Source organism: Plecotus auritus (genome assembly GCF_963455305.1).
Source record: "Plecotus auritus genome assembly, chromosome: 12".
Lineage (NCBI taxonomy): Eukaryota > Metazoa > Chordata > Mammalia > Chiroptera > Vespertilionidae > Plecotus > Plecotus auritus.
The window spans coordinates 10,801,492-11,089,849 of record NC_137778.1 but is presented as its reverse complement, the minus strand read 5'-3'; the positions used below and the strand labels follow the sequence as shown (position 1 = coordinate 11,089,849).

At 39.3% G+C, this 288,358-nt stretch overlaps 9 protein-coding genes across 22 annotated transcripts; 2 read left to right on the top strand and 7 right to left on the bottom strand.

The window, feature by feature from the left end:
• Nucleotides 1–83,676: 83,676 nt before the first annotated feature.
• MRPL30 (mitochondrial ribosomal protein L30) lies at nucleotides 83,677–106,788 on the bottom strand. 8 transcript variants are annotated; one of them, XM_080649371.1, is made up of 6 exons: nucleotides 91,061–91,107; nucleotides 90,250–90,321; nucleotides 87,828–87,905; nucleotides 86,227–86,307; nucleotides 84,198–84,344; nucleotides 83,677–83,972 (listed from the first exon to the last, which is right to left on the bottom strand). In XM_080649371.1, exons 3-6 carry the CDS (start codon nucleotides 87,876–87,878, stop codon nucleotides 83,766–83,768), a joined length of 486 nt encoding a protein of 161 aa, XP_080505497.1. In that variant the 5' UTR covers nucleotides 87,879–87,905; nucleotides 90,250–90,321; nucleotides 91,061–91,107; the 3' UTR covers nucleotides 83,677–83,765. The 8 variants fall into 8 exon arrangements, with proteins under 8 accessions (XP_080505497.1, XP_080505493.1, XP_080505498.1 ...); XM_080649367.1 differs by lacking the exons at nucleotides 90,250–90,321; nucleotides 91,061–91,107 and adding an exon at nucleotides 106,695–106,788 and having other exon boundaries at nucleotides 87,828–87,971; XM_080649372.1 differs by lacking the exons at nucleotides 90,250–90,321; nucleotides 91,061–91,107 and adding an exon at nucleotides 106,695–106,751.
• On the top strand, nucleotides 90,948–98,846 carry MITD1 (microtubule interacting and trafficking domain containing 1). The gene is made up of 7 exons (XM_080649364.1): nucleotides 90,948–91,520; nucleotides 92,487–92,588; nucleotides 94,047–94,183; nucleotides 95,431–95,517; nucleotides 96,271–96,386; nucleotides 98,474–98,534; nucleotides 98,630–98,846. The coding sequence occupies exons 1-7, from the start codon at nucleotides 91,370–91,372 to the stop codon at nucleotides 98,723–98,725; spliced, it is 750 nt and encodes a 249-aa protein (XP_080505490.1). The 5' UTR covers nucleotides 90,948–91,369; the 3' UTR covers nucleotides 98,726–98,846.
• Nucleotides 101,289–106,772, bottom strand: LOC308237956 (lipoyl amidotransferase LIPT1, mitochondrial-like). Its single transcript, XM_080649363.1, has 2 exons — nucleotides 106,695–106,772; nucleotides 101,289–102,630 (listed from the first exon to the last, which is right to left on the bottom strand). Exon 2 carries the CDS (start codon nucleotides 102,465–102,467, stop codon nucleotides 101,346–101,348), a length of 1,122 nt encoding a protein of 373 aa, XP_080505489.1. The 5' UTR covers nucleotides 102,468–102,630; nucleotides 106,695–106,772; the 3' UTR covers nucleotides 101,289–101,345.
• Nucleotides 106,789–108,248: 1,460 nt separating the features above from the next.
• On the bottom strand, nucleotides 108,249–115,264 carry LOC308237959 (uncharacterized protein C2orf15). Of its 2 annotated transcripts, none has more exons than XM_080649374.1 (2): nucleotides 114,606–115,264; nucleotides 108,249–112,813 (listed from the first exon to the last, which is right to left on the bottom strand). In XM_080649374.1, exon 2 carries the CDS (start codon nucleotides 110,179–110,181, stop codon nucleotides 109,906–109,908), a length of 276 nt encoding a protein of 91 aa, XP_080505500.1. In that variant the 5' UTR covers nucleotides 110,182–112,813; nucleotides 114,606–115,264; the 3' UTR covers nucleotides 108,249–109,905. The 2 variants fall into 2 exon arrangements, with proteins under 2 accessions (XP_080505500.1, XP_080505499.1); XM_080649373.1 differs by having other exon boundaries at nucleotides 108,249–110,245.
• A 435-nt stretch (nucleotides 115,265–115,699) lies between these two features.
• LOC308237955 (testis-specific gene 10 protein-like) lies at nucleotides 115,700–165,904 on the top strand (the record flags this gene model as incomplete). The annotated part of the gene is made up of 20 exons (XM_080649362.1): nucleotides 115,700–115,770; nucleotides 120,177–120,305; nucleotides 124,509–124,579; nucleotides 127,098–127,270; nucleotides 129,792–129,857; nucleotides 131,011–131,134; nucleotides 132,127–132,279; nucleotides 136,332–136,502; nucleotides 136,590–136,667; nucleotides 139,060–139,211; nucleotides 143,971–144,086; nucleotides 146,394–146,548; nucleotides 147,117–147,172; nucleotides 148,292–148,460; nucleotides 150,966–151,076; nucleotides 153,334–153,492; nucleotides 158,439–158,648; nucleotides 163,185–163,387; nucleotides 165,508–165,612; nucleotides 165,754–165,904. Exons 6-20 carry the CDS (start codon nucleotides 131,084–131,086, stop codon nucleotides 165,902–165,904), a joined length of 2,040 nt encoding a protein of 679 aa, XP_080505488.1. The 5' UTR covers nucleotides 115,700–115,770; nucleotides 120,177–120,305; nucleotides 124,509–124,579; nucleotides 127,098–127,270; nucleotides 129,792–129,857; nucleotides 131,011–131,083.
• Nucleotides 165,905–170,040: 4,136 nt separating this feature from the next.
• Nucleotides 170,041–193,227, bottom strand: LOC308237105 (membrane cofactor protein-like). Of its 5 annotated transcripts, XM_080647596.1 has the most exons (11): nucleotides 193,016–193,059; nucleotides 191,893–191,950; nucleotides 190,556–190,738; nucleotides 190,103–190,211; nucleotides 185,187–185,272; nucleotides 182,307–182,504; nucleotides 177,784–177,966; nucleotides 175,117–175,164; nucleotides 172,027–172,077; nucleotides 171,552–171,587; nucleotides 170,886–171,060 (listed from the first exon to the last, which is right to left on the bottom strand). In XM_080647596.1, the coding sequence occupies exons 2-11, from the start codon at nucleotides 191,894–191,896 to the stop codon at nucleotides 170,990–170,992; spliced, it is 969 nt and encodes a 322-aa protein (XP_080503722.1). In that variant the 5' UTR covers nucleotides 191,897–191,950; nucleotides 193,016–193,059; the 3' UTR covers nucleotides 170,886–170,989. The 5 variants fall into 5 exon arrangements, with proteins under 5 accessions (XP_080503723.1, XP_080503722.1, XP_080503721.1 ...); XM_080647597.1 differs by lacking the exon at nucleotides 191,893–191,950 and having other exon boundaries at nucleotides 170,041–171,060; nucleotides 193,016–193,227; XM_080647595.1 differs by lacking the exon at nucleotides 191,893–191,950 and having other exon boundaries at nucleotides 192,850–193,025.
• Nucleotides 193,228–196,019: 2,792 nt separating this feature from the next.
• LOC308237326 (complement receptor type 2-like) lies at nucleotides 196,020–218,301 on the bottom strand. 2 transcript variants are annotated; one of them, XM_080647918.1, is made up of 15 exons: nucleotides 218,069–218,301; nucleotides 212,294–212,683; nucleotides 208,325–208,513; nucleotides 208,140–208,239; nucleotides 207,821–207,903; nucleotides 207,534–207,624; nucleotides 207,163–207,239; nucleotides 205,642–206,049; nucleotides 204,925–205,012; nucleotides 204,492–204,574; nucleotides 203,632–204,024; nucleotides 202,821–202,844; nucleotides 202,057–202,132; nucleotides 199,397–199,497; nucleotides 196,020–196,762 (listed from the first exon to the last, which is right to left on the bottom strand). In XM_080647918.1, exons 1-14 carry the CDS (start codon nucleotides 218,187–218,189, stop codon nucleotides 199,404–199,406), a joined length of 2,217 nt encoding a protein of 738 aa, XP_080504044.1. In that variant the 5' UTR covers nucleotides 218,190–218,301; the 3' UTR covers nucleotides 196,020–196,762; nucleotides 199,397–199,403. The 2 variants fall into 2 exon arrangements, with proteins under 2 accessions (XP_080504044.1, XP_080504045.1); XM_080647919.1 differs by lacking the exon at nucleotides 212,294–212,683 and having other exon boundaries at nucleotides 218,069–218,261.
• A 24,510-nt stretch (nucleotides 218,302–242,811) lies between these two features.
• Nucleotides 242,812–261,252, bottom strand: LOC308237247 (complement receptor type 1-like; the record flags this gene model as incomplete). Its single annotated transcript, XM_080647801.1, has 11 exons — nucleotides 242,812–242,915; nucleotides 243,514–243,693; nucleotides 245,920–246,147; nucleotides 249,325–249,410; nucleotides 250,364–250,466; nucleotides 250,552–250,728; nucleotides 251,322–251,714; nucleotides 253,415–253,500; nucleotides 257,311–257,410; nucleotides 258,265–258,444; nucleotides 261,003–261,252. 11 exons carry the CDS (start codon nucleotides 261,250–261,252, stop codon nucleotides 242,812–242,814), a joined length of 1,887 nt encoding a protein of 628 aa, XP_080503927.1.
• On the bottom strand, nucleotides 261,249–278,058 carry CR1L (complement C3b/C4b receptor 1 like; the record flags this gene model as incomplete). The annotated part of the gene is made up of 8 exons (XM_080647800.1): nucleotides 261,249–261,361; nucleotides 263,561–263,646; nucleotides 265,088–265,190; nucleotides 265,276–265,452; nucleotides 266,046–266,438; nucleotides 272,620–272,705; nucleotides 277,209–277,308; nucleotides 277,917–278,058. The coding sequence occupies 8 exons, from the start codon at nucleotides 278,056–278,058 to the stop codon at nucleotides 261,249–261,251; spliced, it is 1,200 nt and encodes a 399-aa protein (XP_080503926.1).
• Between the last annotated feature and the right edge of the window lie 10,300 nt (nucleotides 278,059–288,358).

Below are 288,358 nucleotides of genomic sequence, written 5' to 3'. Positions count from 1 at the left end.
AATTTGCATGTTTCTCTTTTATTAGATAGGATTACGTTTCTTGGGGTGACATTGGTTAATAAGCTTATATAGGTTTCAAGTGTACACATCTATGACACATGATCTGTGTAATGCATTGTGTTTCTACTTCCCAAAGTCAAATAATCTTCCACATATATTTGGTCCCCTTTACTCATTAGTACCCCTGCAACCCCCACACTTCCCTCTGGTAACCACCAAACTGTGGTCTGTGTCTATGAGTTCCAGTTTTATATCTCCATATGAGTGAAATCATATGGTCCTTAGCTTTTTATGACTGACTTATTTCACTTAGCATAATGTTCTCAAGGTCCATCCATGTTGCCATTAATGGCCAAACTTAAGATTCACATTTACGCATAGAATCAATGGCCAAATTAAATTTTCCCCGGAGATCTTCAAAGCCTGAAAAAATACATTCTAAAATCTACATCCATCTGAGAAAACCATCATGGTAACAGTGGAATATGTAGTCTAAAATATGTAAAAATCTTTAGAGCAATAAAAATAAAAATTTTATGTACTTACTTGTACAAGCCTCCTGGAGAGCAGGTGCCCATGTGCCATCAGCCTGACAAACAGTAGCGGTGGGACGAACAAGAGGAATAATAAGCCTATATCCTGAGCGACACTCATATTCTACCTTGAACCCAGCATTATAAGGAGGTGCAGGATCACCCTTGGGTTTCATAGATTGGTATTTTGGTGGGTCACCACAGGCATCTGGGCATGAGAGAATAAGAACATGAAAGTAAAGTATTTTCTTTTCCACCAGCCACGGATTATGGCCTGGCAGCCGGCAGGTTGTACAGAATAAATGGAAGTCCTTGGTGAGATTTTAAGTGATGGTGCCAGGCTTTTACCAGATCATGAGCTGTGCTTGCTTTACATAACATCCTATTAGCTTTGGTTTCTTTGAGATTAACCTGAATATTCTTTCAATATTAAACTGAAGAGCAGGCACCAATATTTTTGGTTTAAAATTTTATTTATAGATATGTGCTCTTCCCATTTTTTCCCCTGAGTTTATTCCACACTCACTTCTCCCCTCAGAAGACTTCTATAGTATATAGCCCTCCATCAGATTACTCTTCCACAGTTTCAAACACAAGAAGAGCACCAAACCAAAAATGGAACCAGCAACATTTACCTCACTCCTCTAAGGAGCAACTTACCCCTTATTACAAACATGGTGAGAATGTGAACCAATCGGCAGTTCCGTTAACATGGGCTACTTTGCCACTTGGGGCTTCTGCTGGCTGTAGACATGGCTTTATAAAAGACTAGAAGTCTGGTGCATGAAATTCATGCAGTTGGGGGAGGTGCCTCAGCCCAGATTTTGAGAGGGCGCAGGCCAGGCCAAGGGACCCCACTGGTGCATGATTGGGGCCAGGGAGGGACCACAGGAGGGCTTCAGGGCTTGTCTGGCCCATCTTGCTCAGTCCCAACCAGCTGTACCCCACCAGCAAGCTAACCTACTAGTCAAAGTATCTGCCCCCTGGTGATCAGTGCATGTCATAGCGAGCAGTTGAGTGGTCTTAGCATATCATTAGCATATTATGCTTTGATTGGTTGAACAGACTACTGGACACTTAGCATACTGGGTTTTTATCTATAGGATGATGATGACTTGTTACTTTAGGCTCAGTCTCTTCTCAGGAGGCAAGTTCTTAGAGGTCAGGATCATGTGCCTTCTTTTCCTACTACACTCCGTACCCCCTGCGTGCTCACGAAATGCCATAGTAAGCGCTAACTCTTAAATAAGCATCATGGATTTCATAGGTCAAAATAAAGGTGGACTAAGGTATCTACACTAATAAAAGAGATACATGCAAATTGACCGTACCTTCCCAACACCCACCAGCCAATCAGGAGTGAGTATGCAAATTAACCCAACTAAGATGGTGGGTTAACTTGCATACACAGGTGCAGAGCAGCGGGGGGCCGGGCGGGATGCTTGCATCTTTGACGTGCCAACGACGCAGGCGTTCCACACCACCCCAGCCGCTAAGGGCCTCTGGGCAGTGTGGGAAGGCAGGGCCAGAGCAGAAGGAGGGGGCTCCGGGGCCAGAGCAGAAAGGCGGTGCCAGCAGCCAGGGAAAGGAAGGCCCATTCTTGCATGAATATTTGTGCATTGGGCTTCTAGTTTTAAAATATAAGACTTCATGTCATATGTTCCATATCAGTGAACTGAGCATTTTATAAGTGAATAGATGTCAATTAAATGTCAAAATTTATAAGTTTAACATTGCTTTAAATATGATTTATTCTTCTTTCACTAATCAATGGATCATGCTTGGCCGCAGAAGTTCTCTGAGGTAGCTTTTTAAGCTGTGTTACTATATTGCTATGCTATTATAACTTTTAAATTTTTTGGTAATTTTTTTCTTCCTAAAATAGTATAATTTCTACTTCAACCATTCCCCTTCCTTTTAATTATCTGTGGGCTTGAAAGTCTAACAGATCTGATAGAACTTTTATGTAAAATAATGTGATGGAGACACATCAAGTAAAGCCCTGAAGGGCTAAAAGAATGCAGAGGTCCCACCTGTAAGATTAAGGATCTAAGAAAGGAGCTAAATCTATGCTGATCCCTGAGAAACCTCTCTTTTCTTATTCCATGGATTGGTCTTATGTCAGATTGATGTTAAGCTTTAAAATATATATATTTGTACTTCTATCAAATAAAAATATGTGACTCTTTGAATTAAATTTATTGGGGTAACTTTGGTTAATAATATTATGTAAATTTCATGTTTCACAACATTGTAATAAGACATTTGTATACTCTATTGTGAAGTTTAATCTCCTCTGCTCACCTCCCATTAACCTTTTCCCTACCACCTCTCCCTTTGATAACCACCATTTGTGAGTTGTTTTATTTGTTTGCTTTTTTCATTGTTGTTTTTGTTTTACATCCCACATGAGTGAAACCGAAGTTTTTGGCCTTTTCTGGCTGACTTACTTCTTTAGCATAATCCTCTCATGATCCAGCCATGTTGTTGCAAATAGCAGTATTTAATCTTTTTATGGCTGAGTAGTATTCCATTGTCTATATGTACCACTTCTTTATCCATTCATCAATTGACGGACACTTAAGGTTGTTAATACATGAAGGTTGTTTCCATGTATTAGTTATTGTGAATAATGCTGCAATGAACATAGCCTTCCATATATCTTGATGTTTTCAAATTTTCCAGGTAGATACCCTGAAGAAGGATTGCTGGTTTGTATGTTAGCTCTATTCTTAACTTTTCGATGAACATCCATACTTGTTTCTATAGTGGCTGCACCAATTTACATTCCCACCAGTAGTGCATGAGGGTTCCTTTTTCTCCATATTCTCTTTAACACTTGTTATATCTTGTCTTTATTAGACATTCTAACAAGTGTGAGGTTGTATCTTATTGTGGTTTTCCTTATAACTAGTGATGTTGAGCATCTTTTAATAATTGGGTGGCCATCTGTATATCTTCCTTGGGTAATTGTCTATTCAGGTCCTCTGTCCATTTTCTAATTAGATTTTATTGTTGTTGAGCTGTATGAGTTCTTTATGTATTTTTGAAATTAGCCTCTTATCAGAGGCAATTTTTACAAATATTTCTTCGCTTTTTTCATGTTGTTTTTGTTAATCCTTACTTGAGAATACATTTTCCATTGATTTTTAGACAGAGTGATAGGAATGAAGCTGGGGAGAGAGAGAGAGAGAGATATGGATCTGAGAGACACATCAATTGGTTGTCTCCTGCACTCTCCCTGACGAGGGCTGGGGAATCCAACCTGCAACCCAAGTACATGCCCTTGACCAGGAATCAAACCAATGACACTTCAGTGTGTGGGCTCTATGTTGCCGGTGGCAGAACAGTAGCTTTTTCTGCATCTATTGAGATAACCATATGATTTTCACCATAGGTTCTATTAATGTGATGAAACACATGCATTGTTTTGCAGATGTTGAATCATCCTTGCATCCCTGGTATAAATCCCACTTGATCATGGTATGTAATCTTTTTAATGTATGCTGAATTTGATTTGCTGAAATTTTGTTGAGTATTTTGGTATCTATGTTCATCAGGGATTTTGGCCTCTAATTCTCTTTTTGGTAGTGTCTCTGTCAGGTTTTGGTTATTGGACTAAACTGGCTTTGTAGAATAAGTTTGGAACTGTCCCTTCCTATACAATGTTGAGAAATCGTTTCAGAAGAATAGGTACTATTTCTTTAAATATTTGGTCGAATTCAACTTTGAGGTTGCCTGCTCCAGTGCTTCAGTTTCTTGTCAGTTTTTTTTTTTTTAATGTTTTATTTTATTGCTAATAATTGGACTATTCCGATTCTCTTTTTCTTTCTGGTTTAGTCCTGAGAGCAAGTATGTTTCTAGAAAGTCATCCATTTTTCTATAATATCTGATTTGTAGGCATATTATTGTTCCTAGTATTCTTTAGTGATCCTTTGTATTTCTGTGTTGTCGACTGCAATGTCTCCTTTCAATTATTTTTTTAAATACATCTTTATTGCTCAGATTATTACAGATGTTCCTCTTCCCCACCCCCCAATTGCTCCCCTCTACCTGATTCCCCACTCCCACCCCATGCCCTTACCCCCACCACTGTCCTCATCCATAGGTGTAAGATTTTTGTCCAATCTCTTCCCACACCCCTCATGCCCCATTCCTCCCCGCCGAGAATTGTCAGTCCACTCCTTTCTATGCTCCTGATTCTATTATATTCACAAGTTTTGTGTCCTCTCTCGTTTGGCATTATGATTCTTGGTAAAAATCTGTTAATGATATTTATCCTTTCAAAGAACCACCTCTTAGTTTCACTGATCTTTTCTATTATTTTAATATTTTCTATTTCATTTATTTCCACTCTGATCTTTATTATTTCCTTACATATACTTACTAGGATTTTGTTTGCTCCTTTCTCTCTAGTTCCTTTAGATATAAATTAGATTGTTTATTTAGGATCGTTCCTGCTTCTTGATGAAGGCTGGTATAGCTATAAACTTTCCTCTTATAACTGCTTTTGCTGTATCTCATACATTTTGTAAGGTTTTGCTTTTCACTTCATTTCTCTCAAGGTAGTGTTTGTTTTACTATTTGATTTGAATTTTTACTGGGCTTCTGACCCCACTGAATATTATACTTCATTTTCCTGGAACTCAGTGGTTATAAAAGAGTGTTGGTACCATGGCAAAAACATGGGGCATTTGCAAACACCAGTGTGACGAGCCAGAAAGGATCTCTGCATTCTAGTAGAGCTAGGACAGAAAGGGTGGTTTGGGAAGAGGGACAACAAGTCAGGGGAATTGGAGCTGGAGTGTGTGGGTCTCCATGAGATACTTTGCTCAGAGAGGGTGTCTGAGGGCATATCATCACACCTGAGTCTGAAGGACAAGGAGCCAATTATGCAAGAGAAAGGAGGAGCCTGGGGACAGCAAGTGCAGAGGCCCCAAAGTGGCAGAGTGTGGCCTCTGAGCAGAAAAGCCTCCCTCCCAACAGCCATTGGTTAAAGGCTCTCAGAGAGTCATGCTCCTTCCTCCAGGGCACCTGACTGGGGTTGTAACACTAGCATTGTGGTTTGCTTACTGTCCGCCAGTCCCAGCAAATTTCAGCAAATCTTTATTGAATGCCTACTGTGCGCCTGGCTCTGGGGATCTAACAGGGAGCAAAACACAGTCGCTGTTTATGTTCATGTGTGTTCGTGTACAAACAAAGAGTGAAATGAGCATCATGAAAATAGGAATGGCTTGTTATTGGTCACCAGTGTGTCCCCAGAACCAGCACAGGGCCTGGCACATACAAGGCAAATCTTTATTGAATGAATTCTCCTAAGGAGAGAATGCAGCATACAAACTGTCTATGTAATAGGATCCTAAAAATCACTTGGGCATAGAAACACACATGCATACAACGACAGTTGGAAATACACCATAATATACTATTGTTGCTCTTTGATCACATACGTTTTATACAGTGAGCATATATGTATGTATATATGTATTGATTGCATTCATTGAAACATGAATTTTGATAGTGGATGGCCTTCAGCTTAAGTTTATCAGCTACAGGGCAAGCTTATTGATATAATTTATTGTTCATTTCTTATGATTCATTTCTCACTGAGTTTGGCTACCAATTTTTTAGGTTACTTCTAATCTCCCCTCAAATGGGACCCAACCTAGTGAAAAGAAAAGGAAAAAGACTGCGCACATGACATTTGGGAATAGCGTAGGGCATTATCTATATGGGATGGCAATAGGACTGTGTCTCCATGCTTAAAGACAAGCAACAGCCTGGACAGCAATACCAATATGACTTGGGGGCAACAAGCCGCCTGTTACCTTTCTGTACAAAAAGCACTGCGTGTCCTTTCCAGACCTTCTAAATCCCAGGCCCTGCAGCTAGCTCTCACTCACTAAGGGCTCTGTGGGTAACACGTTCCCCAAACCCCATACAAAGCAAGCAGTGAGCTTCCTTACCCCACACCCTGCACCTCTGGCCTGGACCCTTCTGTAAAGCATACACCTGGTACACCTGGCCTGGGATCCCCCAGCCCAACCCAGTGGGGCACAGCACCCCACTCACCAAGGCCTCACTAAGCCCAGGGAACACAGGGCAAAGCCTCCCCACGGGCCCAGCACTCCCCCAAGCAACATCCACACACACAGCTGGGCATTGAAGAGCAAGCCCTCACCTTCAGCACCTGGTCAGGGCTTCCCGTCTCCTTTTGTTCATTGTGGACAGTATTACAATGTCCCCCATTTCCCCACCCCTTTGCCCTCATCCACTCAGCACCCGCCCCACTCCTGGCCTTCCCCACACTATTGTCTGTGTCCATGGGTTATGCATATATGCATATATGTTCTTTGGTTAATCTCTGACATCTTGATTAGCTCAGTCCCCAAACACCTGCAGGCTTTTGCTAGGGACACAGCTTGGCCCCCAGCACACACTGAATGCACCCAGCACTCCAAGAGGCTCAGTACCTACCACCTAACAACCCTCACCGCGGGCTCTCTGAAGTCCCCCCACACTTCTGGGTCCCTCACAGAACAACCCGGAGCTTCTGTGGCTAAGGCTTCTACCCTAACCCCGCATCACCTGGGTCCACCAAGCCCTGAGCCTCCTACCCCACACACCAAGCAAAGTTCCTTTCGCCCTCCGCTCTGGTGGGCCATCTCCCCTACCCGCTCTAGTTTCCCTCCAGAGCTGACACCCTTTCCCTTCCCCTACCTGAGCATATGGGTAGCAGGAGCTCTAGGGCCAGCAAAAGGACCCCAAGGAAGCCCCAGGAAAAGGGACTCTCCAGGCGGCAGGCAGATGCCCTGAGCGGCTCGTATGAGGCCCTCATGCTCCCATCCATCAGCGGGGAAACCCGAGGGACAGTGAGTATTTGGCCCTTTGAGCGCAGATCCCAGACGCAACAATCCCCAGACTCACAGTGTCCAGGGCTTTACACCGAGTGGGCGTGGTCTGGACCGTGCTATCCGGGTAGGGCGGGGCCAATGGCGGCCTGCAAGGCAGGGCCTAGGCCCCAGGGCTGTGCTTATGCACTGGAGGGAATGGGGTGTGGCCTGGCCAAGGTCTACCCAACTGTGTCAGCTGGCAGCTCAGGGTCAGCCTGTGCACTGGTGGAGCTGACCATTCTTCAACCTGCCCTGAAGCACCTCCAAGGTTTGCTGGAAATGGTGGGTCACCTCCAAGATCCTAAACAGGCAGTTAGCACTCCACGCAGGAAGGGTGAGAGAGAACAAGAGCTGGCCCACTCATCATTATGCCTTTCCCAGTTCTAGTCTCAGAAAACTCTTTTTGTCTAGATATCGTAAGGACCAGACCCTAAACACCAAGTGGAAAAAGGGATCCCCACTTCCACAGGTGGACACCCCCACCCCTCCGCTTCGGCAGATAACAGAGCCAGGGCCCTTGTCCAAATTTGCCATTAATCAGGCATAATTAGGGACAATACTTGAGATTTCCGTGGTTGAATTCTGCTATTGAATCCTTTCAAGGCCTGCTTCAAAATCACCAAGATGATTTGGCCACTTCATTGGGCCCCAAACCCCAATGTAAATGCCTCTGTCCCTATTCCCTTGAGAGGACCCCAGGGGAAGTAATTTATTAAATACTGTGCCATTAAAGATATTGGGTCTCAACCTATAGGGCCCTTGCTGTTTTGGAACTAAACATTTTATTGAAAATAAAATGCACATAACATGAAAAATACACAGGTATATTGTGTCAAATTCCTGGATGTGATTGATGCCATGATTGGTGAGATGAGAAGGAACTGATAAGAGGGAGAACTTTTGTGGTGAAACCATCTCAGTTCTGGAACATTAAAAATGAGCAAGATTTACGTGTAGAGTTTTGAGTAAACCTGTAAGAGTAGTTTTAAAAAAGAGTAACATGAGGGATATTAAAGAGCATACGAAAGGAGCTGACATTTTGTTCCTTAGTTGGCAAAGAATCAAAATGTCAGCAATTGTGACTAAATGTATTGGGAGTAGCAAAATCCTCAAATTTTTAGTTTTTATATAACTGTTGTATGTTAAAAGTTTTAAAATGGACATGGCTTTTACACCATTCTTAGAGTTTATCCCAAAGAAATCCATCTAAGCTGTGAGCAAAGATGTAGAATTTTCGAAAAATATAAATGCTAAGTGTGTAGCAATAGTATTAAGAAATTTATGGGAATCCTATGCAGTGTGCAGTGTAAAAATACCTATGTAACTGACAGATTTGTAAGTGGACAAAACAGACTCTAAATGACCCTTGGCATTACGTTTATTAAACAGCTGCTAGAGGGGAGAGGAAGCAGATAGTCTGATAAAAGGACAAGGGAACATTACTCTATTGAGCCCACTGCTTTAGTTTCATTGCTAGTAATTAGTCTGCTGGATTGTTTTGCTGGTTTAGTCTTTGAAAGCTATATGCATGTAGAAATTTATCAATTTCTTCTAAATTGTGGAATTTGTTGGCAAGTAATTGTTTGTAGAATTTTGTTAATGATTCTTTGTATTTCTGTGGTGTCAGCTGTAACTTCTCTTCCATTTATAATTTTTTTATTTGGGTTCTCTCTTTTTCCTTGATGAGTTTGGCTTAAGATTTTTCAGTTCTCTTTATCTTTCCATAGAACTAGCTTGCATTGATCTTTTCTATTGTCTTTTTAAAAATTTCTATTTTCATTTATTCCCACTCTGATCTTTATTATTTCATTTCTTCTGTTGATGTTTTGTTTGTTCTTTTTATCTAATTCCTTTAGATGTAAAGCTAGATTGTTTATTTGCAATGTTTCTTGGTTCTTGATGCCTCTACAGTTATGAACTTTTCCTCTTAAAACTGCTTTTGCTCCATCCCATACCTTTTGAAAAGTTGTGTTTCATTTTTATTTTTCTCAAGGTACTTTTGATTTCCTTTTTGGTCCATGGCTGTTTAGTAGCATGTTGTTTAGTTTCCACATATTTATGTTCATTTTGAGTTTTCTTTCTGTACTTGATTGCTAGTTGTATGCCACTGTGGTCAGAAAAGGTGCTTGAAATGAATTCAATCTTGTTGAATTTACTGAGGCTTATTTTGTGGTCTAATATATGGAATATCATGTAGAATGTCCCTTATGTACTTTTAAAAATATGTATTCTGCAGTTTTTGGATAAAATGTTCAATGAATGTCTATTAAGTCAATATGGTCTAATGTGACATTTTAAAGGGCATTTCCTTACTAATTTTTGGTCTGGATGATGTATCCATCATGCGAGGGGGATACTATTTTGTATTACTGTGAGTTTCTCTCTTTATGTCCATTAATACTGGCTCTATATATTTAGGGGTTCTTATGTTGGGTGTGTAAATATTTACAATTGTTATATCCTCTTCACTATTGAAATTTTATATTTATGTAATGTCTTTTTACACTCTTTTTGTATTTTGCCTGATATGAGTTTTACTATGCCAGCTTTCTTTTTGTTTCTATTTTCATGCAATATCTTTTCTTTTCCCTTTACTTTCAATTTGTATGAGTCTTTCATGTAAAGTGAGTGTTTTGTAAGCAGCATATAGATGGGTCATGTTTTTAAATCAATTCAGCCACCCTATACCTCTTTCTTAGAGTATTTAATCCACTTATATTTAAAGTTATCAATAAGTGTGTCCTAATTGTCACTTTGTTTTTTTGGTGTTGTTGTTGATGTTTTTGTAGTTCACTGTTTTGTTTTTTTCTTCCTGCCCTTGTGGTTTGCTGGTTTTCTTTATTGTTTTACTTGGGTTAATTTCTCTTTATTCTTCGTGTGTCTTTATAGGTTTTGGTTTGTGGCAATCATGCGGTTCATGTACTAGTATGTCACTATTTCCATCCTGTTTCATCTCATGGCACACAAGCTAATCACTAAAATTCTGCAGCACACCAAAAATATATATTTTTTTGCTGGCCTGACAAAAAATGAGATATAATTTTGATTCATTCACACCAGGTGGCTATTGTTCTATTGGCTATTGTCATTTCTTTATTTGACAGTGTAAGGGAAAAGAGGTCAGTGCCCCTGACTAAATAGTCAGGTATTGCAAGTTTTAAAAAAATTCTTGTGGCACACTGGTTGAAAATTGCTGATCTATATATAGCAATCCATTAAAAATGGATAGGCATTTACATTTTAATATAGTCTAAAAAATACTACACATTTACTCCCATACCTATGCTTTATGTTTTTGATGTCATATTTTAGATCTTTTCATTTTGAGTATCTCCTAACTACTCTTCAAAATTTGAGTTGAATTTGATACTTTTGCCTTTTGACTGTTTGAACTTTTTAAATGTCTGATTTGCTGTGTTTGTTAAATATTTGTCATTACCTATGATTTTTTCCTTTGTCATATTTTCTTATTTCCAGTTATGGCCTTTCCTTCCCTTACCATTTCTTATAAAGCTGCTTTAATGGTGATGAACTCCTTTAGTTTTTGCTTGTTCAGGAAACTCTTTATCTTTCCTTCAATTCTGAATGATATCCTTGGCAGTTAAATTACCTTAGGTTGTAGGGTCCATAAAGATCCATGATTCTCTGCAGAAGTTAAACTTCAAAACCCACAAATTTTTCTTACAGTCATAATAGCTAAAGAAATTCTGCTTAGATTAGTCTTGTTGCAATGACATTAAAAGCAGCTGAAAATATTCTTAGCAAGAAATGCAATTCTGACAGCACAATAATGTAGACACATATTTTAAAAAGGCAGCATACAATACAGAGTGCAAACAAAAGCTTCACAAAAGTATGTCAAGGGGAGAAACCAAGATGGCGGCATAAGTAAACACCTAAACTGCTGCCTCGCACAACAATTTCAAAACTACAACTAAAAGACAAAAGGGACATCATCCAGAACCACAGGAAGGCTGGCTGAGTGGAAATTCTACAACTAGAAGGAAAGAGAAAAGCACACAGAGACTCCGAGGAGCTGCAGAAGGCAGAGGAACCGAGGTGCGCACACGGAGAGGCCTGGCAACTGAGTATGCGGCTGGTTTTCTCAACCAGGAGGGAGATAAAAGCTCTCAACAGCTCTGAACTCCAGTTCCGGGTGAGACTCTGGGGACCCAGACTCATACGGGGAGAAACTGGACTGTCAGAAAAGAGAAAAGCACACTGAGACTCAGAGGAACTGCAGAAGGCAGAGGTACCGAGGTGCGCATGCAGAGAGGGCTGGCAACTGAGTACGCAGCTGGCTTTCTCAAGCAGGAGGGAGACAAAAGCTCCCGAAAGTGCTGAACTCCAGTTCCGGGCGAGACTCTGGGGACCCAGACTCATTCGGGGAGAAACTGGACTGTCTGGCAGTGGGTGAAATTCAAGGGCGGCTTTCTCTCAGAGGTGCTTGCAGCGATTACTGTGGAACACTGAGACCCAGGGGCCTCTTAGGGCAGGGCTGATGGGAAGCCATTGCTCTCTGCTCCTCCCTGAGACTCCGCCCCATCCAAGCTGAGCACAGAGGCTTTTGCAAGTCTTCTCCCATAAGGGTGTTTCCAGCACAGAAGTTCTCCCAGGGTAGACACAGCTGATCCTCACAGCCAATTGGCCTGGAGGTCAATTCCTCCCAGTGATACCAACAACAATCAAGGCTTAACTACAACAAGACTGTGCACACAGCCCACAAAGGGGTGCACCAAGGGTGTCTACCTCAGGTAACTGGGGAGGCTGAGCCACTGGGCCCTATAGGACACCTAGCACACAAAGCCACTCTATCAACTCAGGGAAGCAGCCAAAATGCAGAGACAAAGAAACAGGACACAATTGAAAGAAACAGAGGAAAGCAAACGACTGGATATAGAGTTCAAAACCATGGTTGTACGGTTTTTCAAGAATTTTCTAGAAAAGGCCGTTAAATTTAGCGAGATCCTCGAGGATATGAAAAAGGACCAACTAGAAATTAAGCATACACTGACTGAAATAAAAAATATTTTTTAAATAAATCTTTATTCAGATTATTACAATTGTTTCTCCTTTTTCCCCCCATAGCTCCCCTCCACCCGGTTCCCACCCCACCTTCTGCCCTTACCTCCCCCCCACTGTCCTCATCCATAGGTGTATGATTTTTGTCCAGTCTCTTCCTGAACCCCCACACACCCCTTTCTCCCTGAGGATTGTCAGTCCACTCCCTTTCTATGCCCCTGATTCTATTATATTCACCAGATTATTCTGTTCCTCAGGTTTTTAATTCACTTGATTTTTAGGTTCACTTGTTGATAGATATGTATTTGTTGTTCATAATTTTTCTCTTTACTTTTTTCTTCTTCCTCTTCTTAAAGAATACCTTTCAGCATTTCATATAATACTGGTTTGGTGGTGATGAACTCCTTTAGCTTTTTCTTATCTGTGAAGCTCTTTATCTGCCCTTCAATTCTGAATGATAGCTTTGCTGGGTAGAATAATCTTGGTTGTAGGTTCTTGCTATTCATCACTTTGAAAATTTCTTGCCACTCCCGTCTGGCCTGCATAGTTTCTGTTGAGAAATCAGCTGACAGTTGTATGGGTGCTCCCTTGTAGGTAACTGTTTTTCTCTTGCTGCTTTTCATATTCTCTCTTTGTCTTTTGCTCTTGGCATTTTAATTATGATGTGTCTTGGTGTGGTCCTCTTTGGATTCCTCTTGTTTGGGGTTCTGTGTGCTTCCTGGACTTGTAAGTCTATTTCTTTCACCAGGTGGGGGAAGTTTTCAGTCATTATTTCTTCAAATAGGTTTTCAGTATCTTGCTCTCTGTCTTCTTCTGGCACCCCCATAATTCTGATGTTGGTATGCTTGAAGTTGTCCCAGAGGCTTTTTACACTATCTTCAACTTTTTGGATTTTTTTTTCTTTTTGCTTTTTTGGTTGAGTGTTTTTTGCTTCTTTGTATTTCAATTCTTTGACTTGATTCTTGTGTTCCTCTAGTCTGTTGTTGGGTCTCTGTATAATATTTTTTATTTCAGTCAGTGTATGTTTAATTTCTAGTTGGTTCTTTTTCATATCTTCGAGGGTCTCATTATATTTATCGGCCTTTTCTAGGATATTCTTGAAAAGCCTTATAACCGTGGTTTTGAATTCTATATCCAGTCGTTTGTTTTCCTCCATTTCTTTCGTTTGTGATCTGTTTCTTTGACGGCACATTTTCACTGCTTCCCTGGGTTGGTAGGGTAGATTTGTGTGCTAGGTTTCCTATATGGCCCAGTGGGTTGGCCTTCCCAGTTAACCTGAGGTGGACACTCTTGGTGCACCCCTTTGTGGACTGTGTGTACAACCTTGTTGTAGTTAAGTCTTGATTGTTGTTGGTATCACTGGGAGGAATTGACCTCCAGGCCAGTTGGCTGTAAGGCTCAGCTGTGTCTACTCTGGGAGAAGTTCGGTGTTGGAGACAGCCTTATAGGATTAGACTTGCCAAATTGCAATAGCCTCTGTGCTCATTTTCAATGGGGTGCAGTCTCAGGGCAGAGCAGACAGTCTTGGCTTCCAGTCAGCCTTGCCCTTGCGTGCGTGCCTCCAGACCTCTGCCTTCCCCAGCTCCCAAGTCTCTGCCCGAGAGTCCAGATTCCCCCCACAAGAGCATGGGTCCCCTGGGGCTCGCCTGCAACTGGGGTTCAGTGCAGTCAGAACTGGGGCTCAGTGCAGTCAGGAGCTTCTGACTCCCTTCCACTAGGAAAAGCCTGTGGCTACCTCCGCAGACTTTATGTGCACTGGCACACGTGCACCTCCAGTCCTCTGCCTTCCCCGGCTCCCGAGTCTCCGCCCGAGAGTCCAGATTCCCCCCACAAGAGCGTGGGTCCCCAGGGGCTCGCCTGGAACTGGGGTTCAGTGCAGTCAGAACTGGGGTTCAGTGCAGTCAGGTGCTTCCGACTCCCTTCTGCTAGGGAAAGCCTGTGGCAACCTCCGCAGCCTTTGTGCACACTGGCGTGCACGTCTCCAGACCCCTGCCCACCAGGGCTCCCCCGAGTCTCCCCCGGGTCTCCAAGTCTCCGGGTGCCTTTCTCTCTACCTGACAGTCCAGACACCCCCTGTATGAGCCTGGGTCCACGGGGTTTCACCCGGAACTGGGGTTCAGTGCAGTCAGAACTGGGGTTCAGTGTGGTCGGGGGCTTCTTCCCCCTTCTGCCAGAGAAAGTCAGCCAGGCTCTCAGGCGCCCTTCCTCTCTGCGCGCACAAAGACCCTTTGCTGTACCTCCAATTCTCTGTGAGCTTTTTTCTTTCCTTTTAGTTGTAGAATTTTCACTCAGCCAGCTTTCCTGTGGTTCTGGATGGTGTCTGTTCTGTCTTTTAGTCGTAGTTTTGAAATTGTTGTGCGAGGCAGCAGTTTAGGTGCTTACCTATGCCGCCATCTTGGTTTCTCCTCAATAAAAAATATTATACAGAGATCTAACAGCAGACTAGAGGATCGCAAGAATCAAGTCAAAGATTTGAAATACAAAGAAGCAAAAAACACCCAACTGGAAAAGCAAAAAGAAAAAAGAATCCAAAAATATGAAGATAGTGTGAGGAGCCTCTGGGACAACTTCAAGCATACCAACATCAGAATTATGGGGGTGCCAGAAGAAGACAGAGAGCAAGATACTGAAAACCTATTTGAAGAAATAATGACTAAAAAATTCCCTCACCTGGTGAAAGAAATAGACTTACAAGTCCAGGAAGCACACAGAACCCCAAACAAGAGGAATCCAAAGAGGACCACACCAAGACACATCATAATTAAAATGCCAAGAGCAAAAGACAAAGAGAGAATATTAAAGCAGCAAGAGAAAGACAGTTAGTTACCTACAAGGGAGCACCCATACGACTGTCAGCTGATTTCTCAACAGAAACTATGCAGGCCAGACGGGAGTGGCAAGAAATTTTCAAAGTGATGAATAGCAGGAACCTACAACCAAGATTATTCTACCCAGCAAAGCTATCATTCAGAATTGAAAGTCAGATAAAGAGCTTCACAGATAAGAAAAAGCTAAAGGAGTTCATCACCACCAAACCAGTATTATATGAAATGCTGAAAGGTACTCTTTAAGAAGAGGAAGAAAAAGGTAAAGATAAAAATTATGAACAACAAATACATATCTATCAACAAGTGAATCTAAAAATCAAATGAATAAATAATCTGATGCACAGAATAAACTGGTGAATATAATAGAATCAGGGGCATAGAAAGGGAGTGGACTGACAAATCTCGGGGGAAAGGGGTGTGGGGGGTGCGGGAAGAGACTGAACAAAAATCATACTCCTATGGATGAGGACAGTGGGGGGGGGGGGGTAAGGGCAGAGGGTGGGGTGGGAACCGGGTGGAGGAGAGCTATGGGGGGAAAAAACGAGGAACAACTGTAATAATCTGAACAATAAAGATTTATTTTTCAAAAAAAGTATGTCAAGAGTGAGAAGCACTGTCCAGCCGGTGTGGCTTAGTGGTTGAGCATCGAACCATGAACCAGGAGGTCATAGTTCTATTCCCCATTAGGGCACATGCCTGGGTTTCGGACTCATTCCCCAGTGTGGGGCATGCAGGAGGCAGCCAGTTGATGACTCTCTCTTATCATTGATGTTTCTATCCCTCTCTTCCTCTCCCTTCCTCTCTGTGAAGTCAATAAAAACATATTTTTTTAAAAAAAGAGTGAGAAGCACCAATATGTTCAAGAAACACGTTTAATTTACTCTCTTTGGCTGACGTGAAGATATCTGTACACACTGGTGCCAACTACTGCAACGCCAAGAACTACAAGAAACCAGAAAACAAGTGACATGTAACTCTAAAAACGAATACCAAGTTCCACTCCAGCAGAAGGAATGAATGTTGCTTACATTTCAGTGGGCAAAAATATTATTTTATTAAGTGCATATACATTCATATTCTATCTGGACTCTTCACTGTCTAAATGCAATTCCCTGGAATCACTTAGAGTCTGCAGTAAGCCAGACAAGAGTTCTTGCTTAATTTAGAATATTCCTCAAAGCATATTTGGGATGATAACTCATATGACTAATCATATTTCTTTAAAAAAAGGATGTGCTATGTAGGGTTTGTTATTAAATGAAAATATGGAATATAGAAAAATACACAATCACCAGAATAAAGTAGTATACCGTATAAACTGGTTTACTTAATTTGAAGCTATAAAGACTGTAGAAACTGGGAAATCATTTTTTAAAATGCACTTTTCCACAGTGATATTTTAAGTGGTATGCAGGTTTGAGACACTTACTTGCTGAAGAACCATCAAAGCAATGAGTCCTCCACCTGAGGAATAAATGAAACCAGTGTGAAGGTAATTGAGCACCTGTGCACCTCCAGATAGTTGCTACATTTAAATTTTGGTCAGTCCATCTACAAACTACATCAAAGAAAATGTTTATCAGTCTAGTTCAGTGTGACTGCTGATGCATCCAGCTCATTTTGATCACAGAGCCCTTCTAATTTGACCCCAGACTTAGGGCCCAACACTGTTTTGTGCCGTAGGTACCACACTAGGTTATTTAGTAAAGGTTATTTATTATTAGAACATGTAGGGTTCATTATATTAGAGAAAATTTGTTTTAAAAACACGTCATCTCATTCTAGTTGGTTTAATTCCATAGTCAGTATACCATTTCTTATGATGTTATTAGGGACTGAATTTATATATTTTTTTTTTTTCACCAAAAGCTGGTCTGTGGAATAAGTCATAATGAAGCTATCTTATTCTGTCACACAGATGTTATCTGCAGTCTTCACAAACAATACTTTATCTTATCATCAACCCCTCCTTATATCTTTCTCCAAAGGAATAGTAAGATATAGTTATAATTATTAAGGAGATTCTAAGAATGTAAATGAAACACCAGGGCACATGGATAAAAATTATGCTTAGAAACTTAAACATACATTTTTTACTATCCAGAGAGCAATAAATAATACTACCACATCTTAATTCTTGGTAATGTTAGTAATATCTCTGCTTCTAAGCTGCCAGAGTTTTTATTAAATTTCTATAAGTCAAAGCATACAATATTATGTTTTCTTCTACTCTTTTCATTTTATAAAAAATTATCAACTGCTTAACATCTTAAGATGGCAATGGGTTTACTGATACAATGACAGCTGGACCACAGTGTTCAGGGGAGAACCTAACAAGCCTAAGGTGCATTTCGTGATAAGGTTGACCTTACTAAACACATCTAATGTAAATAAAAGCAATATACTTTCCACTTTACTCATCTAGAAATATTTATATTTCATTAATGGTACAACTACACTTTATTGGATACTTTAACATATGTTGTGTGAACCTTGTGAGTCTACATAAAGTGTGATGCACCAGCCAGTTGTAGAAAAAAAAACAAACCCAACTTATAGTATTTAAGGCTTGGATATACAGGTATGAATAGGGAGAAATTAATCTATAAATTACCATCACAAAATAACACGATCACATAAAAAGCAAGTTATGTTCTATAAATTTTAACCTACATATAAACAGAGCAATTGAAAAAGTGACCTCACCCTATTAGGAATCCTAATTTAAGGCATCTTTTAAAAACTGTGTTAACTACATGTGTCTAGAATTCAGCCGTGGGCAAACTACGGCCCGCGGGCTGGATCCGGCTGTTCTATCCGGTTCTCTTGCTATCCCCTCCGCTCCTTTACTTTGATTTTATATTAGTTCACACAAACACTCCACCCATGCTTTTGTTCCGGCCCTCCGGTCCAGTTTAAGAACCCATTGTGGCCCTCGAGTCAAAAAGTTTGCCCACCCCTGGCACTGCTTACATTTGTCATAGTATCTGCAACATTGAAATAAGTACAAATGTGAATTATCACTCATTTGAGACAGATTGTTCCTTCTCTAACTATAGACAATTGAAATATGATTATTTTCATGTAGAACTCTAAGGCCACATAATGCAGAGTCATCAAAATAATACCGTATTCCTTATTGTCTTTAGGTGGTGGTGTACTACTTGGAGTGGAATGCTCTAGAAAAAAAAAAAAGTTAAAAAAGTAAAGACAAAAAACCTTTGTAAAAAAAACAAAACTCTTACAATTTTCTTTTTCTTTTATAAATTACCTTAATGGTTTTTTTTCATTAAAAGTAGTATAAAGTATTTTAAATTTATATACAACATCATCAGCATTCTTCTTCCTATCCATTAATATTTCCTATAACAATATTCTTGGAAGAGCAAACAAATTTATCATTAGTATATTGTTAAAATTAGCCCGTGACAGGGTTCTGCCCTGCGGCTCCCCACTGTCAGGCCAGGCGCTGGTGTTTCAGACAAAGAAACAGAACCACAGCCCTGCTGCCACTTGGACTCCCCAAACTCGCCTCCTGTTGCCCTTGGAGTTGGGTCCAGGAGTGTATTATCTGTAAACCAAGAGCTGTTGCAGTAGAATCCCTGTATCCCTCTGTGACTGAACCCTAAGAGGGTTGCTTGGGATGGGCCCCCAAAGAGGTAAGGGGTTGCCACTGTGGTGAAGGCAAAACAAACCCCATCCCCAAGCAGCACAGCTGTACTGTCTTATTGAAGCCACAGAGGTTCAAGACTGGGAGATCACAGAGGTAAAAATCTTGCGATTCTGTTTTTGTTCATCAGTTTATGTTGTTCATTATATTCCATAAATGAGTGAGATCATGTGATATTTCTCCTTCTCTGACTGGCTTATTTCACTTAGCATGATGCTCTCCAGTTAAACAAAAACAGATCCAGAGACAGAGAAACATTGATCAGACCATCAAACCTCAGAGGGAAGGTAGGGGACCGGCGGGGGGGGGGGGGGGGGGGGGGAGGCGGGGACGGGGAGAGATCAACCAAAGGACTTGTATGCATGCATATAAGCCTAACCAATGGACACAGACACCAGGGGAGTGAGGGCATGAGTGGGGAGGATGGGGGGGGGATAATGGGGGAATAAGGATACATATGTAACACCTTAATCAATAAAGAAATTTAAAAAATAAATAAATAAACCACCAACAACAAAAACACACACATGCAGAACAGATTTTTTATGGCAAGCTATTGCCCTGGCAGATACATAAAATATATCACTGTGGTAGGCAGTGATCCAGCAATGGACCAAGTATAAACCTTACAAATAAAGATTGCAAAAAGTAAAAAAAAAAATAAAAAAAAAATCTTGCGATTCAGCACCATCTACTGGGGGGAGAAGAGGGTCCCAATATAAGGTGACAAGAGAAGATTTGACTTTGGGTGATGGGTGCACGGTGCAATATACAGATCTTGTATAGAAACCCACACCTGAAACCTATGTCCATGTTGATCAATAAAAAAATAAAATTAACCTGTGGATTCAATGTGACCCTACTTAAAATTAAAATATAGGAAGACTTAATAAATGATTTAGAATCTCATCTGCAATTAAAGGAAATTGCAACATAATAAAAACCATTTACAGAAAATCCTCATATACTAAGTGAAATCAGCCAGAAGTGATTCCACTTTAATGATGTACCTAGAATAATAAAATTCATAGAGTATTAAACAGTGTTTATCAGGGCTGGGGGGAGGATGAATAGAGGGTTATTGTTTAATGGGTATAATGTTTCCATTTGAGATGATGAAAAAGTTTTGGAGATAGAGTAGTAATGGTTGCACGACAATGTGAATGTACTTAATACCATTGAAATGTACCCGTAAATGGTTAAAATGATAAAAAATAAAATAAAGTAAAATAAAAGTTGCTCTACAAAAATGAACATAGAGTCCAAACATTTCTGAAACTGTTCTAACAGATATTTTAACAGATAGTACTACAGTGAGAAAACATTACTTGGTACTGGCAAAGGCATGGGCAGATTTCAAAGGAACAGAGACAACTAGAACACTTATGAATTTAATGTATGATAAAACTGGCACTTCAAACAGTAGGAGAGCAGACACAAAATGAGAGTGGGTGGAGTGTAAAAGAACCCTATTCATCCATATACCATAATGAATTTCAGATGTGCCAACAATTTAATGCAAAGAATGCAATCAAACATGATCTCACTTATTTATGGATAATAAAGAACATTATAACCTGATGAACAAAAAGATAGATACAGAGGCAGAGAAGCATCGAACAGAATGTCAAATTACAGCATGAAGGCTCGGGAGGGGAGAGGGAGGTAAGAATCAACCGAAGGACTTGTATGCATGCATATAAACATAACCAATGGACGCAAGACACTGGGGGGTGAGGGCATGTATGGGAGTGGCGTGGGCGAGCAATGGGTGATATGGACACATGTAATACCTTAATCAATAAAAAAATTAAAAAAGGGAAAAAAAAAGAATGCAATCAGAACACATGGTTGAAGTGTTTGTAATTTGAGCGTGGGGAAGACCTACAGATTTTATAATAAAAACACAACACTCACAGCCCTTGGAGGAGAAAAAGTCAATAAATCCAACTTAACGTAAAATGTTTGCACATATAAATGACCACTGATAGGAAAATAGTTAAATAAGATTGGGCATATATCAAAGTAATCACCCAAAGGATATGAATAAATCTAAACACACCCCCAATCTAAGACAGTATGTGTAAACGTGCAAGTTTTAGAAAAATATGAACAGCGTGATGCCATTTCTGGAAAAAAAAAGTATAATTGCACCTATAAGGATATTGGTGTATAGAAATAGATGAAAAGACACCTAAACTATTATGTGATTAACTCAGGTAATGAAATAGAAAAAGAGGAAACTATCTTTTACTCTGTATACTTTTGTAATATTTGAAATTCTCCAAATTAAGCTGTATGCTACTTATGCAATGAAAATGTACAAAAATGCAATATATATCAAACTGTATAAAATCTTTTTAAAAATGGCTATTAACAACCAAAGGACTTGTATGCATGAATATTAGCATAACCAATGGATACAGACACTCGGGCAGTGGGGGCTTGCCCGGGGTGGGAATGGCTGGGGTGGGGGGGTCAATTGGGGAAAAAGGAGACATATGTAAAACTTTAGATAATAAAAAAATTAAAAACAAAAATAAAAAATGGCTATTAAAAATAAGGCAATGATAAGAAACCTAGAAAATAATGGTCACTTCACATCAAAAAGACTTTAATTTATAATGAGTTCTTATAAATAAACAAGAAAATATTTTAGAACATAAACAAGTAAATACAGACCAAAAAAGTTTCATTTCATTGATTAATTAAAGAAATGCAAATTGATACACGACATCATTTTTTTTTTACCCATCACCTTATGAATTTCTTAAGAATATAAGTAAGATAAAGAGTTACCGAACCTAGAAAACTTGTCTCTGGAGGTGTGGCTGAATATTCAGGATTGACATCTGAAAAGATAAATTTGATTCTATTCACCAGATTTATCAGTATAAAATTAATCATTTAATTTGATTTTTTTATTATTTTAAAAGATTATTTCTCAAAATGAAAAATACACTTACTTTCTAAACTTTGAAATTCTACCTCTGGGAAGTCACCTAAATACATAAAAATGTTTGCATAAGAATGTTTACTGTAGCTTTGTATTTTATAACATAAATCTTAGAAGTTTAATAATAAATCATAAAAATAACATCTTCAGAGTAAACCTGTATATCTTTTTTAAAAATTAACATCCAAGTAATAACATAATACATAATTTTTAAATTTCCTTCTTTTCCACTTAGTATTTCATGGACATTTTTTCATATTTGCACAATTACATCTACCTTATCACATTGTATGTTGCTAGTGTTCCTTTTTTTGTAAAGTCTTCCTGTAACTGATGATAAAAATAATTGAGAGTTTTTGATATTTAAGAAAAGATTCCTGCTGTTTATCTGCTTTATGAAATTTCCTCCTATTTAATTATCTCCTATTGGAGACACTAAATTATATCACTGTTTTGAAATCCTTTATACATTTTTATGGTCAACTCCATCAAAAGAGCATATCTGCAAACCTGCTATCCCACTGTGCATATACCCAGTAGGACCCTGTGAGTAAACACGATGGGTCGATGAATACAAACTTCACATGCAATTTTAATATACCAGTCCGCCAAAAAAAACACCTCTTTCTCCCTGAAGCCTCACAACACTCAACCAAGGTTCTCAAGGAGGCTACCAGTTACCCGATATACAGGAGTTATAAAAAGGTGTTCTAATTACCATGTTAGCATGCATAATTCCCCTGAATCCTTTAAAATATTAAGACAACAGGAAATATAGAAACAAATTAGAAGCCAGTATTAGAATTTGAGTTCAACACCCTCATTAAATGACAGGAAACTAAAACCCATAGAAATAATGTAATTGAGTAATCAGAGCCAAACTAGGACTCTGAGTGAAATCAGCCCAAGCTAATACTCTTCACACTATGGTAGTTTCCCCGTATCTATGGGGGATATGTCCCAGGACCCCCAGTCAATGCTTGGAATAACAGATACTACCAAACCCTATACATATATACATATGTGTATATGTGTATATATGTATATATGTGTATACATATGTATATATGTGTGTATATATGTACTGCATATATGTATATATATGTATAAACACTGAGTGGCCTGATTATTATGATCTCTGAATGCATAATAATCTGGCCACTCAGTATACTTTTCTTGAGTACCTCATTTATTTGATATCAAGGATACTATAAATCGTGCACCTGATCAGTTTTCCCCTTTGCACTGGCTGATAGAAAGCTCAGGGCAAATAGGTGGTTGATCTCCAGCAAAAGTCTAGAATACTTTTGGTACCCATTTGAGATACAAATACACTGAGTGGTCAGATTATTATGCGTTCAGAGAACATAATAATCTGGCCACTCAGTGTATATGTATATATATGCATATATATGTATATATAATGTATATTATGTTGGCCCCTACACATACATAACTATAATAAAGTTTAATTTATAAATTAGGCACAGTAAGAGATTAACAACAATAACTAATAACAAAATAAAACAAATATAACAATATATTATAATAAAAGTTACATGAATGTGGTCTCTCATCCTCAAAATATATCACTGTACTACACTCTCCCTTCTGCCTACAGTGATGAGATGAAGTGAGTTGGATACAGTGGACCAAGGAATGATTCACATCCCAGGTGGGACAGAGTGGGCTAGCATGAAATTTCATCATGCTACTCAGAATGGCGAGTATTTTAAAATGAATGAATTGTTCATTCTGGGAATTTTCCATTTAATATTTTGGACCACAGTTGCAGGTAACTAAAATAGCAGAAAGCAAAACCACAGATAAATGATTACTATTGTATTCCTCTTGTTTCTACTGCAACCAATGGGTAGCCAGAGATAGCCGCACTGAAATCAGGAAAATAATTCCTTCTACCATATAAAAATAATCTCACAAGTCTTAAGCAAAGCAGCTGATGAGTAGTCCATGCAAGAAGTCCTCCATTTCATTCTGCCTTTCAGTTATGCAATGTATTTTTGTTGTCAAATTAAAAATTCCCAGTAAGGAGAAAAACAGTAATTGTATGAGGTGAGGAGAGGTGGGAGCAATAGGAACATGGGTCTTGTTCTGGAGACAGCAGAAATTTTGAAATTTTCCAGTTAAGTGGGAAAATGTAAATGGTTGCAGTTCAGGAAATGAAACAGTCCTGTACTAGTAAGATACCCTGTACTGGTGTCACCAGATCACTTTTTAAATGAATTAAACAGCGAAGTTGATGACACATAAAAAAGACACATTAAAAAAACAAACCACAGACCTTCCAATTCCCGAATACTGATTGGAGTGATGCTGTAAATCTATGAGTTTCCTTTAAGAGCTTCCTAAGTGGTAGGCGCTGTGCTAAGTGCTTTGAATACATCCCATTTTAACTGTCCCATCACCCAGTAAGGAAGGCATTACATATGAGTAAGTACATTTAAACTTTACACAACTTGCCAAGTTCACATAACTGTGTATGTGCTGACTATGGCACTAAGTATAACAACTAAAATAGCTGTAAGTATGTACTTCTTCCTTCATTACTAAAAATGACAAGTGTAAAATCACCAGAAATACAAAATATTTTTGAAAAATCACCAATATTTAAAAAATTTTGAAAAGATAAGCAGGAAATTACTAAACCTGAAAAATGGGAAATTGTAGATTCTGTACTGGGAGGAATCAACACTGGATAAAGAAATAATGTAGGTTGGATCAAATGTTTGGGCATTATTGCTTTATTTTCATTTGTATAAAATTATGCTTTTCGTTCTTGACTTAGGTATAAATTCCAGTCATTCAATTTACTCTGAAAAATGGTTGCTATATATTTTATACTTTAATAGGCCAAATAACAGAAATTATACACCTGTGTGATATACAGAATGTGCTAAGACCCTATGAAACTTATTCTGAAAATTGGTTGTTATATATATGAATATATATTTACACATTACATATATGATGTATAGGATGTGCTAGGAACCTATGAAATTTACTCTGAAAATATATTGCTATATATTTTTACACATAAACATGCCAAACAGCAGAAACTTACACACCTGTGCGATTTACAGAATGTGCTAAGACCCTATGGAAACATAAAATAACAACAGCAGAATTCTTTGAACACTGGATGTCATACCTCTGTCATGGAAATGAATACAAGACAGAGTTAATTACTAAAATGGCTTCTTTCCCATTATTCTGTATCACTGATTTTTTTTTTGTATCACTGATTTTTAATGTTAAAGAAATAAAATATTTAAAAACAAACAAGAAGGAAAAAGATACCCTTTGTACCTTTAATACATTTTGGCATCTTAGGCTCCCAATTATTGTTAGATCCACAGAAAACTGTACTGCTACCTTGAAGGTCAAAACCCTCCAGGCATTCAAATACAACCTTTGCTTTGTAGTGATATATTTTTTCATGTCCTGACACCAGTCTTCCATTCTCGAGTACTGGATAATCACATTTAACCACTGAGAAGTGAAGAAATTTCAGAATTAATGAAAAGCTGCTTTAACATAGGAGAGAAAAACTAGTGCAAAGTCATAATTTCCACTGCAAACAAAGAGACAAAGAATGAAAGGCAGGATGTTATTTTTTTAACAGAAATATTTGATTTGTGCATTTTAATTTCAGTAAACAGACTGAGAGAAATGTAACAATTTTCTTGCCAGCTAAAACAAACTGTCATAGTTTATTGGCGTCTCACATTTTTTTTTTTCTACTGCAAGTTTTGAGAAAGGTCTGATTACCAGATGCAAGTTCTGGGTCAGTTCAAACAAACTTTTGATACTAATCATCTCAGGGGGCTGCGGGAGTGGGGAGGGGTGTGTGTGTGTGTGTGTGTGTGTGTGTGTGTGTGTGTGTGTGTGTGTGTATCTGTAGGATAAACAGCAGGATTTTTTTTCCATTACAGTTGACATTCAATATTATGTTAGTTTTAGGTAGACGGTATAGTGGTTAGACATTTATATAGCTGGGCACCATACACAGTTATTACAATATTCTTGACTATATTCCCTGTGTGTACTTTACACACCTAGGACTATTTTGTAACTACCAATGTGTACTTCTTAATTCCTTCGCCTTTTTCACCCAGCCTCCTATCTAACCCCCATCCCATCTGGCAACGTTCAGTTTTTCTCTGTATCTATAAGTTTGTTTTGATGGTTTATTTCATATTTTTAGATTCCACGTATAAGTGAAATCCTATGGTATTTGTCTTTCTCTTATTTCACTTAGGAAGTCCTCTAGCTCCACCCATGTTGTTGAAAATGGTTAGAATTCACTCATTTTGTGGCTAAATAATATTCCATTGTATACAGGGTGTCCCCCCAAAATGTATACACACTTTAACAGCTGATAGCACAATTTTGAAAATGAAATGTACTTTAGTAGACACTGCCTTTATGATTATGTAAAGTGTGTGTATACATTTTTTGGGACACCCTATATATGTACTGCATCTTCTTTATCCAAATGTCTATTGACAGACACTTAGGCTGCTTCCTTATCTTGGCTCTGATATATGAAATGGCCTTCTTTGTCTCTTGTTATAGCCTTGGTTTTAAAGTCTATATTGTCTGATATAAGTATTGCTTTTCCCCAGGTGTTTTTTAAATTTCCAATTGCCTTAAATATCTTTTAGCCAGAGTGTAATTTTTGATGCTTTCAAGCAAAAAACAAAAATCTTAATTCATGCATACACAAAGTAATTCACAATGTATACAGTGAAATACCAAGAACACGTGGGTGAAGGGTGGGGAACTCTAAAACTAGAACTATTTTTTATTCTGTTTGACCTATATTGACTTAAATTAGGAACCGATGTAACAGGAGGAACAAGCACAAATGGTTTTTGTTTGTCTTTTGGTAAAAGTAATTTGAAAGTATTTACATATGATTTAAACAGAGAGAAAGAAGTAAATGGAAATATTTTTACATTTACACTGAGGAGTCACTACTCCATATTTTATACACAGAAGCCTGCTCCCTCCAATAAGTGAATATTTATCTGGTCCATTCGAAGAATTAGGACTATAAATTACTACTTCATTATATTCAAATGTATCTTTGAGACTCTTGGTGCATTTTCCATTTGATATTTTTCTAGGTGGTTGACATGAAATCTCTTAAAAAGAGAGAAAAAAGAAGACATGAAAGGCAAAAGAAAAGGTGAAGGATGAAGACAGTATTTGTAATGTCCTGTGAACTGTCTTCAGTCATTAATATATGATATCTACAATCTAGTTGTGAATCCAATATCCATCTAGAAGAAAGTTTCTACGAGGAAATGTATTATCCCAAATCAAAATACTAATGTGCAATGAACTTCTATTTTTTTAAATATATTTTTATTGATTTCTGAGAGGAAGGGAGAGGGAGAGAGATAGATCAATGATGAGAGAGAAACATTGATTGGCTGCCTCCTGCATGCCCCTTGGGGATTGAGCCTGCAACCCAGGAGTGTGCCCTTTACCACAATTGAACTGGGTACCCTTCAGTCTGCAGGCCGATGTCTATCCACTGAGCCAAACTGGCTAGGGAGTAATGTGCAATGAACTTTTAGAATAAAAGTAATTTTCTTAAAAAAAAAGTTATGTAAGTTACCTATGTTAAATACCTATATTTTTCCGAAAGGCCATGATTAGTTTTGTTCTCATAATTAGAGAACTGGTAACTTAGTGAGAAAATATACTTATGATTAAACTAAAACTCAGGGCTAGTTGAAAAATGCTTTATACTTTTTAAGTATATCTATTCCTAAATCAATGGTTTATAGTAGTATTTAGTAATATTTAGTAATACCAAGATATTATTTTTCCCCCCAGTTTCATCCTTAAGAGTGTATAGTGAAAATTTCTGGTGGTTTCTGAGTGTTTAATAATGCAATAGAATGAATTTTCAGGCTAACTTTTAAGCCACAATTAAAAAAATTTTGAAAAAAACGTAAAACGATGCCACCATCTTCACTCTTTGCTTTGAAAATTTTTTATGTTATGAAAAAAATACGTTGCATTTGTTCATACATATTCAGCTTACTGTTTTTAAAAATGAATTAATATGTAATTATTTTTAAAACGTCTGTTTAAATTCCAATATAATGAATATCAATAGACCTAACACATCTGCAGAAGATCTCCATGGAGTATTTGTTAATTTAACAGCATAAAGGGGTCACCAGGCCAAAAAATTTGAGAACTACTTCTTTACATTCTAAAGAGAGAATATACTTACTTTCACACTGTGGGGGGTTATCACTCCATTCCACATTATTTCCAGAAAGATTACAATATAGAATGTTTACTCCAATTAAGTTATAACTAAATGAGGAAAGAAAAGATTACTGTCTTTATCAGTTAACAAGAACATATCACAATGAAAACAAGTTTTGTATGTTTTGTTTTTTTACTGTACCACAGTAGTTTCAGGGAGAAACGTCCTAAGTGGCATGTACTGAACGTGCTAACCAAATCTGCAGTGTAATGAAAGAGAGAAATTCTGAGTGTGAATATGTATTGGCCTAGAGCAAATGTCTAAATAAATTTATCATTGCTGTCAGCCTGGCCTCTTTGTTATTTCTGGCAATTACATCAACATTCACTTCTCTGCCCTTGCTCATGCCATTCTGCTCAGTCAGGACAAGAATGAACAGAGAGAGATCTGTCCCTCGATCTTACTTGACTGGATTTGAGTCCCAGCTCCACAACCACACTGTTATTTGTGTTGGGCAAGTCCCATAATGTTTCTCTTTCTCAATTTCTGCATTTAGATAAAGAATAATAGTATATGTTCTGTGAGGTTGTTTCAAGTAGTAGATGAATTTGCATCTGGAACACAGTGAATGCAGAGGTAAGTTTTGGTGTTATGGATATTTTTCAGATCGGAATACCTTCCTAGGAATAACTCAGAAATACTCCTACTTGATGAAATCTCTGATGATTTAAAGTCACAGAGTACTACCTCCTTCTTCTGGACTCTCTTTAGAATAATCATGAATGAGTCTATTTCTTTGGTACTCGCATTTACTATTTCCCTTTGACACTTCTCAGTAAAGCTACAACTTCTTTGAGAAGAGTCTATATCTTAACCTTTGGCACTCCTCAAAGTATCTAGCAGGCTCGCTCTAATTATTGACTAGATATTTTCACTTGATCAAATTACAAAATAGACATTGGAACTGCCTGTAACTGCTTCCAGGTGACTGTCCCCAAGACTCACTATTGACCCTATATTATAATGTGTTAAGAGAGAATTTTGGGATGATGGCACAGTAGGAAGCACTGCTACTCTGTCTCCCCAACTAGACAACAATTTCACTGCTAGAATCTGCCCAACGCCACTGTTTTTGGAACTCTGGAGGTTTGCAACTTCCAGGAAATATGGAAAAATAAATTACATGAATATTGGTCAATTTCAGCTCTTAGCACAGTGGCAGTTACCCATCCCACTCCCACAGCAGGTAGAGGTGAAAGAAAGTATAAGAGGGATAAATAGTGACGCACACAAAATAAAAATAAAATAAAATAAAATAAAATAAAATAAAATAAAATAAAGAATAATAAATGCAAAGAAAAATTCACTAGAAAAATCAAAGGCCGTTTTGAGCAGGCAGAAGAAAGAATCCTTAAATGAGAAGATATGACGATGGAAATTACTGAGTTTGAGGAGCAGCGTGAAAAAAGATGGACGTGAACAGACTTAAGGGAGCTTTGGGACCTGTGGGACACCAATAAGCAGACTAATATATACACACAATGGGACTCTCAGAAGGAGAAGACAAAGAGAGAGAGGGGCAGAAAGGGTCTTGGAAGAAATGATGGCTGAAACTTCCCAAAGCTGATGAAGGACAGGTATATAAAAACTCCCGAAGCTCAACACACTCCAAGTAGTATGAATTCAAAAAGACCCACACTAAGACCCATGATAATCAAACTTTCAAAAGCCACTGACAAGAGATCTTGAAAGCTGTGAGGAGAGAATCACCATGTACAAGGGATCCTAAATAAGATAATCAGCAGATTTCTCATGAGAAACTCAGAGGCCAGAACAATGAACTGACAGATTCAAAGCGATAAAAAAAAAAAGCAAACTGTCAACCAAAAGTCCCCCATACAGTAAAACTGTGCTTCAAAATGGGGGAGATGTTAAAACTTTCCCAGAAATAAAAGCAGAAGGGGTTTGTCACTACTATACCTGGCCTGCAAAAAAAAAAAAAAAAAAAAAAAAAAAATGCTCGAAGGAGACAGACCTAAAAGGTAAAATTAAAAGACACTATAAACTTGAACTTGTATGGATAAATAAACATTTCACTAAAGGTAAATATGTGGGCAATTATAAAATCTATATTATTGTAACAATGGGATTGTATTGGGATTTTTTTATTTACATGTGATATCTGAGAGTAATCCTTTAAAAGAAAATAAAAAATTAGTGTAGAAGTCAGTATTTCAATTATTAGTGTAGAAGTTAGTATGATATTAACACCCAAAAAGGGTGGAGATGAAGCTGTAAAGGATTCTTTTTTGTAATTTATTGGATTTAAATTGGTATAAATTCAAATAGGAGTGTTATAACTTTAGGATGTTAAAAGCAACCCCAATGGGAACCACAGACAAAATCACTATAGAAAATACATAAAAGGGAATGAGGAAGAAATTTCAACATTTCATTATAAAAATTAGCTAAACACAAAAGAACACTCTAATGCACAAAAGGAGTGACCCCCTGCCCAAAGCTTAAAAGCATATAGAACACAAACAGCACAATGAGAGAAGTAAGTCCCTCTTTGTCAGTAATTTTTTTTCTTTATATTTTTATTTGTTTCAGAGAGGAAAGGAGAGGGAGAGAGAGATATAAAGATCAATGTTGAAAGAGAATCATTGATCGGCTGCCTCCTGCAGGCCCCACACCGGGGATTGAGCCCACAACCCAGGCATGTGCCCTTGACCGGAATCAAACCCAGGACCCTTCAGTCCGCAGGCTGACATTCTATCCACTGAGCCAAACCAGCCAGGGCCCGTTGCATTTTTATAGTGTATTACATTTACCCTCTAAATGCACATTTTTAATAAATTTCCAATATCTCAAATATACACTATTAAAAGAGCCCTATAGAAAAAGCCTCCTGTTAAGTGCTCAGCACTTGTTTTTGAGACTTTCACTCCATTGTAGCAGTCTCAAAAAATAAGGTTTTTCACCTAAGAAACTGGCTACCCTGACGGAGTTATCTGAAGGTTAGATTACTTTTGCTTGGCAATTCTACCTTCCATTTCTACAAACCCTCTTTCAACTCTCAGGGTGGGCCATTTTAAACAGGGTACACTTTGTTGTTAAGGATAAAGTCACCATAATTACTATATTTTTAATGCTAACAATAGCATTATTATATATAGTGTTATACTATTTTGTTTTCTTTTAATTTCAATTTCTTTCTATTCATTACATATCTTTTGTCTCCATAAAAAGCCAAAGAGTACATGAGCTATCAGTGTAACTTGTCACATAGAAAGCAAGAAGAAGTCAACATTATAGGAATGCTTAAGAAAACACTCCAAAATAAGATTAGTTAACATTTACATTAGTCCTCTAATGGAGCATCTTACTTACCCCTCATTACAAACATAATGAGCCTGTGAACCAAACTGAAAAGTTCCATGTGTGTAAAATATTTGGGCATTTTGAACATCTACTAGCGGTGGACATGATCTTCCTGAAAGAAAAATGTCAAATATGTTATTTTATACCAATTGCAATACAGATTTGAATCAAAGTTGGACACTGCTCTTTTGAATTCATGGAAATATTTTCTTTCCTTAACTATCAAAAGCCCAAATTTAAAAGTCACATATCCCTTCACAACCAATTGCCAAGGAAGAGATTCTTGGGAAATTTTCAAAAACAGTGCTACCTAAAATATATTTTCCCATGAGATAACCATCCTTACAGTAGTGACATACAGAGCCTACAATGTGTGGAAATGTCTAAGGAATAACAAGAAAAGTTTTGTGAACTCACTTGTACAAGCCTCCTGGAGAGGTTTCCATGTGTTATCAGGCTGACAAACAGCAGAGGTGGGAAGAACAGGAACAAGAGGCTTGTATCCTGGGAGACACTCATATTCTACTGTGTCCCCAGGAGTATAACGGGGTGCAGGATTACCCTTTAGTTTCATAGATGCAAATGTCGGTAGGTCATCACAGGCACCTAGGCATGAGATAAGAACATGAGAGTAAGTTATTTTAACTTTTTCATCGGCCAGGGACTGTGGTCTGGATGTAGCTTCATGGTAAATGGTAAATAAATGAAAAGGTTTTTGAAAGATTTTAAATGATTGTTTCAACCTTTTACCCAAGTGATGGTGGTAGTGATGTGCCATGCTTGCTTTAAATAATATCTGAAGAGCTTTTGATTTGTTGGAGAATAAGGTGAAAATTCATTTAACAGTACATTGAAGAGACAGCAGCAATGTTTTTTTATTTTAAAATATATCCACAGATATGCGTCCTTCCCCATTTTTTTCTGAATTCACCTCACACTCACAACTCCCCTAAAAAAAAAACATCTGTAGTCTGTCAGGTCAGATTACTCTTTCACAGTTTGAAACACAATCTCATGAAACCTCAGTGTTCTCTAAGAAGGCAAGTTCCTAGAGGTCGTAAATCATATGTCTTCTTTTTCTACTACATTCTGCATGAAGTTGTTCCTCAAGAAATGCTATGGTAACAGGTGGTTAATATATAAGCATTGTGCATTTCATAGATCAAAATATGAGATAAAGTATTTTAAAATATAAGGTTTCATATGTCAACCCTGAAAAAATGTATGCCTGCCAAGAAGTACTCCCTGTGTTTAATTGAGTTCAATTTCATAACTTGAGTCTAGCATCCATTATTTACAGAGGTCTTTCATGCACACTGCCTATTAGGAAAAAACCACAGACTAAGCTCCAAGCTCTTGTGCTGTGTTCTTGCCCTCTGAGTCATTAAAAAAAATAAAAAAGTCCATAGCCCAATGGATGTGGCTCAGTGGTTGAGCATCCACCCATGAACCAGGAGGTCATGGTTCGATTCCTGGTCAGGGCACATGCCTGGGTTGCAGGCTCCATCCCTAGTAGAGGGCATGCAGGAGGTAGCCAATCAATGATTCTCATCATTGATGTTTCTCTCTCTCTCTCTCCTCTCTGTAATCAATCTATATCTATATCTATATCTATATCTATATCTATATCTATATCTATATCTATATATCTATATATATCTATCTATCGTTTCCTAAGGTGGCTGGCTGATTTGTATATTCAATATATTCCTACAGTAAAGCTATTATATTGCTATTCTGCAGAATGTTTTACTTCTGGGTTTTTTCTTTTTGCTATTTTGATTGGGTGTTTTCCACTATCTTGCTTTTCAAATCACTGATTCAATCCTCAGTTTCATCTAAACTGTTATTGATTCCTTCTAGTGTATTCTTCATTTCAGTTATTATAGTCTTCATTTCTAAGTGGTTAGTTTTATGGTTTCTATGTTGTGTATTTTTCTTATGTTTACTATCTCTTTGTTGAAGTTCTTACTCAGTTGATCTATTCTTCCCCTGAAGTTCGTTGAGCATCCTTATAACCAGTGTTTTGAACTCTGCATCTGGTAGATTGCTTACCTCCATTTTGTTTAGTTCTTTTTCTGGAGTTTTTGCCTGTTCTTTAATTTGGGATATGCTTCTTTGTCTCCTCGTTTTGGCTGCTCCTCTGTGTTTGTTTCCATGTATTAGATAGATCTGCTATATTTACTAATTCTGTCAGGGTGGCCTTATATAAGAGGTTTTCTTTGGTGCCCAGTGGCCCAGTGGCATTGTCCCTTGTGTGGGTTGTGTGTGTAGCCTCCTGTTGCAGTTCAACCTTGATTGTTGTTTGCTCCTCAGTAGGTGGAGCTGTCTCTCAGGGTGACTAGCTCTGAAGACTGGTCATGACCACAGTGAGGGCTGATTCACCCCAGCAGGGCTCCTGGTGCCTTCTAAGACCACCCTCTGGATGTGCCTTTTGTGGAGCTAATAGAGTGGTACTCTGTTGTGATCCGAGGTCGGCCATCACATGTGTGTTTCTGGAGCTTCTTGAGAGAGGCTCCAGTATAGGCTGAGGTCAGCCACTACCCATGCCCAGCCAAGGGCCATCTGGTAGGAGCTACAGGTGATCCCTGGTTGGCAAATGCCTGTACTGAGCCAGGAGACTCGTGGGAGAAGCCACACCATGACTTGAGGCTAGCTGCCATCCAGGCCAGGCCTGGGTCCACTCAGCAAAAGGCACAGGGCACACTGAGGCCAGTCACTGCCTCCTTGGGTCTTGCAGATCTTGGGAAGATTTTAAGAAAGCTTGCAGCATGAGCCATGTCTGCCCATGAGGCACAGTCACTGAAAGAGCCAAGCGCAGTGTGTGCATTGGGTGGAGCTGAGTCTCAGGGAGTCATCAGGGTTGGGTGAGTGGTAGTTATTGGGTTAATGCAGATTCAGATTTGGTTCCTGTCTGTCCCTGCAGGCTGCATGGGAGAGTGCTCAACACAGGGACAATAATGGCCCCCACCCTGAAGCCACACAACTCAGGTTCTCCCCATATGTCTTGATGCTTTTCGAGCTGCTGTTCCTTTCCGGGTGCTTCGGGTGAGTGCTTGTGAGTGATGGAGTCTGTGTGCAGGCTTTCTAGGAGAATGTCTGGGTTTCCAGCAACCCTCCATCTCACTAGGGTGGGACTGAATCAGCACCTATTTTCACAGCCAGCTGCCATGGGGACTTCTCTTCCCGGCACTGATGTCCTGGTTTAGGGAGCCTGGTGTGGGGCTGGTATTTCTCGATCTTATCCTTAGCTGTAGGAGTTCAGCTAGTCTTCAGGTGGGTCGCCAGGTTGACTGTTGTATAACTGAGTTGTAAGTTGATGTGGTCATGGGAGGAGGCAAGCACAGTGCTTACCTACTCTGCCATCTTGACTGGAACACTCTGATCTCTGAAGTCTTAAGCAGAGCAGTTGGTCAGTAGTCCATGCAATTATTTCATTTAAATAATTAAGGACTTTTCCTGTCTTTCCATTGCTATGAAATTTAGTTTCTGTTGACAAATAAAAATTCCCAGTATAGAGAAAAAGAATAATTGTATGAGCCCTAACCAGTTTGGCTCAGTGGATAGAGCATCGGCCTGCAGACTGAAGGGTCCCAGGTTCGATTCCCGTCAAAAGCATGTACCTTCATTGCGGGCACATCCCCAGTAGGGGGTGCACAGGAGGCAGCTGATGGATGTTTCTCTCTCATCGATGTTTCTAACTCTCTATCCCTCTCCCTTCCTCTCTGTAAAAAATCAATAAAATATATTTTTAAAAAGAATAATTGTATGAAATGTGGTGAGGTGGTAGGAAAAATGAGTCTTGTTCTGGAGACAGTAGAAACATCCTAGTTTAAGTGGTACTGTATACAAAGAACTAAAGTGGTCATGGAAAGATACCCTATTAAAGGTACCAACATATCTCTTTTAATATGAATAAAAGAGCAAAGTCACTAAAGAATACATGGAAGCCATGGACCTTCCTCTCCATGTATTGATTGGAATAATGCTGTAAGCTTCCTATATGACAGGCACTGTGCTAAGTACTTTAAGTGTATCCCATTTTAACTTTTCTATTATCCAGGAAGGAAGACATTAAATCATTTTACATGTAAGTGAGCACATTTACTAGCAAAGCTTATGTTATTGCCCAAGTTTGCACATCTATTTAGATCTGCAGACTATGGCAAATCAGTTTAGAATCACTAGTATAACAACTAGAATAGCTGCAAAAATGTTTTCTTTTTATTATTAAAATGACAGATGATCAAATCACCAGTCAACAGATTTTTAAAAAAACCCATAGGTTTTTAAACAATTTAGAAAAATAAAGCAGGAAGTTACTAAACCTGAGACAGGAAAAACTGTAGGTTTTTTCCTGGGAGGAGTTGACATTGAAAAACAAAATAACCACTTGGTTATTATCTTCATTTATACAAAATGATGCCTTTCCTTCTTGACTCATATAGGTAAAATTTCCCATGCTTCAATTTATTTGAAAAAATTTTCCTATACATTTTGACACATGAAAGTACCAAATAACAGAAATGTAGGCACATTAATGTATATGATGTATTAAGAGCCTATCAAAACATAAATTATATGTCATACCTTTGTTCTGGAAATGAATACAACACAGAGTAAAATACAAAAATTACTTGCTTCTTTTCAGTTATTCTGTATCACTGATATTTAATGTCAAAGAAATAAAATAAGAAAGAAAGAAAAAGTTACCTTTGGTACCTTTAATACATTTTGGCATCTTGGGCTCCCAATTATTGTTAACTCCACAGACAACTGTCCTGTTGCCTTCAAGGTAAAATCCCTCCAGGCACTCAACTGTAACCTCAGATTTGTAGTAAAATTTTTTCCCAAGTCCAGAAATGATTTTCCCATTGTTGAGTACTGGATATTGACATTTGACCACTGAAAAGCAAAGAAATTCCAGAATTAATGGAAAATTGTTTTAACCTAAGGCAGAAACGTTACTGCAAAGTAGTACTTTCCACTGGGAACAAAGAGACAAGAAATAGAAGTCAGGATATTAATTATATAAAAGACTTTAATTCCAGGGAAACAGATATAGAGATATCTAATAACCTTTGCCCACCTAGAACAGACTATCATGATAGATTATTGGTTTCTTATGTGTTTTTTCAATAGTGGCAAGTTTTGAAAAGGTTTGACTACCAGATACAAATTCTGGGCAAGTTCAAAAGCAACTTCTGATTCTCCTTAATTTAGGGTTTAAAAAAAAAGTCATGCTGACACTGATTACAATACGCTGCTTTTCGGAAAGGCAGGAAAGACTCTTGTGAGGTTATACTTGAGCTCAAGTTGAAAAGAAGCTAGCTATGCAAAAATATGAAAGAAAAAGTTGTTAGGTAGCAACAACATACATGAACTGGGATGTTTAAAAAATGGAAAGGCTGCATGACCGGCGTGGCTCAGTGGTTGAGCATTGACTTATGAACCAGAAGGTCACTGTTCGATTCCTGGTCAGGGCACATGCCCAGGTTGTGGGTTTAATCCCTAGTGCGGAGCGTGAAGGATGCAGCTGATCAATGATTCTCATCATTGATGTTTCTCTCTCTCTCTCTCTCTCCCTCTTCCTTCCTCTCTGAAATCAATAAAAATATTTTTTTAAATTTCAATATCTAATAGATTATTGCTAGTAAATAGACACGGAATTTATTACTGCACATTCAGTTCTTGTCTAAAACTTCCGTCTTTCCTATTTTCCAAAAAGATAATCATGCCATAAGTGAATAAAGTCTATTTCATTTCTTCATTCCCACTATGTTTGCCTGTTTCTATATCTTGCATTATTGTCTGGCGAGACCCTTCAATACAATGCTGAATAGAGTGGTGAGAATAGACATCCTTGTATTGTTTCAACGTTAGGGGGGAATAAATTGCTCTATTACATTAAGTGTAATGTTAGCTGTGAGATTCATGTGGGTGATTTTCACCAGGTCCTGTATTATCAGGTAACACTTTATTGTTAAGTCAGTGTGTGTTTTGTGGTGCTTTCAAGCAAAAAAGTCTTAATCCATGCAATACACAGTAAATCACAAGGTATACAGTGAAATACCAAGAACAGGTGGGGCAAAGGGTAGGGAACTCTACAACTATAGCTATTTTTTTTTTTATTTGGCCTATTGTAAATTAATTTAGAAACCAATTTAACAGGAGGAGCAAGAACATATGACTGTTTTGTTTACTTTTTGGTAAAGTAATTTGAAAGAAAGAAATGGAAATATTATTACCTTTACACTCAGGAGGGTTACTACTCCATTGGTTACGCCCAGAACAAATAAGGCTGCTCTCTCCAACAAGTGAATATTCATCTGGCCCATTCGAAGGTTTACAATGGTAAGTTACTACTTCATTATATTCAAATGTATCCTTGTGGCTATTGCTAAAGTCTCCATTTGGTATTTGTTGAGGTGGTTGACACAAAATCTCTTAAAAAGAGGACAGGAAAGGCAAAAGGTAAAAGATTAAGACAGCATTAGCAATGTCTTCTGAACTGTCTTCAATAGATTCATTAACATGTGAGTTCTATAATCTAGTTGCATATCCAATATCCATTTGGAACAAAAATTCTATAAAAAAATGTAATATCTTTTTCATCCTAAGAGTATGTAGTGCAATCTGCCAAAGGTACAAATGGTGTGTTAATGCAACAGCCCAATCCTGAGGTCTATATTTAAGCCACATATTGATGAGTGTGCAAACTCATAAAACAATGCCACTGTTCTCACTTTTTGAAAATTTTGGTTTTCCTTTAAAAAAATATGTTGTATATATTAATGAGTATTGTACTTACTGTTCTCAATGAATTAATAAATAATTATTTTTAAAACTTTTCAGGGTTAATTCCAATATAATGGAATAGCAATAGCCATATCCCACCTGAAGAAAAGCTATGTGGGGGTCTTTTAAAATTTAAAAGCATAAAGTCAAGCCAAGGCCAAAAGTTTGAGAACTACTGCTCAAAATTCTAAAGACAGAATATACTTACTTTCACACTGTGGGGGACTACCATTCCATTCCACATTATTTCCAGAAAGTTCACAATATAGATTTTTTGGTCCAAGTAAGTAATAACTAAATGAGAACGGAAAATAATACTGTTTTCTTTATCAGCTAAGAAGAAATACATAATTACAAAGAAAAATGTTATGTGGTTGTTTTTGTGCACTTCCGTGGGCTTGAGGGAGAAGTTTCTTAAACAGAATATATTGAACATGCTAAACAAACCTGCAATTTAATGAAAGAGATTCTGCATTTGAACACACATTGGTTTGGAGAAAAATGTCTACAAAGTCTGTCGTGCCTGACAGTCTGGCCTCTTTTCTGTCTTCAGGAGGCACATCAATATTCATTTCTTTGAACTTGCTCATGCCATTCCGCTCAGTCAGACACCGACTGAGCAGAGAGTTCTGGCCCTAGCGCTTACCTGCCTGGATTCCAGTCCCAGCTCCAACACTGGCTTGTTATTTGAGCGTGCGCATGTCCCTTCATGTTTCTATAGCTCAGTGTCCTTATCTATGAAAACAGTATAATACTATATCGCTCCTGGGGTTGTTTTGAGTAGTAGATAAAGTAGCATCTGAGACTATGTAAGTTTTAGGTATGATGAATGTTCTTCAGATCAGAATGTCTTCCCAGTAACAGCTCAGGAGAACTCCTTGATGGAATAGCTCAAATGATTTAAATTCACAGAACTCTCTCCTCCTTCTGAACTCTCCTTAGGAGTAAATTTACTTCTTTGGTTCTTATCATTTACTATTTTCCTTTGACACCTTTCGGTATACAGTATATTGTACTTCTCAATAAGGCTGACACTTCTTTGAGAATAATCTATGTTTTAACCTCCACAAGGTGCCAGGCAGGCTCTCTCTCTATGTAGCTATTGACTGCATGTTCGCACTTGGTCAAATTAAAATAGAGTCAGTAAAATGGCCTGTACACATTCCCAGCTGACTTTTCCTGCTAGCCTCATTCATTGGTTCTATATTATAATCTATTAGGAAAGGATTCTGGGATGATGATGGATAGGAAGCTTCAAGAATCGTTCTCCCCATTTTGACAACATTTTCTACTAGAATCTGCCTAATGTCACTGTTTTGAAACTCTGGAGTTTGTTGAAGGCTTGCAACTTCCAGGAAAGACTTGGGCAGGTAAATTGCACTAATATTGGTCAATTTCAGCTCTTGGCACAGTGGCAGCTACCCATCCCACTCCCACAGCACGCAGCTGTGCTGCTCAAGCAGTTTATCAGCAGACTGAAGGAGCCAGCAGGGGCTAAAAGGCCTGTGTTCTCCAAATATCAGCGATCCCTGCTTTTATCACGGACAGATCTTTCTGGTCACAGAGAAGCAGACAAAGACATGGGCAGCCATTGTTGTCATATCTCGCTTCTCCAATGTGTAAGCCTTTTCTTGCTGATTGAGGTGAATTCCAGTGATTTCTTCTTCATGTCTCGTGATTTCCCCTTTCAGGAGCCAGATATTAAAACCTGGGACATTTCAAAACAACTACATATGTGAGGAAAATTAGGAAGTGATTATGCATGCCCTGAGAAAGGCTCAGAAAAAAAATCTGAGAAAACATTTAGTTTACCTGTCAGGCTGATCCTCAGCACAGACACACCCTACAAAAATCCAAAAACAATAAAAAAAAAAAAAAAAAACACCTATGAAAGGATGGCAATCTGATTCCCATAGTTCCCCAATTATTAGATTTAAATATTCAGTTCAACAACAACAACAAAATCACAAGACATACAAAGAAACAGGAGAATATGGCCCATTCAAGGAAAAAGTAAATCAATAAAAAGTATCCCTGAAAAAAAAAAAAACCTGAGGAAAGATCTACTAGACAAAGACTTTAAAACAGCTTTCTTTAACAGCAAATCTGGTGGCAAGTCAGTGGTTTTTAGTTTTGCAGTTCTCTTTTCCTTCATGAAATGGCAGACACAGAAAGGCAGATCTTTCTGAGTTCCCTGATGGGCAATGCCAGCACTCTCAAGTTTGAGGCCAATGACACCCTTGAGAATGTCAAAGCTAAAATTTAAGACAAGGAGGGCATCTTTCCTGGCAAACAGCACCTGCTTTGGGGGGCATGTTTGGAGGAAGACCCCACTCTGTCAGACTGTAATATCCAGAAACTGCCCACCCTGCACTTGGTGCTTTGCCTGTGGGGTGGAATCTATGAACCTTTTCTGCCAAATCCCCTGAAATACAATGGCCATCAGACTATATGACCCAAATGTTATGCTTGCCTGCAGCCCAGTGCTATCAACTGCTTTAAGAAGAAATGTGAACACACCGACAAACTGTGACTCAAGGAGATGCTCAAAAGAGGCCTTTCCACTGGTCCTATAGAGGAAGGAAGCCTTCAGAACTTATTCTATGAGAACAGCATTACTGTGATGCTAACAACAGAAAAAGACACTACTAGTAAAGAAAGCTACAGAATAGTATCCATTATGAACCTTGATGCAAAAATCTGCAACTAATTACAGCAGACAGAAATCAGAAAGATTATCCACCTTGCACAAGTGAGATTTATTCCCAGAATGCAAGGGTAGCTCAACATATGAAAATCCATCTATGTAATCTGCCATATCAACATAATGAAGGGTAAATGCACATGATCATTTCAATTGAGCATTTGTCAGGATTCAACACTCTTGCATAGTAAATACTCAACAAACGAGGAACAGACAGTAAGTACCTCAAGATAATACATGCCATAGATGAAAAACCTATAGCAAACATCCTATTCGGTGGTTTAAATCCAAAAGCTTTTCTTCTAAGATCAGGAATAATGCAAGAATGCCCACTTTTACCATTTCTGTTCAACACAGTACTGGAAGTTTAATCAGAGAAACTAGACAAGAAATAAAAGGCAGCCCAATGGGTTATGAAGATATAAAATTATCACTGTTTGCAAATAATAAAATCTTATATGTAGAAAACCTGCCCTAGACAGTTTGGCTCAGTGGATAGAGTGTCAGCCTGCAGACCAAAGGATCCTGCATTCGTTTCTGGTCAAGGGCATGTACCTTGGTTGCAGGCTCATCCCTGGCCCGGGCCCGGTCAGGGCTCCTGTAGGAGGCAACCAATTGATGTATTTCTCTCACATTGATATTTCTATATTTCTCTCTATCTTTTCCTCTCTCTTCCACTCTCCCTAAAAATCAATGGAAAAATATCCTCAGGTGAGGATTAAAAAAAAAAAAAAACAAACCCTAAAGACTGTGTGCACATGCACACGCACGCGCGTGCACACACACACACAGCTGTTAGAACAAATAAATTAATGCAGCAAAGTAGCAGAATACAAAGTCAATATCAAAAATCAGTTGCTTTTTTATAGTGTATTACATTTACCTTGTAAATGCACATTTTTATAAATGTCTAAATATATACTACTAAATATATACTACTAGAATTTCGGTGCACGAAATTCATGCAAGGGGCTCTGCCCTCGCAGCCCCTGCTGCTGCCTTGGCCCTTGAAGCCCCAGCTTCATCCAGAAGGTTGATCAGATGGTCGTCCAGAAGGTCATCTGGCTGGTCAATTAGCATATTAGCTTTTTATTATATAGGATTAAAAGAGCCCAAGAGAACAAAGGCTACTACTATTAAGTGCTCAGTACTTGTTTTTGAGACCTTCACTCCTTTATAGCTGCCTAAAAACTCATGTTTTCCAACAAAAGGATTTTGATCAATATTATGGTCCAGGCTAACCAGGTCAATGTTCACCTGGTAACACTTTACAGAGTTATCTCCATGAACAATATCTTTGGTGGGTAAACCTACCTACCAATTCTATAAGCCCACCTTCAACTCTGCGAGTTGGCCGTTTTAAATAGGATACACTTTGTTGTTAAAGTAATGTCATCATGATTACTACAAGTTTAATGCTAATGATAGGCTTATTCTTGCATGTAGTATTATAGAAGTTTCCTTTCCTTCACTTTTAATTTCTATTCATTACACATCTTCTCAGTCTGCATAAAAAGCCCAAGAGTTGCTTGTCTGGAAGTACAGCTTGTCACACAGAAAGCAAGATGAACTCAACATTATGGGAATGCTGAAGAAGAGAAGCAAACCAAAAATAGAATCAGTAACGTTTACTATATTCCTCTAAGGAGCAACTTACCCCTCATTACAAACAAAGTGAGCTTGAGAACCAAACTTGGAAGTTTCGCTTACGTAAGATACATAGACTAGTTGGCCATTGAGGGGCTCTCCTAGCGGCGGACATGTCTTTTCTAAAAAGAAAAATTTCAAATGTGTTGTTATATGCCAATTTCAAAGCAAGTGAATCCAAATCAAAATTTTATATCGCTCTTTTAAATCCATTTAACTATTTAAAGCCCAAACTTAAGATTCACATTGACCCTGACAAGCATTTGCCAAGAAAAAGATTCCCAGGAGATTTTCAAAGACATTACTATCTAGAATCTCCATTCCCATGGGAAAGCCATCATGGTATAGTAGACTATGCAGTCTAAAATGTGTGACAATATCCAGAGCAATACAAATAAAAGCTTTGTGTACTTACCTATACAAGCCTCCTGGAGAGGAGGTGCCCATGTATTATCAGGCTGACAAACAGCAGTGGTGGGGACAAAAGGTACAATACGCTTGTATCCTAAGTGACATTTAAATTCTACTCTGTCTCCAGGACCATACAATGCTTTAGGAGGACCGTTTAACATCATAGTTTCAAATTTAATTGGAGCATCACAGGCATCTGGGCATAAAATAATAAGAACATGAAAAAGAAAAGTGTTTTATCTTTTCCATCAGCCAGGGACTGTGGTTGGGCAGCAGGTAGTTAGTACAAAATGAATGGAAAGGTCCTTGATTGGGGTGACTTTGGTCAACATGAACATATAGGTTTCAGGTATGGGTTTCCGTGTTACATGATATGTATATTGCACCATGTGCTCACCACCCAAAGTCAAGCTTTCTGTCACCATATATTAGGACATTCCTCACCCCCCACTCCCACCCCACCCCCTTCCCTCTGGAAAGCACCACACTGCTGTTTGTGTTCACGAGTTTCAGTTTTATATCCCACATATGAGTGAAATCATATGGTTCGTAGCTTTTTCTGACAAACTTATTTCACTTAGCGCAATGTTGTTGCAAATGGTGCTATTTCATCCTTTCTTACGGCTGAGTAGTATCCCCTTGTGTATAAGTACCACATCCAGTCCTCTGTCACAAGACACTTTGGTTGTTTCCATATTTTGGCCACCGTGAATAATGCTGCAATGAACATAGGGCTGCATATATCTCTGCAAATACATTTTAAAAGCAGATCTTGTTCTGTGTCTTTCTCTTGCCTCTGTTGCCCTACTGCTGCCACACTAGATAGCTTGAGAGTCTATGAATGCCCTGAGCCTTGTCACATCTCTGAGTCTTTGCTCCCACTGCTCCCTAAGCTCTGAACACCTTTCCTCCCTGCTCAGCTGCAACTCCTGTTCAGCTCATATCTTGTAGACTTACCTGCTCAGTATCCCTAGGAAACATATTCTCCCTCCCCAAAGAGGCAATGAACGGTCCCCTATTCTTGGACTCTCTTCTGCATGGATCTCTCAGGTCACCGGCACATGTTTTTGTGTGTACTAGTTAGCATGGCTGACTTCGTCCATCCATGTGGCCAAAATACCTAGCACAGTATGTCCCCCATAGTAGCTATTCAAAAGAAGCTAATACTAAACCACTGCGGTAGAATAAAGACGATGGTAAAGAAGATGCAACAGTCATTAGAAACTCTAGGCGCTGGGAAAGGATTTGGATAGGTAATTTCTTTTATCTGCCAGTATCCTGGTAACCTAGCAACTGATAGGAAAAGGACTGCTGCCTTTGTATTGTAATTTGCACATGAAGGAAACTAAGAAACACTGTGTAAGCACTTGGTAAGCACTTGTTGATCTCCGTTTCTTTAATTAGAAAGAGAGAAAAGACCTAAAATAGGCAGAAGAGACCTCTTGTAACAATATATTGTGGGTTTTGGAGGAATGAGATCGCTCCTGGAAACACAACAAGTTTTCCCGTCTGCAACTTCGCAGCATTTACCTCTGAGATGCAAGCCTCCCAGGCACAAGGCTGCCTACAAACCCTTCTCCTGAGCTGCTTCCAGAGTGAAATGTTTGTTTTATCCACGTAGTTTCCCCCACCCAGCTTAGTGATTTCTCCTTTTTTACTTCCTCTAAGTTTTATTTTATCCTGATTTTACCTTTCAACCTTAAACCTAACCTTGTTTTTCATCCCCTTCATGTCTAGTTTTGTTCTCTCCCATGTTGTACCCTACATTCCATTCACTTTCCTCTATTTCAAATAGCACGCACAGTGTCCTTCAACTCTAGTTTGAAGCCTATTCTAAACTTGATCCTTCTTTAAAAATTTCCTTTGGTTTTCTCCTTACCACCACGGTTCCCTTTCCTCCCTCACAGAAATGAACTGTTTAATGATCAGTAACCAGAATACTGATCAGCACACTGTACCGGAATACAGTGGTGATATGAGATCCCTGCAAACTCTCCAGAAACGGGAAGGCAGAGCCTCTCTCGCCCTCCGCGGGCCTTGCAGTAGCTTTTTAGGTACCACTGAAAGGCCATCCTAAGCAGGGCTCCACCTGCACCAACCTGGTTAACCAAGCCCGTGCTTCCTACCCGACCCACAAAGCAAACCTCGCCCCATCCCCACCCCGCTCAGCTCCGGTCGGCCAGCTCCCTAACTCTCTCCAGTTTGCCTCCAGAGCTCACACCTTTCCCGTCCCCCTACCAGAGCACTCGGGCAGCAGGAGCCCGAGGGCCACCAACAGGATCCCAGGGGAGCACCAACAAGAAAAGGCACTCCCATGGCGGTGAGGAGGTGGCCAGCGCGGCTCATAAGATGCCATCATTTTCCAAGAGATCGGTAGGAAACCTGAGGGACAGCAAGCGTTTGTTTACCTTTTTGAGAGCAGGTATCAGACGCAACAATCCCCACATTCAACAAGTGTCCAGGGCGGTACCGCTGCTGGGCGTGGTCACAGTAGTGACGTCAGGGTCTGGCGGGCCAATGGCAGGCTGCAGGGGCGGAGCGTTAGCCCCTGAGGGAACAGGGCGTGGCCTGGACAACATCTAACCCACCTGGTCGCTGGCAGCTCAGGCTCCGCCCGCATCCACTTGGGCTGACCCCTTTACTACCTGCCTGGAAGCACAGCCGGGGTTTGCAGGAAATGGTGGTTCACCCCTGAATTCATAAAGAGTTACCATTTTCAAAAGCTGCTCTGATGATGATGCTCTACATCAAAGACAGAACTGTTTTCCTCGGCGGCGTCACTAATAGCATGTACACCTCAAACAGATTCGGAGGAAATACACCCCTGCCCCCTTTCTTCCCTGTCACTGTCCTTCAGTTCTATTCCGTTAGCTCTTTACCTGTGTATTGAGAACTTACTATGAGCCAGGCATCATGCTAGGTCACGTGGGTGCCAAACCAGATAGGACCCCGCTCCCGCCTCCCAAGGAGCCCATGGCCTGTGCATGTTCTCCTGGGTCACGCTGTCAGCACAGTGATGCCTAGGATTAGGGTTGTTCCGGAAGCTGGTGTGCCTCATGGAAGACGACACGTGCATACCTATTAACCCCATAGTCACCTGGGTGGGCATACTTCTGTGGAGCTATGAGGCCACCCTGCCCTTTTGCCTAGGCTGCCAGATCTCCTGTGGCCAGACTCAGGGGCCCCTGTAATTCCAGGGAAGAAGGAAGTTTTGGGGAGACTCCCCAGCCCTCCCTCTAAACTAGGACAGTCTTCCTCCCTCCCTCTGCTCCTCATCCCAGGGGCTGGGAGGAATAATACAGTTGGCATGCAGTCCTGGGTTCCGCTGAGGATGCATGAGGCTGGGGACAGGGTGCTGGTGCCATCTTCCAGGGACGGATGTGTGGGCCCTGTGAGCACTCAGCTTGGAGGTAATAAAAACATTCTTTTTGTTTCTCTTTTTGTTATCAGTAAACAAAGCATATCCACTGCAGGATGACACTGAGCGGGAGGAGAAGGGTACTGATAGGGTGCCTGAATGAAGGGAGGTCTGGCTGGGACTTCTGGGGACGTTTCCTCACTTGTAAAAGGAATTATTGAAACATGCCCCTTTTTGTTTTTGAACATTTCTTGTGTTGCTGGTTTAGTGGTAATGAAGTTCCTTAGCTCTTTTATCTCTGAGAAACCATCTTGCCTTTGATTCTAAATGAAGGGTAGAGGAATCTTGGTTGAAGGCCCTTGCCTTTTATCACTTTGAGTATTTCATGCCAATCTCTTCTGGCTTACAAAATTTCTGTTGAAGAATCAGCTGATGGTCCTATGACAGCTCCCTTTTACATAACTTTTTTCTCTTGCTGCTTTTAACATTACTTGTCTTCAACCTTTGTAATTTTAATTATGATGTGTCTTGGTGTGGGTTTCTTTGGATTCATCTTGTTGGGAACTGTCTGCACTTCTTGGATTTGTATGTCTATTTCAATGGACAAGATAGGAAAGTTTTCAGTCATTATTTCTTACTTTATATTTTATTTATTTATTTCGTTTTAATCCTCACTCAAGGATATGATTACTGATTTTTAGAGAGAGAGAGGAAGGGGAGAGAGAGAGAGAAACATCAATGTGAGAGAGAAACATCAATTGGTTGCCTCCCATACATGCCCCAACTGGGGATCAAACCCACAACCTAGGTATGTGTTCTGATCAGGAATCAAAATCAAACCCACAGCTTTTGGTGTATGAGATGAGGCTTCCACCAACTGAGCAACCCAGACAGAACTCAGTCATTATTTCCTCAAGTAGGTTTTCTATAATTTGTTCTCTCCTTCTTTTGGTCATCCTATTATGTGAATGTTGGTATGTTTGATGTTGTCCTAGAAGTCTCTCAAGCTCTCCTCCTTTAAAAAAAAAATTTTTTTTGGCAGTTCCAATTGGGTGTTTTCTGTTACATTGTCTTCCAGATTCCAGATTGCTGATTCAGTTCTCTGCTTCATCTTATCTGTTTATTCCCTGTGATATATTCTTTATTTCAGTTATTGTATTTTCATTTTAAGTGGGGTTTTAATGTTATTTTTAATGTTTTCTCTTTGTTGATGTTCTCACTGATTTTATTATTCTCCTAAGTTCATTGAGCATCGTTAAAACCAGTGTTTTAAGCTCTACCTCCTAGATTGCTTGTCTCCATGTCCTTTAGTTATTTTTCTGAAGTTTTGTCTTGTTCTTTCATTCGGGGCATGTTTCTCTGTCTCCTCATTTTGACTGATTCCCTGTGTTTGTTTCTAAGTATCTACTACATCTTCTGATCTTGGCAAAATGGCCTTCTGTAATAGGTGTCCTGTGGACATGAATGGCATAGTGTCCTTTCTAATCTAAGCCAGGTGCTCCAGGAGTGTCCCTTGTGTGGGTTGTGTATGCTTATTTGTTGTAGTTGAACTTTGAATCTTCTTGGCATATTTGTGGGTGGGGTTAATCCCCAGGCTGACTGGCTGTGAAGGCTGACCATGACAGTAGTGGACAAGCTGATCTGTGGAGGCTGACCTCACAGAGCAGAAGTTATTTTAGTGCAAACCAAGTTGCTATTTGGATATGTTATTGGATGGTGCTCCGGTGTGGCTTAGAGCTGGCCACCAAAAGTGTGGGTTCTGTAGCCCCTTGGGAGGTGTGTAGTGCAGGCCAAGATCACCATTGCTTGTGCTGGGCTTGGACCACCTGGTAGCTACAAAATGATCTGTGGTTGGTTGCCACTTGTGCTGGGATTGGAGGTGCTATGAACTGAGTCCTGCTGCCACTTGTGTCAAGCTTGTGACTCTTTGTTGGGCACCACTGTGTATGCTGAGGCCAGCCAACACTTTTGGTCAACTTGTGGCTACTTAATTGCAACTATGTTCCAACCCATGCATAGCCACCACTTATGCCACACTTGGGACTGCCTCAAGGGAGTTGCAGTGCAAGTTGAAATCAGTCTCCATTTCTGCTTGGGCCTGGGGCAGCTTGGCAATAGGGACGGGCACACTGAGGACTACCTACCACTGCCTGTTTGGAGTTTGTGGAAATTTGAGAGATTTTTGGGAAAGTCCACACCACAGGCCGAGGTAGACCACTTGTGTGGAGTAGCTTCTGGGAGAGGCTTGGGCTAGTGTGTGAGTTGGGTGGTACAGGGCTTTAGGGAATCACTGGGGTGTGGTGAACAGTGTTACCCAGGTTAATGGAGAGCTCAGATTTGGTGCCTGCCTGTAAGTAGCTGGCTGTTTGGGAGGCGAGTTCAACAAAAGTAACAATGGCATCTGCCCGTACTTCTGTCCCCAGAGAGTGTTTCCCTGACCCCTGCCTCCCTGTCCGCCTCCTGAAGCTAGTCAATTTAGTTCCTTCCTATTTTTTCCTGGCACTTTTGACTTGATGTTCCCATACCTGAGATCCTGAGCCAGTGAGTTTTTGAGCAAGCGATTCTGTTTATGATCCCTTTAAGACCTGCAGTACCTAGGTCTCCCGCAGCATTCTGTCTCAATGGGACGTTATAATCCCGCCCCCTCCTGCCCATTTTTCACAGGCAGATGTTATGGGGACTCCTCTTCCTGGTACTGGTGCCCCAAACAGAAGCACCTGGTGTGGAGCTGAGACTCCTCAATCCTTAGTGCAGACCTCTGGGGCTAAAATAGCCCTCTCAATTGTCAATTGCCACCCTGTGGGTATGGGACCTGCCAGTTCAGCATCTCTGCCCCTTCTACTAGTCTTGACATGGCTTCTCCTTTAAATCATTTATGTACTATTTTGTGGGTGTTGTTTTTGTTTTTGTTTTGTCAGAGAACATTTATTCGGTAAATTATAAAGGTAGAAAAGTAATTCCAAAAAGCAAACAAGTTATGGAGATAAAGGAATGGCCCTTGGAGTTTGGGAGTGAGGAAGCTAATGGTAATGTGGAGGAGGCGGGGAGAAGGAAGGCAAGGGAGAGCTCCCTGGAGGGAGAGCACCCTATTTTGATTTTTTAAAGATTAAAAAAAGAAATTGTAAATAGAGAGGAAGGGAGAGGGAGAGAGAGCGAGAAACATCAATGTGAGTGCAAAACATTCATAGGATGCCCCGGCACACTCTTTACCTGGGTTTGAGGCCACAACCCGGCATAAGCCCTGACCGGGAATGGAACCAGCAACCTTTTGGTGCACGGGATGATACCCAACTGAGCCACATGGTCAGGGCTATGTACTCTCTTGAGGGTGGTTAAATCCTTTACAGGATTTCTGATCAGCTAGTTTTCAGATGGTTCTCAAGAATGGTTGGGCTATAATTTGTGATTTTCATAGCAGGAGGTGAGCACAGAGTTCACCTATTCAACAATCTTGACTGGAAGTCAGGTTTTAGCTTCTAAGATAAGTAAACAGATCTCTTTCACAGAAAGATGTGTGTGTTACAGTAGGCTACCTCTGCACTGTGCCCTGGGGGCAGGGGGAAGGTTAAGGGGGCAGGGATTGCCACAGCCAGTTGCTGTGCCCTTTAAGTACTATAGCTCAGTTCACTATAGCTTTGTGAGTCTCATGGACATAAGCCCCATTGCTTTCAAAGCCAGATGTTTGGGGTGCCCATCTCTCAGGTGTTGGACTTAAATGATGGGGTACCAGATGTGAAGTTCCAACACTTCACTCCTCAAGGAGAAGTTCAGAGATGTGTGTTCCCGCCTGATGGTGGGTCGCCGCGACATGGGTGAGATGTATGGAGAGATTGTGTTTCAGGTCCTCCTACCCATTTCGAGTGGGTTTTTCTCCACCTAATGTGTAAAAGTTGGTCAGCTAGCTTTTGGATCTCTTTCAGAGGAATTGTTCTGTGTAGCTGTAGATTTGATGTGTTGGAGAAGAGGTTAGTTTAGGATCCTCCTATGACACCATCTTGAGCGGGATGTTCAGCTTACAAGACCCAATAGGAGAAAAAAAAAAAGTAGATAATTAAAAAAAAAAAAAGACCCAATAGCTAGAAAGGGTTTTATTATATTTCTTAAGGAGCCTTTAAGTATTTTGGTACCGTGATATTTTAAACAATGGAAGAAAATAAGGAGCAGAAAGTAATTTCCGTTTGCTTTCTTGAGAACTTATTTCTAATTTGACACAAGAAAGGCCCAAACTTGTAGAAAATATTTCTGTTTATTTCAGCCAAACTGGTGACAATGGACTGGACACAGGATCTCACATACTTCAGAGAATGATCATTTTGCAAGTCACTTTTATGCATTTGAAATTAAGGAGGGAATGTAAGGAAGATTGCATGAAAGTGAGAGAAAGCAAGGTAGAGATAGTTTACAGGATAGTTACTCTCTTGAGGGTGGTTAATTCAAAGGTGTGTTAACCTTGATGCCCTAAAACATGGGCAGAGATTCCTTAAGACAAAGATAAAACTTTTACCAAAACAAAGTTGTGTGTGTGGGTATGACTATTCACCATGACCTGCCCAGTGAGGAAATTATGACCAGCTCACTCTATGAGGTTACATTCCATAGAATACACTTTTGTCTACACTACCCAAACCTTTGGACTTGTAAAAATATCCAGCTGATAGTATTTCCTATGCACACTGTTGTGTATATGTAATTTAAAATATGCCAGTGATTGAAATATAAACATACATATGAAGTTTTCCATAAATTTAAGACTTAAGATGCAAATGAAAGCATTCTGGGTATTTTTAAAAGATAGCCAATAATAGAAAAAAAAAAACTTTGAACTCTTCATGAGTGAAAAACGTACTTTTTTACAAAGCCCAAACCAGATGATTAATATAAAAAGAAAAGAAATCAACCCTAACCTGATTGGCTCAGTGGATAGAGCGTCGGCCTGCGGACTGAAGGGTCCCAGGTTCAATTCCGGTCAAGGGCATGTGCCTTGGTTGTGGGCACATCTCCAGTAGGAGGTGTGCAGGAGGCAGCTGATGGATGTTTCTCTCTCATCGATGTTTCTAGTCTCTATCCCTCTCCCTTCCTCTCTGTAAAAAAATCAATAAAATACATTTTTAAAAAAAGAAAAGAAATCATTGTGAAAGCTGACATAAGTGAAGCGATTTATAAGTGGAGGCAGAGCAGCTGTTCTAGAGAAATGTCCTTGCATGTCTTGATCCTTGAACCTTTGGAATGTTTGAACCGGGCAAAACTACTTTTGTCTAAGCCAAAGCAACAGTGTCTCATAAACAAATGTTTGTAAAGCCAGCAGGGTTGCAGATCCTGACCACAAGGACTGATCACTATGGACTCTCTCTTTGAAGATATAATCAGTAACCAACTTTGCATAGGCAAGGAGTACCTCTGCCTTTCAGGGCCAATAGGAACTCTTTCTTCTTTTATTCTCCTAAAACCCCTTCATCTTCACCCAGTAACTGGGATACTATATGGGTTTCTGCCTGAACTTGTGCTGTGTGAATGGCAATTCTTTAATCCCAAATAAAAATGGTTGGCTTTCATTTTAGTTTTTAAACTTTAAGTAAATGTCATAAAACCATAAATACCAAAATTTTTAAAATTATGTTTGCTTTCAAAGGTGTTTCAAAGCTATGAAGAATTACTAAAAATCAGAAATTTCAAAGCATAATCTTGGTTTATGCTCCAGGATTTACTCTAAGTTTTTCATTAAATTGTTAATTATTTCATTAAAATTTGTTTGATCAAAGTTTAAAATCCCTATTCTCCTTAGAAGATATGTATTTGTACACTTTTTTTCTACTGTAAGCCTAGCCTTTTCTTGTTTTTTAATCCTCACCTGAGAATATGTTTTTATTGATTGTGAAAGAGAGAGAGAGAAGGAGAGCAAGGGAGGGAGGGAGAGGGGAAGGGAGAGGGAGGGAGGGAGAGGGGGAGACAGAGAGGAGAGAGAGAAAGAGAGAGGAGAGAAAAACATCTGTTGGTTGCCTTCATATGTGCCCAGACTGGGGATCGAACCAGCAACACAGGCACATGCCCTAACTGAGAATCAAACCTACCTATGGGACTACACTCCAACCAACAGTGTCACCTGGTCAGGTGCTTTTCCATTTTTATAAATAAAAAGGCAAATAAAGTTAATGAGGTACCTTGTAAATATTACCCCTCTCCGTACCTTTAACTTTAACCCATCAGTTTACTACCTCCTAGAAAAATTAAGAGAACATAAGAGGGAAATCAAATAGCATTGCTTATAATTTCCCAGTTTAACTTGTATAAATAAAAATTCTAAATGAAATCAAATTGGCCATTTAAATACGACATCTTCATAGCTTCTTACAAATTCCTGTTATGCAGACAAATGGAAGTTTTTATCCTAAAAATTCCAGTGAACATACCTTAAAGTCTCCACAGTGAACTATTTGAAATTTAATCCTAGCCACCAGCTCACTTTAGAAAATAGTGCATATCTTGAATTGGGAAGGCCCCATCATGGTCCATAATTTGCTGCAGAAGTTAAACCTCAAACCTCACAAATAACTTTTTTACAGTCATAATAACTAAATTATTATGCACAGATTATTCTTGTTGCAATAATGCTAAAGGCAGCTGGAACGGATTTTAGTAAAGAAATTTACTGCAGATGGCACACTGATGTAGCACATTTTAAAAATAGATTGTAAGCAATACAAAGAAAAGCAACACAAAAGTATGTCATGAGTGAGAAAGACCAATAAATGAGAATAAATGTTTAATTTACCCTTCCTTCCCTCTGTGAAGACACTTGTACACACAGATTAAAATTACTGCAATGCCAACAACTGTAAGAAACCAGAAAATAAATGACATGTAACTCTGAAAAATACTTTCCACAATTCAAACTCTAGAAGAAGAAGTTACTGTTGGTTACATTTCAGTGCTCAAAAATGTTATTTTTTAAGCACATATACATTTATATTCCATCTGGATTCTTCACTATCTAAGTGCAATTCCCTGGAATCACTTAAATAGTCCACAGTAAGTCAGAGAAGTGTCCAGTTTAGTTTAGAAAATTACCTGAAGCATAGTTGAGATGCAAAGTCATATGACTAATCATCTTGGGGGAAAAAAGTATTACTTAGGGTTTGTTACTAACTAGACATATAGAATACTGTGTAAATGAATATACAATCACCAACAAAAGGTGTATATCATATGAAAGGTCAGTTTTTTCTACACTCGTTTACTTAATTTCAAGCTATAAAACCTATAAAAACTGAAAAATCATCAGAAAAGAATGCACTCCATGTAATGGAAAAGAATGTAATATTTTGATTTCAATGGTTTTCAAGTGTGAGATACTTACATATAGTAAGACTAAATAGAGCAATGGTTCCTGGATCTGAGAAAAAAAATGAAAAGTAGTTTTAAAGATATTGAGCATGTATGGGTCTCAGATAGCAGGCTTTGTTTGTTTTTACTTTTGGTCTGATCATCTGAAAACTACAGAAAAAAGTATCGTTCTAGTATGAGCATGATTGCTAGTACATCCAAATCGCTTTGCTCAAAGAACTCTGCAAATAGATCCCGACTATAGGATATGCCTTGTGAAACTCTTAATAGGAACCTCACTTGTCACTGTTTTGTGCTATAGTTACCACACCAGGTTATTTAGTAAAGGTTCATAGGACAACTAAAATTCTCAAGATTAGAGAAAATTACTTGCATGTGTCTATACATTCTATCTACATTCGTTATGGTATCTGCAATACTAAAGGAACTATAAAGTCAACTATTCCTAATAATTTTTGACATCTTGTTTTTCCTCTAACTACAAATAATTGGAACATAATATATTCATGTAGAACTCTAAGGTCTCATAATAAAAAATTATTAAGAACTAAACTAATGCCCTAGCTGCTAGGGCCTAGCAGGTTTGGCTCAGTGGACAGAGCGTCGGCCAGTGGACCAAAGGGTCCTAGGTTTGATTCCAGTCAAGGGCCTGTACCTCGGTTGCAGGCTCCTCCCCGGTCCAGGCCCTGGTCAGGGCTCCTGCAGCAGGCAACCAATGGATGTGTTTCACATTGGCATTTATCTCTATCTTTGCCTCTCTCTTCCCCTCTCCAAAAAAAAAATCAATGAAAAAATATCCTCGGGTTAGGATTTTAAAAAGAAGAAGAAAGAAACTAATACCTAATTCCACAATCTCTTTAGATGACGGTAATTCACGAAAGTTGAGATATCCTAGAAAAAAAATTGAAATAAGTTAAAAAAAAAAAAAATAAGAGGAAAGATTAAACTCCTAAATATCAACAACAAAAATCCCAGCTCGGTTCAAAACTGAGCAAAGGACTTGAATGACATTTCTCCACAGAATAGATACAAATAGGGAATAAGTGCATAAAAAGATGTCTACACATCACTAATCACTGGGGAAATACAAATAAAAACCACAATGAGATACTATGTCCATATCTTACCTACCAGGTATTAGGATGGCTATTATCAAAAAACAGAAAAGAACATGTGTTGGCAAACAGGTAAAGAAATTAGGATCTTTGTGCATTGCTGGTGGGAAAGTAAGATGGTGCAGCTTCTGTGGGAGACTAGAGCGCCTATGAATTTAGAACACCTATGAGTGTGGTGTGTGATAAAACAGTTGGAGAGAAGACAATCCATTCCATAGACAGTGCAACTTAGCCACTGAATGGGGTTGGGTGAAGTGGAGAAGAAACCAATCTGATTCCATATTCCATAATGAAGCTCAGATATATCAATGATTTAAATGCAAAAACAAATGAAATCAGAACCCATGGTTGAAATGTTTATATAATTTGAAGACTTAAAGCTTTTATAAGAACAACACAATTTTCAGAGCCATTAGGGAATAGTTCAATACATTCAACTCTTCTGCACATATATCTGTCCATTGTAGGAGAGTAGCTAAATAAAATGTGGTATATATTAAAGTTGTCACTAAAAAGGATGGGGATAAATCTAAATACAACCCAAATCTAAGATAGTAAGTGTAAAAAGTGCGAGTTTTAGAAAAATATGAACAACATGAGTCTATTTCTGGTTAAGAAAAACGAAAAAAAAAAGGGGCAAAATATGTATAACCAGTCATATAAGGATATGTCCTTATATGAAATGGAAAAAAGACACTTAAATTATGAACGGTGATTAACTCAATGAACTAGAGAAAGAGATGAACTAATTTTTGACTCTGTATCCTTTTGTAATATTTGAAAATTTACAAAAATACATTTGTATACTCCTCATAACAAAGTTATAAAAAAAAATCTATGTCCAATAAAATCTAAAAAGAAAATGAACTATAAAATTAGGCCATAAAAATCTGGAAAAAAATGTTCACTATATATTAAAAGGTCTTTAATTTACAATGAGTTCTCACAATTAACAAAAATAATATTTTAGAAACCCAACAGAAAACTAAGCAAAGGATCTGAGTACATGAATGTAGAAAAATACGGTTTAGCCTCATTAATAATTAAATAAATGCAAATTAAAACAAGACATGACTTTTCACCCATCAGCCCACAAAGTTCTTAACAATATAAGGAGGATAAAGAGCTAAGGAACAAACTAAACTACCAAGCACAATAGTGGCAGACTCATAGAGGGAGAGCAGGTGGACAGCTCCAGTTAGGGGCAGGGTATGGGAGGGTGGGAGCGCAAAGGGGAGAAGGTGGAGGGATTGAGCAAAAAACAAAAGAGAGAGAGAGAGAACTCATGGACGTGGACAAGAGTGTGGTGATGGAGGGGGGAAGGGGAGTGTGTGGAGGTGGTGGTGGAGGTGGAAGGGGGCATAGAAGGAATAAATGGTGATGGGAGGGAAAAAATTAAAATTAAAAAAAATGTTACTGAACCTAGATAACTTGCAGCTGGTGGCTTGGTTGGAGGAGTAGACTTGGAACCTGGAGAAATAAATTTTATTTCATTCATCAGTCTTATCAATAAAATTATGGATTTAATTTGATTTTTTATTTTTTTAGAAAGATGAGCTATTCCTCAAAATTAAAAATATGCATACTTTCCAAACTTTGCATAGTGCTAAGTGGTTTAAATGCAACCAATTTAAGCTGTATTATCACCCAGTTAGGAAGACATTAAATCATTTTACATGTAAGTAAATATTTTTGAAGTTTAAGTAACTTGCCCAAGTGTACATGCCTGTTTATATCTGACTATGGCAAGTAATTTTAGAATCAGTCAGAATAACAACTAAAATGGCTATACGTATGTTCTTCCTTCTTTTATTACTAAAAGTTATAAATTAGTGTAAATAACATGAATTTAAATAGGATGTTACTAAATATGAATGACTCAAAATAAAGGGCTTTGACATTGAAAAACATAACAATGTAGGATCAATCACTTGGAAATTATCACTTTCTTTTCATTTGTGTGAATTATGACTTTCATTCTGATTTATGTAAAAATTCCCATGATTCATTCCATTTATCCTGGAAAAAGTGGTTGCTAACCATACCATAAAAGTACTGAACAAGAGGAACTTACAGACCTATGTGATGTACAGAATGTGCTAAGAACCCTATGAACACATACAAAATCATAACAGTAAAATTCTATATGAACTTTATGTCATACATCCGTCATGAATATGAAAAGATAATTACTAAAATTGCATCTTTTCAGTTATTCTTTATCATTGATATTTAATGTCAAAGAAATAGCCTTTAAAAACAAGAAGGAAAATGATATAATATGTTACCTTTAATACACCTGGGCATCGCAGGCTCCCAAGTACTTCTTCCACCACAGAACACTGGGTTGCTGCCATTAAGGTAGAAACCCTTCAGGCATTCAAATGCAACCTTATCTTGGTAGGAAAACTTTTTTTTCATTTCTGATATTGGTTTTCCATGTTTGAGTACTGGCGGTTTACATTGGACCACTAAAAATTAAAGAAATTTTAGCATTAACAGAAAGTTGTCTTACCATAGTACCAGAAAAAAATAGCGCAAAGTAGCAATTTTCAGTGGAAAGAGACAAGGAGTGAAAGGCAAGATATAAATATTTTTTAAAAGACATTTTTGTGCATTTTCATTCCAGGTAAACAGATTCAGAGAAATCTGGTAAATCTTTTCCCACCTGGAACAGTCAATATAGTTTATTGGTTTTATACATTTTTTTTTAGTCTTCACCTGAAAATATTTCTCCATTGATTTTTAGAGAGAGTGGACGAGAGAGGGAAAGACAGAAACAAATATCGATGTGCGAGAAACACATAGACTGAATGCCTCCTGCACGAGCCCTAACCAGGGCCCGGGCTGGGGAAGAGCCTGCAACCGAGGTACGTGCCCTTGACCGGAATCAAACCCAGAACCCTTTAATCCACAGGCCGACGCTCTATCCACTGAGCCAAACCAGCTAGGGACATACATTTTTTTTTCTACTGCAAAGTTTGAAAAAAGCCTACCAGATATAAATCCTGAATACATTCAAATGCAACTTTTGATACTCTAGCTCTAGAGATTTTTTTAAAGTCCATGTTGACACTGATTATTATACCTTATCTTTTTAGAAAACTCTTATAGGAAGGAAATAGTTGGGGTGAAATTTAAAAGCTTCAAAGAAGCTAGCCATGCAAAGGTATGCAAAGAAAAAGTTCTCAGGTGGCAAGCACATATATGATCTGGAATATTCAAGAAATAGAAAGGCCAATGAAGTTAGGGCCATGTTTTCCGAATATATTAGACTGCAACCCAGAGATTAAATTTTTTTTTTTTTAGGTTGTAAAACCATTACATAAGCACACTGAGCAAAATTTTTTTTTTAGGTTGTAAAACCATTACATAAGGGCTGAGCTAAAGTTAACAGTTAATACTTAGACTTCATACTAGTGTACTCTGGTATTTCCCATTCTACTCTACTTCTCAAGAAGAAAAGTGCTGGTCATGACCTTCTAGATTGATTTCAGAATCCAGTAATGGGTTTGGCAGAATTTGGAAACACACACACACACACACACACACACACACACACACACACACACACGAGCTGGGTAATAAGTACCAGAGAACATTTTACAAGATTAAATCTGAGCAATACATAAAGGGCCCATTACGCACAGCCTTTTAAACCAGAAGAGTGCGCTTTCTCCTCACCTATGGACCTGAATTCCCATCAGGTCTCTCTTCCCTTCAGCCTGAAATACTTCCTTTAGCAATTCTTGCAGTGCAGGTCAGGTAATGACAATTCTCTTAGATTTCTTTTTTCTGAAAATGTTTTTTATTTCACCTTCAGTTTTGAAGATTTCTCACTGACAGAGATTTTTAGGGTGTTTTATTTTTTTTTTCAGTACATTATCTAATTTTATTGTCTTCTAGTTGTCACAGTTCCTTAAGAGAAATTAGTTGTTATTCTTACTAAGAGGGGTGGGGCAAATGAAATATTTCTTTCCTGTTCAATATTTTTTGGTCTGTATTTATTAAAATAATTTTCTACATTATTCTCTCCCCTTTCTTTCTGAAACTGAAGTTACATGCATGTTTAACTGCTTGGTACTCTCCTGCAGTTCTGTAATTTTCTCTCTTCACATTCTTTCTTTTCAAATCGTGTTAGATTTGCTTTGTCACGACTTTAGGTTCACTGATGTTTTCACTGTTGGGCCAATCTGCTGTTCATTCCACCTAATGATTTTCTTTTATATTAAGCTTACTGGACATAATTTATATAATTTACATCCAGTGAAATCCACTTTTTTAATTGCACAGGTATATTAGGTTTTTTTAAAATATGTTCTAACTGATTTTAGAGAGAGAGGAAAGGAGAGAAAGAGAGAGAGAAAAACACTGATGTGAGAAACATCAATCAGCTGTCTCCTGCACAGACCCTACTGGGGAGTGAGCAACCTTGACATGTGCTCTGACCGGGAATCGAACCAGCAACCTTTTGGTACAACCAACTGAGTCACACCAGCCAGGGTGCAGCTACATTAGTTTTGACAAATGCAAATAATTATGTAATTACCACCATAATAAAGACATAGAAAAGTTGCATTATCTCCCAATACTTCCTCATGCCTTGTGTGATCAACCTCCAGTCCCTGCACCAATCAGCCAACCACTGCTCTGTTTTAATCTCTGTTGTGTTACTTTGCCAGAATATCATGAATGGGATCATATCCTTCTGCGAATGGCTTATTTCACTAAGAAAAAGACATTTGAGTTTCATTCCTGTGGTTGCATGATTCAGGATCTTGCTCCTTTTTATCGCTGTGTATTTATACAACTGTATGTATGTACCACAGCTGGTCATCCATTTATCAGTTGAAGAACATGTGGTAGTTTCCAATGTGGACGATTACAACAAAGGTGGCAAGGAATATTTTCATACAGGCTTTTATGTGACCATGTTTTCATTTTAGTTGGATTAAGTTGTATGGTAAGTTTATGTTAAACTTTGTAAGAAATTGTAAAACTGCGTTTCGAAGTGGTCAGACCACTGGGCATTCTTAGCAGCAATGTGTAATAGTTTCAATCGCTCCACATCCTTGCCAGTACATGTTATGGCTAGGCTTCTGTTTTTATGTCAGACATTTTTAAATATGTTTTGTTGTTGTTGTTGTTGTTGATTTTATAGAGAAGGATAGGAAAGGAGAGGGAGAAAGGCATGGCTGAGAGAGAAATATCAATGGGCCATCTCCTGCACACCCGCTACTGGGGATCAAGCCCGCAACCTAGGCATTTGCCCCAACTGGGAATCAAACCAGTGACTTCTTCGGTGCAAGGGATGATGCTCAACTAACTGAGCCACACTGGCCAGAGCTATGTCAGACATTTTAAAAGGTGTTTAGTGGCACCTCTTTGTGGTTTTTGTATTATATTTTGTAATTACTAATGATATTGAGCAAATTTTCATTTACTTTTTTGTCATCTGTATATCATGTTTGGTGAAATAGATGCAGTCCAATCTTTTTCCTATTTTAAAATTCAATTGCTCTCTTATTGTTGAGCTTTGAGAGTTCTTTACATATTGTAGATAAAAGTTCATTGTCAGATGTGTGCTTTACAATATTTTCTACTTATTGCTTTGTTTTAATTCTCTTAGTCTTTTGCAGACCAGAGGTTTTGAGTTTGGAACACCCAATTTACTAAAATTTTTTAAAGAATCATGCTTTAACACCAAACACAAAAATAAACTCAAAATGGTTAAAGGATTTAAATGTAAGACGGGAAACCATAAAAATCTTGGAAGGCTCCATAGGCAGCAGCAAAATATCAGACATAAGTCGTAGCAATATTTTTACCAATACAGCTCCTAGGGGCAATGGAAACTAAGGAGAAAATAAACAAATGGGACTACATCAAAATAAAAGCTTCTGCACAGCAAAAGAAACCATGAACAAAACAAGAAAGCCCACTGCATGGGAGAACATATTTGCCAATGTTATCTCCGATAAGGGTCTAATCTCCAACATTTACAGGGAACTCATACAGCTTAACAAAAGGAAGATAAACAATCCAATAAAAAAAATGGGCAAAGGACCTAAATAGACACTTTTCAAAAGAGGACATACGGAAGGCCTAGAGACATATGAAAACATGCTCAAAGTCACTAACCATCTGAGAGATGCAAATCAAAACAACAATGAGGTACCATCTCACACCTGTCAGAATGGCTATCATCAACAAATCAACAAACAAGTGCTGGCGAGGATGCAGAGAAAAAGGAACCCTCGTGCACTGCTGGTGGGAATGCAGACTGGTGCAGCCACTGTGGAGAACAGTATGGAGAATCCTCAAAAAACTAAAAATGGAACTCCCATTTCATCCAGTAATCCCATTTCTAGGAATATATCCCAAGAAATCAGAAACACCCATCAGAAAGGACATATGCACCCCTATGTTCATAGCAGCACAATTTATAATAGCTAAGATTTGGAAACAGCCTAAGTGCCCATCAGCAGATAAGTGGATTAAATAACTGTGGTACATCTACAAAATGGAATACTACCCTGCTATAAAAAAGAAGGAACTTTTACCATTTGCAACAGCATGAATGGAGTTGGAGAGCATTATGCTAAGTGAAATAAGCCAGTCAGAGAAAGATAAATATCAGATGATCTCACTCATTTGTGGAATATAATGAACAACATAAACTGATGAACAAAAATAGATCCAGAGACAAAGAAATACTGAACAGACCGTCCAACCTCAGAGAGAAGGTGAGGGAAGGGGAGTAAGAGATCAACCAAAGGACTTGAGTGCATGCATATTAGCATAACCAATGGACAGGGACACTGGGGCAGTGGGGGCTTGTCCTGGGGAGTGGGAGTTGCGGGAGGGGGCAATCATGGAAAAAGGAGACATATGTAATACTTTAAACAATGAAAAAAAAAAGTAAAAATAAGAATCATGCTTTAATGGCTGTATTTAAGACATCTTTGGCCAGCTCACAAATATTTCCTAAGTTTTCTTATAAAAGTCTTATAGTTTTAGGTTTTACATGTTAAGTATATGAGCCATTTTAAGCATGGTGGTAACATAAGTTCTGATTCTTTTTTTTTTTTCTTTCCCAAAATGGAAATCCAACTGTGCCTGTGCCATTTTTGGAAAGATTATCATTTTCTACTGAATTGTTTGTATATCTGAGATGAAAATCAACTGGACATATTTGCAAGGGTTTAATTCTGGACTCACTATTTTGTTCCATTGTTCTATGTAGCTATTCTTTTACAAATACCACACTGTTTTGATTATAGGCCTTTTTAGTTTGCTTTCTATAAACCCAACAGCAGGTAGAGCATCCTTCAATTATGCTCAAAATTGTTTTGACTATTCTAGTTCTTTTGTCATTACATATACATTTTAGGATCAGTTTTTTCAATTTACAAAAAGTTCTGCTGGGCTTTTTTTTTTTTTGGATTGTGCTGAATTTATAGATCAAAAACAGAGAATTGATATTTTTATTATACAAGTCTTTCAATCGATGACCAATGTATGTCCATTCATATATTAAGACCTTTCTTAATTTCCTTTATTAGGTTTAGCAGTTTTTAGCATTCAAGTCTTTTCACATATATTGACATATTTATATGCAATTATTTTGTGTTTTGGAGGTGTTCTAAACAACAATTTTAAAATTTCAATTTCTACTGGTTTACTCTTAGTGTACAATTGATTTCTGCAGGTTGATCTTGTATTTTGCAACCTTGCTAAAACTAAAGTTTTTGCAAGTATCTACACAGACAATACTATCATAAGTGAAGATAATATTTTATTGCTTCCTTTCATATATGAATGCCTACTTCTTTTGTTGTCTTGTAGAAACAACCATGCTGAATAGAGTGGTTAGAGTGAATATATGTCCTTATTCCCACCTTGGGAGAAAATAAGTCTTTTGCCAATAAGAAAAACGTAAGCTGTGAGACTTTTGTAAATGCCTTTTATCAAGTTGAGATACTGAGTTCCCTTCTATTCCTAGTTTTCTCAGAAGTCTTATCATGAATGATGATGAGTTCTGTCAATTGCTTTTTGTGGGCAACTAATAAGATGATCATATGTTGTTCTCTTTTTTTCAGTCTCTTGATATTGTAAATTATCCTGGTTAATTTTTAAATTTGAACCAACCTTGCATTTATGGGATAAATCCTAATTGGTTATAATGCATTATCAGTGTTATATATGGCAGGATTTGATTTGTTGATTTTTTCTTTAGAAGTTTTGGTTCTATATTTATTAAGGCTATTGTTTGTAATTTTCTTGCAATGTTTTTGTGTGGTTTTTTGGCAACTTATTTATGAAATAAGTTGAGAAGTGTTCCCTTCTCTTATATTTCTTGAAGAGTTTGTGTAGAGATGCTATTGTCTATTCCTAAAATGTTTGGTAGAATTCCCCAGGTAGGACTTCTGGGTTTGCAGATCTCATTGTGGGAAATATACTATACGGGTTACCTATATCTTTCAGTAGTTTTGGTAGTTTGTGCCTTTAAAAAAGTGTTTTATTGTAGGACCACCTTGTTGGGCTACTATCATTCTACTAACAAGAAAACTGAGCCGTAGAGAGATAAATAAACTTAGCCAAGGTCACCCAACTAAGTGACAGAGCAGGGTTTAGAAGTTGCAGTCTTTTTAAAAAAATGTTCCCAAGGTTAAAAGTGTTTTACTGAAACATTTGAGTGAAGATTGAAGGTCAATCTCATCACACTCAGTGTTTTCTTTTCACCCACCCCTCCACTTTACTCCCCTCCCCTTTTGCAACCATTACCTGTTCTCTATGAATATGGGTCTGTTTCTGTTTGGTTTGTGAATTTGTTGTGTTGTTTTAGATTTCACATATAAGTAAATCTGTGATATTTGTCTTTTTCTGATTTTACTTATATAATACCTTCTGGGTCCACTCATGTTGTCGCAAATGGCAAGATTTTATTCCTGTTTATTGCTAAGATTCCATTGTGTGTGTGTGTGTGTGTGTGTGTGTGTGTGTGTGTGTATCACCTTTTCTTTATCCATTCATCTACCATTGAACACCAGTAATTTGTTTTTTTCCAGGAATTTGTCCATTTCATTTAAGTTGTCAAATGTATAGGCATAAAGTTTTTTATAATATTTCCTTATTATTCATTATTCCTTACGTCTACGGGATATTTAGTTTTGTGATGGTTTTCATTCTTTTTAAAAAATATATGTTTTTTATTTATTTTTAGAGAGAGAGGAAGGATGAGGGATAGAGAGATAGAAACAATGATGATCAATTGGCTGCCTCCTCACACCCCCTATGGGGGATCGAGCCCGCAATCCAGGCATGTACCCTGACTTGGAATCCAACCGTAGACCTCTTGATTCCTGGATTGACATTCAACCACTGAGCCACACCAGCTGGGCTCATTCTTTTATTTATTTATTTATTTATTTATTTATTTATTTATTTATTTATTTATTTATTTTAAAATAAATCTTTATTGTTCAGATTATTACAGGTGTTCCTCTTTTTTTCCCCCTAGCTCCCCTCCACCTGATTCCCCACCCCACCCCATGCCCTTACCCCCCGCCACTGTCTTCATCCATAGGTGTAAGCTTTTTGTCCAGTCTCTTCCCGCACCCCTCACACCCCCTTCCCCCTGAGAATTGTCAGTCCACTCCTTTTCTATGTCCCTGATTCTATTATATTCACCAGTCCATTCTGTTCTTCAGATTTCTTATTCACTTGATTTTTAGATTCACTTGTTGGTATGTATTTGATGTCATTTTGTTGTTCATAATTTTTATCTTTACCTTTTTCTTCTTCTTCCTCTTCTTAAAGAACACCCTTCAGCATTTCATGTAATCCTGGTTTGGTGGTGATGAACTCCTTTAGCTTTTTCTTGTCTGTGAAGCTCTTTATCTGACCTTCAACTCTGAATGATAGCTTTGCTGGGTAGAGTAATCTTGGTTGTAGGTTCTTGCTGTTCATCACTTTGAATATTTCTTGCCACTCCCTTCTGGCCTGCATAGTTTCTGCTGAGAAATCAGCTGACAGTTGTATGGGTGCTCCCTGTAGATAACTAACCGTTTTTCTCTTGCTGCTTTCAAGATTCTCTCTTTGTCTTTTGCCCTTGGCATTTTAATTATGATGTGTCTTGGTGTGGTCCTCTTTGGATTCCTCTTGTATGGGGTTCTGTGTGCTTCCTGAACTTGTAAGTCTATTTCTTTCACCAGGTAGGGAAAGTTTTCTGTCATTATTTCTTCTAATAGGTTTTCAATATTTTGCTCTTTCTCTTCTTCTGGCACCCCAAAAATTCGGATGTTGGTATGCTTAAAGTTGTCCCAGAGGCTCCTTACACTATCTTCATATTTTTGGATTTTTTCTTTTTGTTTTTCTGGTTGGGTGTTTTTTGTTTCCTCATATTTCAGATCTTTGGTTTGATTCTTGGGGTACGTTGATCTACAGTTGAGTTTCTGTATATTCTTTATTCAGACAGTGTATGCTTAATTTCTGACTGGTCCTTTTCCATTTTTTTGGCATTCTCATTAAGGTCCTTGAAGATCTCACTAAGCTCCTCGGAGGTCTCATCAAGTTTCTCGGCGGTTTTTAGAAGATTCTTGAGTAACCTTATAAATGTGGTTCTGAACTCTATGTCGTACATTAGTTTGCTTTCCTCCATTTCTCTCATTCGTGACATGTTTCTTTGTCTCTGCATTTTGTTGCTTCCTTATGTTGATGGAGTGGCTTTTTGTGGCAGGTGACCTATAGGGGCCAGTAGCTCAGCCTCCCCAATCACCTGAGGTGGACGCCTTTGGTACACCCCTTTGTGGGCTGAGTGCAAAGTCTTGGTGTAGTTAAGCCTTGATTGCTGTTGGTACACTGGGAGGAATTGACCTCCAGGCCAATTGGCTGTGAGGACCCGCTGTGTCTATAATGGAAGAACTGCTGCGCTGGAGACACGCTTATGGTGCAGTACTTTTTTTCAGTGGGGCTTTGGTGCTCACTGAGTCTGCCTCTTGAATGTATCACTTATGGATGTGAGGAGTTGAAATTTGGTGTCTCACACTGACCACTAGGTACACTGGCTTCTGGATCTCCAATGGGGTGCAGGTCAGCTACTGTCTGAGGCCACCCAGCAGGAGCTACAGTGAGAACTACAGTTTTCTCCTCTTTGCTTGGGGTTTGGAGGTTTTGGAGCTGTCTGACCTGGGCTGCAAGTTTGCTAGGTTAAGCTGCGATAGGGCAGGCCATTCATATGCTAAAGCCGCTGCTTGGAGCTTGGGTGGGTTCGTAGATTGTGCAGGGCAGTGTCTCAGGGCGTGACTAGGCTAGGGCGTGGCAAACAGCGATGGCTGCCAGTAAGCCGGCTCTGCAGCTCTGCGTCTCCTACCCTGTCCCTATGTCCCGCGCCCCAGCACAATAAACAATTGTTCCTGCACGCAGCCCTGCAAGCAAGCCTCCCTCACTTTCCGACCCCACGGCAGACAGTCCAGCTTCTCCCCGTAGGAGTTTGGGTCCCCCACGTCTCCCCAGAAACGAGTTCGGAGTAATCGGGAGCTTATCTCCCTTCGGGTTGAAAACAGCAGCGCTCCCAGTCACCCGTCGCCAGCCCGATTCGCACGTCTCCGTACCTCAGCTTTTCAGCGCTTGTGCACCCCTCAATGCTGTTTGCTCTTTCCTTCTAGTTGTAGAACTTCCACTCAGCCAGCTTTCCCGTGGTTCTGGGTGATAGACGTTTTGTCTTTTAGTTGTAGTTTTGAAATTGTTGTGCGAGGCAGCAGTTTAGGTGTTTACCTACGCCGCCATCTTTGTGGGCTCATTCTTGATAAATAATAAATATCATCTTTTTACTTGTCTTTATAATTATAGGTATATCGATTTTATCAATCTTCTCCAAGAACCAGATACTAGTTTCATTGATTTTTCTGTATTATATCTTTTCAATTTTATTGATTTTTAGCTTTATTATCCCGTCTCCTTGTTTTAAGTTTAATTTGCTCTTCTTTCTTAGTTTTTAAGGTGAAAGTTTCCAGATTATTGATTTGAGATATGTTTTCTACTGTATGTTACACTATAAATTTTTCTCTAAACAATGCTTTTGCTGTGTCACACAAATGTTGATATTTTGATACGTTGTGTTTTCATTTTTTATTGAATTCAAAACACTTTATAATTTTTCTTGTGATTTGATCTTTGACTCAATAGTTAGTTAGATATTTGTTTTACATGGTTGTCAAATACCGGTCATGCACCGCTTGACAACAGGGATAATGTTCTGAGAATTGTGGACATCATAGAGTGTACTTGCAAAATCCTAGATGGTGTAGCCTACTATTTTTATTGTAAGAGCTATACTTACAATATAGCTCTTATTGACAGCGCAGTAAGTTTGTTTACATCAGCATCATCACAAACACATGAATACTGTGTTGTGCTATAACATTCTAACAGCTATGACAGGGTTTTCTAGGTGATAGCAATTTTTCAGCTCCATTATAATCTTATGAGACCATCATCGTATATATAGCCCATCACTGCCTGAAATGTCATTATGAGATATATGACTGAATTTGGAGATTTTAAAAATTATCTCTATTTGACTCTAAATTTATTTCATTATGACCAGAGAATGTACTCTGTTTCAATTATTTTAAATTTAAAAAAATTATCTTATTTCCCAGAATATGGTCTACCTTATAGAACATTCCATACACACTAGTAAAAAGTAAATATTTCGTTGATATTCAGTGGTCCCTTTCCTACAAAAGTCAAATGCCCTTCATTGCCCCCCGGCTTTTGGTTACTCTCTAGTGCCTTAAACATTGGTTTTCCAACTCAGTAAGAGTTAGCCTTTTACAATTTACTCTGCCACTACCTATTGCTATATCTCTTGGATGATTTAACATAAAAAAGTCTTAATTTTAAGCCATTGTGTGTTGCTTTTTGTTTTTTCAAGCGAAGACAAAATCCTAACGTATACATTTACACAGTAGTTCACATTGTATAAACTGGAGTGCCAAGAGCATGCTGGGGGAGGGGAATTCTACAACTGGAACTATTTTTGATTCAATTTGACATATAATAAATTAAATTAAAATGTAATTTAACAGGAGGAGGAAGCACATATGACTGTTTGCTTACTTATAGGTAAAACGCTCTAGAAAGTTTTCCACTGTATTTACCAGCGAAGAAGGAAATATCATTACCTTTACATTGAGGAGGGTCACTACTCCATTTGCTAGGCCCAAAACAAGTAAGCTTGCTCTCTCCAATAAGTGAATACTCCTGAGGTCCATTTGGAGGATCACAAGTATAAGTCACTACTTCATTAAATTCAAATACCTCCCTCCAGCTATTCGTGTATTTTCCATTACTTATTTTTCCAGGTGCTTCACAAAAAATCTCTTAAAAAGAGGGGGGAAACGAGGAAATGAGAAGAAAAAGAAAAATTGTAGAGAGTAAGACAACATTTAGTAAAATAAATTCACTAACATTTGATTTCTACAGTCTAGTTGTGAATCCAATATCCATTTAGGATGTCTCTATGAGAAAGTGTTATTACCCCAAAGTCAAATCATGTAGAAATGAACTTTCAAAAGAAAACCAATTTTATTTAAATATCTATATGAAATACCTATATTTATCTAAACCAATTTTATTTAAATATCTATATGAAATACCTATATTTGTTAAGTTTTGTTCTAGTCATCATAAAAGTTGCTGAAAATTAAAGGATATGATTAAAGATAAAATTCACTGCTAGTTGAGAAATGCTTTATAATTTATAAGTATATAAACATATCTATTTGCCAGGTCATTGCTTCACAATTATACTGATATTGTCTTTTTTTTTACTTTGAAACTTATGAGTACAGTGAAATTTTCCAGACGCTACAAAATGTGTTATTTCACAATAGAGTGAATCTAAGTATCTTCCTTTAAGCCAGATTTTGAAGACATTTATAAAAATGTAAAACAATGTCACTATTCTGTCTTGGGTATTTTTTATTTTTTATAAAAAGTATGTTGCATATTTTAATACATATTGAATTTACTGTTTTTAAAAATAAATAATTGTTTTAGAAACTTGTCAGTTTTAATCATGATATAATGAATGTTAATAGGCATACCCCACATAAAGCAAAACTCGTTGAGATCTTTGTTAATTTTAAAACATAAAGAGCAAACAACAGTGTTGGAAAGAATGTGGAGAAAAGGGGGCGCTCTTGCACTGTTGGTGAGGCTGTAAATTGGTGCAGCCACTTTGGAAAACAGTTGTGAGGTTCCTCAAAATATTAAAAATAGAAGTACCATACAACCTAATAATCTCACGTCACTGTGGGAACTTACTGAAAGAAAACAAAAACACTAATTGAAAAAGATATATACACCCCCAGGTTCATTGCAGCATTGATTACAATGGCCAAGGTATAGAAACAGCCTAAGTGTCCATCAATAGAGGAGTGGATAAAACAGGTATGAGATCTATATCTATGTATACACTTATACACAAATGTACATCTACATGCAATGGAATAGTACTCAGCCATAAAGAAGAATGAAATCTTGTCATTTGCAACGAGACTGATAGACAAAGTGGGTATTATGCTAAATGAAATAAGGCATACAGAGAAAGGAAATACCATAAGATTTCATTTATATGTGGAATCTAAACTAAGAAAACAAACCAAACAAAACAGAAATAGAGTCATAGACCCACAGAACAAACTGATGGCTACAGAGTAAAGGGGGCTGGGAGGATGGCTAAATATGAAGAAGGGAAACAAGAGGAACAGACTTCCAGTTATAAAATGAATAGGTCAGTAGTATGTAACGTGCAGCACAGGGAATATATTCACTAACAACGTAATACATTTATATGCTGACAAATAGTTACTAGACTTATCACAGTGATAATATTGTACACATAAATGTTGAATCACTATGTTGTATGTATGAAACTAATATACTATTGTATGTCAACTATACTTTACTTTTAAAAAAATCAGCATAAGTGGGTCCCCAGGCCAAAAATATTTAGAATTGCTGGTCTAAATTCTAAAGTGAAAATTTACTTACTTTCACATGTTGGTATATCATGGTCCCAAAGCACCTTGTCTCCAGAAAGTATACAACTTAGAATTGGTTCACCTTTTAAGTAAAAACTAAATGGGGAAAAAAAGTTACTGTTCTCTTTACCAGTTAACAAGATGTACATAATACAGAGGAAAATTTCATATAGTTGTTTTCTGCAATGGAGACAAAAAAAAAATCAACAAAGAAATAGCAGCCTTAAATGACACACTAAATCAGATGGATTTAGTTGGTTGTTTACAGGACATTTCATTCCCAAAGCTGCAGAATATATATTCTTCTCAAGTGCACATGGATCTTTCTCAAAGATAGACCACATGTTAGGACACAAAATAAGTCTTAACCAATTCAAGAAGATTGGAAAAATACCTAACATCGTCTCAGATCATAATGGCATGAAACTAGAAATCAACTATAGTAAAAACACTCAAAAACAGACAAACACATGGAGACTAAATAGCATGTTACTAAACAACAAATGGGTTACAAATGAGATCAAGAAAGAAATAAAAAAACTTCCTGGAAAGAAATGAAAATGAACACACAACAATCCAAAACCTATGGGACACAGTGAAAGCAGTCCTGAGAGGGAAGTTCATAGCATTATAGGCCTAACCCAAGAAACAAGAAAAAACTAAAATAAATAATCTAACATTCCAACTAAAAGAATTAGAAAGAGAACAAGGAAAGCCCAGAGTCAGGAGAAGGAAGGAAATAATAAAGATCAGGGTGGAAATAAATGACAGAGAAATATATATATATATATATATATATATATATATACACACACACACACACACACATACACACATACACACACACACACACACACACACATATATATATATATATATATATATATATATATATATATATATATATAGTGAGTGGCCAGATTATTATGATCTCTGAACGCATAATAATCTGGCCACTCAGTGTATATCCTATATAATAAAAGGCTAATATGCAAATTGTCCCCTCAAACAGGAGTTCAATCAGCAGGCAGGCCGGCCAACCACCCATGTCCCCTTCCCTTGGCCAGGCTGGCCGGACCCTACCCATGCACAAATTCATGCACCAGGCTTCTAATATATATCCTATCTAATAAAAGAGTAATATGCAAATTGACCATCACTCCAACACACAAGATGGCTGCCCCTATGTGGTCAAAGATGGCTGCCCCCATGTGGACACAAGAGGGCCATCATAAGATGGCCAGCAGGGGAGGGCAGATGGGAGGGACCAAGCCTGCAAGGGAGGGCAGTTGGGGGTGACCAGGCTGGCAGAGGAGGGAAGTTGGGGGCGACCGGGCCTGCAGGGAAGGGCAGTTGGGGGGAACCCAGGCCTGCAGGGGAGAGCAGTTGGGGGGAACAAGGCCTGCAGGGGAGGGCAGTTAGGGGTGACCAGGCCTGCAGGGGAGGGCAGTTATGGGCAAACAGGCTGGCAGGGGAGCAGTTAGGTATCAATCAGGCTGGCAGGAGAGTGGTTAGGGGGTGATCAGGCTGGCAGGCAGAAGCAGTTAGGGGCAATCAGGAAGGCAGGTAGGCGAGCAGTTGGGAGCCAGCAGTCCTGGATTGTGAGAGGGATGTCCGACTGCCCTTGAGAAGTCCCAGATTGGAGAGGGTGCAGGCTCGGCTGAGGGACAGCCCCCCCCCCCCCCCCGTACATGAATTTCATACACCGGGCCTCTAGTATACACATACACACACACACACACACACACTGAGTGGCAAGATTATTATGCGTTCAGAGATCATAATCTGGCCACTCAATATACAGAGGCCCGTTGCAGGAAGATTCCTGCAAGAATAGGGCTTCCTGTGGCTGTCTCCGCTGCCCCGCCTGCTTCCCTCCCTTCTCTGCCGCCCCACCTGCTTCCTGCCCCGCCTGCTTCCCTCCTGTCTCAGCCACCCCACTTGCTTCTCTGCAGCTTCGCTCCCTTCTACAGTACTTGGCTTCCTTCTATATTGTCTTCAGTCTTCACTCTGAGCCTGGATATGCAAATCAACCACCATCTTGGTTGGGTTAATTTGCATACTTGTTCCTGATTGGCTTGTAGGCGTGGCTTGTGGGCGTAGCAGAGGTACGGTCAATTTGCATGTTTCTCTTTTATTAGTGTAGATATATAGATATATATGTACTAGTGGCCCAGTGCATGAAATTCATGCACGGGGGGAGGGGAGGTGTTCCTCAGCCCAGCCTGCACCCTCTCCAATTTGGGACCCCTCAAAGAATGTCCTACTGCCAGTTTACAGGGATCGGGCCTAAACCGGCAGTCGGACATCCCTCTCACAATCTGGGACTGCTGGCTCCAGCTGCTCACCTGCCTGCCTGCCTGCCTGATTGCCCCTAACCATTCTGCCTGCTGGCCTGATCACCCCCAATTGCCCCCCCTGCTGGCCTGCTCACCCCCACCTCCCCTCTCCACTGGCCTGCTCACCCCCAATTGTCCCCCTGCTGGCCTGCTCACTCCAAACTGCCCCCCCCCCCCCCCGCTGTCCTGATCACCTCCAACTGACCCCCACTGACAGCCTGCTCACCCACAACTGGCCCCCCTGCTGGTCTGCTTACCCCCAATGGTCCCTGCTGTCCCATCCTGGCCTGATCAACCCAAGGTCCCAGCCCCTCCTTTTACTTTTTCTTTTTTTCTTTTTTTTTTTTCAGCACCTCCTTGAGTAGAGGCCAGGGCTGGCTGGAAGCAAGTATCTAGGATTTGTTTATCTTCTATAATTGAAACTTTGTAGCCTTGAGTGGAGGCCAGGGCCAGTCAGGGCAGGCAGGAAGCTTGGCTTCCTCCATCGCCGGGGCAACCCAAGCCTCCTGCTTGCTCCAGCCTCCATCTTGGTTGGGTTAATTTGCATACTCACTCCTGATTGGCTGGTGGGCGTGGCTTGGAGTAGCAGAGTGATGGTTAATTTGCATGTTTCATACACACACACACACACACACACACACATATTCAAAGAAACCAAGAGCTGGCTCTTTGAAAAGATAAACAAGATTGATGAACCTTTAGCCAGACTTATCAAGAAAAAATGAGAGAGGACCCAAATAAATAAAATCAGAAAGGAAAGAGGCTAAGTAACAACTGACATCACAGAAATACAAAGGATTGTAAAAAAATACTTCGAACAACTATGTGTCAACAAGCTGGACAACCTGAGTGAAATGGACAAGTTCCTAGAAACATATAATCTTCCAAAACTCAGTTAGGAAGAAGCAGAAAACCTGAATAGACAATAACAACTAATAAAATTGAAACAGTAAAAACAAACAAACAAACAAAAACCTCACAGCAACAAAAAGTCCTGGGATGGATAGCTTCATAAGCAAGTTTTACCAAACTTTTAAAGAAGAATTAACACTCAGCCTCCTCAAACTATTCCAAAGAATTCAAAAGACCTGGCTGGCTTGGATCAGTGGTTGAGTGTTGACCTACAATCAGGAGGTCACAGTTCAATTCCTGGCCAGAGCATATGCCTGGGTTGTGGGCTCGATCCCCAGCAGGGTGGTGTGCAGGAGGCAGCCAATCAAAGATTTTCCTTCATCACTGATGTTTCTCTCTCTATCTCCCTCTCGCTTCCTTTCTGAAATCAATAAAAATAAAAATTCAAGAGGAGGGAAGACTTTCATGCTCTTTTTATAAGGCCAGCATTATGCTAATCCCAAAACCAGATAAGACACTACAAAGAAAATTACAAGTCAATATCCCTGATAAACATACTAGTAGATGCCTAAATCCTCAACAAAATATTAGCAAATAGGATCCAGCAATACATTGAAAAGATCATACACCATTATCAAGTGGGATTAATTTCAGTGATGCAAGATTTGTTCAATATTCGAAAATTAATAAATGTGATATATCACATAAACAAAATAAAGGATAAAAAATCACATGATCATATCAATAGATGCAGAAGAAAACACTTGACAACATTCAGCACCCATTTATGATAAAAACTCTCAGCAAAGGAATAGAGGAATCATACTTCAACATAATAAAGGCCATATATGACAAACCAACAGCCAACATCATACTCAATGGGCAAAAACTAAGTGTTTCCTTTAAGATCAGGAACAAGACAGGGATGTGTGCTTTCACCACTCTTATTCAACACTAGAGGCCTGATGCACGAAATTCGTGCAAGGGGCTTGGCCCTCACAGCCCCAGCTGGCCCTCACAGACCCTTGCAGCCCGGGCCAGCCCTCACAGCCCCGGCTTCATCCGGAAGGTCGTCAGGACAGTCGTTTGGCTGTTCGGTCTAATTAGCATATTAGCTCTTTATTATATAGGATAATATTGGAAGTCCTAGCCACAGTGACCACACAAGAAGTTATAAAAGGCTTCCAAATTGGAGGAAGTAAAACAGTAATTACTCACAGATGACATGATATTGTACATAGAAAACCCTAGACTCCACACACACACTTACAGTTAGATTTAAGAAATTAATTTGGCAAAGTAGAAGGATACAAAATTAACATCCAGAAATCAAAGGCATTTTTATACACCTATAATGAACTAAATATAAATCCCATTTACCAAATTAATATATATATTAATTACCAAAGAATAACCAAAGAAGTAAAAGAGCTGTACTCAGCCCTAACCGGTTTGGCTCAGTGGATAGAGCGTCAGCCTGCGGACTGAAGGGTCCCAGGTTCGATTTCGGTCAAGGGCATGTACCTTGGTTGCGGGCACATCCCCAGTAGGGGGTGCACAGGAGGCAGCTGACGGATGTTTCTCTCTCATCGATGTTTCTAACTCTCTATCCCTCTCCCTTCCTCTCTGTAAAAAATCAATAAAATATATTTTTTAAAAAAGAGCTGTACTCGGAAAACTACAGGACATTGGAAAAGGAAGAAGAGGGAGCTACAGATAAGTGGAACCATATACCGTGTTCATGGATTAACATCATTAATAATTATCAACACCGCAGCTGGTTTGGCACAGTGGCTAGAGTGTTAGCCTGTGGACTGAGGGGTCCCAGGTTTGATTCCATTCGGGGGCACATGCCTGGGTTGCAGGCTCATTCCCCAGTGTGGGGCATGCAGGAGGCAGCCAATCAATGATTCTCTCTCATCATTGATGTTCCTATCTCTCTCTCCCTCTCCCTTCCTCTCTGAAATCAATAAAAATATATTTAATTTAAAAAAGAACTAACATCATTAAAATGTCCATAATACCCAAAGCAATTTACAGATTCAACACAATCCCTATTAAAATACCAATGGCATATGTCACAGACCTAGAAAAAATATTCCAAAAATTTATATGGAACAAAAACCGACCCCAAATAGCTACAGCAATCTTGAGAAAGAAGAACAAGGTTAGAGGGATCACAATATTGGATATCAAAATGTACTACAAAGCCATTGATAGACCTGATAAGAGGTTAATTTCCAAAATATATAAAGAACTCATACAACTCAACACCAGGAAGACAATCGAATTAAAAAATGGGCAAAGAATTTGAATAGACACTTCTCCAAAGAGGATATACCATTGGCCAATAGACATAAAAAGTGTCAGTAATCATCAGAGAGATGCAAATTAAAACAACAATGAGGTATCATCTCACACCTGTCATAATGGCTACCATCAATAAATCAACAAACAACAAGTGCTGGCGAGGATGTGGAGAAAAGGGAACCCTCGTGCACTGCTGGTGGGAATGCAGCCTGGTGCAGCCACTGTGGAAAACAGTATGGATGTTCCTCAAACAATTAAAAATGAAACTGCCATTTGACCCAGCAATCCCACTTCTGGGAATAAATCGTAAGAAACCCAAAACACCAATCAGAAAGAATATATGCATCCTTATGTTCATAGCAGCGTTATTTACAATAGCTAAGATCTGGAAACAACCCAAGTGCCCATCAGCAGATGAGTGGATAAAAAAGCTGTGGTACATTTACACAATAGAATACTATGCGACTGTAAAAAAAAAAAAAAAAAAAAGAATGAGCTCTTACCCTTTGCTCATGATGGATGGACCCGGAGACTATTACGCTAAGGGAAATAAGCCAGTTAGAGAAAGACAAATATCACATGATTGATCTCACATATATGTGGAATCTAGTGAACAAAATAAACTGACCAACAAAATAGGTCCAGAAGCATGGAAGAATAACAGATCACAGTGGGGAGGGTGGTGGAGGGGACAAGAAGAGATTAACCAAAGATCATATATGCATATATGCATAACCCATGGACACAGACAATAGTGTGGGGAAGGCCTGGGCATGGCAGGGATAGGGTAGAGGGGTGCAAAAAGGGGGAAGATGGGGGACATCTGTAATACTGACAAAAAGAAAAAAAGAAGATAAGGGAAACAATATGGAATCAGTAACATTTACCTTATTTTCTCTAAGGAGCAACTTACCCGTAATCACAATAAAAGTGAGCTTCTTTATCCAATTCAAAGCCCATTTGTGGGTCATATACTTTACCACTTCGCACATTTGGAGTTGGACACGCTTTTTCTAAAAGAAAATGTATAAATTCATTTTATACAAATTTCAAAACAGATTTAAAAGAAAATAAAAATTCTACACTGCTCTTGTCAATTCATGCAGAATTATTTTCTTGAGTTAACTATATAAGGGAAAACGTAAAGTTCTCATTTACCCAGGCAACCAACTGCCTACAAAAAAATTCCTGGGAGATTTGTCGAAGCCTAAACATCTGTCTTGCTCTCTAAACCCTAGTTTCCCATGAGAAAGTCATCATTGCCATTGGGGAAAACGAATCCAAATATGTGTTAAGAAAAAAAAAAGAAACACTAGAGCAAGCACACACACATAAAAAAGAAAGGTTTTGTTTACTTACTGTAACAAGCTTCATTGACAGGGAACCATGTGCTATTTTTCTCACAAAAGGTATTGAGGGCATAATTAAACGAATAATAGTATCCTGGTTTACACTCATAAAATACTTTCTCCCCAGGTAAATAGGAAGATTTAGGGGTACCCTTTAACTTCATAGACTGGTACAGTGGTGGTTCACCACAGCGACCTAGAAATAAGAAAATAGGAGCATAAAAATGAAATATTTAACCTCTTTGACAGCCAGGGACTGTGGCGTGGCAGCAGGTGGGGAGTACAGAATAAATGGGAAGGTCCTTGGCAAGAGTTTAAAGACTTGTTCCCTGCTTTCCCCCAAGTGTCCTAGGGGTGGGCCATGTGCTGCACTGGCTTTCAATCCCATTCTATTCGCATTTGGTTTGTTGGGGAATGAGCCGAATTTTTACTCAACAGTAAATTTAGGAGACAAATATCAATGTTTTAGGTCTTAAAGATACACTGTATAGGTATGCATCATTCCCCATTTCTTTTGAAATTCATTTCAAAACTCAATTCTCTTCCAAGAAGTCTTTTCCCTCCCGTGTTATCCCCCTACCCTCCCCCCAGCCCCAGTCATTCCTCTTCTTTTTGATTACCTGTGGGCTTGAAGATTTTTTTTAAAAAAAAATGTGTTAGGACTATTATGTAACATAACGTGGTGGAGACACATCATGTAAAGTCCTGAGGGGCTAAAAGAATGCAGTGGCCTCTCCATAAGGTTAAGGATCTAAGAAAGAAGATGGATCTATTCTGACCCCCGAGGAACCCGGATTGGTCTCACTTCAGATGGTGAGGCCAGTCAAGCGAACTCTAAACAGGTAACATATTACTCTTCTTTCATATCATATTCTACCTTCCACCCGACCCACCCAGAGAATTCCCACGCCCTTGGCTCGCGTCGGCCCGCTCTGCAGCCCGCGCCCGTGCATTCTGGAGCGACTCCCCCGCCCGGCTCCTACCGAAGGATGTGGGCAGCAGGAGCACTGGGGTCACTAAAATGACCCCCACGAAGCTCCAAGAAAAGGGACTCTCGGGGCGGCGGGGAGGTGCCCTGCGTGGCTCGCAGGACGCCGTCATTTTCCGGGAGATCAGCGAACATTTACTTTTCGAGCGCGGACACCAGACGCAACAATCGCGGTTCAGTACCCGCGGGTGGGCGTGACCTGCGCGGAGTCCCGGGGGTGGGGGGTGGGGGGTGGGGGGTGGGAGGTTGGGGGCGGGGCCAACCCGAGAGTGGACAGGCGGCGGGAACCGTAGTGGGTACCTTAGCCATGGAGGGGGAGGCGCGTGTCCCTGGCTGGGTTCTGAGCCGCCCGGGTCTGTTGGCATCATCTCTGTGTCTTTTCGGGAACGCTGGCTGGAAGAAAAAAGCGCATTGATCTGAAAATAGAAACCCAGAGTCCAGACAGTGGGCCAGCATCCAGCCCTAGGGCTTCACTTTGGTCCTGGGGCCTTCAGACTGTCCGTAGTGCCAGGGCCTTCGCCCAAATTTGGCTTTACGCAGGCATTATTAGGGACAATCCTTGACATTTCTGTGGTTGAACGTCCGGTATTGAATCCATTCAAAGCCATGCTGGATTCCAAAATCACTACGATGACTTGTCCACTGCACCCCCCCCCCCCCCCCCCCCCCGATCCCTAATGTAAATGCCTCTGCCCCTACTCCCTTGAGAGGTACATTAATAAACACCGTGCCATTAAGCATATTGGGCCTCAACCTATGGGGCCCTTGCCATTTCGGAACTAAATGACTTATTGAAGACGAAATTTACATGCTTGAAAGAGGTAAAGACAAGGGTGAACTAGAGGGCAAATTCTTGGGAGCCATGAATGTTATAAGCGTTAGGAAGGTTAGGAATTAGTTAAGTGAAGTAGATAGGAAGAACTTTTCTGGTGAAACCATCTCTTAAACAATGCTACAAAAGTAAGAATGAGCAAGATTTTTTCTTTTTGTAGAGTTGTGAGTAAACCTGTATGACTAATTTTTAAAAAGGAGTAACATGATGGTCACTAAAGAGCAAACAAAAGGGATTGACATTTTTCTTCACATTATTTGGCAAAGAATGAAAACATCAACCAATGTGAGTGAACATTTTGACAGGACCAGAACCCTCCAAGTTTTAGTTTTTAGCATAACTATACTGTGTGTGAAAATATTTCAAATGGATACAGCTTTCAAACCACCATTTCCATTTAGAGATTACCCCATAGAAATCATCAGAGCTGTGAGCAGAGGTGTAGTGTTTGGGAAAAAATATAAACCCTAAGTGTCTAGCAAAAGAAGTAAGGAATCGATTGTAGGTAACTTTATGGGATGGAATTCCAAGCAGCAAGCACTGTGAAAAAATATCAGTGGGAGAAACTGCTCTATTCATAAGTGGGAAAAGCAGGCTCTAAATCAATATATACCCCTTTTGGTATTCCTTTTATTAAAACAAAATTAGTATATTGAACACATAAAAGAGATTATTGGTAATATACCACAATTAACTAGTAGTTGATAGGATTATGGATATTTAATTTTTTTGTGCTTTTTATTTTTCTGTATTGACCTTATGTTACATTTGGAATCAGGGCAGAAAAAATTTAAAATCCAACATATGTATCAGTGTCTACTTTGCTCATAAAATACTGGGGATGAAATCTGTATTGCATTTGGGTTCAGGTATGAGAGGATGCTGAGGAAATGAAAGTTCTCCATATAACAAGAAATGCATCTTCTGGAATTACAAAACTATATATATTTAAACAATGTTGCATCTGAGATGTACTAAAGACTTCATGGGTTCAAAAAAAAATCATGGGATTTCCTCTTCCTTTCAGACCAAGACAATGTTTAGATTCTGGGAGAGCATATAAGACAGTAAGTGTGAAGGTGAAATAGAAAATAACCACTTAGTATATTAGATTTTAAAATCCCGACACTCCATAATGACACTTAACTGAAGGAAGTATAATTAAAGAGATGGTGAATGGGAAACTCATTGAGGGAGAATTATTATTACTGTTACATCTTATAGTGGTGAAAGAGTGATGTAGTAACAGAAAATGTTCTGTGGATCAATGTTGGCACTTATTTATGGAAACAGTATCTATAGGGGTTGGCAAAAATAGATTTACAGTTTTTCATATGGAGAATAATACAATAATTAATCAATAATACAAAATAAACTCTGTTTCGTGTACTCAAAAACTTTCTCATTTACTTTGAGATTTGGAAATAAGTTCTTGTGAGAAAATTTAGAAGGTAGGGAAAAAATATGGATTGCATTTGATAACCTTGATATAGGTACTAGATTAGATTTAAGGACTGGGGTTTTACTGGGGTTTTCAATCAGTGAAATTTCTACACCTGGTGTCCATCAAGCCATTCTTTTTTTAAAAATTTATCTTTATTGTTGAAAGTATTGCAGATGTCCCCTTTTTCTCCCCATTGACCCCTTCCAACCTGAACCCACCCCCTGCCCCAGGCCTTCACCACACCACCATCTGTGTCAATGGGTCATGCATATATGCATATAAATTCTTCAGTTAATCTCTTCCCACCCACCCTTGCTTTTCTTCATCAAGCCATCTACACTAATAAAAGAGAAAGATGCAAATTGACTGCACCTTTGCAACACCCACCAGCCAATCAGGAGTGAGCATGCAAATTAACCCAACAAAGATGTCGCTGAGCATCTGGGGGTGGGATGCTTGCAACATCACCATTCCGCACCACCCCAGCTGCTCCGGGCCTCTGGGCAGTGTGGGAAGGGGGAAAGGCGGTTCTGGGTGGAGCTAAGGCAGAAAGGTGGCTTCAGGCTGGAGCAGAGGCGGTGCCAGCAGCCAGGGGAAGGAAGGCCCATTCTTGCATGAATCTTCGTGCATCGGGCTTCTAGTTCTTAATATAATGGAAGACATTCACCTTGATTTCTTTAACTTATTCGGATTTGACCCATCTCAGGCTCCAGTTGATATGATCTGAGCCCTGTTACCTAGTTTTCTGGTCAAGCTCCTTGAGGCAAGAATAGAGAATTCTTTCTTTTTCTCCAGTACCCACATTGTCCTAGGCCTGTAGTAGGCACAGAATGAGTAAAATAAGTAGGTATTGCTATCAACTGCATTAAACACGTTTTTGCCCATTCTCCACCAGCAAGGATGTACCAAATCCTGGGAAATTTCTGAAAGATTATGATTACAATAATTTTAAACACTAGCAGGAACCAAGTGGGATTTAACTCTAAAAGGAATGAGCTACAAGTGTCTGCACAGAAAACTTTTCTAAATCGGGTATTGTAAGCTGACCTATGAAGTGGAACTCATGTCTGCCCCTTAGCCTTGAGATCATGTTAATGACTGAGTTCAAAGGGAAAGTATTGACAGTGAACTTCCTAAGTCCTCACAGGAGAACCTTAAAGAGTCAAGGCTTTGAATGAAGTAGGGGAGTAAAATTGGAGAGCTTCCTCCAATTTTTGCTACAGATATTAAACTGTCAAAAAAAAGATGGAGAATGGAGAATATGCATGCTTTTAGACCAAATTTTGATGCACCATGACAGACTTAAAAACCAGTTAAAGACACATTAAAAGATCTTGCCTGGGAAGTATTAACCCACCCACTGTATTCACCAGACCTTGCTCCTTCAGATTACCACTTGTTCCAATCAATGGCACATGTACTTTCTGAGCAGTGGAAAATTTGGTCTCTGAATGGTTTGCCTCAAAACAAGAAAAGTTCTATTGGGGTGGTATCCACAAATTACCTGAAAGATTGGGGAAATGTGTAGCTAGCGATGGGCATTACTTTGAATAAAGCACTTTTGATATTTCTCTTGAAATTACCGTGTTTTGATTACAAAATCCGCCATTATTAACCGGTACACCTAGTATGCCCTCATAGATTTTCCTGCTTTGCTTTTTCCCATCTCCCTAATCTATCACCAATGGATTTCATGAAACTGGCTTATGCCCCCTCCTTTGATTGAAATGAATAAGGTAAGGTGCAAAACTGCTATTCTCTGGAGCATTTTCTCAATCTATTGAGATTTTGCTTCCTGGCAATTGTCATCAGTTTGGCTCAAATAAACTCAAAAAATTCTTACAGGTTTTCCCAGAGACACAAGGCTTAGGAAGAAGTCCTTACCAGGTTTTGAAATGATGACATGAGGCAAAGAAATGCCAATCTGGGGCATCCTGTGCACAGCTTGAGGATGGACAGGTAGACTTTACGGAAGCCCAAGATCTCTGCCTCTAGTAGGCATACCTTTGGGTAATTCCCTTCTTTCTGGAGTGAGGGCAGGACCTGTGCCTTGCTTCTAAGCAATGCAATGCAACAATGGTAATGGAATGTAAGCGACTGCATTCACACAATCACCTAATAGTGCATCACACATCTTGCTAAGTCTCCCAGTGCTGGTTTTGAAAAAGCAACTTGCCATGAAACTTAAAGCCACAAGGAAATGAATTCTGCCACTAATCTGAGATGCCTTGGAAGCAGACCCTTTCCCAGACAGGGCTCTGACAAGATCATGGCTTTGGCCAAACGCAGACTTCTGATCCACAGAAAGGGTCAGATAATAAGAAGCATGTGTTGTTTTAAGCAGCTAAGTTTGTGGTAATGTGCTACGCAGCAACAGAAAACTAATGCACTAGCCAATGTCCATATCCTCCCTAGACTTTTCATCTTCCAGACAATTTCATTTCTCAACATTCAACTTAACATTTAGATCCTTTCCTCTAGTTGCGGACTGCTAAGGTTAAAAAGTTACCCAAACTTTATTATATTCTTTGGGTAAAAATTAACCTATGTTCTTTTCCGTTTTTAAACATTAATATTTCAAACGTAAAAGAAATGGCAGTAAATTAGCAGGGGCCAACTTTTATGTACACAATTGTCCTCAACCAAGTGCAACAAGGACACCTTTTGTTTGGCATATGTCTCTCTTCAGTTAGACTGAGCTCTTTGACCTTCAATAATATTCAATAACTGTTGAATTAAAAATGTAATTGCCTTTATTAATTAGGGATATCTGTTCTGGCTTCGTTTCAGGTGACACTTCTGCTTGATGGCCCAAAACATAAAGACCTGTCACAGGATGGATGCTGGGACCACAAACAATGAATATGCCAATGTTATTGTTGCCCAGCCCAAATTTTGTAAGAAAGGAAGGAAAACAAAGGGTAACTAAAATTTGAAGATTCTTCACCATCATCAACAGAATTGCCCAGTACTGCATCTCTCCTAAGAGTCTTACTTCCCCCCACCTTCCAGGTACCTGAAATAGAAAATAAGGAAATGGAACAATTCTCCCTAAAATATTTTGCCCTTCTTTTAAAAAACAACCTCAACTGTTGGTAGAGGTTTCTGGGGAATTCAAAGAACGCCAATAAACTTTAGGCCAAATTAGATTTATAATGAGAAAACACTGTTTTTGGTATTACATTTCAGTATAAAATGAAGCCAAGTCCACACATGGACTTAGAGACACCGCACAAAGCAGCTGCTCTAGCTGCACCCACGTTTAATGACTTTGGCTGAAGCTCTGGTCTCTGGCAGAACAGACTGGAGGTCCTGAAGGGCAGCTGTGGATTTCACCAACACATAACACAATGCTCACTCAAAGGGCCATTCATAGACTCGCTGAATTCAGTTAAATAAGGAAACAAAGTTTTTTTTTAAAATTAATGATTGCTAAGGAGACATCTGAACCTAAATGTTCAAACAATGCCATTCTTACCCATTTGCAGTGAAACTATTAGGGGCAAAGGGGAGAGAACTAAACCAAATAATAGCACTAAAACCTCCAAGCCTATAGTCAGAAAAAAATCACACCAAGTTTAGTCAGTAAAAATGACTAGCATTTAAAATATATTTTAATGAGAACACTTTCTAACATCTTTAAATAAAAATGATATGCACTTTTTAATCTGGAACAGCTCTGGCATTAGGACTTAATTGGTTTCTGGTCCACGGGTTTTAGCTGCCACCGTACTACTAACTCCCCATTGCTCTTGAGGCAGGTGTGAGCCATGTCCTCCTCGGTGGGAAGTCCTTGTGGCAACTTCAGGGGTTTGATTCTTATCAAATGTTTAACCACTTTCAGTTTTGCGTTCACCGAAGGGATGTTCTTGTGAACTTGAGGAGTGTGGGCCTACAAATAAAGGGAAATAGTGTTAGAGATCAATTTCAAAAACACAGATGGTCCCATGCTTCAGTAAAAATAATGAAGGCTCATTCTGTCTAAATCAAACTTTCAAATACATTCCACTAAATAACACTTAAACAAAAAATACTAAATATATTCCTTAAAGTTTAAAAAGTGCCAAATTTAAAGCAAATTTAAACCATGCTAAAGATGACTAAAATACTTGCATACCTTTTCTATTCCAAGCATCTTTACTACATCTTTTTCCCAATATGGACGGCCTTTTACACTTTTTATTCTGGTAACAATATGCAGTTTATGAGGGTGCTGTGGATCCCCACCATATTTTTCATGATCTTCTGGTGAAGGCTGAAACACCTAGAAAGGAAGAACCGTAAATTTTTAACTTATATAGTTTATATATACCTCCTCCCCACCCCCACCCCCCACCAAATAACAACATAATGATCTCATCCCTAATCTTTCTATAATTCTCAACCTCAAATTGAATATTTCTACAAGTCTGATTACTTATAGAATCTAAGATTTCATCCTCTAAGAAAACATCACAGGCAAAGATTTTGTTTTGTTTGTTTGAAGGGCAAGGCAGGAGCAACCAGGTAACACTAAAGAGTTTGGATGGGAACTTCTTTTTTCTCGCTCCCTGGCCATCTTGTTTATGAGCCACCTGCACCTAAGCATCCAGACAATGGCATATTATTTGTCCATAAACTAAGGTGAGCTGCACAGTCACAAAACTCAAGTTATAAAAATGTAGCTTTCATTACTTCCAGAACTTTTTTTGATTTCTGAGTCCCCAGATACTTCAATGGAAAACAACTCGATATTTGCAAATGCGTTTTTCCTGAGTTCTAACCAGAGATTTTCTAGTTAAACTTGTAATTTATCATTCTTTGGAGTAAATATACAGTTAACTAAAAACAAAAGAAATGAACTATCAAGTCATATCAAGACATCAAGGCACTTTAACTTCTTTTTTAATCCTCACCCAAGGAGTGAGGATATTTTTTGCATTGATTTCTAGTAAGAGTGGAAGGCAAGAGAGACAGGAATATCGATGTGAGAGAGACACATTGATTGGTAGCCTCCCCCACACACCCTGACCAGCTTGGGGGCGGGGACTGAACTGCAAACAAGGTACGTACCCTTGACCAGGAATTGAATCTGTGACCTTCCGGTGCATAGGCCAACGCTCTAACCACTGAGAAACACCAGCCAGGGCAGGCATCTTAATTTCTTATTACTAAGTGAATGAAGCCAGTCTGAAAGGGTTACATATTGTATTATGCCAATTATTTGACATTCTGGAAATGGCAAAACTATAGGCAGTAAAATGATCAGTGGTTACCAGGAGTTGTGGGATGAGAGGGTAGGATAAATAGGTGAAGCACAGAGAATTTTTAGGGCAGTGAAACTATTCAGTATGACACTGTAATGGTGGGTACGGGACATTATGTATTTGTCAAAACCCACAGAGTGTACAATACAAAGACTGAACCCTGAAGTAGGTTTGAAATTTGTTAATAATAATGGGCCAATATTGGTTTGTCAATCTAATAAATGTCTACCAATGTAAGAAAGTGAGGGGAGGGATTATATGGAACTCTCTGTACTTTCTGTTCTATTTTTCTATGAACTTAAAAATGCTCTAGGAAATAAAGTCTATTCACTGCCTTAGTCAGTGTTTTTTGAAAAAAATGATCTATAATAATAATAAAAGTATAATATGCTAATTAGACAGGACGTCCTTCTGGGAGTCCTTCCGGACGAAGCCGGGGCTGCGAGGGAAGCCCGGGCCCGGGTGCCAGAGGGAAGCCGGTGCCAGCAGCTGGGGGAAGAAGGCCTACTCTTGCACGAATTTTGTGCATCGGGTCTCTAGCATGTATACATAAACCTAGCAGAGAAAACTCGAAGATCCAAAGTGGCAACAGTCAACGGAGAAAGGAATGAGAAGAGCCGGACAATGGTGACATGCAAATAACAAATATTAAGGGGAAAAAACACACACAGTAATAAACAGATTCTGAGATCATTAAAACCCATTACTTGGAAGGCAAGAAGCCCATGTTTATTTTTAATAATCATTTATATAAATCCTTCTCTGTTCTAAACTCTGCACTACTATGTACATCCACAAATGATTTAATAGAAATGTTTTCAACATTACAAAAACAGGAAACTTTAAAAAAATAACGTTAAAAAAAATAGTAACATTAAAACAAAAAATCCTTGTTCTTACTGAATCTGGAATTCTTGACTTGGTAAATTTATGACGAATCCAATCTGTACAAACGAGAGACTCCACACCTTTTGTCACAGTCTAAAATATAATATAAAACATTAGTTTTTTAGAACTCTGTCTAGTGCAGAAACCCATATCAATTTTTGGGTGATAAAAGTCTGTTTTTACCTAACCTGTAATTTTATTTATTTACTTTTTAAAATGTTTTTATTTTACTTATTTATTTATTTATTTATTTATTTATTTTAATCCTCTCCCGAGGGCATTTTTCTATTGATTTTTAGAGAGAGTGGAAGAGAGAGGGAAAGACAGAGAGAAATATTGGTGTGAGAGAAACAAATCGATTGGTTGCCTCCTGCACGCGCCCCAACCAGGGCCCAAGCCAGGGAGGAGCCTGCAACCAAGGTATGTGCCCTTGACTGGAATTGAACCCGGGACCCTTCGGTCCACAGGCCAATTTTCTATCCACTGAGCCAAAACCGGCTAGGGCTTAACCTGTAATTTTAAGCATTAATCTCAGCCCCCTACATGAATCTTACCACTAACATATTACAAAATAAAAAAAAACAACACATTAATTATAGGTAGACTTCTAGACCAGGGTTGGCAATATTTTTCTGTAAAGGACCAGATAGTGAATATTTCCAGCTTGGAGCTATATGGTTTCCATTGCCAAGTCTCAACTCTGCCACTGTAGGGCAAAAAATAGCCTAAACAATATAATAAACAAATGGAGGTGGCTGTGTTCCAATAAAACTTTATTTACAAAAATAAGTGGTGGGCTGGATTTGGCCTGCAGGCTGCAGTTTGCCAACCCCTGCTCTAGACAATGTGCAATTATTCACCTTCAACAATACAATGTAAAAGGAAAGTCAAAATGAGTTTCCACTTTTCTTTCTAGTCCCAACAATTCCATCACCCTTAGTTCCTATCTCTTGTTCCCTTCCTATAATCCCCCAGTCCTGTTTCTCTCAGCCTGCAAAAGAGAAAGGGCTCGGTGCCCATCCTTTACTCCAGGGAACTGCTCTCTGGATGGGCAATAATCATTCCCATCATGCCCTCCCTGTTCTGCAGAGATGGCACAATGAAAGAAGGTGCTCTATCCTCTGAGCCAAACTGGCCAAATGATTTCACAGGCCTTACTCGGCCCTTGGCAGGATGTTCCCCACCCCTGGATCTAGACTCTGGCCCTCATGAATAGGTTAAGCTGCACCACCGCAGTTTCTAAAAGAAAGGCTGGAAGGAAACACCTGACAATACAAACATTAATGGTCTCTGGGAGACTGTTTTTTCTTCTTTCTGCTTTTCTATATTTTTCTAATTTCCTAAGATTGAAAATGTACTCTCTTCATAATTGAAGGAACAAACAAACAAACAAAACACCACCCTAAAATTATAGACCTGTGATTCTAAATGTTTAGGGACATAACAGCAGATAAATCATAAATAAACAAAATTAACCCTCAACCTTAAAAGATTAATATATAAAAATAGTTAAGTTTAACTTGCTCATATGTTTTGTTAATTAGAAAATAAAAATAAAAACTTTACAGAAAGAAACAAACCAAAAATGATAACTCTTGAAAATGAAAACTTACGTGTAGTCTGCCTGGGGGCCTCTGAACTACTGAGCGCAAAATCCCGGCCATGAGCGTGGTGGCTGTCCTCTGCAGAGGCTGTGCCAGGTAGAAAACAGATCTCTGGTTCAAATATGTCTTGAAAATAACAGATCCCCCCTCTGTCTACAAAAATAAAACAAGTTAATTGTAAACTTGACTGAAGTTTCAGACAAAAACTTGGTTATTTTAATATAATAAAGGCAAGAATAAAGTTATAGTAAATGTTTTATTTGGAATTCAGCAAAACCATAAGTAGTAATTAGACATGAACCACATCCCATTTTCACCAAATGAATTACAGCCTCAGAAGATTCAACAAAATTGGAGCAATGGGGGCTACTAAAGCCCATCATTTAAAAAATCTTGTCCAACAATGAGGGCACATAAAGAATGCTTTGTACACATATAATACCTTAATAAAAAAAAAAAAAAAGAATGCTTTGTTATAGAATCTCAAAAAGTTAAAGAGCTGAAGGAACAGAAGAAATCCCAAATCCTATTGTTAGAACTGACAACCCTCTTATTTTAAATAGGAGGAAAAGAATCCCAGAAAGTTCCCCCAAGGGTACTCAGCTATCCAGGAAGTATATGGTCTAGAACTCAATTCCATTAATACACAGTCCAATGCATTTTCACTAAATCATAACACCTTTATGTTAAAAGGTAAAGCAGAACTCTCTTTTCTGTCTAGTTGTGCTTTTTAAAACTATTTTTAACAAACACACATTGCTTCTATGACTTAAATAAAAAAGTCATGTTTATTTAGACACATAACAATTATAGCTCACTATACTGATATACAGTGAAAGCAGAAAGATAAGATGCATGACTTTGGACCTCAATCAATACAATACAGCATTAACAGTTTCTGGCTGAAATCACCCACTGTTTGCTGGCCGGTTGTTTATATACATAATAGAGGCCCGGTGCACAAAATTAGTGCACTTGGGGGGGTGGGGAGGGGTGTCTCTCAGCCCGGCCTGCACCCTCTTGCAGTCCGGGAACCCTTGGGGGATGTCCAACTGATGGCTTAGACCTGCTCCCCGCTGCGCTCACCAGCTGTGAGCCCAGCTTCTGGCTAAGCAGCGCTCCCCCTGTGGGAGCGCATTGACCACCACATTGAGCGTCTGCCCCCTGGTGGTCAGTGTGCATCATATCAACTGGTCATTCTGCAGTTTGGGTGATTTGCATATTAGCCTTTTATTATATAGGATTTGAATCAGAGCTTCCTTGGAAGAGATGCTTAGTCCTGTGGCCTTCCAATCAAGTAAATAATGCTAAATTATTTTCTCTACCATACTTCTCTACCACACTTCTGCCTTCCAAGTTAAACATTATATACTAACCCAACTCAATTAGCTTCACACTTGGTTAAATCTTTCTCATCACTTACAATTCAACACAAACCTCCTCATTAAATGCTAAATCTGCTCAAAGCCTTCTGAAGAGCAAGGTTTGTCACTGTTGGAGAAGGGTACACATAAGAAGGGAAGGCTAGAATGATCCATATGGTCCAATGATACAGGATTAGAGTTGGAACTCATGTTCAGCTCAATATAGGTATTAATGGATATAGACACAATTATATACATGGATGTAACATAGTTTAACTTTGTTAGCTCAGAGGGCCTAATAGCAATAGCATCCCAGTAAAAATGAGCATACCCAGTGTCTAGATCAGGGGTGGGCAAACTTTTTGACTCGAGGGCCACAATGGGTTCTTAAACTGGACTGGAGGGCCGGAACAAAAGCATGGATGGAGTGTTTGTGTGAACTAATATAAATTCAAAGTAAAGGAGCGGAGGGGAGAGCAAGAGAACCCTCCTCTCTTTCGGCTCCGCGGGCCGGATCCAGCCCGCGGGCAGTAGTTTGCCCACGGCTGGTCTAGATCATAGTTTCTAGTAGAATTCTCCAAGAAAAGGAACCAGAGCTCCTTTGAGAAACAGTTGATACATGACTGCCGCAGGGGATATACAAAGGTGAGTGTGGGCCATCTTGTAGTGCTAGAAAGGAACATTCAAAAAATCAAAATGATAAGGGATGTCAAAGGGACATAGGAGCCCAGTGAAGGCGCTCCCAATGGCTAAAGCTGGAATAATATTAGCAACAAAATAAGTAATGAAGTATTGGCTTATAATCCAAACCATAAAATATCCATGAGCTGTGGTAAAGGTCTGGGTCCGGGGGCAGGAGCAGGCCAGAAAGGGTCAATGGGGAAAGAAGGGACATATGCAATACTTTCAACAATAAAATTAAAAAAAAAACAAAACTGAGTTTATACTGATATAATTAAGTAAATAAATTAAATTAATGAGAGAAAAAACAAATCTTCCTTATGGAAGAATTCCAAATAGTTTATGTAGATATTCCCTCCTCAAAGAGGTGGAGCAAAACCACTCACCCCTGAAGTAAGGGCTGTGCTCAATCACCTGTTCCCAGAGGACAGGGGGGAATAACACCACACTAGAGAAACCTGACAAACACGATGTCAGCTAGAGAGATTAACATTAACGCTAATAAAAGTCAAGTTGATAGCATGTACCCTTGATATGATAGAATGCGAATGGCGAACACTTCACCTCTGTGGTCTTCTTCCCAAAACCCCGTAACACCACTTTCTTTTTAAAAACACAACAAACCATTTCCTTTCCTAAAGAGACATCTATGTAATGATAATGGCAAGGAATGTCTCTTCTTTGAATTCCTAAAATCCTAACAAGCACTAGGCAGGCCTCCCAAGTGCCTTTTGGCAAAAATACGCAGCACAAGAAGCTTTGGGTACGTGGCGACCAAAACATGGTCGCAAAAATCACAGCTTTTAGTAAAATGACGAATATTTTAACTGCTAATTTCGGCAGGTTCGCCTTTTAAAATGCAGCATTTAGAAAATCAGGCAAGTTTGTATCTTCATTAACAACAAATGAAATTACACTGAATGCCCAGCTGGAAAGCCAGCGTTGTGGATAAGGCAGAAGCACAGAAAATGCTAAACCAAAGGAGAATCCCCTTCCCCCCGCGGTCCCGCCAAGGCGGCTCGACCCTAGCGCTTCCAGAATCCGGGTTCGCGTCCCGGAGCCCCTCCCGCTGGGAAGCGATCAGGGCGGCCGAAGGCTTTTCGGAAGCCAAAGGGACAGTGTCCGGCCAGGGCACGCCTAGATCCCTGCGACCCGCAAACGCAAATGGGGGAAATCAACCCGCATCCAGATATGTACTCCAGGCCAAACCGCAATACTTTGGGCCACGCATGCCCCACTCACCTACGGGTGCTAAACGGTGCGAAGCCGGAACTTGCCCGCCGACAGGAAGCTGAACAGGAGACACCACCGAGTGCTACCCTCAAACTCGGCCGTCACAGTCAGGGCAAAATGCTGCCCTTTCAAAGTTCCGGCCGACTCCCTTCCACTCCAGGGCCCCCAGGAGCAGGAGCAGGCACGTGTCGGTGTCACGTGATCGCTTCCCGGAAGCGCCGCGGACCCATCCCGCTCTGACTGGGTGAGAGGCGGAGAGGAGTTCCCTGGATTATGGCAAAATCCGGGCTGGGGCCGGACCCCGGGGGCGTAGCTGCAGCCGCTGTGCTAAAACGGGCGGTGGAGCTGGATGCCGAGTCCAGGTACCAGCAGGCTCTAGTGTGTTACCAGGAGGGCATCGACCTGCTCCTGCAGGTTCTCAAAGGTGAGCCAGGAGCCCTGGGGGTGGGGGGGGGAGGGGGAGGAGGGAAAGGAGCGGCATCCCGCAGTGTGGGGCGGAGTGTACGAGTTCATGATTTCTTGGGCACCGCGAGGGAGCAGCCAGATACAGAAGGTGGCACATTTTACTGGTCAAACGGTTTCAATGGTTTCTCCTTGTCTATGAAATGAGTAAAATCTTGACTAGGTTTATAGATGAGCTAATAGTGTTGGATCAATGTTAATTTCCTGACTCTGATCATTGTACTATGTACTAGTATATGTGATGTGTTAATCTTAGGGGAATCTAAGCGAAGGGAGTATACCATTTTTGCAACTTTCCATAAATATAACATTAATTCAAAATAAAATGTTTTAAAAACTAAGAGTTTAAAAATGAAATTGTCATGGGAAATATAAGCAATATCAAAAGGAAGGAAAGAACCAGAAGTGAATTGGTTAATGATTGGATTCAGGGGATGGGATTTTGGGGTAAGATTTTATTGATAAAGTATATTCAAAATTACCTTCCATTTTGGGGTGGCTAGGAAAATGATTGAGTATAAACTATAATGGAGAAGTCTGGAAGAGAAGCTGGTTTTGTGGAAGAAAGATAGATATCATTAGCTCTGTTTTTTTTATTATTATTATGCTAAGATTTCAAACTTGTGGGTGATTAGGGCAAAACAGTAGTCAGTCTCAGGTTTGACATATAATAAGCCACCTCTGTTACCTCACCAGATTTGGTGTATCCAGCAAGTGAGACACAGTGTAGGAGGGCCCACTCATAAATAAAACTGCTTCAGATGCTTCGTGCACTGGTGATCAATTCAAATTTGTGTCTTTTAGGACCGAGGCAAACCTTGCTATGGGATAGGAAATGTGTGGAAGACTTGGGAAGCTGGGAAATAATGCCTATCCTAAATAGAAAAACTGTTTTTGAAACTTGGGACTCTATATGTTTAATTTGTAGGCACCAAAGATGATACGAAGAAATGTAATCTCAGGAAAAAAATTTCTGACTACATGGATAGAGCAGAAAACATAAAGAAATACTTGGATCAAGAAAAAGAAGGTAAAGTGGCTGTGTTAGAGAATGTGTTCATACACTATTGCCAAAGCCCATTTCTTTTTTTTTCAATTGTTTTAAGTATTACATATGTCTCCTTTTTCCCCCGATTGGGACCCCCCCGCCGTCACTCCCCGCCTCCCCACCACCAAAGCCCATTTCACCCTGTGTTTCTGGCCCTGCCGTTGGAGCTTGGTGGAGTGGACCCATTTACTCTGCATTTCTGCTCCCCTGTACAGAAGCTATTCTTAACCTTTTTGGGGGGCCGAGTGGGGAGTGAGGTGGTAGTCAGACACCCTCTTGAGAATCTGATGAAAGCTATAAAGACTGCAGACCTTGCCTGCTGTTTTAAGGAATTCACAGATCCCCATTAAGCTTATGTGTGGTCGCAGTTTAAGTTAACACTACAGAGGAATACTGAATATGAATCCTGTATTTAATTCGTATTTCTCTTTATAATATGACTAAACTACTAAAGTATCTAAAGAAACTCCTGGGATGTCTTCGGGGTTTTGTTGTGAATCAGAACATTTCATGTTAGAGATGCATAGTATTGTTCCCTATTTATTATTAGTTCTCTCCTCATGAGCATTCTAGTTTACAAACATATAAATCTTAAAGATCTTTGATAAGTTATTCAATAATTATTCAATTTTAGTGAATCCTACTGATCCTCTGGCATCCTAGTCTTTGGCTTGGGTTATTGAGAAGTACTATCAATTTCTGTTTAAAACACTCCCATACAAGTTCTAATAAAGACTTCTGAACTTCACATTATACTGCATTTATGTATTTAAACTCACTTTAGCTATTAAATTGCAGGACATAAAAGACTTAAATCTAGCCCTGACCGGTTTGGCTCAGTGGATAGAGCATCAGCCTGTGGACTGAAGGGTACCAGGTTCGATTCCGGTCAAGGGCATGTGCCTTGGTTGCGGGCACATCCCTAGTAAGGAGTGTGCAGGAGGCAGCTGGTTGATGTTTCTCCTCATCGATGTTTCTCTCTATCCCTCTCTCTTCCTCTCTGTAAAAAAATCAATAAAATATATTTACAAAAAAAAAAGACTTAAATCTAAAGAGAAGGACCAGATAGCTACTGCAGTTCTACTTATAGTGACAAGAATATCAGATATCTTTATGCATACAGTCCTCTCTTGAGTAAAATGCCTGGTTCCTAAGACTCAGCTCAAGAACCTGTTCTAAGAAATCTCTGGACCTTCCCAATTGACTGGCCTCTGTAAAGGCAGAAGTCACTTGTGGAATGCTTTGCCTTATTTACCTCTGTATGTGTAGCATCCTGCCACGTGCCTGGTATACACCAGGGATTAAAAAACATTTACTGAGTGGAGGAGTTAAAAAAATTAATTTGTATCTGATCCTGAAGAATCACTATATATAAATGTAGTAAGTATAAAAGTAAAATAAGTTGTCGCTAGTTTTTTTAGTAAAGCTTATGTTTTGTAGATGGAAAGTATCACAAGCAAATTAAAATAGAGGAGAATGCAACAGGATTCAGTTATGAGTCGGTTTTTCAAGAATACCTTAATGAGACAGTGAGAGAAGTTTGGATAGAAGATCCTTATATTAGACATACTCATCAGGTAAGTGTAACACGAACATGTGATGAAATGTTATTTAAAACTAGAGGTCCGGTGCATGAAATTTGTGCACAGTGGGGTGGGGGGGTATGTTCCTCAGCCCAGCCTGCACCCTCTCCAATCTGGGACCCCTTGAGGGATGTTCCACTGCCCATTTAGGCCTGATCCTGGGATGTCCGAATGCCCATTTAGGCCTGATCCTACCAGGATCAGGCCTAAATGGGCATTCGGACATCCCTCTCACAATCCAGGACTGCTGGCTCCCAACTGCTCGCCTGCCTGCCTGCCTGATTGCCCCTAACCACTTCTGCCTGCCAGCCTGATCACCCCCTAACCAGTCCCCTGCCAGCCTGATTGATGCCTAATTGCTCCCCTGCCAGCCCAATTGCCCCTAACTGCCCACCCCTGCTGGCCTGGTCGCCCCCAACTGCCCTCCCCTGCAGGCCTGGTCCCCCCCAACTGCCCTCCCCTGCAGGTCTGGTCACCCCTAACTGCTCTGTCCTGCATGCCTGGTCCCCCCCAACTGCCCTTCCCTGCAGGCCTGGGTCCCCCCCAACTGCCCTTCCCTGCAGGCCTGGTCCCCCCAACTGCTCTCCCCTGTAGGCCTGGGTCCCCCCAACTGCCCTTCCCTGCAGGCTTGATCGCCCACAACCGCCCTCCCTTGCAGGCCCGGTCACTCCCAACTGTCCTCCCCTGCTGGCCATCTTGGCAGCCATCTTGTGTCCACATGGGGGCAGCCATCTTGTGTGTTGGAGTGACAGTCAATTTGCATATTACTCTTTTATTAGATAGGATAGAGGCCTGTTGCACGGGTGGGGGCTGGCTGGTTTGCCCTGAAGGGTGTCCCGGATTAGGGTGGGGGTTCCCTTGGGGCGTGGGGCAGCCTGGGCAAGGGGCCTGTGTGGTTTGCAGGCCGGCCACGTCCCCTGGCGACCCAAGCATAGGCTGGAAGCAGGTATCTGGGATTTATTTATCTTCTATAATTGAAACTTTGTAGCCTTGAGCAGAGGCCAGGGCAGGCCAAGGTGGTTGGGAAGCTTGGCTTCCTCCATCACCGGGGGCAACCCAAGCCTCTGGCTGGCTCCAGCTCCGTGGCCGCTTCCATCTTGGTTGGGTTACTTTGCATACTCACTCCTGATTGGCTGGTGGGCGTGGCTTGTGGGCATAGCAGAGTTACGGTCAATTTGCATGTTTCTCTTTTATTAGATAGGATGTGCAAATTAGTAGTAACCTATCCTAATGTCTTTCAGCTGTATAACTTTCTTCGGTTTTGTGAGATGCTTATCAAGAAACCATGTAAAGTACAAACGATTCATCTTCTGACCTCCCTGGATGAAGTAGGTATCTGAAGGCATTTACTCTTTCTTAACTTCATGTTATTCCGTTACAAGATTCATTTCAAGCAAGGAAAACCTGGACATAATGCTTCATCTAGAGGTATTTCCTTGGGGTGAACTTATTTTCTAACAATGGGCATAAAACACCTTGAGAAAATGCTGTTGATTTTAGTGTTTTGTACCTTGCAGTTGGCCAGTTTGCTAAACCTGATTCAAATAGTTTGTCAGTTTAGTCTCTTGAAAGTTCTAAGAGACAATGACACTGTCTACACTGTTGACAATTTTGGGTGTGTTTTTTCCCTACCATTTGTCACGTGTATCTCTTTTCTTGATCGATTGCATTGGCATTCTGGGGAATCACAGCATGGTAGTGGGCATCTCTCTCTTGATTTTGACTTACATAGGAATGCTTCTAAATAATTCAGATTTCTGGGATTAATTTGCAAACAAGCCAGTCCCATGTGAATAACTAAACAGCATTACTATAAGTATAATTTAGGAGATAGGACAGAGTTATGTCCACATTAGAAAAAAACAATTCTTTTGATAAAAACAGTTGCTCATAAACTACTTCATATTCCTTGCTGGCTTCTTTGAGATTAATAAACATTGAAACTAGTGTAGAATTTTTCTGTTTTGTTTTATTTTTTAATCTTTCCATTTTAATTCACCTATGATACACATTGCATAGCTCAGGGATAATTTAAAATATTAATAACTGAGTCAGAAAATGCTATTTTTTCCTATTAATAGGGCTTTGGGAAAGCGCAGCAAATTAGTGGCCTGGAAGAAATAAAAGCATCACTGAGGAATCATGGAGTGCTGTTGGAATTAGAATATTCTTCTTCCATACATGACCGAGAAATTAGGTTAGTATATAGTAATATTTTAACTTCTATGCAGTTGAAAAATACTTATTTTTACTTCTCTTAAGTTTTATATAATTGCACATAAATATTCCATTTAAATATTGAGGTTTTTAAATAAAGCTCAGTTCTAGTATCTTTTCACTTTTGAAGAAAAAATAAATCTGGCTTATTTTGTCCTGTATGTGTTTCATATTTCCTGATGGAATAAAATTTACATGTTCTATGTCATGTAAGAAGAGGAAGTACTTTTCTGTCTATTCAGTTATACATATTGTGTTATGGTATTGAGAGAATTTATTTCCTTTTGTGTGATACTGATATTTATTTAATGTGTCTTTACTTCTTAAGCTTTATAAAATATTCTAGTAGGCATGACAGTATACTGTGTCCATAAAGAAACAGTATATGCAGTTTTTTTAGTGGTATGTTCCCTGTGTTTAGCACAGTGCCTTTCATATGTTGACTAGAGGGCCAGTGCACAAATTCATGCACGGGTGGGGTCCGGCTGGCCTGCCCCTGATCGGGGTGTTGGGGGCCAATCGGGGGCCAGGTTGGGGAGGGGTGCCTGATTGGGGCCTGGATCAGGGTGGTTGGCTGCCGCAGTGCACATCATAGCCACCAGTTGTTCTGGTTGTTCTGCCATTCCAGTCACTGGGCTTTTACATATATACTAGAGGCCCGGTGCATGAAAATTCATGCACTAGAGGGGGGGTGGTCTCTCAGCCTGGCCTGTCCCCTCTCCCAGTCCCTGCCCTCAGGGGCGGGAGGTGACCCAGCAATCAGGGGAAGGCAATGCCCCCATCACACCTCTGCTGCTGCCACTGCCAGCAGCGCAAGCCTCAGGCAGCCCTGAGCGGCTGGGCAGCTGCCATCTGAGGCTTGCCTGCACCTCGGGCCGGCCCTGGGTGGCTGTGCAGCTGCCATTCGAGGCTTGCCTGTGCTTCGGGCCAGCCCTGGGCGGCTGTGCAGCTGCCATTCGAGGCTTGCCTGTGCTTCGGGCCAGCCCTGGGCGGCTGTGCAGCTGCCGTTCGAGGCTTGCCTGCGCCTTGGATGTTGGCTGTACAGCTGCCATCCGAGGCTTGCCTGTGCCTCAGGCTGGCCCTGGGCAGCTGGGGGGCTGAGGGGACTGGGGGACTCAGGAGGCAGGCGTGTGGAACGGCCGGACCCGCCTGGGGGTGGGCCTTGCAGTGCCACATGCCTGCCTCCCCGGCAGGGCTGTGGAGACTGGGTGCCGCCATCTTGTGGCTGGGGTGCCGCCATCTTTGAGGGCATGGCACTCAATTAACATATTCCCTCCTTATTGGCTGTAGGCGCCACCATCTTTGCGAGGACTTGATGGTCAATTAGCATATTCCCTTTTTATTAGATAGGATAGATAGCAATGGCACCCCCAATCTTAGTAAAAACTTAAGCACAGCCTAAATGCAAAACTGACGACAATGCAGCTGCTGTGGTTGAAGCAGACAGAGGTCAGGATCCACAGCTCTTCCTGCTTATTTCCCCCATCACTAGGTAGGAAAACCCCTGAACCACCACCACAGTCAGCCTGAGTATACTTTGAAACCACGTCTTGGCAGAACAGGAAAGTTTTATCAGCAGCAAGCTGAAATTCAAGAGTAAGTTTTTTATCCTCACCCAAGGATATGTTTATTGATTTTAGAGAGGAAGGGGGAGAGAGAGAAAGAGAAACATTGATGTGAGAGAGAAACATCAATCGTTTGCATCTTTTACATGCCCCGACCAGGGATCTCACCTGAAACCTAGGTATGGGCCCTGACCAGAAGTCGAACCCACAACCTTTTGGTGTATGGGATGATGCTCCAATTGAGCCACCTGGCTAGGGCTCAAGAGTAAGTTTTAATGTAATTGTTAAACTCTTATCGTTTAATCAAATCAACCCACAGTTTCTCTGAATGTTCTGTTTCATTGTAGACACAGCCCACGAGTTACCCCAGGTTTGGCTCAACTCATGCTACTGGAGGAAATGGTTTTCTTTTAGGAGATTTGCTGACACTTCATACCCTACAGCTTTGCTAATTGTTTGGCATAACTATCTGGAATATAATACTACATACTTATTTTAATAGGTTCAACAATGGATGGATGATTAAGATTGGAAGGGGACTGGATTATTTTAAGAAACCACAGGTAGGATATAGCCTTATGAGTGGGTAGCATCCTTTTTGTATCATTTTAGCATGGCTTTAGTTCTTTGTTAAAAAATTCTTTCCTTCTCTTCTTAGGGTCGTTTTTCCCTTGGATATTGTGACTTGGATTTAAGACCATGTCATGAAACAACAGTGGACATTTTTCATAACAGGCACACGAAAAAAATATGATGGGCAGAAGCTTAATTTACATTGTATATTTCTATTTTAAGTGAATATTAGATTTTTTTATACTGTGGACAGATTATTCCTATAAAATGTGAATTTAATAATAAACTTGTACATTCCTACTAATTTATGGATTCATTGTTCAGTTGTGACCAATCTTAAATATCTTTGTAAATACATTACTTAGATTTACAGTATTTTAAGTCATACAGTTAAACATTTTACCAGCTTTCCTATTACTTGGGTGTTGGAGAGTGAATCAACAAATAATGAGTACCTGTTATAAAGATGAATTGGATGTTATATTGCCCCTGGGAATTTAGAGTCCAGGAGGAAAAAATATGGATAAGAGTACTCTTAAGAGACAGATAGGCTTGTGGGTTTAATATCCAGGAAAAAAGTACAGTGTTAACTTTGTTAAAATCAAATGTCTTTGGCAGACACTCACCAATATTTACTTATCTGCCATTACCTAACTCCATAAAGGCAACTCCACCTCGTTATTCAGATGCATTTTGTAGCTCATTCAACCCTGGCTGGCACATTTATAAAGGTTTGCAATTTAGAATCAATTGTTCTGGGTAAGCTCATCCATCAAGATGCCAATTGACTGGTTAGGAACAAAGACTACGTTGTATGGCCCTAGCTGGTTTGGCTCAGTGGATAGAGCATCGGCCTGTGGACAGAAGGGTCCTGGCTTTGATTCTGGTCAAGGGCAGATGCCCAGCTTGCAGGCTCTATCCCCAGTGGGGGGCATGCAGGAGGCAGCCGTTCAATGATTCTCATCATTCATGTTTTTCTCTCCTTTCCTCTCTGAAATCAAAAAAATACGTATATTTTAAAAAGCATCCTCTTAAAAAAAAAAGATTAGGTTATAAGGAGTTAAGACTGGGAGAGTGGATACAGGTAGAAGCAATGGGCAATCCAGAAGCTTACTAGTAAAGACTAAGTTAACCCAGAGTCTACAGAGAGAAATAGGAGTGCTGGTGTTAAAGAGTGCTCATATAAACATCACATCAGGAGAAAAATTGAAGATTAAATTCAAAATTAAACAGTGTGGAAGACCAAAGCCAGGTGGAAGGAGCCATGGTACTAAGGTTGGGCATAGTAGTCCTGGGTGTCTTTAGACACCAGGTTTGTTTTACCTTTGTGAGTCAGCGGTACATGACTGAGTTGGCATAAAAGAACAAAGGATTCCAGAAAAGTTCCTGATGTTTTTCTTTGATGTTTTCAAGTTCAGGTGCTGATAATGCTGAACCTGAAAATACTCAAATTAGTTTTGCCCAACTTTATTATGTGTCACTGGTGACGGGGTTCTTGCCACCCCCTCTTCTCCCAAGATAGAAATCATGAGAGGAGTTGAAACATTCCAAAGAAGAGGTTTACTGAAAGCAAGGTGGAGGGAAAGGAGAAAGGGAGGGAGCATGATGCATCGAGGAAACACACACCAATGAGGAATGTGGCTTGCTGAACTGCTGTTGGGGGTCTGGCTTATATAGGGCTTGGTTCTTCATGCAGGCACAGTTCCCACTTATTTATGCATATATTGGTTGATTCTTGTATGTTCCTTGGCCAAGGATCAAACCCACAAACTTGGCCTATAGGGACAACTCTCTAACCAACTGCTACCTTTCTAGAAGTTTGGCAATGAATAGAGCAGGAGAGTTTCGTTCATTCACTATGGGTAAGGATCCAGTGAAAGTCAAGAGGAAATACAAAAATAAATAAATAAATAAATAAATAAATAAATAAGTAAGTAAATATTTGATAGACAAGGCCTAAATAGGCTGGAGAGGACAAAAACTAGGGTACAATTAGAGGGGTTAGCTTTAAGGAAAAGGAGGTATTTCTTTCTCTGAGATTGGATTAAATGAGAAATGTTGAAATAGACAACATGGGGGACTAAAGGCACTCATTTCTGGAGACCTCTGCTATCACATCACGAGTCAAGGCTTGTGACAAGATTAAGAGTAGTGTAATTCTGAGCTGAAGAAGAGTGAAAACATTTAGGAATAGTGCCTCTGAAAAAGGCACTATTTGAATGATGAGTTGAATCTGACAGCACAGAAAAAGGCACTATTTGAATGATGAGTTGAATCTGACAGCACAGAAAAAAGAAACACAAATTGAAAACTAAATATGAATTGGGTTAATCTGAATGATAACGTGAATTTCCCATATTGCCTGCCATTTCGGCATAGGAGTAAAAAAATCAATTGTTGGAATTTAAAACAGGCTTGATTTAATGGGAGAGGATGGAAGGATAAGAAGATATAACTAAAAGGGAGAATTTTAGAGTTTAAGGTATCAGAGGTGGCAAGAAGCCTGGGCTGTATTCCCCAGAAGAAAAAGAATTAAGGTCATAGTGTCTGCTATGGTAAACATTCCCAAGATGGTAATAGGCAGGAGCTAAAATATAAATGCATGCCAGGTATTAAAATCAGTGGAGAAAGAGACAGAGTGTCCTGGAGGTCAGTAGAAAATATGGACAAGGATAGGGGATAGACACAAATGGGGAGAAGTTATTCAAAGAGATTAGACCCTTTTAATTTTAAGAGACATACAATGCACATGGAAAATTTTTATTTTCTCACTGAACCTGCCAATATAACTTTACTTGCAGTCACATTATTCCCTTAATTTTTTCACAGACAATATTCCATTTACTGTGTACTTCATCGTCTTCCAGACACGTGTCATGTAATACATTTGTTACTATAGTAGTTTCAAGTGGGCAGAACTTACTGCCAATAAAAGTTGAATTTAATTTGTCACATATTTCCCGTGGCAACCAATGATCAGGTGCTTCAATGTTACAGGTTTCAATTCTCCCATTCTTTACATCTATGAGTACTTTAATTTCCAAGAGTGACTGTTCGTGTAACACATTAAAGGAAGTGTTTACACTGAACTTCGGAGTTGCGCCGTAGATCCATTTCCAAGTTTGTAGTTCTTTGGCTTTGCTATTTATTCCAGGAAATTGTGTCTCATCTGTTGGGTTTATCAAGTTGATGTGATTCTCGATGTGATGACAAGCAGCGTACTCCGCAGCAATAGCATTTGTCAGCATTTCACAGGTCAGAGTGGGGTCTTTTTCCAACAGACCTTTAACTAAGGAAGGTATGCTAGCAGTGGCATTGCTCCTGATCCCTTGGTAAGGGCTCTTGAGCAAAGACAACAAGAGGGTCTCATCAGTACGATATAACAAAGTGCAATGGTGATAAGCAATAGTCCGGCCAATCTTAGAAGCTGTTCCTGAGATTTTAAACTGTCCATCAAGTAAAAGGTCAAACCTTTTGGTAGGCTGCACATCCAGCTGGGGTTGGACAGCATTGAGAGCTCTCACAACTAACTTTAGATTTTCCATCCTATTATACATTTTTTTGGTTGTAAAAAAAGTCAAATTGATATTACCCATGTCATGGTAAACTGTGCCTCCTCCACTTTTTCTCCGAGCCAGTTTTACACCTTTTTCTCTCATCAGATTCAGGTTACATTCCTGCCAAGGATTTTGATGCCTACCAATTACAACAGAGGGAGAATTTCTCCAAAATAACAGAATCGGCTTGCTTTCTAGGTTCACATGGTCATGGATCCAGTCTTCCACAGCCAGGTTTTGGTAAACATCATTGGAAACTGACTGTAAAATGAGCCCTCTTTTTACTGTGTTTTTAAAGCCAGTTGCTGGGACCTTGAAGTTACAAAATAACTGTAAAAAGCAATTCTTTGAAAATGGGATCAGCATGATTTTAAAAATGGGAGACAAACAAATGAAGTGGTTGAGAAAAGGAAAACTGTTTTCCTTTCTTGGTTATTTAATCCAAACTTATCTAATTCTCTATCCAGGACAGTTGCTTTTCTTGCCTTTTAGCTTTACCATTTGTCTTTAGCAATTCAACAACAGAGACCTAGAAATAAATGATGACAAATCTCAAATCATTTCTGTTGAAATGGCATAGGGGCACAGATTTTTCAAATAATAAATTTTCAAATATATAATATATCTCAAAGTCAAACGAGTTATTATGAATTTACAGGTAATACACGTTCATTGAGAAAGATGAGAATATTATAGATAAGTAAAAAGGGCTAACTAAAAGACTCCATAGTACCACCTAGAGATAATCAGTTTACAATTTGGTGTGTACTCATTTTTGCTCTGTGCATGTGTAAATACACACACTTTTCCCCACTAGAACCGTACTATTATTTCACTCAACATTAAATCTGTTTTCACATCAGCTTTAACGTTGTGTAATATTCCATTGTCAGATATATCATAGTTTACTCAATCAATCTTAGTTTGTAATTTAGGTTGTTTCTGGTTTTTCTGTTATCAGCAATGTATTCTTGAACATCTCTGTGGAAAGCTTTATGCTATTATAATACTTTATTTGACTGATTTACTGGCAACATAACTCATTCAGATCAATATTAGATTAGGATGGACCCCCTAAGGTCAAAGGGAGAGGCAATCTGATTAGCAGGTTATATGGAATAATCTATATATATAAAAGCCTAAGGGACAAGCTGATCAGCCGGTAGCTATGACACACAATGACCACCAGGGGGCAGACGCTCAATGCAGGAGCTGCCGAGCTGCCGTGACTTGGCAGCTGCAGTTCTTGGGTGATGCACCCAGAACCAGAGAGGAGGGAGCCCGATTCTGGGGTGCGTCACCTGAGAACCGCCCTCTCCCAATCTGGGACCCCTCGAGGGATGTCGGAGAGCCGGTTTCAGTCCGATCCCTGCAGGCCAGGACGAGGGAACCCACCAGTGCATGAATCTGTGCACCAGGCCTCTAGTTTTATTATGTTTGGACACTATTTTTTTTTTTTTTTTTTTTAGCAGTGCTGATTAAATATTAGGTGGCAATGGGCTGAAAATATTAGTTACACCAATGAAGTATTTTGACTAGTTATGGTCGTAAAGAAACCATTCTGTCCCAATTCTGTTTCTTAGGATGGCCATAATTTTTCTTTAGGTTAAAGAACAGGGATAGAATGAATTATTAAAGTCCAAAAGTAGGCCAAAGTCTTTTGTAGTTAAGTAATGTCCTAGAAACACAATTCCCAAGTTAAAGAGTTTCAGATTTTCATCACTCTTGATATAGTTTGATAAATTATGCTGCAGAAAAGTTGAGCCAATTTACACCAGAGAGGTCAGGATAGTTTAATAGAGGAAGGGATACTTGAACTGTCTTGAAATCTGCTGGTGTTTACCAAGTATATTTCAGACATAAAAAGACAAGGAGTCATCTAATAGTAAGGCATGTTTTGGAGACTCCCTCCCCAGGGACAGACAGACACTTCTAGTCTTCTGGCTCCACTGACGTCTATGGCTACGTTGCCTTAGGAAGTCCCTGCAGCCAGACTGCACTTCTTTGATTAAACCCTTGTTCTTGGTTATGTTTGACTGAGTTTGATATAGTCCCTCATTCACTCAACCAATATTTATGGAATGCCTACTAGACACAAGGCAGTAAGGGAATAGAGGGAGAGGCAAATTCATGTGATCCTAAAACATTTGGACTTTTTCTCAAAGCAGCTGGGATTTATTGAAGTGTTTTAAGCAGGCAGGGGTTAAGCCAGGCATTAAACAAAACTACCACTTCTAGCAGTGTTGAGCATGGATTAAAGAAAAGCTAGATCAGGGGTAGGGAGACCAGTTAATAGACTCCTGCAGTTATCCAAGTTAGAGATAATGAGGGCCTGAACTAGAGTAGCAGACATAAAGAAGGGGATGAATATGAGATATTAAGGTCATACAGTCGTTCTTTTCTTCCAAGAACTCAAAATCTAATGGGAGATACTAAAAAGCAATTAAGGCAATGATTAAAATCTATCTATATAAAAGCCTAGCCTAATGTGTAAAGTGTCCCCCCTGGGAGTTCGACCAACCAGGAGTTTGATCGCTCACTATGACGTGCGCTGACCACCAGGGGGCTGTGCAGAACGAAGGAAGGCCCTGGTCGGCATCCATTAGGGACCCTACCTGTGCACGGAATTTCGTGCACTGGGCCTCTAGTAGTGTCATAAGGGCCATCTATTCCTCAAATTAGTGGAAGTGACATCGAAGCTGGGATATAAAAGGGATAAGGAAAAGTATTACAACAAAGTATAACAGCCTTGAGGAAAAAAAGACCCATTCAAAGAATTGAATTCCATTGGCTTACACTTGAGATGTATAAGACTGCTGGTACTTAAGAGTGCAAGAGCCCTAGCCGGTTTGGCTCAGTGGATAGAGCACTGACCCTCAGACTGAGGGGTCCTGGGTTCAATTCCAGTCAAGGGCATATACCTCGGTTGCAGGCTCAATCCCTGGCTCTGGTCGGGGCACATGCAGGAGACAACCAATCAACATTGATGTTTCTCTCTCTGTCTCTCCCCCTCCCTTCCATTCTCTCTAATAATCAATGGTGGTGGTGGGGGGAGAGTGCAAGAAAGGAGAGTTGCAAGAGATAGGAGACCGGAGAAGTAGAGATCAGATAAGGAAGAGGAGAAGTAGAGGTCAGATAAGGAAGAGACTTGAAATTCCTGTTAAATGCATAACTTAATCCTGAGGGCCACGGAGGAGGTGCTGAAGAGTTTTAAGAAAGCAGGAAGATCAGATTTATACTTCAGAGACACACCCTAGAGATTTAAGCATAGAGAATCTATAACACTTGGCAAGTGGCATCAACTATTGGACAGGCATTGGTCTTGGCATATGGGGTTCATTAGTGAACCAAATAAATAAAAGTGAATAGGGCTATAGGAAAAAAGAAAAAGTAAGGCTTGGAAATGGAAGACTGTATATGTAAGAGGAACTGGGCTGATATTTAAATAGGTTTGTCAGGCTTAGCTTCATTTAAAAAGTGACATTTGGGGGAAAAAAGAGAGAGAGAATAAAACAAAACAACAAAGAAACAAACAAAAACTTTAAAAAGTGACATTTGAGCAAGGATTGAGAGAGCTGAGGGAGTTAGGCTGAGCGCCTACGTGCCAGAAACTGTTCTAGGCAACTGAACACAATAGGCGGCCCCTGTGAGGATGTAACATCTCAATGGAGCTCTGAAGGATGAGAACCAGAGTGAGAAAAAGTGGAAACAAAGGGATGTCTGAAAAAAAACCCAAAAACTCACAACAACTCGAAATCCATTTATTAGTTACAAAGAGAACTGCAGACTGTCAAACGGATATTCAGATCAGCCTATCCTATCATATTTTTGCTTGGTGAACATAGAATCCGAATAAAAGGATTGAGTTATGTGATCTCAATATCTGATGGGATGAGCCCTTTGGAAATCACATTCTCAACTCCTGGGCCCTGGAGAGATCCCTGGACTAAAACCAGGCCATCCTCCCTCTCCGGTAGGCTTGGTTTCACTGCGAAGGTGCACCCCTCTTTCATTCCATCTTCAGTAACGGATAGGTGCTCCGACTGAAGGACACTCTTTCATCCTCAGGATATAACCAAGTCTTTAAGACCTGGTTTCTTTCAACTAACTTTGCATATCTCTACTCTCACCTTGTAATGATGAATTTTATAGTTTTTCCTCAGAGGACAGTCTTATTTCCATGTTCCAGGGGACACTCTGCATTGCCAAACATGCTTCCTTTCATCACCAAACAGAAAGCAAACAGTAACAGTCACACTTATCCACCTAGGCAGGCCCAGCTCCTTCAAAACACCTCTCCACGTTATTCTGCCATTTCTGACCGTGCGTCCCTGACCCAGCGTCTCAGGACGGTCGTGTGCACGTTTTATTTCACCTTTCCGACTCTGTGGGATGGCACCCAACACGTTTTAGTTTTTACCCTCCGATACTGGGGAGAAACCTTTTCCAACCGTGGAGCCGACTACTCCCAGGGGCTGAGCGCAAACTGCAGCGCCTCCGGACCAGCGCGCGGATCCTGGCCTGGGAGGCTCCCAGCTTCCCGCCCGCCCCGACTAACAGCCCCCCCAGAACCACGCGGCCGGGATATCCCACCTGCTGCTTCCAGTCGCGCAGATCGTGCTGGGTACCCAGCAGAGCCGTCTCCCCGGCTTGCAGGCTGCGCTCACAGCGGACCCCGCCCCGCCCCGGAAGTAGCGCTAAGAGCCACCGGAAGTACCGTGAAGAGCTGGGTTTCATTCTCCCCTGCGCGGTCCGGCGGGTCTGAGTGACCCGGGGGGAATTCTGAGGGACCTTGGGAGTGGCCGAGCCAGCGCCAAACCAGAGCAGAGGCCAGGACGCGGGCACGACCTAACCATAGAGCCAACAGTTCAGATGGACACGCACTGCGTGACCATCGGAGCGAAGGTGGGAGGGGCGGCCGTGTCTGGCTGGAGCGGGCACTTCGTGGGCGAGTCTGGGCAAGGTCGCCAGGAACCCAGGGCACCCAGGTCACATGCCAGGCCCGGTGCCAACAAGTAAGTACTTTCACAGCGTTCAGGCATTGCACCGGGTCCCTAACGGGTCTGCTCTCCACAGCCCAAAAGGAGGTAACTCCACTTGGGAGGCGAGGAAACTAAAATCAGTTGGGAAAGACATTGCATTTAAAAGAATACTGCACTGCATCTTTTTTTAATATGGAAAATTTACTTATCAGAAACAAAACTCCAAAAAGTGCTTACTTGAGGATTCCGCTTGTAGAAGTCTCCCCCAAAACAAACACCTAAGTGACGCTGTTGTGATGAAAGTTGTCCCATTGCACCCCTTTCAGGAAGTCGGGGAATTCCCCTTCCCAGGTGTGCTAATTTATGGCTTGCATGGGATTTGGGGATCCCAGTTTTATGAAGTCTTAGTAGCAGTGGTTCTCAATGAGGGTAATTAATGTTTGTATTTTTTGTTGTCTCAATGACTGGGTGTGCTACGACATTTGACATTCTGCAGGGCATGGGGCATCACACACAATGAAAGATCATCCCAAATTCAACATCCAATAGATATCAAATGTCCTGTTGGACATTTGTGGATGTGAAACACCAGTCTGTAAATGCCTGAGTGAAGTCCCTTTTTTTAAAAAAATTTTTTTTGATTTAAGAGAGGAAGGGAGGAGAGATAGAAACATCAATGATTAGAGGGAATCATTAATCGGCTGCCTCCTGCACGCCCCCTACTGGGGATCAAGCCCGCAACCCGGATATGTGCCCTTGGCTGGAATCGAACCTGGGACCCTTTAGTCCACAGGCCAACACTCTATCCACTGAGCCAAACCAGCTAGGGCCCTTTTTTGTTTTTTTAAAGTGGTTTTGCTAAGGTCACTGGTGACATGTTAGATCCAATGGACTTTTCAGTGCTCATCTAACCTTTCAGTTGACTACCTCCACCTTAACAACTCCTGTGGGCAATCTTGACATTACCCTGTCTTGGTTTTCCACCAACCTCACTGCCAACTCTCAGTCCCCTTTGCCAGCTCCTCCTGCGCTGACCAGCTCCTAAATGTTGGAGTTTTTCAGGACTTGATCTCAAACTATACATTCACCTTAAGCAGTATCATTCATTCCTATGGCTTTAAATAACATTTCTGTATACAACTTCGAAATGTTTATGTTTAGCTCCATACATACATACTTGCCTTGCAAACCCGGGATGTCTAAAAACCGTGCCCCTGAGCATACCCCTTCCCCAGGAAACTCCATGCATTTAGCCTTTTTTGCTAGAAACTCCTTTTTTCTCACTCCTCACTTTCAAACCATCAGTACATCCTGCCAAACTTCACCTGGACTCTATACCCTTCTTAACATCTCAGTCATCACCATCATCTCACTTGGACAACCACATCCCTGCAAAAGCTATGCCTGTCATGTCCTCAGAGAAGCCTTTCTAGCTCCATTATTAAAAAGCAAGTTTATGTGTTATGTCCCTTCACCTGTCTCTTTGAATATTTTACTTTTTCTTCTTGGCACATCACAAGTTGTATCTTATATATTTACTATCTGATATTCTGTCTTCTCTGTAGCCAGACAGTAAGAACTATAAAGGCAGTACCTATTTTACTCACCACTGTATCCCCAGCACCGAGTACAGTGCCAGGTTAGGTGAACAAGTGAATGGTTTGTGTATTTTTTCTCTCTCAAACAATTCAGGTTAGGTGAACAAATGAATGATTTGTGTATTTTTTCTCTCCCAAAGAATTATGTTCTGTAAATGATAAAAAGCATCATCTTATTGGTTATGTCCCATTCAACATCTTTTTTTTTTTTTAAACTCTTGGCTCAGTATCCCCTACAAATATATTACATTTGTTTAGTCCTGTTTGATTTATAAAATACTGCTTCCCCTTAAAGAAGATGCCTTTTCCTTTTGTTTTTTTGTTTTGTTTTGTTTTTGTGAATATGAAGGAGATTACTCAATTGGGCATTAGAGATAGTCATTAAATATTAAAATATAGGAAAATGTTCAAAACATACATAATATAAATAGTTACAATTCATTATATGTCCAGACACAAAATGGTTTTAATTTCATCTAGCATTACTTGAGACAATACTGCCGTTTCAAACTACTACATATTTCAATAAGAATGGCAAATTATAAACATTTACCTATATATTAAACAATAATTTTAAGGCTATTTTCTTATATTAAATATTGGTGGTATAAAATGATAGCAACTGTAAGATAAACTACTACACTCTGAAATGAATTCAATGTGGAGGAAATAATAACAGTTTAAAAGGATGATTTAAAATGTGAAATGCTTTTCAAAGTATTAAATTTACTGTGGGATTTTTTTGCATAGTTGACCTAGAGTGAACTTTTATATAACAGAAATGCAAAAATGTAGAAAGATAAAGTCCTCTCAAGCAAAATCCCAAACTGGAAATCTAACATACAAAACTGGTACACAAGAAATAGTGTGACATAATGATGTCAAATTGGGCACTGTTTTATGTTTTTTGATTACTAGTTAAATACTTTATCATTAATATGTTTTAGTGCCATTTAAATACTTTTAGTCAAAACTCTGATTTTGACAAGGATAATCTCAGAGAAATCTACTTTGAATTTTGGAAAGCTTTCTCTCCCTAAAGCAACTATTTTGAATATGTATCATCAAAAAATGCAGTCTAAGGTGATTTATAAACAGTGGGGGGAAAAAGCAATCATCTTCCTTCATTTTGTTAGGTTTTCCTATTGAGGTTAAGTTCTCAATCAATATACCCTCTTAGTCAAAAGCAAGTTTTGATTTCTGTGGTAATATGTACAAGTAACTTCATTCCACATCTGTCATTTCTATTCCATCACTTTCTTTAACATAAACTACTGAACCCAAGGCTTTCTCGGAAAGAGATCCTGTGCCAGTCTCTTTATCTCTTGTAAGGTTTTCTTGGTTTGTGTCTTCTAATCTTATTTTCTTAGTGTTTTGAAATAACTGAGTCACTGGTTTCAACTTGCTTTTCTCAGTCCCTTGCATTATGTGATCATCCACTTTTGCATCCATACACATAGCAGATACCTGAGTAGCAGATTTACTAACAGAAAATCCCATTGGAACAGCTGAATAAATACAGTAGTGGAAATGTTTCTTCAACTTGATTGCTTCAACTTGAGTGCTTGAGGAAAAAAAAAATGGAATCAAGTGAATACAGTGGGAATTTCAACCAACTTCATGGCACTGTTCATGTTAATGGAATGTCATGGTGATGGATCCAAAAATATAAAGTAAAACACTGCTACATCTCAGTGTTTATTTTTTCTCTGTGGGAGGGATCACAGATTCTATAGATTCTTTGAAAGTGTTTTAAAAAAGAATTGATCAGCTTTTATGTTTCAGAACCTTTCAGGAAATAGAACTTCTCTACTTAGCCCTTTTGATCATTCTTGCTGTCAAAAATTTTAATTAAGTATTAATGGGTTAAAGAAATAATTACTGAAGTCCAAACACTTTGCTAGTTGTTCTCTAAAAAATAAAGATAGCTAAACAATTATAAACATTTACCAAATAATAACACACCATCAAAATATATGAGGCAAAAACAGACCGAACTGAAGGGGGAGAGAGTTCTGCACTAATAGTTGGAAACTTGAATACTCAACTCTTAATAATGGATAGAACAACCAGACAGAATACAAGAAAATATGAAAACAAATTAAAATAAGTAGATTTACCAATATATATAGAACATTCCACTCAACAACAACAGCATACACATTCTTCTCCATACACATGGGACATTTTCCAGGATGGACCACGTTTTAGGCTACAATATGGCTTTCAATAGATTTTAAAAGATAGATATACAAAGTATCTTCTTTGATTACAGTGGGATGAAGTGAGAAATCAACAACAGAAATGAAACAGGAAAATCCACAAATCTGTGGAAATTAAACAATACACTCTGAAACAACCAATGGATCAAATAAATCACAAGGGAAGTTAGAAAATATGTACAGATGAAACTAAATAAAATAAATAAAAATGCAACATAAAAATTTATGGGATGCTGCAAAATTAGTGCTAATTGGGAAATTTATAGCTATAAACACTTTAAACAAACAAGAAAGACCTCAAGTTAACAACCTAACTTTACAACTTAAGGAACTAGAAAAAGAACAAACTACATCCATAGTTAACAAAAGGAATTAAATCACAGAGAATCAGAGCAGAGATAAATGAAATAGACACTAGAAAAATAATAGAAAAAATAAAATTTTTGAAACAAAAGTGGTTTCAAATGACAAATCAGAAATGAAAGTCGGGGACTTTACTACTAATTCTACAGAAATAAGCATTGTAAGAGAGTACTATGAATAACTACATGCCACAAAATTGTATACCCTAGCTGAAATGGACAAATTCCTAGAAACACAAAACCTACCAAGATGAAGTCATGAAGAAACAGAAAATCTGCCTAGCTGGAATAGCTCAGTGGTTGAGCATCGACCTGTGAACCAGGAGGTCATGGTTCGATTCCCAATCAGGGCACATGCCCAGGTTGTGGGCTCGATCCCCTGTGGCGAGCATGCAGGAGGCAGCTGATCAATGATTCTCTCTCATCATTGGTGTTAATATCTCTCCCTTGCCTTTAATCACAAATCAATAAAAATATATAAAAAAGAGAAAAAAACCCAGAAAATCTAAATAGACCTATGACTACTAAGGAGATTGAATTAATAATAATAATAATAGTAAACTCTAAACAAAGAAAAGCTTTTCTTTTTATGCTATTGTAACATTTAAAGACTAAATCATACCAATCTTTCTCAAACTCTTTCCAAAAAATTAAAGAGGAGGGAACACTTTCTATTAGTAACTCATTCTAAGAGGCCAGCATTACCCTGCTACCAAAGCCAGGCAAACACAGTGCAAGAATACTACAGACCAATATCCCTTATGGACATAGATGCAAAATCCTCAACAAAATACTAGCAAACCAAATACAACAGCATATTAAAAGGGTCATATATCATGACTAAGTGGGATTTATTCCTAGAATAAAAGGATGATTCAACATATGAAAATTGATTAATGTAATACACCATACTACAGAATAAAGAAAAAGAGCCACATGATTGTTTCATTTGATGCAGAAAAAGCATTTATAAAAATCAGCACCCTTTCATGATACAAACACACTAGAAAAAGGAGGAAACTAAAGAAAAACCATATGTGAATAAGTCATAGCGAATATCATTCAATGGAGAAAGTGTTTCCTCTAAAATCAGGAATAAGGCAAGGATGCCCACTTTTGCCACTTCTATGCAACATAATACTGGAAGTTCTAGCAGAAAGAAAGAAAAGGCATACTGACTGGAAAGGATGAAATAAAATTATCTGTCTTCACAGATAATTTGATCTTATATGTAGAAAACTAAAGATTCCACACAAAAAATTTGTTAGAATAAGTGAATTCAGCAAAGTAGTAGGATACAAAGTTAACATGGTTAACAAAAATCAGTTGCATTTCTATACACTAACAATGAACCTGAAAAGGAAATTAATAAAGCAGTTTCAGCCCTAGCTGGTTTGGCTCAGAGGATAGAGCGTTGGACTGCAGACTGAAGGGTCCCAGGTTTGATTCTGGCCAAGGGGTTGCAGTCTTGATCCCCAGTGTAGGGCATGCAGGAGGCAGCTGATCAATAATCCTCATCATTGATGTTTCTATCTCCTCCCTTCCTCTCTGAAATCAATAAAAAAAATTCCTTTACAGTGGCATAAATACAATAATAAAATACTTAGAAATTAACCAAGGTAGTTAATCTGAAGATTATGACTGTCCTAAAGAACATGAAGGATGCCCACAAGACAGACTGGATGGAGCACTGCATAGAGTCCTCACAAAGATTCTGGTTCTGTAATGGGGCCAAAACAGCCCTAGGTAAAGACTGTTTTGGACCTAACAGCTTAAAAGCAAGCTTCTAAAGCAGCAGTGTCCAACAGAACTATTTTCAATGATTATCCAATATAGTAGCCAGTAGCTGCGTGTGTACATTTGAAATGTACATAATACAAATGAGGAACTAAAGTTTAACTTTTACTTAATTTTATTGGCATAAATTCAAATAGGCATTTGTAGCTAGTGGTTCCTATTTTGGATAGGGCAGCTCTAAAGGATCAAACTGTTTCCAAGTAAACGTACAGCATCTCAGAACAAAGCCTAAATATACTTAAAGAAACACAAAAACCTCCAGCACCTAACAATGTAAAATCTGCAATGTCTGGTAGGCAATAAAAACATATGAGCTATAGAAACAATCACAAATCATATTTAGTTGATTATAAAATTAGTTGATAGAAACATACCAAGGAATGACACAAATGATAGAATTAGTATGCAAGGACCTTAACAGCTATGTTAATATATATTCCACATTTCCAAGAAGGTAGAGAGCAAAGCGTGAGCATGGTGAGGTAAGAAATGGAAGTTACTAAATGAAAATACACTTGATGTAAAAAAATCCCATTGTGGATGGGATTAACACCGCCAAAGGAAAGAATAGTGAACTTGAATATATATCATAGAAACTACCTAATTAAAAAATAATACACAGAGCATCAAGCAGCTTAACATATGTGCAATTGGAGCCTCCAGTTTTTGGGGTTTTTTTTAGGTGACCAAGGGCCGGAACAAAAAAAGGCAACATATCGATTTTTCTTAGTAAAGTTTGTGAAATGATAGAGAAACTAAGGGAATAGAAAACTCAGACCTTAGCATTGCAGTGGAGTGTGTCAGAAGGAAGAGCGCAGAGGTACTATGAAAGGGTTAATTGGGGCAGGATGGAGCACTGACCACTCCGGCTTTTCATTGAGGGAAGAATATTTTTACTTTCTTGGGCTGGGGAAGAAAGTAATAGTCCTTAATATTTTTTTTTTAAAAAAGGAAAATCTTCACATCCTGGTTTGACCATAAAGTGATCTTTTCTCTACATTATTTCTTTAACTAGGTATAATTATATATTCAGAGGAAACGTACCTCTTGGGACCTCTGACTTTTTTAAAAAAAAATATTTATTGATTTTTTACAGAGTGGAAGAGAGAGGGATAGAAAGTTAGAAACATCGATGAGAGAGAGACATCGATCAGCTGCCTCCTGCACGCCCCCTACTGGGGATGTGCCTGCAACCCAGGTACATGCCCTCGACGGGAATCGAACCTGGGACCCTTCAGTCCGCAGGCCGACGCTCTATCCCCTGAGCCAAACCGGTTAGGATTGACTTCTTTATCTAAAATAGCAGCAACACTCAATTGAATTTTTTAGTATCTTACAAAGTATATACTTACAAAGTATACGATATGGCAAAATAAATGCTACAAAATATGAGAAAATGTAAGAGCACACATAATGAAAAAAGAGCAGAGAATGGAAAAGTATATGGCACTTATTTAAATGTACTTCTATGAAGAAATTTGTTCTAACATAAAATTTGTTTATGCTCTGCAATAATATATAATGGGAAGTAATGAGTACTTACCTGGCAAAAACAGGAACTGTTAGTCTCTTCAAATGTGAGATTACTTTTGAATACACAGGCGAATACTAAATCAAGATAATCAGAGCACAGCTTTAAAAACCTAGTTATCTATTTCATCTGTGGAAAAGTCGGAGATAAAGCCACCATTAAAGTTCAGAAACCTGCGGGTTATTTGAGAAAGGTGGGATATATTAAACATTAAGAAATATAAAGACTTTTTTTCCCCAAGCTGGGCTCCCGATTCAACCCTGACTGGACCGTGCAAGGCTGACCGGGGCCGCGGGTCTGCAGGCTCCCCAGAATGCAGGCCACCGGTGCTCCCCAAACAGGCCGGCTCTTTCCCTGGGTGCTGCTGCAGGACCCGACCTGGGAGGCTTCCCCAAACCACCGGACTGCGGCCGGGGAGCGCGCTAACCTCCCAGCGCCCAAATGCAGCTCTGGGGAATAACGAGTTCACTGAACTTGGGTCCCGAATGGTGCTTGATCTCTGGGAAAAGTGGTTCAAAGCCGTAGCATCAAAGAAGCAGGTGTTCCTGAGCTTTGGGAAGGTGGCCGAAGGACGCACAGGCCTGCGCATGCGCGTCCCTTCCAGCGCGGTGGCCGCAGCAAGTATTAAGAACTAAGTGGTGGACGAGGGTAGCGGCTAGTACACGCTGGGGGGCGCGGGACGTAAAGGCTCTGCGCGGGCGTGAGCATGCGCGGCTAGGATGGACCGGGAAAAGGCCTTGCCTAGGCACCTGTGAGGACTGGAAAGTGGGTCCACGCTTTGCTACGTGCGTGGGTGCGCGCGCAGGTCTTGCAGTCCCCAGGAGAGGGAGGGTGGAGCCCGGTACGCGTGCGCACAGGGACTATGGGCGCGCGGCTCTGAGGCGGAGCGAACGAGAAGAGAGGCGGAGGACAAGCCGTGCTCAGGTAGAGCGTGAAGGCGGGGCCCAGGGGCGGCGCCGGCCCTGGCTAACCGCCCCCGCCCCCTTCTCGCTGGGTCCTGTCCTCCACTTAACACCGGGCGGGGCCGGTCGATTTCGGGTGGGAAGGGAGGGAGAGGGGCGGAGGATGGAGATGGGTGGGATCTGGATCCCAGGCGGAGGCGGAGCCGGGCAGTCGCCGGGTTGAGCTCCGAGGAGGACGGCTGGCTGAGACTGCGAGGGTGAATTTGGAGCTCCAGGTAGGAGCCGCGGTGAGGCGCCCGGTGGGCGTAACGCAGCTCCTGGGCCAGAAGGCCCCTGAGAGGGCAGCTGCCAGAGGGAGCGTGTGGTGGGGGTCGGGAGCTGAGGGTGGCCCCGAGGTAGAGGTGCGGTGAGGGCGGTTGCAGGCAGAGTTGCGGTCCCGGGAAGCCCTCCGGGAGCAAACTGCTGTTGCCTTTTCTTAGGGGTTTAGCGCTGAGCCCAGTTCCTATGGTGACCGCTTCGCTTCTTGCAGAAGCTCTCCGCTTGGATGTTGGGGTGGAGGGTGAGAGACGGGGGACTGTTCGGTTTAGAAACGCTCGGGAGAGGAGCTGAGGAATTTGCAAGTCAGATTTTTGAGTTCAACCTGGCTTATCCTGACTCCTATAAGACCTTGGGAGGTAGAGCCGAGATTACAAAGGCATTTGCATGAAAATCTCATATAATTTCAGAAGAAATTGTACTCAGGAAAGGCAGGGTAAGCTGGCTTTTGTTTGAAAAAATAGTTGAGACGAATTGAGTAATGGAGGCGATCATGGACCTGATACCTAAATACGTGTAGGAATACCTTTTTTTTTCCCTTTAAATAGTCAAGATTCGCGGCTTCAGGAAAAGTTTGTGAAGATGACGGCATCCCGGAGTTTTCCTTGTTGCATTCATGCCTTTATATCTCAGAATATTCGGTGTTTTAAATGTCCTCTACAGGCATTTCAACTCCACTGTGTGTGTGTGTGTGTGTGTATATGTGTGTGTGTGTGTGTGTGTGTGTGTGTGTGTGTGTGTGTGATTCCCGTAAGGAAATAAAATAACATGCGGTTTTTAAGTAGAAGAAAATAGGTTAGTTATATGTGTCACGCCATTGAAATCTGCCTCCAGGATAAAACTGATTTTTGTTTGCATTTTAATTAATGAATGAACTAAATCGGTCTTAATTAGTGGGAGATAATTCCAAAGGTACATTAATGAAATATTAATTTATTATCAATATTTATTAATAATAAACTTTGATGACATTATTTAATGGCAGCTTCCCTGGTATATCTTATTTTATGAAAAAAAAAATCACTGCTTTAGACCAGCATATAATCAGTTGTAGAGATTTTCTGGACTCTCCTTCTTCTTTTTAGTTGCTTAGTACAGTTTGTTTTAGGTAATTGGCTTTAAAGTACGCCAGATACAGAAGCAGTTAGAGCAGGTGTCATTTATTCCCTCGTCTCATCACACGCCCTTCTCCCCAGATGCAGGCACTCTGATAGGCACTTCCGCGCTTTTCCTTATGGTTCTTCCCTCTTTGTATGTGAACAGGCACATTCTAGTTTGGCTTGTTTCTGAACTTTACATAAATGGAATTTTATTAAGTATTTCTTTGCGTTGTGTTCCTTTATTCGACTTTTTTAAAAAAATTAAATTTATTAGGGAGCCATTGGTCAACATGAACATACAGATTTCAGGTGTGGGTTTCTGTTACAGGCTCTGTCTATTGCACCATGTGCCCACTGTTAGAGTGGCCCAGGGAAGAATGCACGAGGCCCAAAGGGGTACAGAATTATACATTTATTGTTAACGTCTGCTAGCAGGAGCGCTGAGACCAAAATGGCATCAGTGGGGCAGGGTAGGGGGAGCAGGGTGTTTATGTCTCTTGTAAAGGTCAGACCAGGTGCAGGTGGGGGTCAGGTGTAGATGGTCCACTGGAAAGTGGGTGAGGCAGTTTACAGGAAACTGAAGGCTGTTAATCATGAAACCTATAATGAGAATAACAGGAAAATCACTGGGAGGGGCTCTTGCCAAGCCGGGTATAATGGAGCACAAGAATGCCTAACACCCACCACCCAGAGTCCAATCTTCTCCTGTCAGCCTGTACTGGGACCTCCTTCCCCCTCCACCTCCTTCCCTCCAGCAAGCACCACACTGCTCTTTATGTTCACAAGTGTCCATTTTATATCCCACATATGAGTGAAGTCAGCTTTTGCTGTCTGACTTATTTCACTTAGCTTAATGTTCTCAAGGTCCATTCATGTTGTTGCACTTGGCGATATTTCATCCTTTCTTATGGCTGAGGAGCATTCCACTGTGTATATGTACCACATCTTTCTCCACTCCTCTTGGCTACAGTGAATAATGCTGCACTGAACATAAGGGTGCATATATCTTTGCGCATAAACAATTTTGAGGATTTTGGGTATATACCCAGGAGAGGAATTGCTGGGTCGTGTGCTATTCTCAATTTTTTGAGGAATCACCAGACTGCTTTCCATAGTGGTTGTACCAGTCTACATTCCCACCAGCAGTGAATGAGGGTTTGTTTTTTTCCACAACCTCTCCAACACTTGTTATTGCTTGTCTTGTTGATAATGGCCAATCTAACAGGTATGAGGTGGTATCTCATTGTAGTTTTGATTTGCATTTCCCTAATTGTCACTGATTCATGCACCAGTGAGGTCCCTCGGCCTGGTCTGGGGGATCAGGCCAAAACCAGCTCTCTGACATTCCCCAAGGGGTTCTGGATTGCAAGGGACCCCACCAGTGCATGATTGGGGCGGGGGAGGGACTGAGGGAGGGCTCCAGGGCATGACCGGCCTATCTCACCCAGTTCCAATTGGCTGGACCCCAGCAGCAAGCTAACCTACTGGTCAGAGCATCTGCCCCCTGGTGGTCAGTGCACTTCATAGCGACTAGTTGAACATCGAATGAACAGTTGGACACTTAGAATATTAGGCTTTTATTATATAGGATTGGCTGTTCATATGTCTTCTTGGGAGAGGTGTATATTTTTAGCTCCTCTGCCCATTTTTTTTATTGGATTGTTTGTTTGGTATTGAGTTTTATTAGTTCTTTATATATTTTGGAAATTAAACCTTTGTCAGAGCTACTACTTGCAAATAGCATCTCCATCTGGTGGGCTGCCTCTTTGTTTTGTTGTCAGTTTCTATGGCTGTGCAGAAGCTTTTTAGTTTGATATAGTCCCATTCATTTATTTTTGCCTTAACTTCCCTTGCTTTTGGGGTCAAGTTCATAAAATGTTCTCTATGACCAAGGTCCATAAGTTTGGTACCTATATTTTCTTCCCTGTAACTTATTATTTGGGTCTTATATTTAGGACTTTGATGCAGACAAACTGTAATTCAGTTTCATTCATTTGCATGTGGCCTTCCAGTTTTCCCAGCACCATTTATTTACTTATTTTTAATTTAAATATTTTTATTGATTTCACAGAAAAAGGGAGAGGGAGAGAGAGAGAGAGAGAAACATCAGTGATGAAAGAGAATCATCGATTGGCTGCCTTCTGCATGCCCACACTGGGACTGAGCCTGCAACCCAGTCATGTGCCCCGACCTGTAATTGAACTGCAACCTCTGGTTCATAGGTCAGTGCTCAACCATTGAGCTACACTGGCTGGGCACCAGCACCATTTATTGAAGCGACTGTCTTTACTCCATTGTGTGTGTCTGGCTAAATGGATATTGTATCTTACCAAATGCTTTTTCTGCATCTATTGATAAGATCATATGTTTTATATCCTTCCTTTTGTTAATGTGGTATATCACATTGATTGATTTGCATATGTTGAACCACCCTTGTGCCCCTGAAATGAGCCCCACTTCTCCATAAATATTTTGTCAATTTACGCTGCCACCAGTGATACATAAGAATGCTAAGTTACATACCCAACTATTTTATCTTTGCCAATGTGACCATTAAAAAATGGTATTCAGTGTTGTTTTAATTTGTATTCTTCTAAAATGGTAAAATTGAATATTTTTAAATCTATTTAAAATCCATATATATGAAATATACATATCTTTGCCAATTTTTCCACTAGGGTATTTCTTTTCCTTTTTTATTTATAGGATTATTTATATATTAGGGAAGTCAGCCCTTTGTGATATGGGCAGCAAACATTTTTGTTAATATACAAAAGCAACAATAAATAGATAGTGAATGGTGACCATTGGAAAACACAGGCCTAGCGGTAGACTATTTAATTTGCTGCTGACCCAGTATTTCCTTAGTAGAGAGATTACCAAGAGGATAGGATGGGGTATGTACTTTTTAAACACATGTTTAATATTATAGTTTTATATTTGAAAAACACACAAAAGTTTTATAACATAAAATTTTAAGGAAGTAAAGCTTGCTGAAATCTTTGCTGGTGTGACAAGGTTAAAAACAATTGAAAATGTATCTAAGAATGTTGTTAATTTTCAAAACTTGTGAGAAATCATAAGGCTGTTTTATTTATTATTATTTTTACATTAAATATATTTTATTTATTTATTTTAATCTCTATTGTTGAAAGTAATTCATGTCTTCCCCCCCCCCCCCCCATTGACCTCTTCTAGGCCCCTGTCCCCCGCCCCAGGCCTTCCTTGACTGTGTGCCTCAGTATTATGCCCATTCTTTCCACTAGGTTACCAACAAAGAACATGATTTTGGTCCAGGGACTCCAGTTTCTGGAACTGTAAAACACCAGAATACTCTCAGGCTAGAACAAGAAGTCAGAAATCAAGATAAATTCATCTCTACACTGAAATTACAGGTTACATTTAATTTATATATATATTTCTCGGAATTAATTTGGACTCGGGTGTATTTTAAATTAAGGAGAATATATTAATTCAGTGCTGGTTTTATGTTTTTTTATGGGTCTAAAATAATTTCATTTTTATCTTAACCATTTTGATACACACAGATTCAGAGTCAGTGAGTGCAAACTACGTGCCAAGTGTTGTATTAGGTGCTTTCAAGTACATAATCTTACTTCATTCCAGCCTGTGAAACAGTGATGTTACTTCTATTTTTACAGACATGGAAGCTGAAGTTCCAAGAGATTAAAGAATTATGATACTGGAGTAATTAGTGATAGAGCTAGGATTCCTCTGACCTCCCAAGTTAGCTAGGATTTGAACCCAGTTCTCTGAACTGCAAGTTCGGTATTATTTCTCTTCTCCTGGTGCCTGATCTGTGGTGTAACTCTTAATACATGCCATCTGAGGAAACAGCTTCTTCTAGGAAGAAAGAGTAGACTTACTTTTCCCTACTAAGTACAGCTAAAAACCCTGAACATTATGTATAAAACAAACAGAACAGTGAGAGGTGAGAACAAGAAAGTCTGGCTAGGGACCTCAACACACGATGAATGACACATTAGTGAGTTTCTGGATTTTCTTTTTGCTCTATATATTCCAGACAGAGTGCTGGTAAAACTGGCACTCAAAACAATAGGTGCAGACAAAGAAAGATATCAGAAAAGCCATCTTTTTCTTTAGCCAAAGGACTCAGGAAAGGGACTGCCTAGCAAGGCAGACTACTTTAGACAATAACTGCCTGTCCTCAGCAACACAATGGAAAAAACTATTCCTGCCAGCAAGGGCTAAGTGAAGAGCCTAGACTTCTACCCTTGCCAGGCTGTAATAAGGAGCTCCAGCTGCACCTCATATTCCTCCCCAACCCCTGCCAACTTCTCCATCCCGACAAGGTGGTATCAAAGAAGAAGACTGAGCTGAGAACGAAAACTTTTGTGCCCACAAGGCAGTAAGGGAAGTTCCCAACTCCATACTGCCAGTGGAAACGACATGGGGAGCCTACACATCTACCCACAACTGGTAGTAAGAGGTGGCCCCTTTCCTCCTTGCTGGAGTGGTGTCAGAGGAGACATAATGCAGAGTTAGGGCGATAGTAACAAGCTCACCCACCCACAGTGGCTGTGGAGGACTCATCAGAGCAGTAACGAGGCATCTCTGTTCTTCCTAGCTGTTGTGGTATCAGCAGAGGCCCAGTGAGGAGCCTGAACTTCATCCCTGCCTAGCAGTAACAAGGAGCCTCACCTTCCCTAGGTGTCCCTGAAAGCCTCAGGTAGAAATTGGACTTCCATTCCACCCAGCAGGATCAAGGTAGCATCCCTCTTTTCTAGCTGGAGCAGTGTCACAGGAAGCTTACTAAAACACAAGAGCCAAATGGAAAGTTTGGAAACAGCTAAGTTATTCTTCAATAAGTGAATGGATAAACAAACTGTGGTACATCCATACAATGGAACTATAAAAATAAATGAGTTATCAAGCCACAAAAAGATGTAAAGGAACCTTGAAAGCATATTGCTCGGTGAAAAAAAGCCAGTATGAAAAGGTTACATACCCTGTGATTCCAACTTCCTGACCTAGAAAAGGTCTCTATGTTGTATCTCTTAGGTCTTTGCTGAGATTTTCTGGTTTCTTTTGTGTGTCTGAGGCATGCCCAAAATTACTTGCTGATGCATTTATAAGATGGCTGATTTAAAATCCTTGTCAGATAAGTGTAATATCTAATTCATCTCTGTGTTGGCATACCTTGATTGTCTTTTCTCACTGAAATTGAGATCTTTCAGATTCTTTGGATGAGGAATGATTTTATTTAAATCGAAACCTGCTAGTCTAAGGCTCTGGCTCTTGGAGACAGCCCTTTCCAATGGACACTCATGTCTGACCTCATGCTGTTCCCAATCTATATTGGGTGCTTCTGGAAAGCCCCAGGGCACAGTGACCAGGGTGCATATCCAAGTCATGTCCATCAGCACCACGCTGCAGAATAAGGAGCATGTGAATGAGGCCCTACACAGGGCCAAGGAAAGTCCACATCTCCAAGAAGTGAGGCTTTACTAAATTTAATGTGGATAAATTTGAATACAATTAGATGAGGGACTTAGCAATAGATGCTTCTTAAAGACCGAGACTTTTTTCTTTCATATTTTTACATCTTCCAGAGAGTACTAAAAACAGTGCATTGAATATAGCAGGTGCTCAATAAAAGTTTGTTAAATACACAATGAGAGGCAAATACTATGGAGAAGGATCTCTGTGCCATTACTTTATCTCATAGATATTTCTTTTATGGCACTTAAAATATTTTATTGGTGTTTTCCCAAGTAAACAATAAATTCTCTGAAGGCAGATACCTAACCTAGCTTTGTATCTTTGGAATTTAGCATAGTTCCTGACATATAATCATTTTTCAGTGGGTCTAATACAGGGGTGGGCAAACTTTTTGACTCGAGGGCCACAATGGGTTCTTAAACTGGACCGGAGGGCCGGAACAAAAGCATGGATGGAGTGTTTGTGTGAACTAATATAAATTCAAAGTAAACATCATTACATAAAAGGGTACGGTCTTTTTTTTTTATTTCAATAGTTTTATTCATTTCAAACATTTTAACAAGAAGAATGTAAACACTAATTATTATAATTTTAAACTTCAAAAAATGGAGGAATCATAGCACAATAACATACCTTATATTGAAGATGGCAAAGGCAAAATAAAATTGCCTAACAAAGGAAAGGTACAAAAGCCTTTCAAATTAAACTTAAATATAATAAAATAATTTAAAACTAAAACAAATAGAAAAGAACAAAATGTGTAAACAGTAAATTAAACATTTTCTTTAGTGCAACTTCCAAATTATGCCCGGGACGTAGATGTAGATGGCAATGTAGACTGGGTTGAAAGGTTTTTGGTCTTTAAAACATCAACTTCAGCCAAAACCGGTTTGGCTCAGTGGAAGAGCGTCAGCCTGCGGACTGAAAGGTCCCAGGTTCGATTCCGGTCAAGGGCATGTAACTTGGTTGCGGGCACATCCCCAGTAGAAGGTGTGCAAGAGGCAGCTGATCGATGTTTCTCTCTCATCGATGTTTCTGACTATCTATCACTCTTCCTTCCTCTCTGTAAAAAATCAATAAAATATTAAAAAACAAAACAAAAAAACAAACAAAAAAAAAACATCAACTTCAGTGGGAACAGTGTTGTTGGTCTCCTTTTTAGCTAATGCTCTGATACTGTGCTCTCCAGGGGCGTGTCTCCCTACATCACCACGATAACGTGTCTACGCATTCCCAGGGTGATGTCAGGGGACGCGTACACGGGCATTACAAGGAGCCTCTGGAAGATTGAGAGGTTGTTCCTTCTACTGAGTGGACGGATATAAATCTGCCCACTCAGAAGAAGGAGCTGCGGCTGTGTTTCCCGACGTTGCTATGTTAACACTGCTGCTGGTGAAGGAGCGGAGGGGAGAGCAAGAGAACCCTCCGCTCTTTCGGCTCCGCGGGCCGGATAGAACAGCCGAATGGGCCGGATCCGGCCCGCGGGCTGTAGTTTGCCCACGGCTGGTCTAATACCTATATTTTTCCCTTTAAAGGCATTTGGATGTCTTTGCAATAGAAAGGTCTTCTCTTCATCCCTTGACGGTTTGATAGTGGGCTAGAAAGGAAAGATGTGGTCTTCCGCATTAGTCACAAATATTTGATTTGGTATTTAGCTTAGTCAAGTAAGTTTATTGATGCATTCAAAAGGACTTTTCTAAACAGTTAACATATTTTGATAACAATAAACAGAAATTTAGTTATAAGGAAGGCCTGATTGATGATACTAATTATTAAAATGAAATCTTAAGACTGTGGTTTCTTTTTTACAGATATAAATATTTGACAATTTTTCTAATAGCTTGGTTAAAAATCAAAAGTAATTAAGTTCTTTTTTTATTAAACTATAAATAGTCTTTAAAGATATAGCTATAAACCTTTAGATTTTATTTTAGTATATTTTTTCAGACAGGGAAAATAGTCACATGGCACAAAATTCATAAAGCAGAAAAAGATATATAGCTCAGTCTCCTTGCCAGGGAAGCAAACCTGCCTTTCTGATGCCAGTCACCTGGTTGTTCTCAGAGGGAAGCCAAGGACATATTTTAATATGATTTTCTTTCTAATGATAACAGATTGAAGATCTCAACCAGACAAATCATGGCTTGGAAGATACATTAGGAAACTCTTGGATAGTGAGGAGGTGGTAAGTAGACAAATAGACAATTTAACGAGCCATAATGAACATCTTTGTAAAGAACTAATTAAAATTGACCAACTAGCAGAGCAGCTAGAAAAAGAAAGTTTTGTGGTGGATAACCCTCAACAAGGAACTTGAAGAAGCAAAGGTATTAGATTTACCACTGATAGGTTTAAAAAATTGATGTATAATTGACATAAAATATTATATTAGTTTTAGGTGTACAACATAATGATTCATTCTTTCTCTCTCTCTCTCTCTCTCTCTCTCTCTCTCTCTCTCTCTATATATATATATATATATATATATATATATGTAGTGAAATGACCAAAATCATTCTAGTTAACATCTGACTACTGATGATTTTAATTCTACTTTAAACATCATATAATTATTAAATGCAATGGAAAACATGACATCCTCATACCATTTGAAAGTTTTTTAGATTTGATATTATATTTAAACTAGAGGCCTGGTGCACGAATTCGTGCATGGGTTGGGTCCCTCAGCCTGACTGGCAATCGGGGCCCATCAGGGCCTGCTGGCCCGAGGGAGGGACCTCAGGAGGTTGGCTGGCCTCAGGAGGTTGCCTGTGGGAGCGCACTGACCACCAGGGGGCAGCTCCTGCGTTGAGCATATGCCCCCCTGGTAGTCAGTGTGTGTCATCGTTCGGTTGCTTAGGCTTTTATATATATAGATGTCTGTTCTGGGATTAAATTATATTGTGTCTTACATTTTATTTCTTTAAAAAATTTTTTGCTAAGATAATTTCCTAAGTAAGATGTAGTAATGATAAAAACTTCAAGCAATAATAATGCTCTGTATACAGAACATTTCTCTTCCTCCCTAATCCTTCTCTCTGCACAGATGGCTACCAATATGATACATATATTTCTATTCTTTTTTCTTTTTTTGTGTGTTCACACCCAAAATATATTTTATACTTGAGAAAAAGATTTTTAAATCAAAGTTGTATATTTCTAGGTAGTCATAGTTGCCAATCTTTTGATTGTTTTATTCCTTTGAGGTTCTTTCCCCATTTTTAAAATTTGAATAAACTTTATTTTTTAGAGCAGTTTTAAATTCATAGCAAAACAAAGCAGAAGGTACAGAGATTTCCCATATACTCCCTGCCCCCATACATTCATAGCCTCTCCCATTATCAACATCCCCCACCAGAGCGGTACATTTGTTTCAGTTGATGAGCCTGTTTTGACACGTCATTATTACCCAGCATCCACAGTTTACATTAAGGTTCACTCTTGGTGTTGTCCATTCTGTGGTTTTGGACAAATGTAAAATGACATTTATCCACCATTATACTATCAAACAGAATACTTTCACAGCTCTAAAAATCCTCTGTACTTTGCCTCATTTTGATTCTTGTTTAGGAAGGCCTTCTCAACTTCAAGAAACTATTTTCTAGTTTTCTCTTAATACTTTTTAAAAAATATATTTTTATTGATTTCAGAGAAGAAGGGAGAGGGAGAAAGAGATTGAAGCATCAATGATGAGAGAGAATCCTTTATTGGCTGCCTCCTGCACGCCCCCTACTGGGGATCGCATCCACAACCTGAGCATGTGCCCTTGACTGGAATCGAACCTGGGACCCTTTAGTCCGCAGGCTGTCACTCTATCCACTGAGCCAAACCAGCCAGGACTCTTTTAATACTTTTAAATAACTTTTTACAAGTATTAATCCTCTGGCATTTCTTTTTGTTCTATGAGTTTGGGTTAACTAGTCCTTTCTTTAGTCACTGATTTGAAGTGCCATTTTAGCAGCTACTGAATTCACATATGTGTGTGGATAAAAATTCTGTACTGTTTGGTTTCATTGATTCATGTGTCACTACCACCTTATTTTAATTACTGTAGCTCTGTGACATTTTGATAACATTTCATTTCTTGATTTTTAGTACTCTGCCATGAAATTTAGAAACTGAGGATTTCAACACTATTATAAAGTGGAGACAGTTTCGTTTCTCATTGCTGATGGTTTATAAGGAAGACACAGAGTGGATTTGAAAGCTGAAAAGCAACCTATTGAATTTTTAATGTGCTTATTTGACTTGATTTCATTAGGCACCAAATTACTAAATGTGTCTGTAATAAGGTAGTTTCCCCCAAAGCTAACTGTCATTACATGTTATTTCTTAAACATCCTTTTAATATACTACTGGTAACATATGATAAAGTACTTAATTAAATGATTAGGCTGAGAACATGAGTGTTACTGAAGGTATTATTTGTTATAGTAATATAAGAGCCCAGTTAATGAATTTGAGGATGGTGTTTATATGCAGTAACCTCATTTATTTAGAAAGGGTAAGTAAGTTTATCTTAGTGAAAAGTCTGAATAATGGTGTATTTAAATATGTGAAGTTTACTACTTTAATGTAAGGACACAGTCTTTTTTTAACAATGCTGCCTTGAGGAGGTTCTTAGAACTACTTGAGAGAGTAGGTAAAAATGATATGCTTTTAACTTGTGAATTTTATTTATCTTGTCATGGATGTTACTAAAGTATTTGAAGGACATTGAAAAGCAGCTTGAGGGATACAAGATGGCTGCAGCTTAGCTGGAGACTGCGTGCACCTGCTCCCAGCACAGTACAGAGCAATCAACTTGAAAAACTTGAAGTGTAGCTGATCTGAAATATTATATCTCAGGAGCACTGAGGAAGCTGCAGAGAGACTGGTAAGAGGAGCAGAGACACGGAAAGGGAAAGCCCCTCTCAAGCAGGTGTGGCGGCTGAGAGGCCAGAGGAATATTGCAGCTGGAAAGCTTCCTCTGCCTGGGAGTGTGGGTCTCAACCCCACACAGGGCTCCCCAACTCAGAGCGAGAGACAGGAAGAAGAGCCCATGAAGCATTGGGCAAAGGGAATCGGGGGGATTCTGTCTACCTGGGAGACTTGGACCTCGCCTTCTAAGTGAAGAAGCGCTCCTGTTAGCAGCCCCAGCCGGAGAAGTTTGCTCTAGACTCCAGCTGTTGCACAGCCATGTTTGGGTCCAGCGAAGAAGTCTATGGGCTGCGCCCAGCAGTAACTTTTAGAGACCCTCTGTTTTCTGGGAAGGCATTGGGCAGAGCCCTAGTCAGTGACTAAACTGCATGGATTGGGGGAAAATGGAACAGTCTCTCCCACCTTGAGTACAAGGTCAGAGCACCTCCCCCCACCTGCGGAGCCACCATTCTTGCCCCGTCCTGTTGGGGATGGGAGCAGCGCAGGTCTGGGATTTTGGGCCTGGACTGAAGGGTTCAGAGCCCAAGCAGAACTGGGAATTTGGGCCCTGCTTCACCGAGAACAGCCACATGGAGAGATCAGAGTTGCATGCAGAGCTGATTTTCTGCTTGGTTTAGTGGCACAGGGTCATTGTTGCCGTGCAGAGCTGGGAGTTTTGGACTGTCTACTGGGGAGGCTTCTGTCAGGGAGACAGATGAACTAGAGTTGGAGACTGTGACTGAGACAGGAGTTTGGCTTTGAAGCAGGGACTAATTTCCCCTCACTGAGTGCCTGGCTGTGTAATCCCCAAGCAGGTGGCATACTAGCCTGAGCTAGGCTCGCCTGGGTTAATCCTACAGACCTTTTTCAGAAGGCTCTGCAGGAAGACCAACCTTCCCCAGGGGAGGGGCAGAATAGCTGACAGGTGGATGGGATCTCAGGGAACATCTGTCTGACCACAGATATGCCCTGACCTCTAAGCATAAAGAAGCCAACCCATTACACAAATTGAACCCCCCAACCCCACCCCACCTCCACCCCTGGACTAGTAGACACAGACACAAACAGAAAACAGAGTGATAGCTATAGACAGGTAGCCCAAGGCCAGTTACACACAATGTCCAGCAGTGACCTTTATCTGAAACCTACCCAAGAGGACCCAAAATCAACACAACTAGTGATGGGCTTCAGACTACACCAGAGCTGACCCAACTAGTCACACAAGTGGCACATACAAAGAGGGATCTCAGGCTCCAGACCCTTGGGGAACAACCTCACCTGAGGGGGAGGGGGGCAGTGCCTGCAGTGTCTCCTACCTGGTGATCAGGTTTACCTCTGTAGACAACCAGCTTGAAGGGTTAATGATTGTGCTGCTGAGCCCAACAAGACACGTCAAGACTGCACCTGCACAGCAGTTTACATGCCGTACTTGGGTTGAGACTCATAGCCAGCCTGACAGTTGATCCCACCCACGAGTGGGCCAAGAGAAATCAAGACCCAATTACAGCAAGAGGGCCCAAATAACCCACACAGAAGACATTCGCTAGAGCAGCCAAGTCAGGAGTTCAAGGAGACTGCACCACTGAGCCCTGGCCAGTATGGTTCAGTTGATTAGGTGTCGTCCCATGCACTGAAAGGTTGCCGATTCGATTCCCCTTCAGGGCACAGTCCTGGGTTGTGGGCTTGATCCCTGTTAGGTGGACCAAAACATCTCACGTCAATGTTTCTCCCTCTCCCTTTCTCTCTCTCTAAAAGTTAATTAACTTATTAAAAAAACAAAAGCAGGAGGATAGTTAAAGGGAATTTTGGCACAGTCTGAAACATAACATCCACATCATAGGGGTGCCAAAAGGAGAAACAAGGAAGCAAGTGAAAGAGAACCTGTTTGAAGAAATAATGACAGAAAACTTCCCTAGCCTGATTCAGGAAAATATCACACAAGTTCAGGAAGCACAGAGAGTCCCAATCAAGATGAACCCAAGTAGACCTACACCAAAACCATCACAATTAAAATGGCCAAGGTTAAAGTCAAAGAGAAACTCTTAAAGGCAACAAGAGAGAAATAGTCATTCACCTATAAGGGAGTTTCCAGAAAGCTCTTGGCTGATTTCTCAACAGAAACACTTCAGGCCAGAAGAGATTTGGCATGAAGTATTCAAAGTAATGAAAAGCAAGTACCTGCAATTAAGACTGCTCTATCCAGCAGGACTGTAATTTGAAATCAAAGGTGAAATAAAGAGCTTCCCCCTTCAAAGTGCGTGCGCGCGCGCGCGTACACACAACACACACACACACACACACACACACACACACACACATAAAAACTATCACCCCCTTTCTACCCTAGGTAAACATAAAGAGGTAGTGTATTTTTTCTTTTGTAAAATATTCACTGCATGTTTTTATTTTTAAGTGGCTTACTTTTTTTGATGCTCTTTCCAGTTAAATCAGCTCAAATATTTAAAATCCAAGTATTTTCTTTTTGGCTCGATTTTCAGATTGAATTCACTTGCCAACAAAATAATATGATAGTATTGGAAGATACAATAAGAAGACTTAGATCTGTAAGTACGTTTCTCTTAAATAGATGCAAAGGAATAATTTTTATTTTGTTAGTATAAAACTACAAAAAAAATATACATATGTTTTGACTCTCATGAATTTTGTGAGCAATAAATGTTTGTGTTCTACAATCAGCCCTCTCAGCCTGGTGCACAAGGGTACTCCCATCTGTAAGAGCGATGCTGTTCTTGTTTTGTTTCATAATTACTCCTAGAGGTGGGAAGAGCTTTTGGTTGTGTTTTTTTTTAATGCCCTTAGCTGTTAATTGATTTAAAATGATAACTGAGTAATTTAATTCTCAAAATATAACATGAGTTTGTCTACACATTAACTTTTATTCTTAGTAATAAATTACTGTAAGTCAAATTCTTTGAGTAATATGTTTTCTTTAACAATGTGAAATGAAAACTCTGTTTAGACATTTTAGTGTTGTTATTTAAAATATTTAAAACACCTCTGTAAATATATTTGTCATTTCCTCCCAATATAGCTTTGGTAAAATAAAGTTGTGAAAGAAATGTTTCCAGCATTCATTTAATTTATTCATCCCTGAATACTTAGGGAACAAAACTTAATTGCTATACAAGTTATTCTAAGTAAATTAATTTTGTTTCTAGGATTTGTAACTGTATCTGTGGACATTTCTGGCCTCTCTGAAATTTCTTTACCATTTTTTCTTCAAAATTATTGAGTAAATTTAGGGGTACGTTTAGTTTAATAAACATATAGAACGTTCGGGGAGGGGAGGTAAGAGATCAACCAAAGGACTTAAATGCATGCATATGAGCATAACCAATGGACACAGACAGTAGGGGGGTGAAGACATGTGCTGTGGGGTGGGAGCGGCTGGGGAGAGGTCAATGGGGGAAAAAGGAGACTTATGTAATATTATAAACAATAAAGAATTTAAAAATGTCAAATGTTATGTCATAATAAAAAAATAGAACATTCAGAAATGCTGAAAAAGAAAGATATCTGCATTTTTAAAAATTATTTTTAAAACTTACCACATTTATTGTTTTTAAGGATTCTTTTTGTGTTCAACTTCATGTAGTAAATGATGCTGAAGTTTAGCTTGAAATAATGGCCTAATTTTTTCCTTCCTGGCAAGATAATTTTAGAGACTGTAAAAGCACAAAATAAATCTCCTTCCAGACTTGATTCCTTTGTCAAGACTTTAGAAGCAGACAGAAATTACTACAGGAGTGAAGCTCAAAATTTGAGAAAGATGATCAAAAGCACATCTGAAGGTCCAAGACGCCCGTCTCCATCTTCTCGGGTAGGTTTTGGAAAGTTATAAATATTTTGGAGTTTGTTGCTCAAACTGACTTCTATTCTTTGATTTACCTGGAAGTAATTCATGTTGATTAGCATGAATTGGTATATCAAAGAGAGGTCTCTTTGATGGACAGTAGATCATTGAAATTGGTTCTCTATCCCTAGCATTTGTCATGGTTGGGAGGTAATCAGACAAATGTGGAGCAATTTGGGGGGAAGTTGTTTAAAAGAGAGGTGATTTGGCCTGGGCAGGCTAGCTCAGTTGGTTTGAGTGTCATCCCTATACACTAGGGTTGTGGTTTAGATCTCCTGTCCCAGGGCACATACAAGAAGCAACCAATGAATGCGTTAAATGGAACAATAGATTCATCTCTGCCCGCCCCCCTCCCTCCCTCTCTCTCTCTCTCTCTCTCTCTCTCTCTGTCCCCTTCCCTCTCTCTCCATCCCTCTACCACTCCCTTCTTTTTTCTCTCTCTAATACCATTCAATCAATACGAATTAAAAGAGATGAATTTTAAACTTTCTTTTATCATTTCATTTCCTTATATAGTCACTAGAGGCCTGGTGCATGACATTCATGAATGGGAGAGGGGGCAGGAGGGGGATCCCTCAGCCCAACCTGTGCCCTCTCGCAGTCCAGGACCCCCCAGGGGATGTCCACCGAGGGGTTCTTAGTGCTGCGTGGAGGTGGGAGAGGCTCCTGCCACCACTGCTGCACTTGCCAGCCATCAGCCCAGCTTCTGGCTGAGCGGCGCTCCCCCTGTGGGAGTGCACAGACCACCAGGGGGCAGCTCCTGCATTGAGCGTCTGCCTCCTGGTGGTCAGTGCATGTCATAGCAACCGGTTGTTCCGCCGTTCAGTAGATTTGCATATTAGGGTTTTATTATGTAGGATGTTTGCTTAAGTGGAGACTGTGTACTGCCATCAGTAGTACTTTTCTATTCATACTACAGGTCAAAGAAGAATTTCAAATCTTTTATATAATAATTGTAGGGTACAAACTGTGATGTAGAGCTTTTGAAGACAAGAGACCGTGAAGAACTTAAATGCATCCTGGAAAAATATGAGCGTCATTTGGCAGAAATTCAGGGTAATATCAAGACTCTCACATCTGAGAGAGACAAGACCTTTCTTCTTTATGAGCAGGTAAAATTGTTTATAAGGAAACAATATATGTAAGTAATAACAGTTAATTGTAGAGGTATATAATTCTTTAGGTATGCTTAAGTCTGCCAATCAAATTAATTTACCATTTGGAAATTACCTTTGTTTATAAGATATTTTTAATGAAATGTAATATATTTCCAACACAGTATATGTGCACACACACACATATATGATATCCCCAATCCCATAAGAGATTGGGGATTAAAAAATGCTGACATATCATTTTGATATACTATCAGTCACTTTAGAAACTGCCATAAATTTTTTTAATTTTAGAGAGTAAAATCAGTTTGTAGTTTATCTCTATTTTTAGCTTAAAATTCATTTCTTCACTCAGCAGATATTAAACTCCATACATTACCAACATAATTTCATTTAAAGTATCAAATTTTATTAAGAATTACAGCAAGTTTGTGCAGGTTATGAGCTTGCTACTGTAATGGAATAAAGTGATAAGATGCAGATACTGTGGTGTTTTTTAAGTTTTAAAGTTTGCCTCAGTGGATTTTACTTTAGTTTGAAGTCAAGGTTAATAATCTATTTTTAAATAGCCAAAGTGACTTTGGATACCATGATTGTATGGCCTATTTGCTTCATATTATATATGAGGAGGCAAGGCTAATAAGGTTAACTGATTTGCCCAAGAACAGCAGGATTCAGAGTCCAGATTTTCTGACTCTGTTTGGGTCTGCTCTTTGCCATTTAGTTAAGCTTGTTGAAGATGAATTGGCCTTGTGGAAATGGATCAGTCTGGGCATATCCTATGTAATAAAACCCTAATATGCAAATTGATCTAACGGCAGAATGACTAGTCACTATGACACACACTGACCACCAGGGGGCAGATGCTCAATGCAGGAGCTGCTCCCTGGTGGTCAGTGTGTTCCCATAGGGGGAACGCCACTCAGCCAGAAGCCAGGCGGTGGCGGGAACTCCTAAGGACCCCTCGGGGGATGTTCGCCTGCTGGCTTAGGGTGCAGGCTGGGCTGAGGGAGCCCCCCCTCCAGTGCACAAATGTCATGCACCGGGCCTCTAGAATCTTAATATATAAAATAAATGCCCAATGTATACTATGTCATAGCATGGAATCCTTTTGGTTAAAACACAGTACTGTTTTCTTTCTAATCTCAGTCTTGTTCATTTCTTTTTCTTCTCAGCAGCATTTTAATAAGATTTTATTATATTTAAAATGTTAAACATTATATTAGCTATTTAATGGATAGTCTCTTCTATAATTAGCTTTCTTATTTGTAGTTTGAGCAGTTTAAAAAGCAACTACCACTTCTAAGTGTGTAGGTCCGTGGTCGGCAAACTGCGGCTCGTGAGCCACATGCGGCTCTTTGGCCCCTTGAGTGTGATTCTTCCACAAAATACCACGGCCTGGGCAAGTCTATTTTGAAGTGGTGTTAGAAGAAGTTTAAGTTTAAAAAATTTGGCTGTCAAAAGAAATTTCAATCGTTGTACTGTTGATATTTGGTTCTGTTGACTAATGAGTTTGCCGACCACTGGTGTAAGGTGATAACTTTGCTTTGAATTCCCTGGTGTCTTTCTGTGACATGAACCCTGAGCCAATGTATGTATGCAGGATTATAAGACCACTGCTAGGGGGCAGGAAATCCCGTAATGAGAAGCCTGTGTGCATTAGTGTAAGGTATGAGATTATTTTACTGAAACCTCTGCCTTGTAAATCCTATACTTGCATATAGTATAAGTGATTTTCAAATCTTTGCCATATTCCTTTTCTTCAGACAATTTTATATTGAGATTTGAAGTGTAGAATAGTTAATGAAAAGCTGCTGTGATCCATCCCACTGTCTCATTAAGCCATGGAGTATCATGGAGCACAGTTTAAAACATTCACAGACATTGTTTTCTATGTTTGCAATCTAGTTAGGGGGATAAAGTATATTGCCTTGTATTTATTTGTTATTTTAGTGTAAATAGTCTAGAAGATATTGTAAAAAGAAAATAAGTGGATATTTTTATTTAAGGTGATTAAGGAAATCTTTCCTAGACTCAGTAGAGTTTGAGTACTGAGGGATGGATGAATGGGATTGGATTTGGCCTATGTGCCAGTAGCTTTTGGACTATATAGAGAAGGCTGTTCATTGGGCCTTACAAAGGGTTTATACTTTCTTTATAAGCAATAGGCAGTTTATATATATATATATATATTTAAATATATTTTATTGATATTTTACAGAGAGGAAGGGAGAGGGATAGAGAGTTAGAAACATCGATGAGAAAGAAACATCGATCAGCTGCCTCCTGCAAACCTCCTACTGGGGATGTGCCCGCAACCAAGGTACGTGCCCTTGACCGGAATCGAACCTGGGACCTTTCAGTCTGCAGGCCAACGCTCTATCCACTGAGCCAAATCGGTTTCGGCAGCAGTTTATATTTTGAAAGCAGAAGAAATATGACCAAAGCCACATTTTTAAAATTTCAACAATTTTGTATTATCTCATACATTTTATATGTTACCGTTTTATATAACAATCTCTCCTTCAAAAGAGCTAGATGAGGGAGAAAACGGACTTTTTAGAAGGCTGTTACAGTTGTCCATGGGAGGCAAAAGGAACTAAGCTAGAATGCTATCAAGGAAGATTTGACAAGATTTGATTTAAGCAAAATGGGGTATGAGTAGAAATGTTTGAAGTTCTGTTTTGAGTGACTGAAGAATCATGATAGTAGAAAAAGAATGAGGAAAGTCATTGATGGAAAAGATGTGTTTGGTTTTAGAAAGATGGAGGACATTCAGGTAGTAATGGCCATCAGGTAGTAAGAAATGTGGGACTGGAGTGGGGAGAAAAGCAAGAGCTGAATAGGTAAATTTATAAGTCATCTGCTTAGAGGTAAGTTTTGAGCCTTCAGAGTGTGTGAAGTCTTTGAATGAGAGCTAGGGAAGTTTATTCAATGGATAGAGGAAACTATGAAAGAAGACAGGAAATGAAGGCAGAACTATGGTATAAGACAAAGGGAGGAAGAAATTTCAAGGATTGTATTGAAGAAAATGTTAAATGTTGCCAAAATATCAAGAACAGGAACTGAGAAAGAGCCATCAGATTAGATGAGGTCCTTAGTTGTAATTCTGCAAAGTGATGGGTGTGGGAGCCAAGTTAGAGTGGGATAAGAAAGTGTGTAGTAAGGAACAAGCCATGGTAGGTAGAGACACTTAAAAGAGAGGAAAAGATAGTCATAGGATGGTAAATGGACACAAGAGGATTAAGTGATAGTTTTCCAAGATATGAGAGCCTGTTGCATGGTTGAAGGCAGGGGAGAAAGAGCCAGGGGAGAGAGTGCTATTTGAAGTGAGAGGAAATAATCATATCTGAGTCAGGGATATCTTAGAAGACACTTCAGGAGATGAAGTCCAGAAATCTGGTGAAGGCTTATGGAAATTGGGAAGTAATTTATCTCCCTCTGAGACTTGGAGACTAGCTGAATAGATAGTGATTACAATCGGGAGGAAGGAAGATAAGGACTTAAGCCACAAGATAGGATATGAAATTATCTGCAAATGTAGAATAGATTTGAAACCGAGAATGGTTGAACAGTATGTAGAGAGTATGTTGGGTTGTCAGTAAGTATTGGTGGGCCTTTCTGCCAAGGTAAAGGTAGCTAGGAATGACTGCGGCATGCACACTTATGTAGAGAAAGACTAGAACACTATGATAATATTTCTTAAACCAGTATTCTACCTGAATTGTACTGAATTCATGTTTATATCACAAAGTGAATAGATTATACTATATATATTTCTTAGTAAATAATATTCTCTTGCATTGACTGCCTCCAAATGAATTAAAACATTTTTTTGTGTGTGTGTGAAGCAAACTTCTATTTGCATATATCCATTTGCATTTGGGGGCATCGCTGGCATTTATTTGTATAAAGTCAAAGTTAATGCCATTATTCTATTCCATGCATATTGATCATAGGTTTGGATTTTAACTGGCTGGATATAAGATAGCTATATTTATGTTTGTTCTAAAACTTGTTAAATAGGAGTCTACCTATTTAAATAACAGGCACAGGAAGAAATTGCTCGACTTCGACGAGAAATGATGAAAAGCTGTAAATCTCCTAAATCAACAACAGCACATGCCATCCTCCGGCGAGTGGAGACTGAAAGAGATACAGCCTTCACCGATTTACGAAGAATGACCACAGAACGAGATAGTCTGAGGGAAAGGCTAAAGGTTTGAAAGAGTTTTATCTATATGAACATTTGTGAAATTCAGTGCAGTGACATTGAAAACACTGTTTTGTTTATGTCTTTTAACCAGATTGCCCAAGAGACAGCGTTTCATGAGCAAGCTCACTTGGAACAAAGGATAGAGGATCTGGAGTGTACAGTTCCTAATGTAAAGAAAAATCACTTTTGCACTTTTGGCTATAAACTGTCAATGGCTTTCTCCTTTTCCTTTTTTGTTCTATGTTCAGAGAAGTTACTTTATTTTTCTAAATAAGGTTTGTAGTCCTAAAATATTGAAGGTGGTATATCTGGTGTAAATTGTCAATTCTTTGTTGTTTATTTTCTTTTAAAAATGTGAGTAAAATCTTTTTTATGTTAGATTGCAGAGTGAGTTCTTTTTAAAAAAAAATCATTAAGGCTGCATTCACAGAGATTCTAGCAATTTTTTTCCATCTCCCTATTTCATTCAAGATAACAATGCCAGATGCAGGGAATCTGGGTTATTCTACTTAAAGAGTAGCTAGGGTAGAAAAATTATGAAATAAAAATTAAAGAGAAAAATATATGTAATGAATTTAAATGTGAAGCATCACCTTTTTTTAGTAATCAAAGATTTGAGATACTATGAATATATATTTGAGATATTATGACTATACTAGAGGCCCTGTGCACGAAATTCGTGCATGGGGGGTGTGTCCCTCAGCCCAGCCTGCACCCTCTCCAATCTGGGACCCCTCGAGGGATGTCTGACTGCCCGTTTAGGCCCGATCCCTGGCCTAAATGGGCAGTCGGACATCCCTCTCACAGTCAAGGACTGCTGGTTCCCAACCACTTGCCTGCCTGCCTGCCTGATTGCCCCCTTTAACCGCTTCTGTCTGCCAGCCTGATCATCCCCTAACCACTCTCCTGCCAGCCTGATTGATGCCTAACTGCCCTCCCCTGAAGGCCTGGTCACCCCTAACTGCCCTCCCCTGAAGGCCTGGTCACCCCTAACTGCCCTCCCTTGCAGGCCTGGTCCCTCTCAATTGCCCTCCCCTGCTGGCCATCTTGTGGTGGCCATCTTGTGTGCACATGGGGGCAGTCATCTTTGACCACATCAGGGAAGCCATCTTGTATGTTGGAGTGATGGTCAATTTGCATATTACTCTTTTATTAGATAGGATAGAGGCCTGTTGCACGGGTGGGGGCTGGTTTGCCCTGAAGGGTGTCCCAGATCAGGGTGGGGGTTCCCTTGGGGTGTGGGGCGGCCTGGGCAAGGGGCCTGTGGTGGTTTGCAGGTCGGCCACGCCCCCCAGTGACCCAAGCAGAGGCCCTGGTATTTGGGATTTATTTATCTTCTATAATTGAAACTTTGTAGCCTTGAGCGAAGGCCAGGGCTGGCCAGAGTGGGTAGGAAGCTTGGCTTCCTCCATCGCCAGGGGCACCCCAAGCCTCCTGCTCTCTCCAGCTCTGTGGCTGCTGACATTTTTGTTGGGATTTATTTATCTTCTATAATTGAAACTTTGTAGCCTTGAGCAGAGGCCAGGGCCAGCCAGGGCGGGCAGAAGCTTGGCTTCCTCCATCGCTGGGGGCAACCCAAGCCTCCTGCTCGCTCCAGCTCTGTGGCAGCTGCCATCTTGGTTGGGTTAATTTGCATAGTCACTCCTGATTGGCTGGTGGGCGTGGCTTGTGGGCAGAGTTATGGTCAATTTGCATGTTTTTATTAGATAGGATAAACAATTAAGGGAATTTGATTTTCTGTTACCAAATTTAATTGAATATGTTTATAAATTTATCTGTATTATGTTATAATTGTAACTGAACAAAAAAAATGGAGGTTTGGCTGCCTGGCTCAATAAAAGCCAAATTCGTGAGACAGGTGCTGATACAAAAGGAAAGGGCTTTTATTCAGGAGCCACATGACCTGGGAGAATGGCAGACTCCCATCTGAAAGACCAATCTCTCTTCCTACTCAAGCCTGTGGTTCTGTAGGGATAGGAAGGGGATGGCTTTTATTTATTTATTTTTTCTGTCTAATTATCTTGTTAACTTTTGGTGTGTTTGGGGCCCATCCACTCATCTTTCTCAATTGTGGTTCTATCCATTCATATTTCTAGCTTTTGGTGGCTGGGATCCTATCCATTCTTATTTCTAGCTTTTGGTGGTTCAGTGTAAGAACCTCTCCCTGCTGCCATCTTGGCCAATGGGGGAGAATCTATGTAACATAATGACTGAAAAAATCAACAAGGAATAGATAGGGGAAAATAATTTAAAAAAAAAAATTCCACTCTATATCTATAATTAGTTAATGTTGACCAACAAATAAATTATTTTTGCAAATAGGATATGTATGCTAAAGTCAAATTGAACCAGATTGAAAATGTAGATGGATATGCTATTCTTGGTCCTACTCCACAATACTTTGTCCATACAGCCTCCACAGTCAGTATTCAAGTCTAATCTGATTATCTCATTGTATAAATCTTGTCACATACCAGTTTTTACAAAGAGAGGATGTCTCTTTAGGAAGATCATTAGGACACTTTTAGTGATGGCATAACCTTGTCATTCTCCTTGTATAGCTTGATGACGAACTTATGGAACAAATGTCAAATGTGACTTTGATGAAGAAAACAATAACCACTGTGGGAAAAGAAATGAAATCACTAGCAAGAAAGGCAATAGATACAAAAAGTGAACTTGGCAGACAAAAAGCAGAGAATAATTCTTTGAGGTAAACTAAATTGCCTTTGAACAACTAATAGTTTATTATAAATAACTCTGCTTTTTGTAGTGTATTTTATAATGGTAATTAAGTTATTTGTTGACTTGAATTTTGGGGAGGATTATTAAGAAGCAGTTGTAGAAAACTCAGTATATGTTAAATGATTTCCCCAAGATCAATCACAGATTGATAATGCCACACTTAACCAGGACTCAAACTTTTAGTAATCTCAATCTTACATTTGGAGAAAGTCTCAATGTTTAGTAAAAATAGCTTCTACAAAGCCATTCTGGGTACAGAGCATGTTTGATTTTGGTATTTGATTGTTAATTTACCTTTATAACTTAAACTATGTTCTGTGGTCTGAACAGTGTAAGAAGACATAAAGCATAGGTTTTACAGTAGCTTAGTAAAGGTGTGGTTTAGAATATAATAAAAAGTCATAGAGAAATAGGAACATGTAATGGAATTTATTAACTGTGTCAAGTACTGTGCTTTGCACTTCCTACATACTGATATGGTAGCAGAAGACTTTCCAGGCAGTAAGTGTAAGTGAATAAGTTTTTGAAGACCTCCATGCTAGTGGTTTTGTTTTACTTTTAGCATCTATTGATGTGAAAAATAGAGTTTCTATAGATTCAGGAAGGTTGAATTTCAGTGCATCTATGAACATTTGAAAAATAGTAATTCATGTGAATGTGAAAAGTTACAGAGAATACTTGGTTTACATGAGTTTCTGGAGTCTTCTCTTTGATCTTTCAAGGGTCTGTGATGCATACATTGGAATCACTATCAGGATAGAAATTTACTCAACTTCTTTCCTTCATTTATTTTTAATTGCTGCTTAAAAGGATATTGCAATCTTAGGTAAAATTTAAAAAGTAATAAAATAAAACAATCTCAACAAAAAAACACTTGGAAAATAGAGAAAACTGTAAAGAAAATTTAAATCACCCATGATTCCATAACCCAGGGAAAACTTTTATTAATGTAGATCTGTTTCTAACCAGAGATACTTTTATCTCTATGTATATAAGCTTTCTATGTAATTGACATCATATTGAGTGATATATTTAAGCGATTTCACTTAATTGTATACAAAAAGGATTTTCCCATGTCATTAGAGGTTTTTCGAAAGCTTTTTAGTAGTTTACTAAAATATTTTAACAGATAGATATATAATTGGAGATTTTTTTTGTGTACATTTGTTTTGTTTTTGCTTTTTTTTAATTTTAAGTATAAACATATTTTTAAAATATATTTTTATTTATTTCAGAGAGAAAGGGAGAGAGAGAGAGAAACATCTATGATGAGAATCATTGATCGGCTGCCTCCTGCATGCTCCCCACTGGGGATCAAGCCTACAACCTGGGCATATGCCCTTGTCCAGAATCGAACCCAGGACCCTTCAGTCCACAGGCCAATGCTCCATCACTGAGCCAAACCAGCTAGGGCGGTGTACATTTATTTTTAATAGTATTATTGAAGTATATTTGACAATACATTTCAAATTTATTTATTTGTTTGTTTTTTGTTAATTCTCACCCAAGGATATTTTTCCATTGAATTCATTTTCAGAGGGAGTGGAAGGGAGGGGGGAAATGTTGATGTGAAAGAGACATATGGATTGGTTGACTCCCGCAGGTGCCCAGACCTGGGTCGGGGATTAAGCCTGCAACCGAGGTACATGCCCTTGATCAGAATTGAACCTGTGACCCTTTAGTGTGTGGACTGATGCTCTCTGTCCATTGAGCTAAACCAGCTAGTGCAAACTGCACATAATTAAAGTGTTCAGTTTGGTCAGTTTTGACATGTATGTACCCATGAAACCATCACCACAATCAGGATAGTGGCCCTAACCATCGCTCCCAAAAGTTTCTCATGCCCTTCTGTAATCTCTCCCATACCTTGCTAATCCCTAGGCAACCACTAATTTGCTTCTGTCATAGAAATTTGTATTTTGAAAAGTGTTATATAAATGAAATCCTACAGTATATATGCTTTTGTCAGGCTACTTTTATTCACCATAATTATTTTGAGGTTTATTCATATCAGATATAATCAAGAGTTTGTTTCTGTTTATCATTGAGTAATATTCCATAGTATGGGTAGTTTGCAACTTGGGGCTAAAACAAATAAAACTGTTATGAATGTTTCTATATGATTCTTTGTATGGGTGTAAGTTTTTATTTCTCTTGGATGAATACCTAAGAGTAGATAGAATAACTAAGCCATATGATGGATATATGTTTAACTTTTAAAGAACCCATAAACTGTCGTATTGTTTTGTTCTAACAGTTTTATAGTTTCAGCTCTTATATTTAGGTCTATGAACCTTTTTTGAAGTAATGTTTATGTAAGGTCTGAGATTAAAAGTAGAGGTTTGTTTTTGTATATGGGTATCCATTGCTTATTACTTGTTAAGATTATCCATTCACCCTTTAAATTGCCTTGGCATCTTAGTGAAAAATTGACTGACCATATATGTGTGAGTCTGTTTCTGAACTCTATTCTGTTTCATTGATCTGTTTTTCCATATTTATGCTGATACTACTCTGTCTTGATAATTGAAGCTTTATAATAAGTCTTGAAGTAAGTCTTCAAGACTTCAAGCCTGTAAGTCGTCTAACTTTATTCCATTTTAAAACTGTTTTGACTGTCCTATGCCCTTCACATTTCCATATAAATTTTAGAATCATCTTTATTAGGACCATTTATCTACAAAATGTTTATTGGGATTTTGATTATAATTATGTTGAATCTATAGATAAATTTTGGAAGAATTGTTGAACATATTGATCCATAACACAGAATATCTCTCCATTTATTTAGGTCTTTAAAAATTTCTCTCAGCTGTGTTTTATAAATATTCAGTGTACAAATGTTGCACACCATTTATTTAGGTCTTTAAAAATTTCTCTCAGCTGTGTTTTATAAATATTCAGTGTACAAATGTTGCACACCTAAGTATTTGTTATATTTACACCTAAGTATTTTATATTTTAATGCTATTATAAATTTAAGTTTCCTATTGCTTTTTGCTAGTATATAGAAGCAAAGTTTACTTTTGTATATTGCTCTTTGTATTTTTCAATCTTGCTAAACTCGTATTATTTAAGACTAGAGGCCTGGTGCATGAAATTTGTGCAAGAGTAGGCCTTCCTTCCCCCGGCTGCCAGCACTGGCTTCCCTCTGGCACCCGGGACCCGGGCTTCCCCCTGGTCACTGGCAGGCACCTGGAACCCAGGCTTCCCTCACAGCCCCAGCTTCGTCTGGAACGTTGTCTGGAAGGAAGTCTGGTCTAATTAGCATATTACACTTTTATTATTATCGTTTTTTTGTAGATTATCATGTTGTCCATAAATAAAGAGAATTTTACTTCTTTTCCAATCTGAATATCCAATCTTACCTTATTGCAGTGGCTATAATTTCTGTTATAATGTTGAATAGAAAGATGAGAACAGTCACCTTTGTTTAGTTCTTGATCTTAGGAGGAAAGCAGTCAATCTTTCAATATTGTAATCTTAGCTGTAGGCTCTTTGTAGATGCCTGTTGTCAGGTTGAAAATGTTCTCTTTTGTTCCTAATTTGCTGAGATTTCTCATGAAGGGTGGATATTGTATTTTGACAAATGCCTATTCTGAATCTATTGATCTGATGATATTTTTTTTACATTTTTTTTTAGTCAGTTAATATGGTGAATTTCATTAGTTTTAGATTGTAAACCAACTTTGTATTCCTAAATTAACTCCCCTTGGTCATGCATTATAATTTTTATGTATTCTTGAATTATATTTGCTAAAATTGGTTAAAACTTTTTACATGTATGTTTATTATTTCTCCCCAAAGCATTGTTGTTTTAGCTTTTGTGTTAGGCCTTTTATATATAGTGTGATCTAGAGGTCAAGATTCACTTTTTCCTCACATGGCAATCTAGTTGTTTCAGTACTAGTTGTTTCCTTTCTCACTGGATTCTTTGACATATTTGTTGAACATTAATTGACCATGTATATATGTGTATGTATATATATATATACATATATATGTGTATATACACACACATATACCTATTCTGCTATTTACATCATATATATTTTTTTATTTCAACTACTACATTTCTCATACTTATTTTGTACTTGTTATATATTTTTTTCCTTGGTTCTTTTTTCACATTGTTAATATCTTCCTCTTTTAATATGTTTACTAGTCTAATTTAATTTTAATGTATTTATTCTAATATATCTGCTCCTGTTACATTATATAATCTGTGTGTGTGTTTAAATAGCTGGTCTTTCAGATGTCTTATGATTTTGGCCTATGAACATATTCTTTCCATGGAGATAAGATATTATGTCAATCAATGCTCTGGGGATAATCATTGTGTCAACCACATTAACTGTATGGGGGACTGAAGAACCCTAAGATGGGAAAGATAATATTAAGTCGTAGTCACTGTCACTTTTTGCTTGTTGCCCCACGGGTTAAACAGCATTAGGAGGCACATCTTAACAACCTTGGCTGCACATTGGAATCAAATGAGGAGCTTTAAAAAAATAGGGATTCACCTGGCCAGTGTGGCTCAGTTGGTGAGCATTGTACCATGCACCAAGAAGTCACTGGTTTGATTCCAGGTCAGAGCACGTGGTTTTATGAAAATACTAAAAGGAAAATGTATACTGTTGTTCTTAAAAGTTTTAGATTTAAATACACTAAGAGATTGATGAAACATAAACATTTTAGAATTAGTTTTATTATTAAAATATTTGCAGACTTTTATATGAAAATACAGAAAAAGATCTTTCTAATACTCAGCGATACCTCGCTAAGAAAAAATATGAGCTACAGCCTACTCAGGGGAAAATTATGCGCTTGAATGAAAAAATCGGTGAGTTATTTTTTTCCTGGTATTACTTTTTCTTTAAGTCTGGTAGAAAAATGTTTTATTCTCTTCAGTTATAACCTAGATAAACTTGGAAGTAGGCCCTTAAATTAAAAGTTTTTGAGTCAATCATGGAAATATGTTTTTCATTGATAGTAAACTTTTTACTTAGGTTTAGGACCTTAAATACTTAGACATGGCTTCATATTTTTCAATGAGAAAATAACTAAATGAAGCAACAACAGTTTATAATTTCTGACTTAAGTAACTGGCCGGTTAGCTCAGTTGGTTAGAGCGTGGTGCTATAATTTCTGACTTAAAATTCTTCAATATTAAGTGTAGGTAAAAAAATCAGGATTCAATGTTGAATTTATAATATGGTTACTTTTAAATATGCATAACACTTTTAAATTTACAAGTTTTTGTATGATACTGTGGCTTGTTCATAGTTGTAATGAAACATAGCACACATATATATTACTTTTGGTGGAAAGTGTACATATATTTGGCTATATCTATGATATTACTTGGATTTATAGAGAAAATATTTTTATAAAGTCTTATATTTATGTTTCATACCAATGATCTCTGAAAATATGGTTATAATTTAATATTTTCATAATTGTAAAGTAAATTTTTTATTAGGACTATAAAAGAACCCATTTTAAAACAGAGGGAACAATTAAGAGGATCCAGGATTGAGTAAGAAGCCAAAGAAGTAGGAAGAAAACCCATGAGTGTTATTTTGGGAGGCAAGAGAGCAAAGTGTTTTAAAAAGGAGGGTAGTGTCAATTATCAGATGCTTTTGAGAAGCAAAGTAAGACAAGGATAAAAAAATGTTGATTGGATTTGGCACATTGGAGGTTTTGGTAACACCTACAAAGTTTAGATAGAGTGTTGGATGTGGAAAATGGAATAGGTTGAGGAATGACTGGGAAGTGAGGAAGTAGAGAAAGGAGAGTAGAGTCTCTTAAAAAGTTTGGCTACTAAGAGTAGCAGAAAAATGGGGTAGCAGTGCTCTGGAGGTAATCATCATGTCAACCACACCCTTTGCTTTCCTCCTAAGATCAATCTTGCTAAACTCATATTATTTAAGACTACAGGCCCGATGTGGTATCGGGCCAATCTTGAGTGGTATGTAAGATTGAGGATTTTTTTTAAAAAGCTAGGAGGTACTAGAGCTGTTTCAGAGCTTTCATTTATGTATTTATCTTATGCCAGTGGGAATGAACTCAGATATCTGAACACTCAAAACATATGGTTTGCCTGAAAGATAGTACTGCTCGGAAAAGGGAATTGATACAGTCTCGGGTACTATATAGATCATCCTCTTGGCATATGGTACTGCCTGTCCAGTGCTGCACTGGATGGGCGTGGGCAGGGTTAGCCTAGAGGTCCAGTGTAGCAGAGCTTCCCGGGCAGAGCTCTAGGCCAATGGTTCTCCCAGTGAGCTTCGGGGTGTGTCAGAATCCTTGGAGGGCAGGTACAGACCACGGAGCCAGGCTCCTGGAGCAGGACATGGACAAGGTTTTTGTATCTTTACCATTTTGGTCAAGTGGTTCTCAAGCTGTGTTGTGCATTAGAGTCATGTGGGAGGGGTGCTTGTTAAAACATAACTGCTCTGCCCACTCAGAATTTGTCATTCCATAGGGCTGGGGCTCCCAGATGAGGCTGATGGTGCTGGTTGAGAAAACACAGCTTGAGAACCACTAAATGACATACCTATAATTTAAGCCTTCAGCATTGACATTGGCTTGCCTTCAGTATTGACATTGTTTTCACAAATCAAATCAGACCTCCTGGGATGGTATTCTTTTTTTCTAGGAATTTTTAGAAAAAAATCAGAAAAATTTGGAAAAGCAGAATATTAGAAGATATTTGATTCTGAAGATAACCTAATTGAATATTTTATTAAGATCTATTAGTTACCAACTCATATGCAGCAGTGATTCTAGTCTAGGGGGAGGGGAAGTTAGGGGGAGTGGTTGTTTTAGTATTCCACCCAACATCATCCTATACTCTCCTCCCCACCACACATGTAAATCTACTTTAAGAATTTGAAATATAGGGCTTTCCTTTGCTATTCTGATTCAAATGTGTTAGTTGTGCTTTTACATTTATGAGTCATTTAGAATTTCCTGATTCATCTTAGTTTTTAATCACTAACAATAAAAGCCATGTTTTTATTTGGAATACAGTACTTATTTTTAGTCATTGAATATAATATAGCAGAACTTTGAAAAATATTTCAATCTGCGTGAACTGGAAAAAATGATCTTGATTTTAAAAATGCCTTTATCATTACATATTTAGATAATTTTACAAGGCGAAGTATTGCCCGGCAGGAAGAAATTAGCATTCTTGGTGCAACCTTACATGATCTGGCTAAAGAAAAGGAATGCCCACAAGCATGCTTGGATAAAAAATCTGAGAATATTGCATCCCGTGGAGAGAGTTTGGCAATGAAAGTATGTTCTGAGAACTGTGGTTTAAAAGAAATGTTTGCACTTGAATCTTAATCAAATAATAGGATTCTCTCAAATATTTTTTTTTTCTAGAGAGCTGAAACAAAATCTGATTTTGAAATATTTCAGGGTAGTCTTTAAGAACTATGTGTTATTTCCCATCAGTTTGTGATTAATATTCACTGACAATAACTAATTCAAATATCAAAATGTGAAGAATGATAATAAAGCAGTGAGACTGATTTCTTTTTAAAAGCACTGCAAAACTTATACCTCCAGGTAGCCACTGTGGGAGTCAATATGATTATTCTATTAAAACTGCCTTTGTAATTGTGTTCAGAACTAGATGCACATTTCACAACGTCCTTAGCCATTGACCATATAGACCATATAGAGCTGTTGTTGTTGTTCAAACAACATAATAGGTGTGCCAAAAAGGCAGGGAAATGTTGATACCCCTTTCTAGCTCATAAACTGATTCTGAAGGCAATTCCAGCACTGTTTTCTATAAATGTTTTAAACTGAAATAACAGTTTAAGATAATTTTTTATTTCATACTTATTTTTTCAAGGAGAAGGCCATTTCAGGCATGAAGAGTATTATCCCTGAGACAAAACAGGCATCAAGGTAAACCACTTATTCAATAAGAATTTGGGTATTTATTAGGAGCAAATATAGTAGGCAAAAGATAGTAAAAAACAAGGGGTTTAGTGTTATGTATAGAGTTTATAACTTTCTAATATTGGAAGGAGGCCTAAGTATGTGTAGGGAAGTAAAAAAAGGATATGGTGTTTGCCAAGAAATAGAAAGGAAAGCACATTCAAGGTAGAAAGGATAGCAGAGAACCATAAAGAACCACAGATACTGTTCGGGAGCCTCTCGAATGACAAATAGGTGAGTGTTGGAACCCAAAGTGTGAGAGGAGGTGTGAAGGGAGGAAAGGCTAAACACAGAGGCCTGTGTTACAGACGAAACGAGTCTTGATTTTATCCTTTGGGAAATAAGAATTCATAAAAGAATTTTGAGGAGATTTTTGCATTAGAAAGATTACCCAGGCTGAACAATGATGATAGATTGGGGTTGGGAAGTTGGGAGATGGGTAAGGTGCTTGCGAGGAAGAAAATCTAGGAAAATGCCAGGTTTGGGGCTGGGAATGAATACTGGACATGTAGAAAGTATGGAAAAAGATGATTTTCGCTGAATTACAAGACACCTGTAGATATGTCTTGGAAGCCGTTAAATATGAGCCTGGAGTCTAAGGAAGAGGCTGAGGCTGAAGGTAATGATTTCAGAGTCATCTGGGTATAGATGGGTTTGGGAGCCATGGATATGGATAGTATTTGTCTGAATGAAGGTTAGAATAAGACGAATCAGAAGGCTGAGAGTTAAGCTCTCAGAACTATTAAGTTTTAAGAGGGCAGAGGAAGAGGAACCTGCAAAGGAGACTAAGCCATGGCAGCTAGAAGTAGGATGAAAGCTTTCTTATATTTGAATGTCACAAGTTTTTAAATACTTAGCTAGTCATTGACATTATGTATATTTAGCATCCTTTTTTTCATTGTGAAATGTTGGCAACATAGAGAAGCTCAATGCACTATCTTTGCAGTATTTAATTCCTATAAATTTAAATGATTAAAACTTCTTCAAATGTTTTCTTGCTAAGTGTCCCTCTTTTGTCATGTGAGAATTTGTTGTTCTGTTTTGGTAAAATGTCTCTTCTTATGTACTATTTGATTTGTGCAATAGGCAGTCTACTGAAGCGCTAATTAAGCGTAAACAAGACATTTCCAGGATGCGCAGGCAGTTAGATGAAACAAATGATGAACTGGCTCAGATTTCCAGGAAAAGAGAGATCTTGGCTCATGAGAATGACAATCTCCAAGAACAGTTTTCTAAAGCTAAAAAAGAAAACAAGGTATATTTGTTCCTAGTATCTTTTCCTCCAAGAAAATATATATTTCTTCTGAGGCTCGGTTCTCCTTTCATTCTGTAGAAAAGCTCAGGTTTTGAAACCAGCCATCTTTTACCTTTATCACACAATATGAAACATAATTTCTAAATGAGATACTCAGACATAAAGTGTTAAATATTAAGGAAAAGAGGGAACAGGAGATATAATAGATTTGTATTAAACCTTAGAAGTACTCAACAAATGAAAATAAAAATCTTAAGAAACTTTTTAAAAAATATATATTTTATTGTTTGTTTGTTTTTTACAGAGAGGAAGGGAGAGGGAGAGAGAGCTAGAAACATCAGTGAGAGAGAAACATCAATCAGCTGCCTCCTGCACACCTCCTACTGGGGATGTGCCCGCAACCAAGGTACATGCCCTTGACCAGAATGGGACCTGGGACCCTTGAGTCTGCAGGCCGATGCTCTATCCACTGAGCCAAACCGGTTAGGGCAAGAAACTTTTCAGAAAATCATAGATTTATTTGATAGACTCTTATTCTGTTCAAGTATGAGTACATGAACTATGCCACATTTTTTGGGTCTCTTTTTCACTGTAATTCTTTTCAGGAAAATTTCTTTTATAATTAATCATTTCCTCTCTAAGCCAATGCACTTTATCCACAGTTCTCATTTCCAGTATCATTATTTTAATTTGACGACTAAAGTGGTCAAATTTTATTTGGAAGCTTTCTTCACCTCTGAAAATTCTTCAGAACCAATGATTTCCCCAGTTTGCTATCACTCTCAATATGTTTAGTTTGCATCATAAAAGTCTGTGTTTTATTATTTTTTTAAATATTGTTTAATTGATTTCAGAGAGGAAGGGAGAGGGAGGGAGGGAGGGAGGGAGAGAGAGAGAGAGAGAGAGAGAGAGAGAGATACGGAAACATCAATGATGAGAGAGAATCATTGATCAACTGCCACCCACATGCCCCACACTGGGGATTGAGCCCACAACTGGGGCATGTGCCCTGACCAGGAATCGAACCGTGACCTCCTGGTTCATAGGGAGGCAGTAGAGTGGAAAGTTTAAGAATCACATGAGTTTGAATTCCCCTGCCTCATTTAACTTCTCTGAATCTCAGTACATCATCTGTAAAAATGGAGAGTAAATAGAATATGTATAGAAAGCACTTATTAGAGAGTCCAGCATAATCAGTTGATAAATATTTTATAGGCTCTTGTTAGCTTACTATATTATAATCACTTCCCTGCTTTGTTAACATTTTATAAACATTTTTTGTAATCAGAAAAAAATTAGTATCACAACAAATTTCATATGTTCAAGAGTATTTTTTTTCCTTTGTTTGGGTTATAGTCCCAAGGATAGAAGATGGATCCCTCTGTAGACCACAGATTAAGAACCCATATCACAGATTTGGAAAACAGAAACCTTAAAAAATTTCACCCTCAATAACAAAATTTTTAACAAATTGTGATGATGTATTTCTAGTGTTTTATCCTGATTTTTCTTCACTAATTATAGATGGATATTTTTCTTCATATTAAAAATTATTCCAACATTTTTCATAGAGATATAATGTTCTTTGTGGTTATACCATTAGGTAGATACTATTATTTACTGCATCATTCACTTAATGTGAAAAAAATATTGTTAATATAACAAATAATGCCTAATGAACATTCCTTTTCATTAAATTTTATTAGATTTAATTTCAAACTGAATCAAAGTTTATGAAGTGGTTTTAATTAGGTGAATATTTTCAAATGACATGAATATGCATGTTTCCATCTCCCATCTTCAACAAAAAGCAACATGCCCTAACCGGTTTGGCTCAGTGGATAGAGCGTCGGCCTGCAGACTGAAAGGTCCCAGGTTCGATTCCGGTCAAGGGCATGTACCTTGGCTGTGGGCACATCCCCAGTAGGGGGTGTGCAGGAGGCAGCTGATTGATGTTTCTCTCTTATCGATGTTTCTAACTCTCTCTCCCTTTCTCTCTGTAAAAAAAATCAATAAAAAATATATTTTTTAAAAAAGCAGCATATTTGACTTTCTTGTTTTTATTAGTATTTCAAAATGTCTCTCGATATATCACCGGATAGCAGATCACAGATTTGCTTCTTATAAATTTGTTTACTCCAATGATAATGGAAATGTCCATTTTTTGTATAACAGAATAGCTTTAAATCCTTGCTAATTTGATAGACAAAATACTATTTCATTGTCTTAATTAGCATTGTCTTAATTAGATTACTGGTACATTTTTTAACTTTTTAAAGTGTTATCCACTTATGTTTCCTTTTTGTGAATTATCTGTTTGGGTTCTTTGCCCATTTACTGTTTGGATTCACGTTTTCTCACTTTTTATATGAGCTTTATATAGTAGGTATATTAACTGTAACTTTTCATATTATAATAAATATTTTAAAATTTATTTATGATGTATTTGATATAGAGCTATTTAAAAAATTTTTTTGGTAAAATCCAGCTATCTTTTTTTCATAGGCACTGTCTAAACAATTGAATGATACACATAATGAACTTAATGATATAAAACAGAAGGTCCAAGATACTAATTTGGAGGTTAACAAGCTAAAAAAAATATTAAAGTCTGAAGTATGTATATATTTTTCCCCTCTTTGCTAATGATACCCTAACAGTTTTCACTAAAAGTATTGATCATTTATACTCATGGGAAGAGCTGAATCAAACCTCCCTTTAATGCATACCATATTTTAGTGTTGACAATGATGGGTTGACAATTATGGGTTAACTATATATGTCCAGAAAGAAGCAAAGACATCTTAAAAGAGGAGAGAATTGGAGAAGACCAAAAAGCAGTTTCACTTTTTTTATGTTGTTGTCTATCTTGGACCCCAGATTGCTCTGGCTGCTTTGACAGATACAAAGAAAGGATAAAATATGGCTTCTTAGTTGCCACAAGGAAGGGGCACTAAATGGCTAAAGGGCAGGAGAGACGTTTTATGGCAATTATTTTTCATCACTTGAACTTTGAACCTATATCACCTAGTCACAAAACTAAATTTAATATAAAAATGTGTTCCTATCTTTGAGGATCCTAGTTGTTATTGGGGAGACTGTACATCCATACCTAATTACATGAAGTTATAAGGCCATTTTAAGAAAATGACCTACATAGTAAGTGCTTCAGAAATTTAAAGAGAGTAAAGATAGACATGGGTTAAATTTAGTTTATGTATATTGTATCATGTACCTCTCTGTATACAACTGTAATTTTAAGTAAAATGGAAAATACCCATCAGATCCCTACTGGCACATTTGGAGTATCTGAATCTTAAAGCCAAAACAGTAGTTGGGCTTGTTAACTTATTAACTAACAGTCTGCAAAGATCTTTCACATTAATCAAGGTACATCAGGTCACAAGGTGGTGATATTAATTGAATTTCAGCCAGACTCATGACTTACTATATTTGTGAGAATTTAGATCTGTTTTGAAAGCCCTCCAGAGTGGGACATAGTTTGGTTATTTTATTTAGACCACTGTTTTTGATAGGGAAATGCACTGTTTATTAACAGGTAGGAAAGGAGGAGATCTAGTGCCTTTTAAATTAATTACCAAAGTTATAAAATACTTTTTAGAATGAGTTGGCCAAACCATACTACTAAAATATGTTTTTAAAGATAGCCTCAAAATGATTACTCAACATAGTATATTATTTGTGGAGTTGTTTGTTTTCCCCTAGAAATAAAATCCTACTTTAGTCAAGATGTCATGATGTTAGAACTTTTAAGGTTTTAAAAATGTGATTCTATATTATATACCTAATATATACCTGGATGTATATTTATTAATTGTGTTTATTGGCATAGATTTGATATTTGATATTTTACTTCTGAGCTATTTAAGGCAAGTTATTAGAACAGTGAGCAAAAGTGGATCATAGAACAGTCCATGATGAAGAAAATTAAGGCTGGGGTACTGAATGAAAGTAGGATTCAGACAGGAAATGCACTAAGTCAAGAGAATTATCAGAAGTTGATGCTTAAGATATGCAAGCAGTCAGAAGCTCTATAGCCAGTACAACTCAAAATGTTGTCAGGAACAAGGGAACAGATAGATACAAACAGTTAGGCCAAGGCAGAAGAAAATATAAGAACACTAGAAGCCCGATGCATGAATTTGTGCACAGGTGGAGTCTGGCTGGCCTGCCCCAATGGAGGCCATCTGGCTGGGCCAGCAGGGGGGAGGGGACGTGGGAGGTTGGCTGGCCAGGCTGGCCAGGGGACGGCTGCAGGAGGTCAGCCGGCTCTGCCCCTGATTGGGGTTGGGGGGGCCAATGGGGGCCCCCGATCAGGCGTATTGGTCATTCCGGTTGTTCCATCATTCTGGTTGCTTGCTTTTATATATATATATATATATATATATATATATATATATATATATATATATGTAGATAGATATTCATCGAGGTCCTGGGCAGATCCTGATCCCACTCTCTTTTGTTAATTACAGGAGGACCAGTTTTCTAAATTGAGAGCGTAGGTAGGTGGGATTGCTCAAGGTCGTGATTCTCATGGCAAGCAAATTCCCAATGACCTGGCAAATGTTTAATTATATATTGAACATTTTACATCTTTTTAAAAAATATTTTTTATTGATTTCAGAGAGGAAGAGAAAGGGAGAGATAGATACATCAATGATGAGAGAGAGTGGTTGATTGGCTGCCTTCTGTACACCCCCCACTGGGGACCGAGCCTGTAACCCAGGCATGTGCCCTGACCGGGAATCGAACCGTTGACCTCCTGGTTCGTAGGTTGATGCTCAATCACTGAGCCACCCGGCTGGGCCATTTTATATCTTTTAAAGTAATACCTAAGTTTGTTTTTCAGGAATCTGAGAACTGGCAAAAGATGGGCCAACTCCAAAAAGCTGATGAAGATGCTGAAAACTTGGAAAATAAGGCTAAGCAAGCAGAGGCAGATAACAATACCCTCAACTTAGAACTTATCACTAAAAAGGTAGATACCCTCAATAGAGAGGTTGAGCAGGTGAGTTTGGGAAAATGTGCTTGTGGTACACCTTGTATCACATTTAAGAGTTTTCATAAATTAAATATATAAGCAAACACTTACATGACTTAAGTATACTGTGAGTGTAGCCTGATAACTGTTCTTATATCCACTCTGGTTCTCCTGTAATCTACCACCTGCCCTATAATGAGAACAATCTGTAGTACGTATTAAAACTAGGAACTATTTCAAACATACCAAAAAAAGTGCAAAAACAGGTAATATAAAACACATGCTTAAGCCCTCCTCCCAAGCTTAAGGATGCTACATTTTGCCTTATTTGCTTCAAGTCTCTCTTTATTTAAAGAAACAAAACATTACAAGATCCAACTCCTCATCCTTTTCCTTTCTCCTTCCCTCACAGTTAGTGTATATAAGGTTCCTGTCAGTTGTAGAACTCGTTTGCATATGTTTATACTTTTCTACATATCTATCACCCACAGATAATGAATAATGTATGCTTTAAGTTTTTAAAAAGTGATAAAATACTATAGGAATCCATTTGTAACTTGCATTTTTTGCTCAGTATTATAATTTTGAAGTTTATTTTGATATAGTGCACATCTAAACAACTGCATCTATATTCATTGTATAAATATTTCTTTTTAAAATGTATTATTATATTGAAGGAAATGTAGTCTTTTTTTAAAAATAATCAAATGCCGCAGCACACATCCTTTATAATTTCCCCTTGGATATATATTTCTCCAGGTTTATGCCTGAAAGTGGAATAACTGAATGCAAGATGTGTATAATTTTAACTCTTCTCAGTATTGTCAGATTGCTCTATGAAAGTTTTATTCTTCCACCAGAAATCATGGAGTTATCATTTTCTCAAATACTAGTCAATATTTGATATTACCAGACTTGTACATTTTTCCCATGCCTTTTTTTTTGTGTGTGTTTCCTTGATTATAAGTGAAATTGAGGGTCTTTTCATGTTTCTTGGCCATTCGGGATTCCTCTTTTATGAATTTTCTCTCCATTTTCTGGAACAAATTTTCTTAAACTGTCCTATTTTTCTATTGAGTTATCTTTTTTATATTGATTTAAAAGAACTATACATATTCTTTATAATAACCCTTTTAAAGATAATAATAGTTATCTTCTCAGCTGTGCTTGTCTTTTCACTGTGCTTGCAATATAAATAGAAGTTTTAAATTCTTGTGCTGCTGGAATTAGTCAACTTTTTACCCTATGTCTTCTTTAAGAAATTCTTACTATCCCAAGACCAGAAGGATATTTTCTTACATTATCATATAAAAGTTCTGAAAGTATGTGAGATTTTGCCCTTCACATTTAAATCTTTAATTTACTTGAGATTGATTTTATATATAGTCTATCTCTACTATGGCTGTAGTCTTTTCCTGATTGCTGAGTATAAACCATGCATCTCTGTGTGTGTGTGTGTGTGTGTGTGTGTGCGTGTGCGCGTGTGCGCGCGCACTTGCTTCTTTTTTTAAATTTATTTTTATTGTTGACACTATTCCAGATGTCCCCATTCCTCCCCTCTCCCCGCCCCCCCTCCCGCCCTTACCCACCTCCATCCATTCCCTGCCCTCCATTTCCTCTGGCCATCACCACACTGTTGTTTGTCTATGGGTTATGCATATGTTTTTTTTTTTTTTTACAAATCCCTTTATCTTCTTTCATCTAATCCTCCCAGCCCCTTCCTTCTGACAGCTTTAAGTCTGTTCCATGTATCCATGTCTCTGTTTCTATTTTGTTCGTAAGTTGTGAGATCATATGATATTTATCTTTCTCTGACTGACTTATTTCACTTAGCATAACAATCTCCAGGTCCATCCATGCTGTCACAAAAGGTAAGACTTCCTCTTTTATGGCTGCATAGTTTTCCCTTGTGTAAATGTACCAGAGCTCTTTTGTCCACTCATCTACTGATGGGCATTTGGGCTATTTCCAGATCTTGGCTATTGTAAATGATGCTGCTGTGAACATAGGGGTACATATAATCTTTCAAATTGGTGTTTCAGTAGATTATATTCCCAGAAGTGGGATCACAGTGGCTGCACCAGTCTGCATTCCCACCAACAGTGCACTACGGTTCTCTTTTCTTCACATCCTGGCCAGCACTTGTCATTTGCTGATTTGTTGATTCTGGCAGGTGTGAGGTGACATCTCATTGTGGTTTTAATTTGCATCTCTCTAATGATTCCTGACGTTGAGCATTTTTTCATGTCTCTTGGCCATTTGTATGTTTATTTAGGTCCTTTACCCATTTTTTAATTTGATTGTCTTCGTGGTATTGAGTTGTAGAAGTCCTTTATGTATTTGGACTTTTACAACTCAACACCAGGAAGTCCTTTATCACATGTCTCATTGGCAAAATGTTCTCCCCTTTCAATTTGTTGATGGTTGCTTTTGCTGTGCAGAAGCTTTTTAGTTTGATATAGTCCCACTTGTTTATTATTTCCCTTGCCTAAGGAGACATATCGGCAAAAACATTGCTACGAAAGATGTCTGATATTTTACTGCCAAGGTTTTCTTTGAGAATTTTTATGGTTTTGTAACTAACATTTAAGTCTTACCCATCCTGAGCTTATTCTTTGTGTACGGTGTAAGCTGGTGGTCTAGTTTCATTTTTATGCATATGCCTAATTTTCCCACATTTATTGAAGAAATTGTCTTTACCCCATTGTATGCTCTTGCCTCCTTTGCCAAATATTAGTTGACCATAAAGGCATGGGTTGATTTCTGGGCTCTCTGTTCTGTTCCATTTATCTATATGCCTGGTCTGATGCCTATAGTAGGCTGCTTTTTTGAATTCTAGCCCAAGTATTTATTAACATTTTAATCATACTTTCCATGTATTTATTCCTCTGTGTTGTGATATTTTAGTTTATTCTTCCCTCTTAAGCTCTATTCGTCTGTTCTTAGATGCATTCATTAATTTTTCACCTTTATGACTACTTTTTCTTTCTTTCTGGAATTACTATTTGAGTATTCTTCATATCTGTCTTCTTTCCAATTTTTCTTTAATGTCTTTAAACTTTAAAAAAAAAATCTTCACTGAGGATATTTTTCCATTTTAGAGATTTTTAGAGAGAGTGGAAGAGAGAGGGAAAGACAGAGAGAAATATCGATCTGAGAGAAATACATTGATTGGTTTCCTCCTGCACGAGCCCCAGTCAGGGCCCGGGCCAGGGAGGAGCCTGCAACCGAGTTATGTGCCCTTGACTGGAATCCAACCCGGGAACCTTCAGTTTTCAGACTAACGCTCTATCCACTGAGCCAAACTGGCTAGGGCTTTTAAACTTTTAAGCATGTTCATTTGCTTCCTGCTCTGGGTTAGTTTTCTCATATTTGGCATGTGAGAATTTTTCTTTCTTCCTTGCACATTTATGAATTACAAAAATAACATTTTTATTTTTATCTTAGCCTTTAAGAGAAGGTTTTCCTCGTCAACTAACTTACTAGAACTGGAAACACAGAGTAATCTTTTCGGAACACAAAACTGATTGCATAACCTCCTTCTTTTAAGACTTTTCAGTGGATAAACACCTAATTTTTAGACTAGCTCTCTTTCTTGTAAGTTTTGTACACCATTTCAGTTGTATCCCCTACCACTCTTCCCGGTGGTCTCTAAGCTCCAGCCATACTAACCTTGTCTCTGTTCTTGGAGTATGTCATTTTCCCTCCCTCTGCACACTTCCTTCAAAGCTTTGCACTTAGCATTCCTGACTTGAAAAGAGGCTCTCCCCCCAGTGCCCACTGTATATATCTACTCACCTTTTAGATCTCATGCAGCTCAACTGCCACTTGCTCAGGAAAACCTTTTCTGACTTCCCCGTCTCTCTCAGTTTAGGTCACTTTCCTTTTTTCCTTTTTGCTCTAGAAGTATTTGCTTAATATGGATTAATATATTCACCTTTGTGATTATTTGATTGATGCATGACTCGTTCATTGTCTGAAAGTTTTATGAGAGCAGAGATCATTTTGCTTACCATTGGATATGCATCTAGGCACATTTACTGGAACATAGAATATACTCAATAAATAAAGAATAGATGGATAAATGGGTGGGTGGGTAAATGGATGAATAGAAAATTATTTAAAGAATGAGTGAGAAATAGAGTGAGTGAGGCAGGAAGGGAGGTGAAAGGTAGGAGTGAATTGTGACCAAATAATTTATTCCAGCAGAATTTTTTTTTAATATAAAAGGAGTTGTAAAAGCAGGAAAATGTCTTTATTTGCTTCTCAGTTTTGTTATTTGCCTCTCAGTTTTGTTATCTTCACATAATAGCAAATACTTCTCTGTAGGTGACAGTGTACCTTACACACTTTATTTTTTCCTCTGAAAAGGAGGTAATTATCTTGAATGTTTGAAAGTGTTTATATAACTTGAATCTCATATTACCATTTTTAAAACATAATGTGGATGTGTTCTTAATTTATATTTGCCTAGAGTCTTTTTTCCTTGGGTATTATTAAGTGCTAGAGTCTTTTTTCCTTGGGTATTATTAAGTCCTCATTTTATGATATTATGGTTGATATCAACATGTCTTTCAAGAATTAGAAAATGAGTATTGTGTGTGAAATAGTGGCAAATGTTGTCACTTTGTTTTAAAAACAACAATATTTATGTTACATAATAATTGAAACTGGCAAATATAGACAGAACTGTAGACCAAACAAGTATATATTTCAACCAACTTTGGGACTGAGACTTTTAAATGGGAAAAGTTATTTTCCAAGTATGACCAGTTGATCACTTTACTCACAGATTTTATGTAGAGAAATGTGAAACCTGAAATTACGTTTCCCAGTGTGTTTTGACATATATTGCTACCTATATCATCTAAAATTCCTTATACTGTAAGTGTAGCGTCATTTAAAAATTGCCCCATTTTGTGTTTCATTGTCGTACTCTTTTTCCAAGTTAAAAAATAATGTGGTTTTTGTAGCACTTGAATGCAGAAAGGTCTTACAAGTCCCAGATTTGTACCTTACATAAATCTCTTGTGAAGATGGAAGAGGAGCTTCAGAAGGTTCAGTTAGAAAAGGTGTCTGCCCTTGCAGACTTGTCTTCCACAAGGGAACTTTGTATTAAACTTGACTCAAGCAAAGAAATTCTTAATCGACAGCTAGTTGCCAAAGATCAAGAAATTGAAATGGTATGTAATGCATTAAAATTTTTTTCATATTTCTATTGCTATAAAGTCATTACAAGTTTAGAAAGCAAGTTTTTAAAAATAAAATATTAAATCAAGCCATGTCTTTCATCTTTAGATTCTAATTTTTAAGTCCAAGAGATTAATTTGACAGCTGTATTTGAACAATTCAAGTACAAAACAGAAATCTTTCTTTGAGTATTTAATTTATATTTACTTTTAGCCAGAAGAATTATAAAACACATTTACATACCAGTCAGCTAAGATCACATGAGGTTGAGGTTTATCCAGCTAACTTATAACTTTAATGACATTCTTTTAAGCTAAGTTTATTTACTAACTGGGCTCTTTTAAACTGTAATTCTGTTGATTTATCTACATGTCCCTGACATTGTGCTTGCTGCTGTGAATATGCTGTGACTGTAATGTGCAAAAGATACAGGCTCCTGCCCTCAAGGACCTTTCAGTATTGACATACAAGTAATTTGGGATGCAATATTAATAAGAAATACTCGAGGTTTCAGACAGGGAGTTCCTATTCAGCCTGTGGCTGTCCGGAAGGAGTTCACAAGGAAGTACTAAGGAATGTAGAAGAGATGAGGCATTTCCTTCAGAGGGAACAACATAGGGAATATATGAAGGTAAAAAGGAATTCTTCAGTGAATAGTAATTTTCAATGCCAGTGTAGCATGCCTGGGTGAAAATGGCTGGAGATGCATCTAGAGAGATAAATGGAGCCCAGATCCTAAAGGAATATATGTATACAAGTTGCATAGTGTAATTAAAGAATCAACAAATTTTGGTCATGTTTACATTTCTGTTATCAAATCCTATGGAAATTTTAGTTTTGTTAGTCTACTGTTTATTAGGAGGATATGTTGCATTTGAGAATAATGTATCTAGCTGGTTTCTGTAAGAATGCATTGTTAATATTTTATTAATGAAGTATATGCCACTATTGTCAAACTCACCTTAAATTATTTTTTATTTCAGCAAGAACATTTTTTTTCTTTTTTTCCATTCACTTTTTAAAAAAATTTATTTTGTTTAAGGTATTACAAATAGTTGTACATATGTCTCCTTTTTTTTTTCCCCACTGACCTCCCCCTGGCCTTCCCTACCCCCCGGCACTTACCCTCGTCCGCCTACCCCCAGTGTCTTGCGTCTGTTGGTTGTGCTTATATGCATGCATACAAGTCCTTCAGTTGATCTCTTACCCCTCCCCCGCAACCCTCCCCAACAGCATTGACAGTCTGTTCGATGCTTCTTTGCCTCTATTTTTGTTCAGCAGTTTGTAATGTTTTTTATTATCCATAAATGAGTGAGATCATGTGGTATTTATCTTTCACTGACTGGCTTATTTCACTTAGCATAATGCTCTCCATACCCATCCATGCCGTTGCAAATGGTAAGAATTCCTTCTTTTTTACAGCAGCATAGTATTCCATTGTGTAGATGTACCACAGTTTTCTAATCCATTCATCTGCTGATGGGCATTTAGGCTGTTTCCAAATCTTAGCTATTGTAAATTAGCAAGAACATTTTAATGATGAAAATAACTCATGAATAGATAGATATTCACTGTAAAAATTTAAATGCTATGTCCTTAATTTTTCTTTAAAAACGCTTTTTACCTGGCATTTTCAAATGAGAAAAATAATGCATATTATAATAACTGAAACAATTATTTTTTCATTTCCTTCCTTTTTTTAAAAAAATAATAGCTATCCTAATGGATGTTAAGTTGTCAGGCTAATTCTCATTGTATTTTAAAATGCTTCTGGCATACATTTTTTTGCCTTGAAAATCTATATATGTTTAGATTTTCAGGGCAAGGACCATCTTACTTATCTTTGTATTTCTTTAGTTGTACTATGCATGTAGGGGTAAAATACTTTTTAAAAAATTTATTGGGGTGACATTGTTTATTAAAATTTTATAGGTTGATTTGTTTTCTGTATTTATACTTTGAGAGTGTTTTTATCATAAATTCACACTGGATTTTATAAAATGCTTTTTATGCATCTCTTGATAAGATCATGTTGTTTTTATCCTCCATTTTATTTATGTGGTATATCACATTTATTGATTTGCGGATATTGTACCAACCTTGTATTCCTAGGATAACTCCCACTTGATAATGTTTTATGATTTTTTAGTATATTGATTAATTCAGTTTGCTAATATTTTGTTGAAGATTTTAGCATCTATGTTCATCAGGGATATTGGCCAGTAATTTTCTTTTTGTCCTATCTTTATCTGGTTTTGGAATTAAGATCATTCTGGCCTCCTAAAATGAACTTGGGAATCTTCCCTTCTCATGAATTTTTTGGAATAGTTTGAAAAGAATAGGTGTAATTTTTTATAAAATGTTTGGTAAAATTCACCCGTGAAGGCATCTAGTCCAGAACTTTTGTTTGTTGGGAGTTTTTGATTATTGCTTCAATTTTGCTAGTTGTAATTTTGGAAGATTGTATATTTTTAGGAATTTATCCATTTCATCCAGATTGTCCAACTGGCATATAGTTGTTCATAATATTTTCTAACATTCCTTTGTATTTCTTTGGTGTTAATTGTTCTCTTCTTTCATTTCTGATTTTATTTGGATCCTCTTTTTTTTTTTTTCTTAAGTCTGGTTAAAGGTTTGTCAATCTTATTTACCTTTTTAAAGAACCAGCTATTGGTTTCACTTATCTTTTGTATTTTTTTTTTTTACTCTATTTTGTTTCTTTCTGTTCTGAACCTTATATTCCCTTTGTTATACTCACTTTGTGCTTTGTTGTTCTTTTTCAAGTTCCTTTAAGTGTGAAGTTAGATTGTTTACTTGAGCTTTTTCTTGTTTCTTGAGACAGGCCTGTAATGCAATGAATTTCCCTCTTTGGACTGCTTTCACTGTGTCCCATAGATTTTAGGTTGTTGTGTTCTCATTATTATTTGTTTCAAGGTATTATTTCTTCCTAGATATCATTGTTAACCAATTGTTTAGTAACATGTTATTTAGCTTCCATGTCATTGTGTATTTTTCAGGTGTTTTTTTTCTAGTTTCATACCACTATGGTCAGAGTAGATGCTTGCTGTGAGTTTAATCTTCTTAAATCTATTGAGTCTTTTGTTTTTTGTACTAACATGTGGTCTACCCTTGAAAATGTTACATATGTGCTTGAAAAGAATGTATATTCTCTTGCTTTGTGGTGAAATATTCTAAAGATATCAAATCTATCTGATCTAGTGTGTCATTTAAGGTGTTTGTTTCCTTGTTGATTTTCTATCTGCAAAACTTATTCATTGTATTGTTAGATACCATTTTTTATCCAGGAACTTCTTTATCTACCTTCCCCTCCCCTAATAATTTTTTATTAAATTCTTTATTCTTAGTTTTATCTTCTCACATTTTACTTTTTAAGTGATAATAATATAGGATAATAGTGTCCAGTCGGCCATTCAACCAATCAAAGCTTAATATGCTAATGCTATGCTAAGGCCACTCAACCACTCGCTATGACGTGCACTGACTACCAGGGGGCAGACGCTCCGATGGTAGGTGAGCTTGCTGCTGGGGTCTGGCCGATCAGGACTGAGGGAGATGGGTCACACACGCCCTGGAGCCCTCACGCGGTCCCTTCCCAGCTGGCCAACCTCCCGCGTCCCTCCCCGGCCCAAATCGTGCACCAGTGGGGTCCCTTGGCCTGGCCTGTGCCCTCTTGCAATCTGGGATCCTCGGGGGGCATGCGAGAGAGCCGGTTTTGGCCCGATCCTGCAGGCCAGGCCGAGGGACCCCACTGGTGCACGAATTCGTGCGCTGGACCTCTAGTTTATTATAATGTGTATTATGAGTTAATTGTAGGGGTGTTTTTAAAATAAATAGTAATCTCTGGTTTACTTACTTTTGAAGAAACATTTGACTTACAGAATGTATACCAGGTTCAAGGTAACCTTCGAAAAATGCTTTCCACAGGTTTATGCAAGAGAGGGAATGTGTAATGACCTCTTATCTTCCTTAACAATTCAGTGCAATAGCATTTCATAAGGGGTTAGGTGTTTGTAACTCGCCTCAGTACAAAATAGTAGTCATAGTATCACCATGTCAGTCTTGCAGAAATCTATAATAATACAAGTGTAATATGCTAATTAGACAAGACGTCCTTCCAGATGAAGCCAGAGCAGCAAGGGAAGCCCGTGTCTTGGGTGCCAGAGGGAAGCCAGTGCCGGCAGCTGGGGGAAGGAAGGCCTACTCTTGCACAAATTTCGTGCATCGGGCCTCGTGTATTGTGTAGTATATAAATAAATATCAAAGCTGGAAATGGAAATTGTAGTTTGGGATTAATAACTCATTACTTATTAATGAATTTTCTGATAAAAGAGTTGGGGCAAGTGATACTGTGTGTGTGTATATATTTGGTAAGGAGGGCAATATTTCTAATCAAGAAATTAAAAGGGGTTGTTAGTTTATAACATAATACAGAAATTTTATAAGTCTCTGATAATCTATCAGTTAAGTGAATGAATGGGAGTAAGTATAGATATATTCCTATTGTACAGATGGAGAATGAGTTAGATTATGCTCATTCTGAAATAGAACTCCTCAGGAGTCAGATGACAAATGAGAGAATCTCCATACAGAATCTAGAAGCTTTGCTGGTGACCAATCAAGACAAAGAATATCAGTCTCAGATAGCACTTCAAGAAAAAGAATCTGAAATTCAGCTTCTTAAAGAACACCTTTGTTTGGCAGAAAATAAAATGTGAGTTGGTTAATGATATAATAACAAAGTCATATTTCTTAAATGTTTGGTACTTTATAGATTAGTAGAATTTTAAAGCTGGAATTTATGCAATTTAATAAAGCATCCATAATCTGACATTAAACTGAAGACCAGAAATATTGTGATTTGCCTAAGATTTGATACTTATTTACATTATATGTTTAGTTAAATTTATTTAAATTTAAGTTTGACCATCTCTGTTGATTCCCAATAGAGCTTTGGCTATAATAGAACGTCTGATCTAAAAATACTGCCTTTAGGAAATACTATAATCAGATTAGAAACAAAAACACTTTTGAAACCAGAAGTTGTTTTATATTTATGGGGTCTGGCCGATATTGCTAACTAACCTTTCCATTTGTCATACAGTATTTCCTTATGTACCTATCATTGTACATACTAAGTACCTAGAAGAACTCCTGCATTCACTAAATATTGAAGACTTCCCTTAGAGCAGTGGTCGGAAAACTGCGGCTCGCGAGCCACATGCGACAGACACCCCCACTTCTTCTAAGGCCACTTCTTCAAAATAGACTCGCCCAGGCCGAAAACCAACTTCTGCGCATGGGCCACAAAGTTTCAATCGCACTGTACGTGGTATTTTGTGGAAGAGCCACACTCAAGGGCCAAAGAGCCACGGTTTGCTGACCACTGCCTTAGAACATTGATTTTGGCTTTAGTTACTTTCCTTTTTATTGAATTTATTGGGGTGACGTGGTTAACAAAAATATACAGGTTTCAGGTGCACAGTTCTATATCACATCATTTGTACTCTCTTGTGTGTTCACCACCCTAAGTCAAGTCTCTGTCGATCACCATTTATCCCCCCCACTCTCTCCCACCTACCTCCACCCCAGCCACCTCTCCCCGGCAGTCACCACACTGTTGTCCATGCCCATTGGGCTGCTGCTGCTTTTAGAATCCCTAGCACCAGCAGCGGTGTACTCCATGACCCTGGCTGGAAGGTGGGGAGAAATGCCTGCCTGGATAGTGAATGTTCTATTATTACAATTGGTCACCTCTCACAAAAAGTTGATGGGGACTCTTAGCCCCTGTTCTTATCTATCTCATCTATAACACGTTTTCATCCAGACTCAACTCTGCCTTTCTGTCTGAGCTTGGGACCTGGGGGATAGGAATCATGATCTCAGGAATCAGCTTATAGGAGCCCCTGACTAAGCAAAATCTGCAAGGCCAAAGCCATCTTTCTTCAGAAACTGTTTCAGGTATAGCAGCTGTCATCGAGTCATTCTTTTTAGTCACTGCAGCTGGGTTGTTGTGGTACCTTCAGTGGGTTATGCAAAATCACTTTCTCAAGCTGGTAGGTGGAACTCTGCCTTAGTGAAGTATGCCAAAACTTCACCTTAAAGGGTACATTCTATTTTAGACTGGCTGGTAAGTAATATCACTTAGAACTGGCAAACATGATCAACTTTTGTGTTCTTAGCCTCTAAGTTTGGATATTAGCAGTCTAGAATGCAGTTCTGGGAGCAAGCAGAAAGGATAGAGTGTTCTGTACGAGCAGCATTCATCTCCGTCATTATCTTCCTAAAGATAATGTGCCTTGCTACAGGGGGTTGTGGCATTGGTTAGTCCTAAAGAAGATCCTGTTAAATTGAAGAGAGTGTGTACAGGTATATCAAATTTAATTGTAAGTATACATAAAACACTTGGTTAATTTAATTATAAGTATATGTAAAACACTTGGTTAATTTAATATATATAACAGATCATATTAGTCATGGTGCTAACAAATTCCAGTTTTGATTGGCTGTACAATTAATTTGCATATAATACTTTAAAGTACTTTTATAAAAAATAATTTACAGTAAATAGATAATCTAGATAGATAACAGATAATATTTCATGTAAACACAGGGAAACTGATATAGAGGAGTTTTAACTGATTGAATGTGACTGGCTCAGCTTAAGCTTTTCAAGTAGGCTACTTTGTGCATTTACTACATCTAAAATTGGCAACACATCCACAAAAATTACAATTTGGCTTGGATCCAGGAGAGAAAACCTTGCCAATATGGTTCAGTGTACCCTAGGTGTCCTAGACATATTTTAAGTCATTCTTATGTTCGTTTACACAGGGCCATCCAGAGTAGAGATGTGGCCCAGTTCAGGAATGTTGTAACGCAACTGGAAGCTGATTTGGACATCACCAAAAGACAGCTAGGGACAGAGCGCTTTGAATGGTAAGCTCTGCAATATTGACCTGAGAAGCATTGCTTCTTAGATAACAACAGGCAATCCCGTGATGGTTGAATTGATTTTCGGTTTTACCACGGTATTGGTAATGTCACTGGATATGAAGTTTTTAAACTTTTTTACGTTAGGGAGAGAGCTGTGCAAGAACTTCGCCGCCAGAATTACTCCAGCAATGCTTATCATTTGAGTCCTACAATAAAGCCAAACACAAAATGTCATTCACCGGAACGTGATCACCACCGATCTGACCGAGGCCTGGAGCGATCACTAGAAGAGTGAGTGGTTTAAGGATCCATTCTGTGGGGAGCATATAGCAGTATATAGAGTGAATATGTGAGTGTGTGAAGGAAACTCTAACAATCTATCATCAATAGAGCTATTTAAACATGATTAGTTATGTTCATATAAAAATATTTTGATAGTTTTACATAAATATTCTAAAGTGAAAGATCTCTATTTTATCTATTTACATAAAATTTTAAAAATCTGATATTCTACTGATTTCAAAAACTCAAGCACCACGTTCTTCTCAAGGGCACTCCCGATGATTTACACGACATCAGTGTAGTTGCTCAATCCCAGAATTTCTCCAAAATGTTTCAGTTTCTCACCTATGTAACTACAATAAGCAGATCAAAATTTTTTTTAAAAGTTCAGGATCTGTTTTCAACTCTTCCTTCTATACCCATATACTGCCTTAGTGCCCAAGTCTTGTGGGCTTATAGTTAAATATTGTGTTCATAAATTACTTGGATTAATTTTTTTCTTTCTCTGTGGGTATCGGTTGTATGTATTTGAAATAACATTAGATTTGTCTCGATTTGCTTTAGTTTTTCATTTTTTCCTTTGATTTAGTTTAATTTTTGAGTTTGTATATTAATATGCTTTCAAAAGTCAAAACTCTGTAAAGTAAAACTCAGTGTCACTCTCTCCTGTATACTTTAAAAGTTCTTACTGATTTTAGAGACAGGCATGGATGATGATAATCATTTAGCAGCTGCCTCTTGCACGCCCCCTACTGGGGATCCAGCCCACAACATGAGAATGTGCCCTGACCAGGAATTGTAAATGGTTTGACACAATCACTGAGCCACACTGGCCAGGCTCTCCTGTATGCGTTCTATCTCATCCTTCCACTCAGAAGGGCTTTTTTTGTGTGTTGGTTTCATTTTCAATTTCTGGTGTTAATAGCATAGTGAATTGAGAATATTGTTTATAATATTTCTATTTTATGGAAACTACTGATACTTACAATTTTTGTGAACAGTTCATGTGCACTTAGCATATATTATTCTCAGGGTATATATAGTGTGTATATATATATATATGTAGAAGATTTACCTTTTAATTTTCATTTAACTTTTATATTTTTGCTTAATTTTTGTCCATTTAACCTGTTTTATAAGAATGGTGTTTTAAAATCTATTAGGCTGTTTTCTTATTGTATCTCCTATAGATTTTGTTTTATGTAGGTGGCTTGTGGTTTTATTAGTTGCATAGATATTTTGAACTATCATATCTTCATTGTGGAGTATGGTAGTTTTATGAAGTGTTCTTTTCTGACATTTAATTTCAGGAGGTCATTTGTTTTGTTATTAGGGTTACAACTCCTGTTTCCTTATTGTCATCTGCTTGGTAAATCCTTGTCCAACTTTTTACTTTTAGCTTTTCTGAATCACTGCAATTTAAGTATCTTATATGTAGTATGGATTTATGTTTTGCTTTATGAGCCATTTTTAAATGATTTTTCTAAAAAATAGATGAGTTAAGCTTTACATTACTGAGAGGACTATTAAATTTGGTCTCAACTCTGTCATATCATCTTATGACAATTGTGTTTATTTAAATATATTTTTATTGATATCAGAGAGAAAGGGAGAGGGACAGATAGAAACATCAATGATGAGAGAGAATCATTGATCGGCTGCCTCCTGCATGCCCGCTACTGGGGGCTCAAGCACGTGACCCCAGGCATGTGCCCTTGACCGGAATTGAACCTGGGGCCCTTCAGTCCGCAGGCTGACACTCTATCCACTGAGCCAAACCAGCTAGGGCTTTAATTTAAAAAAATATATTTTTATTGATTTCAGAGAGGAAGGGAGAGGGAGAGAAACATTGATCAGTATCCACTGAGCCAAACCAGCTAGGGCTTTAATTTAAAAAAATATATATTTTTATTGATTTCAGAGAGGAAGGGAGAGGGAGAGAAACATTGATCAGCTGCCTCTTGCATGCTCCACACTGGGAATTGAGCCTACAACCACACCACAGACATGTGTCCTGACCAGGAATGTAACCATGACTTCCTGGTTCATATGTTAATGCTCAACCACTGAGCAACACCAGATGAGCGACAAGGTTTATTACATGACATTTACTGTATTTCTTTCTCAATTTGTTTGTTCTTCTTTGCTTTTGAACATTTGCTTTCAGGAAGGTGTGTTTTATTAGAGTGGTTAACTTTCTGTTAATACTTCCAATAGTGTCCCAATCCTTTTTCTTTTTTGTTGAACTTATTGGGATGACATTGGTTAATAACATTATATAGGTGTTAGGTGTACAGTTCATCTGTATATTGTATTGTGTGTTCACCACCCCAAGTCAAGTTTCCATCCATCACCACTCATGCCCATATACCCTCTTCTATTTCCTAAAACTCCCTTTCCCTCTGGTAATCACCATACTTTCGTCTGTCGATAGGGGTTTTTTCTTTTTTTAATCCCTTCACATTTTTCACTCAGTCCTGTAACCCCAATCTCCTCAGACTGTTTTTATTCATTACACATGAAATCATGGCACACACTTGTCTTCCTCTGACTGGCTTATTTCACTTGGCATAATGATCTAATTCTTTTTTACAGCTGAGGAGTATTCCACTGTGTAAATGTACCACAGCTTTTTATCCACTCATCCACTGATGGATATTTGGGCTGTTTCCAGATCTAGGCTATTATAAATGCTGCTATGAACATAGGGGTGAATATATTCTTTCTGATTGGTGTTTTGGGATTCTTAGGATATATATATATATTCCCAGAAGTGGGATTGCTGTGTCATAAGCCAGTTCCATTTTAACTTTTTGAGGAAACTCCATGATGTTTTCCACAGTGGTGGCCCCAATCTGCATCCCACCAAACAGTGCACAAGAGTTCCCTTTTCTCCACATCCTTGCCAACACTTGTGATAGCCATTCTGACAGGTGAGAGTTGATTATCTCACTGTGGGTTTAATTTCTTTGATGATTAATGATGTTGAGCATCTTTTCATGTGTATTGGTCACTTGTATGTCCTCATTGGTGAACATGTTCTCCCATTCAGTGGGCTGTCTTTTCATTTTGTTGGTTTCCTTTGCTGTGCAAAATCTTTTTAGTTTGAATAGCCCCATTTGTTTATTTTTTTGTTTCCCTTGCCTAAGAAGTCATATATATATATATATATATATATATATATATATATATATATATATATATGGTTGCTAAGAGAAATATCTGATATTTTATTGCCTATGGTTCCTTCTATTTTTTTATGATTTTGAGTCTTAAATATGACTTTAATCCATTTTGAGTTTATTCTTATATATGGTGTAAAAGGTGGTCTAATATTTTTTTGCATGCATCTGTCCAGTTTCCCAGCACCATTTATTGAAGAGACTAACTTTTGTCATAGGTTTGTATATTTTTGCCTTTTTTATCATAGGTTGACTATATATATATATATATATATATATATATATATATATATATATATATAGATGTGGGTTTATTTCTGGGATCTCTGTTCATTGATTTATGTGTCAGTTTTTTTAAGCCTTATAGTATATTTTGATATGTGGTAGCATGATACCTCCAGCTTTGCTCTTCTTAAGATTGCTTTGGTTCTTTGGGGTTTTTTGTTATTCCATATAAGTTTTAAGATTATTTTTTCTAGTTCTCTGAAAAAAAAAATGCCATTGGTATTTTGTTTTTTTTTTTTTTTTTTTTTTTTTTTTTTTTTTTTTTTTAAATATATTTTATTGATATTTTACAGAGAGGAAGGGAGAGGGATAGAGAGCTAGAAACATCGATGAGAGAGTAACATCGATCAGCTGCCTCCTGCACACCCCCCACTGGGGATGTGCCCGCAACCAAGGTACATGCCCTTGACCGGAATCGAACCCGGGACCCTTCAGTCCACAGGCTGACGCTCTATCCACTGAGCCAAACCGGTTTCGGCTACCATTGGTATTTTGATAGGGATTGCATTGAATCAATACATTGCTTTTGGTATTATGGACATTTAAAAAATGTTTATTCTTTCTATCCATAAGCATGGTATATGCTTCATTTATTTGTACCATTTTCAATTTCTCTCTTGAGGGTCTTAAAATTTTTTTGAGTACAAAACTCCTTGGTTAAACTTATTTCTAGGTATTTTTTGATAAAATTGTTTATTGTTGAAAGTATTACAGATGTCCCCTTTGTTCTTTTTCCCATTGACACCTCCCCAGCTTTCACCACACTACTGTCTGTGTCCACGGGCTAGGCACACAAATCCTTTGGTTAATCTCTTCTCACCCAACCCTGCCTTCCCACTGAGATTCAACAGTCTGTTCTATGTCTTTGTTGTTAATCCTCACTTGATATTTTTGGGAAGAGTGGGAAGGAGAGAGACATCCATTGGTTGCCTCCTGCACGTACCGGACCAGGGCTGGGGAACCTGCAACCAAGGTGCATACCCTTCAGTCTGCGGGCTGAAGCTTTACCTACTGAGTCAAACTGGTTAGGGCCGTGGTCAGCAAACTGCGGCTCGCGAGCTACATGCGGCTCTTTCACAAAATACCACGGCCTGGGTGAGTCTATTTTGAAGAAGTGGCGTTAGAAGAAGTTTAAAAAGTTTGGCTCTCAAAAGAAATTTCAATCGTCGTTCTGTTGATAATTGGCTCTGTTGACTAATGAGTTTGCCGACCACTGGGCTAGGGCAATGCTTCTATGTCTGTGGATATATTTTGTTCTTTAGATTCCACATATGGAAGATTAAATTTAAAATAGTTCACTGCTGCATGGTAGAGCAGTGAACTATTTTAAATTTAATCTTGGCCACTACTCACTTTAGAAAATAGGGTATACCTAGAGTCGGAAAAGGCTCATCATGGTCCATGATTTGCTGCGGAACCTAAACTTAAAATCTTAAAAAAAAAATTCTTAACAGCTATAATACCTCAAGCAATTCTGCACTGATTACTTTTGTTGCAGTGATATTAAAAACAGCTGAAAATAATTTTAGTCAAGAAATGTAATTTGGATGGTACACTATAGCACATTTTAAAAACAAAAGTGACACAAAAGTATTTCAAGAGTGAGGACCAATAAATTAGAAGAAACATGTTTAATTTACTCCTTTTGTTCCTCTGCGAAGACATTTGTACACACAGGTGCAAATTACTGCAATGCCAACAACTGTAAGAAACCAGAAAACAAATGACATGTAACTCGCAAAAATAATTTCTAAGATTCAAATTCTAGCAAAAGAAATTACTGTCGGCTACATTTCAGTGGTCAGAAATATTATCATTAAGCGCATTTACATTCATATTCCATCTGGACTCTTCCCTATCTAAATACAATTCCCTGGAATCATTTAAATAGTCCACAGTAAGTCAGAAAAGTGTCCTGTTTAGTTTAGAAAATTACCTGAAGAACACTTGAGATTAAAAGTCATATAACTATCTTTGAAAAATAATTACTTAGGGTTATTAAATGGACATATAGAATATAAATGAATGTACAGTCGCCAGCAAAAGATGCATATCATATGAGTGGTCAGTTTTTTCCTACACTGGTTTGCTTAATTTCAAGCTATAAACATTAGAGAAACTAGAAAGTCATTAGTAAAGAATGCACTTCTTCACAGTAATGATTTAAGTGGTATTCAAGTTCAAGATACTTACGTATAGTAAGAATAATTAGAGCAATGATTCCTGGATCTGAGAAGAAATGAAAAGTAGTTTAAAGATATTGAGCATGTATGGGTCCCAGGTAGGAGTTGCATTTTACTTTTGATCTGATCATCTAAAAAGTCATTCTAGTTTTAGCATGACTACTAGTACATTCAAATCATTTTGATTACAGAATACTTCTAATAGATTCCAGCTATAGGATGTGTCTTGTGAAACTCTTAATAGGAACCTCACTTGTCATTGTTTTGTGCTATAGTTACCACACCAGGTTATTTAGTAAAGGTTAATAGGACTAGAATTCACAAGATTAGAGAAAATTATGTACATGTGTCTGCACATACTATTGCTATAAATGTCAATTATTACTAATCATTTTTGACATTTTTTCCCTAACCTGAAATAATTGGAACATAATATATTTATGTAGGACTCTAAGGTCTCATGATAAAGAATTATTAATAAATACCTATTTCAAAAATCTCTTCAATTGGCGGTGATTCAAGAGGCTTGGGATATCCTAGAAAAAAAAAAAAGGAAAGACTAAATAAAGCTTAAAGATCTATAACTTCATTGATTTTTTTTGCATTTGTATAAAAGTACTTATAATTTCCTTATAAATTGTTGTTTTTCATTAAAGATAGAATTCTAAAATACTCTTAAGTTTATACTAAATGTCAGCAGACATTTCCTGTGACAATACTGTGTGGAATAGCAAGCAAATTTACCATTATTGTATTCTCAAATTTGCCTTGAATGAAATATGATTCTATCTAAAATTTAGAAGTTGATTTGGAATAGAAACATTCTTTAATATAATAAAGGCCATTTGTTTTTAAAAAAAACACACCCATAGTTAGTATTTCACCATTGACTATGATGCTAACAGTTTTCTCCGTAAGATCTAGAATAAGATAGAATGCCCACATTTGCCACTACTACTCAACATAATATTGGAAGTTTGGATCAGAGTAGTTAAAAAATTATCGTGTCATCTCTTTATAGATGACATGATCTTTTATGTAAAAAACTCTAAAAATTACAAGCTGATAAAACTAATAAATGAATTTGGCAAAATTGTAGGTTATAAAATCAACATGCAAAAATCAGTTGCATTTATATACACTAAAATGAGTTCTTGGATGTGGCCCAAAAGCATAGGCAACAAATAAATAAACTGGGTATCATCAAAATTAAAAACTTTTGTGCATCAAAAAACACTATCAATAGTGAAAAGGCAATCCACAGAATGGAAGAAAACATCTTCAAATCATATACTTGAGAAGGGATTAATTTCCAAAATACATAATGAACTCCTAAATATCAATAACAAAAATCCCAATTCAAAAATGAGCAAAGGACTTGAATGACATTTCTCTACAGAATAGATACAAATAGGGAATAAGTGCACAAAAAGATGTCTACACATCACTAATCAAGGGGGAAATGCAAACGAAATCCTCAATGAGATACTACACATACCTTACCTACCAGGTATTAGGATGGCTATTATCAAAACACAGAAAAGAACATGTGTTGGCAAGGAGGTAGAGACATTAGAACCTTTGTGCATTGCTGGTGGGGGATGTAAAATGGTGCAGCTTCTGTGGAAGTACGGTTCCGTAAAATGAATTACCATAAAACCCAGCAATTCTACTCCTAGCCGGCCATGTCCTCAAAATTGAAAACAGGGACTCACGCAGATACTTGAATGCCAATATTTAGGAAAGAATACTCAGAATAGCGAGAAGGTAGAAACAGCCCAAGTATCCATTAACAGATGAATGGGTAAACAAAATATGGTATATATAAACAATGTAACATTTTCAGCCACAAAATAAAGTTCAGATAGATATATGCTACTCTCAGATGGATGAACTTGAAAACGTTATGCCCTATGAAATAAGTGATATAGAAAGGACAAATGTAAAATTCCACTTAGGAGTTACCTAGCATGTCAAATTCATAGAGACAGAAATTAGAAGTTACTGGGCAGGGAGGAGGGATATGAATGGAGAGTTACTATTTAATGGGTCTAAAGTTTTAGTTTGGAAAGATGAAAAATTTGGGAGATAGTAGTGATGGTTGCCCAACAATGTGAATGTATTTAATCCCACTGAATTGTACAATTAGAATGGCTGAAATGGTAAAAGAAAAAAGTTGACCTGGAAAAAATCAACATAACAGTAGCCTGCACACTTCTAAACAGGCGGTGTTCTGCCAGATATTAAACCATATTATAGTACTACATTAAAAGAAACAAGTTGATGTTAGTACAGGAATAGACAGAGTTAAGGGAACAGTAAGGAGGCTAGAACACCTATGAGTTTAGTGCATGATAAAACAGTTGGAGAGAAGACAATTTATTCCATAGATGGTGATACTTAGCCACTGACTTAAGGTGGGTAGAGTGGAGAACATAATCTAATTCCACATTCCATAATGAATTTCAGATATACCAATGATTTAAATGCAAAGAATGCAATCAGATACATGGTTAAAATGCTTATATAATTTGAAGACTTAAAGCTTTTATAAGAAAGGCAACACAGCCATTAGGGAAAAGATCAATACATTCAACTGCCTATTAATATAAAACTTCTGCACATATAACAGACTATTATAGGAGAATAGTTATTTATTTATTTATTTATAAATATATATTTCATTGATATTTTACAGAGAGGAAGGGAGAGGGATAGAGAGCTAGAAACATCGATGAGAGAGAAACATCGATCAGCTGCCTCCTGCACACCTCCCACTGGGGATGTGCCCGCAACCAAGGTACATGCCCTTGACCGGAATCGAACCCGGGACCCTTGAGTCCTCAGGCCGATGCTCTATCCACTGAGCCAAACCGGTTTCGGCTAGGAGAATAGTTATTTAAAATATGGTATAAAAGTTGTCATTAAAAAACGGTGGGAATAAATCTAAATACAATCCCAATCTAAGATAGTAAGTTTAAAATGTGGGAGTTTTAGAAAAATATGAACAATGTGATTCTATTTCTGGTTAAGAAAAAAAAATGCCCAATAACATCATATAAGGATATGATGTATCCTTATACATCAGAAATGAAAAAAAATATACCTAAATTACTAACAATGACAATGAACAATGAACTAGAGACAATGAACTCGAGAGAGGAACTAATTTTTTTGCTCTGTATCCTTTTGTAATGTTTGAAAATATACAAAATACATTTGTATATTACTCGTGTAACAAAAGATATAAAAAGGAATCTATATCCAATAGTATAGTATAAAAACCTTAAAAGAAAACGAACTAGTAAAATTAAGGTTAAAAAAACCTGGAAAAATATTCACTATATATTAAAAGGTCTTTAATTTGTAATGAGCTCTCACAATCAACAACAACAACAACAAAAAAACATTTTAGAAACCGAACAGAAAACTGAGCAAAGGCCATGAATAAATATAGATAAAAAAGGTTCAGCCTCATTAATAATTAAAGAAATGCAAATTAAAAGAAGATAATACTTTTCATGATCAGCATACAAAGTTCTTAACAATAGAAGTAGGATAAAGAGTTACTGAACCTGGATATCTTGAAACTGGAGGTTTGGTTGGATGAGTAGGCTTGAAACCTGGAAAAATAAATATTATTCCATTCATCAGTTATCAATAAAAATATGGATTTGATTTTTTAAATTCTCACCTGGGGATATTTTTTCCGTTGATTTCCAGAGAGAGTGAAAGGGAATGAGGGGGAGGGGGGGAGAGAAACATGGATTGGTTGCCTCCTGCACACGCCCCTATCAGGGCTAAGGAACCTGTAACCAAGGTAGGTGCTCTTGACTGGGAATTGAACCCACGACCCTTCAATCCCAGGGCTGACGCTCTGACCACTGAGCAAAACCACCCAGGGCTGATTTTATTTTCGAAAGATTAATTATTCCTCAAAGTTAAAAATATGCATACTTTCCATACTATGGGTTTCTATTTCTATGATCTAAATATATTTACACAGGTGCATACATTAAAAAAGTTCACTACTATTTTATATTTTATAATGAAAACCTTAGAAGTTAACTAAAAACAAATCACAAAAATATTGTGTTCAGAGTAAACATACATATTTAAAATATATAATGTAAGTAGTATCAAACCAAATAATTTATATGCCTTTTTCTTCTGCTTAATATTTCTTGAACATTTTTTTCATAGCACAATCAGATCTACTTTATCACCATTATATGTTGCTATTGGTCCTTTTTTATAATTTTCTCTAATAAAAATTGATTAATAATACCATGAGGAGTTATGATTTCTAAAAAAAGATCCTAGTCATTTTTCTTTTCATACGCTTTTCCTCACCTCAATCCTCTCCTCTTCTTTCAAACAAACTATATGTTTTATAAATCCTTTATTAGTTATCATCGTCAACTCTTTCAAAAGAGCATATCAACAGACACAGTATCTCACAGTACATATACCCACTAGGACCATGCAGGTAAACATGGATGGGTCAATGAGTATAAACTTCACATGCAATCTTATATATCAATCCACACCAAAACCATCTCTTCCCCACCCCCCAACCTCACAGCCCTCAACTAAGAAACTCAAGGAGGCTAACCAGTTGCCAGGTATATTATAAAAAGGTGTTCAAATTACCATGTTAGCATGTATAATTCCCCTCAATTCTTTAAAGTCTTAGGACAACAGAAGATAAGCAAATTAGAAGCCAATGATTGAGATTTGTGTTCAACACCCTTTTTAAACAATAGGAAATTAAAGCCCACAGAAATTATGTTCCATGAGTAAGTGGAACCAAATTAGGGCCTTGTGTAAGGTCAGCCCAGACTAATGCTCTTCCCACTATTCCTCTTGTCTCTTGCTTTTCCTGAAATCAAAGAGAAACCAGAGATAGCAGCACTGAAATCAGGAAGACAACTCCTTCCACCGAATGAAAATAATCTCTCAAGTCTTAGGCTGAGTGGTTGATGAGTATTCCATGCAACAAGTCCTCCATTTCATTTCAAAATGACTTTTCCTGCCTTTAAGTTGGTATGAAATTTTGTTTCTGTTATCAAAGAAATGCCCAGTAAAGAGAAAAAGAATTGTATGAAGTAGTATAAACACCAGTCTTGTTCTAGAGATAGCAGAAATTTCCCAGTTCAAATTGTACTGTATAAAAAGAACTTGCAGTCTGGGAATAACACACAGTCCTGGACCAGGAAGATACCTTTAAATGTGGCAAATGAATTAAAATGGCAAAGTTAGCCCAGCTGAGGTGGTTCAGTGGTTGAACATCGACCTATGAACGAGGAGGTCACGGTTCGATTCCCGGTCAGGGCACATGCCCGGGTTGCGGGCGTGGTCCCCAGTGTAGAGCATGCAGAGGCAGCCGATCAGTGATTCTCTCTCTCCCTTCCTCTCTGAAATCAATAAAAATATATTTAAAATAGCAAAATTGGTGACACAAAAAGCATACATGTTAGAAAACAAACGCCACAGATTTTCCTCTTCACTAATATTAAGTCATGTATGAGCTTCCTTTAAGAGGCTACCAAATGCCAGGCATTATGCTAAGTGGTTTAAGTGCAACCAATTGAAGCTGTATTATCACCCAGTTAGGGAGGCATTAAGTCATTTTACATGTAAGCAAATACATTTGAAGTTTAAATAACTTGCCCAAGTATACATACCTGTTTATATCTGTGGACTATGGCAAATAATTTTAGAATCAGTAAAAATAACAATCAAAATGGCTATTAATATGTTCTTCCTCCTTTTATTACTAAAAGTGATGAGTGTTAATAACATGAATTCAAATTATTTTTATAAAATATGATGTTAGTAAATATGACTTAAAATAGGCTTTGACATTGAAAAACAATATAGGATCAATCAATTGAAAATTATCACTTTTCATTTATATAAATAATGACTTCCATTCTTATTTAGGTAAAAATTCCCATGATTCATTCAATTTATCCTGAAAAAATGGTTACTAAACATTTTTATACATAAAAATACAAACATTATCTATGTGATGTACAGAATGTGCTAAGAACCCTAAGAACACATACAAAATCACAACAGCAAAAGTCTATACGAACTTTATGTCATACATCTGTCATGGATATGAATACAAGATAGTTAATTACTAAAATTGCTTCTTTTCAGTTACTGTGTATCACTGATATTTAATAACACAAAAAACAAAACCTTCAAAAAGAAAGAAGAGATATAATGTGTACCTTTAATACATGTGGGCATCGCAGGCTCCCAAGTACTGTTTCCACCACAGAACACTGGGTTGCTGCCATTAAGGTAGAAACCCTTCAGGCATTCAAATGCAACCTCATCTTTGTAGAAAAATTTTTCTTTCATTTCTGACAATGGTTTTCCATATTTGAGTACTGGCGGTTCACACTGTACCACTAAGAAGTAGAGAAATTTCAGAATTAATAGAAAGTTGCTTTAACCCAGTGCCAGAAAAGATAGTGCAAAGTAGACATTTCCAATGGAAAGAGAAGGAATGAAAGACAAGATGCTAATTTTTAAAAAAATACTTTTTTTAATGTGCCCTGGCCAGTGTGGCTAAGTTGGTTGAACATTGTCCTATGCACCAAAAGGTCTCTGGCGTGATTCTGGTCAGGGCACATACCCAGGTTCTATTCCTGGTCAGAGTACGACCGGAGGCAGCTGATTGACGTTTCTTTCTGTCTCTCTCCTCCCACCCCCTCTAAAATAAATAAAAAATATTTTAAAAATCTAACTTTTTCCACCTAGAACAAACAGTCATTATAGATATTTTTTGTTTCATACATTTTTTTCTACTGCAAATTTTTAGAAAATCTGCCAGGTACAAATTCTGGGTAAGTTCAAATGGCACTTCTGATACTCGTTAGCTCTAAAGATTTTTAAAAAACTTCATGCTAACGCTGATATTGATACCATGTCTGTTTAAAAAGGCTGGAAAGATTTTCGTGAAAAGAAAATAGTTGAGCTGAAATTTAAAAGTTGAAAAGAAGCTAGCCATGCAAAGATATGCAAAGAAAATGTTCTCAGGTGGCAACAACACATATGAACTGGGATGCCAATGGAATTAGGGCCATGTTTTCCAAACATTTTAGACTGAAACCTAGAGATAAAAAAACTACCAGGCGTCCTCAAACTACGGCCTGCGGGCCACATGCGGCCCGCCGGGTGCCGCTGCCTGTCCTGCTTAGCAGCCGACTCGTCCCGGGCCCGCAGTGCGCATAGGAATTTGTTCATAGTTTTTTTTTAAACTATAGTCCGGCCCTCCAACGGTCTGAGGGACAGTGAACTGGCCCCCTGTTTAAAAAGTTTGAGGACCCCTGTACCATTACATAAACACACAGGGCTGAGATAAAGTTGAAGTTAAAACTTAGATTTGTTTTTATGTCAGACATTTAAAAAGGTGGTTAGTGGCATCTCTTTGTGGTTTTTTAATTACATTTTTGTAATTACTAATGATATTGAACAAATTTTCATTTACTTTGTCATTTGTATTTCATGTTTGGTGAAATAGGTATATTCAAATCTTTTGCCTATTTTAAAAATTGTATTCTCTTATTGCGCTTTGAGAGTTCTTTATATATTGTAGACAAAAGTTCATTATCAGATGTGTGCTTTGCAAATATTTTCTATTTATTGCTTTGTTTTCATTCTCTCTGTCTTTTGCAGACCAGTGGTTTTAACCCAATTTGTTAAAATTTTGACAAGAATCATGCTTAATGGGCTGTATTTAAGAAATCTTTGGCTAGGTCCCAAATATTTCCCAAGTTTTCTTGTAAAAGTCTTACTGTTTCAGGTTTTACGTGTAAGTCTATGACTCATTTTGAGTAAATGTTTGGGAATAGTGCTTACATAGGTTCTGGTTTTTTTTTTTTCTCCCTTATAGAAGCCAAACTGTGCCTGTGCCATTTTTGAAAAGAGGATCATTTTACCACCAATTTGTTTGCATATCTGAGATGAAACTCAACTGGACATATTTGCAAGGGTCTAATTCTGGACTCACTATTCTGTTCCATTGTCCTATATGGCTATATACCTTATAGTCTACTTTACATAGACTCTTGATATCAGGTAGAGTGCATCCTTCAATTACGTTCAAAATGGTTCTGACTATTCTAGTTCTTTTGTCATTCCATATAAATTTTAGAATCAGTTTATCAATTTACAAAAAGTTCTGTTTGGCTTTTTATCAGGATTGTGCCGAATTTATACATCAAAAACAGAGAATTAATGTCTTTATTGTGCTGAGTCTTCCAATCAATGACCAACATATGTCCCTTCATATATTAAGGTCTTTCTTAATTTCTTTTATTAGTGCTTAGAAGTTTTTAGCATTCAAATCTTTTCACATATATTGATAGATTTATGCGCAAGTACTTTGGAGATGTTCTAAACAGCAATTTTAAAATTTTCATTTCTACTGGCTGTTAGAATTATATAGACATGTAATTGATTTCTGCAGCTTGATCTTTTATTTCGAAACCTAGCTAAGACTAAAGTCTTTGAAGTGTCTACACAGACAATGTCATAAGTTTAGAGACTATTTTATTGCTTCCTTTCATACATATAGCCTATTTCTTTGTTGCCTTGTTGTAGGACCTCTAGTACGATGCTGAATAGAGTGGTGAGAGTGAATATACTTCCCTTGTTCCCACCTTGGGAGGAAATAAATTAGTTTTTACCATTAAAATTAATGTAAGCTCTAAGGTTTCTATAAATGCCTTTTATCCAGTTGAGATTCCTAGTTTGCTCAGAAGTCTTATCATGAAAAGATGAGTTCTGTCAATTGCTTTTGGGGGGCATCTAATAAGATGATCATATGTTGTTTTCTTCTTTGCAGTCTCTTGATATTATAAATTACACTGATTAATTTTTTAATTTGGATCAACCTTGCATTTATGGGATAAATCTTAATAGGTTATCATGCATTATTAGTATTATATATGATAGGATTTGATTTGTTAGTATTTTGTTTAGAAGTTTTGGTTTGATATTAAGGATATTGTATAATTTTCTTGCAATGTCTTTGTCTGGTTTTGGTATCACACTAATGTTGTCCTTATTGAGAAGTATTCCCTTCTCTTATATTTCTTGAAGAGTTTGTGTAGAGGTGCTATTGTCTATTCCTAAAATGTTTGGTAGAATTCTCCAGGTAGGCCATCTGGGTCTGCAGTTCTCCTTGAGGGAAAGTTTTAACTCTCTTTAATAAATATAGGACTATACGGGTTACCTACATCTTTCAGTAGTTTTGGTATTTTGTGTCTTAAAAAAAATTTTTTTTTTAAATTATAGGACCACTTTGTTGGGCTACTACCATCCTACTAATAAGAAAACTGAGCCTTAGAGAAATAAACTTAGCCAACTAAGTGGCAGAGCAGGGTTTAGATGTGACAAAGTCCTTTTTTAAAAAAAATATGGTCCCATGTTTAAAAGCGTTTTACTGGAAATTTTGGGTGAAGATTCAAGGTCAACCTCATCGCACTCAGTATTTTCTTTTCACCCACTCCTCTATTCACTCCCCTCCCCCTTTGACAACCATTGACCGTTTTCTGTATCTATTTGTCTCTGTTTCTGTTTCTATTTGTTTTGTTGTTTTAGATTCCACATATAAGTAAAACCATATAGTTGTCTTTTCTTTTTGATTTCACTTATATAATACCCTTTATGTCCACCCATGTTGTCTCCAATGGCAAGATTTCATTCCTGTTTATTGTTAAGTAATACTCCATTGTATGTGTATATTTGTTTGTGTGTGTGTGTCACGTTTTCTTTATCCATTCATCTATCAGTGGTCATCAGTAATTTGTGTCTTTCCAGGAATTTGTCAATTTCATTTAAGTTGTCAAATTTATAGGCATAATGTTTTCTGTATTACTCACTTATTATACATTATTCCTTACGTTTACAGGATATTCAGTGTTGTCTCATTCTTTTTAAAAAAAAAAATGTTTTTATTGATTTTTAGAGAAGAGAGGAAGGGTAAGGGATAGAGAAATAGAAACATTGATGATTGATTGGCTGCCTCCTGCACGCCATCTACTGGGATTTGAGCCTGCAACCCAAGCATGTGCCTTGACTGAGAATCAAACTGGTGACCTCTTGGTTCCTGGGTTAATGTTCAACCACTGAGCCACCCCAGCTGGGCTCATTCTTGATATTGATAATAAATAAATATCCTTTTACTTGTCATTCTAGCTGTAGGTATATCTATATTATCAATCTTCTCCAAGAAGCAGGTGTTAGTTTCATTGAATTTTCTGTACTATTATCTTTTCAATTTCATTGATTTTTAGCTTTATTATTCTGTTTCCTCGTTTTGAATTTACTCCCTAGTGCCTTAAACACCATTTTTAAAAAATGTGTGTACAGAGTTTATCATTGTTTTCAGTAAGAGAGTCGGTCTTTTACAATTTACTCCACCATTACCTATTGCGATAGATCTCAGACATTTTAATATAAAAAGGATTTTCTTATTTTTAAGCCAGTGCGTGTTAAGTTTTTGGTCCTTCCAAGCATGTACACAGTAGTTCACATTGTATAAACTGAAGTGCCAAGAACATGTTGGAGGTGGGGACTCCTACAACAAGAATTAGTTGTTTCAATTTGTGATAAATTAAAAGTCAATTTAACAGGAGGAAGAAGCACATACGACTCTTTGTTTACTTATAGGTAAGACTATCTACAAAGTGTTTCCACTGTATTTACAAATGAAGAAGGAAATAAATGGAAATATCATTACCTTTACATTGAGGAGGGTCACTACTCCATGTGCTAGGCCCAGAACAAGTAAGCTTGCTCTCTCCAACAAGTGAATACTCCTGAGGTCCATTTGAAGGGTCACAAGTATAAGTCACTACTTCATTAAATTCAAATACAACCCTCCAGCTATTCGTGCGTTTTCCATTATCTATTTTTCCAGGTTCTTCACACAAAATCTCTACAAAAGAGAGAAAGAAAAAGAGGAAATGAGAGGAAAATGAAAGATTAAAACAACATTTAGTAAAATAAATTCAATAAATTCATTAACATATGATTTCTATAGTCTAGTGGTGAATCTAATACCCATTTAGAATGTTTCTGTGAGAAAATGTTATTACCCCAAAGTCAAACCATGTAGAAATGAACTTTCAAAAGAAAACTGATTTTCTCAAATATCTAAATGAAATACCGATATTTATCTATAAGGCTATGCTAAGTTTTGTTTTAGTCATCATAAGATTTGCTGAAAATTTGAGGAGAAAATATTCATGCGATTAAAGATTCACTGATATTAAGAAATGCTTTATAATTTATAAATATTTGCCAAGTCATTGGTTCACAATTATACTAAGATATGTCTCTTTTTTCATTTTAAACCTTATGTGTACAGTGAAATGTTCCAGAAGCTACAAATTGAGTTATTTCACAACAAATTGAATCTAAGTGTCTTCCTTTAAGCCAGATTTTGAAGAGATTTATAAAAGTGAAAAACAATGCTACCATTCTCACTATTTGTTTTCGGACATTTTAAAATTATCTTATAAAAAATATTTTAACATGCATTGACTTTACTATTTTTTTTAATTTATATTAACGAATAATTATTTTAGAAACTTGTTTTCATTCCAATATAATAAATATCAATAGACCTAAACCACATAAAGTGAAGCTCTTTGGAATCTTTGTTAATTAAAAACATAAAGGACAAGAATGTGGAGAAAAGGGAGCCCTCTTACACTGTTGGCAAGTCTGTAAATTGGTGCAGCCACTATCAGAAACAGTTGTGAGGATCCTCAAAATATTAAAAACATAAGTATAATTTGACCCAGCCATTCCACTTGTTGGCATTTATCAGAAGAAAACAAACAAAAAAAAAAACTAATTCAAAAAGATATATGCATATATACACCCCTAGGTTCATTGCAGCATTATTTATAACTAGAGGCCCGGTGCACAAAATTCGTGCACGGGGGTGGGAGGGTGTCCCTCAGCCCAGCCTGCACCCTCTCCAATCTGGGACTCCTTGAGGGATGTCTGACTGCCCGTTTAGGCCCTCACAATCCAGGACTGCTGGCTCCCAACCACTCACCTGCCTGCCTGCCTGATTGCCCCTAACTGCTTTTGCCTGCCAGCCTGATCACCCCCTAACCACTCCCCTGACAGCCTGATCAATGCCTAACTGCTTCCCTACCGGCCCAATTACCCCTAACTGCCCTCCCATGCCAGCCTGGTCACCCCCAACTGCCCTCCCCTGCAGGCCTGGTCACCCCCAACTGCCCTCCCCTGCTGGCCTGGTTGCCCCTAACTGCCCTCCCCTGCTGGCCTGGTTGCCCCTAACTGCCCTCCCCTGCAGGCCTGGGTCCCCTACAACTGTCCTCCCTTGCAGGCCTGGTCTCGCCCAACTGCCCTCCCCTGCTGGCCTGGTCACCCACAACTGTCCTCCCCCTGCAGGCCTGATCACCCACAACTGCCCTCCCCTGCTGGCCATCTCGTGGTGGCCATCTTGTGTCCACATGGGGGCGGCCATCTTGTGTTGGAGTGATGGTCAATTTGCATATTACTCTTTTATTAGATAGTATAGCCAAGGTTTAGAAATAACCTAAGTGTCCATCAATAGATGAATAGATTAAAAAGGTGTGAGGCACATATCTATCTATATATACATATATAAGGATATATATGTATACACATATAATATACAAATATACATCCATATGCAATGGAATATTATCAGACATAAAAAACAAATGAAATCTTATCATTTGCCAATAACATTGATGGACTTAGAAGGTATTATACTAAATGAAATAAGTCAGAAAGAGAAAGCAAATACCACATGATTTCAATTACATGTGGAATCTAAAAGAAACAAACCAAATAGGAATAGACTCACAGATACAGAGAACAAACTGATGGTTGCAGAGTAAAGGGGGATGGGGGGATGGGTAAATAAGGAGAAGGGGAATAAGAGGTATAGACTTCCAGTTATAAAATAAATCAATGCCAGGCCAATGTGGCTCAGAGGCTGAGTTTTGACCCATGAACCAGGAAGTAATGGTTCAATTCCAGATCAGGGCACATGCCCAGGTTGCAGGCTTGGTCCGCAGTATGGGGTATGCAGGAGGCAGCTGATCAGTGATTCTCTTTCATCACTGATGTTTCTCTCTCTCTCTCCCTCCCTTCCTCTATCTGAAATCAATAAAAATATATTTTAAAAAATGAATCAAGTCACCAGGATGTAATGTACAGCACAGGGAATCTATAATAATAAAAGTGTAATATGCTAATTAGACCGGATGTCCTTCCAGACAAAGCAGGGGCTGCGAGGGAAGCCCGGGTCCCGGGTGCCAGAGAGAAGCCGGTGCTGGCAGCTGGGGGAGGGAAGGCCTACTCTTGCACAAATTTCATGCATCGGGCCTCTAGTATAATAATAATGTAATACATTTGAATAGTGACAAATGGTTACTATACTTATCATAGTGATTACATTGTAAGGCACATAAATAATGAATCACTATGTTGAAACTAATATACTATTGTATGTCAACTATATTTTACTTAAAAAAAAAAATCAGCATAAGTGGGTCCCCAGGCCGAAAATATTGAGAATTGCTAAATTCTAAAGTAAAAATTTACTTACTTTCACATGTTGGGATTTCACTGCCCCAATATACTGTGTCTCCAGAAAGTTTACAAGTTATAATTGGTTCACCTTTTAAGTAATAACTAAATGAAGGGGGAAAAAAAGGTTACTGTTTTATTTACCAGTTAACAAGATGTACATAATAAAGAGGAACATTTCATATAGTTGTTTTCTGCACTACAGTATGTTGAGGGGGAATTTTCTTAAATGGCATACTATCATGAAAGTTCTAAACAAATCTGGAATTAAACAGTTTTTGCATTTGCACACACATTGACCAAGAGTAAAGATATCTAAATAAATCTGTCATGCCTGGCAGGCTGGCCTCTTTGCTCTCCCTGGCATAACACATTAATTTCCATGGCTTTGCTCCTTCCATTCTGCTCAGTCACACAACAATTCAGTCCAGAGACAAGGCCCTGGAGCTTGGAGTCCCAGCTCCAGCACTGACTTGTTATTTGACCTTGGGCAAGTCCCTTCATGTTTCCCTTTTCACATTCCTCATTTATGAAGAGGAGGTAATAGTATATGTATCATGGGGTTGTTCTGAGTATTAGATGAGTTAACATCTGGCACATAGTGAGTGCTAGGTAAGTTTTAGTTCTTATTAACACAGGCATGTCTCAGAGATATCATGGGTTTGGGTTTGGTTCCAGACCACCACAATCAAGTGAACATCACAAGAACTCGAATCATACAAAACTTTTGGTTGACCAGTGCATATGAAGTTATATTTATACTATAAACTAGTATATTAAGTGTTCAATAGCATTATGTCTAAAGACAGAATGTATATAGTTTGATTTTAAAATGCTTTATGCTTAATAATAATAATAAAAAAAGCCAATCATCATTGAGCCTTCAGCCAAGTTGTGACTCTTGCCAGCCGAGTGTTATGCCTGGATGCTGATAAAAACACAATATATGCAGAGTGCAATAAAGCAAAGCACAATAAAATGAGGTATGCATGTATTTTTTAAATCAGAATGTGTTTCTTGGAATAGCTCAGACATACTACTTGATGAAATCTCTGATTATTTAAATTCACAGTACTCTCTTCCTTCTGGATTCTCACTGCAATAATCATGAACAACTATTTGTTACTTCTCCTTTACTATTTTGCAGTCACATTCCTCTGTATATATTGTGTTTCTCAATAAGGACACAATTTTTGAGAAAAAAATCTGTGTCTTAAATGGTTGGTACCCCTCAAAATGCTTTAGCAGTCGTTCTGCATATAACTATTAAATGGATGTTCCATTATTTTTACTTGATCAAGTTAAAAATAGTGGAACGGTTTGTACATAGTTTCAGAAGATTCACTCATTTTCTCCATATTTTAGTGTTTTAAGAGAAAATTCTGAGAAGATGGCAGAGTAGGACTTTGTCACTCCAACTAGACAACAATTTCAATAGCAGAATCTGCTTGATTTAACTATTTTTGAACTCTGCGGTCTACTGATGGCTTGAAACTTCCAGGGAAAGACCCTAACCAGTAAACATAATTTCAGTAAATTTCAGCTCTTAGGAAAATAGCAGCTATACATCCCCCACCATCCACAATGTGGCAGGCAGCTGTGTATGTATTCTTCAAGCAGCCTGCAATAGCCAGGAGCTCAAAAAGGCCCTGCCCTACAAATATCAGAAAATTGTGTTCTGGTTACTGCTTCGGACCACAGAGAAGTGGACAAAGAGATGGGAGGCCATTGTTCTCTAGCTAGCTCCTTCCTCCCCAGCTGAAACGACTTTAAGGGGATTTAAAAATCCTGCACCCTTTTCTCTCCACTACATATTTTTCTTTTCCTCTCTCAGGAGGTAGACATTAAAAACCAGGATCTTCAAAAAGAATGCATATATATATAGAAAATTAGAAATTGAGTGCATGTGCTCAGGGAAAGGCTCAAAAAACAACCTGAGAAGACCTTCAGTTTATATCTCGGGCTGATCTCAGCACAGAGACACCAAACTACAATAAAAGTATCCAGAAACAATACCAAAAAATAGCAAGGTCTAAGGAAGGTAAAGAAGCTGATTTCTAGAGTTACCACATTATTAGGTTCAATTATGCAGTATTCCTAAAAAATAAAATAAATAGTAAGGCACGCCAAGAAAGAGGTATGTATGATCCATTATAAAAAAATCAAAAAACTGTCCCTGATAAGGGCGTGATGGCAGATTTACTAAACAAAGACTTCAGAATAACAAGATGCTCAAAGAACTAAATGAAAAAAGAAAATGAAGAAAGGTTAAGAAAATGGTGTGTGAACAAACTGAAATATCAATAAGCAGATTAATAAAAAACAGAAAAAAACAACAACAAGAAATTCTGGAGTTCAAAAGTACAATATACCTTGAAAAATTCACTAGAGGTTTTAAAGGTAGATTTGAGCAGGCCAAAGAATGAATCAGTGAATATGAAGTTAGGACAATAAAAATTATTGTCTAAAGGACAGAAAGAAAAAAAGTGAAAAGTTAACAGAGCTTAAGGGACCTGTGGGATACCATCAAGTGGACCAACATGCACATTGTGATAATCCCAACATGAGAAGACAGAAATGGGCACAAAGAATATATGAAGAAATATGAAGGCTCACAACTCCCCAGATTTGATAATAGACAGGAATATAAACACCCAAGATCTCAATAACCACCAGGTAAAATGATTTCAAAATGACCTACACTAAGACACAATACAGTAGACTCTCCAGATCTGTAGGTTTTGCATCTATGGATTTAACCAACCAGGAATTGAAAATATTCTTAAAAAGAAAAAGTACAGATTTCTTTTTCTTGTCATCATTCCATAAACAATAAAGTGTAACAACTATTTATACAGCCTTACATTGTGTTAGGTATTATAAGTAGTCTAGAGGTGATTTAAAATATACAGGAGGATGTCTATAGGTTAAGTGCAAATTCTATGTCCTCTTATACAAGGATCTTGAATTAGTATCAGCAGGGAGGTGTGCTGGAAATAATCCCCCAATGAAACATAAGGACTACTGTAATCAAACACTCAAAAACCAAAAACAGAGTATCTTGAACTAGGAAGAGGGAATAAATCATGACATACAAGGGATCCTTAATAATATAATCAGCAGATCAGAAAATTTGGAACCCAGAAGACAGTGGGTAGATACACTAAAACTGCTAAAAGAAAAAAAGAACTCTAAACCAAAAATACTTTATCCAGCAAAACTGTCCTCAAAGTGAAGGGGGAATTAAGACAGTCCCAGGTAAACAAAAGCTGAGGGAGCCTGTGGCCACTAGAACTTCCCTATAAGAAAATTTCAAAGGAGTCCTCCAAGGTCATATAAAAGGGCACTAGAAAGTAACTTGGACCCATATGGGAAATAAACTTCTCACTAAAGGTAAATACATGGGCAATTACAAAAGCTTGTATTGTTTTAAAAATAGTTTGTAATAAAAAAATAGTTTGTAATCATAATTTTTGTTCTCTTCGCAATTTAAGAGATAATACATTTAAAGAAAAAATATTAGTGTAAGAACTAGTGGTACTGTAACTTTTAAAAATATATTTTTTTTTATTGATTTCAGAGAGGAAGGGAGAAGGAGAAAAGGATAGTGACATCAATGATGAGAGAGAATCGAGCCTGCAACCCGGGCATGTGCCCTGACTGGGAATCGAACCTGTGACCTCTTGGTTCATAGGTCGACACTCAACCATTGAGCCACACCAGCTGGGCCTGTAACTTTGTTTTATTTAACTCCAAATCTTGTTTTGTATATAAATTAAGAGATAATGCATTTAAAAGAATATATAAAGATGCAATTTTGAGACAGTAACAACCAAATGGGGTGGCTATGAAGCTATAAAGGAGTTAAGTTTTTGTGTATTAAACTGGTATAAATTCCAATTTAGATTGATAAAACTTTAGGATTTTAAATGTAATCCCCATGGTAACCACACAAAAAATAGCAATAGAATATACTCAAAAAGAAATGAGGAATAAATGTAAACATTTCATTACAAAAAGACAACTAACATAGAAGACAGACAATAATGCAGGAAATGAACCAAAAAGGCTACCAGGCATATAGAAAGCATATACCACAAAGGCAGAAGTCCCTCCTTGTCACTAGTTTACATTTAAATGACAAATGCTCTAATCAAAAGAAAGAAATTGGCAGAATGAACACATAGTCCTACTATATATTGTCTACAAGACACTCATTTGAGATCCAAAGACAAAATCAGTTGATGGATGTAAAAAGATATTCCATGCAAATTGTATCCCCCCAAAAAGCAGGAGTGGCTGTACTAGTATCAGGTAAAACAGACTCAAAATCAAAGAAGTTTACAAGAGACAAAGGACCTTAAATACTATTAATAAAAGGTACATAAAACAAGTAGATAAAACGGTTATAAACATTGACACCTAATGACAGATCATCGAACTATAGGAAGCAACAGAACTGGAGAAATGCACATTTCTACATAACAGCCATTTCTACCATAATCGTTATAGACTTCAATACCCCACTCACAATAAAGTATAGAACCACCAGATAGAAAGTATGTAAAGAATTAGAGAACAACATTTCTGTGAGCCCTCCTTCAACTCTGAGACTTGGTTGTGTTTTTTTTGTAAATAGGGTGCATGCTGTTGTCAAGGATGAAGTCACCATGATTACTACATTTGTGATGCTTACAATAAGCTTATTGTTACCTATAGCAAGGGTAATGTAATTTGGCTTTCCTTTAATTTGTTTCTTTCTATTAAGTACATATGTTTTCAGTCTCCATAAAAAGCCCGAGAGTTGATTTGCTGCAAGTGCAATTTGTCACACAGAAAGCAGGTGAAATCAACTTTATGGGAATGTTTAAGAAGAGAAGAAAAACAATCTTGAATCAGTAACATTTACCTTATTTTCTCTAAGGAGCAACTTACCCATAGTTGCAATAAAAGTAAGCGTCTTTATCAAATTCAAAGCCTATTTGTGATTCATATTCTTCATATACTTCACCATTAGGAATCTTAGGATTTGGACATGTTTTTCCTAAAAGAAAATTTGCAAATTCATTTTTTATACAAATTTCAAAACAGATTTAATAAAAATAATTCTACACTGCTCTTGTCAATTCATGCAATAGTATTTTCTTAAGTTAACTATTATAAGGGAAAACATAAAATTCACATTTACCCAAACAACTGCCTGCAAAAAACTTCCCGGGAGATTTGTCGAAGCCTAAACACCTGTCTTGCTCTCTAAAACCTTGTTTCCCATGAGAAAATCATCATTGCCATCGTGGAAAACGAATCCAAATATGTGTTAAGAAAAAAACAACACAAGAGCAAGCACACATGCATACAAAAAACGAAAGGACGGGTCTGTTTACTTACTGTAACAAGCATCATCAAGGGGGAACCACGTGTTATTTTTCTCACAAAAGGTGCCGAAGGCATAATATTTGGAATAATGTCCTGGTCTACATTCATAATATATTTTCTCCCCAGGTGAATACGAAGGTTTAGGGGTACCCTTTAACTTCATAGACTGGTACAGTGGTGGTTTACCACAGCCACCTAAAAGTAAGGAAATAAGAGCATAAACATGAAATATTTAACCTCTTTGACAGGCAGGGACTGTGGCGTGGCAGCAGGTGGGGAGTACAGAATAAATGGGAAGGTCCTTGGCAAGATTTTAAAGACTTGTTCCCTGCTTTCCCCCAAGTGTCCTAGGGGTGGGCCACGTGCTGCACTGGCTTTCCATCGCATTCTATTCGCTTTTGGTTTGTTGGGGAATGAGCTGAATTTTTATTCAACAGGAAAGTTAGGAGACAAATATCAATGTTTTAGGTCTTAAAGATACACTATGTAGGTATGTATCATTCCCCTTTCTTTTGAAATTCATTTCAAAACTCTTCCAAGAAGTCATTTTTCTCCCTCTGCCTTTTTATTTCAGCAATGCTTCTTCTTCTTTTTTTTAACCTGTGGGCGTGAAAATCTAAAAAGTGTGTTAGAACTATTATGTAAAATAATGTGATGGAGACACATCAAGTAAAGTCCCAAAGGGCTAAAAGCGTGCAGGGGTCTTTCCTATCCGCGTAAGGATCTTAAAAAAGAAGATAGCCCTATTCTGATCCCTCCTCCTCTCTCACACCCTGGGTTGGCCTCGTTTCAGATGGCGAGACCAGTCAAGAGTATTCCAAACACGTCCAATTTTACTCTTCTTTTCTATCATATTCTAAAAATCCGAAATTATATCTACCCAGTCCAACATTCCATTTCCACCATGCCCTAACGTGGACCTCCTGACAAAACGTTTTCAACATTTCCACGATGCTCACCTGGGTATCCGAGTGCTCCTCAAACAACTGCCCTAGACAAAACAAACGCAGCCCGGAAGCCCTAGTCATTAACAGCGTAGTTTAAAAGAGGATTCCCGGAGAGGTCGGTTCTATCAACATTTACGGAATACCCTGAGCTAGACATCCCCATTTACAACAGGAAAACAAATAGTTAGAAAGTCTATGTAATTCTGTTCTCAGACAAATAAGATCATTCTGGAGTTTCCTGGAACTAGCAAGAAAGCACGCACACAACAGCATGGTTACATTATGCAAGTAACCTTTGTGTTATGCAATCTCAGTAACTCAAAGCGTATCAAGAGGATTCCTAATATGTCTTTTTTATACAAGAGTGCTTTTAATGTATAGTAAGGTTATATATAACGTAACTCATTAGATTCAGTAAAACGTCTTCAACAGTGGATGGCCTTCGCTTTTAGTTGATGAGCTGTATGGGAAAACAATATTACCATTGCTTATTGTTCATTTCTTACGATTCTCATTTCTCACTAGGTTTAGCTACCAATGTTTTTTAGGTTGCTTCCGAATCTTCCCTAGATGGGCGGCACGGGGGAGGGAGCAACATACCAATACGATTTGGGGGCAACAGTGAGCCTGTAACCTTCATGTACAAAAAGCACGGAGCGCCCTTCGCAATCCTAAATCCGAGGACGCAGAGCTGCTCGCACTCAAGGACTCCACGTGCGCTCCCAGCCCCCACACAAAGCAAGCAGTGAGCTTCCCCGCCCGGCTCTCCACAAGGCGCACACAGGTCACACGCAGCCAAGGCTCCCCCAGCCCAGCGCAGCGGGGCACCAACACTCCCCTCACCCAGGCATCACCACCCTCAGGAAACGCAGCGCAAACACCCCTCACGGGCCCAGCTCGGGCCCCAGCAACATCCCCACGCACAGGGCACTCGAGAGCAAGCCCTCATCTTCAGCACAGGTGAGGGCTCCCCATCCTGAGCGACTCAGTCCACAAACACCTGCACGCTTCTGCCGGAGATATCCCTTCGTCCCCGGCAAAGACCGGTAGCGCCCCAGCATCCCGGAAAGCTCAGTGCCGACCACCAAGCAACTTTCATCGCTGCCACTACAGGAACCCACCCGTCCTGGACCCGCCACAGCACAACCCCGAGGATCTGTGGCTGAGCCTTCTACCCCAACTCCGCACCACCCGGGTCCGAGCCCTGCGCCTCCAACCTGACCCTGACCCACCAAGACAACCTCCTGCCCGTTCCCCCGCTCCCGCCCCCATCCCCACCCCCGCCTTCGGCACCCTTCAGCCCGCTCCCCAACCTTCTCCAGTTCGTTTCCGAAGCGCACACCCTCTCCAGGTTCCTACCAAAGGATGTGGGTAACTGGAGCACTAGGGTCACCAAAGTGATCCCCACGAAGCACCAAGAAGAAAGGGGACTCTCGGGGGGACGGGGAGGTGCCCTGCGCGGCTCGCAAGACCGGGTCATTTTCCGGGAGGTCAGCGGGAATCCTCAGGGGCAGCGTGCACTTACCTTTTTGACTGCGGACGCCAGACGCAACAATCGCTAGACTCACAAAGTGTAAGTAACCGCAGGTGGGCGTGACCTGCGCGGCGTGCGGGGCTGGGCGGGGCCGAGCAAATGAGTAGGAAGGCGGGGCCGGCGCCAGTGTGGGCAGTTAGCACCAGAGCGGAGGGAAAGCGGCTCTTCCCTTCCTGGGTTCTAACCGACCCGGGTCTGTGGGTAGCTATGGAAAGAAAACGAGCTGTTGGAACTCCGGAAGAAAAGAATAAAGCGCATCGACCTGAAAATAGCAACCCAGAGCCATGGGCCGCCTGGTGGCCAGCACCCCTTAGGGCTCCACTTTTGTCCTGGGGCCTCCAGACTGTCAGAAGCGCCAAGGCCCTTGCTCAAATTTTGCACTAATGAGGCATTATTAGGGACAACACTTGAGGTTTCTGTGATTGAAGGTCTGCTCCTGAGTCCCATCGAAGCCTGCGAGATTTCAAAATCACCAAGATGATGATTTCACTGTTAGTTTACTAACTATCCTGCACTCACCTAAGTAAAAGAAGTGTGTGTCTATCATTTTACTTTTTATCCAATCCCAAAGGTTTCCCCACTTTGCTTTCTCCCGCCTCCCTAATCTATTGCCAATGGATTTCATGGAACCCACTTAAGTCTCCTCTTTTGAGGGTAATGTATGAAACATGGTGCAAAACGGCCCTTCTCCAGAGCATTGTCTCAATCCGTTGAGATTTGGCTTCCCGGCAATTGTTGACAGTTTGGCTCAAATAAGCTCACAAAGATTCGTCATGGGTTTGAATGTTGCTTATGTTAACACCACAATGAACTAATAGTTGATAGGATTATGGATATTTTATTTTCTTTGTGCTTTTTAGTTTTCTATATAATCAAGTAAAGAAAAAAAAATTAAATCCAAGGTATACACAACGTCTGTTTTGCTAATAAAATGTTGGGGATAGAACCTGTGTTGCATTGGATTCAGGTCTGAGAGAATGCTGAGCAAATGGAAGCTCTCCATATAAACCACAAATGCACTTTCTGGAATTACACCACTTTATATGTAATTAAACCATGCTGCATCTGAGATGTGCTGAAGACTGTTGGTTCATCAAAATCATGGCATTTCCTCTTCCTTTCAGAACAAGACAATGTAAATTCTGGAAGAGAGTATAATACACTAAGTGTGAAGGTGAGGTATAAAACAACCACCTTATTATATTAGACTAGAGGCCCAGTGCACAAAATTTGTGCACTGGTAGCCTCCCTAGGCCTGGCCAGAGATCAGGGCTGATCAAGGCCTTCCTTCCCCAGGTGCCAGCAGCCGGCCAGGGCCTTCCTTTGTTCTGCACCGCCCCCTGGTGGTCAGTGCATGTCATAGCAAGCGATTGAATTCCCATTCTCCAGGTTGAACTCCTCAGGGGACACTTTGCATATTAGCTTTTTATATATATACTAGTGACCCAGTGCACAAAATTCATGCACATTAAAAGGGGATTAATTAGAGAAAATAATTTAATATTGCTATTTGCCCTTTCTCTATAATAGAAGTGTCAGAGATGAAAGAAAATTAGTAAAATGTATATGATAACTTTCCTCCTGTCAGAGTCTGGGGCACACCATGGGACCCAGAGTCAAGTCCCTGCCCACCCACATGCACCTCAAAATCGCATGAGACCCAGACTTGGCCACCCCCACCCCCATTGGGCTAGATCCAGACCCACCAGTCCCACCCTTGTCAACCCCTGCCGGGATGGGGGGCATGGCCTGAGGCCCCCCAGCCCAGACTGGGGCGGAGGGCGTGCCTTGAGGTCCTCCATCAAGTCCTGCCAGGTGGGGGACATGGCCTGAGATCCCCTGTCAAGCCCAGCACCAGGAAGGGGCGCAGCCTCAGGTTCCCCGTCAAGCCCCACTGGGCGGGGGCAAGGATGTACCAAATCCTGGGAAATTTCTGAAAGGTGATGCTTACAATAATTTTAGACACCAGCAGGAACAAAGTGGGATTTATCTCTAAAAGGAATGAGCTGCGGTATTTTTCTTTCATTGCCTGGCTCATTTCACTTAGCATAATGCTCTCCAGTTCCATCCATGCTGCTGCAAATGGTAAGAATTCTTTCTTTTTAATGAAAGAAAAATACCACATGATCTCACTCATTTATGGAAAATAAAGAACATTATAACCTGATGAACAAAAAGACAGAGACAGTAAAGCACCGAACAGACTGTCAAATTACAGCAGGAAGGCTGGGGAGTGATGGGGAGGGGGGGAAAGAGATCAACCAAAGGACTTGTATGCATGCATATAAGCACACCAATGGACATAAGACACTGGGGGGGGTGGGGTGGGATGAGGGCATGCGACAGGGGGTAGGGGAGGCTAGGGGAAGGTCAATGGGGAAAAAAAGGAGATATATGCACTACTACATGTAATACTTTAAACAATAAAATAAAATAAAATAAATGAAAAAATAAAAGGAATGAGCTGCGTCTGCACAGAAAACTTTCCTAAATGGGGTATCGTGAGCTGACCTATGGAGTGCAGCTAATGCCTGCCCCTCAGCCTGAGGGCCTCACAGGAGAAGAACCCATGAGTCGCCCTGACCAGTGCTATAAGACATTTTTGGAAGAAACTGGAGAAGATGCAAAGAAATGGAAAGATATTTCATCCTCCCAGATTGGGAGAACCAACATTGTTACACTATCCGTATTACCAAAAGCCGTGGTCGGCAAACTGCGGCTGGCGAGCCAAATGCGGCTCTTTGGCCCCTTGAGTGTGGCTATTCCACAAAATACCATGGCCTGGGCAAGTCTATTTTGAAGAAGTGGCATTAGAAGAAGTTTAAGTTTAAAAAACATGGCTCTCAAAAGAAATTTCAATCGTTGTACTGTTGATATTTGGCTCTGTTGACTAAGGAGTTTGCCGACCACAGATCTAAAGCAATCTGTAGAAGGAATGCAATCCCTATCAAAATCCCAATGGCATACAGACTCATACAAGGCAAGTATTTTTTTTAAGATAAAATTTATATGAAATGTATACATTATTAAATGACATTTTACAAGCAACCAGATCTGACAAAAGCACCAAGAATATATCTAAAGATTAAATTGTATACAAAAAACTCTGGAATTAAAATTTCACTCCCATAATTAAAAGAGAAAACTTGTTTGAGTTGGAATTACTGAGTGATTATGGAAACACAAAGTATATAGGGTGACAAAACCTCAAACCAAGTGGAAATTAAAGTGAAATGTTTAACTCTATCTAAGAAAAACTGCTATCAAAATAAAATCAGACTTCTCTATAAAGATATGCCCATGAAAACCACAGGAAATCATTCATACGATGACTAAATAATTGAAACTGCATTATAACCAAAAGTATGTGGTAACAGTAAGTATGCTGATTATAAAAAAGGAAGAGTCTGCATATAAAAACGGTTCACTTTAGTGCCTTCCTAGAAAAGGCGACTCCTCCGAGCGACGAGTACGTAATTGCTTCTAGCCGAAGCCTGGCTCCAGGCACATCCCAGGTGAGGCTTCAGAAAGTCCTTGAAGAGCAGCTGGCAGTGAAACTGGGCTCCCATCTTTCTCATCAAGCGAACGTTCCTTGTGCTGCTTGGGAATCAGTGCAAGCAGGAAGCTACAGCTTAAGAAATCATTTCAGTGATGTGGCGCCCATACAAAGAGGCTTGCTGATATTCCAATGGTTTCTTTCCAACCCGTGTTCAGCTGGATTCCAAGCGAGAAGGCACGCTGAAATAAGAACTCCTGGTTAGGAGGCAGCATGGATAGCACTGGTACGAATCAAAGTTTAAATAATGGGAATGTTAACATTCTCTGTATAGACCAATTGTAAGTGCTATCCTATATAATAAAAAGGTAATATGCAAATTGACCATCATTCCAACACACAAGATGGCCACCCCCATGTGGACACAAGATGGACGCCACAAGATGGCCGGCAGGGGAAGGCAGTTGGGAGGGACCAGTCCTGCAAGGGAGGGCAGTTAGGGGTAACCAGGCCAACAGAGGAGGGCAGTTGGGGCAACCAGCCCTGCAGGACAGGACAGTTGGGGGGGACCAGGGCAGTTGCGGGGGGGGGGGGGACCAGGCCTGCAGGGGAGGGCAGTTGGGGGGGACCAGGCTGGCAGAGGAGGGTAGTTGGGGGGGGACCAGGCCTGCAGGGGAGGGCAGTTGGGGGGGACCTGGCTGGCAGGGGAGGGCAGTTAGGGGTGACAAGGCCAGCAAGGGAGGGCAGTTAGGCATCGATCAGGCTGCAGGGGAGTGGTTAGGGGGTGATCAGGCTGGCAGGCAGAAGCGGTTAGGGGGTGATCAGGCTGGCAGGTAGAAGCAGTTAGGGGCAATCAGGCGAGTGGTTGGGAGCCAGCAGTCCTGGATTGTGACAGGTATGTCCGACTGCCCGTTTAGGCCCGATCCCAATCGGATCAGGCAGAAACGGGCAGTCGGACATCCCTCGAGGGGTCCCAGATTGGAGAGGGTGCAGGCTGGGCTGAGGAACACACCCCCCCCCCACTGTGCACGAATTTCATGCACCGGACCTCTAGTAACCAATAAAGCATCAAGCCTATTCAAAAATTTTATTCTATTAAGAGGTCCTTCTCAGATAATATGATATGGAGCAATTAACAAATTTTATGTTGATAAATATGAACAAAAGTGCGGGAGAAACTGAGGCAACAGTCTCATTCTCCTTGATTCACACATTCAGTGAACAAATACTGATGTAATAGCTTTACTTTGGATCCCCACAGGTTTGGATCTAGAGATCACTCTGGCACGGCCTCCCCTGTTCTCCTCTTGGCTTTTCCTATGACTCACCAGCAGCAAGCAAACATTTCTTTCCCCATCGCCACAGCAGTTCTTCTGTATCTTGTTCATGGTATATATTCTTACTCCCTGATATGTATATGTATGTCAGTATATTTTATAAACTAAAATAAGCTCCAAGAAGACAGAGGTGGTATCTTTACCTTATAGATTATATATGATAAAGCATAAAGACATATTTGAGCTTGAATTCTACCTTTGCCACTTACACCAAAACCTTGGCCATGAGAAATTTTTAACTTTGGCTTTCTCATCTTGGATGTTATGTGCTCACCCAGGTATTATCTTGGGACACTCCTCACCTTTCAGTGTTGTAGTCAGGGCTAACTGAGATAAGGCATGAGCACCTCTCAGCATAATGCCTGGGAACAGTAAACCTTCAACTGTTCACTCCCATCTTCTCCTGACAACCACGAGGACCCTTGATGTTGCCTGCCAATGCATGGCGGCTATTAAATGCCTTCTCTCTCCTTAAATCCCTATCATCTCCTTTCTCAACCTTCTTATCAGCTGATCATTTTCCTTTCTATTCACTGTGGGGACAGAATCATCAGAAGAGAACTTCCACAGATGCATTCACCACCACATCTCCCCAGCTGCCTTCATCTGACCCATATGTTCTGCTTTCCCTCTGGTTCCCAAGGCCACACTCCCACCTAAGGTCTACACTCCCTGCTTTAGCACTAGACTCTGTTTCTTCTAGCTAACACAGACATAGCTCCAGCAATTCTGCCATCCCTTCCCTGCCAGCATTTTCCCACTTTCTCCCAGATCATTCTCATCAGCACACAGGAATCGCAGCATAGCTGTCATTTCTCCACTCATAAAAACATGTCCTTTGATTTCCTTCTTACTCTCTTAAATATTTGTTGCTTGAATATATTAAAAAAAAAAACCAGCTGGAACCGGTTTGGCTCAGTGGATAGAGCGTCGGCCTGCGGACTGAAGGGTCCCGGGTTCGATTCCGGTCAAGGGCATGTACCTTGGTTGCGGGCACATCCCCAGTGGGGGGTGTGCAGGAGGCAGCTGATCGATGTATCTCTCTCATCGATGTTTCTAGCTATCTATCATCTCCCTTTCCTCTCTGTAAAAAATCAATAAAATATATTTAAAAAAAAAACCACAGGGAATTAATTAGTTGGCAATAGGATATAGGTAAATTCACAATTTATATGCAGGATTTTATTTTATTTTTTAATATATTTTTTTATTGATTTCAGAGAGGAATGGAGAGGGAGAGAGAGAAACATAAATGATGAGAGAGAATCATTGATCGGCTGCCTCCTGCACGCCCCCTACTGGGGATTGAGCCACAACCCAGGCATGTGCCCTTGACTGGAATCAAACCCAGGACCCTTCAGTCTGCAGGCTGACACTCAATCCACTGAGCCAAACCAGCTAGGGCTATATGCATTATTTTAAAAACTGTGCAGTGGAACCATATATATTTAGCATTATGCTTTTTGATAAGTATGAACAGAAGGAAATTTTTACATAGAAATTAATAAAATATTTCAATTTCATTAAATACCCATTTACCTTCTGGTTAGCTTGCTGGGTTGTGTGGATCAACAGAGTATAGTTCTCGTGTCTCTAAATGAAGATCTCCATCTGTGAGGCTTTTATTTGAATAATTATTGCTAAATGGAAGAAGGAAGAAAAAGTAAGATTTTTACTCATGGCCATAATTGCTATAAAGATATAGCAGTTGCTTTCTTTCCAAAATTCCCAACACATGGTAAGCACTTTTCAGGGATGAGTCCATTTTATTTTCCTAAGTAGCCTCTGAAATAACCAATATAATCCCCAATTTTGGAAAGGCCCATAAAAACAAATAATTTGCTAGGCTGCTAAGTGTCTAGAAGTTGACATTACACAGCTTTATCTCAGACCTAGAACTCTAAATGACTAATAACTATGGTCCCCAGTTTAAAACAAAAACAAAAGAAGCTTTTATTTTAAGATGTGATCATACAGTTACCTATTTGGGACACAATCTCCCAATCTAACTTAAAAGAAAATTTTTATATTGGATGTTTAACTCAAAATCCTTACACGGTCCTACATGACTAAACCTTTAAATGACTTTTAAGAGGACAGTTTTACTTTTCTTCTTTGAGAGCATATATACTTTACTGTGCTTCTAAAACCAGTTTGCTAAAATTAGCAAAAGACAAGAAAATGTGATAATCCTACCATGTAGAACTCTGAAATAAAGTATTACAAAATTACTGGGAAAGAAAGCTTACTTCTAGGGTTACTTACGGAATGTGCCCAACTACCATATTTAAGAGGTCAAATTATAAATAACATATTAAGAATATAAAAAATGATAATTTCTAGTTAGGATGTTCAGATTTTATTAAAATATCTTACATGACTAGAAAAAATTAGCAGTCTTTTCTTCAAATGTTAGATAGCTTTTATAAATATTTAGTGTTGTTACTAAACATCCATTTTTAAATGATTATTCATCTCATTTACAAAAAGTAACTAAGGTGATCGAAATGTTTGTATCAACTATCAGACAATAAATTGAAGTGGGTTAGAAAATAGAAATAAAATGAGAGTGATGCTAAGCAATTTAGTGTAACGTATTTGGTTCATATCAATAAAGGCACTTATATCCAATATTGATATAATCATGTTAATAAACTTAATTATTATCAATAGAAACAATTCAAATGAGCTTGTAGGCATTCCCAACGTTTGGAAATTTTTTCTCAGATGAGATGTTCTGAGAGCAAAGTTAGGAGATAGAAAAGACATAGAAACCACATTCTCTATTTATTTAAATTTATGACTACTCTTGGCTAAAGTTATCTTCTAACTTCCTTCAAGGAAAAGCCATGCAAATGACATCCCTATTTTTTTCTTGAGACTCCCTTGAATTGTGTGAAACGGCTATTTCCTAACTTTCCTCCTACTTCTGACTGTTCCTTCCCCTCCTGCCTCTTAAGCATTACTCTCCTTCTGGGAATGGTTTCAGTGCCACAAACTGGCAAGGTCAGCACTGAACTCATCATCTTCCCCCACAAACCTGCCCTTTTCCTCTTTTGGTGAAACACTGGGACCATCAAATGACCGCCACTTGGCTCATTCTCTGTGCCCCCTTCTCCCTCCTTTCAACACTCAGTCCTGGAAATCTAGGTTCTCCTCAGTGAAGATGCGTCCTGTATCGGTTCCTTCCTCTGGATCCCTGCCCCTTCTTTTAAAAATGCGAATCTGAACATATTTAAAAAGAAATGTAATATATTTTATGGACTTCAGAGAGGAAGGGAGAGGGAAAGAGAGATAGAAACACCAATGATGAGAGAGAATCATTGTTCCATTGCCTCCTACATGCCCCACACTGGGGATCAAGACCGCAACTGGGCATTTGACCTCACCAGAAATCGAACCTCCTGGTTCATAGGTCAATGCTCAACCACTGAGTCATGCTGGCTGGGCTGAACATATTTTTTTGTTGTTGTTTGCTTCAGTTCCTATAGGATACACCCTAATTCCTTGTTATGGCCTGGAGGCTTTTGATGATCTAGCTCCTGACCACCTTCCTAGATTTTCCAAATGTCTATGAAATGGAATATTAGTCCCAAGGGTTGTTAAAAGTATTATGTGAGGAGAAGAAGAAGAAGAAGAAGAAAAGAATTGTGTAATCCAATTAGTTTGGGAAAACTGGCTTAAAAAACATGAAACTGGCTTTTGTATTATAGGACGTCAATTATTCTCTTGGTGATTGTGAATCTCTATGAGAAAAACATAGTACGAAGTATTTCCCAATCTTACTTTGTCACAGAATGCCCTCTCTCCTGAATTCATTCACAACACCATCCTCTGGTAAACACGACCGTCTAAAGCACATCCCACCTGTAGACCCTTGCTGTGCTCAGGCCTTGTCAGGCTTAGAACAAACTACTCAGTGCATAGATGCTGTCATTGCATAATTTCAATGCAACCCTTTTTTGTTTGATGCCTATGGCAGGTATTATACAACTGTGATCAATGTCATCAGATGGCACTGGGTGACTTGGTATTTTAATAAAAATTTGCTGAAGTTTGTGGGTTACATGTTTGGGGTGACATGGCTTAGTCATTCCCTGGTAGAATCTGAGACTTGGTAAGACTTCACCTGCTTATCCTCCCTAATGCTGAAGAAGCCAAAACCGTTTGTGCTTTGGTGAAGCATGCATGGAACTTACTGTTTTCTGTGCTTTAATATCATGCACAAGGTGACACCAACCAAGAAGATAAGAACCATGAAACCTGCAGAAAGACCTAGAAAATAAAACAGCAAGCATCAAATGCCAGGAAAATGTGACCTATATGGTTTTGAAGTGATTGTGGGGCCTATTCCTAGTGGAGGGGAATATGGAATGTTACTTTTATACTCATCCTTCCTGAGCCATGTAAATATTGAATTCCTAAATAATGATACTTGGGCTTAAGGTGTTTCTGATTCAATCTAGCCCACATTTAATCTAAAGCACCAAGCATTTGACCACAGGTTCCAGTCAAGCTCTGTGGGGCTTTTCTGTTCCTTTCAGTTTTATTAGTAATATTCTGTCACTGGGGTAAAATTAGGAGCTCAGGACACCCATAACTTTGCATAACAACATTTAATTCTCAATTGTGAAAGGTATTTTGCTACTGCAGAATAAGCCAGCCTAGTGTTATAGTACCAAATCATGCAAAAGATCAAGAGTTAATGTAAACCAAACTTTCTACTTAAAAATTGGAAATAGCTGGCTGTTCAAAACATTTATTTAACTGTATTCAAAAGTGACTGTTTGTAATGTAAAGGGTACATTAAAACATTCTTAAAACATCCTAGGTACTTTTCTATGAGTAAAGTGAAGGGTGAGTTATAGGGCCACAAATATATATATATATATGTATATGTGTATATATATATATATATATATATATATATATATATATATATAAAGTATTTAGGAAGACTTACCACCAAGAGGAGGAGCAAGTGAGCCTAAGGAAAATCCAAAATGATAAACATATTAGTCTACTAGTAGTTGCATGATTCAGTGTAGTCCAAAGCCCCATGGCAATGCCCCATTCAGTTCCAGTCCCTCTAAGTCTACTTGAAAATGTATATCGAAAGCCTGGATTCTACCCACTTTTTCTTTATTTCTTATGTAACAACTCACTGGACTTTAAAACAATGTTCACTTTAAGTAAATTGCAGTAGCTCACCAACTAAAAAAAACACAATACACTCAGTATAATCAGGGATTTCTCTGGTTAAATGCAAATATTAACTGTTATAAGTTTGCTTAACATAGTTTTAGAGGTCCCAGTCAAACATGTAAGCAATTGTATAACTTACAAGTGTATAAAAGTGACAAATGATAATTATATTATAAGAAAGATAATTCAATGAGTTTAAAAGTCAGCTTCACTCTTTAGAACATACTGAAATACCGGCTGGTATTTTGGCCTTAGATATCAAATTGCCAAGCAATACTATTGCCAACAATTGCCCCAAAATAAGATAGGTGCATTTTTCTTATTTAACGAAAACAATAAATTTTGTAGACACCATCATATTATCCTCTCATGTACATTTTCTCGCCTTACTTAGAAAGGAAAAGGGGGAAAAAAGAATTGGGCAAAAAGATTAGGCAGGTGTCTTATAAAACAATATAACTGTCTTAGCATTTACATGCTTTTCTTTAGCCCAAATGGCAAGTGCAGATTTAAAAAATGTTTCCTTATTCTGAGCAACATCCCATAGTTAACTTCTTAAAATAACTTACCCTTTCTGATACAAGTTGGTACACCTGGCACCCATTTGTTATTGGTATGGCACCTAACCAAGTCACTGCCATTCATGATGAAACCCTGGTTGCAGGCAACATATACAATGTCATTGTGGGAATAGGATGAATGAGTTTTATTCAGCGTGTATCCATGTTTGACTTCTGGGTTAGAGCAGTGGGCCACAGGAGGCGGTTTTAAGCACTGTGGGGGAGGTCCACTCCAAGATCCATGTCCTTCAGAATCACTTATGCATTGTATGTTTCTCTCTCCCAGAAGAGAGAATCCTTGGTTACATTCATAAGAGATTTCAATTCCATATGGAAACTGTTCTGCCATCACACCTGTGTGCCTCCCATTGTTAATCACCGGTGGAGGTGGACAGTGAATAGCTGCAGAAGAGATTCGGGAAATGCGGCTTCAGCTAGTGTACCAAGGCGGACAGTCGTCATTCAGATGCAAATAAAACTATGTGACTGCATGTATGACACACAGCCATACAATTATGTAGCTTTACAATCTGCATTGTGTTCTCATCAAAACAGCTTTATTTACATTTCTGATTATGTAAATAATACATACTCATTTCAAAAATTTTAAAAATACGCTATAAATATAGGCTATATGTGTGTGTTTTTAAAATCTTGAGCAATTAGCAGATATATGCCAAATACTTAGTTCCTACTTGACAACTTTGCTTGCCACTGAGAGTGCTGACCAAACTGTGACAGGTATTTCTTATCTTAGATACACTGAGATAGAACATATAGGCTATTGAGGTAGTTACAGCCTAGTTCTTAGGTGGCCTGCCCTCTCTAATCCCCAACTATCCCATTTACAACTTTAATTTATCTCTTACCTTGACAGAGTGGAATCCTTTGGAACCAAACCCCATTCTCAGCATCTTCACACTTCTGATAAGTATGCCCAGTCAGCTGGTACCTAGAGAGAGATTATAATACATTTCTTTTTCCCAATATCACGTCTCTAAAACCTCGCCTCGTCACACCACAAATACAGAGGAACTCCTATGTAAGAACTTCGGTACAGAGGAATTAAAACCTTGACCCTCCCAATAAGCAAACTTCTTTAGATGAGAGTTGCTCACAGCAAAGCTATTTCCATGTCAAAAAAGAACTAACAAATCAGAGATGCTACTTAGACTTTTGGGACCTCATATTCTCTGTGTGGCAATGAGGAACCTCAAAAAGAGTCACCAAGACAAGCTGAGGGTGGAACTAACGTACTAAACAAAGGGGGGACCCACTCTGGATGGATCATCTCATACTCACCCATCCAGACAGGATCTGTTAACTAGAACCACATGCGAATCAGCTGGAAGCTCTTGAACATCTTCTCCCGCAGGCTGACATGGCGCTTCTAGAGGAGCACAGCTGGAATTACTCACACATGCTTGCTATCAAAGGGAAAGGCAACTCTGGAGCTAAAGTACCTTCACACCGAGGGGCAGAAGGACTCCAGTTTCCGGAAGGCATACAGTGAATGGATTTGTTTCCCACAAGCGAGTAGCCAGGGTCACAGGTGTAGTCTACAGTCATCCCAGAGACAAAGAGGACCCTATTTCCACCTGTATGCCGACCGTGGTGCAGCCGGAAGGTGGCTGGCAGTCTGAAGAAAAAACTTCCCACATAAATACCAACAAAAGAAGAATTTATACTCAAGAACATTAAGAGCACAACATTTGACAACAGACAATCTTAAGCATCATTGCCAAGGATCATAAAGCTCTAATTCATTACTGAATGCTTTCTGCTCATTTGAAAGAACTAGATTTCTATAAACAGGTCCTCTCAGTATCTACCTTGAATATATTCTGGATATAAGAGCCATTCACATAATGAACATACACAACACACATGGAACATTGTTACAGATAAAAGAAATAGGATAGTAATCTGTGTCCCATTGACTTTTCCCATGAGTGTAGTTTTGGGTGGGAGATGAGAATAATCAGTAAATACCTTTTTTTCCCCCATCGGGCTGTTTACCTTTTTCACAAATGGGTATTTCAGGATCCCAGGTGTTATTGGCTTTGCAACGAATCTCACTGCTGCCCTTCAAAGTAAATCCATCATCACACTTGACTGTCACACTGTCATTGTAGACATATGGGGCTTCCTTGCCTGATAGCTGGTATCCATTTTCAATGTGGGCACGTGAGCACTGAACGGCAGGGAGGGAAAGTTTACAGAGAGGAGCAGGGCCACTCCAGATGCCCCTCTCCTGACCATTGCTTGTACAACGGATGGTGCTCTCCCCGATGAGGTTGAATTCTACGCCTTTCTCTGGCCCAGGGTTACATGAATAAGTGACTGTGGTTCCATATGGAAAGTCTTCTGAGGAACTCCCTGTGTGTGTCCCATTGTAGATAACAGGGGGTGGTGGGCAGGTGATTTCTGGAGAGATGAGAAGTGACTATATAATTCTGTTTCAATATTAGACACCATAGAAGAGAAAGGAAGTTGGTTACGAATCTGTTGCTATCAAATTTCCTGAAGGATATGGGTGAGTTTTGGTGATATGTGAGTTATATCAAAACTCATTATGTGTGCAAAATTCAATTTATACAGGTTTCATAGGAAAGATTTTTTGTAATTGATATCTGTTAAGTGTGAACATGTACATCAATATCATAGTGTGAGGCAGTAAAGACCAGCAGTAAATTATTAATTAAAATAAGAATTCTTTTAAAAATATACAATAGTTGAATAAAAGGCATGAGAGCATAGAATTGAGCTTCTTTTGCATGCCATCCTAGTGCTGAGGTGACATAGTAGTATAGCCAAGAATATTTGTTGTTGATTGAGTATATACTTTGGGCCGAAACCGGTTTGGCTCAGTAGATAGAGCGTCAGCCTGCGGACTGAAAGGTCCCAGGTTCGATTCCGGTCAAGGGCATGTACCTTGGTTGCGGGCACGTCCCCAGTGGGGGGTGTGCAGGAGGTAGCTGATCGATGTTTCTCTCTCATCGATGTTTCTAACTCTCTATCCCTCTCCCTTCCTCTCTGTAAAAAATCAATAAAATATATTAAAAAAAAACATTGTGAAAAAGAGAAAAATAGAAACCAGTTTAAAAAAAAAAGAGAGAGAGTATATACTTTGGTAGACAATAACTTTGAAGTCTATAGTCTTATGCTGAATTTACAAATGAGGGGATAGAGTTACAGAGAAATTGCATAAATCACCCAATTTCATATGAAGCAGTAGATACAGAATAAGAGATCATATCCCACATCAATATCCTTTTTTTCCACTAAACTACAGTGTACGCAGAATTTAACATGGTGGCTCATATACTCACTGCTTTCATCAACTTACACATCTAAATCACAAAAGAGGACCAGTAACTGCATACATTTAAATTAAGTGATTGCTATGAAGTAGATAGAGGGGACAGTAGAAAGACAGAAAAACTGTTGACAAATTTAATGGAACAGAGGCTAATATTCTTATTCCCACAACATAGTCTAAAAGAGAAATCTCACAGGGCATGCATAGGTGTCACTCACCTGTACAAAGACGAATCTCCATAAACCAAGGAATGGCGCCTTGACACAGCTGATAAACACTCTCACCTAACTGGGACCTAGAGATAGAGTCACGTCATTTTGCCATCTAATGACCATTAAACTAAGCAAGAGCTATTGGCTCAAAAGCAGACTCACCACTTTCAGGACAAGAAGCAATACGAACAGAATGTAGCCAGCATCAGCTCCATCACCCTTTGCACAGGCATAGTTCCCATACATGGAAAACTAGCAAGATTAGCACTGCCATGGACACAGGCCAGGGAAGGGTCTTTGAGGTAATCTCTTACACAGAGCTTGCAGTATGCACCGATAAGCCAGACCCAGTTCAGGCTGAGCCAGCCCTCACTCACCCTTCATCGCAAGAAGAGTTAACATCTGGTCTAATCAATCGATCCTTGGGTTTTTTATAGAGATACTTTCCTATAGGTTCACACTCTGCCACTAGGAAAAAGAGACTAAGATGAGAAATCAACTCAAGCAATCTCAAAACTACAAAACATCTGCATGCAAGTCCTGATACCTTTGCATTTGGGGGCAGTGGGTGTCCACACCCGCTCAGAGGTACAATGTATGGATTCTTCGCCCTGTTGAGCCTCAGATAAGTAACTAGGTTCAAACCACAGTTTGCATAACCTACCTTCACATATTGGCATCTTGGTCCATAAAGCTCTCTGTCCAGCAATTACACACTGACTAGAAGGTTGGCCTCGTAATCGATATCTGGAGACAGAGGGTGGTCATTCAGAACTATCAGACAGTTGCTGATATGGATCAATAATCTCTACTTAAAGCTCAATACCAACTCATTTAATTCATGTGCATCAACTCTTGTTAGCATTATTTCTCATAACCTCACCCCCGGCTCTCCACAGATCCTCACAGAGGAGCCTTCACCGGTCATACCACGTACGGAGAAGCCCAGTGAATTAAATCTCCTAGGTCCTCCAGACACTCACCCTTCATTACAGGAAAAGGTCACAGTCACGCCAAGCCGACGACTTGCAGGCCCCTTTATCTGCCCATTGAGCAATGGTCTTGGAGCGTCACACTGTGCCTCTATGGAAACAAGCCAAAGATGCTCAAAGCATGGCCAATAACAGAATAGCCTCGTTTCTGAAAATTGATTGTAAATTTGGGGTACCTTCACATTGTGGGATGACTGCACTCCAGTTTCCTGAAGACAAACAATGAATGGTCTTTTCTCCAACAAGCAAGTAGCCAGGTTCACAGCTGTAAGTCACAGACAGTCCAGGGACAAAGAGGCCAACATTCTCTGCTGTGTGATGTCCATTGGGGATCATGGGAAGGGGTGGACACTCCAGGGGGAAATCTTTACACACACACATTAGAAGAAAAGGCCATCAGATGACACATCCTTCACAATCTAGATTTTGACATAGTACGTGGATCCAAATAAATAACACATCATCTGTGGTAACCAGTCACCGTAAATTTCAACTCAATCTTTAAAACAAGTGTGATGTAATATCCATTTTATACACCATATAGCTCATTATTTTCCATTTTTAGTTACACTTTATGATTTATTTTGTGAAAAATTTCATTTACCAAAACAGTTTATTTTCACAATTATTCTCAAGCTACCCTTAAGGCTATTTTCTGCTTCAAAAATAGCATATTATTAGGGCTTATCCTGCTAGATATTAGTAATATAGTTTTATGGGATCCTATATGTGATACATATATATTTACATTGTGAGTATATGTGTACTCACATCTTACTTTATGCGGATTATTCATTTAATACTCTGTTTATTATATCTTTCCATGTTAATACATATAGGTCTATCTAAGTCTTTCTTTTTTTTAATAAATCTTTATTGTTCAGATTATTACAGGTGTTCCTCTTTTTTCCCCCCATAGCTCCCCTCCACCTGATTCCCCACCCCACCCCATGCCCTTAGCCCCCGCCACTGTCTTCATCCATAGGTGTAAGCTTTTTGTCCAATCTCTTCCTGCACCCCTCAGAGAATTGTCAGTCCACTCCCTTTCTATGTCCCTGATTCTATTATATTCACCAGTCCATTCTGTTCTTCAGATTTTTTTATTCACTTGATTTTTAGATTCACTTGTTGGTAGGTATGTATTTGATGTCATTTTGTTGTTCATAATTTTTATCTTTACCTTTTTCTTCTTCTTCCTCTTCTTAAAGAACACCCTTCAGCATTTCATGTAATCCTGGTTTGGTGGTGATGAACTCCTTTAGCTTTTTCTTGTCTGTGAAGCTCTTTATCTGACCTTCAACTCTGAATGATAGCTTTGCTGGGTAGAGTAATCTTGGTTGTAGGTTCTTGCTGTTCATCACTTTGAATATTTCTTGCCACTCCCTTCTGGCCTGCATAGTTTCTGCCGAGAAATCAGCTGACAGTCGTATGGGTGCTCCCTTGTAGGTAACTAACCGTTTTTCTCTTGCTGCTTTCAAGATTCTCTCTTTGTCTTTTGCCCTTGGCATTTTAATTATGATGTGTCTTGGTGTGGTCCTCTTTGGATTCCTCTTGTATGGGGTTCTGTGTGCTTCCTGAACTTGTAAGTCTATTTCTTTCACCAGGTAGGGAAAGTTTTCTGTCATTATTTCTTCTAATAGGTTTTCAATATTTTGCTCTCTCTCTTCTTCTGGCACCCCAAAAATTCGGATGTTGGTACGCTTAAAGTTGTCCCAGAGGCTCCTTACACTATCTTCATATTTTTGGATTCTTTTTTCTTTTTGTTTTTCTGGTTGGGTGTTTTTTGTTTCCTCATGTTTCAAATCTTTGGTTTGATTCTTGGGGTCCTTTGATCTACAGTTGAGTTTCTGTATATTCTTTATTTCAGACAGTGTATGCTTAATTTCTGACTGGTCCTTTTCCATTTTTTTGGCATTCTCATTAAGATCCTTAAAGGTCTCACTAAGTTCCTCAGCGGTTTTTAGAAGATTCTTGAGTAACCTTATAAATGTGGTTCTGAACTCTATGTCATCCATTAGTTTGCTTTCCTCCATTTCTGTCATTTGTGACATGTTTCTTTGTCTCCGCATTTTGCTGCTTCCTTGTGTTGATGGAGTGGCTTTGTGTGGTAGGTGACCTATAGGGGCCAGTAGCTCAGCCTCCCCAATCACCTGAGGTGGACGCCTTTGGTACACCCCTTTGTGGGCTGAGTGCAAAGTCTTGGTGTAGTTAAGCCTTGATTGCTGTTGGTACACTGGGAGGAATTGACCTCCAGGCCAATTGGCTGTGAGGACCCGCTGTGTCTATAATGGAAGAACTGCTGCACTGGAGACACGCTTATGGTGTAGGACTTGTTTCAGTGGGGCTTTGGTGCTCACTGAGTCTGCCTCTTGAATGTGTCACTTATGGATGTGAGGAGTTGAAATCTGGTGTCTCACACTGACCACTAGGTACACTGGCTTCTGGATCTCCAATGGGGTACAGGTCAGCTACTGCCTGAGGCCACCCAGCAGGGGCTACAGCGAGAATTACAGTTTTCTCCTCTTTGCTTGGGGTTTGGAGGTTTTGGAGCTGTCTGACCCTGGCTGCAAGTTTGCTAGGTTAAGCTGCGATTGGGCAGGCCATTCACATGCTAAAGCCGCTGCTTGGAGCTTGGGTGGGTTCGTAGATTGTGCAGGGCGGGGTCTCAGGCCGTGACCAAGCTAGGTTGTGGCAAACAGCGATGGCTGCCAGTAAGCTGGCTCTGTGTCCCCGACCGTGTCCCCGCGTCCTGCGCCCCAGCACAGTAAACAATTATTCCTGCTCGCAGCCCTGCAAGCAAGCCTCCCTCACTTTCCGACCCCACGGCAGACAGTCCAGCTTCTCCCCGTAGGAGTTTGGGTCCCCCGAGTCTCCCCAGAAACTGGAGTTTGGAGTAATCAGGAGCTTATCTCCCTTAGGGTTGAAAACAGCAGCGCTCCCAGTCACCCGTCGCCAGCCCAATTCGCGTGTCTCCGTACCTCAGCTTTTCAGCGCTTGTGCACCCCTCAATGCTGTTTGCTCTTTCCTTCTAGTTGTAGAACTTCCACTCAGCCAGCATTCCCGTGGTTCTGGGTGATAGACGTTTTGTCTTTTAGTTGTAGTTTTGAAATTGTTGTGCGAGGCAGCAGTTTAGGTGTTTACCTACGCCGCCATCTTGGATCCTCCCTATCTAAGTCTTTCTAAATGGCTTAATTATGTTCTATAGTCACCTCATATTGTGATTGTCTTCAGATCTTATGTGCCTCAAAGGTTATATATCTATTTATAGACACATAGATAGAATCATATTTTTCTAATAGTTTTTTCAGTTCGCTAATTGATTTAGAATAGATTGATTTTGTTCTTCATTAATAGCTAATTTTGATGGTAAATGTTTGTTAAACATTATGGTCCCTGTAATTGTACAATTGGAATTCAGATTTAGATTTGAGCAACAACATAAACCTAAGTAAATAAAAATAAATGAACTTATAGTAATTCTTTATTTTTCTGCTTTCTCACTTCTTGTTATTTTTATTCTTAACTTTATTTTTAGTGCTGACACTACTACAGCTCGCCCCATTTTACCTTTAAAGTCATTTGATTTGAAACACTGTGTCTGAGGAGATGACTTGGTAAAATAGTGCATCACTTCAGAAAGTGTTTATAGAGGTCTCAGAACAGGCATCATTTCTGCCAGACTGTATTAACATCTATTCACAAACGAGTTTTACATCCATTGGATTTTATATCCAACTGTACCTATTTTTGCTCATAGGCCTCACATTTTTTTTCTCATTTTAACATCAATTTACATATGTAGTTTAAAACCACACAATTCACACAGCACCCCCAATCTTGAGGAACTTACTCAATTCGGTTATTGGGTATATTCAGTTATTTTTTCTAATCATACTTTAAAATGCCTTCTTCTATTGATGTTTGTTGAATGAACATTTATATCCTTCATGACTAATGCCCCCCCCCCCAAAAAAAAACAACACCAAAACAAAACAGGGAAATATGCCTTTCACCCTTTGCCATGCTTCCTCCCTCACCCCTACCCTTTACACACTGCTCTTAGTTCAGAATGATACAAAGCCCGACCTACACAGAAATGTAAGGGCCCACACTCCCATCTCAGGTTGATTTTCTCTCTTACTCACCACTCTCACAGGTTGGTAGTGGTGTCGGCCCCCACCTGCTATTTGCTTGGCACCAAACGGTCTTGATTCCTTTCATGGTGAAGTTGGCATTACAGGTAAAGGTCACAGAATCACCATGTCTGTATGGTGGTCTAGATATTTTATCTTTGTGTCCCCCTGCCACTATGGGCTCAGAGCAAGTAGATCTCCTGTTGAAATATTCACATGTAGGGGCAGCTTTATCCCAGATTCCTTTCACTTGGTCTTTACTTATACAAAAAAGATTCTTTTCTCCAATGATGCGGTAGTTGTAGGCACAACTGTACCTCACCAAAGTGTTAAGAGGTATGGGGCCCGAAATATAACTATTCCGACCATTTTGGATAGGAGGAGGAGAGTCACAAGAAATCCCTGAAAAATAGAAAAATGTAGTAATATTGATTATGACAAGAAAAAGATTCAGATGTAGATTAGAGCTCCAAATATAGTGTATGTCACTTTATCAGAAACAAACTTAGAAATTTGTATAACTTATTTCTTACTCAGAGTCCTTACTTATCCCCAAACTCCTAAATTCTTACCTTTCTCTTGATCCTCAGCGAACAAATCAATATAGGACTTACAAGCACCATCTTGACCAAACAATGACAATGAAAGATCATCTATTAAATAATTATGAGTCTAATCAATTTTAATAAAACTAAAGGCAAACTGCACATGAAAATAATACGTTAGTAGCATGCTAATCACATGTGGGGAGGTACCATGGACTAATGAAACGTGGGCTCGGTAGACCTGGTTTCAAATTCCCACTGTCATTCAATGGCTGAGTGACCTTAGGCAAGTCTTACCCTCTCTAAGCCTCAGTTTCCTAGTCTATTGTATAAATTAAGCTCCTTCATAAGGTTGTAATGAGAACCCAGAGAGATAAAAGTACCTAAAAGAAGAACAATAACTGAAACATACAAATTATTCCATGTCTATTTCAAACATACACTGAGGGCAACAAGTGGTCAAAGTACATTCTGTTCCTCTACTAAAGGGACTGCAGCCTCATTACAGTCATTTGTCATCTTTTGAAGCTGAATCCCTATGAAAAAGCCACAGGAGTTGAGCAAGAGTTTGGAAGAATGATCTCATATCCTTTAACTAGGATACCAAACCACTATCTGTCTTTCTGTTCCCCTTCTCATAACCACCATGCATCTGTACAACCAAAAGTCTCATTTTATTTATAGATCACCAAATTTCCAGCCCAACTCACCCTTGAAGTACCTGGGCGGTGGAGGATTCCATTTATTGTTTGGTCGGAACCATGCATTTGATGGTAAAGCCAGGCTTACACTTAAACATCACAGTATTATTTAAGGAAAATGAATGCCTATATCCAGACTCCATAATTCCATTTTCAACTTCTGGAATTGGGTATTTGAAAAAAATATACAGTCACCATTTCCTTTCGGTAACTCATTCTTTATCCCCTGCCCGTCATTCATCTGGTCACCAAATTTTAGTGACTGAATTCCCAAAATCTCCAAACCAACTATGTCATCACTGCTGCAATCTCTCACTGGATCACTGAGTAACAAAATTTCCCTTTCTAACTCTGGGGTCCCTTGGTCTCCATCTTCTATGCACATCTACCACTGCACACATTATCTTTCAGAAGCACAAATGTGGTCATGCCACCACCTACATTTAAAAACTTACAATGATTTACCATAGTTGATTGAAAAAAAAAAAAAGTCATGGCCTGCCACAGTTAAGATCCAATCCACTGAATCAACTACTATTCCTCACCACGCACCTCATACTGCAACTACACTGACTTTTTCTGTTTTCCACAGACCTCGTGGTCTTTCATACCTTCATACCTCTACCTGAAATGCCTGGGTTTCCACAATTCTTTTGGATAGCATTTATTACGTACTTCTCTATGATATTATAGAAATTTATCTCTATGAATAAATGAAATTATATCATAGTACGGTATTTGTTTAAAGTCGGCCTTTACAGTTAGTGTAGGAAGTCTTTACAGGAAGGGACCAATAGATCTTTACGGTTCTCTCCAACCCCTCATAGCCTAAAGCTTCGTACCTATTAGTTACTCAAAAATATCTCTTGAATTGAATGGGGTAAGAATGAACTGAAAACTAATATTCCTTGTGTACTAACTTCTAACCTCACGCTTAACACAGTACAGAGAGCATAGAGCAAGTTCATGGAGATTACAGGTAAATACAGTTGGCCAGCTGTGACGATTTAACCTCAACACTCAATGCCCCTAAGGCAGTGGTCGGCAAACTGCGGCTCGTGAGCCACATGCGGCTCTTCGGCCCCTTGAGTATGACTCTTCCACAAAATACCACGGCCTCGGCGAGTCTATTTTGAAGAAGTGGCGTTAGAGAAGGAGTTTAAGTTTAAAAAATTTGGCTCTCAAAGGAAATTTCAATTGTTGTACTGTTGATATTTGGCTCTGTTGACTAATGAGTTTGCCGACCACTGCACCTAAGGAGTAAAAGAATACATGCAGAATCCAGGATCCTCTTCATTAAGATAATTTACTAGCTTGCTGGTTATTTATCATGAACACAACAGGTTAGCTCACAGAGATACACTAATAGGCCCAAAGATGCCTCTATTATAGAATATTCATGTTTACAGTATTGCTGAGCATCTGACCACTGGGAGGTCTCTACACAGGTAGTAAAGTACGACTTTTTTTTATATACCCAGGAAGGCATTCATATTCCCAAAATGTCCCAACAGCAAACTCAGACTGATCACTCTGAACTTTAGGCTTAGCAACAGCATTCTTTGGCAGGAACTAACCCTGACCTAGACACAAAGACCACAGGAATATCAAAGTAAGAGAGGCTAAAACTTGCACTCTGCTTCTGTTTCGTCACTAATTTTCCTGACAACTTTAATCTGTAGAAAGTAAACCTAAAATGGATAGCAATAATTTCTGGGACAAAAATATATATCTTGCAGTTAGGGGTACAAATACAGAGAAATAAGCTCCGAAGTGCAAAGACATTTTAGGATAGACTTTAGAGGTTTTAGGAAGAGATGGAGGAAATAATTTTTCATAAAGTTTCATAAAGACCCTGGAATAGTTTCATCTTCCTACAATCTAATAAATAAAATGTAAAACCTTAAAAATAAAAAGTTTTCTGGGATAGCACAGGAAACTAAAGTACATCAGTGACCTTATAAGCTCAGCACATGTATGATTCTCTAAAATTACTTTAATGAATTCACATTACTATCTTAATCATTTAAGCTTTAGGTCAGAGCATTAAAATGTTTATTATTCTTTATTATTGAATTCCATTAACTAGAATGGGGAAGAGACTCAATCTTGATTCTAGCCTTGTTGCATAAAGACTTCCTTTTTCAACATGTATTTTGAATCAAATCTGACATAAGCCAATTTCCTGTTTTCATGGGCAATAGAATTGAGGATTTATTTTATCCTCATTTAAATAAAATCTAATCTTATATATGTTTTGGAAAAATTCTTGATCATTAGCTCTGGTATTACCAGTCCCTCCCCCCCCTTTTCTTTTTCTGTTTTTTTTTTGTTGTTGTTAGCAGCTCTCCCATGGTCAAACTCTATTTCTGGGGTGGTCTGCATACCATGACTAATCTACACTGGGAATAAAATGTTGGCTTTTTCTCCTTAACTCGGGATACATCTAGAGAGTAATTCCAGTTTCATAACTTCCCATAGAGTTGCCCGAGACCTTCATTGAGGATGCACTGACACTCAGCTTCTTCTTTTACAGTTTTGATTTTTTCCTCCTCCTTTCCATAAATATTGAGCCTAAGAACATTTCCTAATAACTGTCTTACACACCATCTCTGTTTCAGCATTTTCTTGCTGGCGACCTAACATGTGACCACCACTATCAGGCAGTGGAGGAGAGGGTGCTTCTCCATTTCCAGCTATAGATGGTCCAGTGACTCACAGGGATTGTTCTAGCAAGGACAGGTTCATGAACTGCAGAACATGAAGACAATTCTGCCTGGAATGCTTACACTGGCAGGAACTTTTTAGCGCTGTTGCAATCACCATTTCCTCATTTATTTTCTCTCCATAAGCCTCTGAGGGTTTGGGAGTTACATGGTAAATTTATATCTTAGTCTATTTACTGTCCATGTTACCCTCCACCAGTCATTTGTTAATTAAATGCTGTCAGGGAATCATCCTCCATCCCTCCAGAGCCTCTCTCTTGGGTTATAACAGACTACTATTGTGGTTTGGTTACTGTCTGCCACTCCCAGTACATTATAGCAAACATTGATTGATTGCCTACTGTATGCCTGCATCCAACAGTGGGCAAAACACAGTCCCTGCTTATATTCCTGTGTGTGAGTGTGTGTGCGCATGAGCACACAATAAAAAATCATGAAATAAAGATCCTGAAAATAGGGACGGTTTGTTATTGTTCATCAGTGTGTCCTCAGGACCAGCACAGGACATGGCACATGCAAGGCAACTATTTGTAGAATGATGGCTGCTTAGGACAGAATGCAGTATACAAATTGTATATATGGTAGAATTCTAAAAATAGAAACACAAGCGGATATAAAGACAGAAGGACATAGACCCAAGTGTTAAAAATCATTGTCCTATGATTGTGTATGTTTGATACAATAAGCATGCTTTTTGTGGCATATGTATTTTAAATTGCGTATCCCATTCAGTGAAACACAAAATAAACTTATTGGCTGGGCCCTCAGCTGTAGTTTTGAGCTGTAGGGGAAAAGCGTGTTAGCATTTCTTAGGGTAGTCATTTCTCAGTGGTTGGCTACCAATATTCTTTTAGTTTTGCATCTCCCCTCACAGAGGACCCAACGTGATGGAAAAAACAATTCCAAGAAGCCATTTGGTAATGGAATAGTATACTGTCTATATTTGATAGAAACACAAAGATGACTCCATGCCTCCTCTTCCCCCACAAAAAAAAGGAAGAAAGAAAATCAAAACAAAACAAAATAAAACCCTGTCCGATATTGGCCAACAACCAATCTATTTGAGTACACAAAGCACTGCGCGCCCTTTCAAAACCCGCTGAGCCCCAGGAACCCAGCCTTCTTTCCTGCAGCGCTAAGCACCCAACACGCGCTCCCCGGCCCCATAGAAAGCAAGCTGTGAGCTCCCTGCCCCACACCCTGCACCGCTGCGCTGGGCACTTTCACAAAACACACTCCAGACCACACCACACCCGCCCGGGATCCCAGCCCAACCCAGCAGGGCACAACAGCCCACTCACCGAGGCGTCCCCCGGGCCAGGGAACACAGCGCACCCCGCTCCCCCCCCCCCCCCCCCCCCGCCGGCAGAGCAAGGGCTCTAGCAACAACTTCAAGCACCAGAGCACCCCAGAGGAGTCCTCACCTGGAGCACGTGGCCCGTGCTTCTCATCCTGATTGATTCAGACCCCAAACACCTGCAAGTGTTTGACCTAGGAACGCAGCTGAGCCCAGGGAACTCCTGCGCGCCCAGCGCCCGCCTTGGCTTAGAGACCACCACCAAGCAACCTTCGCGCGGGCACTACGGGCTCCCCACCGCCCTAGATCCGCGCGCAGAAACATCAGGGCATCTCGGGCCACGCCTTCACCCCAACTCCGCACCACCGGGGTCGACCCAGTCCTGCGCCTCCTCCCGACCCACCAAACGAATCCCTTCTCCTCCCCTTTCCCCCCCCCGCCCTTGGCTGAGGACGGCCTGGGGTTCCCCCGACCCGCTCCGGTTCGCCCCGGAGTGCACACCCTCTCCAAGCTCCTACCGAAGGATGTGGGTAACTGGAGCACTAGAGCCATCAAAAGGACCCCAACGAAGCTCCAGTAAGAAAGGGGGCTCCCAGGGCGGCGGGGAGGTGTGGTTCGCGTCCCGCCAGAAGCCGTCATTTTCGGGGAGATCAACGGGAATCCCGAGAGAGCCAAGGAGCAGGTGCCTCATTGAGTTAAGTTATCAGATGTAGCAAAACCCAGATTCAGTGCCAGGTTCTGACCCACGAGTGGGCGTGTCCTGGGCGGGCCCCAGGGCCAATCGGCAGCCTGCAAGGAGGGGTCTGGGCGAGGGGTGGTGTATCAGGCCTGGATGGGGAAGGACAGGCCCTGGGTGGGTTTGGCCTCTGCACTCCCCACACCTAATGTAAATTACTCTTGTCTCTTACTCTCTTGAGAGGACCCCTGGGAAGGGAAACTATTAAACAACACTGTGCCATTACGCATATTAAGCCTCAACTCTATGAGGCAGAACTAAATGTTTCATTTCATTGAAGAGGAAATATACATGCATGCAAAAGGTAAGAATAAGGGTATATTGAAGTGGCAAATTCTTGGGAGCAATGAATGTCAGTAGAGTTAGAATGGGTAGGAATAGGTTAGATGAAGAAGAAAAATAGAGCTTTTCTGGTGAAACAATCTCTCAATGCTGGAAAACTGAGAATGAGCAAGATTTATTTGTGGGTTTGTAGGGTTGTGAGTTAACCTTGTATGAGTAGTAAAAGGAGGGGTAAAAGCGAGTAACATGATGGGTAGTAAAAAGAAAACAAAAGTTGACATTTTCTTCCCATTAGTTGTTGCCAAAGAATAAAAATATCACCCAATGTGAGTAAACATTTTGAGGGGACTAGCACCCTCAAACTTTTATTATTTTTTATTTTTTTTATTATTATTTTTTTAAATATATTTTATTGATTTTTTACAGAGAGGAAGGGAGAGGGATAGAGAGTTAGAAACATCGACGAGAGAGAAACATCGATCAGCTGCCTCCTGCACACCTCCTACTGGGGATGTGCCCGCAACCAAGGTACATGCCCTTGACCGGAATCGAACCCGGGACCCTTGAGTCCGCAGGCCGACGCTCTATCCACTGAGCCAAACCGGTTTTGGCCACCCTCAAACTTTTAATTTTTAACCTCAGTTTTATAAATGTGAAATGTTTTTAAATGGAGATGGATTTTAAACCACCAGTTCCTTTTAGAGCTTATCCCCAAAAAATCATGAGAGCTGTGAGCAAAGGTGTATAATTTTGGAAAAAATATAAACCTTAAGTGTCTAGTAATAGTATTAAGGAATTGATGCTTGGTAGCTTTGTGGGATGGAATTCAATGTAGCAAGCAGTGTAAAATAATATCAACGTGAGAAACTATAATATTTTCGTAAATAAAAAAAGCAGAATTCAAATCAGTATATAGCTTTTGGTATTTCTTTTATTGAAACAAAAGCAGTATATGTATGCACATAAAAAGAGATTAGTTGGAAATATACCACAATTATATTTAATTTTCTTTGATTTTCAGTTTTCTGTATTGACTGACCTCATGTTACATTTGGATTCAGGTAAAAAAATTTTTTTAACCATCCTATATATATATCAACATCTATTTTGTTCATACAGTGGTGGGGATAGAACCTGTACTGCTCCAGGTTGAGATGTTGGTGAGGAAATGGAAGCTCCCCGTACAAACCTGAAATGCTCCTTCTGGAATTACAAAACTTCATATATATTTACACAACTCTGCATCTGAGATGTACTGAAGACTTCTGGGTTCAACAAACCATGGAATTTCCTCTTCCTCTCAGACCAACATAATTAATATATGGATTATTGGCCGAGCATGTAAAACACTACGTGTGGAGATGATTATAAAATAAACACCGAAATATCTTGGGTTATTAAATCTAGATACCCCACAATGAAACAGATTAAAGGAGGTATAATTAAGGAGGCAGTGAATAGGAAACTCAGTTAGGGGGAATTATCATTTCTCTTCATTCTAACAGTTGTAAAAGAATTATAATTTGGTATCTTAATGTTGTCACTTATTAAAACAGAGAATCTATTCTCTACCACCTCTAGTACACTATGTTATATGTCAATTATATCTCAATAAAGATGAGAAAAACCTTTCCATTTATTTGGGGGATTGGAAGTAAGATTTTTTTTTTTGTGAGAATATACAAAAGATAGGGGGAAAATATGGTTAGTGTTTTGTTTCTTAGTTACAGGTACTAGATTAGATTCAGGACTGGAATTTTCTTTCAGTCAATGAAATTTCTACACGTGGTATTCATGAAAGAATTCTAAATATAATTTAAAATTTTCACATCGATTGCTTCAACTTATTTTGAGTTGACTCATTTCAGGATTTGTGCCAAGTCTTGTTCCCTATTTTTATGGACAAGCTCTATGAGTCAGGAACTGAGTTTTATTGCTTTTTCTCCAGTGCCCAGACAGTCCTAGGCCTGTAGTAGATGTGTAATAAATATGTGTTAAGTACTGAATGAAACAAACAGGTGTTGCTGTCAAGTGCATTTAACATGTCTCATTCAATCCTTCACTCTATGGATTTACCAAATGCTTAAAAATTCTGAGAGATTTTGATAATTTTAGACATTAAAATCAAAACTGGATTTGTCTCTTAAAAAAATGAGATAGAATGTCTGCACTGAAAATCTTTTTTAATCAGGCAGACAAGCTGACCTATGAAATGGAGCGAATGTTTGTCCCTTAGCATTGAGATCATTTTAGTGACTGAGTTGAAAGGAGAATATTGACAGTAAACTTCGTAAGGTCCTCACAGGAGAAAACGCAAAGAGAGTTAAGGCTTTAAGGGAAGTAGGGGAGTAAAAACTAGTGGTTCCGCCCTAGCTGTTGTTGTTCAATGGTTAGAGCAGCAGCCCACCAACCCAAGGGTCGTGGGTTCAATTCCGGTCAAGGGCATGTACCTGCCTTGCAGGTTCCCCACCCCAGTTGGGTTGGAGTATGTACAGGAGGCAACTGATTGATGTGGCACTCTCTCATCAATGTTTCTCTCTCTCTTCTCTCTCACTCCCCCCTTGCTAAAATCAATGGAAAAATCCTCCAGTGAGGATTAATAAAAAAACTAGTGGTTCCTCTAACTCCCTCTTAAAGATTTTTTCAAACTGCTAAAGAGAAAAGGAGAAGAGTGGTGAAGATGCATGATTACTCAGGTTTTGACCTGCGTGGCAGATTTCTTTTAAGGCTTTATGAATTGTGGTAGGATGTAGTTGGTATGTGGGGATGTCATTATCAGAGTCCTACTTCTTTAAAAGAAAACAATGTTAGATGATTCTTTGCCACCTACATTAGTATATTTCCGTGATGCATTTCCGAGGTGGGGTAGCGGCATGAATGCACCTGTGAATGCTCTCAGCAAAGGCCTCCGACTGTCCTGGTGAATTACACAGCAGGTGTTTGTGGAAACCTGAAAGAGAGTGTGGCCGAACAGAGGATGAGCCATGCTTCTGAGGCTGGCCCTGAGAGCTAGGCCTTCTCTATTTGCACCTGGTAAGCACCTGCCAGCCAATGGCTTTCCCAGCCGGAGCCTTACTGTGATAGGCCACACCCAAGCAGGCCTTTTGAAACCAGTCAGATACAGAAAGGAGGGCATTTCTCAGAAGGAACACATTTTCATTTTGTTTCTTTTTGTTGTTGAAGGCTCTACAAAGTAGATATATTGCAAACCATATTTCATAAGAAGAGTTTCAATAATAAAATCTTTTATTTCTTTCTTATTATATAATGGGGGAGACAAAATTTCATTGAAGCATTATAGTTTAAAATTAACTTACATCTCACATCTAAGTGTACCAAAAAAAGTTAGACTAGCATTGGAAATAGCTTTGGAGAGTAATTGTTTCAGCTGCTGCTTTTCAGATGAAAAATGTGAGGCAAGAAGTTAACAGAAGCCCAATGGGCATGGCTCAGTGGTTGAGTGACCACCCATGATCCAGGAGGACACGGTTTGATTCCCTGTCAGGGCATATACCCGGGTTTTGGGCTCATTCCCAGTGGGAGGGGGGGTTGTGCAGAAGGCAACTGATCAATGATTCTCTCTCATCATTGATGTTTCTGTCCCTCTCTCCCTCTCCCTTCCCCCCTCTGAAATCAATAAAAATATATTTAAAATAAAAAAGAAGTTAACAGAATTACTCAATAATACAATTAAGTTAGGCAATATGGTATTTTACACATTGTTTCCTGGAGATAACCAATGTTTAAAAAATAATCTCATGGATTTTTAACAATTAAAAAGTCACAGGCATCAGATATTTCTTAATCACATTGTGCACCAACCTACTCCATTCAGAGGGGGAAAAAATTTAGAATTTTTTTCTCTGAAGGGATTTTTTATTCTAACAAGGCTAATTCTGTTAATTTCTACACCTCTTTTAAAAGATTCTATTCCCCAAACCCAAGAAACAATAGGGATTTGCTAAGCAAACCACTGAGCATCTTTTTATATATTTGTGTACTATTTGCGTGTGTGTGTGTGAGTGATCTGGATAAATCTCTCTTGCCCTTTTAGAGAGAGGTAGGGGAGAATTGGTCTTTGAATTACTAATTCTCAATTAAGCCTGTTACCCTTTGTCTGTGATATGTTGCAATTTTCCCATTTTGTCAGTTGACTTTTTGGTTCTGTTGTGTGTGTTTTTTTCTTGCATGATTTTAAATTGAACTTCTAGTTGAGGTCCAGTCCACTATTGATATTTATCAATATAAATATGAGCATATACTTCAAAAACAACTATTAAAAACAGAATTACACAGAAGTTAGCAGTAGTCAAACACAAATCTATTCTTAAATATCCAGAAAGATTCTGATATTTTTAGGATGGCCCATAATATCACCCCAAATGAATTTTTCATCTATAACGTTGTGGATTTTTTAGAGACTCTAGGGCTACTTGTTGAGAATGTGTCAATACATGTTATTAATTTGATAAATTCTTTAAAGTCATTTTTCTTAGTAAATTTAGTGTAGTCTGACTCCATTCAAAAGTAAACTAGTTACTTTTATAAAAATTTTACTTTTATTTAAAATTCAGTATGTTTTTTAAACAGAGCATAGTACAAAGTGCTTTTGAAATAGAGCTTAGGAAATATCCAAAGCTTATTTTCCCCCCAAATATTTCTCTTGAGTATTCTTAAGCCATCTTTCCTATAATCATCTAATGACTTTTTAATAAACAGAAATTACTTATTTTTTTTGGAGAAAGTGAAAACATATATTTTACTCCAATCTGTCTAAAAGGAATGGGTTCTGCTCTATAAACAGAAAAGAAGGTATTTAAGAAAGACTTATGTATGTATAAAGGCCCATATATATGAAGAAAAATTAGCAGAAAGTGAATTAAAACATTAGCAGTAGTTATCCTGGGTAGTATAATTATATGTGACCTATTTGTTTTTCATATCTTCCTTCTGCATTTTCCAAATTCTCTTTTTTGAGTCCATTCCATATTACAGTTAACACTTGAACAACAAGAGTTTAAACTGCATGGGTGAATATTTTTCAATAACTATACTTGAATATTTTTCAATAACTGTACAGTTGCCCCTCTGTATCCTGGGATTCTGCATTCAGGATTTAGCAAATTGCCAATCAGAAACAGCATTTTCATTCAGATGGCACCACTTAACCCCCACCCCCGACACACACACATTATTCAAGGGTCACCTATATAAATAATTAAAAATAAGAAAGACAAATGACAAACTTAGAAACAGAAATCCTAGGTGACAACTTCTTCCTTTAAGTAATTGAGACTTCTTCTAAGCCCTAAGTGCAGGCTTTCCCCTGACTAGCCAGCGTGTTCTTTCATTTCAGCACAAAGAAAGAAGATGGAGTGACAGCATCCAGACTCTGACGGGGGAGCTTCCTTGGGAATTGGGAGAGCTTCAGCATCTTCACGTGCACACGTTGGCCTCTCTGTGAAGTCACTTCAAGGATTTTATGAGTCCCAGATCTTATTCTGTTGAAATGAATTGGGTCCTTTTCAACGAGCATTTTCATTTGAGATGTTCTTCAGCGTTATAGTATTTTGTCAAGGAAGGACACTGAAATAAAATGAATTTTTATTTAAATGACAGCAGGGTCAACAAATTTATATGCTGATAATCATGATGCTGACATTACATATATCTTACACGTTTAAAAGAAGTGTTTATTGCCCTATGTTTTGGTAGCTATGTAGGACACAATTGGCATAAACTGAGATATTGAGTAGATAAGAGATTAATGAATAACTTGACTATTCCCCATTTCTTTTTTGTCAAAGGAAAAGTGTCCTCAGAGTTGAGCAACTAAATAAAAAGAGCCTTATTCCAGAAACCTACAGGCCCATAGTAACACAAAAAAACATTTCCTTTATGCTGTAGCTGGTTTGGCTCAGTGGATAGAGCGTCAGCCTGCGAACTGAAGGGTCCCAGGTTGATTCTGGTCAAGGGCACATGCCCAGGTTGCGGGCTCGATCCCCAGTAGGGGACATGCAGGAAGCATCCAATTAATGATTCTCTCATCATTGATGCTTCTCTCTCTCCCCCCACCCTTCCTCTCTGAAATCAATATATACATATATATGTGTGTATGTGTGTGTGTGTGTGTGTATATATATATATATATATATATATATATATATATATGTAAAATTATATATATATATATATGCTTAATAAGAGTAACGTGCTAATTGACCGTACCTTTGGGACCCCCACCAGCCAAACAGAAGTGAGTATGCAAATTAATCCAACAAATATGGCAGGTTAATTTGCATATGTGGGCTCTGAATAGCAAGAGGCAGAGCGGGACGCTTGTGTCGTCGCCATGGCAATGACGCAGGCATTCAGCACCACCCCTCGCTGCTCCGGGCCTCTGAGCAGCGTAGTAAGGCAGAAAGGCCACTCATACATTAAAAAAAAACACACACACACCTTTCCTTTAGTCTCCTTTCTGAACCATGGTTATGGCAGGGGGAAGTAAACAGAATCTGGTAGTTTGGCGGAGGGGCAGCTTCAGATAGCATGTTCTCCTGCCCTTATCACAGTCAAGATTGAAAGGAGGCATTGCATAGTTTAGGTGTCCAAATGCTTCCTTGGCCACTCTTTCTTAAGGCCAGGATCACTGTGTTGTCACAAATGGACAGACTCCCATCAGCTCACCTGACACTCCCAGTAATTTTGCCACCTGTCCCTTCATCATTGTCCCCTTTCTAGCTCACAAGTGTTCCCAACATCATGTTAGCTGCATCATCATTGAGCATTCTCATACGTTTCAATGCGTGGCTGTGTCTTTGGAGTCTTCCTCCTTACCTGCATCCTCTCTGACCCTGTACCTGACCTGAGTGCACAGCTTTTCAGCTTGGTGCAGATTCTAGCTCACTCCTTGTCTACAAATGATTAACCTCCTCCTGTAGAACACCTGTGGTCAAAATTCCAATCTTAAAATGAAAATTTGACATAACTATATTCAGGAGTTCCTAGCTTTTTATAAAAAAGTGGCCAACAGTCAATAAACACAACTTGAGATGCAGCTTGAGGTAAAAGAATGTCTCCAAAAAGTTGAGGATAAATAACATGTAGGCAAATTGATTCTCAAATATTTACTGACCACTTCTCATTTGATTAAGTCTATACTCAGAAATTTGGGGAAATTTACAACTATGGTCCTTATGAATACATAAGTTAATTTAGCATGGGAGAGAAAACACACAAGCACAATGTGTGGTACATTATATTAGGGGCAGACAAAGAATATTGGGAACCAGCTATAATGATAAGAAATATGAATCGTGCTCTGTTCACCATGATTGCTTTGTTCTGACTAAAGAAAGCACATTCCAAGCAGGCTGGGAGTTGCATGTGGGACCTGGGAGCTCACCTGGAAATGTGGTCCATCCTCCACATCCAGGAGCTGCCCATTATCACTGAAAGGTAAACAACCTTGTTGCAGAAACCAGAGGCACCCCCAGGCCTTTGCAAATCCCTGGCATGCATTACCTGTAAACTGCCCATTTTGCATAGCTATTCTTATCCCTTTTGCCTACTTGCCCGTGTAATCTTTGTCCTTCTACCCAATATAAGCAGCTGGCTTATGGTGGGGAACAGAGCAGATTTTTATGGATGACCTGCTGCTCTCCCATGCTGTCGGCATTATTGGAATAAATGCTCACATATGATTCAACCCTGTCTGCTGAAATGGCTCAAGTAGTGACAGGCAGTCTGGTGACAATGATAAGTGACTAATCAATATTTGTAGAATCAATGAATGAGTGAAAGAATGCGATAGAGTTAATGGGTAAAAAGCAACAAATGAAAAGTCGAATACTGTATGATGCATTTATATACAGTTTTTAACAACAAGAAGAATGGTTGTCATTTCGTGAAACCAAAATCACATCCATATAATCTGAAAGTATAACCTTGCAAATGTAAAATAATATGCAAAGTGGCTTAATAATATAACCACTGGGTTATTGCAAGTGATTTTTATTATTTTTATGTTTCTGGGTATTTTCTATTTTCAATGATTATATATTATCCTTGAAAGAAAATAATTTATTTTAAAAAGTGGAATAGACAGGAAGTGCTTTGAGTTCCAAAGAGAGACATCACTTTGGACTAGAGTTTTTTTGGATAGCTTCTTGGGTCAGTGAATTCTCAGCTGGGTTCATGCAACTTAGATTGGAAGAAAGGTGGCAACGTGTTTTAAGCAGGTAACCTGGCAGGAATAGGGTAAATCAAATGATATTTTAAGCAGTCTTCTGGAACTTTTTTAAATAAAATTTTATAAAGACAAGCATTGCCCTCATGGTCTGCTTATTTAGTCTGTTTATATTTGGTGGTAGCATAGCTAGCTAAGAATCAGTTTTGCACAATTTTTCCATCAAAGTACCCTGATAATAGAGGAAACAAATGCGTCACCCTGCCCGGCCAGGTATTAGCACTAATTGGCAGGGGAGAAAAAGATGAGAAAAATAGCTACATTATATACATTTTAGTTTTGAAAAGAGGTAGTCAGTAGCTTTCAGTTTGAAATTTAGGGCATCATTTGTCTCAGGTTTTAGATATCTTTGTAATGTACCTGATGGCTCCCACATACCAAGAGGTTACCTGTTGGATTCCCAGTCAGGGGACATGCTCAGGGGAGGAGGTGAACAAAGGCCGAGATGGGCACAATCACAGTGAAGTCAGGGTGATGTAGAAAAGGTGCTTGCTGTCAGTCTAGCGTGAGGAACAATGGATTGGCTTGGGGGGTAGACACACAATGCTTCATGACCTGCACTTGCCCCGTGCGCTCGCCTGTTCTCTCTCCATGGCCATGTGGACCCCACAGGCAGGATGCTGGACTGGACTGTGCTTTAATATGGGGTGGAGACTGGGCATCCCTAAGTCTAGCCCTGTTGAAGATAAGATCGGACTTCTTCCATGGTGGGACTGACATACCAGTAGATGGGACCTTGGAAGGGAACCCCCTTAACTTTACATCATCAATAAAATTCTTTGCCCCATGGCCCCCCAAGAGCTCCACTTCCACCGATAACAAATGCACAAAAATATAGGAATGCTTTGGAAAACAGTGCCTGTGCACAGCACTGATGGAGTCCTCACCACAAAGCACTGGAAACAATTATCCAAGAAAGACACCACCAACAACGTTTCCAGCTCCTGAAGTACTTTCAAAACGCCATTGGTATTAGTGACCTACCAGGTACAATATCATAGTTAAATCCTGTTTCCATTTTTGATGCTTGAGGTGTTGAAAGCATTTTGATTTTAATTTGTGTTCAGTACCTGCTAGGTTCCTGATTTGTTTGCAGACTTCGCGCATGATCACAGCTGCCTTCTTGGGGTTGTAAATGGATATTCACTTCCTTAGATTTTGCATCTGTATTACTGCTAATTGGCAGGGGAGAAAGATGGCGAAAATAATTATATACAATTTCGTTTTGAAAGAGGGTAATCAATAACTTTCTAAAAAGAAAAATGTAACCAAGTCACACTTTTCAAAACTAACTAAAAACTTGGATGAGAAAATACTACTAAAACCAGTCTACATGTTGTGTTGGAACTCTAACCATGCCTTAGAACAACACATCTCTCTATTCCCAAAGTTATATTGATGAGTAAATACTGTGACAACAGGATTGTGACATTTAAATGGCTCTGCACTGCAATCTTACACAAGGCTTCCTTTCACGCCCACAGTGAAGATATACGTTCTGTATTTTGTACAATACCTATAGTATGGAAAGCAGCAGTTATTGTCATGAAGGTACATAAGAACTGATAGTAAAAGAAGTATTTAATTACTTTTAAATGTCAGTAATAATAGTCATGTATAAATAACAATAGCTAACATTTTGTGACATTCATTATAAGAGGCACTGTGTTGAGGTAGGAACGATTATGTTCCTATTTTTCTGGCAAGGAAAATGAACTTTAGAAAGACGAAGTATCTTGCCCAGGGTTCAAAGCTAGTGAGTGAGTATGAACATAGGTCTCAGTGATTGCAAAGCCCATGGCTATACTGACCGTTTTTTGCGCTTTAGAATCATCCAACAGGAAACAATGATGGGTATAATAAAGAGGACCACACTGGAGGATATGCCTAGGCAGTAAAACAAGATAATTAAGTGCATGCAAAATACAACCCATAGCTCTTCATCTCTATCTTAACATCTAGTCTCTCTAGAGGTTGCCAATGATTTTTTAAAAATGTAACTAAGTTCAGGTTTAAAAAACACCGACGCAGGCTTACCTTTAAGATCTCCCCTTCGGCTGGCATTTCTCAGTGGTTAGAGCTCAGCCCGTGTACCAAAGGGTCATGGGTTTGATTCCCAGTCAAGGGCACCTACCTGGGTTGCAGGTTCGATCCTTGCCCTGGTTGGGGCGAGACTCCTCCCTACCTCTACCGCTAACACTCTCTCTTTAAAAGTCAATGGAAAAAAATATCCTCCGGTGAGGATTAACAACAACAAAAAGATTTCCCTTCTGCTTCTTGTTTAATCTAGCAAGCCCATTAGTGTCACCTCTATGGTGTTAAGGGTAAGGAGTGAGCAGAGCCATTTTGTAACGTAAGTCCAACAGCAGCCTTTCAACAGCATGTGAGGACCGCACCGAGGCTCCAGGGCTCTGGAGCTGAGGCCCTGCACGTCTCTTGTGTGAGGCACAGGAGCTATTCTGTACCACAAACACTGCCAATTCCCTCTGAAGCTAACTCTATCATAGCACTATTCCTCTTATGGACTCAGATCCCAGAAATGGGCTTAGTGGTCTCTGAGGCTTCCAATTTGTGCACGTGAGCATGGCTGCCACCCTGAAGAATATTCCCAGGTTGTATTCTCCAGCTACAATAAAATAAGATGAAGGACTGGCCATCTTTAATGGCTCAAAGACAGTGCAGAGCCCTTGATGGAGGACACTCTATAGGCATATGAGGATACCAGTTTTGCCACACTGTGGCCTGAGTTTATCACTGTTTCCTTTCTAAATGAAATCGCAATGTAAGATATTTTGATCTCTCTTTTTACATTTCATTCATTATAAGTGGATACTTACTGTTAAAGATGCTAGCGTTTCTCAGCAAACCCTTTATAAAACTTACCAATAATGCGAGCATTACGTCGGCCTAAAAGGAAGACAAAGGTCACAAATGCATCAGTCAAGCACTCAATGTGACTAAACAGGAGCCCTCAGCCAATGACAAGTTAGCCTAATTTTTATCCTTGCACAGTCCAATCTTGTTCTAATATAAAAAACCATTGGTTTTATTGAGACGATCTCATTTTATCTTGTGTTCTCAGTGGTCTGTTTCCTTTCTTTTTACCTTACCATTTTATCATAAAATTAATAGAACTACAGCAAAGAATGTATAAAACAGAACAAAAGAAAAATATTACATATAATTCTACTACCATGAAATACTTTGGTACATTCCCTTCTAGGTCATGTTCCCATACATCTAGGTTTTTACATATTTATAGCATCCCTTTACCTACCTAACCTTTGAACAGTGGAATTAAGCACTCAATCAATATGTTAATTTTTACCACCACAACTACCACTACTGCTACTTGTATGATAATACTATTAACTCTTCATTCTATTTGTCACATATTTCTCATCTGTCTACTGCTTTTTTTATTTACTTTCCAAAATACGCACATAAGCTGTAAGTCAAATTTGTGGATCTTTCATTATTTTCTCTATCATATCAAAAAGTTCAAAGAGTTCAAGGCTTCTTCCAGAGGTTTGATAAATAAATATAATTTACGTTAGCTTTTCTTTATTGACTTTATTAAAACTGTAACCCTTTTATACATCTGGTACCTCTTGTAAGATAAAAAGGAAGGTTCTAAAATTGTTTAACGCTACCTATGTTATTTGATCATCTTTATCGTCTCTGGTATATTTCATCTGTAAAATACTTTTATTATAATAACCTTTATTTTATTAATATCTATTCTGTTTAACTTATAAAAAGGAGTCAATTTTGTGCTGCTTTAAAGAGATTTATGTATTGTGGCTTTATATTTATTTTAATGTCTGGTAGGGTGGCCCTCCATCATGGGAATTTTCTGTATTTCATGGCCACATCTTTGAACCCTCTAAAGGCATTCATTGAGCCAGCCAGGCAGTGAGCTTTTAGCCACAGTGAATATAATTTGATATTAAGGCGAGTTTATAATTTGGAAATATCATTTGTAAGTCAGATTAACTAGCACATTCAAGGGATTAACTATAAAAAACATCGTGAACGCCTTATCTGGTTTGGCTCAGTGGACAGAGCATTAACCTGCAGACTGAAGGGTCCCAGGTTCAATTCCGGTCAAGGGTACATGCCCAGGTTGCAGGCTCCATCCCCAGTAGTGGGAGTGTAGGAGGCAGCCAGTCAATGATTCTCTCATCATTGATGTTTCTGTCTCTCTCTCCCTCTCCCTTCCTCTCTGATATCAATAAAACAAACAAACAAACAAACAAATAAACAAACAAACAAATAAATAAATAAAACACATCTTGAACAATCTTGGTATGCACTGCTACAAATAAGAATCACAAGAATGGGTGAGGGAGGCCTAGCACTGACTTAGATTAAGAAGTTATTCATTGCTAATTTTGCTCATCAGCTCTTTGATGTGTACAAGTTCAGGGTCAGGGGTGGGCAAACTTTTTGACTCAAGGGCCACAATGGGTTCTTAAACTGGACCGGAGGGCCGGAACAAAAGCATGGATGGAGTGTTTGTGTGAACTAATATAAATTCAAAGTAAAGGAGCGGAGGGGAGAGCAAGAGAACCCTCCGCTCTTTCGGCTCCGAGGGCCGGATAGAACAGCCGAATGGGCCAGATCCGGCCCGTGGGCCGTAGTTTGCCCACGGCTGGTTTAGACTTTTCTCTCTAGTTATCCATAGAGCTCAATGACACCTGATTTCTAAATCTGCTGATGTAGTTTGACCAGTTTAGAGTCCTATAGCCTCCAGCAGTGAGGGAGACGGAACAGCTGGTCTCAGCAACCTGGAAGGTGTTTCCTGACTCATGCTGAAATTCTTGAAGGCCTGCTCTATCTCTAATGGGCTCTTGACGTTTAAGGCCCCGGGCTATAAATGAGTCATTACTGTGGGATGCGTGCAACAAGAGTGATGCATACAAAAAAGGCTCAGGGAGGTCCCCAAGGAAAGATGAATGGATTGAGAACTGTGAAGAGAGCAAGGCTGGCTTGACTCCCATTGCCAAGGGCTTTTGGAGAAGAATTAGGAGCTCCTCTTGCACTCCTTAGCGCTACCACATTCGATGCCGTAACAATCACACCACATCTGATGCCAGTACAGATGAATGAATGAACAGTGCATGACTGGGGAGGGCCTACATTCCTTGTACCTGCTCTTGCACTTACCAGATGTACTAGTACATGTGGCCAGAGGAGGGTCCCATGTGTTATCTGCCTGGCACTGGCTCCGGGGACTGCCTTCCAGAGTATATCCATCTTTACACTCCAAGGTGACATTATCTCTATATCGAAATTCTTGGCTCATGTCCAACTCCTTCCAGATTCCATTCGTAGACTCCGGGAGGCTACATTTTACCTCTGAAATTAGAAAAATCAGAAGGAAACTGGTATTTTATTGATAACTTTAGTTGTAATTACCATAATAGAAAGACCTATGACCCCCAAACCTATTTTCCCTTCAGCAAAGATGGGTCATGTTTTCAATCAAGAAAAATTGATATCCCCTCCCTAAACATCTTATGATTTAAGATTCTCAAACTTTATTTTCCTAGGAATATGGAATGTACTGTAATCCACTTTTAATTGTGAACAACTCTGAAACTGAAACGGTGTGGAAAGATGAGGAGTTAGGATAAGCATACTCTAGCCTAGATGCACCTGAGTCATACCACAGGAAATAGGAAGATCACATGAACTCTCTCTAGGAACGCAACAAATACTGCTTTTTTTGCCTCTTGATTAAATGCCTGTTTCTGGCTCATTTCTATACATAGAACAAAGACATTAGTAAATCATGATTCTGAATTTAAAATATCAATTTTCAACTTAATTTATCTCATTTAGCTCAACCTTACTTTGCTGTCTTGCTCTGCCCAGCAACAACTTCTTCAATTTAAGCAAAGCCTGTTTTTCAGTTGTAAAAGTCCAATTTCCTTTTTCCTTTGTAAAACCCAACCAGGTAAAATGCTAATTCTCACAGTATGGTCTGTGGTCATTCTATACCAGAATATTCTAGTGGGTTTGTTAAAAATAGACCTGTGGACCCCAACTCAAAATGTCAGAATCAAAGTTCTTGGGGATGGAGATTAAGAAACTGTCTTTTTAATAAGATTCCTGGAGAATTTTGCTAAGGCTAACAATAGAGAATGAATAAGACATGTTTGAAGAGATCAGTTACTAAGACAAAAATTAATTTTGTGTAATTGAAAAGAAAGCAGCCGCTAGGAGAATGGGATACAATTCTTTTATTTTCAGGACAACTATCCCAGAGTCCTAATCTGAATAGTTAATCCTGGAATGACTCCCTGAATCTTCATACTTCTTATGTAACTAAAGCAAAGAGGAGCCCTGGCTGGTGTGGCTCAGTTGGTTGGGCGTCACCCCATGCACTGACAGGGCACATGCCCAGGCTGCAGGCTCAATCCATGGCAGGGAGCATGCAGGAGGCGGTTGATTGCTTGATGTTTGGCTCTCACATGGATGATTCTCGCTCTCTCCCTCTCACTCCCTCTCTGTCTGAAAATCCATTTAAAATTTTTTTTTTTTTTAAAAAAAGGAGGGGTGAGGTTTTGGTTTCTGCAGACCCACAGGGACTCTGTAAGTGCCATTCTTTCTGGCAAATAACCAAAACAGAGTCACTAGCCATTATTGTGTTGGGCCACTTCTTCTCTGTCTCTAAAATTGAGGGGCAGGAGGCCAAGGAGGATTTCTGAGACTTTTAGGTCAGGGAGGGCCATAAAGTCCTGTAACCACAGCAGCCATAAGACTAACTAATCCTTAACATCACATAGTACTTGAAAATGAAAGAATAGAAGAGAAACAAGCAAAGCAAAAAGCCCTTAACTTATAGTTTTGAAAAGTGAAAGGCCACATTTAAAAGGAGATAGTATAAAGTGCAGAGTTAGAAAGCAGGGGGTGAGCTGGGGTCCAATCCTAGCACCATCACTCCTGCGCTAAGGATCATAGGCTAGTTACTGGATCTCTCTACACCTCAATTTTCTCCCCGGTAAGACAGCAAGAATAATCATCCCACCTCATCAGATTCTTTGGGTGACTAACACACATCACTTTTATAAAGATCTCAGTAGCATGCCTAGTCATAGAATATGATTTTTAATCCCACATTTTGTAGCTTTTCAGAATATTGCCAAGAAAGGATTTAAAGTCATATTTCATTTTTGCAAACATAGACAGAATAACAAAAATCATTCCTGGGACTTGGTGCAGGTAAGAGGCAATAAACTCTTTACCTTTGCACTTGGAAGTTATAGTGAGACTCCGCACCCAGCAATTCCAGAACTAACTGCTCCAACCTCACGTCTACTGTCCTCACAACAAGGTGCTTCTAGTCTCTTATTGACCTTCTAAGGGTGTGTGTGAGGACCATCTGTGGTCCTTTAAAGCTGAAATCGTTTATTAGTAAAAGGCCTGGAACGCATTTTAAATTAGTGATTGATGTCTGTTATATCACTGAAAATTCCTCTGTTCTTCCTAGTTATTTGGTAGAGGTAAGGATATTTGTGCAGCCTCTCTTCCTACTGTTTGTTCTGCTTTTCTTCTCCTCTATTGATACTCATTTCACCATCCTCTCAGAAAAGATCTCCATCTTATTAGCCTCATGCAGAAATCTCCCATAAAAAACCCAGTAAGAAGAAGTTACCTTTGCAATAATGGTAAATTTGGCTCCATTTTCCCTCATATGTACAGAAAATGAAGGCTTTCCCCACCAACAGGTAGCCTGGGTCACAGGTGTAGTTCACTATCATCCCAGGAAGATAAGGAGATACATGTCCTCTAGTGTGATGCCCATTGCGCATCTTGGGTGGAGGTGGGCATGCTAAGATCAAGAAAAGACTTTCAGTTAAACATAGAAGTATGTTTAACACGCCAACACATCTAATAATATTTCTGACTCTTAGAGCCACATGAAGACCTAGGTAGGCAGGTCTCAAGGCACTAAATGTTTGCGGGTCAGTGGGAAGACTAATTCTCTAAACACAGACTTCTCAGCCTTTAAACAGGATCATGTATGTCCTCTACCTGCAGACTGCACCAGACAGAAACACCACTGGCACCTACAAATTACCCAGTCAATGCCATCTGTCCTCTCTGGAGGACGGAGCTTGTGTGGACAATCATAGCCACAAAGGAGCTTCTGGTTGCCAGGTACTGTCACTTAAAGCTAGAAATGTATGGCAAAGGATTGAGCTACAGAGGCCAAGGGCACAACCACCCACTTCACTTCTCCAGGGCATCCTGACTTCCTTTTCCTAAAGGCGAGAAGAAGGGTCAACAAAATGCAGTCATGGGCTGAGCAGAACTCTTAGAAGTAACAAGAGGAGCACAAATGGCTACAACTTCTTCGGGACTTGCCTAATTACTTCTAGAGCATTACCAATTTTGAAATAAATTACGCCATCGACATGTACATTTTGCTCTGCACACAATCTATAGAGTATGGAATAACTAGTAATAGAGATGGCATAACCAAATATTTCCACTGGTTTTAAAATATTCTCTATGCACTTTGGGCCTCACTGATTCTCTCCACGCTCTACTGCCTCCTCTCCTCACCATCCTACATTCCTCACCCCAGTGGGCAGGGTCATCAGAATACCACCAGGTGGGGCACAGTGCAGCACCTCTAGAACCATCTGTTATTCTCCTGGCAGGTGCTTCTGTGTCTGATATTCACAACAAAGTGATATTCAGAGGAACACAAACTGTTATGATAGAAATATGGAGGTTCTTGCCCAGACACACTGATCCATATGGGAGGTGGGGAAATACGTACTGACCAGGAGAACCAGAAAGTTCACAGCGAGGGGCAGGGCCGCTCCAGATCCCGTTCCCTTGACTGTCATTTGTGCAGCGGATGGTGCTCTCCCCAATGAGACTGAAGGTCATCCCTCTGTTTGGGTGGGAGTCACATGTATAAGATATTTCTGTTCCATAGGGAATGACTCTCAGAGAAGTTCCTGTGTGGTTTCCATTAAGGATAGCTGGAGGATTTGTACAAAAGATTTCTAGAAACAAGATAAGAGCGTTACGTTCCAGTACAGTTTCAATCAAAATGATTATACAATATTGATACCCTGGGGACTGTGTTATAAACACAATCCATTTTGAAAAAAAATTTTTTAAATTGATTTCAGAGAGGAAGGGAGAGGGAGAGACAGAAACATCAATGATGAGAGAGAATTATTGATTGGCTGCCTCCTGCACGCCCCTTACTGGGGATTGAGTCCACAACCCGGGCATGTGCCCTGGCCAGGAATCCAACTGTGACCACCTGATTCATAGGTCGACGCTCAACCACTGAGCCACACCAGCCAGGTCTAAACACATTTCTTTCTATGATAATATAACTAAGGTGGATGCAATTTATATATGTAGAACATTTTTAGAGAAGAAACTGAGGAAGGTGAGACATAGCTTGCAGTTTATTGCAAACATCCAAAGACCCTCTGGGCAGCTAAGATTTTAATCAATTTGAAAGGTAATTAATTTGTGGGTTTTTAAAAATATATTTTATTGATATTTTACAGAGAGGAAGGGAGAGGGATAGAGAGTTAGAAACATCAGTGGGAGAGAAACATGGATCAGCTGCCTCCTGCACGCCCCCTACTGGGGATGTGCCCACAACCAAGGTACATGCCCTTGACCAGAATCCAACCCGGGACCCTTCAGTCTGCAGGCCGATGCTCTATCCACTGAGCCAAACCGGTTAGGTCAATTTGTGTTTTTTTCAGTAACCATTTGATGGCCTACTTTATGTCAGACGTAGTAAGAGTCTTGGGCTGACAATGCAATACAAGATAAACAAGGTTTTGGCTCTCAAATGTCTGAAGCTCCAGGGAAATCTCGGTGAAATTTATGAAATATGGACTATCATTTGCAGCCGATGTAAATGTTTCTTGATGTCTGAGACCATTATGATCAGTGCCCACATCAAATACACTGTAATGCCATCAGAATACATTGATGCCTACAGTCAGACTAAAAGACACCAGGTAGCCTTTTCTTTCTTCTTCTTTCACTTTTTTATTTCTTCCAAGACATCAGCTGTCATTTCTTCCTGCTGTTAGTGTACCTATTTCTAGCAATTCCCTCCCTAAAAGTAATTTGATGCTTCTAAACTGATACAAATTGGGGAAGAGATACCCAAGCTTATCAGAATTGTATGTATACTAGTAAACAAGTGAAGGCTTTAATACATCAAAGAATAATTGATTTGTGTTTGTGTTTATCCAAAGTTTAATTATAAATTTATTTTCAGTTTTATGTGTGTTGGGAAGGTTGAGTTTGATGAATATCTGAGTTTTATACATATGGAATGTTCTCATAAAGTTCCACCATAATCACATAAGATGAACAAATAGATTTCTCGCAAGGTAGTTTATCAAAATCCAAATTAAAATGAATATTTTTCAATCATCAAAAAACTGTATTTTAAAAAGTCTTTCTTTGCTTTAGTAAACAGATTAGGCTAAATCAGTTATGTCTTGGTGTATAACAGTGGTCGGCAAACTGTGGCTCATGAGCCACATGTGGCTCGCAAGCCGCGGTTTGCCGCTCTGTTGACTAATGAGTTTGCCAACCACTGGTGTATAAAACACTTTTATCTATTTATCAGTTTCTGAATCTTCATCATGTTTTATTTAAGCAAGTGGTTTGAAAATTTAGGGCACCTCAACTCATCATTTCAAATATTGACTCACCTCCCTGTACCATACAAATATATCATATAACACTGTTTTTTTAAAAAAATTTATAACACATCAATTTTAACATATTTTATGCATTCAATTTTTATATGTTTGTTTATTTATTTTCTTGTTCATTGGCAGCCTTCCTAAGTAGAAAATGAACTCCATACCCAGCTGGAGTGGCTCAGTGGTTCAGCATGGACCCATGAAGCAGGAGGTCAGGTTTCGATTCCACGTCAGGGTACATGCTTGGGTTGCAGGCTCGATCCCTAGTAGGGGATCAACGATTCTCTCTCATCATTAATGTTTCTATCTCTCTCTCCCTCTCCCTTCCTCTCTGAAATCAATAAAAAAGTGAACTCCATGAGAACAGGGATATGTCTTCCCTATTCATTACTCTCCCCACATGGAAAATCTGGACATGTGGGAAGCCCCTCCTCAGGACTAAATAACAAGATGAATAGTTCAGATCAATGAGGGGATAAACAGACATATACACTGAGTGGCCAGATTATTATGATCTCTGAATGCATGATAATCTGGCCACTCAGTGTATATATATATATATTAGAGGCCTGGTGCATGAATTCGTGCATGGGTAGGGTCCGGCCAGCCTGGCCAGGGGGAGGGGACATGGACGGTTGGCCAGCCTGCCTGCTGGTTGAACTCCTGATGGAGGGGACAATTTGCATATTAGCCTTTTATTATATAGGATATACACTGAGTGGCCAGATTATTATGCGTTCAGAGATCATAATAATCTGGCTACTCAGTGTATATAACCAATATTGATGCAGTTAACTGTTTATTGACCTAAAAATACCATAGAAGTGGATACATTTTTCATCAGAGATAACCCCCTACAAAAGGTGTTAGGCCTAGAAAAATTTTTATAGTAAACTGATAATACCTTGCTAATTTATACTTTTTCAGAGAATTTCAAATTATGGGCAGGTTAAGGATGCACCTTGTATAATTTCTCATTCATTTCTTTGGATCTTTAAAAGCTAAAGTTAGTTTGTATGTATGTATGTGTGTGTGAATACTTATGAATATAATGAATACATTCATTGTAGGAATTTTACAAAATATGGACAAACAAAAATAAGAAAATAATAATGATCCAAAAATAAATATTCTTAATTTAATGCATATCATTTCAGATATGTATGTATGCACATGCATGTGTGTGCATACATACATAATTGAATATATATTTTATAGAACATCATATTTGATAGCTGGATAATATTCAGGCATGCTGGTAAATAGATATAGTGTTTATTTCCACTTGGATGAGGCATCTCAGCCTCTAATTTCTTCTTACATCTTTCTTAAAATTTTATAATCATTTTTAATAAGCCTTGTTTCTTCTATTAGCTATTTTCAAATCATGCTGAACATTTAGATTCTTAACATTTCCCACAATTATAAGTATAATTGCATTAAATGTCTTTAGACCAAAATCATAGGAAAATTCCATGATTATGTTCTAGAAAATGGGATTGTTAGGTCAAAAGGTATTGCATTACGGCTTTTGTATTTATTCCTCACTAGCCTTCCAGAAGTTTGTGCTCGCTTTTACTGACATCAATTCTGCATGTGATACTGATTCCTTAACAGCCTTAACACTCTATCCATTTGTATTCAGACTTCCAGGTTCATCCAAGTTTTGGAGGTTCACTTTACAACATCCCATTGAATACACTGAGTCAGCTAATCAGGAACAAATACAACTAGGGTTTGAGCATGGAGGAATTCGAAGGAGGAAGAAAGGGCCAGGGGCTTGGGGGAATTGTTAAGAAGTATAGTATTTTCTTTAGTTGTTCAAAGCAAGAACAATGAGGAATAGAGTAATGTATCTCTTTCCTGGGATTGTCGGGTGCTATTAAAAGCTGGCAGAGGCGGGTTTAATTTTCTCTAACGTCTTTTAAATTTACTCACAGGAGAATGATCTTTTTTTCGGGAAGAAACTGACTATAAAAGTAGGAGAGTAGGGCAGTTTGACCTGAGGTCAAGCCCACAGTTTCAGATAAATGACCTCTTAAAATTAAAAACAAAAAGCAAAACAGGAGAACCATGTAACAATTGACTCCAATTTTCAAATATCTCAAAGACTAGTCTGTGCACGAAGGATTAGATTTTTTCTTTGCAACTACCAGGTCAAATCAGGGTCAATTTGAGGGAATTATGGGGAAAAATATTTCCACTCACTTTCACAAACAGGTGCCTCCTTATCCCAAGTGACACTATTGCCTGAGAGGTTACAAACAGCAGATGGGGAGCCAATGAGTCGATACCTAGAAACAAGATGAAAAATGATTATACTCTACCCATGTTTCCCACTTAAATCACCGTGAGAAAATAATGCCAAGAGGATTTTACAAATTATAGGACAAACTAAAACGTGGGAGACCGCAAAGGAGAAACCCCATTTCCACCTGCAAACCCGTTGTTTATTGCTAAGAACAAGCTTAAATTCCTACCTCTTTAATCCATCATTCCTAGTCCCTCAGAATACAATGTAATAACTGTGTTATTCATAATGGAACATTTTTGAACTTATCTTTAGGGAAACTGAGGTGTGTTTTTTTAAATCCATGTGTACTGTCAAGGCAATTAGGAACTCCTCAAAGGCAGAAAATGTCTTAATGGAAATATGTGCAGAGTCTGGCCCTAGTCAAAAGACATTTAAACTCGGGGTGCTCGAAAAATATTTGTTGATTGAAGGAATGAATGATGGTTTTACGCTGAAGATTCAGTGAAGAGCCAGAAGAAGCAGTTAATCATTTTCATACTTTAATGGTGGAAAGCAGGGGTATTCATCCACTGTGCCATAAAACCATTCAAAATAGGTCACAAATTTTGGAACATTGTATCTTCTTTTTATTTATTATGTCCCTATACTGTTACTGCAAGGAATGTCACAAAGGATACTTGCTAAGCTAGTCAAGTGTTCCAAAGTACAGCAGGACTAACCTCGATTAAGTGAAAGGTAAGGTGTCTTATGCAATGTCATGTAACAGTGGGATAGTTTCTTGACCAGCTAAGCACTTTGCCTCTTGATTACTTAAGATACATGATCAGGACAGTTAACCATCTGGAGCAGAAACTATAGGTATTTCCAGCATCCCCTTTTCCCTTCCTTATTAGTAACAGAATCCTGTGTTTTTAACTGGCCCATGCCCACTCCTAATTGTCATTTTAAAGATGAAGTTAATTCATGTGAAGCACTTGGTCGACTGCTTGGGAAAACTGCACTCAATAATCATTCATCATTGCTTTGCTGTAGGTAACCTGCAATGGCTATTCAAATTTTCTCTTTGATCAAAATCCAAAACTTTGAATTTTAGTTAACTTTTGCTTATGAATTTCTAGTGTTATTGTACTACACTCGCATAGAAGATATGAAAACACATCTAGGACGGGAATTATTCTTTTTTCAAGAAATATATCCAATTGGTATATGTTGTGGGTACTTGGTCATGTGAAACTACACTTCTGCTACTTGGCTGAGTACAGATATTTTATAGCACAATATTTTCCCTCAAAATACTAATTCCTACTATTTAGTGTGTGGAAAAAACATTTGATGGCAATATATATATTTTTCCTGTTTATTTTAGCTCTGGAGAGTTGCAAATTGTTTTGCTATCTGAATGTAATAAATTTTCTCCATAGAGGGTAAGGGCCTCTTATCATTTATTCTGCATTTGTTCAGTAAGCCTTAGGATTCCAACAATCTAATCTCTTTCTTGCTGACCTGGGAAAGTATCTTCCATTCTGTGCTAATTGATACTTCACCAATTTTTGCTTTTTAAATTTTTTTTCTCATGTTTCAATGTGTGTGAAAATGTGTGTGAGTGTGTGTGTGTGTGTAATTTCCAGTGTTGTCTTTCATTTATTCTGGAGAATTTAATTCAGTTTTCTCATGATCTGTTTGGTTTCTTTTTCTTAGAATTCAATCTTTGATTATTGTTGCTTTTTTAGACTACTGTGTGTTTCCTCATATATAAACTTTACTGATATCAGATTATTAAATCCTCATACTGTTTCAGAGGTCCTATGTTACAAACAGATATGAGAGATTTCTAGTATCCTGTTTTAGAGTTCATTCCCATATTTATTGGAGTACACTGATTTGTAGAGGAATAAATTCTCTGATTTCTGCAAGAAATGTCTCTTATTTTTAATTGCTCTATCTTCCTTCCCTTGTATTCATGGTGTTTTGTTTCATTCATGAATGAAAGAGCTCTAGGCTTATTCACAATGGGAGGTGAGAAAGAACTGGTGAAGAGATTGTATGGAAATTTGTTAAAATCTCCAGGCTTCAGACAAAGTGAGCAGGGGTGAATGTTATCCTAGTTTAAAATTGCTGGATCATAGGTACAATTCACAGATTCTACTTGAGTAGGACAGGATGGGACTGATCACCAAGGGCAGTTTATGCAGAAAGATGTGATATATTTAGATACCTTGTTTCCTCTAAATTTATTGTGGAACTAAAAATTAATATACTTTCTTTAATTGCTCACTCTAAGTTGAGGCAACGGCTTCTAGCTCAGTTACTTGCCCAAAGAAAATTCAAGAGCAAAAATTCCATTTGTGTCCCTACACTGTGTGCATTTGAATGCTTATGTTTCCCAGCACTGATATTATATATGATTTACCCTCCCACCCCCCTTTTTAGGGTTCTCCAACTCAGCTACCATACTCACCGACCTCAGTTAAGAATGATTGCATGTCAGTGGTCGGCAAACTGCGGCTCATGAGCCACATGCGGCTCTTTGGCCCCTTGAGTGTGGCTCTTCCACAAAATACCACGGCCTGGGCTAGTCTATTTTGAAGAAGTGGCGTTAGAAGAAGTTTAAGTTTAAACAATTTGGCTCTCAAAAGAAATTTCTATCGTTGTACTGTTGATATTCGGCTCTGTTGACTAATGAGTTTGCTGACCACTGGCCATGGTTCAACTAGAATTTATCCTTCTACTGACTCGGCAGGCTGGTCCTTTTTATCCAGTGGCTATCTTACCAGGTTTCACATGGACTACGTTCGGCAAGGGCATGGTGCCCTCCCTGGTTTATAATACAGATACAGATTCCTCCTCCTCTTTTAGATCCCTTTGGTCATGTGCCCATGTTCAAGCTACCATCTCTGTTTAGAACTCCCTATTGCTTACTTCTTGAAGTACAGGGGGCAGTCGTCTAGTCTGCCTCTCTAAGACTGGGACAGAGATGGACATCGCGGTTCTGGAACTCATATTCCAAAGAGAGTGCTCTCAACTCACCCTTCATTACACGAATAATTAACTGTTGATCCAAAGTAAGTATCTGTGTTTATTTGCACCATGCCATTGAAAGGTTTTAGTGGAGATCCACATGATTTTCCTATGAGAAAGCAGCAGAATTTGGGACTAGGTGTAGAGTTAAATTTACATTTGATGTAAGATTCTGACTGGAGTGTAGCACGCTTAGCCTATATATTTGTGATTTTCCCACGGAACTGCCACTTTGAGGATACTCACCATACGACCTTAGAATCAAGTAGCTACCGAGCACCTCTTTTAAAGGACTACCTTGCATCTCTCAATAAAAGCCATTCATGGCTAAAGAATGGTTTTCTCATCCCACCCGCCTAAACCAAACGCTTCATAATTTGGGACTTCCCTTCATCTTAGTTAGCTACACTGTGACCCATATAATTTTCTTTGGTGTTCCTTTTTCATTCATTCCTACCATCAAAGCTTCCCTCCAGTGAATGGAAAGTTTTCCTACAATTCCTTTAGTGGGGGTCTTTCCCATGAAATGAATATCTGGTCAAGCTGCAGAAAGCCAGACAATAAAAAGGGGTGACTTACAAGTCCACCCTCCATTTTAATATCTTGGGCCAACTTAGATATCTCACCTTCAAAATCAAAACAAATTAAACCAGATCCCATAGATGCTTTGACATACAGAACGTAGTTTCCAGGACAGGGTTACTCACGTCTACAGACATCTTCCACATTTGACCAAACCAAATTTTCTAAGCAGGTGATAGAGAACATATTCTCAAAATACCCAGGGGAGCATTTGTAGCTCAAAGATGTCCCAATTGGAAACTCAGACTCATCAGTTAGGGTTGTAGGCTTGGCAAATAGAAATCGTTCTGGAGCTTTACAGTAACCTGGAGACCAAAGCCACAGGAATATCAAGTGAGCAATGAGACTTCCACTCAACTGTTCTTTCTCTCCAATAAAGTTGATATATGAGCACATAAACAGAGACTTATCATAATGGCAAATATTTTCTTTTTTTGAAGTTACCTTAGGATGGTGCTTTCCAACAACATCTACTCATCAAAAAATTTTGCCACTTAAAGACTATTTACCTTTCTGAACTTTCTCCTCTTATTTCACCAAAGCAAGACATTTAGCTAATGGTTTCACATGTCAGACCTCCTAACAGAATGTCTAGAGTTAACCTAGAGTTAACCATTCATATCCTCATTTATTGGTGTTAATGTACCCTTGTATATCAAGACATATTTTACCATCTCATTCTATTCCTCCCTGCCTCTTTCCCAGGATGCTCATCATAAGTTGCCCCTCTGGCACTAAAGAGCAGTCACCACTTGTAGTGGGTTGAATGATGGATGTATCTTTTCCCCTAAAGATACATCCATCCAGAATCTCTAATGGAAACTCATTTGAAATAGGGGTATTTTCAGATATAATTAAGGTAATGATAGTGAAATGAGATTATCCTATGCTTCCAGGGTGGTCCTAAAGTCAATGACTGGTGGTGTACTGATAAAAGAAAGGGAGATTGGAGACACAGAGACAGAGCGGAATAGGCCATGTGAAGACAGAGGCAGGGGTCAGAGTGATGAGCCCACAAACCAGGAGCCATAAGAAGCTGGAAGAAGCAAAGAAGGATTCTCCTCTAGAGCCATAGGAAGGATTGGGGCCCTGCCAACACCTTGACTTCAGACTTCTAGCCCCATTATCCATGAAAGAACAACTTTTTATTTTTTTAAGCCACCTAGTTTGAGGTAATTTGTTATGGCAGCCCTAGGAAACCAATAGACTATTCTCATACTGATGCTAAACAGACATTTAGGTCAAGGACAAATAGATTAAGCCATTAAGCAGCATCCTCTCAGAAGCTATGTCTTCTCTATGAGAGGGTATATTGTGTGCTGCATGTTTGAAATAGAGTCTGAACTCAACTGTCTCTTCTTTGCAGGAGACTGCTTCTGTTTGCCAGTTCAGTGGGCCTGGCTGGGGTCCAGGCATCTGCATTTAAAGAAATATCATAAGATTGAGATATACAACACCCAATTGGAGGGTGAGAGAGATCAAAGAAAGGCTAAATACTTTTCATCATGTGTGGCCTTTTCTCATTGGATTGCTCTTCTCTCAAGGCTTCCCTGCAGGGGAAGTGGTATTCCAAGGCTGGCGCTGCACGGAGTCTACTCCAGGTTTCATTCTTAGGAAGGCCTCAAGTCAGGCCTCATGTACCAGGCCATCTTCTCCAGTCCTTAGAAATAGCCTCTTCCTTTTTGTACTATTTTCCTTGAGCTGATCTTTCCTTGCCTCTTCTCACTCCCAGAATGAACGGAAGAGTTCAAGGACAGATTAAGATGGGCCCTTAGGTGAGCTGACAAATGGGTGAACTTTGAGTTGAGGTCTTTAAGACACAAAGGTATAGTGAGTTTATTTTGTGACTTAACCTATTCAGCATAAGTCTAGCTAAAGCCTTAGCTAAATACTATCTATATTGCCAGTTTTATCCTTTGCATGCCCATGACCTTGTAGAGGGTGCTTTATCAGTTATCCTGATATTGGTTAGTGTGCATAGGCCAGTGGTCGGCAAACTGCAGCTCGTGAGCCACATGCGGCTCTTTGGCCCCTTGAGTGTGGCTCTTCCACAAAATACCACGGCCTGGGTGAGTCTATTTTAAAGAAGTGGCGTTAGAAGAAGTTTAAGTTTAAAAAATTTGGCTCTCAAAAGAAATTTCAATTGTTGTACTGTTGATATTTGGCTCTGTTGACTAATGAGTTTGCCGACAGCTGGCATAGGCAGTTGTTTTCCTGTCCTCTCCAATGAACATATTTTTCTTCCTGATTTACACAGGAAGTGCTTACTGTCTTCTCTCCACCCTTTCCCTTTCTCCTCTTCCCCTACTCTCCTCACTACTTAACCAGCAAGATGAGTTATTAGCATCTTCCCTTCTCAGTCATAGCTTGGCACTGCTGGAACCATCTGTTTCAGCGATGGCATGTAATTTGACACTTCCACTTATGACAGTTAAACTCACAAGCAAACACTGTAATATTACTATAGAAATAAGAAAGTTCTGGTACAGATATTCTGAACCCACTTAGGGTATATGCAGGTGGGTACTGACCAAGAGGAACAGAAAGTTCACAGCGAGGGGCAGGGCCGCTCCAGATCCCGTTCCCTTGATTGTCATTTGTGCAGCGGATGGTGCTCTCCCCAATGAGATTGAAGGTCAACCCTCTGTCTGGGTGGGAGTCACATGTATAAGATATTTCTGTTCCATAGGGAAAGTCTCTCAGAGAAGTTCCTGTGTGGTTTCCATTAAGGATAGCAGGGGGATCTGGACAAAAGATTTCTAGAAAGAAGATAAGAGCCATAAATTATTTTAAAATGTTTACATTTTAATCTGACTTGATTCTACAGGTATGATGCGATGACTACATTGCCAATTAAAGAACAATTAAGCTCTTAGGGAGCATATGGACTGTAAAATAAATATATTATCAAGAGGACTAATTATCAAATCCTCTGCTGAGATGCAGCTAAATGATAAGACACCTAAATCAACTTGTGTGCATTCATATAAGCATAACCAATGGACACAAGACACTGGGGGGGGGGTGAGGTCATGTGTCGGGGGGCGGTAAGGGAGGCCAGGGGGAGGGCAATGGGGAAAAAAAGGAGTCATATGTACTACTATTTATAATACTTTAAACAGTAAAATAAAATGTTTAAAAAAGTAACCTAAATCAATGCTTATTACAGAAGTCCAAAAGGGGTTTTAGCATCCTGAACTCTTCAGAAAGTTAAGACTTCTGGATAATTGAGAGCTTATTCATTTAAAGTAAAAAAAAAAAAAAAAAATCTTAACCACCTTAACAAGAAAATCACCAATTTAATTAAAAAAAATTGTCCATTAATTTAACAAGCACGTTTTTGAGCATTTACTATATATCAAGTACCATTTTAAGCACAAAACAGACAAGCTCTTTTAACATCAAGGACTTTCATCCTAGAGAAATCTTTCCAAATATATTATACATTTACTACTTCTCTATCAGTGATTTAATCTTTCTTGATGACTTGAGGCTGTTATTCTAAAAAACAAAATGAATGGTGACAGTAATGTCACAATGAAATGAAACATCCTCCATACTCCTGTGCATGCTCCAAAAGGCTCAGAAATGATAGGACTTTTGAGATACTTACTAGTTCTTACAGATTTTATTTGTTTTGAGTATAACTATCTGGAGAAGCTCCTTTCCCCTTCTGATTTGATCTGTATTTGGGAAGAGGATACTGCAACTTGATAGGATCATGGATAAACTAATCCCACCTGGCCTGTGTGGCTCAGGGGTTGAGAATTGACCTATGAACCAGGAGGTCACAGTTCAATTTCTGGTAAGAGCACATGCCATGCTTGTGGGCTCCATCCCCAGTAGGGGGTGTGCAGGAGGCAACCTATCAATGATTCTCTTTCATCATGATGTTTCTATCTCTCCCACCCTCTCTCTAAAATCAATAAAAACATATTAAAAAACACACACTAATCTCAGAGTGGAATAGCTTAATCAACATTTACACTTTAGTAAGCAATTTTAAGTATATCTTTGGATTGATGAGAGTATTTTTTTTCTTTTTTTTTTTCATGCTTCTTAACTATACTTTCAGAAAGTTAAGATTTTCTAATAGGTGACTTCCAAATATGAAAGACCTAATTATCAAGATTCATTATATAAATCAGTACAAGAAGTCCAAATAATTTTAAAGCAGAGTACTCACATGGAAAATTCCATTATAAACATGTATTTTTCAATAGTTATGATCAGAAGATGAAGCAATATTCTGTTTGATTTAGTGAAAAAATAAATGGACAGACTGGATATATTGGTAGTGTTTTTGTATTAACACACTATGTTTCTGTATTTAACACACTATATTTCTGTCATCTTAAAAACAAACAAAAAATAACTTTCTTAATTCCACTTCCCTCTGCAGTTCCATTTCTCTACTCCTTTATATTAGAGCTCCTTTAAGATGTTGCCTGTGACCTTTCGTTCCTCCCCTTCGTTCTTCCTTGAACCCATCCCAATCAAGCATATGCTCCCACAACTCTACTAAAACTGCTTTTGTCAAGGTCACCCATTACCTCCAAGTCACTAAACGCACTGATAATTTTCTGTCCTCATCTTATTTGACCTCTCTGTGGAATTTGAAAGAGTTGCTTGGTCTCATCTTCTTAAAATAATTTCTCCACTGGGCTTCCAAAGATACCCTCATCCTCCTGGTTCTTCTCTTAATGCACCAGCTGCTTCTTCATCTCTTCTACTGACTCCTCATCTTTCTGAGTTCTCAATGTTGGATTTCCAAGGCATGGCCCATGCATTTGCTCTATGGACACATTCACTCACTAGGTGACCTCATTTATTCTCTATTTTAATCTCTATGTGTAAACCACCAGCACATTCTGTCATTTCTACCTTCCGAATGCATCCAGAATTTGAGCACTTCTTAATCACCTCTCCCACTGCTATTCTGGGCTAACATTTCTGATTAGATTTTGACAGTAGCTTCCTAGTTTGTACTTAGATTTTTACAGTAGCTTCCTAGTTTGTATTTCCTTGGCTATACCTGACTTTTTGGCCCCTCAGCTGTTCACTCTACACTAGCTACATAAGCTTCCAAGAAAATTTTGGAACAGGCTTTTTAAAGGAAATTCCAAGAAAATATCTGCCTTGGGCCTTTCTTTGCAGTTCCTGTTCATCTGAATGGAAAGTTCTTCCTCTATGTAATTCACATTGGCATCAACTAATAGCTGCCAATGCTTAAATGTTACTTCTTCATTAAGGACTTCCTTAATTACCTAATTTAAAATTGAAACTTTATTCTTTTTTTCTGGCATTCCTTATTCCCATTCCCATAACTATTCTACTCATTACCTTGTTGTTTTTCCCTTTAGTAACACTTAGTATTATTTGAACTTACTTATCCATGTGTCTCCTTGTCTACTTGTTATTTTTTAAAATATTTCTTCCTATCCAAGAATATAGACAATATGGGGGCAGGGACCTAGTGTATCTTGTTTACAGGCATACTCCTGGTATCTAGAAGACTGTTTGGCCATAGTAAGTGCTAAAAAATAATATATGGATGAATAGGTGATTTAGAAAAGGATAGAAAAGCTGAAATGTGACTATCACTTTTGCCAGGAAAAAAGGGAAAATTTGACAGAACTTCAGGGCACAAATTTCTCTCCATCTACAAAGCATTTCTCCCCATTTATAGCACATAGTATGCTACTAAATATTTTTGGATGGTACCCAAAACACGTGTTGCTCAGGTTTATTTTCCCCCAAAAGCATTCTTTTTAACTAATCTACAAAGAAATATTTCTATCAAAAATGAAGATAAACAGAGAAGCAGACACTTGCTAATCTCATGGGGCAAAATCTCGGTAAGAAAATGAAAAGAAAAAGTGAAAAGAAGAAGGAGGAGGAATATTCAGAGCTGAGCACAAATTCCTTCTACTCACGTTCACACACAGGAGCGCTGCTATTCCAGAGGCTCTTCGCTCCAACCATGACACAGTGACTAGTAGAACTTCCCTGTAAACGAAACCTAAGGGACAAAAGCAGGAGTGACTGGGTGAGCGTACCCTTTCTCTCGTCCCTTCATGCTTAGATCTCAGCTTCTTCCCTTCTGCTAAAATACAACTTAATCCCTCAGTTAAATCGCTGGTGAAAAAGCTCAGCTCCTTTGGTTTCTTGGGATAAAGGCTCAGAAAGCAAAACATTTTGAAAAATGGTAGCTTCCACTTACTGAGTAAAAGTCCTGTACCAAAGAAGGAACAAAAAAACACAGGCCGGCCTTTTCTTCATCTGGCCCCAGGCCTCCAGAAGGTCATCTTCCCCTGACTGCTCTCTGATAGCGCCCTTTTTGTCACCAGGAGGAACTTTTTCCTCTAATACGAAATGTAGCATTTTCTTTTCTTTTTTCTAAAATATATTTTATTGATTTTTTTACAGAGAGGAAGGGAGAGGGATAGAGAGTTAGAAACATCGGTCAGCTGCCTCCTGCACACCCCCTAACGGGGATGTGCCCGCAACCAAGGTACATGCCCTTGACCGAATCGAACCCAGGACCCTTCAGTCCGCAGGCTGACGCTCTATCCACTGAGCCAAACCGGTTTCGGCTCATTTTCTTTTCTTAACGGACCAGAAGGAAACAGCTCCTGATTCAGGTTGGCAAATCATAGAACATGAGGGAAGATATCAGAGACTGTACTTTGTGCCAATACACTTGGAATATTCCCAAATGACACTTATGGCATATCTGGATTATTGAAGAGCAGAGCCAAATTAACCAGAAAAAAAAGAAGAAAAGAGGACAGGATTCCTTAGAGCATAATTATCCTAAAACATCTGGTTTATTTTCAGAACATTCGTCTCCTGAATTGCCTCCAGATCTTCATTGAATGACTGTTACTAAATGACTGTCAAGGAATCCTTAGAATTGTTAACCCCAATAATGAATGTACCCTGTCCAGAGGGGCCTATCCAGGTCACACTCACCCCTCATCACAAACGAAGGACACTCTTGCTCCAAGCTCGAAGTTAAGTGGAAAGAGCACACGGCCATTAGGAAGTTGGTCCTGGAAGGCAGCACATGATTTCACTAAAGAAAATAAATGAGGAGTGAGACTGCCATGTGAGGTGCAAAGACATTCATCTGCCAAAAGGATGAGAGTGAGTGTAGGCACCTGCGCACGTGGGGGCGGCTGGGCTCCAGTCTCCCTGGGGCGTACAGCGCAGAGAGGCAGCCCCTCTGAGGCCATAGCCGGGCTCACAGCTGTAGAGCACTTCCTGCCCAGGGGAAAAGCTGTCCTTGTCGCTGGGGGTGTGCCTGCCATGCAGGATTTCTGGAGGCCGCCGACAAACTGGGGGGAGAACAGGCACAACGTCCCTGTCAGTTATGGGGGAATATTCTTTGCTAAATCTTAACTCAGCCAAGGAGTCAGAAACTCCTAAGTAGAGGGGTTCTGGTCTAACAGAGGGCCTGACATACGTGCATTCTATTCCTGGCACGTGATTTGGACGGTTTCTTCAACCTCTGAAAGACCAAGCTAACTTCACAGTCAGATGGGTCAGAGAATAGCCCCCTTTCCAAGGAGGACTGTAAAGGGTCGATGAGATGCTGCACAGAGAGTACTCATTACACAGCTGACCAGAAGGCTCACATCCTTTTTCTCTCTGACTGGGAGCTGGTGCTTTGCCCTGAGAACTGCTCAATAGGAGCACCCCAAATGTCCCCTTCCCTGATGAATGATGCTCTAGCTTCTCAGGATGAAGCCACACCCACAGGAGTGCGGGCACCCACACCCCTTCTTCCTTTCACGCTTCATGCTTCACCCCTAGAAAATTTACTCACACTGCTCACCACACGTCTCCCTCCCAGAACAAACACTAAACGCGGGGTCCTCCCACAGCTCCCGGCACCTGCAGGCCCCCTCGAAGCCTCGGTCAGACTCACCCGGAGAGCAGCTGGGCAACTGGGGCTCCCATGTGTTTTGGGCCTGGCAGCGCACCCTGGAGGGGCCTTTCATGACAAAGCCAGGCTGACACCTAAAGCTCACGATTTCATTTAAGGAGAACAAGCTCCTGTTCTCAGACTCCCTTATTCCATTCTCAACGTGCGGAGGCGTGCATTTATTAGGTACGATGCACTGAGGGGCGGGGCCGCTCCAGAGGCCCACTTGATCTTTGCTGGTGCAATATATGGACTTCTCGCCCACGAGTTCAAACTTTTCTTTTCTGTTCTCAGTATTGCAGTGATAGCTCACCACTATTCCGTATGGAAAATAGTCTTTGCTGTTGCTAAAGAAACCTCCGTTGGCGATGGTTGGTGGTGGCTTACAATGAATATCTGGAGAAGAGATGGCAAGTTAAATAAAACCTCAATTTCTTAAAGTTATATCCTATATAATAAAAGGGTAATATGCAAATTGACCCTAATGGCAGAACACCAGGAATGATCAGTGGCTATGATGCTCACTGACCACCAGGGGGCAGATGTTCAATGCAGGAGCTGCCCCCTGGTGGTCAGTGCGCTCCCACAGGGGGAGCTCTGCTCAGCCACAAGCTGGACTAACAGCTGCGAGCACAGCGGCAGTGGCAGGAGCCTCTCCTGCCTCCTTGGCAGCACTAAGGATATCCATCTGTGGGAAGTGGGCCTAAGCCATCAGTTGGACATCCCCCGAGGGTTCCCAGGCTTCCAGAGAGATGTCTGAGTGCCAGTTTAAGCCCTATCCCCTGGGGAGCATTCCCTGAGGGGTCCCAGACTGCGAGAGGGCATAGTCCGGGCTGAGGGACCCCCCAGAGTGCACAAATTTTTTGTGCACCGGGTCTCTAGTTAAATTATAAATGTTAGTAACCAGTTTTTAAAAAACCAAATTACCAAATACGAATATTCACAACACTTGGGCTCTTGTCGAATCTTCTAACATATAGACTTTATGCACAACTGTAGATTCGGTAATCACAATATAATGGCTCCTGCTCTTCTCCATGAACATTAGTTCGATAAATGTCCATATACAGTCCACATGCTTCTCATGTTATGTAAGAACTTTTATGTTCCTTCACTATTCTTAATCCAGTTCTCTTGCTATAGAAGTAATTCAGCTATATTCTACTGCTAAGTAATATGATGTAGCATACATATAGCATCTTTATCAAATAAATAAGCACAAAAAGTTCTGGCCCACCTAACAAAAAATATGCAATATTGCACATGGCACAATAATCATGGATTCGGAAGTAATAAAAATAACTGAATATATGTGCTAGTGACTAGCCTATGCTAAAAATTTAGACAATGTGAATATTAGAGATATAGATATTTTTGCCAATATTGACTCAGGAAACGGTAGAATATAGAAGTGGAAAATGTATCAAAAATGCTACTCCTAAAAAGATAGGAAGCACAGATAATTTTATAGACAAATATAATCTAATATCCAAGTATCAGATAACTCCTAGGCATTTTAAAGCATTCCCGAGCATACAAAATCATTCTATCATTTCTACCTTATAGTAGGCACACTTATTTATTTTTACTTTTAAGAAAATATTTCAGATGATATTTTCCTGCAGAAAATTTATGAAATAAATAAAAAATACCTTTAAATCTATTATCTAGAAAGAAACACTGTTAACTGTTTAATGTATAATTTTTAATATACGTACATACCATATTTTTTCTAAAATATCTTTGTTGGCTTAATAATATTTCAGTGTAAGACTGTTCTATCTGATTCCATTTGGAAGAGCTGCCTTTCTTGGCTAATGCATTCTGGCATATTTTAAACTTTTTCTTGCAGAACACATGCTTTGTTCCTTTATTTTTCCTAATATATGTGTACTTATTGAGTTGGAAACAATGCGCATATGCAAAATACTGATGTATTAAGTGTTTTAAAAACAGAAAATTTTAAAGCACAAAATAAAACTAAATATATTCAGAAATAGTATTTTTTTCCTAATTTCCAAAGGATCATCTCACTCCCGTTTGGGCACACTGCTAGGATTAACGGGTGGGCTAGACGGGAAGCGATGTTAACTCACGTTGACAGAGTGGTGGCTCTGTATCCCAAATGGCAGTATTAATTGAGATGATACATTTGGCAGATGAGTGACCAATGAGTTGATACCTAAAGGCAAAAAGTGAAAATTATTCCATGCACCTCCCATTAGCTTCCTCACAGCATGCATACGTGGCAGATTCGCCAGAGTACAATCTGGGAGAAGCCTAAGGACTAGCCCAAACTCCACCTGTTCTATCTGGGTTTTCTCATTTCTTTTTCCTACCCTCTGACTATTGAAAGGGATAGTTCATCTTTAATTCCTCATGGCAATACTCTGCTTCTTAATTTTTGGCTTCATTGTGGATTGTATGAGGACCAAAATAAAATAATCCTCTTGTAGACCTGTTTGATAATTTTTTAAATCCTGTTTTATTATCATATTATTATTGCCATTTTAAACTTTGTTTGCATTTTCCTGATATACACATATAATGAACACTGCTATGTAATTTTAATTTAGGCAAGTTTCTTGTAAATACCATATTTGATGCTTTTAACCCCATTTAGAAGCCTTTGTCTTTCAATAGGAAGATGAAACCATTTAGATTTACTGAATTGAATGGTGTTTTTGATCTTGCTTTTGTCATCATTAGTTAGACTACTGGTTTCATAGTGTCCGAAGATGAAGATGCAGCAATGAATAAAACACATCTGCCTCAGACAGGAGGGACTTATTTTGGCAGAATAGACAGATACATTCCTTACTATCCCCTTTTCCTCCTTCTTATTTTCTACAGTATATGAACCAGATAGTTGAACCTCTTTTAGGTGTTCTATTAATTGGGAAGTTAATTATTATCCAATTTTATTCCACTAGAAATTTCATTTCATGTGCATATATACTGTATTTTTTAAAAAATATATTTTATTGATTTTTTACAGAGAGGAAGGGAGAGGGATAGAGAGCTAGAAACATTGATGAAAGAGAAACATCGATTAGCTGCCTCCTGCACACCTCCTACTGGGGATGTGCCCGTGACCAAGGTACATGCCCTTGACCGGAATCGAATCCAGGACCTTTCAGTCCGCAGGCTGATGCTCTATCCACTGAGCCAAACCAGTTAGGGCCATATATAGTGTATTTACACAGCACATATATTTAAGCCTATTTTCTCAATTTTAATGTCAAAATATATATAGTTTACCCATTCCCTGTGTAATATAAGTCTAGTTTATCTTGTCTTACTTTCTACCATTTTCTGGTTTTATGGATACATTTTATGACTTTAGAGATTGTTATTAAATTATTATTACATTGCAAAGTTTCACTTTTGAACACTTAGTTCTGTCATTGTATTTAGTTTCATAACTGTTGAAAATATTTCGCCATGATTTTTTAAAATTTGTTTTTTCAAATTTTCTACCTCACTGGTAGTACTTTTGTACTGTGTCATTTTCCCTTTTTAAAAATTTATTTCTGGATTGCCTGGATTTATATTTTTCTCTTCCCAGAATGTGTACTTAAGTAGTGTAATTTTTTTCCTTCAATATATATTTAAAGCCTCTAGATATGAATACTATCTTGGCTCATTAAAAACACTACTTCCTGCAATTTAGTGATGCGAAGGATCACTGTTATCCAATATGCATCCATTTCTTTTGCAGGTTGTATAGTTTGTTAATTTCATTTCTGAATTCTTAAAGTTTTAGAAACATGCTCTTATTTATATTTTTTAAATAATTTTATAGGGGTGATATTGGTTAATAAAATTATATCAGTTTCAAGTGTACAATTCTATAATGAATCATCTGTATATTGCATTGTGTGTTTGCCACCCAAAGTCAAATCTCTATTCCTGAATACAGACATTTCCCTAATGATGGCTAAGGTATGGCTTATTATTCTCCCTTTGGGAGTTTCTGTTCCCTGTATTTTTAATCCTCATTCTGTCTGTATAAACATAGCTTCTCTTTTGTATTTTTCTTTATTCTTTTCCATTAATTTCTGGAAGAGTTGGGTTAATTTTTTCTTACTTTCTGCTTTAATTTTCTACAAATTCAGTGTGTTTATCACAGATTTTTTTTTTTAGTTTGACAATTTTGCTTTTCATTCATGTGCAAACATTCCCAATTTCCAACTAGTTTTACAAAAGCAGTGTGCAACTGAATCTTGTGAAAAATTTAAACAGGATATTGTCTACACGTTTCCCCTAACTCTTGGAAGTAACTGAAGGGGAAATTCTTTCTGATTTTTCAGATTGGTCTCTTTTACACTATTTCCTGAGGCTTATCATAAGCTCAATGGTTTGCTGGTTCATACCATAGACCAGGGGTCCTCAAACTTTTTAAACAGGGGGCCAGTTCACTGTCCCTCAGACCGTTGGAGGGCCGGACTATAGTTAAAAAAAAAACAACTATGAACAAATTCCTATGCGCACTGTGGGCCCGGAACAAGTCGGCTGCTAAGCAGGACAGGCAGCAGCACCTGGCGGGCCGGATAAATGTTCTCGGCGGGCCACATGTGGCTCGCGGGCCGTAGTTTGAGGACGCCTACCATAGACAGTCCACTTCCATTTAGTAAAGCAACATGAAGAAGGTACAGTCAGAAAATGTATTGATTGTACTTTAAAGAGCTCATAGAAGGAGAGAAGTGTTTAGATTATTCTAATTTTACTTTGTCAGATTATAGGTACTGTGGTCTGTGAGGCCTAAGGTGGCGAATACATATATCAGTGACCACAAGTGATTTTTCAGTGCTTGTCCTGGCTCGAGTGTAGCCCAGATTCCCTAATGGGCTCCGCTGCTCACACAGAGAACATGATCAAGGGTCCACTGTACGCTGAGCAAGGGTAAGCACCAAGGACAGGACCCCTGACCAGTAAACACTTTATGACTGACGTTTTCACAGGGGGCTCTGCTATAGGGTTGAATAGCGTTCCTCCGAAAGATACGTTGAAGTCCCCATGAATGTGACCTTATTTGGAAATAGGGTCTTTGCAGATGTAATGGAGTCAAGATGAGGTCAATAGGGCAGTCCTAATCCAATAGGACTGACATCCTTATAAAAAGGGAGAAGTTTGAACATAGGTCCACCCAGAGAGGAGACATGCTATGTAGAGACACAGATACAGAGGGAAGATAGCCGTGGGAAAACAGAGGCAGATATGGGAGTGATGCTGCCACTGCCAAGGAAGGCCTGAGGCTCCCACAAGTTGGCAGAGGCAAGGCTTTGGAGGGAGCCTGTCCTGCCAACACCTTAATTTTGGACTTCCAGCCTCCAGAACTGTCTGAGAATACGTTTCTGCTGTTCTAAGCCACGCAGTTTGTCGTACTTTCTTACGACAGCCCTAGCAAACGAATGGTGCAATTACCTTTAAGATTTATTTTCTCACACAGCTGCTCAGTGGCCTTCGCTTTGTTCCAGCAATGTCCGATCTGAGTTAGGGCTGTTTATATGGGTTGACGATGCCCTCCCCTCATTTTTTTCCTTTCTACCTGGTGAGTACCTCACTTTTCTTATATGCACTACAGTGGTTTCCACGAAGATTACTGATTTCCATCTGAATCTCATCAACACTTTGTTCATTCCAATCAGGAATTGAACACCTATATTCAGACTTTTAAAGAGCAGATGGTCATCTGGCCAGCGTAGCTCAGTGGTTGAGCATCCACCTATGAGCCAGGAGGTCACAATTCGATTCCCAGGTTGCAGGCTCAATCTCCAGTGTGAGGCATTCAGGAGGCAGCCAATCAACGGCTCTCTCATCACTGATCTTTCTCTTTCTCTTTTTCTCTCCCTTACTCTCTGAAATCAATAAAAATATATTTTTTTAAAAAGCAGATGGTCGTAGTCTAGTTCTCCTTTCCAATAAGTGACTAGAAGGTGGTATTGCTATTCTGCAAATCTTGAACCAAGAGATGTTATTGTCAACTCACCCTGTATTACAAGAATAATTAATCCTGGATCCAATATTGATGTCTGTGTCTATGTGCACCATGCCATTCTTAGGATCTGCAGGAGTTTTACATACTTTACCTGTGTAAAAGAAACAGGATTTTGGAGCCAGGTAGAATAATCTGAATTTCTGTAGTACAGAAAGTCCCAATGTGACTGTAACTTACTAAAGAGAACATGAAATTCTGATGGTTCCACAGATTTTTGCCTCGCCAGACTGCCTCAAGTTCAGCCACATTCTAAGTACCATTTTAAAAAAGACCTCCCACCTACATCTGTCTTATATCTACCTCAAATTGCTCATCGAAATATAGAGGTTAATTATAGGTTATATCCTACCAATATAATTTTTTTCCTACCTGGTTATTAAAACATTGTACACTGAGTAGCCAGATTATTATGATCTCTGAACGCATAATACTTTGGCCACTCAGTGTACATCCTATATAATAAAAGGCTAATATGCAAATTGTCCCCTCGACCAGGAGTTCGACCAGCAGGCAGGCCGGCCAACCGCCCATGTCCCCTCCTCCTGGCCAGCTGGCCAGACCCCACCCATACACGAATTCATGCACAGGGCCTCTAATATATAATATATTAGTGGCCAGATTATTATGCGTTCAGAGATCATAATAATCTGGCCACTCAGTATATGTTTCCTTACAATTTTTTTCCTGGTCTGAAGTTGTTCATTACTTACTTTCCCATAAGGAATAGGTGTTTTTTTTCCCCTTGCAAATATTTATTAAAACAGTTTAATGAAATAAACATTTCAACTAATAATTAGGGATGACCTACAACACCAACTCTTATATCCACCTACCTGGACACTTTTGAGAAGCAAAGTTTTCTTATCTCTAAAATTTGAAAAAGTTGAAGAAGATCCTATGGAGAGTTCGATAGATATGGGAAGCTCCAATACGGGTTTTACTCACGTTTACAGACATCCTGGGCACCTGACCACTCCAAGTTGTCTAGACAACTGATAGAGAATGACCTCCTGTAGTACTCAGGGCGGCATTCATACTTTAAAGATGTCCCAATAGGAAATGCAGATTCATTGGTTTGGGTTTTCAGCTCAGCAAATTGAAAATGATCTGGAGCATTACAGTAACCTAAAAGCCAAGATATCAAGAACAGCAGATTTAACATAAAGATATCCAATGCCTGTCCTCTCCCCCTCCCTCTCCCTCTCATTAGATTTGATGCCAGAACAAAAGAAAGTTTTAGTTCTGGAAAGATAATTTCCTTGTAACCTTGGGAGGGAAAGTTCCATTAGCACCTGCCCATTAGAAAATATACTATCTGGAAAACTATTCTGCTATCTGGTTATTTTGCTCATATAATTTGCTGTCAAAGACAATTTCAATTCAATTTTTCATATTTTTAGGGAGCCAAAAAGAGTTCTTCTGCTCAGGTTCCACCATTTCTGTCTGAATGCACAGGGTCTTAGGCCAAATAGGAAATTTCCTTGTACTTCAGTGAATCAAAACCCCAATGGAGGTTTCACAAGCATGAATGGAGAATTCAAGGTATTTCTTGACACTAGGAAGGGGCCACCTATCTGGTAGGTCTGATTCCTAAGTAAGCCATTTTAACACAAGGAGGAAATAAGTAACATTTCCTTAAAATGAAACAAACTACACTTATTATTATAAGAAAACATTTGTTTGAAGTATAAATTAAATCAAATTCTAGCTTTAGGTCTATGCTCCTGTGGCCTATTAGATTTAGGGTCAAATAATGTGAATCCAAAACAGTACAAAGCTTGGAAAAACAGAAATCATATGTACTTGGTTTTGGCAATCCCTTCTATTTTAGCTTCTCTTTCAGCTGCCCTCCACCTTCTTTCAGGTTATTTATTAAATAGTTATGGCTATACGACAGCCAGTTCTGCATCCAGAGCATTTTCTGTTGGAGGATTTGCAAACCAATTTCTCATCTCTTGAAAATAATTCACTGATTTTTCTCAATATAAAATGTGGCTTATTTGCCTCACCAGACTGCCTCAAGTTCAGCCACGTTCTAAGTACCATTTTAAAAAAGACCTCCCACCTACATCTGTCTTATATCTACCTCAAATTGCTCTTTGAAATATAGAGGTTAATTATAGCCTTATATCGTACCAATATAATTTTTTCCCTACCTGGTTATTAAAGCAGTGTACACTGAGTAGCCAGATTATGATCTCTGAACGCATAATAATTTGGCCACTCAGTGTATATCCTTATACACTGAGTACTCAGGGCGGCATAAAAAACCCTTATTTGCAAGGTTTTTTATAGGAAATTTATTCATCTATATTACCTATTTAGTTTTATCTTACAGCTTAAATATTAGCTCTACTAGCTTCTAGTTCAAAGAGTGCCCATCGGGACTGAAATTTACCACTAAGGCCAAATCACACATGAAGGTAGCCTGGCAGGTCTCTAGTCTAAAAATCTAGCTGATAAAATTAGAGTTGCCATCTTAGATAGGTTTCTAATGAAAAAAATCATAAAACTTAAGAGAAGATTGTCTCTTGTTATCGATTCAGTAAATATGGACTAGGTCTCTACACTGGTAAACAAGCTTGTAAGTGCATCCCAAATTGAAGCTATGGTGAGGGAGGAGGAGAGTAGGGCCAAAATGACTTTGAGTGATTAGAATGACTTCTGTCTGGTTGGGGATCACATGGTCCTTTTCCATTCATTCATTCATTCATTCATTCATTCATTTATTTATTATTGATTTCAGAGAGGAAGGAAGAGAGATGGAGAGATAGAAACATCAATGATGAGAGAGAATCATTGGTTGGCTGCCTCCTGCACATCCCCTACTGGGGGGATTGAGCCCACAACCCAGGTATGTGCCCCTGGTTGGAATCAAACCTGGGACCCTTTAGTCTGCAGGCTGATGCTCTATCCACTGAGCCAAACTGGCCAGGGCGGTCCTTTTCCTTTTAGAATTGTTCTTTTCTCTCAGACTTTCCCAGTGGTCAGTATATAATGTCCCTTCTACAATTTAATTTTTCCTTCCCGTATTCATTCCCTCAAGGTTGATGTCTCAGGGGGGTTGGGTGTCTTAGGACCTTCTCCAGACCTTATAAATACACACACTCTTTATTGTTTGCATTTTCCTTTGCCTTTTCTTTCCACCAAAGTGAGAAGATTTCAACAACTAAAATAACTGGGGGCAAAGGAGCAAATAAGCCTTATTTTAATTTAGAGCTTAGCCCAAATTGGCTACAGCAATCTATGTAGTTTGTCTACAATGCAGCTCAGTTTTCACAGAGAATGCACAAGGGTCTTGGGCCAAATGAGTAATTAAAAAGTGGTTTTGCCTGGCCTTATTCTCTTCTGACCTGTGCTTCCCTCCAAAAACTGTAGATGGCATAACTTTGCTAGTTAAGGTCCATAGGTATTTGCTTTCAATTTCTATGCTTTGAATATTTTTCTTCCAATGATAGTTATAATTAGAACTACCGCCCACCATCTTCTCTTTTCACCAACTCTCTAGCAACAAGAGTCATCAGACTCTTACACGTTAACACATCTTAAAATCATTTATAACTGATTTTGCATTTAATTGTGTCAAGTGCACAAATTAGCGTGATGCTGTAATTAGAAGATTTTGGAAGTTCTGTTTTAGATATTTCTGGAGCCATTTGGGATGTGGCATAGTATGTACTAACCTGGATGTCCACAGCGAGGGGCTGGGCTGCTCCAGATCCCGTTCCCTCGACTGTCTTTTGTGCAGCGGATGGTGCTCTCCCCAATGAGACTGAAGGTGGTCTCTCTGTCTGGTCGGGGATCACATGTGTAAGTTACTTCTTTTCCAAAAGAAAAGATTTCCAGAGGTTTTCCTGTGTGTCTTCCGTTAGGAATATCTGGAGGATTTGGACATACGATTTCTGGAAAGAACGCAAGAGCTGTTAGTTTCATTGAGGAGTTTTCACTAGAGGTAGTCTACAGTCATAGGATGCTGTGGTTGGTGCCAAGTAGAAAACACCAATGACAGTGTATCTTTGCTGTTGGCCTTTGATGAGATGGGCTAAATGAAATAAGATCTCGATCTCATTTTTCATGGAAAAAGTACAAAAGAAATTTGCTTATCTTGAATCTTCCTGATAGTTAAGTCTTCTGGATAATAGAAATGTAACACCCTTGAATTAAGTAGCAAAACTTTTAAAGAAGAATAACAACCCTTTAGAGGATAACTCATTCAACTACTTAATAAACATTACTGGAGCACATACTCTGTGTCAGTCACTCATTGGAGCCCGGGAGTATAGTGATGAAGAGCACAGATAAAGTCACTGTCCTCCAAGGAAGATATTTTCGAGAAATATTTTTACAATGTATTCCACGTGTACTAATCACCTTAAAGATGTGAAACTTTTCCTTGATAACTTATTGATACTGGCCATCAGTCTTGATTATGACAGTGTGCTGACACAATGAGTTGAAGCCTCTGCGGTCATTGTAAAAATTCTAAGCAACTCAGATTGCTTTGTTTTCTAAAATGTATGGATCTGTTTATGACTTAATTTTCTTCTTTACTTTCTGTCAGGCTTCAACTTGTTACCTCTTTCTAGTGTCTGCTTGTCTGTATAAAACAGTCCCGTCCTCACTTCTAATTGGCGTTTCTAACTAGGCTTGGTGTTTTGAGGAAGCTACGTCAATAGTAAGAGTCATGAAAATAAGAAAGATGTCCAATCAATAACTGAGCTCTCATGCATGCCAGTAGGACAGCCACTTATCATTCCCATCAAGAAACATTGGATAGCAGATAACAGTATGTAAGCTATTTTTTCATAAGTTTTACTATAAAAAGCACACTTTGAGTAGATTTCTAATAACATAAACACTGTAGTAAAATGTGATTGTTTAATATATATAATAATAATCTTTAAGTTCAAGAGATAAAGCAAAATCTTTTCTTAATTGGGCAAAATATAATTGGGTAGAACAGGAGAACTTGGTATTGACCCTACATATAAGAGACTCTTTTATTTTTAAATAATCACCTGAGGATATGTTTTTATTGATGAGAGAGAGAGAGAGAGAGAGAGAGAGAGAGAGAGAGAGAGAGAGATTGAGAGAGAGAAAGATTGAGAGAGAGAACAAGAAAGAGAGAAACATCAATGTGTGAGAGAAATATCAATTGATTGCCTCCTATACACACCTTGACCAGGATGGAACCTGAAACCTAGATATGTACCTTGACTGGGAATCCAACCTGCAACTTTTTGGTGTACAGGACAATGCTCCAACCAACGGAGTGGCAGGAGACTCATGTTTTAATCAGCTTATTACTTCTGAATCTTTCAACATAATTTATTTAAGTGCATGTTTTGAGAGTTTAAGGCATCTTAAACTGCTTACCCCATGTTATGTTGCTCCCAACTTCTCCCTCATTCTTTCACTGCTCTGATCTATCACTTCCATAACATTTATTTGTTTATTGTTTTTCCTGACCATCTCTTCAGTGGCGTATAAATAACATGGGGACAGGGCATTAACTTATCTTTTTCACTGCTATAACTCTAGAGCTTAGGAAAATACCAAGCACATAGTATGTGCTCAATAAATAGTTGTTCGAATGAATGCATGTTTCATATTTACATATTAGCCAGTAGATAGAAAAAATGTAGAGTGATTACATCCTGATATTAGAAAAAGAAAGGAAAAGAAAGAATTAGGAAAGGAAGGAAAGAAGAAAGGAAGAAAATTGTCAAAGCTTCACATTATTTAATCTCTCCTGATCTAGAGGCAAACTACTGCAGGATATATCACCTAGAGCAGTGGTCGGCAAACTCATTAGTCAACAGAGCCAAATATCAACAGTACAATGATTGAAAATTCTTTTGAGAGTCAAATTTTTTAAACTTAAACTTCTTCTAACGCCACTTCTTCAAAATAGACTCGCCCAGGCCGTGGTATTTTGTGGAAAAGCCACACTCAAGGGGCCAAAGAGCCGCATATGGTTTGTGAGCCACAGTTTGCCGACCATGGACCTAGAGAGAAGAATTCAAAATAACAAAGACAGAGAAAATGGTTCCCAAAACAGATGATGTACAATAACATGCATCACAACAAATTGATTATAAATAAACACTATTTTTAAAAGCAACTATACCTCAATAATTCAGATTAGAAAATAGAAAAACCATATTGGGGTTGCCATATGTCAAAATACTAAATACGTTAAGGGAGGAACTGTCCTAAAGGTGTTATTCCTTCTACTCACGTTCACACACAGGGACACTGCTATTCCAGAGGATCTCCATTCCAACCAAGACACAATGGCTAGCAGAGCTGCCTTGTAGATGGAATCTAAAGAAGAAAATGGTAGTGCATAGGTGAGCTGTTTGCAAGAATCTGAGGCCCTGCCAAAAACCTTAGCATCCGAAACCAACAGGTGGCAGAAGTTTGGAGGCCATATGGATCTGGACAAATCACAGCCTCCAGTTAGGGAGGACAGTTAGTTGGCCACATAACACATAGTGCCAGGCTGAACTGAAGAAGGCAGTGATAGCGTAGCAGCCTTGATCCGGGACCCAGATTCTGAGAAGTGAATCTCTAGCTGATCATCCCATGATAAACCTGATAAATGTACTCGTCATATGGGAAACCCAGTCTTCTAATGCAACAGACTCCTAATTCTCCTAATCCTGATACTGGAACAGCGAGTAAAACAGTTCCCAGTTTGGATGGAAAAAGCAGAGAGTAACTGGAAAGAGCACAAAGATTGTCCTTTTGTCTCTATGGCTGTGATGGCTGTGAAGAAGGCACGTTGGGCTATTGAGTAAGTTTGAGTACTCTAGGGCCGTGGTCGGCAAACTGCGGCTCGTGAGCCACATCCGGCTCTTTGGCCCCTTGAGTGTGGCTCTTCCACAAAATACCGCGACCTGGGCGAGTCTGTTTTGAAGAAGTGGCATTAGAAGTTTAAGTTTTAAAAATTTGGCTCTCAAAAGAAATTTCACTCATTGTACTGTTGATATTTGGCTCTGTTGACTAATGAGTTTGCCGACCACTGCTTTTGGGGAAGGGAAAGGAGGTCAGAAATGACTTTTGTATGTCACCATCCAGAATGGTCAATGCATGTAGGACCCCGATGGCTCCTAAGTCTTAGTGGGTGCTGTCATTGGGTGCCTGCCAGGATTCTTTGAAACAGTCTGAGGTCAGGTGCTTCTTTGCTCACACTTGATCCTTCCCAGGCAGAGAAGGAAGAGCAAGCATCAGGCTCACATGAACAATGTCGTTACCTAAAACATTCACCAGCCACCGTGATCCCATTTCAGAGCCCCAAGCACATTACTAACCAGAAGATATGTGATTAGATTAAAATACCCACTCTTATGCTTTTACTCTTATGACAAATTTTCCTTTTGATGGTTAAAAAATGACTTAAATAATTCTTAAATCATCTTAATTATTTTTAATAAGCTTCTTGTTACATATCACACTTTCCTTGGGACTCTCCAAATTACTCTTCTTTTTCTCTGCTTGGAAATATTATTTTATTCAATTTATGCATCACATATATATTCATAACCTGTCATTGTATTTGTCTTTTACCTGCCATTTCATATATGTCCCAATCTTTCCTTCATATCTCATGCTATTTTTTTTATCTGTTCCTTACTCTTACTTTTCTTACTTCCAAGATGTAATCCCTGGAATTAATTTTTTTAGCCACACCAAACCTTCTCTTTTTTAATTAACTTTTAACTCCAGTTTTAGTGTCCAGGGGGCCTGGCAAGCTCACACTCACCCCTCATCACAAACGAAGGACACTCTTGCTCCAAGCTCGAAGTTAAGTGGAAAGAGCACACGGCCATTAGGAAGTTGGTCGTGGAAGGCAGCACATGATTTCACTAAAGAAAATAAATGAGGAGTGAGACTGCCATGTGAGGTGCAAAGACATTCATCTGCCAAAAGGATGAGAGTGAGTGTAGGCACCTGCGCACGTGGGGGCGGCTGGGCTCCAGTCTCCCTGGGGCGTACAGCGCAGAGAGGCAGCCCCTCTGAGGCCATAGCCGGGCTCACAGCTGTAGAGCACTTCCTGCCCAGGGGGAAAGCTGTCCTTGTCGCTGGGGGTGTGCCTGCCATGCAGGATTTCTGGAGGCCGCCGACAAACTGGGGGGAGAACAGGCACAACGTCCCTGTCAGTTATGGGGGAATATTCTTTGCTAAATCTTAACTCAGCCAAGGAGTCAGAAACTCCTAAGTAGAGGGGTTCTGGTCTAACAGAGGGCCTGACACACGAGCATTCTATTCGTGGCACGTGATTTGGACGGTTTCTTCAACCTCTGAAAGACCAAGCTAACTTCACAGTCAGATGGGTCAGAGAATAGCCCTCTTTCCAAGGAGGACTGTAAAGGGTCGATGAGATGCTGCACAGAGAGTACTCATTACACAGCTGACCAGAAGGCTCACATCCTTTTTCTCTCTGACTGAGAGCTGGTGCTTTGCCCTGAGAACTGCTCAATAGGAGCACCCCAAATGTCCCCTTCCCTGATGAATGGTGCTCTAGCTTCTCAGGATGAAGCCACACCCACAGGAGTGCGTGCACCCACACCCCTTCCTCCTTTCACGCTTCATGCTTCACCCCTAGAAAATTTACTCACACTGCTCACCACACGTCTCCCTCCCAGAACAAACACTAAACGCGGGGTCCTCCCACAGCTCCCGGCACCTGCAGGCCCCCTCGAAGCCTCGGTCAGACTCACCCGGAGAGCAGCTGGGCAACTGGGGCTCCCATGTGTTTTGGGCCTGGCAGCGCACCCTGGAGGGGCCTTTCATGACAAAGCCAGGCTGACACCTAAAGCTCACGATTTCATTTAAGGAGAACAAGCTCCTGTTCTCAGACTCCCTTATTCCATTCTCAACGTGCGGAGGCGTGCATTTATTAGGTACGATGCACTGAGGGGCGGGGCCGCTCCAGAGGCCCACTTGATCTTTGCTGGTGCAATATATGGACTTCTCGCCCACGAGTTCAAACTTTTCTTTTGTGTTCTCAGTATTGCAGTGATAGCTCACCACTATTCCGTACGGAAAATAGTCTCTGCTGTTGCTAAAGAAATCTCCGTTGGCGATGGTTGGTGGTGGCTTACATTGAATAACTGGAAAAGAGAAAGCCATTGAAATAATAATGAATTGAAATAACTATTGAGAGCAATCCAATGTCACTAAACGGTTACTATTTTTACACTCATTATTTGCTTTTCATCTTTGCTAACATGTAGATTAGGTTTTCCAAAGTTGTAACTTAGGTGGGCATAATAAAAAGCATAATTCTGCTTTTCCTACTTAGATTATTTCCTATGAACATATCCATATAGTAATACAATTCACATTCTTTTCATTACAAATAACTCTTTGATTATATTATATCATAGTTTACACAGTTTTCTCCCTACTCTTTTCCAACTGCCTTCTTAATTTTCATTTTTGTTATGAGACCAGTATAACTTAAAAAAAAAATAAAATCAAAATACCCTTAATAAAAAAAAAGTATAAGGAGAAAAAGCTAAAGGAGTTAATCACCACCAAACCAGTATTACATGAAATGTTGAAGGGTATTCTTTAAGAAGAGGAAGAAGAAGAAGAGGGAAAGGAAAAAAAGATAAAAAATATGAACAATAAAATGGCAACAAATACATATCTATCAACAGTTGAATCTAAAAATCAAAATAAACGAACAAACTAAAACAGCAATCCCATTTACCATTGCACCAAAAAAATTAAGAAACCTAGGAATAAACTTAAAGAGGTAAAAGACCTGTACTCAGAAAACTACAGGACTCTGAAAAAAGAGATAGAGGAAGACATCTGGAAGAACATACCATGTTCATGGATTAGTAGAATCAACATCATTAAAATGTCAATACTACCCAAAGCAATCTACAGATTCAACACACTCCCCATTAAAATACCAATGGCATATTTCACAGACCTAGAATGAACTCTCCAAAAATTCATCTGGAATAAAAAAGGACCCAGAATAGCTGCAGCAATCCTGAGAAAGAAGAACAAAGTAGGAGGGATCGCAATACCAGATATCAAGCTTATTACAAAGCCACTGTTCTCAAAACTGCCTGGTACTGGCACAAGAACAGACATATAGACCAATGGAATAGAATAGAGAACCCAGATATCCACCCAAACCACTATGCTCAATTAATATTTGACAAAAGAGGCAAGAACATACAATGGAGTCAAGACAGTCTCCTCAATAAATGGTGTTGGGAAAATTGGACAGGTACATGCAAAAAAATGAAACTAGACCACCAACTTACACCAACACAAAAATAAACTCAAAATGGATAAAGGACTTAAACATAAAATGGGAAACCATAAAAATACTAGAGGAATCCACAGGCAACAAAATCTCAGACATATGTCAAAGCAATTTCTTCACCAATACAGCTCCTAGGGCAATGGAAACTAAAGAGAAACAAATGGGACTGCATCAAAATAAAAAGCTTTTGCACAGCAAAAGAAACCATTGACAAAACAGCAAGAAAGCCCACTGCATGGGAGAATATATATGCCAATGTTATCACCAATAAGGGTTTAATCTTCAACATTTATAGGGAACTCACACAACTTAACAAAAGGAAGATAAACAATCCAATCAAAAAATGGGCAATGGACCTAAATAGATATTTTCCAAAAGAAGACATAAGGAAGGCCAAGAGACAGATGAAAACAGGCTCAAAGTCACTAATCATCTGAGAGATGCAAATCAAAACAACAATGCGGTACCATCTCACACCTGTCAGAATGGCAATCATCAACAAATCAACAAATGACAAGTGCTGGCAAGAATGTGGAGAAAAAGGAACCCTCGTGCACTGCTGGTGGGAATGCAGACTGGTGCAGCCACTGTGGAGAACAGTATGGAGTTTCCTCAAAAACTAAAATTGGAACTCTCATTTGACCCTGTGATCCCACTTCTAGGAATATATCCCAAGAAACTAGAAACACCAATCAGGAAGGATATATACACCCGTATGTTCATAGCAGCACAATTCACCATAGCTAAGATTTGGAAACAGCCTAAGTGCCCATCAGCAGGTGAGTGGATTAAAAAATTATGGTACATCTACACAATGGAATACTACGCTACAGTAAAAAAGAAGGCATTCTTACTATTTGCATGGATGGAACTGGAGAGCATTATGCTGAGCAAAATAAGCCAGTCAGAGAAAGATAAATATCACATGATCTCACTCATTTATGAAATATAATGAACAACATAAACTAATGAACAAAAACAGATCCAGAGACAGAGAAGCATCAATCAGATTGTCAAACCTCAGAGGGAAGGTAGGGGAGGGTGGGGGTAAGGGGGAGAGATCAACCAAAGGACTTGTATGCATGCATATAAGCCTAACCAATGGACACAGACACCAGGGGTTGAGGGCATGAGTGGCGATGGGGGTGGCGGGGGGGACTGGGGGGATAAGGACACATATGTAATATCTTAATCAATAAAGAATAAAATAAAATAAATAAATGAACAAGGAATCTAATGAGCAAAATAAACTGATGAATAAAATAGAATCAGAGGCATGAGAACATGGAACAGACTGAGGAATCTCAGATGGAAGGGGGGTGAAGGGGAGGGAAGAGATTAAACAAAGATCTTATATGCATTATGCATTACCTATGGACACAGACAATAGGGTGGTGAAAGTCTGGGGTGGGGCAGGAACCGGGTGAAGGGGGTCAATGGAGGAGGATAGGGGGACATCTGTAATACTCTCAATAAAGAAGTTTAAAAAATCAATTTAAAAAAGTATAAGGAGAGACAACACAGATATACAGCAGTAAGAACTAGAATTTGAATATATTTACATATACATGAGAACATTTATGAAACTGTAGACAACTGTATGTTAAACGTTTTGAAAATCTAAATGATATAAATGAAAACATAAATTACCAATAATAATTTAAGAAGACAGAGAAAGCTACAAAGGAGGTGGGCCAGGAGGGAGGCGGGGGGAAGGGGAGAGAGGAAAATATAAGTTTTATTTATCTAGTGGTTTTGTACAGTGTCACCCAGGCTAATTGGAACCAGGTTCCCCAGACTTACTTTGCCTGCCTGGCTCTAGGTTAGGGTTGGAGCTTGAGAAATGGGCCTGAAATTTGAGAGGCAGAAGTGAAGCAACAGCCATTCTCCTCTGAAGGTCATTCTTGGTTGGAGGTGACGAGGGGACAGATGCAGAGGAGCCAGGGGTCCCCGTTTGTTCTTGCTCTCCCTATGTTTGCATCCAGCTCCCTGAAAACGCTGGTCCCGCTCACCTGCACTGATTCCTCCCCACGGTCACATGCGTCCCTGTTAACTGACAGCAGCAGCAGCAGCTGTGAAGAGCCAACAAGAGAGCTCTCTGCATGAGCCCTTCCCAGCTCCATGCCAGCAGCCAGGTGTGCTTAGCTTCCTGAAAGCGCCGACTCCCAGGCACCTGATGAGTGGTGTTTCTCATCTTTTAGAGCCGCTCCTCACACAGCAAGGTCTAATTTCATAACAAATCTCTTATTTCCTAACACTGGTAGTAGTTCTGCTTCCATATTTGGACCAATATTTATCCCAGGGTAACAGAGGTACAAATGCACCCAAAGAAGTGAGATTCTGAATTCAGTGTGATAGTTTGAATGGGGACCATGCCGAGTGAAGTTGAAAGACCAGAACTTTGCTAACATACCTCAGAAGAAGACATCCTAATAATATAGGAGAGGGGCATGAAAACAATATAAATGAACTGAAGCCAAACAAAGTGAAGCCAGGGGCCTGCTCCGTGCTGCCTGACACGGAGATGCAAGCAGACCATGAGGGACCCCGGAACCAAGGACATTCCTGCAAAGACTGATGACTAGCTACTCAGCCATACCTTATCACTTACCTATACCATAAAAGGGAAACAGACCACAAAATATACCTTGTAAAGGTTAATCCCAACTTTCCCCCACTCTGTTTCCCCATCCCAGCAATTTTCCATAGAAACTACAAACAGGTATAAGCTCAACGTCCAGAGATGGCTGGGGCCTCTCTTCCTTCTCTTGTAAGGGGAGTCCACCCCTCTGTCTGGGGAGTGGCTTTTCCTGTGTGTCCTGTCTGCTCAATAAAACCCACTTCTCCACTTTAACCTCTCTCTCTGGCTCAAGTTTTGAATTCCTTCCTGCAAGAAGCCAAGAATCCGCCTGGCATCACAATGGGCTCTGAGAATGCTCAAGGGCATTCATTTTGTAAGACCTGTGCATAGGTTCCTTAACTAAGTCCATCCTGTGGGGGTTGGGGGACGGGTGAAAGAGGGATCTTTCACCCAAGGCTTTGAGAAATATATTCATGTAGGAGTTTCAGCATCTTTGAAGAACTCTGTGATGTAGGCCCTCTATGAAGGCCAGGAATGACAGTGGGAACGGTTGCTATTGAACCAGGTTCCCTAAAATCAAGGAGGATGACAGGACCTCAGAATGGCAGAGGCCGAGTGGCAGCCCTTAATTGCCAGAGGCCACTGAAACAAATCAGAATGATTTATCTGCAGAGACCTTTGTCATCAGTTAATTGATCATGGAGTCTCAAGAAATGAAGTAGATGAAGAGTGAACTAAGGTTTGTATAAGCAGAAAAGATCTAGGTCTGGTGACCGGAAGTCTGACTTGAAATACTGTAAAAGAGTGTGGTTCTTCATCAGCCAATTCCCAGACTTGAGAACCAGTTTACAGACACAGAGGAGCTTGAAGAAATGGGAGTTTGGATCTTCTTGAGGAAGCACCCTGCTACACAGCCAAAAGGTATAGGAAACTCTCCTCCTCCCTGCCCCCCCATCCTCCTCACCCTTCACCAAAGAGGCTTAAAACCAGTTACCGGGGTTGGGATATAAAAATGGTTACAGAATAGAGATAAAGATGAAAATATAGAAATAGGCATAGATGTATGATCTTTTAATAAAATGAGCAATTGCTATACAAACTGTTTTGTCAGCTGATTTTTTTCACATCAGATAGATATAATTAACATCTTTATATGTCATTAAGTGCTTCTCCAATATATTTTTCTCTTATGGCTGAATAGAATTCCAGTGTACAGATATATTTCCTCTAATGGGGCATGGCTATTTTATGTTCCTTAGGAAATCCTATGTAGTCATTTTATCATGTTTCTTTCCTTCTGGTAGATTCTTTCTAAACCATATTTCGAAACATGTAGTACATTTAGGTCACCGGAACAATTTCACTATTATAAAGAATGCAGCAGTGACGAGTTTACAGTGAACTCCTTGCAGAAAGCTCAGTGTGAATTCTAAGAAGTAGGTATTATATATACCCACTTTTGAGGCTTATAGTACACTAGAGGCCTGGTGCATGAAATTTAGCACTGGAGGGGGGCGTCCCTCAGCCTGGCCTGCCTCCTCTCACAGTCCAGGAGCCCTCAGGGGCGGGAGGCGACCTGGCGATCAGGGGAAGGTGACACCCCCATCACACCTCTGCTGCTGCCACTGCCGGCAGCACAAGCCTCAGCCAGCCCTAGTTACCTGAGCCTTGGGAGGCCTTGGGCGGCTGGGCAGCCACCATCCGAGGCTTGCCTGTGCCTCAGGCATCAGCTGGGCAGCTGCCATCCAAGGCTTGCCTGCACCTTGGGCCAGCCCTGGGCGGCTGGTGGGTGGGGGGAGGGGGCTAAGGGGACTGGAGACTCCAGCCTTGCCGCACGCCTGCCACCCTGGTGGGGCTGAGGGGACTGGGCACTGCCATCTTGTGGCTGTGGGTGCCACCATCTTAGAGGGCGTGACAGTCAATTAGCATATTCCCTCCTTATTGGCTGTGGGCACCACCTTTGTGATGGTGTGAGGGTCAATTAGCATATTCCCTCTTTATTAGATAGGATGGTGCCTTTCAAGAGGGTTTGTTGAACTCTCATACATGAGGGTGTTGATGCTTCCACAGCTTCATGAACCTTGGAGAGCATCGCCTTATCATTCTATATTTATTTGTCAAGCAGAATGGTTATTATACTGGGGATGGTAGAACCAACATAATTCCAAATTAACTGAAGTAGAAATACATTTTAGAGGCTTTTATGCCTTTAAGTCCCCAGATTCACAAAAGGCACATCCCAAGATAAGGAAGAACTTAAACAGTTGCCAGGAAACCCACAAGTACTTTGAAGACAGTAGTGCTGTCTTCAACTATCTGAAGGACAGAATGCACAAAAGGAATTCAATTCAAATTTTTATAAATTCAGGTGGAAACTTAGACTCTACTGGTAAAGGTAATAGAAAAGAAGATTTCAACTCACTCTGACAAACAGGTACTTGATTTTCCCAGGCGACAGTATTGCCTACGATGATGCAATAATTAGAAGTTTTACCAATGAGTTGGTATCTAGAGGCAAAGAATAATGAATGTTACATTCTAATGTCCCTGCTTAGATTGTTATTTACAAGAGACCACCATCTTGAAGAATTCAGAACAATTTCCTTCTGTCAAACTATAAATTTCTCAAATTTTATGTCTGTATTGGGACATGTAAATTTTCTCCTTTATACCTTCTAAACTGAATGGAATCTCTCTTCTTTATCAACTTCAGATACATTTTTATGTAAATCTTAGGTAAATAAGATTCATCAAAGTAGAACCAAAGGAAATCCAAGCAGAACAAAAATAGTTGAACACTAATCTCATATTTTAAATATTAAAGGCAGAAATTCTCAATTAGTATGCCCCAAAGTGTTTAAAGTGTGCCATAAAATTTGGAAAATTTAATGACATTTATATTTACTTCAACAGAAGCTCTGTATAGTGATGGAATGCTGGGCTGAGCCATTCACGAGAGTTGGTGTAGCTAGGGCCAAACTTGATACTATTACAAATTGAGACAAATAATATCAAATAATTGTCAAGTGTTATTTGGTATAGTTGGAACAATGCCATCTCTCTATATAAAAGCCTAAGCAACCAGCCGACTGTTCGACCAGTAGCTATGACACACATTGACCACCAGGGGGAAGATGCTCAATGCACAGGCATAGAAACATAGAGCAGACTGATGAATCTCAGAGGGAAGGAGGAAGGCAGGAGGGTGGGAAGAGATTAATCAAAGATCTTACACGCATACTAGAGGCCTGGTGCACAGATTCATGTCCTGGTGGGGTCCCTTGACCTGGCCTGCGGGGATTGAGCCAAAACCGGCTCTCTGACATCTCCTGAGGGGTCCCGGATTGCAAGAGTGAGCAGGCCAGGCCGAGGGACCCCTACTGGTGCACGGATCCATGCACCAGACGAATACATGCACTGGGCCTCTAGTGTGTATATATATACACACACACACACATATATATATGTGTATGTATATATATATATATGTATGTGTATATGTGTGTATACATATGTATACACACACAAACATATATATGTGTGTGTGTGTGTGTGTGTATATATATATATATATATATATATATATATATATATATATATATGGCAATGCAAGCTTTATTCAAACAGCAAAATAAGCCAATCAGAGATAAATGTAAAGTGTGACAGCAGTGGATGTTGCTTAGTTGTTGGGTAGATTCTGTCCTCCTTTTGTGAGTTTTAGTGCCAATGAAAACTCAGCCTTCTGAGCCTTGTAATGCCATTCTGGTTTGCTTTATTCTTCTGGCTCCGCTAAGCTCTGGATGTATCCCTGCTCCTGTGGGAGTGAAGGTGCTCTGCTGGGCTCCCTGATGTCACTAGGTGGGGAATGGGGGATGTCCCACCCTCGAGATGGAGATTAAAATCTCTGTCCTGTTCTCTGGCTTTCTGGTGAGGACGAGCTTCCCCCTTCATGTGTGTTGGTGCCAACAGGAGGAGACATTTATCTAGACCAGGGGTCCTCAAACTTTTTAAACAGGGGGCCAGTTCACTGGACTATAGTTAAAAAAAAAACAACTATGAACAAATTCCTATGCACACTGTGGGCCCTGGACGAGTCGGCTGCTAAGCAGGACAGGCAGCGGCACCCAGCGGGTGGGATAAATGTCCTCGGCGGGCCGCATGTGGCCCGCGGACCGTAGTTTGAGGACCCCTGATCTAGACTGTCTTTCGCTGCTGGGTAGAGGACCAGGAGACATGGGCATGGGAGGTTTCTCTGAGAAAACACCCAGAATAATCTGCTGTGGACATAGCTGTTGGTGGAGTAGGCATGGAGTGGACCTGCTGCCTTCATGGGTGTGGGACGTGGGAAGGATAGCCTCCCTCCATCCCTGGTTTCGGCTTATGCTGCTAACATGTGCAGATTGCACCACCATTGCCACTAAGCATGGGTCTCACCACTATGTCCTGCTGGGCTTCCTCTTTCCCAGTCCTATGACCAGAGAGCTGTTCTTCTCTCTCTCTTCTCTGGTTCTCTCTCTCTCTCTCTCTCTCTCTCTCTCTCTCTCTCTCTCTCTCTCTGCTGTTGCTACTTCCAGCTTATACTCCTTTTCAGCACAGCACCCAGTAAGAGAGAAAGCCCACGGAACTCACAAGTGCTGTCATTCTTTAAGTTCTTTGGTCCTTAGACCATCCACCTCTTTCCAAATTTTGTGTTCCTTGTAATGGTTGCATTTGAACTATTTCCAGGGTATTTAGCTATATGTACAGAGACAGGCAGGGAAAAGTGAGTCTTCCCATCTTGTCCTGAAACTGGAGGCTGTAGTATTAACTCTTTACAAGCTGGTTATAAAAGTTAATAGCTATTCATTGTAGAAAAAAAATGGGAAAGGTACAGAAAAATGATCCCAACGCTATATTACAGAAACTAGCATGGTTCATGGTTTAAAGCAGAGCTTCTCAAGAGTTTCATTTGCATGGAAATCATCCGGGGATCTTGTGGAAATGGATTCTGACTCAGTGGGTATGATAATTCTGCATTTGTGACAAGCCCCCAGGAGATGCGGACCTTGCTGGTCTGTGAACGATGTTGGGGTGGCGAGAGCTCAGAGTAAATTCCCTCAGTCTTTCCTAGAAAGAGATATACACGGAACATGTATATCAACTGTCAGGTAGAGGTGGTGGAACTGGACTGGGCCCTGTAAGTCACAGCTGTGTGAGTCCTCCTTTACCCCAGATTTCTGTGTGTCCTGGCTTACTGCCCCCAGTTCTCTCTGCTTCTGCCTCCGGGGTCCGCCCCTGCTGCCTCAGGGCTCTGCACTCCAGTTTATCCAGCAGCAAAGCCCTGCCCTTTTATATGTCTGTCTCTCCCTCAATCCACTTGCTCAAAGCACTTTTTGTTTATTTGGGGGCATTTTAGGGAGTGTCACCCTGGGGAGTGGGTGCCATTCGGCATTTTATTCTCTTCCTCCCTTGTCTTTCTATTCCTGCTTCTCTGCAGTAACAAGCAACTTCTTCCCTTTGCCTTGCACAGTACAGCCCCTTAGGAGTTTCACCTTCCTAAGATAGTATGTCTATCCTAAGAAGAATTCCAGTTAAAACATTTTTCCATCTTGTAGTGTATGTGTGTATTTATGTATGTATGTCTCTTCGTTTTATATATGTGACTAATAATAATTTCAGTTGGAAATGATATTTAAAAAATTTTAACACACCCGGGTAATAGCCATTAAAAATACAAGTGCCCCTGGGGTGGGGTGGGCTGGAGGAGTCAATGGTGGGGGGTGGGGGGAAGGGGACATATCTAATACTTTCAATAATAAAGAATTATTTTAAAAATTAAAAAATTATATATACCATTTAGTGTTGAGTGTTAGAAAAAAAAAATACTTCTATTCCATTTCTGGTATTTCCTTCTTTCAGATCAAACCAAAAATCTTGGAGTCACCCATACTCCCTTTTTTTAAAAATTTTAACTCAATATCTGGTCCATTCAGAAATTTTGCTGGCTAGATCCCCAGTGCAGGAGGCAGCCGATCAATGGTTCTCTCTCATCATTGATGTTTCTCTCTCTCTCCCCCTCTCCCTTCCTCTCTGAAATCAATAAAAATGTATTTTAAAAAATACATATAGGATTATGCATAGGAGGAGATAAAAAAGAAACTCCAGGGAATGAAAGCCATAATATTCAGAATGGTGCTTACTTCTGGAGAGGTTCTGTTGGTGGAGGAATGAGAATTGGGAAGGGCACAAAGGAGGCTCCAAAGGTACTAGTAATATTTCTTCAGGTGAGTAGTTTATATACTGGAGCTCATTTTATTGTTACCGCTATTTTAATTGTTCACTTACATTATTTTGTATGTATTTTAAGTAAGCAAAAACAAAACAAAACAACAAAAAAGCAAAAACAAAACAAAACAAAACAAAAACAAACAAAGCAAAAGTTAGTATAAGGTGAGGCAGTCTCCCTACTTCTTTCCTACATGGGATGCCTCCGCCAAGGCTGTGCCGAGAATATGTGCACAGCATGATGCTTGCACTGTGAGCACTGCTGGAGAGTTGCTATCGCAATTCAGATCCGCCCATTCCCACACCTGCTCCACCCTCCCAAACAAATCACTCCCGCTTCCCCCTCAATCCACCATCCCCACCTCTTGTTGCTTTGCGGAGAGAATATATTTGTGAGTCAACTAGTGTTTGTTCCATTTGCTTCTTTAGAGAGCTGGTCCTCCCCATCTAATGAAGGCTTCACTTGGTTTTATGTGCATTAATTTGGTGTGCAACAGGCACCTCCCTCCCCACCCCCACCCGCCGTTTTCTAGATTTTTTTTTCTATTTTTGAAATATATGCTTAATCATTTCAAGGGTATTTAAAAGCCTGGATTGAAGCTACCACCTCCACTTAGAAATCCTATTGGTTTGTGTTAACGGATAGGTAGTTTGACTCTCCTCTCTAATGCTATTGTTTAGAAATTGGTGTTACAATTATTGAACCGTCACCCTTCCCCCACCCCCCAAATGCTACTGCAAACTCACCCTTCATTACAAGAATAATTAATAATTGATCCAAACTTGGCTTCTCCAGTTATTTCCATTTTGCCATTTATGGGTTCTGAAGGAGTTTCACATGATTTACCTATGGGAAAGAAGCAGAATTTGGGGACTGGGGTAGAATTCCTTGAACTTCTCTTAGTAAAGACCCAACGGGGCTGTAGCTTACTGAAGAACATTTGTAGTTCTACAGATTGTGCCACATTGGGGAATTTCACAAGACCGGCTCAAAATCAGCCACCTACTAAGCACCACTTTCAAAAAGACCACCCCTCCAGTTCTATCTAATCCTCCTCTCATGCCTTCCAGGAAAATGCAAACTTTGTTACCAAAGTGTTTACTCTGTGATTCAACCAGTGTAAAGGTCTCACAGTCAGGGCTTTAGTTCTTACTTGCACTTTTTTTTTCCTTTCCTGAGTCATTCATCAGTTTCAGTTGTGAAAATGGCAGATGCCTAGTGAATGGAGATTTTCCCCAATCATGCCGTATAATGACAGTTTCTTATGAAATGAACTTTTAATGAAGGTGCCAGGAACTCAAAGCAGTAGGAAGATATGACCTAATAACTCTCCCACCTACTAATTAGGCAAATTTACAAGTCATAGAGGTTTTCATTCCCAAATTTGAACAATTGCGTCAGTTCTTATGGATGTTTCAGTGATACAGAGGAGTTCTCAGTCCAGAGTTACTTACGTGGACAGCTTCCAGGGCTTGACCAGACCGAGTTTCTCAGGCAGGTGATAGAGAAAACTCGCCTCTGGTAACCAGGGCGACATTTATACTGCAAAGATGTTCCAATGGGAAACTCCACCTCATCAGTCAGTCTTGTAAGCATGGCAGATGGAAAATATGGTGGGGCTTGGCATTGACCTGAAGACCAAGATCACAGGGACATCAAGGTCAATGAGGGAACTTCAATTCCACCTCCTCTTTTTCTCCAATATGTTTCATAGATGTGATCGAAGAAGAAAATGAACACTTTAATACTGGTAAAAGGATTGCTTCCCTTAGCCGCAACTTTAGAAAAGAGCTTTTTAAAACAGCATCTATGCATTTTAAAAGTTCCTGCTATTTTGAAGGCAATTAAGATATATCTATATCTATATCAACATACATTTATATCTAATCTATACCTATTTTATCTATATCTATATATCTAATCTATCTGTTCTTTCACTGAAGGAAACACTAATTCATAGCTTCACAGTTTAGTAATCAGAACGTTCCTGGGTTCTGGCTTCATTTATCCCATCCTCTTGTGTAATAAGCAGCATGCTTGTGTTTCACCATCTATCTTCATTCGCAGTAGACCACCCAGACCTAGCAGAACAACAGCCTCTTCTCTGGCCTTCAGTAGTGTCACAACTGTTAAAAGATGTTGCCAACCAAGCTCAACAACTAAACTTTATGAGGGCCTATATTTTATAATGCATATCTTGAATTAAATATTAGACTCAGTCACTTCTTAAGATCTAAAGGTTTAATTTAAACTAATAAAGATACCAGTTAGAGTTAAACAATCCTATATAATAAAAGGTTAATATGCAAATAGACGGAACGGTGGAACGACTGGTTGCTATGACGTGCACTGACCACCAGGGGGAAGATGCTCAACGCAGGAGCTGCCCCCTGGGGGTCAGTGAGCTCCCGCCGGGGGAGCGATGTTTAGCCAGAAGCCCTGAGCTGGGCTCATGGTTGGTGAGCGCAGTGGCGGTGGCAGTAGCCTCTTCCTCCTCCGCGGCAGCGCTAAGGGTGTCCAATAGCTGGGTTAGGCCCAGACTGTGAGAGGGATGTCTGACTGCTGCCCCGGGGATTAGGCCTAAGCCATCAGTCAGACATCACACGAGGGCTCCCGGACTGTGAGAGGGTGCAGGCCGGGCTGAGGGACAACCCCCCGCCCCCCCCCCCCCCACATATGCATGAATTTTGTGCACCGGGCCTCTAGTATGTAATAAAGAAGAAATATCTATTGGAAAAGTATTTTACATTAGAAATAGGTTCTCTTCTGTTTTGATTAATCTTCTATTTCTTTCCACACACTTTATTACTTAATTTAAATAATGGAGGGTAGATTGAGACCAATAAATCATTATTCAATTTTATTAGGCTTTAAGTAATCAACTTTTGAATTTATTGATTTGTACTTATTTTTATTTTACCTTTTAAAAATTTTATTGAGCTTGTTTGCTGAGTTTAAAAATAAATTTCTGAAGATGGTAACTTAGATTTTTTTTTTTTATTTTCAGCTTTACATCATTTCTGAAATAAGCATTCATATTATTTTATTCTGAGCATAGACTTAGCTGTATTCTCAAAGTTTTGATGTGCCATATTTTCAGGTTTTTGGGTTTCTTAGCTTTATTAAATTTATTGGGGTGTCATTGGTTAATAAAATTGTATAGGTTTCCAGTGTACAAATGCATTTTTTCAGCTCAAAATATTTGGTAATGGCCATTGTGATTTCTTCATTGACCCATGGCTTAGTTAGCAACATTTTGCATAATTTAAAAACATTTGAGGAAATTTTTAGCTGTAGATTTATTATCAAGTTTTGAAATTGATTGACACTTGTATGTCTCAGCATATAGTCAACTGATGTAGCTGTATCAGATGTATTTTTTAAAGGTGTGTCTGTGGTAGTGGGTATAGTGTTTTGGGTATGCCAGTGAGGCCCAATTAACAATTAATCATACTTGCTCAAATATTCTAGATACTTATATTGTATATTACATATAAATAGAATTTTAAAGAAATATGATAGAGATGAAATAAACATTATAAATGCTTTACTAATCATAATATAATGTGATCATTAACTAACATTTAAACAGACAAAAAATAGTTACAGTGAGTTTCTCTGTTAGTCATGGTGGATGTAAAACTATGTATCACCTAGTTTCTTAATACTTTCTACATTTTTGCTTTTATCAACCTTTGGTCAGTTGTGATGAGATTGACAGTGTTTCTCCGACAAAAAGCTTGTATATGTGTTTGTGTGCCTGTGTGTGTGGGAGTGTTGTTAGGTATGCTATTTTCTTACCTGCTTGAGTTCACCTTACTAGAATTATTTCACTCAGTGTTTCTACGCAAGACAATTCTGAAGTTACCTGTCCAATGGTGAAGGTTACATTAGGCAAAGCTAGGCAATGGACACCATACACACCTTCTCATCTGAGCATATGTGTGCAAACTGAAATATGTCACAAAACACAGAAAGTGAACCGGAATGCCCCTCCTTTCTACCTTGCATCTCTACACAGCAGGAGACAAGAGTGAGAGCTGACCTGAGGACCAGGAGAGGGCAACAGAGACTGCTATACTGAACACTAGTAATGCTTCCTGAGTGTGCTCCTTGGTATATAAATCAGATATCCCTGTGAATCATCCTGTACACCTGTTTTTTGGACTCCCTCCTTACGTGCTGCTTAAGCTGTGCTCCTTCCACTCAGCCTTTTCTGATCATTGAAGCTGAGATGTCTCCATTTCAGACCTCCTGTGGCTTTGAGGTTGTCTTGTGTGGCTTCCTAGACAGGGTCTCTTCGATCTGCACAGGGATTTCCAGGTTCCAAAACATTATCACATGCACTACCTCATGCAAGTTTTGCAATAGCCCTCTCAGATAACAGCATGTCAAATATGCTCATCTTATACTCATGGACACTGAAAGTTAGGGATGTTAATTGACTTGCTGGATCCAAGACCCCCATTTGGTATGTAGCAGACACTGGACAAACCAGAACCTGGGTCTCCTAATGATAGAGATTTCATAAAACCTCACCCTCTAGGTCTATATGCATCCACCTTGGAGGCATGGCTCTCTCAGACTTCTTTTCATCTCCAAAGTGCTGTGACATTGTCAGCATTCCATCAACAGTTTCTTTATCTAAATTACTTTGGCAAGTAAATCACTACTTAGCTTAGTTTAGGCTGTTTCACATTCGGAGGCTAGTGTGATAACCTTAGTAAAATAACTTGGGGGGGGGGGGCAGTTAATAGTGTCTGAGATAGTTAACAGGGGGAAACTATAACAATATTCCAGTAAGAAGGGAACCAGATATTCACAAGGTCCACAGCAATTTCTAAGCACTGACAACAGATGGCTTAACTTACTGGGGACGCTTCTCTTCTGAAAAGAAAACTTTAGGTTCTATTACATTTCCTCCCCTAACAGGGGAGATGTCTAAGGAGAGAAAAAATTAACACCAACTTTTCTGAAAACCTGGTTTTTCTTTTCCCATGAGAGAGGGCGCCATCCAATAACCAATGAAAAGTGTCTACTAACAGGGAAGAGCCAAGCTCAGTTGTCAAGCAGAGGCTGGGCAAACAGAATCCAGACTGTCACTCCCACGGAGATGTGGCCAACCGGCCCCAGGAATTAGAAGGTCTTTGGGGAAAGCCAAAAATAAGAAGCGAAGGGCCCTCATTGCAGTTGTTTACCTAAAGCTAGAAGGAAGGAAGGGAAGGCATGACCTCAAAATTTCCATAATAGTTATCATGGGTTTATTTTGTTCCAAACACACGGCTAAAACGGGTCCACATTTCCAGGGCGCCTTCTATGGGAGGCCAGCTGCGCTGAGGGCTCTGGGGCGTCACTAGTTCTCCTAACCCCAAGTGCCCTGCGAGGGATATGCCCCCCAGGAGCCGCTCAGTGCGTTCGCGTTGATGATGGAGGTGCTGTGGGCTGAATATTGGCCGGATGCAGGGCAGATTTCGGGTGAAAACCGCACCTCCCAGCACTGCTGATCCCAACACCCCCATGAACAACGTGCAGAGCTAATGGCGGGGGAACAGAAATTGAATGACAGGCACTGGGTTCGACCCCTAGCATGCTTTATGCCCTTTAGATAGCAACCCCGTGAGGCAGGGATATGGGTGTTCCCATTTCACAGAAGAGGAAATGGACTCGGGCTGGGGTAGTCACTTTCCTCAAAGTTAAGAAGTTTCCAGGAATAGAACCCAGGCTGGTCGAATTCCCAGACCTCTTTCTGGCACTGGTATCCGCGCCCCGGTCTCACACAGCCAGTCTTGGTTAACAAGGAAGGCAAGGACCTCCTGCTGCACCACCTTAGCAACTGCGCTCTCCCCTGCGCTGGGGACCGCGTAAGACCCTGCAGAGGGGAACCCGACTCTACCCAGAGGCCAGGAAGGTCTGAGCACACAGAGGGGATCTCAGAGCCCCCGTGCCCTCGCCCTCTCGCAAGCTGAGCCCCCTGAAAACGAAATCCCAGGATCCGTGGATCCCGCGGCTGCCTCCCTGCGGGAGCCGCTCCCCACGCCCGCCGGCATCTCACCCCAGGCTGCCGGCAGCGCGAGCAGCATCAGCACCGCCAGGAGGGCTCCTCCGGAGCAGGAGAGAGAGGGCGCTGGCGGCCAGAGAGGCTCCGGGCTCCTCCAAGTACGGGCTCCCATCTTCCCCGAGCACCCGAGTCACCGATGTTCGCGGGAAGCAAATTCAAGTCACTAGAAAGTGCAGCTCAGAGGGCGGAGACCATAGTCAAGGCTGTGCGCCCAGGATCTGGGGAGCGCATTTGGGGTTGCGGAACAAAAAGCTTTTGACCACAGCTTCCCCTTAATGGGCGGGGGAGGCCATGCCTGCTCCCAATTTGCATTGTTTCTAGCGAGTTTGGCGTCCAAAGTCCACCTTCAGGTCCCGTATACCGGCTCACCGTCTAGCAGAACTTCAGTTCCTCTGTGTGTTCTGCCTGCCTGGGTGGGCAGGTCCAAGCGGTGGTTTCTCCAGGCTCCACTCCCTTATGCTCCTGCCTGACTTGTGCCCTTTGCAAAAAAGTGCGTGGGTAGGTCAGCTCCTTAAGTGCCTGCTGTCTGTGTTGACAGCTACAGACAACATGTACAGTGTACAGCAGGGGTCCTCAAAATTCGGCCCTCTGGGTGTTTTTGCCACCGGTGCCTGTCCTGCTTAGCCTACTCCTCCCTGCCCGCAGTGCGCATGTGTGGAATGTGCTCCGGCACTCTCCAACTCCCCTCCTTCTCTCTGTCTCTCCACTCCTCCTCTCAGTCTCAGGTGTGATCGGTGGAGTCAGGAGCTTGCTTGTGCAGAGCCTGCTGCTGCCTGAGGACTGAGGTTAAGAACAAGTTAGGATTTATTTTTTTTTTTTTTGAAGTTAGGAGGTCTATTTTTTAAATTTTGCAGTTAGTAGGGCCTTTTTTTTTGCGGTTAAGGGGGGCCTTTTTTGTCTGAAGTTAGGAGGTCTTTTTTTTGCAGATAGGGGGCGCCTTTTTTTAAGTTAGGAGAGCCTTTTTTTTTAAAGTTGGTTAGTTGGTTGGGGGTGGTTTCTAGGGGGGTTGCATCACAGTGATAATGCACATAGTGCTCACTGCTAATGCAAATTGTCAGTGCTCAGAGGTAATGCAAATGGTCAGCGCTCAGAGGTAATGCAAATAGTCAGTGCTCAGTGGTAATGATAATTGTAAGTGTTCAGTGTTAATGCAAATGGTCAGCGCTCAGTAGTAATGCAAATTGTCAGCGGTCAGTGTTACCGCAAATGGTCAGTGGTCAGTGTTAATGCAAATGGTCAGTGCTCAGTGTTATCGCATGGGGGCCCCAAACTGGTAATCCTAGGGCCCCATGGGAACTTAATCCGGCTCTGCAGACTGCCGAGGAGTAGGAAACCCAATTTAATTGACAGTAAGTGCATTTATATTTTGATTGCTATTCAGTTGTGTATGATGTTGTATGTTGTGTGCTGTGTAAGCCCCGGTTCACACTGTTGCGATCTCTGAGCAGTGCGAGTTCAGCCATATGCTTGTATGGCTAAACTCGCATTAGATTCAAAAGAAAAAAGGCATACGTGCCTTCTTTTTTCCTGCAGTGGAATCTGATTGCATGGGTCTCCTCACCCATGCGATCAGATTCCTGTGCGAGTTCACAGATCGCAGTGTGGTTCGCACAGGGTAGTGTGAACTGGAAAGGTGGTGGAGGAACGGGCTCTGTAATTGTGCCGGTTCCCGCACCACACCAGTGTGAGCCTGAGGTAAAAGCGGAGTTCCACCAATATGGGCACTGGTGAGGCTGAAATGATGTGGACTGGAAAGGCTGCATTGATGGACACTGATCAGACTGCATTGATGGGCAGTGCAGTCTATATGTCTCTGTGTGGGCAAAGTTATTGCTGGTATATTGTTTTTGTAGCACTGTATATATATATTGGTATTTTACTAATAGCAATTTGAAATCCCTAGGAAACAATGATATCAAGAAAGAGAAAAATTGACTCGGAGTGTAGGATATTCAAAGAACAGTGGACTTATGATTACTTTTTCATGCAGTACAAGGAAAGAGCTGTGTGTTTGATATGCCAGAATATAGTGTCTGTGTTCAAAGAATACAATTTGCGTCAACACTATCAAACTCAACATAAAGATAAATATGATTGTTTGGTCGGAGAAGTGAGAAAAGATAAAATATTAAAACTGAAAAATACATTGACAACTCAGCAAAATACTTTTGTGAAGCAGAAGCAGCTAAATATTTCATCACTGCGAGCAAGTTTTCAAGTTGCCAAGCTAATAGCGTGCACTGGCAGACCATTCGTGGAGGGAGAATTTGTTAAAGAATGCCTTCTTTCTATTCCAAAGAGATGTATCCAGAGAAGGCCGATTTATTTAGTACAGTGAGTCTTTCAGGACCTACAATTACACGAAGGATTGAAGAAATGGGAGACAATTTGCATCAGCATTTGCAAAACTCCGCAAAAAAACTTTCCTATTTTTCCTTGGCACTCAACGAAAGTAATGATGTTCGTGATTCTGCGCAACTTCTAATTTTTATTCGTGGGATGAATGACTATTTCGAAGTCACAGAAGAGCTTGCTGCACTGCAAAGCATCAAAGGAACAACTACAGGAGAGGATATCTATGAAAAGGTTTGCCAAACTGTGAATGGTTTGGAGCTGGACTGGGCTAAACTAGCCAGTGTGACAACTGATGGTGCTCCTAGCATGGTGGGGTCTAAGAAAGGAGTAATTGCTCGCATTTACCAAGAGATGGACAAACATAACCATTCTCATCCAATAGCCATACACTGCCTCATCCACCAACAAGCGCTGTGTAATAAATCACTGAAGTGGGACTCTGTTATGAAAATTGTGGTAGCTTGTGTAAACTTCATTAGAGCTAATGCACTAAACCACAGACAATTTCAGGAATTTCTGTCTGAGCTAAATGTTGCCTATGAAGATGTTCTGTACCACACAGAAGTCCATTGGCTGAGTCGAGGGAGAGTTTTGAAACATTTCTATGACTTACTTCCACAGATTACAGCTTTTCTGCTTTCAAAAAACAAAGAAGTACCAGAGCTCAATGATGCAGAATGGAAATGGCACCTTGCCTTTCTGACATATGTAACAGAGCTACTCAACAGTTTCAATGTGCAACTTCAAGGAAAGGGGAAGCTCATCTGTGATATGCAATCACATGTGAAAGCATTTGAAGTAAAATTAGGCCTCCTCATTAAACAAGTGAAGGAGGAAAATTTCTGCCATCTCCCCACAACTCAAAATCTGTTAGCGGAAAAACCATTGGTTGCATTCCCAAACAAAACATGTGTGGATTCACTGGAAAAGTTGCAAAAGGAGTTCCAATTTAGAATTAAAGAGCTTCATCTCCATGAACAGGACATACAGCTCTTCCGTAACCCATTTTCTATTGACATTGAAAATGTGGATACAATTTACCAAATGGAACTGGCTGAAATGCAGAATTGTGACTCTCTGAAAGACGCGTTCAAGTCAAGCAGCCTTCCTAATTTCTATGCATCTCTCCCCTCTGAGACATATCCTAATCTCAAGAATCATGCACTCAAAATGGCAACCATCTTTGGCAGCACTTATGTCTGTGAACAGACTTCTTCCAGAATGAAACATCTGAAATCTCCAACCAGATCTAGACTAACTGATGCACACTTGCATCACTTGTTACGACTAGCAGTGACAAATATGGAACCGGACATTGACCATCTCATTAGCCAAAAGCAGGCCCATAGTTCCCATTGAAATACTGGTAACTTTGTTGATTTAACTTTAGTTGTTCTTCATTTTAAATATTGTATTTGTTCCCTTTTTGTTTTTTTTACTTCAAAATAAGATATGTGCAGTGTGCATAGGAATGTGTTCATAGTTTTGTTTTTTTTTTTTAAACTATAGTCCGGCCCTCCAACGGTCTGAGGGACAGTGAACTGGCCCCCTGTTTAAAAAGTTTGAGGACCCCTGGTGTACAGGGACGATGAAGAACCGATTTCTCTATGTTGAATTGAGATATACCAAGCCACTGAACGATTTTTTAAAAAGAGAGTGACTAAATCAGATTTGAAATTTTTAAAAAGATAATTCTGTCTGTAATAGGGAGACTGGACTGGAATAAGGCAATAGTGGCTGGAGAGACCAGCAAGGAGGCGTTGCCATCACTGAGGGCAGTTTTGGTGGTGGCCTTGACTAGATAAAGTGGATAATTACACGATATTGGAGGTGGAATGCACACCATTTTTGCATTGCATTTTGGTTACTTCCCTTCTTAAAGTTAGTGGTGAGAAAAACAAAATCAATAATTCGCTCCAGGATTCTAAATGAATGGTTTTACCCTTTGTTGGAATGAAAAAATGGGGGGTGGGAAATATTCTGAGCATGGGGCTAAGAGTTCAAGGATGAGAGAAAAGGATGTGTGTGGCAGGCTAAATAATAGCTCCTCAAAGATGTCCAGGTCCTAATTCCTAGAACCTGAAAATATGTTACCTGATGTAATGAGAGGTTCTGTAGCTGTGATCACATTGAGGAACTTGAGATGGGAGATTCCCCTGGGTCAGTGGTTGGCAAACTCATTAGTCAACAGAGCCAAATATCAACAGTACAATGATTGAAATCATCCTACCCCAGCTCCAACTATGGGCAGGCAGCTCAGGCCTCGCCATCTGCTAGTTCACTGCCCTGGCCCTCGTAAGTGGTTCAGTTGGAGACGTGTGACATTTTTTGACACATTAGAGCTAATGATGGGCCTCTTGAAGGAGTTATTAGAGAGAAGCTCTCTGTGCTGGAATGCTAAGCTGACAAGGTGTATTTGGCCTTGTCAGCAAATACTTTTCCAGTTTTTAGGGAGTGTCAACCACAGAATGAGGCCAGCATGGAAAAGCAGGACCAGGGGGTGGAATAGATTCCTGAGGATGTGATATGTTTTCCTGTTTTGACTGAAGCCAGCAGCACCGTGATCTTTTCTGTCATGTGATGCAATAAAATTTTGGTCTAAGCCAGTGTGAGGTAAGATTTCTGTGACTTGGAGATGAATGGCTACTAGCTCAATCAGGTTGGCAGGTGGAAAGGAGCCAGCGATGAGAGAGGGTATAACTGATGGAGCCATGTCCTGGAAGAAACAGGGAGGGGGGAGAACAGTGCAGTCTGTGAAAGTGGTCAGTGGAACTGATGGATATAGATAAGCTTAGAGGTGGAGAGAGAGGAAATTGAGAGATATACCCTGTGATGTTTTCATTTGATAAGGGAAAGATGGATAATAGAGATGATGGTAGAAGACAGTAAATGGTCTGAAGTGCATGAACAGATAATGTGGAGAAATGAAAATGGCACTATGAATGAATAATATATGTTGAACAACATCTCACTTCTGGGTATATATCCAACCGAATTGAAAGCAATGTCTTCAGGAGATATTTGCTGCACACCTGTTTTCTAAGCAGTGTTATTTCCACCAGCCATGAGGTGACTACAAGCCAAATGTTCATTGACAAATAAATGGATAAACAAAATGTATACACATGCAATGATATATCTAGCCTGAAAAAGAAAGTACATTCTGGCACATGTTACAATAGGGATGAACCTTGAGGACAAAATGCTAAGTGAAATACATGTGTCACACAAGGAAAATACTGTAAGGTTCCCCCTATATGAAGTACCTAAATTAGTTAAATTCACGGGAACAAAAAGGAAATGGTGGTTGCCAGGGACTGGAGGAAAGGGGGAATGTAGAGCTTTTGTTTAAAGGAAATAGCATTTAATTTTTATAACACAGAAAAGTTCTAGAGATCTATTGGACAACAATGTAAACATACTTAAGACTTCTGAACTTAAAGGGGTTCCAATGAAAAATTTTATGTTATATACTTTTTACCA

Bases quoted from the DNA above. Each gene is read 5' to 3' on its own strand.
- MRPL30 (XM_080649367.1), bottom strand. From the start codon at position 87,878: ATGGCCGGGATTTTGCGCTCAGTAGTTCAGAGGCCCCCAGGCAGACTA. The intron at 86,308-87,827 runs GTAAGTTTTCAT...ATTATATTTTAG, and splicing joins GGCCCCCAGGCAGACTACAC to ACTGTGACAAAAGGTGTGGA. The intron at 83,973-84,197 runs GTATGCAAGTAT...CTTTATTTGTAG, and splicing joins AGATGCTTGGAATAGAAAAG to GCCCACACTCCTCAAGTTCA.
- MITD1 (XM_080649364.1), top strand. From the start codon at position 91,370: ATGGCAAAATCCGGGCTGGGGCCGGACCCCGGGGGCGTAGCTGCAGCC. The intron at 94,184-95,430 runs GTAAGTGTAACA...AATGTCTTTCAG, and splicing joins ATATTAGACATACTCATCAG to CTGTATAACTTTCTTCGGTT. The intron at 98,535-98,629 runs GTAGGATATAGC...TTCTCTTCTTAG, and splicing joins ATTATTTTAAGAAACCACAG to GGTCGTTTTTCCCTTGGATA.
- LOC308237956 (XM_080649363.1), bottom strand. From the start codon at position 102,467: ATGCTGATCCCATTTTCAAAGAATTGCTTTTTACAGTTATTTTGTAAC.
- LOC308237959 (XM_080649374.1), bottom strand. From the start codon at position 110,181: ATGGGATTTTCTGTTAGTAAATCTGCTACTCAGGTATCTGCTATGTGT.
- LOC308237105 (XM_080647595.1), bottom strand. From the start codon at position 192,970: ATGACCCGGTCTTGCGAGCCGCGCAGGGCACCTCCCCGTCCCCCCGAG. The intron at 175,165-177,783 runs GTACACATTATA...TTATTTTTCCAG, and splicing joins GATGCCCACATGTATTAAAG to GTTTCAAGCCTACTCATCCA. The intron at 171,588-172,026 runs GTATTTATTAAT...ATTTCTTCTCAG, and splicing joins TGAAGAGATTTTTGAAATAG to ATCCAGGAATCATTGCTCTA.
- LOC308237326 (XM_080647918.1), bottom strand. From the start codon at position 218,189: ATGACGGCTTCTGGCGGGACGCGAACCACACCTCCCCGCCGCCCTGGG. The intron at 207,904-208,139 runs GTGAGTGTCTGG...CTCTGTCTCCAG, and splicing joins ACCTTTTCCTGTAATGAAGG to ATATCGATTACGAGGCCAAC. The intron at 204,025-204,491 runs GTAAGAGATAAA...TCTCTTCTGCAG, and splicing joins AAGGATTCCACTCTGTCAAG to CTATTCACTGTCCACCTCCA.